Source organism: Vipera berus (genome assembly GCF_964194415.1).
Source record: "Vipera berus genome assembly, chromosome: 2".
Classification (NCBI taxonomy): Eukaryota; Metazoa; Chordata; class Lepidosauria; order Squamata; family Viperidae; genus Vipera; species Vipera berus.
The window spans coordinates 39,646,269-39,934,626 of NC_138203.1; the positions used below are offsets into that span (position 1 = coordinate 39,646,269).

At 36.7% G+C, this 288,358-nt stretch overlaps 1 protein-coding gene across 10 annotated transcripts; it reads right to left on the bottom strand.

The window, feature by feature from the left end:
• Nucleotides 1-32,633: 32,633 nt before the first annotated feature.
• Nucleotides 32,634-223,761, bottom strand: MEF2C (myocyte enhancer factor 2C). 10 transcript variants are annotated; one of them, XM_081320817.1, is made up of 12 exons: nucleotides 223,608-223,761; nucleotides 206,759-206,848; nucleotides 136,772-136,965; nucleotides 116,183-116,386; nucleotides 89,258-89,317; nucleotides 88,974-89,111; nucleotides 70,452-70,638; nucleotides 68,248-68,295; nucleotides 51,039-51,211; nucleotides 44,395-44,524; nucleotides 42,955-43,090; nucleotides 32,634-38,145 (listed from the first exon to the last, which is right to left on the bottom strand). In XM_081320817.1, exons 3-12 carry the CDS (start codon nucleotides 136,823-136,825, stop codon nucleotides 37,824-37,826), a joined length of 1,452 nt encoding a protein of 483 aa, XP_081176943.1. In that variant the 5' UTR covers nucleotides 136,826-136,965; nucleotides 206,759-206,848; nucleotides 223,608-223,761; the 3' UTR covers nucleotides 32,634-37,823. The 10 variants fall into 10 exon arrangements, with proteins under 10 accessions (XP_081176943.1, XP_081176951.1, XP_081176949.1 ...); XM_081320825.1 differs by lacking the exon at nucleotides 89,258-89,317 and having other exon boundaries at nucleotides 32,634-38,049; XM_081320823.1 differs by lacking the exon at nucleotides 89,258-89,317.
• Nucleotides 223,762-288,358: the final 64,597 nt, after the last annotated feature.

Sequence of the window (288,358 nt, forward strand, 5' to 3'; positions counted from 1 at the left end):
TCTTCCCAGAATGTTTACATACCAGCATTTTCTTCAATTTACTTCTTGCCTCCAAATCTTCTAGTACACTATTCCAAATTCCTTATATTAGCCTTCACCAACCCAGTGCAACCTAGAAATGTTGAGACCAGTACTAAGATATTTGGCTTCAAAAAAGTCGGAAGGACTGATGGTGAAGGGGTGAAAGTATGAATCTTTAATGCAAATCCTGCTCATTTTCATAGGACCTATGTACAACTAGCAGATGTTGTACCTATCATTTTTGGCATAAATTTGGTAAGCCTGTATATGAAATGTGTAGTAGTTCTGGTTTTATGCATAATTATATACTTTGCATAAAACTATACACAAAGAGAATTGAAAATGTTCTTTACAATTTAATGTGTTATATAAAAATACGTTATTAAGGCCAGATTTTCTTAAATTAATTCATAGTAATCTCAAATGTTATCCTGAGCCTATCAGAAACTTCTGAAAAACAATTTGTGGTTAATGTTTATAACATGTCATGCCATAACATAAAACATTAAAAGTTCAGCACATTTATTCAAAACCTAAGAATCAGCAAAATCATTTTTCTTTCTATTGTCCATAAACTGCCAAATAACTAAATTAACCTAACCCTCAATTGCCTTTGTTCCTGCTCTTTTTCAAAATGTCCTCCCAGTTATTTTTTCAGACTTTAGAGTTAGGTTTTTAGTTGTCAAAATAGAATAGCAACCATCAACATGGGAAAGTCTCACACATTCAGGTACCAGCCAAGTTGATACAAACTGCTTAAAACTATTAAGTGAAATACTCCTGATAATTACCAAACCAGTTCCTTTTGAACTGCCATAATTTTACAGTATCCCACAAAGTTTGTTTCCTCCAGCTTAAATTCTCCAATTCCCCTTTATCCCTGTTTGGCAGAGCAAACCCATTTACAGATCTGCTCAGACTGATTTCAATAGAATCTAATCTCAGATGAGTACTTATGAAGTAGAGGTGCCTCTCCTTAAATTTGACCCTTAGCTCAAAAGCTTATGCTGAATCAGATGTGGTTAATATTTGAAAGGAGATCATCAGGAAATTTCAGGACTAGAAAACTGAAAAAAAAATCTGTAAGAAGGGAGTATTTGGTAATTCTTGCCAAGAAATGTTCATAGAGAAGATCTATGAAATCCTTAGGAATCCAGCTCAAATCAAAGGAGATGACCTCTTTCATGTAGGTGGTAGTCTTAAAATGCCATCCTGAGACTACTAAACCTTTTGGGCCTTACTTCTAAGCTGCCCTACACAGAACTGCATTGTTGGGAGACCAAGCTACAGTTTCTAATAAAGCCTCAGAAATATTCAGCCAAGAATATTTCTAAAACAGGTTGATCAAATCATGCTTTAGATTTACAGTGGAAAAGGCAAAACTGTTAAAGTGGAGTGTCTCACTGAAAATATGCCACTGAGCCAGTGGAATTTATTTCCTTTAAAACTGCTTACATAACCACAGTTTTGTTAAAAAAAAGTAAGTAATCTGTAAATGTAAATGTATGCAGTAAATGTATGCAGCAGAAAGCAAGAAGCAATCCAAGATTTGGGAAGAAAAAGTTTGTAGTCCTCAGCAATTTACATAGAAATTCATTCAGTTTTAAGGAGATCTAAAGGGTTATGGTTAGGGTTTACTCAAGTTGTTTGTTCTACCTTAGATGGAAATTAGCCTTGCTTAGGAGGTCAAGAATTTGCAATCCACAGGACTTGATATCCACTAAAAGGTTACAACAAGATTAATAAGATATAATTTCACTCTGGCAATCTCAGTCTAAGAAAGTGGCTGATCTTCCATTAATGTTAGATTTGATGCATTTGGGGTAAGACGTAATTACTTTTCATGAGACTACAGTAGTATCTTTCTTATTGCTCATGCTGCTGTTATCAGATTTTCCTATAGCAAATGGTTGTTCTTTATGGTATCATAGCTTTTCTTAATTTGGTGTTGTTACAAATACATTGGACTTCTACTCTTTCCACCCCAACCAAGGAATTGAAGATTGGAGAATGCCATGTTATGGGAAGCTGTCTATTCCGAAAGCACCAGATTATCACTAAAGAAACAGCTTTATATATAAAACAGGCCCTTGGTTTGATCTGACAGGGATATTCAAGTACTTCTACACTTGTGTAGAAAAAGTGTGTAGTGCTAGGTCTCAAGGTGTGAGAACACATAGGCCAGAAGGTAATATTTCTTCCCAGAATGTTTACATACCAGCATTTTCTTCAATTTACTTCTTGCCTCCAAATCTTCTAGTACACTATTCCAAATTCCTTATATTAGCCTTCACCAACCCAGTGCAACCTAGAAATGTTGAGACCAGTACTAAGATATTTGGCTTCAAAAAAGTCGGAAGGACTGATGGTGAAGGGGTGAAAGTATGAATCTTTAATGCAAATCCTGCTCATTTTCATAGGACCTATGTACAACTAGCAGATGTTGTACCTATCATTTTTGGCATAAATTTGGTAAGCCTGTATATGAAATGTGTAGTAGTTCTGGTTTTATGCATAATTATATACTTTGCATAAAACTATACACAAAGAGAATTGAAAATGTTCTTTACAATTTAATGTGTTATATAAAAATACGTTATTAAGGCCAGATTTTCTTAAATTAATTCATAGTAATCTCAAATGTTATCCTGAGCCTATCAGAAACTTCTGAAAAACAATTTGTGGTTAATGTTTATAACATGTCATGCCATAACATAAAACATTAAAAGTTCAGCACATTTATTCAAAACCTAAGAATCAGCAAAATCATTTTTCTTTCTATTGTCCATAAACTGCCAAATAACTAAATTAACCTAACCCTCAATTGCCTTTGTTCCTGCTCTTTTTCAAAATGTCCTCCCAGTTATTTTTTCAGACTTTAGAGTTAGGTTTTTAGTTGTCAAAATAGAATAGCAACCATCAACATGGGAAAGTCTCACACATTCAGGTACCAGCCAAGTTGATACAAACTGCTTAAAACTATTAAGTGAAATACTCCTGATAATTACCAAACCAGTTCCTTTTGAACTGCCATAATTTTACAGTATCCCACAAAGTTTGTTTCCTCCAGCTTAAATTCTCCAATTCCCCTTTATCCCTGTTTGGCAGAGCAAACCCATTTACAGATCTGCTCAGACTGATTTCAATAGAATCTAATCTCAGATGAGTACTTATGAAGTAGAGGTGCCTCTCCTTAAATTTGACCCTTAGCTCAAAAGCTTATGCTGAATCAGATGTGGTTAATATTTGAAAGGAGATCATCAGGAAATTTCAGGACTAGAAAACTGAAAAAAAAATCTGTAAGAAGGGAGTATTTGGTAATTCTTGCCAAGAAATGTTCATAGAGAAGATCTATGAAATCCTTAGGAATCCAGCTCAAATCAAAGGAGATGACCTCTTTCATGTAGGTGGTAGTCTTAAAATGCCATCCTGAGACTACTAAACCTTTTGGGCCTTGCTTCTAAGCTGCCCTACACAGAACTGCATTGTTGGGAGACCAAGCTACAGTTTCTAATAAAGCCTCAGAAATATTCAGCCAAGAATATTTCTAAAACAGGTTGATCAAATCATGCTTTAGATTTACAGTGGAAAAGGCAAAACTGTTAAAGTGGAGTGTCTCACTGAAAATATGCCACTGAGCCAGTGGAATTTATTTCCTTTAAAACTGCTTACATAACCACAGTTTTGTTAAAAAAAAGTAAGTAATCTGTCGAGATTTTTTACTTTTCCAACATACAGATACTTGATCTTCATTTCAATAAATAATAATAATAATAATAATAATAATAATAATAATAATAATAATAATAATAATAATAATAATAATAATAATAATAATAATAATAATAATAATAATAATGGATATAATATAAGAAATATCATGCACCAATTACATGTTGTTAGCTCAGTGTGTAATTTAAATCAATATAAACATGCAAATTTTGCATGTGGAAAAAGTAACTACACCTTTACATTTAATACCACCTCGAATAACTAAAATTAGAATCAGGTACACCAGTTCAAGTGCAAATAATTGGAACATGTTCTGAAGACAGCATTTCACCAAAACAGCCTGATACCAATTATAAACCCTGGTGGTGGGAATGCTATGGTTTGGGACTGCTTTGCTGCATCAGGGCCTAGGCAGTTCACCATTCTAGAATCCACTATGAATTCTTTATTGTATCAGAGGATACTTGAGGATAATATGAGGCCAGTGAATGAAGCTCAACTGAAAGTGTGACTTCCCAACATGACAATGAGCCAAACATTCCAGTAAATCCGCCACAGAATTGTTGAATAATAGAAAAAGGGACGCGGTGGCTCAGTGGGTTAGGATGCTGAGCTTGTCGATCAGAAGGTCGGCAGTTTGGCGGGTCGAATCCCGAGTGCCGCGTAACAGAGTGAGCGCCTGTTACTCGTCCCAGCTTCTGCCCACCTAGCAGTTCGAAAGCACGTAAAAATGCAAGTAGAAAAATAGGGACCACTATGGTGGGAAGGTAACAGCGTTCCGTGCACCTTTGGTGTCTAGTCATGCCGGCCACATGACCACGGAGACGTCCTCGGACAAACGCTGGCTCTTCGGCTATGAAACGGAGATGAGCACTGGCCCCTAGAGTCGGAAACGACTAGCACGCATGTGTGGGGGAACCTTTACCTTTACCTTTTAGAAAAAGAGAGGATTCTGGAATGGCCAAGTCAAATCCCAGATCCTATTGAACAGGCCATGCATGAAAGAAACAAACATCACACAGCTGGAAAAATTCTATATGGAGAAGTGGGAAAAAAATCCTCTCAATGTTGGAGACTATAGACAGTTATAAGAAACACCTATATGAAGTTGTTTCTGTCAAAGTAGGCAATACCAGGTATTAGAACAAAAAGTGCATTTCCTCCTTTCCATAAAATGAAATGACACTTCTGTTATTTTTTGTTGAGCAAATGATATCAAGGCCACTTTTCACAATTATTTTGTTCAGTTCCATCACCTTTACTTTTATATACTGTTTGAATAAAGATAAAATATTGACACGTCAGCATATGTCAATAAAGCAAACTTTACATCGGCATGTATACCTTTTCCATGTGCCAAATTTGCATTTAGGTTTATTTAAATTACGATGGGCTACAGCATGGTGCATGATATTTGTGGTATACCCTTTCTCTATATTGTCAAAATAAAGATCAAATAATTGCATGATGAAATATGTTGAAAAAGTAAAAATGTAAATAGGGTCTATGTGCTTTCCTTTGAAAGCAATGCACTATTTAAATAGTATAATTGTTGTTAAAATAAATATAGGGCATCATCTAAAATACATATGCTTCAGATAACCTCGGTTGGGTGAGGTTATCTGACAAGCGACTTCACACAGAATATGGCTGGATTTAGCTGAGAAACAATGATTTTGCTAAACAGGCCACTTTGATAGCTTAGGTCCAGGTTCAAAAAAAAAAGCATTAAGCTGAAAACGAACCAACTTCCCTTTCTACATCTGTCCCAGATATAATTCTTTAATAAATTCAGTTGATCAAATTAAAAGAAAAAATGCAATATTTTAAAATATCAAATTAAATAATAATAATAATAATAATAATAATAATAATAATAATAATAATAATAATAATAATAATAATAATAATAATAATAATAATAATAATAATAATAATAATAATAACGGACTAAAAGACGTAACCCGACTTCGAGGCTACCTTGCTTGAGTCCCACCAAAACTAACAGGAGGTGTGCAAGAACCGCACAAGCAACTGGGAGGGGGGGCGTCTGGCGCGCACCCGCTTCATTTCAAGGGACTTAGGCCATAATTGTGCCCATTGTTTACCGTCATCCCGCGTATCTGAATTTCAGAGGGTCCTCTTCAGTCCTGGATCGGGCCAGATGTCTCGGCCCTATCTTAAAAGCCCGTTTCCACCGGGAGAAATGCTAACAAGGGGCTACTGAAACTAGAAGATGAAATACTTTGGTCTGGAGAATCAATGAGAATGACAGGGTTGGTGAAAGAGCTTTTAGGACTGCAGACTCCACTTTCTAAACGTTTCCATTGGGCGTGGTAATTAATCTTATTTCCTTATTTACTTCTAGCGAAGAGCACATTTCCGCCAGGTTCCTTAACAGTGTCCTTGAGGATACGCCCTTTCCCACAGTCTCCTGTATGGGATCATGAATAAACGAACTGTGTCTTACGGAAGGAAGAGAGCATCTGCTACGGTGCGGCTGTTTTGTTATTTTTCCTCACTTCGGAAACTGCGACATTACTTTACGTTTGCTTAGGGTTGGGAATCAAGGTAAATCTCATTAGTTCGTCAGAACCTAGATCCGAAGGAAAAGGCATAGGATTGAGCTGGTGGCACCCTTCCCCAAAGATGACGAGGCCTTTCCTTCGTTCTCCTTCTGGACAAAGTTTCCAGTGTGGGCACCGATTCTCCTCCTCGACCCCCTCCCGCCCCGACTCCATTAGCCGAATCAGCATTGCTTTTAAAGTCCCTAGTCAAATGTTGTCGAGTCTCAAAGGGTTATTAAGTCTCAAATAAAGGGACAGCGATGTACCAGTCTGTATTTCATCGTTTCCGGAATCAGTTTCGTGTTAGATATGCACATGTGTCTCAACTATTTTTTTTTTGGGGGGGGGAGTAATGCTGTCGCGTGGTACATAAACCGGTTTAAGGTGTAGTATACCTGCGATCTTCAGCACCTCCAAGGGGATAGCCCGTTGAGAAACAAGAGGCTTATCCAAAGAGTAATCTTTGAATCGCGTTCATTTCAGCGCCGTTGAAATCAGCATTACATTGGTACGTAAATACGTTTAGGACCAAGGGTGACATCTTTACGGTTAGCTTGATCCGTTTTCGCGGATGGCATCCTTTCAAGGCTTCTGTGTTACACATTAAACACTCCGGTTCTTCTTGAGGTGGATCGGATCCCCTGGCACCGAAATTTCTAAAAAAAAAGCGCTTTAAAAGCCCTCCAGGACGTCGCCCGCTGGCTTTCAAGGGAGTAAAAATGGTGAAACGAACTATCAAAAGCAGCAAATCTGCGCCCCATTTGCTCTCCCCAGCAAGAGCTAAAGGAAACTACTTCGGATTCCAATTCAGTTCATATTGGCAAGCTGGCGCGCTCGCATACACCCACCCACCCCCGCCGCCCCAAATACGCTCTTCAGGAGTTTAGCAAAAGGGGGGCCCCTTATTTCAGCTCTGAGCTACAAACATTCTCCTTTATTGGCACTCTTGTTACTTTCGGGGGTTTGGGGACTCGGAATCCGCAGAGGGCCCAGCGGCCTTAACGAGAGGGAGGGAGGTCTAAAGAGGCTGTAGGCTCAGAGCCCTCGAGGGATCCAGCCGAAGGGCAAAGGCGCGGCAGCAGGCAAGGTGGGTGTGGCCCGCCTGCCTCCCTTTATGCCGAGCAGAGTTCGCCAAAAGATTGGGGGGGGGGGGCGAGAGCCAATTCCCCTCTTTTCACCAGACGGGCGCGCCATAGCAGGCGCACCACGCCTTGGGCGAGAGGCAGGCGAGGTGGCCGTAGGGAGAGGCCTCCGGAGCCCAATTGGTGGGAATCAAGGAGCCAAACCCTTCCACCAGGCCCTAATTTGGGACGTGCCTTTCCTTACCCTTCCTCCAACAACATCAGATGCCCCCAAGGCTTTCTAAAAAGGGAAGGAATAGGGGGAGGGGAAGGGAGGGGAGGGGAGGGCACAGCAACAGCCGGAAGCAGGCCTCGCACCCCAGCCCGACGCCTTCCAGCCGACTTGGCTTCGGAAAAGCCGCCTCCCGGGCTTGATCGCGGGCGGAGCGGAGGCCCTGCGCCGCGCAGCTGAGTCCTGCGGGTGGGCCGTCGCCTTGCAAGGGGGAGGCCGGGTCAGGGCGCAGGGGAACTCCGGGCAGGCTGACATCTGACCCCCGGAGGGCTTGACCCAGTCAAGACACTCTCGGCCGGAGACAAACCGCACCGGCGGCTGGCAGCCGGATGCCTTTGCTCTCAAGAGGGAAATGCCGATGAACTGAGAGCGAGCGGTAATTAACCCCGGGGCTCCGCCGGCCCGCCCTGGGGACTGCCGCCCGCTTCCGCAGCGCAGGGCCCGGGGCGTTGAGGGCTTCCCGTTCAATAGCCCGCGGCGTCGAGCCTCCCTCCCTCCCTCTCCCCCCCACCCCCATCCCCACCCTCTCAGCTCCAGGCCTAGCCGAGGAGGCGCTCCGTCGAGGCTGTGCCTGCAAACGCTCCCTAACAGCAGGCAGGGAAAGCCGCCGAACATTGGCTCGGCCGTTCTTCGGGGCGGCCAAAGCCGCCCCAAAGGAAAGATCCGGTCGGCGGCTCTTGACCGAGGACCATCGCTACGGTTTCGAAAGAGCCGGAGCAGAAACGGAAGCGGTGACCCGCTCGACCCCCCCCCTCCCGGGATTTCGGATCTCCAGACCGACCGTGACTAACCTATATAAACGCGCAGCTATTCCACACAACCCGCGCGTACACCTTTTCTTTTTTTCCCGGCTGCCCACCAGCCCTCCTGGCCTGGTATAGCGGCGCACACGGCCCGGCCTCAGGGCGGGAAGGCGGGCGAGCCTAGAAGGTGCAAGAGAAGCGGTCCTTTCAGGGAGGGAACCCCTCTGCTTTACCTTCCTCGCAAACAGGCGGAAGGGAATTGGGAGTTGGCGGGGTACTCTACGGAGAGGCCATAAAGTTTGGGCCTTCCCTTGAATTCAAAGCAGCCTTTTTGCATGGCCCCGCAGGGTCAAGGAGAGGCAAGCTGTCAGCCACGGGAAACAAATCCCGCCGCCTGGATGTTTTATGGAAGCCTTTTCCGTAATTAGAGTATGGAGATTAGTCTTCGGCCAATTTTAATGCGCATCAGACGCTCGGCCATTTGTGGCATTTCTTGCACGAGGGAGATGGAGAGCGAGAGAGCGAGAGCATTCCCCCCCCCCCCGCCCCAGGCCTTCTGCCCGGTCCCACCTCGGTCCCAGCACCGGAGAAGACCGATCGGCGCCAGTTCACAAGCCCCAAAGTTAAAGTCTTAGGAAACTGTACCTTAGTCACTCGGACGCTCGGCTCCCGCACTGTGAATGATGAAGGAGTTTTTGTTTTTGATGGCATTTAAAATTAGACGGGAATTAGTGTTTTTCTTTGTTCTACCTAAACCTTGCGTTTGCCCTGGGCTCAGAAACGTCGATTGATAGACTACGGCGTTAATTAATACGGTGCTAATTTGAGGGTTGTTTTTTTTTAAAAAGGAAGGAGGTGGAACTCGGCACAGGGAGACGGTGGTGGGACAGTGACCTCTAGTGGCAGAATCTGGGCGTGCAGGCCGGACTGGTCTCCCAAGATCGGGAAAGCTTTCGATTCTTTTCCCAGCAGCAAAGAAACTTGCAAACTCGGGAAACGGGGGAAACTACTAAAAGAGTCTCAACCCTCGTCACGCCTAAAGTGACCTTATCACTTTTAAGGGAACTAGGCGAGAATCGAGGGTGCGTCACAAAGCTCTGCCGTAGGGCAAACCGGCCCTGAACGCTGGCGACCCGCAGAATCCAGCGGCCTCAGAGGGAGCTGCCGTCCGAGGCTCCCCTTGCCGACCGGACGCGTCGCCCTGTTCCTTGGCCAAGGGCGGAGAGTCAGGGGTGGTCGGTCACTTTTCTGGTCCGAGTACGGCGGGCCAAGTACGGCTCCTGCCATCGGCACCTTGACCTGAACCTGGAGGGGCGCGCCTTCCCGTTTCTGATCTGGGAGTCCCTGGCTGGGAGTTCTTTTTCCCATCCTAAGTGAGGTTGAGTTTGTCTGGAACTTCCGTGGAGGGGTCAGTCCGCGAAAGATCGCGCTAAAACGCCTTTGAAATCGGGTGGATTCCTTGAATGTTTAAAGTTTCGGGTGGCCACTCTGTTTTAATTTAAAAAAAAATTGTGGAAGGATATAGTTTTAATGATGCGAAAAGCTTTGGGGCCCGCAAAATGATATTGATGCCCAGTTGTTTTAAAATTAGAAAAAATATAAGACGAAATTGATCAGGGCCGGGCTTTTTAGCATTTCCCATCGAAGTCCACAGAGTTTACTTCCAACCCCGGCCGGATGTTCTTTTCTGCTGAGACTAAATATCCGGGGAAGAGTGTTTACTGCCTAATGGAAGCTCATAAGAGCTTCGTCTCGAAATGAGCTGGGTTCTGTCCTGCAAAAAGCAGGGTTTCTCTTCTTGGTGCAGCGTCTTGCCACGTAACCACGTGAGCTGTTTAGTTGAAGACTCAGAGAAGTTGCAGCACGCCGTGGTCCCCCTTTAGTCCGTCGACAGTTCCCCCTGACAGCCCCGATATTTTATCAGGGATGGTTTGATATTATCATAATCCGTTTTGACAGGCGGGAGGTTCTTAACTTGGAGGAGATCGAAACAACTTTTGGGAAAACTATGTGGCGATATAGGTCACGGTATCATTTCTATTATTTTCCGATTCCTCATGTATTAGGTTCATTCCTTACTTATATCTTCATCCACGCGTGTGGGAATGCTTGTGAGTGCGTATAGAAAAATAATGCCCAGCCACTTGTAATGAAACGATTCTTTTATGAAAGAGTTCTCCAGCCTAAATTCGCTAATTTCCTCCAAGCCTTGTGGCGTCCTGCATTTCTCTCCTCTACTCAGGGAAACCCCCCCCCCTTCTTTTTGGGTCAAAGGGCGTCTAGTTTAACCTCTTCAAAATAAAGATAAAGGGTAAGGAAATGTGACGCAGAGAGAAGGGACCTGATTCAAAGTAACTAAGATGAAATGTTTCAATAGTTCTACACAAATATATGTTTAGTGAAGAAATTCCCAGTGCCTAAATTTCAAGATCTAACTTGCTGGAATTAAGATCAATGGCATCTTTAATGGGTGCCATCCACCAAGACTGCATCTAAAAATTAAGCATTTGAATTCTGTGGCAGTTTTCCAAACAGTTCAAGTGAACGCCCAGAGATTCGAATTGCTTTTCCAAGTATTCCCATTTCTAACTATCGGATCAATTATATAACTGTTTGTTCTTAAAACACATCCACGCCCACGATTTCTTTACAAACAGGAGCCATAAATACTGATATAGTTAAGATCGTTCTTAATACAATAAGTTCAGTTCAGAAGTATTCGGTAGAAATTATATACCATTTTCATAATATAACAAAGTTTTGATATCAACATATCTACATTAAGACTAACGCTGCATAAAAAAAGTAAGTTGTGAGTGATATTGATCGCCTTTTCCCCCTCAGTGATTTAAAATAGCTGGTCACGGAGTAAAGTCCCGCTAAATTCAGCCAGGCTTACTTTTGAGCGGGCACGCCTGACATGCCATTAAACGAGTATCGTGAGACGCTAGGAAAGAAAAAGAGGGGGTGAAAACTGCGCGTATGGACTGCAAGAAAGTTTCTAGGACAGAAGCCTTTCCCAAATTAACGAGCGGCTCTAAAGGAAAGGGGACTGTGGAGCCAAACCCCTGCAAGATGGGGATAAAACGCCAACGGAAGGGACCGGTCGCCATTCCTTCGCTGACTGAGCTTATGCCGGAGAACTTGGGCTTCCTCAGCTCCATATACTCTACATTCCCACGACGCGGGAACGCTGAAGACTTGTCTCATTGATCGAGTGAAGCGGGGAAAAAACACACACACAAAAAAACCCGGCTGCTTTGACTGGTCGCAAGTCCCTTTTGCCAATCCGTCAATGGCAACGAGCGGCGGGGTTGGATCAGGCGGCGCGGCCGTGAAGACCCGCTTGCTGGGCTGACGGAAGCCCCCGTCAGTAAGGCCAGGGGAAAAAAAAAACTGGGGCCCCGGCTATTTTTTCTGAGGAAAAGTCAAATCCCTCCAGAGATTTCCACCCCTGCCCCCCCCCCCCCCCGCTGAGGTAGGGGCGAGGACGGCTGTATTCATCCGGACCTCGGTCTTCCAGAGGAGCGGAGGCAGCGAGGTGGTGGGTGCTCTGCCCCAGCCAGCATGACGCCTTCCAGACGCCTTCCCGTTACTCCAAGCTGTTAAGATGGGAGGGAACAACCTGTTGAACAATCAGTGTCCTTGACAGGCATCAGGTTGAGGGTGGGAAAGGTGTTTAGGACCAGAATAGTGCAGTGATTGGATAGGGCAGGGGTAGGCAACCTCGGCTCTTTTATGACTCATGGACTTCAACTCCCAGAATTCCTGAGCCAGCTGGGAGTTGAAGTCCATGAGTCATAAAAGAGCCGAGGTTGCCTACCCCTGGGATAGGGCAACTCTTTTGGAAGGTTCTGTGGTTTAAGCTTTTCTAGGCCATTAAAAGATTACAAGAAAAAATCTCTCTCTCTCTCCTCTCTCTCTCTCTCTCTCTCTCTCTCTCTCTCTCTCTCTCTCTCTCTCTCTCTCTCTCTCTCTCTCTCTCCCTCTCTCCCTCTCTCCCTCTCTCCCTCTCCCTCTCTCCCTCTCCCTCTCCCTCTCTCCCTCTCCCTCTCCCTCTCCCCTAGAGAAGAAGAGATATCTAGCCATCCTACTGGCTGAGTTTCTTAACCAGAGAGATGCAAAGTCAAACAAGTAGCATGTCTGGAGTTATGCAGGTTCTCCAGAAACCACTGCAATGTCTGGGGATTCGTTTTTTCTCATTCACCTGAAGCTAAGAGCCAACAAGCATAGTGGGGCTTACTTTTCAGTGATGGAGACTGAACTTCTGCTTAAAAACTCCAAACTTTGGAGCGGGAGAGGGCACTGAGTTTTGCTCTACTTGGTCTGGGGGCCCATGGAGAAGAGAGATGCTGGCAGTCCCAGCCTTTGCATATTTACTCAGAGGTAAGCTCACAGGGTTCAGGAGGGTGACAGCTCAATCAATTTTCAAATACAGGTTCAGTTTGAGTAGGTCAATTCAAAGTGACAGGACACTGTGAAAATTTGCAAGATCCACAGAAACAAAGGCAGAAGATGGGAGAATCAGAATTGCTTCTTAACCAGTAGTGTCCAAAAAAGTCAGCATGGCAGCTGTGATCATACAGTCAAGCCTCCACCTTTTTATGTACTTTGATTGCACCATTAGGCAAAATGATTGCACCATTTTTACTTTTAAAAAAACCCATCCCTTGTAAACACTCCTGTAACTAACCAGAAATCGACTTTCCATGATATTCTTCGGGTGGAATGGGAAAATGGATGACAGGCATTTCAGTTTGCTGAGGTCAGGGACTGTCCAATTGCACCATCTATTCTCCCAAGGGCTGCTCGACTAAGATTTATTTTATTTATTTATTTTATTATATTTATATACCGCCCTTTGCCGAAGGACTCAGGGCAGTTTACAGGGTGATTAAAACAAAAAATACAAAAGTTAAAAACAGTTAAAAAAATTATATCCGTCCCTGAACAAATAAAACCCCAGTTAAAATTAAAATTAAAATTCTCAGCCTGGGCCAGAGAGCTCGAAGAGCCAGGTCTTAAGGTCCCGGCGGAATGAACGGAGGTCGGGGGGGGGGGCAGTCCTAAGCTCCACTGGCAGCTGGTTCCAAAGGGCAGGCCCTGAGAAGGCCCTATCCCTGGGTGTTGTCCACCGGCAATCTCTTACCGGCGGTACCCTGAGAAGACCCTCCCTGTGGGAGCGCACTGGACGAAGGGAGCTTGATGCTGGCAGCAGGTGTTCCCTCAGATAACCCGGACCCAAGCCATTTAGGGCTTTATAGGTCATCACCAGCACCTTGAATCTCACCCGGAGGGCAACCGGGAGCCAATGCAGCTCGCGGAGTAGAGGTGTTACATGGGAGTATCGGGAAACCCCCATCACAACTTGCGCGGCCGCATTCTGCACCAGCTGAAGCCTCCGAGTGGTCCTCAAGGGCAGCCCCTTGAGATCAAAAGGATGGATGTTTCTCCTTTTGACATAACTCAGCAGTCTTTTAGGACTATCTCCAACCTTAGGATAAAATACTCACATATGTGGAACATAGAGGTAAAAATAAACCTCTGTGAAGGACCAGATTTTCAAACTCGTTAAAATAATTGTTAACAACGCACGACTATTTTTCCTTCCAGGCACAAGTTGGAGTTGATCCAATAATACTCCCATTTTATATTAATGCCATTTCTGTCTTGACAAGATATGGACTTGTATTTCTATCTTGACTTCCCAAAACAGAGTTGCACAGTAATTTCAAAAATACAATAACAACCAAATTAAATAAAAATTCCAGCATACTGAGAATAAAGTAGAAAAATCAAACCTTGTTTCAAGAGGAATAATGTTTCTGGAAACACCCCCCCCCCCCCGCAAAGTAGATTTTGGCATAAGTTTTTATAATTATCTTTATAACCATTGAAACTGATAGCTGCTGCCCAGAGAATGCAAATACACGGCAATTGATGAGAGCTTTATGATTTTTTTTAAAAAAACCATGGTTTATTTTATTGGTTTTTTTCCACCTTGCTCTCTCATGTTGCTTTTTATTATTTTCCAAAGCTGGTGCTTGTGACATATTTGGGACTTCATTACCCAGAATAATATAAAATTCTACTTTAAATTAAACAAAATGTAAAACAGAAACACAAAAACACATGCCTCCCATCACCCATATCAGGCACCCTGAAGTTTCCACTAAGGCAGGTTAGATGAGGCCAGTATAAATTAAGCAAATTTAATGTGGTTACTATTTTGAAGAAAGGCATAGAACGTGTCCAGTCCCTACATTCCTGTACTACATCCAGACAAAATCCTCATAAGTCACTGTCTAATTATCTCAGTATGGTTTCTGGTATTATCTTTATGTGATCGTATATCAAGTTCATATATTAACTTAGCATTCATAAAATACATACTTTTAAAAAAACTAAAGCTGTGATTTCAGGTGAGAAACTTGTTCTTTGTTCCAATGACACTTCCTTTCAATAGAATATAATTACACCTAGTTCTTAGTGAAAGAGTCACTTGGTGTAATAGTTCAGGCGTCAGGCTAGAAACCAGGAGTCTATGAATTCTAGTCCTGCCTTAGACCCAAAGTCAGCTGAGTGCTTCGGGTCAGTCATGTTCTCTCAACCCTCTCTTCCTCATAACTTCCAGATCATAACTTCCAGATAGGTATACTTCAATTCTCAAAATTCCCTATTTTTTTAAAAAAAGTTTTTTTTTGTAAAACATAAAGATAAAACTAACAAAGATTGTCAGAAAGATGGATGGCTAGAGAGAGAGCATAGAGAGAAAGACAGAGGATAGGAGTGTGGGGAAAAATCTAGAAAAAACAAAAGTATAAAAAAGTGACTTCCAATTTCTTCTACAGAATATGTAAATAAAGCTTAAATTCAACCCTTAATTTGGAATATCAATAGTATCCATTTTTAAAACAGTGGATAGTTTTTACCCATCATCAAAACTATATGTCATAATTTGTTTTTTTTTTAAAATTTCTTGCAAAAAGTCCATAAAAGGCTTCCATTTAAAGTTAAATTTTGCCAATGTCTTTTCTGTAGTGAGAGCTGTTAATATTTCTATCTCTGTCAGTTCCATCACTTTTATCATTTTTCTATCGTGGGTTTAGTAAAATGTACAGAATTCCCAGCAAGGGTCATGATGGCTGGAGAATTCTGAAGTTAAAATCACAGATGTTCCCATTTGGAAGTTCCCAAGATTGAGAAACTCCAATCATAACATTTTTTTTCTTAAATCTACTTTAAGCAATTCAAGGTATTTTGGCTCAGTTAGAGAAAAGTAACTTCAATTTTATTGCAAAATGTAGGCAACCTTTTTTACCTGGAGTTGCAGGTAAAATATAATTGTGCACAACAATGTGAAATCACAGTTGCCAGGTCCTTAGCTGGTGTTGGCCTTCATATGCACTGAGATTATGTGAAGTATTAGTACCATTGTATACTGCCTTGTTAGGACCACACTTGGAATACTGCATCCATTTCTGGTCTCCATGATACAAAAAAATATGCTGAGACTCTAGAAAGTGCAGAAAAGAGCAACAAAGATGATTAGGGGACTGGAAGCTAACACATATGATGAATGGTTTCAGGAACTGGTTATGCCTAGTCTAACAAAGAGAAGGACCAGGGGTGACATGATAGCAGTCTTCCAGTATTTGAGAGGCTTTCATAATGAAGAGGGGGGACAATCTATTCTCCACAGCACTACAGGGCAAGGCAAAAAGTATTGGATGGAAACTCATCAAAGAGAGAACTAATGAGAAATTTCCTAACAATGAGAACAATTAATCAGTGGAATGGCTTGCCTTCAGAAGTTGTGGATGCTCCATCACTGGAGGTTTTTGAGATTGGACAGCCATTGGTCTGGACTGGTATGTTTGGGCAGGAGGTTAGATTAGAAGAGCTCCAGGCTCCCTTCCAAATTTGTTATTCTATATTCTGTATTTTTCCTAAGAACCAAGGATGTTGTAATGTGTCGGGAAAGGTATGGATTGCAGCAATGTGACCATGTGTAACTGATAGTTGGAATTTTGGTGAATGCTCAGATTTTCTAAGTAATGTCCAAGGTATTGTGATATGACACCCAGTGTGCTGATAACCACTGGCTCCGCCACGGCCAGTTTATGCCATAATCTCTCAAGTCTAATTTTTAGATCTTGACACAATTCCTTTTCTTCTAGTCTACTATCCCCTGGTATTGACTGCCACACCAATTTGTCACATTTTCTTTTTTCAGTCACAGTTATATCTGGTATGTTATGCACCAAGACTTTACCGGCTTGTATGTGGAAATCCCACAGTATTTATTATTATGTGATTAATCTCACAGCTAGCCAGATATTTAGACTAGATTTTTGCATTTTTGTCCACCTATCAAGTTCTTCCCAAGGGTTACCTTAATTGTTGAAAGATGTAAGCTGTTCCAAGTAAGGCTGCTTTTTACAATTAACCTGGTAATTTTGTCAGTGCCGAGTGGTGCTCCAGATGTTTGCAATTGTACCTAAGGTGCCTATTACTATTGGTACTACCTTTGCTTTATTTTGTCCCAGTTGTGTTACTTCTATTTACAGGTCTTCATATTTTGTGATTTTCTCTAGTTCCTGCAACATCCACTATTCAGACTTTTTCTGGCTTTCTTATCAACAATTGTTAAGGCCTGAGCGTTATGTGGAAGTGCTTGTCTGTTTGAATTCTAAAGTCCCAGAGCACTTTAGCCTTTTCTTTTCCTATCCCTTTGTTTATTTGTGGTTTCGCAGGTTCTTACTTGCAAGCAAATAGTATTCCTTGCAAATCTCCCAATGCACCATTATTGCTACTTTGTATGGCTTATAGTCAGTCTGTACAATCTTCTCCATTGTTTTTATTGTGTAGTGGGTCCGATGCAAGGAAGAGACGCCAGCCGGTGTGTGAGTTCAGCTCTTTATTGAAGGGGGGTAGTGAACTGGGGAATGAGGGCTACCTGGCCTCCTTAAATACCTAGCCAGGTAAGCGGACAGCCAATGGGGTTGGCCCTAGGTTTCCCGCCGAAACTGGGTTTCCCGCCGAAACCGTCCAGGCCAATGCCCCCTGGTGGCTGTTGCTATGCAGGTGCCTATATACATAACAGTTTTTTCAGCTTCTTTGCAGAGATGGCATTTGCTGTCTATTGCTGTCTTCTCAATTCTGGTTTATATGCATGTTTTTTAAAAGCCTTGGTCTTGGTAGCCAGAATTATTCCCTCTGTCTATTTCTTCAATTTTCCTGCTTTTAATCATTGCCAGAAAGGCAATTCCTTTCTGCTCAGGTGGAAAGAACTTAGTTTCACCTGGATGCTGTTGGACTGTATTAGTTACCACACCTGTTAGCAATTTGAAAGTTGTTGGTAAGCAGGTGATTAGCTCCTGCTGTCCCTTTTCTTGGATGTTTCATTATCAGGTAGCTTTTGCTAGCCAGATGTTAACTAATTTTCAATTTCAACTCCCTATAGTGTGTTTTTAAGCTGCTTGGCAATGAGTAGGTGTAGGCCAGTCAGATATTTTAACCAAAAACCATGCAGTTCACCTTCACCTGGTACTGACCATTTTTCTTTCTTTCTTGCTATTCCCTTCATCTTTTCTGCTATTATTATAAGTTCTTTCATTTCAGTTTCTTTTTTATTCTTATTCAAGTCCTTTATCCAAACTGCGTTCTTATTGTATTTCTTTGGGTTGTCCCTTAGCTGCATCCAGGACAGTACCGTTTCTTCTTTGCCTGGTGTTGACTGGTTCACTACAATTCAGTGATGGATTCATAGAAATGTTTCTGATTGGATTGAAATCAGAGATTCTGCATATAGTGTGCAATTTGATCTACATATTTGCTGACCTCCCTGGCTATAGTTCTTATTTATTGCTTCATTATTTCTAGTGCCTCCTTAATATTCCTTGTTTCTAAGTGGTATTTCTTGATCTTTGTCTTCTTGTTCTTCAGCTCTTCCTCCCCCCCATCTGTTTTGGTTGTTTGCATTTGATTTTAGCTTTCTGGTTTTCTTTTCCATCTTGAATTTACATTTTGACGATGCACAGTTTAGTTTTGTTTTCTTTGTTGATTTTGCACACCAGGTATTCTATTATACATCATAAAGGTAAAGGTAAAGGTTCCCCCGCACATGCGTGCTAGTCGTTTCCAACTCTAGGGGCTGGTGCTCATCTCCGTTTCAAAGCCGAAGAGCCAGCGCTTGTCCAAGGACGTCTCCGTGCTCATGTGGCCAGCATGACTAGATGCCAAAGGCACACGGAATGCTGTTACCTTCCCACTGTAGTGGTCCCTATTTTTATACATCATATATATATATATATATATATATATATATATATATATATATATATATATATATATATATATATATATATATATATATAACTGCAGCCATGCTATATATTAATCAGTTTGTTTCTTGCAGTGAGCTGATCCTTATATTTGATAATATAGCATTGGCATCTTTTAATACTTGTGCTAGCTGTTTCTTTAGAAGAAACTTCAATGCAGGCAACCTTATTCTGTTGTTTTTGTGCCATTCTAGATGCTCAGCTATCCCTTTTTCCATTTTTTTTAAAGTAGAGGGCTTGGCTCTTTTTGAGAAAAAGGCAGAGGAGAGAATGGCTGGTTCAGAAATTAAACAGATTCAATAGCTATGCTGATTTTCTTTACAGCTGACCTTGATTTGCTTCTACAGTCTAATTCTGCCAAAGCTTGATTTTCTTTGCCCTGCACAGACCTTTGCAGTTCTTCCAGTTCTGCTTCTATGAGTACTTTATTTCATATTAATATTATTAAGCTAATCTCTGAAGATGATGGGGTATTGTAATGCACAGTATTGTTGGCAAGATGTTGGTCTTCTAAGCTGCCAAGAGTCACTGCAACAGTGAGATGGCAGGCATGCACTTTAATAAATAAATAAAATGTACTTGCTTTGGCTACTTTGGAATTTTTGAAATATATGTTAATTTAACTGTATAACAAAGTATAAAACTAGTTATTTCTTGGAAAGCCAATCCTGAACCCCATAATTTGAACAACCACATTTCTTCATGCTTCCACTAAAATTCAACAATAGCACTGTTGCTTGGAGTTACGGTTCTTTTTTTTTACTGAAAATTTATTCATAGTGCATTTATTTTAGTTGGCTAACCATCATAGGGATTCCTTTCAGTGACACAAATGCACTAATGCATTAGCAAGAGATCTACTTGCTCACAAAGGAATATACGGACATCCTGGACTTCATATGGTTCAGAGCTTTCAGTTTAGTGAGAATTAATTCTGCAGGATTGCAGGCCACAGAATCCTTCCACCCAGCTGTTCTTCTCAGAACCATAAGCTTCTGCGAAAAACCTTTACCACTGAAATACAGAGCTCCCTACTTACAGAGATATACCTATGGATCTAGGTATAGATCCTGTAATGCTCAGACCAAAAATGTGGATCCAGGGCCCATACTGCCAATTTATTTTGAAGTGTGAAGCCAAAGTGGATGCCACATTTTGTTGGTTTTCCTTTTGAAACAGTTGGGGGAGAGAGGATTTGTGACCCTCCAGAAGTTAAATAACACAGGATCTATCATTACAGGCTCTGCTAGCTGGCATGTTCAGCAAGATCTGAAAGGCCAGGTGAAATCTTTGCTTATATCATAGGCAGGTTGTGAACTGCAGGATCCAAATGTTTACAGCATACTGAATTGCAAATATTTAGTCTTTATTCTTGAAGAACCATTTCATTTTATTGTGCTCTGGTATGCTAGCATTTCAGTTTTTGTCAGGTTTGATCTTCATACTTCCACAGGGCTGATAGAAAAATGTTTTGACAGTACTAGCTTTTTTCATGTACTGTCCAATGGAAAAAAAAATCACATGCTATATATTTTCCACCTTAAGGCAATGACAACAAAATGAATACAAAATTAGAAGAACTTCCAATGGTAAGAACGCTTTCACAGTGGAGCTAATTGTCCAGCTAAGTGGTGAATTCCTTAATTGACTGTGCTCATAGTTAACAACCATCTACTGAGAATACTTTTATTTGGATCTGTTGTGATTCAGGGTCAGCCTGTGGGTTCGGCAGCTGGGTCGGACGACTCAGAAGAGGAGGAGGGGGGTGTTGAAGAGCTTGCTGAGGGGATTGGACAGCTTGATGAGAGCCCCCAGCAAGGCCCCTCTCATCTGGTCACGATGCAGACCCAGCTGTGTGAGCCTGACAGCGTGGATGATGATGACCCACAGCTGGCCCTGTTCAAGGACGCCCGACGCAGGAGGCAGTCAGTCAGGAGTAAACAGAGGAAGGCAATGGGGCACCTCGGAAGGAGGCACAGAGAGGCCACGCCCTGAACTGTATTTAAGGGGAATGTGTGGGAGGGCTGGTTTGCTGAAGGCAACCGCTTGGATTGTTCCTGCTTCTTAGCTCGTGTTTTATGGTTGGTGTCTTGTCTTACTCTGTTTTATGTGAATAAATTTGGCAGGCGTAATTCCAGCCTCTTGCCGTTTCTAAAGGGGTTGTCCCTGCCTTTTCTGCAGGGCCGGTAGCAGGCTGGTACAGAACAGGATCCCTAAGTGAATGGAGAGTTGAATTTAAAGCCTAAATGAGTGCTCCCAACTTAATATTTCTATGAAAATTGATTTGCACATAGTTTAGTACATTCAGGAATACATTGAACTGTTCATGTAGTCCCTATGGCTCCTAAAAGACTACATGACTTCTTCTGAATTCTCTGGCTTGAGAGGGTTTGAGAATACATAGCACTTCAGAGGTTGCTGAACTGTAATTTGCAACAGCCCAAGCAAGTATGGCCAATGTGCAATGCTGACAGTTGAAATACACCAACATCTTGATGGGGCAATGGTTCTTCGCCCAGGGATATAGATGGCAAAAGAAAAGAGATTAGAGAAAATCTAATCTGACTCTTCAGAGAATCTGCCATGGAAACGTGCTGATAATGATGCCCTAGTTAATAAAACTAGTTAATAAAACATCAGTCTAAAGATCAAGCTAACAAGAGAATTCTAGTAAGTGGGTGGATTCTTTTCCATCAATCTTCTAAAATCTTCCTGAACTACAGATCTAAGAATTCCCAACTAACATGGCAAAAGAAATTCTGGGAATTGCCAGTCCCAATATGGTTGCAGGGTAGGAAGTAGGGAAATGTTACTGTTCAAGGAAGTATAAGTGAAAGCATGTTTCAATCCATGTCACTGAACCACAATGGGGTTTCTTTAAAAATGGAAACATGCTGCTGCAGTCTACATAAGTTCTCCTAGAAGACATTAAGACTAATTCTGAGTCCCTGCATGTATTGTTTATTAGTTACAAAAGGTATCTATATGCAGGTCCTATTTAATACAGTTAATTACTACAGTAAAATATCTCTGTTATTTACCTTGAGAGCTGGGTCAGAAACTATTGTGTCACTTCCAAGAGAAGAAGCCCCTTCTTTACACACACACACACACACACACACACACACACACACACACGGTTTTTTCGTGGACCGGAGGGGACATGGTTTTGTGTGCTTCCTGCATCCTGCAGATGGGGCTTCACAATTTCTTCAAGAGAGGCAGGGACATTGTCCATTTAGAGGCAGATGGGACAAACTATGGTGGGCTTTTGATGTTCCAGTCATGGATAACAGTGGGATTTCAAGGAGTTGGATTGGGCAGAAAAGGCCTTTTGAACTGTTGGGAGCAGAGCCATTGGGAAGAAGAATTTCTCAGCTATTTGTCAAAGAAAGAATTCCTGCTGAGTGATAGTAACAAAATGACACCAGTGCTGTTGCTGATAAATCTCAGTGGGAAGAGCTCCCTAATATGTCTTCTTTGAGATTTAGTTGAAGCATAGGAAGTCAGAGAATCTGCAGACTGTGGAGACTTGATTGTACAATGATATTATATGCACCCTTGCAAAGAAGGCTGAAATATAGTAATCTACCCAGAGGATTCCTCCCAAATTATCTTCTTAGGAAAAAAAATCTAAAGCAAACTTCTTTAACTACATTTAATGCAAACTGGTGGGTAAAAATGTGGGAAAAATGTATCTTCCTGGCACTAGAAGAGTGATCTCAGGGATGGGATTAGCCAGAGATGAGGCAGTGAGTCCATGGGGAAAAGTCATGTGTTGAAGGGGAGCAGATGTCAATAGAGACAGCTTGTCTGGCTGTTTGGATGCCAAATGTGTGGCATGAATCACTGGGGCGAGCTTGTCAACCAGTCTGTGAAGTTCAGTTGCATCTGGTTTGATTGTTTGTTAGGGAGAAGTGACATTTTGCTGTCGGCTGTGTTTACTGAAGAAAAAAGAAATACTGCCAAGAATAGCGTCTGAAGCCCAGCTTTGCCCCCACTTCCTGAAAAATTGGTTGCTAAGAAAAGATGCTTGTAAAATTGAAAATCCCATTTTTCTTTAGAGAGAAGTGGGGAGTGCAAGCATGACAAAAGAAGCTAATATTATTCTGTTATGTAAGAGAATCATGTTTCTCTTTAGAGGAAGTTCCCATTGTTAGCTGACAGAACAAGACACAATACAGTGTAATCAGGATAGGTTTAATTTCACTGAAAGATAATTTGAATGCCAATGGATCAAATTCATTGGGTTATTTTATATGCTGCTGTAATTTCTCTAATCTGATGCCTCCAGAGGTGTTGGACTACACCTTCTATTAAACTTCAGATAAATCATTGTGAATCAGCCTACGTGAGTTCAAGTTGGAGACTGGAGTTTTTAAGAGAGTGTGCTTTGCTTCAAGATTGTAATTCAAGATTCAGTGTTAATTCAAGGCAGTTCAAGATTGGAACTGAAATAAGATTCATCTAGGCTTGCAATGGGAAAACAGCATAAGCTACTTAATTTGGGGGCAGAATGGGATGAAAAGATCAGACATGGTAGAATCTTTACAGATACATACTGTAGCTTCAAAGCTCTAACATCAATATCATTTTTGAAATATTCCTCCAGCCTTACTTTTAAAGCTGAGAGAGTCAGATTGAGAAAAGAAAAATGCAACAAGTCAGGGCATCCTGGGAGTGGTCAAAAAAGTCAAGATACCAGCTATGGCCATGTGATCAAAGTCTCGTCTATTTGTAATGTGTATCACATGCACAGCAGACGTTAAAAGTAGTCAGGGTTTTGGTCACCTGATCATGGCTGCCATCTTTTTTATATATGTATTTATTAAATTTATATGTCCAAATCTTGACTTTATTTCTCCCTCTGAAGATGCCTCCACAGTAAGTCAAGCCTCCATCCAAGCTTTCTGGCTAGCAAACACTTCTGGAGATGTTGGCAGAACCAGTGCGCTAAAATCCACACTTACACATCTACTTTAACAAATAAATTCTTACACGTTTACATTCTGTTCTGGAGTGCCATAGCTGTGTCCTTTGCTCCTTTGGAGCTTTGAGTTTTCTGGAATGCCATAAGGGCTGGTCTAGCAGCTTGGCAAGTTTGGCGTCTCATGGAAAGGATGTCTTCAACATTGGCCTTCTGTTGCTCAATGCTATCCTGAAAGAGCCATTTTTGGCAAAGCTTGGCTTCATATGCCTGGAATTTGGAAGACTAAAAGCTGATTTGATCATATGGGTTTTGCTGCCTCTGATCCTGATGTTTTTTTTTTCCTGGGATGCAAGGAGGACTATGTTAGTTGTTTGACAAGGTTGGTCCCTTCATGGAGGGACAGAACCAGGATTCAGTGTATGAAGTTGTGGCTGGTTGGCTATACTCTATGTCAATTTATTAGCAAGGATGAAAGAAGCAACCAGAAAAATAAGCAGTTTGTGGAGAAAAAAATATGCCATTCATAGTCTTGCACTCAGTCTATTCTTAAAAGTAGCAACTATTCATACCAGTGCATATCAATGTAACTTTAGGACACATTCATTCACTGTAATGTGAAAAGGATTCAATTTGGTCCAATCATATAGAATGCAAAAGTAAGCTTTAACTCAAGTGTGATGACCTTAGACCCCATATTTGGAGTGCTGGGAGATGAGCTATGTGCCCAATTCTGTAGGCAGGACCAACATGGAATAGGTGTAGTAGTCCAACAGCACAAGACTGAGCAAAACTGAGACTATTGATATTGAAAGCAGAGAATGTGAATGAACCCAAATAATATTAGGCCTGCCACCCTGAAAGAAATCTGATAAGCTGAGAATTCAACAAAGTGAGACTTCTAATTATCTGTATTCTCATGTCAGTGTCAGACTGTCACATCATCCATCCTTCCTGAAACTGGCTAGAAATATGTTGCAACATTGTGTGGTTTGTTAGAATCTCAAAGATAGTAGAAAACCACAAAATCTCCCAAATGCTTTGGAGTCTTCCAGATGTAATTTCTTGTTTTGAGGCAGGTCCGCATTTTGATGTGTGAATCTGCTTTGAAATGGTAATTGATCAAAGTTTCTTAAAATAGAGTTACTAGTGGTGTATAAAGCAGTGCACAGCTGTAATTCTTAACCAGCCTGGTCACAGATGATGGGAACTGCAGTTCTTCTGAGACCACAATACTGGGAAGAGGAGGTTGTATTTCTGCTAAAAAGTTGGCTATAATGTAAACTTTGAATTGTAGTTGTTGTGGGTACAATTTGTTTTTTTTTATTGTAGATGAAAGTTCCAGGTATTGATTTACCTGACTGGGGAGAAGTCCTATTTTGCCAAGTATGAAAGTATAGTCAAAACATATTTGCCTTAATTCTTGATAATAAATGGAGTAAATAACTAGGTTGAATGGGTGAAAGCTGCTTGTCTCTCATGTTTCCATCAACATGATGCTCTGTAGATCATCCTGACATTTATCTTAGCCATTTTTCTGAACTGACTATATTGATGCTGCTGCTTCTTTTGGAGATGTTAAAGCCAGTATTGTTTCTTGTTACAGATCTTTTCATTATTACTGCTTGCTTGCTCAGCTCGTTGTCCCCTTTCCTAGCAGAAAGTTCATATGGAGTTAACTCTTGCTTCTTTCTTGTTTCTTGTGTGCTGTATAAGGTAATGTTCCCTTCTCCTCCCCTTCACCAATTAAAATTACATTGCACTATTTTGCTGGGTTAGCAGTTCTGATTTATGTCAGTAGTGGCTGACTATTTGCTTTAGTTCCTAAGATCCTAGAATAGTGATCCAACACAAACACACACACACACACACACACATTGTTCAAGCTTTTATCTATCAAAGATCTTCCTTTAGATATCTTCCAAAAGCTTATAGAACCATGTGACAAATCCATCTACACTTCTTAAGTACTATCATATTTAGAGTGCAAAAATCTGAATGATACCAGATGGCAATAGGTTTTCCTTGTAGCCATCTAACACTTGTTCAGACTTTTGCAGCTGAAACCTGGAAGCTTTATTAATTTCATGTATTTTAGCAATTACATGGAAAAGAAAGCACCGGCTTTGGAATCTGGAATAATTTTGAAAATTGCATTTGTATTTCACATATCTCAGCCTGTGACCATTCCTGTTGTTAACTAAATGACATATAGCAAATATCCTGTGGCATCTGGAATAAATCACATTAATGCCCAAATACGACAGGCCTAGAGACACATCAACATATAAAAGCCACTGATGCAACTACATGAGTCATGACATTTGTGTGAGGACATCCCACACATCATCATTTTCTCCCCATATGCCTCTGTCAGTGTTCACTTTAGGTTTTGGTTAAACAGTGGAAAACACACCTTGTGCCTATAGTAATGACTGTCAAATTCCACGGTTTATTTAAAAGTAGGGTTTTTTTTAAAAAAAGACCAGGAACTAGTCTGCAAAAGTCCTGATTGCCACTAGAAGGTAGCAAAAAAAGTTTTGTGACTTTACATCTAGCGGCTATATAGATTTCTGCACCTCAGATGCCCCTAAGAAAGATTGGACATGTTTATGGTATTCAGGCTATACAGGACTACTAATACTGATGACTATGAGCTCTTGAATTATAGACAACAAGCCATATAATATATTTGTAGGAAGCAATAGTGGAAATACTCTTCAATATAGGTTTGTGAACTTCCCAAATGCATTCAGTGGGACCATCATGTCAATGTTGTACATGGGCCTCTGGCTTAAATCAACCAGACTCTTCTTGTAGTCTTATCTGGATAATCCTGAGACTTCAGGGGAATTATCAGATGAAAACTAAGGTTGGTTTTGAATCATGATGTGGTTTGTTTTTTTTTTTAAAAAAACTGGTAATTGTTTATTTTGACTATCATTATTTAATTCTAATACTGTAAATTTTCTGTTTCATCAGCCACAATATTTTGGGCAGTTTTTGTTTAAGGATTCTGTATACATTTAACAGCTTGAAAACACAATAATGAAGGGCAAATGAAAACCATCTTTTTCTTTAGCTGTGTAATATGTATGCTATGATAATATAATCAGCCCATTAAAAGGGCAAAAGGTTAAGATTTCACTGCTATAAATATCTTTTAATTATTGGTTGTTTCCTTTGCATAGGTCTATATTCCCATAAGAACTTCTTTAACTGAATGTCTGAAAATGTCAGGGCATTTCTTTGCATTGTACAACATTGTACATTGTGCATTTTTAATTTGTATTGTTTCCCTCAATTGCCTTTGGATTTTTATTTTCTAATTAGATAACTTATCCTCAAAAATGGTAGTCAGGGGAAACTGGAACCCCAAGACATAAACAGCTATTGTGAAATAACAACCACTACCACTAGCACAGTAGCAACAACATAAGGAAGGGCCTTTGAAGCCCAGCTGAGCAGCAGTTCAGTACGGAAATCAATGTCACGTCAGATGCAACCTAATCTGATGGTAGGATTCAAGTCAAAGATGTATGGGTAGGGCCATGTGTTCCAACTATAAAGAACTAGCAGCAGCATTCAAGTAGTAAAGAATAGGACAACTTCACAGATCAACAGCAAGGCTGAAAAACCGAATACACAAAAGCAGCTGTATAAGCAATTCATATGCTCAGAGCTATAGAGGCTGCTATAGATTTTCAAGAACATAATGTACCAAGAATAAAAGCATCTTTTTTTATATCACACTGTGCATTCTGCGGCACGCATTAGCCTTTTTCTCCAATGGAAAGCTTTTGTGTGGGGTGTATGTGCCTTATTTATTTTAAAATGAAATGTGAGCTTCTAATTTTACAGCAGGGGTGTCAAACTGTTGGCCCGCAGGCCGGATGCATCAAGTGGCAGCCGCGCTCACCCCATTGCCGGCAATGGCAAAACTGTCCAGATACATCGTGTGATGTCATGTGACGTCGCGAGTTTGACATGTCTGTTTTACAGGGTCCTGTGATTATCACCTTTGGCAGGCTGGCAATTGTTCCCACATTTTAAACTGTATTAAATCAATGTAGACCTAGTAAGTGATATAATGTCATCCTTGGCCTAAGCAGAGCTTTGAGATGAGGGAACAGGCAAACATAGGTGCTGATGGTAGGTGCATGGGAAACCTGGAGGGCTCTAAAATAGGGTCTCCCCATCTGACAGAGAGAACAGAGCCCTTACAGCTGTAACTGGGAGGGTGAAAGGAAGAACAGGGAATTCCTTAGGAAGCACAATCATATGTAATTATCCTGAAATATGGGAGACAATTTAGCTGTGTACAAAAAATGGCCTTGAAAATTATTGCTACTGTTTACAGGTGGAGATATCAATTCTCGCTCTGTTTAGGTATTATTTCTACTCCTGACATCACTTCACAGTTTTTAGGTAGTTGGATAGAGAGAGTAGAAACCATTTCAGTGAGGAAGGTCAAGATGGTAGCCACAGTCCACAATTAAAAGTCTAAACAATTGCATTATCACCAGCCCATGGATGCTTCTAGAATAGAATAGAACCATAGGGCTGGAAGGGACCTTGGAGGTCTTCTAATCCAATCCCCTGTTCAAGGCAGGAGACCTTATACCATCTTGGACAAATAGTTGTCCAATCTTTCCTTGAAAACCTCAAGCAATGGAGCACCCAGAACTCCAGGAAGCAAGCTGTTCCATTGATTAATTGTTCTGTCAGGAAATTTCTCCTTGGTTCCAAATTGGATCTTTCTTTCACATGCTTCCACCCATTGCTTCTTGTCTTACCTCAGATGCTGTGGATAGTAGACCTCTTCTTCTCTTTGACAGCCCCTCAAGTACCAGAAGACAGCTATTATGCTATCCCTAGACATTCTCGTCATTATGCTAGACACACCTACTTCCCTTAGCTGTGGATCATATGATTTGTTCATTATACTAATTTGCAATTAGTACATTCATTGTAAGATTCTGGTAGGATCCCATCTGCCTGATTCATTCTGATTTTTACATTTACATTGGTAGCACTTCCAGTTGTCTGTGTATTTTCAGAAAAATCTGTATTCATAAACTCCTATCTTCTTTAGATTTCTAAGTCAAGGGCAGAGCCCATGTCCAGGACAATGAACAAAAGTTAATTCCAGCAGTAATAGCTTACTCATTGCTACAATGGAATTTTAAATCTACCCTTTTATGCCTTTGATAGTACACATTAAGTCAAGACTGATAAACTTTTAAATTTATTCCATGAACTCAGTATAACTGAAAACATCTCTTTAAGCAGAGTCAAATATTTTGTAAAACTAATCATTTATCCTGCTTAATAATACTACAGAACATGAAAATTCTCAGGCTTCAGACCATTTCCGGATTTATAGAAGTTTCTCAGCTTTTTGATGCATTTGTTTCCTTGATTGAATATTTTTAGTGATTCATTCCTATAACACACTTAATGCAGAAACTGTGGCGCTTTGAGGTCAATGAGAAACAGGGTGACAAAGTACTTGAAAAGATTAATGTAATTCCAACAGAAATCAGGAGATGTATCTACCAGTTGTTGATGAGAAAATTTAGGGATCCTTTCTTACTTACGATTCTTTATATTTAGAACAGATTTAGCCAGGATAGTCTTTCAAGCAGAACACTGTCCTTGGTGAAAATAATAGATAGGACCTTTCTGGTATCATCTGTGGCCTGCTGTAGAACAATACGTAGCAGATTATTCTGTAAGGGAGCCGTGAAAATAAAAATTTGTTTTTTATATCCCTCTCAATGAAGGTTAGTAGTAGGGAAAGCCGTCAGATGGGGTTGCAGTTCTGACCATAGATTTTATCTAGCATTTTTCACCATCGTACAGCATAAACACAGATTTCTGAGTTTACATGATGCACAAAATCATAAATTAACTTGAAGGCCTAGATCTGTAAAAAATGGTAGATTAAAATACAACAGCCTGGTTTGGGGTTCTGTGCGCATTAGAAATAGAGTCTGCGTGACTAACTTCTGATCAAGACAGGGAACAATGTGCTGGTTTCTTGTTAAGAGCCAAAGCATTTGGCTGCCTAAGGCAGATCAATAAATATAAAGCTGTCATCTGTGAGCTGCAAAAAATCTATAGCAAAGTATTTACAAGAATTTTCTGTAGCTCTTTGCTGTCATGCAGTGGTTATATGGATTTCTGCATCTGAATTATGGGAAGAGTTGTAAAAAAATAACACTTTTCAAATTTGTTGGTTTTCAACAACAACAAAAAAGAGTATTTCATGTGGTTTGATTGGTTCATTATGATGAAAAATTAACACATTAAATAAAAAAGGAAGGTTACCTTTCTCTGCCCAATATCAAAGCTGCAATTTTATATTCATTTAACCCAACTGAATTCCAGCAGTTTCTATGGAAGTTTTGGCATATCTGAACAGAAGTAACACTCTCCTAGTATTTTCTAATAAAAGTGCTTAATATCAGCATTTCAGATTTTTAAATAAAAGCCTGATGCTTGCCTGACATACAAGAAAAAGGGCATTTGTTGATTATGTAACTAGTTGCATCTGCCATCTTGCTTTTTGACCCCTCTCCCTCTCTCTGCAGATGATCCATTGCTTGCCCTGAGTTTAAAATGTTCAAAATAGAGAGAACAACACAGGATTCTATAAACCTGTTCAAGAACACACATTAATCCTGTTACACTAATGTGACATAGAAATGTGCTACTTATTTATGATTGTATCCACCGTTGTTGCAGCTGTTCGCTCAATTACTGTGTGGCAGTATATTGGGGATCCAGAGATTCTGTTTACTGTTTGGTTATGATGCTTAATCAATGATAGTAGATTACTTTCTACCAGCTTCTCCCCTCCAGGCCTGGTTTTTTGTTTGATAAAGAGTGTATTTCCTATATAGGTGTGACAACAAATGCTGAGATCAATGGGTACTCCTAGAGATTTATATTTTCTAAATTATAATCTCACAATAAGATATTTGGGAACATTGTGATGGCTCTGCCCACTAAGAATGTCTCAGGAACATGAAACAACTAGGTGGACAATTCGCCATGGCCAATTTACCATAGCCAACTTGTGGCAGGATAACTAATGCCTCCAACTTGCTGTGAGACAACTCACCACAGGACAATTCAACAAATACAAGTTAAATTAATTTCAATGGAATTGTGGCCAATAATAATAAAGTCAATCCAGAAATACAAGAGTTACAATAATTTTGACGAAAACATGGTCACCTATAATAAAAGTAACTGAATGAAATGATTAATACAATGTTGCACTGTTGTGTGGTAAGTTGTGCCACAATGAATTGGCCATGGCGAGTTGGCTGTAGCGAGTTTTCCTAAACCCACAACTATGACATTTGGCTGAAAAATGTCAGCCAGTAGAAACCAGTAGCTTTTACCATCACTGAAGATGGGGGAACAATTCAAGCCAGATAAAATAATAGCTTGAATGAAACAATTGAAAAAATGTATATTTGATGTAATTGACTAATTCATGATTGTAGTAATTAAAGAAATAAAACTGAGCAAAAAGAGCAACAAATACTTGAACATCAGATTTTGGTTTTGTGGGGGAAAATTCACAACAGATATGGGAGGGAGAAGAGATAAGGGGAAAGAGAATGTGGAAGAAGCCCAGAAAGAGTTGTACCATAGAAGGATGTGGTAAAAAGTTTCAAGGTGCAGAAATATTTCACTTCTGGTCTATTGTCTCACTAGCTTCTGAGCTGGGCTGGCCCACTTAGCAAAGAATAAATCTCCGGAAAAAATGGTTCCTTGCTATTTGGTTCCAGGCAGTTTCTCAAGACACTACACTATGAAATGGAGTGTGTTTTGAAAATGCATGTTTTAGCGAGTTAATTACACAGTAGCCCCAGAATTATTTGCATATTGCCAATAACTTCCTATGACTTTATAAAAGGGAAGCAAAATAAGAGGCTTGTTAGCCATCTTGCTTGATCCAGCAAAAATGGAGGGTTTGAACTTCCTCAATTGTAAGAGACTCTGTAGTGTTTACTTGCATAATGAAATCTCTCAAAAACAGCTCCCCATCCATTTCTAGACTCTGTTGAAAGTTCTAATTTTGATCTTTAAAATATTAAATGGCTAAGACCTGAGAATTCCAAGGATTGCTTTTCCTCAGGTATACTGGATGCCGACATTACCTTTCCTATGTCAGATGTTGCTCAAAAGTCAGTTTTGATAGACTGTTTCAAAGAGACTTATGGTACACCTACTTTGCTGCCAAAGATCTTAAAATTCCCCAAGGCATTTACAGCTTTTTTATAATTTAAACATCTGTTTACTCTTTTTGATGTCATTTCAGAAACAGTTTTAATAGATCTTGATTGCAAGAGCAGTTTCCCTGTTGAGTTATTTTAATATTTATATAGTAATGTTCTGAAAGTGTAATACATGGCAGGCTATTAATATTGGCATTAATATTACATATTCCAAATGAAAAATTTTGTTGTTACTACTACTTTTTTGGGAAAGTAAACAGCAGATTATCTCTGATGAAGTATTCTATCCACCTGCAGATCAGTTTTCCTATAGCTTCACCACTACATATCAGTAACTTAACCCACCTTATTAAGAAGATATTAATGCTTGCATATTTTTGAAACAAATCAAACTATATATTTTAATATTTCTGTGTTGTTATCACTATTAAGATAGCATATTACCAGAATAGATACTGCTGCCCATAAAGATCCTGTCAATGCGCACGCGCGCGCGCGCACACACACACACACACACACACACACACACACACACAGGAGAAGAGTTGATTTTAGAATTACAACATGTCTCTATATTTTAAAGTGCAGGCTATAGAACAGATCTCTTGATTTGATATGTCAAGGGTGTCTAACTGAGGCAAAGACTATTTAATTTTTTAAACAAAAAATGCACCAGAGACACTGCATCACTAAGAAAGCCAGTAATTTTACTGATTTGGCTGCAAAATACAAATTATACCTTATGTCCAGCAGGAAGAACTTCTGATTTTTTTTGCCCATTAATTTATTTATTGTTCACTACAGACAGCTGATTAAATCTCTTGAGATACACAGGTGTGATTTTTAAAATTGTTATATCTTGTCATCTAGTGGCGACAAAGTCCAACTTATGCCGCTGTGAGCCTCTAAGCTTAATATTTCTTGCAAAATGCTTTTATGTGCCCATCAGCAGGAGAATATCACTGATTTAATTAAAGCAAATTCCCAGGATTAAAATAAAATAAAGCAAAAGCAAACCATCTGAAGCAATCCAAGTCAAAAAATTTTTAGGTTAAGTGAGTTTCATTTACCACTGAGCTGAATCTTTGACTAAAATTGAAGAATGGGCCAGTTTGAGGTACAAGCAGGGACAAGCAAAACTAAACAACATGATTATACCCATAGAGAATTTGATACAAAGTGTGCAATTCTATACTTGGATTGCTCCACATCTTTGGTTAGAATATATTCACAAAAGCCTGTTACTAGTTTCTGAATAAGGTCTTCTCACCTGACACCAATGTTCTACCAGCTGTTTGAGGGACTCATAGTGTCAAGAAATGGAGGCCACATACGTGAAGATGTCACTGCAATTGGTATAAAATGGGAGCAGAGGAATATGCTGGGTTTAGGCAATAGCATTTATTGAGGTTTCAAGTGGCTTTTTGGGACATAAAGGCAAAGCATTTGCCCTCTAGAGGCAGCAGGAAAGAAAGAGAAAGCCAAACCAAACCACACTGTTGCATCTATGAGGAAGATGCATAAAAGCTAAGACAAAGTCAAACAATACAAAAAGGGGTTCTTGACATTCTTGAAAACAGCATAGCAGTTGTTTTATTCTTGCTTTTTAGCTTTGTTTGGGGGGAAAAAAACCTTCTGAGAAACAGATATCACTGTATTATTAAAAATGTTAAATTCCACTCCTGGGAAAAATAGAAATCATTTAGTTACCAAAAAAAAAAGAAAGGAAAAATAACACTGAAATGATTTTAAAAACTCCTTTTCTGAGATCCATGCATACAATATATAAATGTGTGCAGATTTTTCTCTATTAGCTTTCCCCAACCTAGTATTCTTCATATATGGATTACAAGCTGAGCTAAGCTTGCCCAGCTAAGATATGGCCAATGCTTATTTCCTTTTAGGGGAGGAATTTTATTGTGACACTATATTAAAAAGGCACTAGATTTGGAAAGGGTGGTGTATATCATATACTGTCATCAGAAAAGAGGCTTTTCCTTTCATTAATAAGCCTTTTCCAAAATAAAGATCAGTTTAAGGGGAGAAGACGTCTTTTTGGCTATTGCATATTGCCTTTAACTTTGTTCTGCCCAGGTTGAAGAAAGTCTCAATCCTTTTTGGGGCACTGCCCCAAAAATGCTTAAATACAAAAGAATCTCACCATTAAGTCCCACCATTGTAGTTTTACCATAAATTATTAAGGTATAGATAAAAAGAACAGTTCAGGATTGACCGCTAAAGCTTTTAGAAAGCAACATCATCATTAAACATTGTGCTTCTTTATTAATTAAATCCATTTACAATGTTCAGTTAACCCTAGATTTTGTGCCTCTATATTTTAGTTTAGCTCAATAGTGGAAAAAGGAAGAAATAGTAATATCCATTCTTGCACAATTTAGCTCTGTTCAAGATCACAATTGCCTGGCTGAGTGGGAGGAGCTTATTTCCATTGGTTCACATGCACAGACCCCTTCAATTCTCAACAGTAACTTTATGTGTGCATGTGCATGGCTGTCACTATCACCCACCCACATTGACAAATGACTTACAACCATATTGGTAAGCCAAATATTTCTTTCTTTTTCCTTTTTTTAAAAAAATGGCCACATACCATATTGCATATTTAATTCCTGTTGAAGATGAATGTTCTCAAGTGATGGTAAATGTTAAAGTGAAGAAAGTCATTTGGAAGCCTGATTGAAGTTAGGAAAATCAAACATTGGCCCCAATCTCACTTCCTTTAATGCACTTATATGTGTTTAAAGTCATTGGTGGAATTAATGCATTATCAATGCAGTTTTTCTGTTATCTAGAACATGCAAATGATATGGCTTCAACATACTTCCAAGACTTTCTGGGCTAGTCAAGAAATGCTTAAGATAAGAAAAAGCAACTGCTGAGCCAGCACGGAATCATAAGCTATGACACTACAGCTGTGATATAGGTGTCATTATTATTGATTTTGTTAAAAGTGAACAAAGCCTTACATCTATATTTGGTTGGTATCCTTAATCAAACAGAGTTTTCACAGCTTGTATTCTTGTGTAGACATATATGTCTCCATTAAAATTTGCCCAAGTCAGTTGATTTGCAAATGCTTGTTTGTGACTCTGGAAAGGTATTACAGATTAATCAGCAACTGGGATTAAATAGTAAAGAGTGAATAGTGCTCTAATTTTTCACTCTGCTTTATATTGATACTGTATCAAAATGAGCAGTTAAAAGAACTGCATCACGAGCTGTGTTTTGACTCCAACATGCTAGAAATTACTCATATTTCTTCCATCCTACATCTCTTCCCTGCCCTCTGGTCCTAAGAAAATAAGCTACATCACTTGTTTACTCACTCGCTCACTCAGCTCAGCAGGGTGGACCACCAAGACGTAATTTGCTTGACAGATGTTAAAGCTCCAAGAAATATAAAACAATTATAAAGAATAAAATAAACTAAGTCATATACAAAGGGACTCTCCTACAGCACTGGGAATCCAGATATACCTTTCACACATTATTTAGTATGGGGAAAAGTAACCCACTTTTCCTTTCAAGAATCAATCCCGGTATGGAAGTATTTAAAGCAAATGACATAACTTTCATGCATTTTTATGCCTGCTAAATTATAAATAATATGTATTAATGTCAAAGATAAATTAGATACCCTGTTCAGGCATAATTTTATTTTGATATTATTCTTAATTAAAAGTATGGGTAGAAAGTATGGATAATATTAGCTTTATCCAACAAGAGAAAAGTAGAACAGAATGGATTTAGAAAAATATAATGGTCAATTTTTTATAGCAGGGCTGATTGCTCAAAGAAAATACAGCAACTACTATTTGAATGGAACTGTGGAGTTCAGCTCTAGTTACTCAACATGATGCACATGCTTCACATTATAACCATCACACCATCTAAATACTGTACAGATGTCAAAATAAGCACAACACTTTTCAGTGGTCCATACATTCAGCCATAAGTCACCAAGTGTTGCATAGCAAAATACTGAGTAAACCTACATTCAGTCATCTGGAAACAAATCCCTTTGACCTTATTGAATTTATTTTGCAGTATACCTGTACATGATGGTATTATAACTAATGTAATGCACGTATAAATTCATTCTTGGACATAAACAACTCAACATTTATAGCCAGACTGAAGTTAAGAATGATGACCTTTTGCTGCTATTCCTGTCCTCAATTTCTCTGTATGAAAGAGTACAAGAAATAAAGAATTACAGAGTTGGAGCGGCTATCTAGGCCACCGAGGCCACTTTTCCTTGACTACATTTGAACCTGAATCTGCCTGTAGTTCTGAGACAATCTACTAAACGTTGGGCATAATATATGCAGTCAGGGTACCAAATTTGGGGTAATTGTTATGGATTTTTAAATGATGTTCACTTTGATGCTACCCCAGATTTCCATTTTGTTTGTGCAAGCTTTCTGAGTTACCTCTTACAGCCAAAAGGTTGCTAGTTTTATCGAATATATAGAAACAAGACAAAGTTGAGTCACGTTGTGATCTAAGGGGCAGAAAGCCTCAAGATATGCAAAACATAAATAAGGTAAGAAGGACATGTTCAAATATATGATCAAACTACTCAAGATGCAAAACTGACTGCAGATGTATTAGAATTATATGGGCTGCTTTAGGAAAGGAAAATCATAATCGTTTGCAGATTAGCCTCCAACAGCTGATTGATTCTGTAAAATGTATTCTGATTAGAAGAAAAACTGAAAGGAAAAAAAATAGTTACTTAAATGTGCAACTGCACAAATATAATTCCCCCACTATTAAGATAACAAAAACTTCTGCTATTACCATAATTATTATATATATTAGAAAGCTATACACAAGCATGTTAATTTCACAGATTTTTTTAAAAGATTCTTAATATTTTATATAATTAGAAATACACATTTCAAAAACAAAATTTCTGCAAAGAGAAAACAATTACCTTGGTTAGCAAAGCATGGAGTTCTTCATGGCTTAGGGTAGTGCTTTCTATACAAAAAGTCCCCCTTTGTTTCCTTCAGGGCTGTTTAAAATATTGGCAAAGCTATGAAGGGGGAAAACACATTTTGGCTTCTGTAATCTACAAAAAGCCACAATGCTTTGCAAACTCTGTCTTACTTTTTAATATGAAAATAAGGAAAATGTAATTTACATATTTTTTAATATTTTTATTTAATAAGTGATCCAGACCCAGAATTTAAAAAAATTAAATAGATTAGCCCTCACACTAAAAAAAGAACCCCAAAATACTTTTTAAACAAGTATGGTCCTCTTTTAAATGATTTTGATCCGTTTAACTGAGTGCCATACTCATACAATATGCCAACACATTTGTGAGCATTTTCAGATACACTAAGTGACCTAAATTTTTCCTTTTCTTTTTTTTCTTTAATCACCCTGGGTCTCCCAAAACATCTGTACATTTTCTATTTGTTGCATAACAGCCACTTTCTCTCTCGGTAAAGATCTGCCCAGGATTGGGCAAATGCCTCCTCTTTTTTCCGTTTTTGGCTATTTACATGTAAATAACGTTGAACCTGCAACATGACACTATCTATTGTAACATACATTTTGCAAGGGAGCACAACAGTAAAAAGAAGTTAACCTTAAAACCTATTTTGTACAAGTGATCTGTTGTACAACTCAAGTGCGAAGCATCTCTTCAGCATTGCTGTTTATCTTTTAATATGGTATCACTGAGGCAATTTAAAAGTACTTTTACAAAACAGAGTACCTGACTTTCCCCCCCCACACACAGCACATATAATGCATATTGACCCCCCTCCCTCTTTCCCCTTAAGGTATAGCACACACACGCACTGCAAGAAAAAAAAAACCTCTATTAGCTAGTAAAGTTATCATGTTGCCCATCCTTCAGAGAGCCGCATGCGCTTCACGGAGGGACTTTCCCTTTCGTCCGGCGAAGGTCTGGTGAGTCCAATGGGAGAGTGGAATTCATTTCGGTGATCTTCCCTGTCGCTTCCATCATAGGAACTACTACAGCTGCTCAAGCTGTCAACAGGAGATCTTCCCGCCTCGTGGCGCGTGTGCTGTGGATATCTCGATGGCGTGGTGGTACGGTCTCTAGGAGGAGAAACAGGTTCGGACTTGATGTTGAGGCTTTGAGTAGAAGGCAGGGAGAGATTTGTATTCTGAGATAAATGAGTGCTAGTGCAAGCTCTGTAGGAGGAAAGGAAACCCAGTTACAGACGGAGGAGGCAGAGCCCCCTGAAATGCACACTTATACAAAATATCAGCTAAGAGACTGAAAACTCATTCCTACACAAAGCCAAGGAGTGTGTGTGTAGGACTGTCTCTGCAGCGGTGGGACACGTCTGAAAGGATGATTCTCCTAAGATGGTCCTTGCAGTTTGTTCTATGGATTGCCCAGAGCTGCAGCCAGAATGATTTTTATCTCAGATGAAAATAGTGTCAGCCCACACCCTGCTGTTTTTAAACCATGATTGATTTCTTAAGGTATGACTGCACGTGTGCATATACAGAAAAGTAATTTAAAAAGATGGTAGGTTGTATGGCAGACTAGTGGAGATTGCTTACAACTCAACTACAAGAACAATTAGGCCTGTTCTATTCCACATCTTTTGGTTTTTCACATGGCTTTCAAGACATCATGGGTTCATTTTTCTAGGTTCTGTGAGGGTCTTGAGGTGTATGGCAACTCATATTGGAAAGAGGTTTGAGCAAAGGTTCAGGAAATTCCCCATCCAAGTCTGTATCACCCTAAAGCTATGTAGAAACTAATATTCATTTTTAATATAAGCAAAAAGTTGTTGCAAGATTGGATACATAAAATTCTGATTAATTCTAAAGCCCTGCTACATTAGAAAAAGTCACCAAACCAAACCATGATTTTCAGTTATATATTCAAACACCAAGTTATCTGTTTGCTTATTGTCTCCTGTATTTTCCCCTTCTCTCCTCTTTTGGCAATGAGGAAATTAGAACTAAGAGGGATTTTTTTGATGGCCAAACAGATAAAAGTGGTTTGTTAAGCTGTAGGTTGATGAAATGAGGGGGGGGGGGAAAGGCAATACTTGAACATGGTTATTTTCAATATAATTATTTAAATCAGTGTTTTTCAATCTCAGCAATGTTAAGATGTGGAAATTTCATCTCCCAAAATTATCCAGCCACCAGGTGGATAAATCCTGAATCAATATAAGTTGTTCAAATTGTGCTAATAGCTGTACTAATGGCAATGACTTTGTGGATACTAGTTGATTGCGCATGGAAGTTGTATGTCACTCAGAGATGACATGGTAGATTGAATGTTTCAGAGGGATGAAAGGGTATGGCATGAAGGAGATACGTCACTTGAGCTGCACGTTTTGAAAGACTGGAAAGCTGACATGCTCAGGCCTAGCCTTCTAAAATCTTTGTGGCTGAGCACAAAGTGAAGGACTGCAGCCAACTGTTTTCTAAACTCTGCAGAAATGCAAAGCAATGCTATATATCTGTCCTTGGAATGATGTGGCAATGCTTTTATCATTAATTGTCACAATGTTTAATAATGAATGGCTATTGTTAGTCAACAAAGAGGAAGAGAAATGCTGCATCCGTAATTGCTTTCATCTGCCCTGCATTCAGCTGATTTTGTCAAAATTGGTGCAGTTATTTTCTCTAAAGGAATAGACAAGCATATTGGCCATACAGTTGCAGTTGTGTGAAAAGCAGGCCAAAGGGCAGAATTGTCTTGATTTTACATTCTTGGCAATACCTGAAGTTAACCCACTGTCTATAGTTGGGATCTGTTAACTATTGGAAATTAGTTCAATTTGGTGTGTAATGAATACCTTTATTCAATGTGGAAACTAGAAGCACTAACTATAAAAATAAGGTCTCTCATACACAGTTTTCTTGATTTCTAAAAAAGTAAAAATGCATACTCCTAAGATCCAGCTTACATACTAAACTGGACAGAGCAGAATTAAAAGAAGTGTTTTCTTTTCTTGCAGCTTAACTAACTGTTATTTAATTTCAGATTAAAACTGATTTACAAGATTGACAGAAGGAATTGCCATGTGAAATTTTCTTTTTTTTTTCCAGTTGAGAGTCAATTTCTGACAAATGTAGCATAAATGTTCATAGAATAATGTACAGGTAAAATCAGGGTAGGTATTTTATGACTGAGCTAGAAATAGATGATAGTGTGTACCAAATCTATGAAAGTTTGCTATTGGTTTAGCATTTAATTATGAACCTTGCTTTCTTTGTGAAATAGTCTGTTTATGTTATGGTGCTCAACTGAAAACAATTTGTTCCCTTTAACTGCTTAGGTGGGGCATTTTCTATTTGTAACGTATTTTTAAAACACTAATATTAATGCACAAAGAATATTATGAAGATTATAGGAAATATTTCATAGAGCTTTCACAGTAATACAATTTCCACCTAAGCATTACATACAAAATAATCCACTTCTCACTGAAGTCAATGGCAGCATATTTAATTTAAATAGGGCTGAGCTACTGCTTTCAGGGCATTCTAAAAGGAAGGCATCTCACTAAATAGGCACAAAAAAGCCTTTTATTACAAATAGTCCTCAACTTATATTGTTCATTTAACAATATATTCAAAGTTATGATAGCCTTGAAAAAAAGTGAGTTATGATCTGTATATATACTTATGACTGTCACACAATTCCCATGGTTGTGTGATCACAATTGTGGTGTTTGGCAACCTACCCACAATTATTACCAATTGAAATGTCCTGCAGTTATGTGATCAAAATTTGCAACATTTTTTGCATTTTTTGCTCACAGAAAATGCCTATTGGGGAAGTTAGATTTGCTTAACAACCATGGTCATTCACTTAATGACTGATGTAAAAATTGTTCTAATATCAGATCCAATTCTACTTGCAATTGAAACTAAGTTATGGTGGAAATTCCAATTGTGGTCATAAATGAGGTATATCGGTAATGCACTCATGTCTCCAATCTCAGAAAAGACATTCAACCTTGACTATGTGCAATTCAAATCATAGGAAAAGTGAATACTATGGTTTTGCTAGTTTCCTTGTTACACTGGATTTGCTTATATTTAATTTTTATAAAGAGTTTCTGGCTTTTACAACAGCTTGGTATAAATTATTATAGATTTTTTCCTCCTGAATTTGCCACTAGAGGGCAGGAATGCATGCCCTTTCACTGGGAAAACGAACACTAGGTTTGCTTGATGGCAAACTTTTGAACATGTAATTTATCATAATGTAAGAGAGTGAAATATATGTGCCTCTTCTAAAATGCATGATGCTCAAGCAAATGTGGATTATGTCTGGGTCAAGCTGGTAGATCAGTTGGTAATACTAAGCAGATATGTATTGCAAAGTGCAGTAAAGTCTTAAAGTCTGAATGGTTTAAAGCTCTGGTTAAAAGCAGAGAAGTAAAAACCTTTGAATTCTAATATCACTGTGCCTACAAGGGTATGATACAATCAGTGAAACAAGCTTATGTTAATAGATTGGGGAAAAACATACGAGTTATAAATGAACTGCTTATCTGCTTTCAAGGTCTGAATTTTGGGGATATAATTTCTAGACTCAGCTCAAGTAAGTGGTAGGCTAGCATTTATGTGAGCTTTTCCTAAGAAATGATGGAAAAACATCTTCTGTCAAATAATCTACATGATTTTAGATCTTGCAGTCATCTGATATCACCAGTGATGCCAGGTATTAAAACCTCTGCATGTAAAGTACAGGTAGTCTCAACTTATGACTGCAAGAGAGCCCTAAAACTTGTTCTTAAGCAGTGCAGTTCTGGCTTTTGGGGCAGCTGAAATTGGGCTGGAAGATTATTTCCTGGCCAGCCCAAGTTCAGGTGAGGCCAGCTACTTCTAGCCTAATGGAACATAGCTGAATACATAATAATACAGCCAAGCTCAGAGAGCACCAAGGACTTCCACCCAAAGCTTCATATATTGTCCTCTGTCGGTGGGTGACATTGGTCCAGTCACTCTCTTTCAGCCTAACTAACTTCATAGGGTTGTTGTTGTGGAGAAAATGGAAGGAGAAAGGTGGATATGTTTGCCACCTTATTTTAAAAATAATAAAGAGGGGATTCTTGTTGTTAGTTGCGAAGTCATGTTCGACCCATCGTGACCCCATGGACAATGTTCCTCCAGGCCTTCCTGTCCTCTACCATCTTCTGGAGTCCATTTAGGCTCACGCTTACTGCTTCAGTGACTCCATCCATCCAGCTCATTCTCTGTCATCCCCTTCTTCTATTGCCCTCAATCTTTCCCAGCATTAGGCTCTTCTCCAGTGAGTCCTTCCTTCTCATTAGGTGGCCAAAGTATTTGAGTTTTAGCTTCAGGATCTGGCCTTCTAAAGAGCAGTCAGGGTTGATCTCCTTTGGGACTGACCGGTTTGATCGCCTTGCAGTCCAAGGGACTCGCAGGAGTCTTCTCCAGCACCATAAATAAAATAAAACATGGCCTAGTACAGCTAATGTTGAAACTCCACTGCCAAGACAATTTAATCCCATAAACAGTTTGCTGTCTGATTTCACTAAACTGCTCTCCTCCCCCATTGCTGCACTGCAATCTATCCATATGCATGATGCATCTATCACTGACATACTGCAGGCCTGCCATTTATTATGTATTACACCTGCCTCATATCACTTTCTACTGACAACCAACGGAACATTATCTACAGAGAAAGGGACACAGGACAGAGCTAGATGGAGGCAACTCTCTTGGGTTTCTTGTAGGACAAAGAGGATTCAGTCATTCTGCCAAGATTATAGCTTTGGTTCCTTTCAAGGTTTTCTCAACTCCAGAATATTAGAAACTCTGAGCTCTCTGCTCCAAACACTGGACTGGCTGTTTCTCCAACAGGGAGGGAAAAACTTTATAACCAAAAACAGGAAGAAGAAGATGATGATGATAATGATTTTTCTTATTATTATTGGGGAAAGATATCTTGGGTCTTTTAAAAATAATATAATGCTTTGAATTCTGACTTACCCCAATTGACTGAGGGCAGATGGTGGCATGTTGTGTAGATGTTGCTGCTGCCAGCCAGTTACTGAACCCAAGTGGAGAGCACTGGCTGTGTTAAAGCCAGACAATGATGACAAATCTGCACTACTTAGCGAATATTCTGATAGAAGAATAAAAAAACACACAATAATTTCAAAATTAAGAAGAAAGAGTTCCAAAGCAAATTCTGTCATATTCCATTAATAAGGCATTGTAACATCTACTGAACTTGTGGTATTAAAAGATATTCTCTTCTCCTCACCACTTACTGAAAGCACAATAGGTGGATAGATGCATAGATATACAAGTGCATAAACTCAGTTTACTATCTTAGGAAATAAATGCTAAATATATGGTTTTCTGGCTCCTGGTGAACTTTCAGCTTGTGATGTTTTGTAATATTTTTAGCACACATTTATCAACACCAAAAAATGCAGCCTACAATGTCAGCTTACTTGCAAGGAATGGGAAACCTATGACTCTTTGGATATTGCTGGGCAACAACTCCCAGTTACATGGTCCTGCATGGCAATGGAGGCTGGGCACTCTAGATTAGTGCCTACTGGAGGACCACAGTTCCCCACCTTGATATTGAATATGGGCCAAATATATGAGCTTTAAGGAAGATTACTGTAAAGTGCAATCAAAATTAGATTAGCCTTGGATTCTTGGAAATAGCAACCTTAGGCTCTGGGGTTGGTTAGTTACTATGTTTCCATGGACTGTGACCTTGAATATACATTCAAGCCTGTAAGTACAGAAGTTAAAAAAGGTACAGTATGTAGCCTACAGACCAGCCAGGCTCACATTGAGTTTTAGAACCCTAGTCAACAGAAAATGGACATACTTTGGGCTTCAACCTTTCGGGCGACCCTGAACTGGAAAATGGCTTCCCCTTCCAGATAAGGATTTGGTACAGCCATTCATGGCTCTGCCAGTCCCAGCTTATTATACAATAGGAAGTTCTGGAGTGATATGCCTTTTTGTCCTCATTACTGTTTCCTATCAAGTCTTTCTGATGTACAAATGGATACCTTACGAGTGTACAAATTAGACACTCTGGAGTCTGCAGTTCAGGTAAGCATGGAAGCATTTCTGGCCTCTCAAAAGTGTATGATGCAGGTAAACTATCCCTACAATGTGCCAGCAGGCATCAATTAATTATGAGAGTGGGAATGTCAAAGCATTTTCTGATAAGGGAAGTTTAAGTGGCTCTTCAACTGTCAAGTGTGAATAAGTGATTCTTAAGCCACTTAAAAGTAATTCTTGTTATGATACACAACAAAAATGAGATAGGATTCTACATATTGTTTCATTTCATATTACCACAAGCATCAAATTCACAACTGCGTGGGCTTTTCTGTATGTGAGTATCTGGCTTTTTTCTATTTAATCTATAAGGCTCAGAATTCTGTGGAAACTTACCGGTACCATATGTTGTTGAAATGGCTGATGGGTATCCTCCCATCCCTTGCCCTGGTAAAGTAGGAGTTGCCACGGAAACCACCGGAGTAGCCAATGACTGAGCAGACTGAGAGTTATTTATCCTTTGATTCTTTTAAATGAGTAAAATAAACATATTAATGGAAGGATGGGAAACATTTGAAACAAATTATATTTAGAGATTGGAATTGTTCCTATGGTACAAAATTGCATACAGATTTCACTACATTAATCATTTATCATGTTGCTTTTATGAACTCTGCCAATCCCATGATTTATCATTTTTTCAAGAGAGCAGTTGTCACCATAGTAACTCATTAAATCAGAATCTCCTAGGTTACCAAACATATAAGATTTTTCTCCTCCCCCCACATATACATTAGTAGCAGTCAGACTAGGAGGATAAGAATATTTAACATGTAATCATTTAAGTTTGAAAAATTGCCTGAAAAATATAACTAAAAATATTATGCTACTCCTTCATCCCAGTTCATTTCCAAGGATGCTTAAAAAAGTATTGAAGTAGGATGAGTTGTGCCAGATGGTAATAGAAAATTAGCTGTTGAAAACAACCTATTGATATGCCCATATACATGCATGTTCGACTTCTCTATGGTTTCTGTTACAATTTGGGACATGTGCAGAAGCCTGCTAACATATACAGACCTCCTTAGGTGAACTGGCTGGCTATGCTTAAAATAGGCAAGCTAGATGATGAATATGCAATGCTGCATGTTCTATTTTCTCCAGAAGATGGTGCTATGGTCACTTTATTCTTAAAAATGCTGAAACTTATATGAAAGATACTATTAAATATATCTTTACCCTGCATTTTCTTATTGTGGGGCTCTAAAATGTACAAATCAAGATTGGAAATTTAAAGGAATAGGGCATTTGACGGAAACATTAAAAAGTTTGGGCATTCAAAGGTGACAATACTGGAAGAACACTAAATCCAACCTTTATAAAATTGTTGTTTTACAGTGGTTAAATACAACACTTTTAAACATTAGAAGATAGATGGGAGAGACTTAAATTTGTTTTTGAAGAAAAGGTTATAATCTGAGAAAGCTTCCTATATTTCAACTGCCAACTCAGTAGGGAAAAGCAAATGAATTGTTTCTGCATGTCTTCAATAAACATTATTCCCACTTACCAAAAGCAGATCAACATCCTCAGACTGATAGCATGAGAGAGGAGGATGAATAATTAGCAAAAGCAAATATTCTAAAGTCTTCTGCTTCCAATGCAAGAAGGCATAGCTTCGCAATAATGCACAGTAGAATTGGCTATCAAGCTAATTATGCATACTATATTCTCATTAAACATTATTTAAATTCCTATGTTTAGGACATATAGTCCTGGTTAGTTTCTTCCTTTTTTTTCTCTTAGAGATGAAGATTAATCTAAGGGTAATACACCCATGTTTTTGCCTTCCTAATCCTGACCTCAACTGCAACTCCTACTCAATGACATCATTGTTGTAAAATATCTTGCCAATCAGATGACCTCTTGGAAAGTATTACTAGTTTAGATGTTCTAGAAATAAAACATTTGATAGAGATGTTTTCTAAAGGTCAGCCACACAAGCAGTTCACCTTATCCTATTCCTTCAAGAAGAGATAGTTGCACTGATGGGTTTTATCCAAGTGGAAACCACAAAGTGGATACATAAATGTATCAGGCTAGTAGTTTACTACAGAACTATTTAAAATAGTTGTCAATTTGATTTAGGTAGAGCAGTATCCTTAGCACTACCTTGCATTTCTTATCAGATTTGTTTCTCAAATTGTTTTCCTTTTAAGGATTACATGGGAAATTAGTGTCCTATATGATTCCATAGAATATAACGAAAGATACAGGCTTAATACACTTGAGAAAACTCAGGGATACTGTAGCTTTTTAATGTGTATGGACAGGACATGATAAACATTAGTAATGAAGCAAGGTTTTAATCAAAATGATGTTTATAATTGTTGTAAGATGTAACTTTTGGGCTTCAGAGTTGCAGAAGTAAAGATACACTTCTTTAGTGTTGGCTTGTGTCTCAAAACGTAAAGTACTGTTTGCGTATGATGTGTCAAAGCATAGCTTTAAAATGCTATATTCAGTAATAAAAGAAACTTTGAAATCACAGAGAACAACACCTTTTAAAATATAATTGAAAACAAACTGGCTACAGTAGTAGCAGTCACAAATCAAAATGGTATAAAAGTATTATCATTTGATTCAGACTAGTGCTTTATTTTGATTTTTGTCAAGATACAATTCTTGTAAAATTCATTTCTGTCTTATCTGCACCAAGCCTTATTGAATTCAAGGAGACAAATCCTAATTAAGTTTACGAGGAATTGAAGCTTTTGTTTGTTCCCTGATTCAGAGTATTATAAATGGTTGCCTTCCTCCTAGGAACAAGCTGAAATGTTATATAAAATGGGCAGCTCTTGAGAACAGGAGGAGCAACCAGCAAAGTAACAATTAAGGCGCAAAAGCCTTAAATGCTTATATACAAATGCTCAAAGCTTGGGGAACAAACAGGGTGAACTAGAAGCAATAGTACATGAGGGAGGGTATGACATCGTTGGTATTACAGAAACCTGGTGGGACGAAACCCATGAATGGAATGGACTGATGGATGGATACAAACTGTTCAAAAGAAACAGGTCTACAAAAAGAGGAGGAGGAGTTGCTCTATATGTAAGAGAATACTACATATCTACAGAAACATACATGATCAAAGATAAAATCTCTCCAGATTGCATATGGGTCAATATAAAAGAGAAAAAAGTGACATTAGCATAGGTGTATATTACAGAACACCCAACCAAGCTGAAGAAATAGATGAACTCTTTGCCAACCAGTTAACAAATGTATGTAGGAAGCATGCCACAATAATAATGGGAGACTTCAACTTCAACTACCCAGATATCAACTGGGAGACAAACTCTGCAGATTCCTAACCAACCTAGCCAACAACTTTTTGTCACCCAAAAGGTGGAGGACAGAACTAGATGTAAAGCCATACTGGACTTAATCCTAACTAATAGAGAAGAAGTGATAGAGGGAGTTGAAGTTGCCGGAACCTGGGGTGAAAGTGACCGTGTTATACTGGAATTTAATATAACGCAAACATTAGCAACAGAAAACAATCCAACCAGTGTCTTGAACTTCAAAAGAGCTGACTTTAACAAACTCAGAGAGAACCTAGGAAAGATCCCATGGATGAAAATCCTAAAGCGGAAAACAACCCAAGAAGTGTGGGAAACTCTGAAAAATGTGATCATAAAAGCCCAGACCAGCACAATACACCCAAAAAGAAAAACAAGAAATTCAAGAAGAAACCAGCATGGCTGCACAAAGACGTCTCTGACAAACTGAAAGACAAAAACGACAAATACAAAAAATAGAAAGAAGGACACATAACTAAGGCTGATTATTAGCAGACAGCCAGAACATGTAAAGATGAAGTCAGGAAAGCAAAGGCTCAGAATGAACAAAGACTTGTAACAGAAATCATGGATAAAAAATGTTTCTTCCAACATATTATCAACAAGAAAAAAGTCAAGGAAACTGTAGGCCCACTAAAGAGAGAAGAAAGAGAAAAAGCAGGCAACAGGGAGAAAGCAGAGCTGCTTAACTCATTCTTTGCATCAGTCTTCACACAAAAAGAAACCATAGCCCAACATACCAAAAAAAGCCACTGCAAAAGACAAATTAGAAACAAAAATTAAAATAAGCAAGAAAATGGTAAGAGAACACCTATCCGACCTTGATGAATATAAATCACCTGGATCCGACAGATTACATCCCAGAGTTCTGAAGGAGCTGGTAGATGTTATCTCAGAACCATTGCACCACATCTTTCAAAAATCCTGGAGCACCGGGGAAGTACCTGAGGATTGGGAAAGGGCTGATGTGGTTCCCATCTTCAAGAAAGGGAAAAAAACGGACCAAGGAAACTACAGACCAATCAGTTTAACATCAATACTTGGGAAGATCCTAGAAAAGATAATTCAAAAAGAGATCTGCGAACAACTAGAAGCAAACAAAGTTATAACTAGTAGTCAGCACAGGTTTGTTAAAAGCAAATCATGCCCAACCAATCTTATTTCATTCTTCGACAAAGTGATTAAAATAATAGACCAGTGAAATACTGTGCACGTAGTATACTTAGATTTCAGTGAGGCATTTGATAAAGTAGACCACAATCTACTCCTTAGTAAGCTAGAAAAAGGTGAAATAGACAACATCACCACCAGATAGATCTGTAGCTGGCTGGCAAACCTAACTCAACAAGTAGTCCTCAACAGCACTATATCCACATGGAGAGAAGTAAGCAGTGGGGTACCACAAGGTTCCGTCCTAGGCCCAGTACTCTTCAATATCTTCATCAATGACTTAGATGAGGGAATTGAAGGGGAACTCATCAAATTTGCAGATGACACCAAGCTGGCAGGAATAGCCAATACCTCAGAAAACCAACTAAGGATCCAAAAAGATCTTAACAAACTTGAACAATGGGCCCTATCCAACAAAATGAGTTTCAGTGTGAAGAAAAACAAAGTTTTACATTTAGACAGGAAAAATCAAAGGTACAAGTACAGATTGGGCAAGACCTGGCTTAAAAACAGTAACTGTGAGAGGGACCTTGGAGTCGTAGTGGACAATCACTTGACATGAGCCAGTAGTGTGCAGCAGCAGCCAAAAAACCTAATACAATCCTGGGTTGTATAAACAGAGGCATAGAATCAAGCTCACGCGAGGTATTAGTATCGCTTTATAAAATCCTAGTAAGACCACACCTGGAATACTGCAGCCAATTTTGGTCACCTTATCACAAAAAGATGTTGAGAGTTTGGAAAAAAAATCAGAGAAGAACAACTAAGATGATCAAAGGCCTGGAGACTAAAACATACAAAGAACAGCTGCAGGGTTTGACTAGTCTAAAGAAAAGAAGAAACAGGGGAGACATGATAGCAGTATTCCAATATTTGAGGGGCTGCCACAAAGAAGAGGGGGTCACGTTATTCACCAAAGCACCAAAGGGCAGGACAAGAAACAATAGTTGGAAACTGATCAAAGAGAGAAGCAACCTGGAATTAAGGGGGAACTTCCTGACAGTGAGGACAATTAACCAGTGGAATAGCTTGCTTTCAGAATCGTGGGCACTCCATCACTGGAGATTTTTAAAAGGAGGCTAGACAGTCACTTGTGTTAGTTGGTATAGGTTCTCCTGCTTGAGCAAGGGGCTGGAGTAGAAGACCTCCAAGATCCCTTCCAGCTCTATTCTATTCCTAAATGTTACAAAAAAAAATAAATACTGTATTTGAAAACACTTAACAATATTTTTATGAATGTAATTCATTTATTGCATGTGATTTTAAGTTGCCTCTATTTAAGTGGCAGGTATCACTTACATCAGGTTCCCCACCACCACTAATAAAAATACATACAAGCTTCTGGCCACAGTCACAGCACAGAAACAGTGAAATACTGTGAAAGCACATGCAGATGTATAGATTTTTCTTGCAAAGAACCAGACTGCACAGAGAAGCTAAGCACTTCCTCTTCTGAAGAGTTCTAGAAATAGAAGGAAGTGTGAATCCTCTCTTGCTACTTCTATGGAAGGTACAGTGAAACACCAGGGTTTGCTGTAATCCTTCTGAGCATGCAAGAAAATGTACTTTGCCTCATTTTTTCTTCTGAACTGTGTCTGAACCAACTAATGCTACAACATCCATTTAGTGCATTAGAGGCAGCTCTTTCTCATTTTTTGCTTAAATATTGAAGGTGTGAATCTTGTATCCTTGAACTGTTACTATGGAAAAAGGTACACCTACATAATTTGCAGGTTTATTAAAAGGGTAATAAAGACAAATAACTGAATAATTTATATATAAACAGTTATTTTGTGGAAGCCAGTCCCTATCTGCCAAATGGATTAAAATAAACTCTGTTAAAAGCTTTTTCTTTTAAAATCATGGCATTGCTGTTTTTGAGTAACCTACTTAACTTTTTAAAGAAATAAGTATAATATTAGGCCTTAGGAGGAATTTTTGGTTGAGGGAAGGATGAATCTGGGTAAGACTCAGATTGTAGCTAGTATTCATTCTACCATGAATTTATCTGGAGCAATATTTCAAAATCTCATCCCAGTAAATCTACTGGAGAATTGCTTTCCATTCCTATAGTGCATTATTAAGAATCTTGCCAAAACATCCTGCAAACTTTAATAATTTAATAATCCCTTGCCACCCTCAACACATACTGTCAAACTATACTTGGATTGCAAATCGCAGAATTCTCAGCCTTTGGTATGTTGGCTGGAAATTCTGGGAACTGCAATGTCAACTTATGTCTGGAGAGTGACAATTAGCAAAAGCTGTTTGGTAAATTTTTAGAGAGCTCATTAAATTGATTAACAAACCAATTTATTTTTTCACTAGTGCAGACCTAATACATCAAACTATTCATCTTTGAACTAAATCTGGCTGGAAACTCTTTCAGTTTAAGAGTGAGAGCCTTGAATAATGTTCTTGAGCAAATAATTTCCTGCCATTAGGTTAATATAAAGCCTACTGGAACCTATGTAACTTTAAAAGGAAAGGAAGAAAAGAAGGTGTTACCACAGATGGCATTGTGTTCTTGCTTCCCGGTGGGATCAGCACTCGGAGATCTGGTTTACGATTATTCAATCCCAAATTCATGGGTGGAGGAGACTTTGCTTGCATATTCTTGTTCAAGTTGCCAGGTGAGACCAGCAGACCTGGGGAGTTCCGAGGGTTGCCATACCCATTCCCTGTTCATTTTGCAAAGAAAGACAAACAAATGCAGATTTAACAATAGATTCCTAGGTGTGTAGATTAACCCGAAATACGCTCAGGAAATATTGTTCTTCTTTTCAATAACCTTAACATAAGTGTACCACACTAGCATTTCCCAAGCTGGCTGAGATTTTGGGAAGTTACAAACTCAACACATATGGAAGGTGCCTAGAAAAGGAAGGTGGTGTGTGATGAATCAATGGGATGGAATCTTTTTAAAAATAATAATAATAAGGGTAGCAAAATAGAAGATAGTTGATCTTGTTAGTTACTTCAATAACCTCTTTTCATCATCCTAGGGTGACATGTATTGCAATGTTTTAAACTTAAACTAACATATCATTTCAGTAGTGTATGTTAATTTTTATTTGCTATTTTATCTTTGTTATGCTAGTATTTTATCTCTTTGTATTTTTTCAAATTTTGCTGGTCATTATCTGAATAAACAGCATTTCATTTCATTTCATTTCATGTGGTATGCATAGGGACGCATCCTAAAGAATGTTTCCCAGCTGAGTAGTAGCAGGAGACAACAATTATTTAGATTGTTTGGATCATGCTATTCCTCTATGAAACTGTAGACTAGGTAACATGTAGAACAATGGGTCTGGATGATTATTCATTTTCAAATTTGTATTTTGATAATCTTCTGACTAAGCCGTACAAGAGGAGTGGGCTACCTTTGGATGGGTTGGAGCCACACACACACTTTACTCTATTTTGCATGGCGAGCTCTGAAATGGGTGATATGATATGCAGACTGAGTACAATTGTATCATGCACATGGGCAGGTTAGAAAACATTCTGGTTTTGCTGAGTTGTGAGGAATATAGTGAGAGTTTCAGACCTAGATTACAGGTAGTCCTTAACTTACAAACATTCATTTAGTGACTGTTCGAAATTACAATGGTACTGAAAAAGGTGATTTATGTCCATTTTTCAAATTTATGACTGTTGCATAGTCATGTGAACAAACTTTTGATGCTTGGCAACTGGCATGGATCTATGATAGTCCCCTGGGACCATGGGATCACCTTTTGCGAACTTCTGACAAGCAAAGTCAATGGGGAAGTCAGATTCACTTAACAACTGTAGTGATTCAGTTAACAACTGTAGCAAGAAAGTTCATAGAATGGGGCACACTCACTAAATTGTCTTGCTTATCAACAGAAATTTTGGGCTCAATTGTCATAGGTTGAGGACTACCTGTACGCCTATTTTAGGCTTTAAATTAAAGCTTTCGGTCCTCCAATTTTCGGTCATTGTGGTGAAAGGGAATCTGGAAACAAAAGAAAAGATCTAAGGATTGCACACCTTTCTAGAGTCTCGTTGCCTATTCCTGCTTCATGGGAAGCACCCAAAGAAGAACAAAAGCAATTGCAATTAAAATATAAAACTTTTTATAAATTTCACACTACATTTCACAATAACAAGAACAAAATAGTGCTCTAACTGAATCAACTTTCAAATGGATTCCAATCCATTTCTCCTGCCTCCAGTTTACTATTCTCCCCCAATAAGGAGCCTTGGTGGAGCAGTGGGCTAATGCCTCCTTAAGTAACACCAGCTGCCTGCAATTAGTGCAGGTTCGAGTCCCACCAGGCTCAAGGTTGACTCAGCCTTCCATCCTTCCGAGGTAGGTAAAATGAGGACCCAGATTGTTGGGGGCAATAAGCTGACTTTGTAATAATTCCGCTTGGGGGGGCCCTAATAAGCCCTAATAAGCAGGCATATACATAGAATGAAGGCTATTGCTAAGCACATTGGTTTGTGGTTAAATTGTAAGCTGCCCTGAGTCTTCGGAGAAGGGCAGGATATAAATGGGATTAAAATAATAATAAAAAAATCTTTGGTCCATGTTCCGTATTCAACCTAACTGGGTTGTCTTGGTTTCTGTACACCCAGAAACTTTTGTATACTTCCAAATCTTGGATTTTCCTTACATCCATCACTATCTACCCCTAATGCTTAGATGGTGCAACTTTGGCTACATAGATGTAAAGATTTGGAAAAGGAGCTAGGATTGTATGTGCTTTTTATGAAAAAAACCTGATTTTTTTTTAAAAATCAAGTAATGTTTTGAGTTAAGCCAACCCCATTTATTTTTCTTTATACTGAGGCACAGTTTACTCTCCATACAGTATGCTATATCTAAAAAAAAAGATCTACTGTTCTTGTATCTTTCCATACTCAACAGAAAAAGTGAATGATGTGTCTCTGTGTGTGAATGAAGGATGTGCAGGAAAAGCAAGACATCTCAGTCCAAATCACCACTCAGCTGCTAAGTTCACTCTCTGAATCTAACCTGTACCACATGTCTGTTGGGCAGATGAGTAAGGAGTGGTACACTCAAAAAAGAATGGGATGATAACATAAACAATAAAACTCCTTGACATTGCTCTTTTAATATTTTAGGCTCCCAACAGAAAATCTGGTGACCTGGAGAAAAATCTGAGCTACCCGAGGCGAGGGGTTGATTGGATTCTGCATGCTGGTTGTACAATATTGAATATTTAACTGGATATTACCAAATGCTTGTTACACAGAAGAAAGAAACCAACGTCAGATGATATTGCTGGGGAGGTGGGGGGGAGGGAAATAGAAAAAGAAAGAACAAAGCAAACCATGATAAAAGGGGCTGTTTTATGGACAAATGCAATAGAATTCTGCTTAGCTTGACTCACTTTATTCCCCCACTTTAGGCTTTTTTGTTTTGAAACAAAAGAAAGTGCAGCAAGGCTATAATTTCCAGAAAAGAAAGAAGAAGGAGCAAACAAACCGGAGGAGGACTCAGAAGCCTCTGAAATGCTTCATCCTCAATCCCTTCCTCCCCTTTCAGAGCCTAATCCTGAATGCTGAGTTCAGCAGGAGTTGGTTCTGATTTTGAACACACCCCTTCATGTCATCTCTGCACTTGTAGCTTTACATCCTGACATACAGGCATCTTCACATTGTGCTAATTTGGTGCTTTCAGAAGCAGAGCTGTTTCCCGTTTGAAACTGCAATAATCACAATGATAATGCTGGCACAGCACTGCAATTAGCAGCCTTTCTCAGCACCAGGAGGAGGAGGAGGAGGAGAGGAAGAGGAAGAGGAAACAGAGGAGCTACTGAACTTATTCACAAGGGCAGTGGTTTTTCAACTCTCTTATCTGAGAGAGTTTCATTCTTCTGCAGCGTCAGTAACCAAAAAGGGCACCTGCTATGCTAGCATCACAATAAGTGGCTGGAACTCTTAGATTTAAGATCTCATTTTTAAGGCCACTGAAATAGTTAACCTTTAGTGACATGGTTTAAGCATGCAATACCAAAATAAAATGTATATAAAAAGTGGCACCATAGCATGAAATCACCAACTTATGAGGAAATAAAATTTCTTTCACTTGCTCACAGACTCAGTGTATACACAAAGCCTGTAAATAAATATAATGCGAAACACAATAGCATAGATTCGTTTTTAACTTTCTAATAATCAGCTATTTAATTTCGTTACGCTGCAAAAGGAAGCAACTCAATTCATCATAATTAGACTTACGTCTGAATATTGTAAAAATAATTAAGATGACACAATTGTTAATGCTTTTAGAGTTGCAACAAGAATATTTAGGAAATTCTTAAAGATAAAGGAAGCCCAGGGCTCCCAGAGATTCTACCCTTATATAACATATATTGTATATAAAGTAACATGTCCATTAACATTTGCAGTGGATTGCTTGTTTGCTAAAGGAAATTAAAAACTGTTTGGTTATATCATATAATATGCTGGTGAGGAAAGTAGGATATAAATCCAGTCAATAAGTTCAAAAAATGACAATCAATTGTTCAGTACATTGTTCAGAACAGGATTCCTTTTTATGCTTGCAAATATACAATTTATCTTGTATTAAAATACTTGTCTGTATAATCTAGCAGTCTGACTTCTATGTGTTTCTTTTTAAGAAAAAGAAAGGGTATGATGGGGAGATACTTGTTTTCCATTAAAACCCGCCAATATATTAAATTAAAGCAGTTTGTAAAATACAACTTAACACTGATAATGCCTTCCCATCATTTTTAGACTGTGCCCCTTACAGATACCAGTCATATTATTTTTTATGTATTTATCCATGATCGTAAAATATTTTGAAACGTGATGACATTTCCTGCATTTATATTTTTAGAGCATCAAATTATTTTAAAGAGCGATTGCAATCTTCTCTTTACCAGTGGATTTCTGCTGTTCTTGGCACATTATGCCAGCTGGCAATTTGGAGCCATATAATGACTGTTTCTCCTTCCAGCCACCAAATCGTTACGCTTTTGGCAGAGGACGGATCCTGGAATGTAAGACTGTAGACTCAAAACCAATGATATATAAACCCATCATTTGAAAATCCATGATGAATACATGCATGTGGCCTGTAGCAGAGGGGAGTCTGCATTTAATCTGGATGTTTAAACCGCATCCTCTGTTAAAGGCTCTGGCCTCAACTGAGGCACCTTAAAGTTAAATGTCCTGAAAGTCTCTGTTAAGTTCGGAGGCAGAGGAAAACCCGGCAGCAACAAAAATTGACTCAGCCCTTTTAATATAGAGATTAAACCTTTCTTTAGCCTGTCCTTTAAAATTACACTTTGCCTGGACAGTTATCAATTTAAATGCAACTGTGTGCACAATGCTATGTCCCACAAGCCACTAGAAAGAGGGAAAATTATATGCCATGTACGGATAGATTTCCTGATTATAAATTAGGAGAAAATAAAGAACAGATGAAATGGGGAACTAGTTTGCATTATATTTTATTTGATTAAAAGCCTTATATTTGTTGAAATGGAATACATTCAACGTTATGGATATCACTTGCCGTGTATAATAACAAGTCTGCTGCTAATGGAGAAGTAAAAGTTTGAGAGGGACATAAACCTCTCAGCCAAGAGGCTCTAAAAACACCAGGGATCACTGGGAATTTCTTTCCCCAGAACTTACTTTTTGTTTTATTGATTTTATTGAGTAAATGATGTTTAAAAACAAGAAACAAGTCTATTTCTTGCCAAGTGTTGTATTGGAGCAAGTAGCCACTTTTACATCCAATGTCCTAGGCGTTCTTTGTAGAAACTAATAACACTGATAAGGAGAAATGAAATGGAATTTTATTTTATTTTTATTAATGGGACTTATATCCCGCCCTATCTCCCGAAGGATTCAGGGCGGCAGTGTAACGCTTCCCCCCTCCCCAATGAATGCTTCTGCCTATCTTATTTGGAGAACAGATGAAGAGCTTTTAGAAGGAGTTTGTGTTAAGTAAGGGACCAGTACATAGTCCTCCAGAAATGCCCAATCTGACCTATTTCCTGAGCTTCTTGAGCAAGAGACATGAAGCTCTGAGGTTGGAAGCCTAAGTAATAATGTACAAAAAAGAAGGTATGGGCTAAATTTATATAAAACACACACATGCATGAGCACACGCACACGCGCACACACACAGACACACACACCAAAAGACTCTCCATTTTTATGGAAAAGAGCTCTTAAGGTTAAATATTTCAAAGAGTATTTAAAGGTATATGGCATGTTTAGCCTTAAAAAGAAAAGGCCATGGACAGATATGATAGCATTCTTCCTCATAGGAATGGACGTTACCCGAAGAAGATCTGGATTTATTCTCTACAGCAGTTGAGGTTACCATAAGAACCAATGGATAGAAGTTTAACCCAGAGATCCATACTTTACATAAGCAGAAATTTCCTGATTGTGACAGCTATTTAGCAGTGGAACAGTCTGTACATGGTTCATAGGTGCGCCATGACAGGAGGTTTTCAAGAAATGATTGCACATTTGTTGTGGATGATATGTGAATCCCTGCATTGGCAGGAGCTTGGACTAAATGACCTCCAACCAGCCATACAAGGATGGTCTACATTAAAATGTTGCCACATGGTACATCTATGTTCAGGATTCTGGAGAATCTAACTTGTCCCTTTCCCCTATTCCAGCTCCCTCTCTATCCATATTAAGTCATCATTCCAAAACAATGGGCTATTTGCAGTTAAAAAAAAACTTTAGGTAATTTTTTCCCTTCAAGACTGCTTTGCAAATCTTGGGATTCCCCAAAGCTCTAGAGAACTCTTTTTTCTATTTGGATAGTGCTGTTTTGTTCTGTATTTTAATTTAACCTACAACACTTCTAGGTTTAACACAATAATGAACGGAAAAAGTAAGCCATCATATCAAACCAACCAGAAGCACAAAAGGCAACTGCATGCATATCATTGTGAATTCCTGGGAGAACAACTGGTATCAAACATTAGATGCTTATTGTTTTTGCCGCAGGGTTCTTTTATTTAAAAACAAAAACAAAAAAAACCTAGAATAAAATAGAACAATGTTTTGAATTACAAAGGAAAACAGCAACTAGAACCTAGGGTAATCCAGAAAACCATACAATTTCTTCATCTTTAATGCAACTCGCTGCTAAACTAACTGAAGCTTTCCACTATGTATTACATCTTTACGTCTATTGCAGTACATTAACTTGGCTGAGTGGAAACTGCAGAGGAAGGCCCGAGTGGAAGCATACTCTTCCAGAAAATGAAAAAATCTTTAAAAAGTCATTTCTGATCCCCACATTATTGCACTAATGGCCTTTCAATGCTGAGTTTCTGGGACTCAGACTAAGTCAGCTATGGCATAAAAGATATATTGATGGAGTAAAAATAATTTTGTGGGACTTGCATTCAATCACAACCTTTGCATTATTGAGCAATGCTAAAGGATATATTTATCTATTTGCTGTTTGTAGATTTCTACAAACAATAGTCCTTTATGAGAAGAGGATTGGGAATGGGTTAGATCCATTTTTCTTAAAAAAATTACCTCACATCTCTTCTATTTACACAGACTTTTGGTATTTTTTATTCAGTGCGGTTATTATTGTCCTGCTAGTCTTCTGTGAGTTTTGATGTTGGGACATCTTCAATCATGGAACAACAGCTAAACAGAACTTTGGAAAAAAATTATAGACTGGGCAATTTATCAGCTATAAGTAGGATTCTCACTACACCACCCAAAGGCATTTAAATTGCATAGCTAAAGCATAATCATCCTCAATTAACCTCATCTGTAACATACATATGGTAAATTTGCCCTTGGAAACAGATGCTAGCTGAGATTGGGCATCATGAATTTGTCATGGTTTTAGAGATGCACGCATTGGCTCTCTGATGTTACTTTTCTGGCTTGTGGAAATGATGAACAGAATATTGTTAAAAATGTGGCTGAAGATTTACCAAAATGTAAATGGGCAGGCACATAGTCATGTCAGCTAACCTGGATTGAGTCCACCCACCTCTCCACATGTTCTGCTCCTACTTTGATGTGGCATTCTATATTCAATTCATTTCACCACATTTTGGTGGTTTTCTTTCCCAATGAAAAGAATGACACTGTTCTGGTTTTATAAGGATTAGCGTTCAGTAAATGAAAATTACTGAGTGCCAATCCTTGTGAGTAGGATCATTTCAATATACAGGAACATTGCCCAAATAGCCATAGCACTTAGACTTTTGAACTGATTCACAGTGCATTACAGCCTTCTCTAAGCAATTTACAGAGTCAGCATATTGCCCCCATCAATCTGGCTCCTCATTTTACTAGCCTCGGAAGGATGGAAGGCTGAGTCAACCTTGAGCTGGAGAGAATAGAACTGCTGAACTGCTGGCAGGCGGCAGTCAGCAGAATTAGCCTGCAATATTGCATCCTAACCACTAAGCTACCACAGCCCTTATCTGATTTCCAAATACGTATGAAGGAACAAGGAGCATATCTGATATTACTTTTAAGTATTAGATATACTTTTAAGTATTAGATATAATCATTCAGTGTATCTAGGCTATGTGAATTATACTGGACCTACTCTTTATTTATCCATGTCATTAACCTATCTATACAACAGACAGGGAAATGCTGGTGTGAAAACATCAGCTTATTTGGTAACAGAGCAGAACAGGACTTTGTAGAGACTGCTAATATTAGAAGCATTCAAAAGCAAATATAGTCATACTTTAATTGCACAATTAGGATTCTGTCATTTTTTAGGTTTTTTATTTTTAGAATGTATGTTGCATGAAGTCAATATTAGCTCTGTAATCCCTTCACATAGATTATGAAATTTATATTTGATAGTTTTTAATGGTATCTGAACTGGAGGAATATATTGCTGTGGTGCAAGAAAACCTGTTATTTCCTATATCTCAAGCACAAATTGTATTGATTTATTGGTTCCACTCAGCAAATTATTTTTTACCATATCTATCATATTATCTTGCTTATTCTGGGCTCCTCATGTCCTTTTAACCATTTCCCTCAATAATTACATTTTAACTAATTAAACAAGGTACTTAAAATTAGATTCTGATATTCAGTTTTGGTTTTTGTTTAATGGCAATAATTTTAAACATCTTGAGTAGCAAGGTTAAGGATTAAATGCTGGTATTTTACTGTAAGGGATGCAGCTTTATTGCATGGTTAAGCTTTTCTGTTAAGTGTAAGCCAATCAAACAGGTAGTCGTCAATGTACAACAATTCATTTAGTGATTGTTCGAAGTTGCAACAGCACTGAAAAAGTGACTTCTGACTGTTTTTCACACTTACGACCACTGCAGCATCCCCATAACTTCTGTGCCGATGAATAAGATTAATTAGTGTTAGTGAAATGTGAAAAAAAAGCTGACTGGAATAAAAAGGGACATTACAGTACTGGTTTGGCAAAGGACGGAAATGAGCAGTATAAAATTATGAATTATGTGAAGTTAAACTTACTTTTTTTCCACTAGACCCTCTACACGGGCACTTGCACTACACCACTGAGTTTCCACACTGTCTTTTTCAACTGAATTGTCAACTTATTTCCAAAGCGGTTGTGGTACAGTTCAAATATTAAAACTTCTGTTTTGCAATTGGTAATGCTGGAACTTTGCAGAAATTCTAGCTTCACTGATCTTCAGTTGTAGTACTTAGATCTTGTGGGTCACTTAATGGAAACCTATTTAATTCTTTTAGTCAGTTTCACTATCTCTGTAAGAAGCAGCCAGCTTGATTTAGCTGCTTATTTAAGCAGTGTGCAGACTCAACTCTTCCCTCACCTTGTTTTTCAGCCTCTGGACCAACAGAGCCATTATTCTAACCTCCTCCCACACAGAAGCTTCATACTGCAATGTATAATAACCAGTTTGCAGCTGCTAAGAAAATCATGCTACTATCACAATTCTCAGTGGGATTTTTTTTTAAAAAAATTAACGTTAAAAAAGGAAAGCTGCCTGGCCAACATTTTGTAAAAGATAAAAATACACTCATAACATATACATAAAACATGGAGAGAGATTTTAGCTGTTTAAATTATTTGTCTTATGTTAGGGAATGGGGCGTTGAAGGAGGGATCTTTGCAATTTTCTGCTGGTCAGCTGGAACAAACACTGGTTGCCTAATAGTGTATCTTAAATACTTTCAATGTTTTGAGGTTAATAGGATATATAGGCATCAGAAGAAGCTGAACGATGAGATATGACTGACAGATAAAGTAATCCTTCATAGCAGCCATACAATAGAGCAGACCACAACGGAGGTGGCTTCAAAGGAGACCAGTTCATAAAAGATAAAGTAGGCATGCATGCAGAGAGATAGAGAGTATTAGCAGCAGCCACATGTGCTCATAATGTGCTCGTGATTTACTGTCCACTGGTATCTAGCTTGTCATGGCAGAATCATTGTTGGACTAGATGTAAAGTTCCCCTTATGTTGTTGCATTATGAAGTTAGGATAATAAAGTTAGGATACATTGATATTCCACACTGGACAAAAGATCCAGATAGTTATTTTATAGAAATATGTAAACTTCTCTGTTCTGTAATTCAGAAAGAAACATACTTTCCCATGTTCTGGCTTTTCTGCACCCTCGTGGTCTTCTCTACCAGTCTTTGTTTTATTTTCCCATGTCTTTTTCCCAAGTCTTCCTAACCTCTCTGGATTTGGAACATTCTTTTCATGGCAAAAAAACAAAACAAAACAAAAAAACTTTCAGAAATGGAATAATTAAACTAATGGTAGACAGCCTCTCTGTGACAAGCAGACAACTGAACCAATTGCTGCCAGCCACCTAATTTCTAAACATACAAGCTATTTTAGACTACTACAGTGCAGATATTGAATTCTAATTTATTTTTTAAATTCCCAAAGGTTATAGAGACCACAATATAATGAGAAATGTATGGAAAATAAATTATGTCATCCTGAGATTTTGTAATTGTTTTTAAAATTTCTCGTACTTTCATTGACAGCAGAATCTGCTGCTGGTTACCAGTGAAAGCAGCCTATGCTATGGTGAATACAGCAAGCCAATTGTGTAAGCTGATTAATTGATATCTGACCTGCTCCATGGACACCATAAATATTCAAAAGGTGCAATTTGCACACAGTTAGCAAACTACATTTAACTCTTTTAAAAATGTTCTTTGCCCTTGAACAATAAATCAAACCACTTAATAAAAATGTGTACTTGACAAGAGGAAACACCTTGTTAGAAAAATTAATTCTATTAAGTCATCCTAGGAAATGCATTACCATTTTGTAGACCTATCCCCACTTGACTGCCTGAGAGCTTTTTTTATGAATAGGGAGCTATTTGTTTATTTTTAGTGGGGGCTTTAAATCAATTGTTTCTATAATATGAAGTCTTGGTTTTTTTTCCTTTTAAAACAGAAGTCGAGACTAAAATTAATTATCTAAATAAACCTGATTAGATGTAGATAAAAAACTGCCTAATTTCTATCTATTTTAATCTGTAAGTTTTAACAAACACCAAGAGGAAGGCTGCTGGCAAGACATATGGCATTTAGAAGCCAGCTAGCTATTTTTTTTAAGGTAGCACATGTTTTAACTTTTAACTTATTTTTTTAAATAGAATTAATTAAATTGCATACTGTTTGGAGATTTTAGAATAAAAGCTGAACTCCTTACTCCAAAGGGTTAAAACTCATGGCTTGTTTTACATTTACATTTGCTCTATTCCAAATTCAGGAGTTTAAATTATTCTTTTCAATACTCAAGGGTATGTTGAAATACAGATGTTTGCTGTTTTGCAATACTTCCTAATACTTTTTCTTAGAATAAAAGGAGAAATTGTCACATGCAAAATGAACGCATACCACAGCCACCTCAACAATAACATGGGGAAAGAACTGATGGCGGCATCTGAAAAGTTCTTATTTGAGTGTGGGTTTCCTATAAGAATGTACTTAATTGCTTGTTATTTAAGAAGAGAAAAGTCAATCATTCTTTTTTTTCATCTTTCTCCAAAAATCACCTTGGAAAGGCTATGACTCATTTAACAGAACAGATTCTCATTATTGGCTCTGTGATTTAGTCTTTCAATCCATCACTGTATAAAGATAAATATTGAGACATTATAAATTAGAGAGGATAAGACTGGGAACATTTTTTTTAGAAAAGAATGGCAAACAAAGTAGGTACATTTTCCCAAAGTAGGAGTTAATTTCCCCTAAAGGGTTTATAAATCCTTGAATTTGCAGGCAACAAAAAGTTATTCTATTGTTTATCATGTTCACATGAGGGCTCAAATTAAATAATCACTTTAAAGAAAATGTAACTTATACCAAACATTTTAACAATAAGGACCTATTTTATAATTGTATAAATATCATTTTGACATTTTACTTATCTAGTTGTATCATTTTTACATATCAGTTCAACAAACATGCAAATATATGTAATATAGGGGGGAGTTTGAGTAGATGTGTAGAAGTAGTTGGCTATGCAACACCAAACCTTGCTTTTTAAAATGTGCTAGCTTTGGCGCCAAATCTAGCAGATTTCTTCTAAGCATGAGGCTGAGTGAGTGTTGCATCTCCTTAATAAGACAATATGTTTATATGATCCTCCATAGTAATAAGTAATGTGTCCAGACTTTGGACTATACTGTTGTTAATTAATGGACTGCTTCACTATTTGCAACAACATATCTGTGTCAGTTGCTTCTGGTGTATCCAGTAAATTTATGAATACATAAGAACTTATTTTGTATTGTGCGTTATATGTCACTGGAGCTAAAGAAGTGTTAATTGGCAGCAAAAAGATATTAAGTCACCTATGGTGTTTTTTTTAAGTGGAAGTTTGTTTTGATTGGCCAGTGCCAATGTACAGAGATGTACATTCCATTGATATTTATGAGTTTGGGCTGCCTGTATTATTTTAGGATTTGTTCAAAGACTTACTACTGATTGCTTCATACTCTGCTTGTTTGGGATAGGCTTACTTGGGCATGCTGCCTTCTTTTTTCTTTGTAATTTTTTCCTTTGGCTGTATTATTTTGAAAGCATGCCCAGAATTCCTTTGACCAAGAGACCCATAATTATAAATAGCTATTACCTACATTTCTATTTAGTTTGAAAGGTTAGAAGAATATGTATAATAAATTAATGTGCAGCCCATGTGTGACCAAAAGCAACAGAACGAATGGTGTAATATAAGTATGATATAATCTTGTAGAAAGTTCAAGCTGGCCAAATTTACAGTTATTGTCACAATGAACTGCACATTCCAAAAGGCTTCAGGTCTTTTTATCCATTGACATATTCCAGATGATGGTGCAATGGAAGGACATTTCCTTACCTGGCAGCAGTGCTTATATAAGAGAAATATCTTTCATGTAGCAAAGCTTGCTTTTATCAGCTTTTATCCTTCTCCCTTTTAAATTTTAGCTCTAAACTCTGTAGTCTCCACTTCTTTAACACCGGAACATATATATCTTCTTTACAGTAACATATTTTAAACCTTGCTTTTAAACATAGCCACATGTCTTGTCCCAGACATGTCAAACACAAGGCCCGGGGGCTGGATCCGGCCCGCGAAGTGGTTTCATGTGGCCCGTGAAGCCATCCTGGAAACAGTGAGGGAACGGCCCCCACTGCCTTGGCCCTGGCCCAGAGACCCTCCTTCTGCCAGAGACCCTCAGATCTGTCCCACTCCTGCCCAGGCACCCATAGGCACCCTTGATGCGAACGATGTAGAGCTGGCCATGCCCACCCAGTAGGCCATACGCACTCTAGCCATGCCCACCCAGGCCACACCCACCCGGCCCCTTGAGGGCAACCACAATGCTGATGCGGCCCTCAATGAAATTGAGTTTGACACCCCTGCCTTGTCCTGAGCCAAAACATGACTTTGTCCAATGGTGCCTCAGTGCTGACTGGCAGGAGCTCTCCAAGAATAAAGACAAGTGACATTTTGAATGCTACTTGAAGTTCACAGGAAACTGAACGTAGGATTCTCTGCATATAAAGTATTTTAATTTTGCCACTGAACACAGATTTTCATAATACTGTAGGAACAGAGTAGCATACCACTGGCATAGGATATGACTACTGCAGGGTTTTTTTTCCTTCTAAGAAAACCCAAACCCAAAACATGACAGCTGTAGTCAAACTTCCCATTACATGTAGTTTGCAGATCTCTGTACTTGGTAGCTTTAATTATGAGATGTGTGGTGAAAGAATTTTAAAAGGATGATTTGAAGAATAACACAAAAAATAAAAATGAATTTGTAATATAAATAATGAATTCAGCTTCCATTTAATTTCATTCCCTGTAGTTAACTTGAGGTAAGATTGGCGGCCTATAAATTTTATAAATAAATAAATAGTTTGGTGTGGTGGTTAAGGCATTAAGCTAGAAACTGGGAGTCTCTGAGTTCTAGTCTCACAAAGCCAGCTAAGTGATCTTGGCCAGTCACTTTCTCTCAGCTCTAGGAAGAAGGCTGAGAGATGGCAAGCCACTTCTGAAATTTTGACAAGCGAACTGAAGTGATTTGTCCAGGAGTCAAGACTAACTTGAAGACACACACACAAACATAATTGGGAAAAGGTCGCTTAGAACTGCTGTAAGGAAGAAAATCCCGCAGTTAAACATTATACCAAACTTCCAGTAGCCAAAAGTGTTTTTTTTGTCTTGTCAAGAGGTTTTTAAAACAACATCAACAACAAAAATAGATACAGAATGTCTCCTGAATAAAATATGGTAAAACCTGGCTGACACAGGGTAGACAAGTTGTAAGGGTTAACACTTATGCTATCTGTTAATACTGGTGATGACGCATATATGGAAATTGGAATCTATTGAATAGGAAATTGCAATCCCATTCATCCTCATTGTAGTCATTAGCATCTTTCCCAATATCACCTCCCCAAACTGCTTTACAAGTGCAATTCTCAGACAGAGAGAATACAACAGATCACGTCTCCAAGCAGTTATAAAACAGCTATTTGGAAACTTACAATAAGGTTCAGGGCATTTATTTAAAAAGGAGATAAGAGCAAAAATGAATGAAATGCAAAGATAAATAATATTCAGCATTCTGAAAATATTCTTTTGATATATTAATATTTTCTCTGACTTTCAGTACTAATATTTGCTATGATCACTATCACAATCTGAATTCAAAACATACTGCAAACTTATTTGCTTCTTACTTTATTGCCATATTTAAAAATATATTTACTTTCAATGTTTGATCCTTTAAAAAAACCAGACCTGCATCTTCTACAGGTTAGATGCCAAATATATTTTTCTGCGTGTGAGGATGAAGGATGTAACTGTAAGACTGTTTGGCTTAAGGGCATATTGGCTTAAGGTCAAGAGTATCTTATTCTTTCCCTTCACACAAGTTTTTGGTTTAAAAGAAAATTGCCAAACCCATGGCTATATTTATAACTTAGCAACTCCACACTAAATAGGAAGTTCTCTTTCATTCTGTTGGCAACTCTGACGGTCACATGGCATAAGTAATCCAATTGGACAGTACCTTTGAACAAATTTAGTCTAGAAAACCCAAGATAGCCTTGGTTTTAGTTAAAAATACCACTTCTGGTATTTCATTGTGTGGGATAATAAAAAGTAGTCAGTATTCCCAAGCTCTGTTTATGCCTTGGGTACGCACCCAAAGTAAAAAGATGGATGATTTTAGAATTATTATTCAAAATGATCTGAACTGGCCAATAAGTCATGTATGTATTTGACCTAAGAAGATTTCCTTCCTCTCTTGTTTCCATTTCTTGCTCTATGGTAATCTGTTAAAGTAATGAAGAAATTGATGGCTTCACAATTAGCCATTAAAAGTATGTTCACTTTATAATTATTACAGCAAATTTCCAAAATCTACAATTTATGGTCCTTTGTTGCAAACAGACTATTTTTAGATGCAACAGGAAAATGCAAGTGGATTAAAATTCTAATTTGACAAAGAATGTACACCCTCGCAATTTCAACAGCAGTATCATCATATTAGTCTCAAACATGGCAAGAGGAAGAGACACATGGGCCTCTGTTCCTCATGAAAAAGTGGTAAACAAAGAACTTTTGATATTTAAGAGAGAGAAAGACGATTCTCCAAAATAGAAGCACTGTTGAATTATGTCAGTGTGGCAGACATTTCAACCTTATAATGACCTCTCATCTTGTTTTGCCCTACAGCAAAACTCTTATTTCTCCACATTTAAGACAGAAGGAATGCACATCTGCAGTGAGGTCTAAACTCAAATTTGTCACCAACATAACCAGAACTCTGTATACAATTATATTTTTATTTTCCAATACTCATCTATAGCAAGATTTTTAGTCCTTTCCATATTATACTTCCAAGCAATATATTACAATATATATTTTGAAAAAGAAAACAGCCACATTTTCTAATCTTTTAATCTTATCAAGCCACCAAGATTCTTTATGGCAAAATGAGTGATATTTGTGTGAGATCTGTATTTAAGGAACAGTCATTTCACATGCATTGAAATTTACATTCTTCTAAAACTATCCGTGGGTAGGGGAATGGAAATAGCTTTGCTTTAAGAAGCCAGAAGAGGGCACTCATTAGTAGTCAATCAAATTCTATTTAAAATCTTACAATGGAACAAAGTCAAGAATCTTGAATAGATATTTCCAAAATGAAATAGGATTGAGTAACTAGAATTCCAGAATTGATAAGAAACATTTTCCAAGTCTTATAACAGTGGGCAATACTAATAAGGACAATTGTAAATTGCTGTAATCTACATGTTCTGGCCACAGAAATAACCCCATTTTAAAGCAGCATGGTGTAAGCTATAAAATAGTATACATCATCAAGCCCAAAACAACAGTCACAGTACTTAAGATTTTCCTTTGAAAAAGTCAAATATGGGAACAATAGACAAGAGATTTTCTTTCAGCTGAATGAGAGTGTGAATCCTGGTAATAAACTATTTTTTAAAAAAAAAAAACAACCCATATTTTAATCAGCGGTATTGTGGCAAATCACTGCTGAGCTAAAATCCTTTTCCTTGGTAGGAAGGGAATGTGAGAAACATTTGGGACTGTTTGTGTAATATGAAAAATGAGGCTAAAACAGAAATGGGCAGTAGAAGTTTAGATCTGCCTTTCTTTGTTTATGCAGATGACTTAGGTAATTTTTCTTTTGATTAAGTGTGCACGCTTTGTTCTCTATGTTATATTTTCCTGTAGAATCACTTATGTATATTAAATGCTGTTTTTGTACACTGACTTGGATTGTCAGAAAGCCAAGATAGAATACAAGTAAGAAGTAGAACCATTATGCCCTCGTACAAAGTGGAAGGCAAATGATCCACTTGTTAAAGCATTTTCTGGAATAACATCAAAAACTTCTACACATTGCATGTGACAATTTCCAAAAAAAGTTTTGAATCAGCTCTTTTATTTATCTGGTGCACTTCCTTATAAGAATCTGCATAACTACACATAAAGAGATTTCCCTTAAAAAAAGACTGCTTAAGTGTAAGGAAATTGGGAAATCTCAACATTGAGGAGGTGCTTGTGGATAGGATTTTCAAGGAATAACCTAATTCAGGTCTTAATAACATTATATAGAGTTATTTTAGGACTGGCCTCATGCTAACTCTCTGTTGTGGAGTCTGTAACCATTTTAATAAGGTACATAAAACATCCTTCTGTTTACCTGCACTGGTGCCTGCACCGGTTGTGAGGTCCCCACCCATCAGGCCACCTAGGAGAGGACAAATAAAATAGTCAAACTGAGAGAGGAGCTGAAGAAACCACAAAGGTCAAGCAGCAATTACAGTTTATTCCTCAAAGTAATGTGAGCCCTTGAGGAGTTTGCACCACCAGAATTTTCATAAAGATCAGGCTGTTTGAGCCACCCTGACTGCTGCCTATGTACAAAACGATCTAATTCCTCCTTCAAAGCATAAGCATTATTTAGTGGCTTCAGTGGGAAATAGCTCAGTACAATATTGAGTGAGTTAATAGGGAATAAACTATTACAATAAATGGTCAATTAATGAACTATTATAATAATTGTCAACTTCTGCAGTGACATTGTATACATATAGTCATTAACATTTCACAGATTTTTTTCCATCCCCTTTTCCAACTTGGTGACCCTCAAACGTGTTGGAAAGACTTGTCCCTTCCACCCTGATTGGAAATTCTGAGAATTGCAGACACATGGGTAAGTGGTTGGAGGAAAAGTAGCTTAATTTCTACTTAAAAGCAATTTCTCACCCCAGCCACTGTTGTTAACCCAGCGTTTGGCCAGTAAAGTTATTTAGATTCTCTTGAATCTTGATGCCACATGGGCAAAGCCTTTTATGGTTTGGCACCAACCTACTGTCAGGACCATGTTCATCTGTTAGAATCAGCTTGTCCTGTTCAATCTTTCTGGGAAAAGCACCAGTGATTCCCTACTTTGGGGAGTTGAGGGGAGATGAAATGCAGGAGTGCTGCATTTTTGTATCAATACCAGCCTCTGGAATCACCTTCCACTGGAACCTAGATGGAGTTCCATCAGAGGACATTTAGGACTGTTTGGGAGATTTTCTGGTTGTTAGGTTTCAGGCTTTATATAATGTTAGTTGGACAATGAATGTTTTAAAGATTTTTGCATTCTGCAAAGCTGTCAAGAGTTCTGTGGGATTGAGGTGGGGTATATAACGCATAAATAAATACAGCCTTGAGATGGAAATGTATGTGTATCTGAGTGTATAATGATAAAGACCTTATTTCAGAAGCTGGATTTAGTCAGTTGCCTGCAGATTCAAATGACCCATAATCCCTTCTGTTTCAATTTCATTCCCTAGCTTTAATGTTATTACATAGAAATAGTCTTTTTGCATTTTATGACTAGAGTAAAAACTTAAAACTGTCTTAAAAAGGAGGTTGTAACTGAGATTTAACAAAAGAGACAATGGATTAAGATCAGAAATCAGAAGATATGGCCCACTGGGAATCTTTTTCTGCTACCTTCCTCCTCAACCTGTATGCTTTTCAACTGGGCTTGCATAATAGTGTCCAAGAGACTAAATCCACTAATTTTTATGTTTCAAATATAGTCTTCTTATGTTACCTATTTCTAGTTTTCTAGAGTATTTAGAGCCTTTTAAAATGTATCTTATTTAGTTGTAAATACTAAGGCTGAATTACCTTAGGAAAGAATAGCATTTTAGGATAAGGGACTATTATCGCTTTAAAACAGTGACCCACAACCTTTTGGACACCAGGGACCGGTTCCATGGAGAAAGTTTTTCCATGGACCGGAGGGGGGCATGGTTTTGCATGCTGCCTGCATCCTGCCATATGGGGCTTCACTTGTTTGCGTGGCCCAGTTTCTGGCATGTCACCAAATGGTGCTGGTCCATGGACCAGGGGTTGGGGATCCCTGCTTTAAAGACAACGAGAGAGAAAAGAGCTGGAATGTAAAAAGAATACTGCCAAAATTATTCTGGGTATGGATACTGCCAAAATTACTTTGGGTCAATCTCTCCACAACTGAAGTACCCACAGCGGGATACATTTTAGCCACCAATGAAGTTCACACAAACATACATTCAGAGAATAAATGTATGCCACACAAAGAAACCCTAGTCTACAAAAAGTGATCAGAAGATATGTGTCTACCAAGAACCTGGTGCTGCTATAAGTATACTGTGGGTTTGCTAAATTTTTGAAAAGGCTGGGCAGGAATCCATGGTAGATTCAGGTTTTTTGTTTTTCAAAAAAAAAATATGTGACCTTCATATTGGCAAGTAGTCAGACTGTTGAAGAACCCAGACATTGATAGAATACTCTTGCTTTGTAAGTTACAAACGATAGATATAGAAATGTTATATTTGAAGCAAAGAGATGAAACTAGGCAAAACGTACCTGTGTTACCTGCACTTGGTGGTCTATGTGTCACCCCAGGAGACATGCTATTCCGCTGTAAGGAAGGGTGGGTCAGAGGCAAAAGGTTGGGGTTACCCAATGAGCTAACTGGGTTGCTGTATACCAAGCTGTTGTGGTTGGACACTGGGATAGAAACTGGCATCTCAAAGTTAGGTGGTGGAACAGCCTGTAGTAATAATAAAAAAGGGAAACAAAAGACGAGAGTAATATAGAGGTATTCATACATTATTCTGTACTTAGATCAGATGTTTTATAAATTCTGGTTAGAAAAAAGGAGTTAGGAACATAAACTGTCATCCCTGGCAAAAAAATCATCCCTTGCAATGGATGAATTTTAAAATTTTTAAATTGGTAACGGATATGTCTTCTCTACCCCATCTTTCCAATTTCCCTTATATTAAAGGGTGCCTGGTTTGGGTGTTTCCTGCCCCACTTATTTTTTTTACAAGCCTTGTTTCATTAAGGTTTCTTCCACTTATTGAAATCAATATTACTTAGTAGTGGAATTCTAATATGGTGTCACAGATGAAAGATTATAGATAACTGTATATGATTATGAGAGCCATACTATATAAATAAATATCAGAAAGTGAAAAAAATGCAAAAGGAAAGCATTTATTTTCAGTATTATGAGATTTAGAAGAATTGTAAATTATTCAGTGAAAAGCAAACTGGCTGAACAATGGTTTCTTTGCAAAAAATAATAATCTCAATTAGTTCTTTATAAATATATCAGGACCATGAACAATAGTGTTTATCATATAAACTGAAATAATGTGACTTGATGTGACTTGATATCTAATTCCATGAATGGATTTCTGCTCATACAGTGCTCTTATTCTTGGTATTCATAGAGAGAAGATCTGATTTGCACCTATCTTTCATCCCTTCCATTAATTCCCATTCTTCCTTTTCCTACAAAAAACTGGTTTAAAGTTACAGAATTCTCCAAACGTTTAGGACAGGTGGTCCGCAGAGAACGTGTGTGTCAAAAATTCAATTTGACAGCCATAAGTGTGTGACTGAAGCCCTCTTCTGAACTTTTTTATCCCCTCCCACTACAAATGCCCCTGATTAGGGTGTAGCACAGGAGGAGAAATATTACCTTTTCCAATTTCTACTTGGAAAAAAAAACTTCCTGGGTCAGAAGCCTTTCTGCAAACTTTAAAAATAAAACCCCGACTGGAACCATGACTTCTGTGCAATGCTAGCTTAAGCAAATGTTTGCAATTTGTCACTATTAATGCAGCAGATTAAAAAAAAAGATTTTATTTGGTAAACCAGAATACATAATCAGATGGCATGTCAAAACAGCAGAGCAGAATTGTTCATTACTATACTTATGCATTATCTTTGGATTTTGAATATTTCTTAATATAGGCAGAAGCAACCCTATTGAGACTATTACTATGAAACACATTGTGCAGCCTGCAGTCCAGTAGCATGATGAAATTGTGGGATGAGATTGACCTCTGGCCTACCTTCCAGTTATTTAATTTTTAAATAAAAGAGCCATTCTGAAAAGCCACTAAATTACAATGTCCTTAGTAATATTTCATAGCATTCTTTTGGCCTTTGGTTATTTAATTTTATTCATCCACAACTATCTCCTTACTTTCTTCTGTGCTATAGAGTATAAAGTGACTAAATGAACTTCAGTAAGGAAAAGAAGAAAATGGATGAAATACTTAATATTTCCAGCCTTTGTGATTCTATTTTTCAGCCATTACATTACCCCATACTAGATCAGAAGCAGAGCAAGGGCTTTTCAAATAAAATATATTTACATAGCTTGTATGATCAGCCTGTAAAAAAAGTATGATGTTGAAAATTCTCTATGTGACATTCCTTATTTGTGAAATCTAAGATACCAAACAACAACAACAACCCAGAAACTCTTTAAAAAAGTGACAACCGACAATGCAAATCACTTACTGATAATGCTTTGATCACAGACAGGATTATTTTTTCTCATGAAACTGTTTCCACATGTGTTTTATAGAAACTAGCCTAACAATTTATTTTAATCAGGTGGTACCAGATCAGTGGTCAATAGAGGTGACAGGTAGTTAACCCTAGGTCAATAGTATCTTTTCAAGGCACTCAGATTACAGTTTAAAGACTCTCTTCACATTAAACAAAAACCTGCTATGTTCCATCTCTGTTTTAAAGACAACGCTATTACAAAGCATAGATCTGAAACAAAGCCTAAGGAAAGCATCATGGGGGAAACTAATTGACACAATATCTTCATGCAGCAGCTATAATTTCCAGAATTTGCTTGCAACTTCTTTACTTCTGGTAATGTCAGGTAAACTATCAAGCTGAACATGTTCGTTCCACCTTACATGCTCACCTGGTAGTATTGTAGGGAAAATAACTGCTTCTGTAAGTAGCTATCATGGTGCACCGATAGTAAACTAAAAAAGCCAGTCACAAGAACCTGTGAACAAGAATGGTGTTTTTCATTCTTTGGTACATCTGAAGCAGGGGTGTCAAACAGGCGGCCCATAGTCCACATGTGTCACGTGCAGGCCATGCCTACCCCAGCTCCGCAAAGGCCAAAAACGTCATGATACATCATGTGATGCAATCGAGTTTGACACCTGTGATCTGAAGTATCTCTTAGGGTTTTGGCTGAAAATGCATTTTTACAAGTTGCAGTACAATACAGAAAACAGGCATTCACAGTAACTGGTTGCAGGTACGGCTCACACTCTCCCATTTTTGAAATAAGCACCACACAGTTCTTGAGCAGTATACTTTCATATCAGGATAATACTAAGCAGTGACTACCTAACCCAGATGGAAATGGAACAAGAAGTACAGCAAACATCAAAAACTGAGCTATTAAAGCAATATTTCAATGATTATAAAGGGGACACCAGCCTGGCAAAGTTGTCACTTGGATGGTCTCCATGGATTCAAATAAGAGGTGGAGGAAGAAAGGGAGACACATTTAAGAATTTAAAGACACTAAGATGGAAGCTTGATTGGCACAAAAGGAAGGCAAGAGTTAGTTTTAAAGATATAGACATGTCTTTTTGGGGGGATTTGTAAGGACAGAACTTTAAAAAAAATCTTTTTTGATAGACTAAGGGGAATCTTTAAAAAATATAAACTGATTTCATATTTAGGTTTTAGATTTTTAAAGGAAAACAAAATTAAGCTTTTAGAATAAAACTTTGAATTATACTATAGAATTTAGAATCTTGTAATATAAGATAGTATTTTAACAACTGTTGAATGGTTAAGACAAATTTTTTTTCTAACAATTGGTGATTTGTTAAAATGGAAACTTGAATTTATTGTTAAATCATAAGAATGATTTGTAGTGAACAATGTAAGTTTTGTAGACAAGAGAATTATTCTTTACTGAAATAGGGAATTGTAGATTACCCAAAAAGTAAGCTTTCTTCTGTATTTTATAGGCCACTTGAGAGTATTTTATTGCAATTAGGTAAAACTTAAAAACAGGATTTTGATATCTATTAGTCTAATTACATTGAAAACTTTCCTAATTGATTAGGTCATATCTAGGAATGTACTAACTTGATTACTTTGACTATGTGAAAACTAAGGGAATTAGAGAGGGAATTTTTATTGATGCAACCTGAACTATTTACAAACAACTTGTTATTTGTTACTTTTCACTACCCAACCACCATACTGCTTCACAAGTACATGTATATGTAAATATTGAAAAACCAATAAAACCTGAATAAAAATAAAATAAAATACTAAGCAGTGACTCTGAATCTTATTCAACAGAAATGATTTCTGTTTCAATTTTACGGATTGATTTTACTGTGATCTGCTCAATTTAAACTATTATCTACGTTATATTGATAATTATTGATATTGTATTTTATTATTGTTTCTAAGCAATACTTTTAGCTGAGTTAGATGAACAATAACCAAAAAAAGAAAAGACACCTGTTGTTATAATCACCACTATCACATCAGACTCTGCTAGGCTTTTTAAAAATCACAATATCTGAAAATGGTTCAGGAAGCACAGTTGGTTCAAAATGAAATGACTAGAATATCCATTTATTTGTTACTGCATTTATATTTCCTCCATTTCCTTTGGGAGCTCCAGGCAGCTTACATTCAAGATGTCCTAGGTTAGTCCAACACCCTAACACTTATATTATCCTAGTTCTCCTATGGAAGATGGGTAGTCACTACCTGCCCCATATCAGTTATACTGGGTGTTAAGAAATAGGAGTTTCTCAATGTTACATCCTAATTTTGGAACAAAGAGATAAGTCTTTATCACTGCTGGATCTTTTTCTGAAAAATATCAAAAAGCAAGCTAACTAACAAAAATATCTTTAGGATTTTTATTCTAATTGTACTTAGCTGAACTCTGGTGCATTTGCAAAAAAAAGCTTCTACATTATTTTTGAATTTGAGCTTTTAGTATTAAAATTGATTATTGTATTTTATGGCCTTTAAAGTTTTGTTACCTCTCTGTGAAAACAAAACACAAACTTGTAAAGACTGTTCCATAGAGATGAAATTGAGAATAGTGCATGTAAAAAGTCATAAACCTGTTAAAAACTATTTCTAATTCGGAAGGAAAGTTTGAGAAAGTTAAAGGGTCCTGCACATTCTTCCCTGTAGCTCTTTTAGAATGTCTGAAGATAATCTAAATTTAGTGAGAATCATTGTTATGTGTCAAACTAAATTGTTTAAAAGACTACCTTGACTTTCCTTTAGACCAAATTGGAAAACAAATTTTAAAAACACTTCTGCATTCTTGATGTATGTCTGCTTGAGGATGTTTTTCAACACATATACTACAGCAAAGGAAGAAGCATGCATTATGATGAAGGTTTAGTTTCTTAGGAAACATGTGCACCATATAATTTGAAATATCATACAATTATGTATCCAAGTATAGAAACACAATGGGTGAAATTCACTCTTTAAAGCTCAGAGCCCAAATTTTGGGGTTATGCAACAGGAACTTTTGGGAACTTGTGAGCTAGGAATAGAATCTATTATGTAGGGAGTTTCAGGAACTCCACTTCCAGCACAACTTTCTGGCACTTTTGGGTCCTCCTGAAGTAGCACAAATTCTTAAAAAACTTTCAGCCACATCCTCCATGTAGAAAACTTTAGCATACAAGGGTACAAATCCAAGTAATCAAATAGTGGAGAAATGCCCATCTAGGGGCTCAGAAATGAAGAGCTACTTGTAGCACATTATGCTACTTTCTGAAGTCCAACTACAGCTATACTTTGGGCAGAGTTCCAGGCTATGGTAGAACCATAAGGTTGGAAGAGATTTTTAACTTTCTAGCTAGTGGAGGAACTACTAAAACATATCTGACAGATCACCATTAAGCCTCTGTTTGAAGACTTCTAACAAAGGAGAACTCACCAGATGGTAGCCTGTTTCACTAGAAAACTCTCCAGGTATAATAGTTGCTGTTCAGCGTCAGCTGTTCATGATATTGCTTTCTGATTTCTCTCTGAAGCCTAGTTAATTTAACCTTGGGCCGACCTAACTACAACTGCAATAGGGATTGAGTGATTCTGAACCAAATAGTATAATGCCATTAGAAGGATTCCTTTCTTCTAAGAATTAGGGTAAGTAGGGTTGGACTTTACTTATAGGTAGATTTGTGTATACATACTATAATGCCTTGTTGTTATTGCTGTTGTTTGTTTGAAGTAAACTCAATAAACTTAAAACAAATTGTATTTTGAAAAAAGCTATAATTTATGTCACACAAAATCTAGACAGTTGTTGCCACATGAATTTCTACCAAAGTGTCCGCAACAATTCAACATCCAATTTGTTTCAAGCAGTAGAGTCATTTGAAGCAACTTGATCTGATAGAAAGCCTAAAAGTTTCAAGAGACAGCTATAGGGCTGTCTACTCTCATTCTCTCTCTCTCCTTTAGGATCAGCATAGAGTATAATATTTTCATAACTGTTTAACATACTGTGCATACAGGGAAATTATGAAACTACTCCTCTGAAATGCTAATAAATGCTAATATCTGAGTTGCACAGGAGATATTGTGAATTATTCCCTACATTTTAAAACAATCTCCATTTAATATTATGTTCCTTTGCAAGCTAAAATGACTAAAATTGGGAGAATATAAATACTACTTCTGGATCTGGCAAGAAATCTCTATAGATTGGTGGCAAATAGCATATAGCAGGTAACTAAGTTTCCCAGAAAACTCTTAATTGTTATAGTAGAGAAACACTGAATTTGCCCATGAATAACTGCAAATTTTTGTGACATATCAGAATTGTGGCAATTCTGAATCCTACTTTTCACATTAAATTAAATAAACATGTAAACAGGCTGACATAAAAAAAGCAAACAGTTTCCTGAAAGCAAAGAGAAAAACCAGCTAGCTCTCTAACAAATTTCATATGGAGAAGCTCATTTGTACCTCTTTTGAGGCTAATTAAATAAATGGAAAACTCTTGTTTTAATAATGATATGCTCTACAAAAACAGATATGGTCCTTTAGCCAACGTAGTACTTGTAGTCACTGTCATTTAATTGTACATGTTCTTTCACCTCAGTAGTGTTTTTGAGATGTTCCAAATGGAATCTGTCCATTATTCTATTTTCTTCTCTGTCAAATTGCCAGAGAACAAAAGCATATTATATTTGCAGCAATTATGGAACCACATAAGAGATCAACTGTAAATTTCTAGAGTAATTATGTTTTTTTTTAAAAAAATATTCAAATACTGATCATTTTGATAAATACACTTCCAAAATATATTCCAATAATTTATTCCAAAATTGTGTGCACTAGTGCTCTTACTATCTCGACAAAGTGATTTCTATACTTGTTTATAGTTTGTAGCACATATAAAATTGCCATAAGATGCTTCCATTAAGACATATTTAAGGCTTTAAACAAATAAAATAATATTTCTTAATCCCCATTTCTTCAGGAATAAATATATATCTTGGTTCTATATGAAAATATTTCTTCACAAATTATTTTTAAATCTCTATTGCTTCATTATATTTATTTATTATTCAGAGTGGTACAGTTTTGAAATTTTGATTTTTCTATCATCAGACAGACACCCTAATCCACTGCTGAAGCTATATGTACTTAGGAAGCTATTTTATGCTGAGACAAACCATTATTTTTTATTTAATTGAAATTCTCTATTTCAACATGTAGCTACTCTTCCAAATATCAGTCCTACGTGCAATCTTTTTATCTAAAGACCCACAGGAACATCTGATAGTAGAGATTATGTTTTGATGGGTAACAACTCAATTCCCATGACCACATTTGTTAAGATTTCATAAGACCAGAGTACATTTATTTTTTCACATCCTAAAAATATTCCTTCCTCCAACAGTGGCATAAATATTAAAATGCCTAACTAATTTCAATAATGGATTCTTAATGTTTCTATTTCAATAGGCTTTCCCATACTTATTTTTATAAGAAAACATTGAACTACCTTATTTAATTCTGTTTTGTAAATGGAAGTATACTGCTAGATCAGGGGTAGGCAACCTTGGCTCTTTTATGACTCATGGACTGAAGTCCATGAGTCATAAAAGAGCCAAGGTTGCCTACCCCTGCGCTAGATGATTGCTTTAATATGTATTCCCATAGTTCTTGAACCATCAAAAACATATGTCAACATAACATTGCTATGTTAACTGCCAAACTGCCTCAATAACAGTTTGATAATGTTCATACTGTATAATACAGTTTTAATTCAGGACAGGTAAAGGTAGATTCCCCTGGCTTAATTTCTTCTTCCCTCAAATATCATCTGCTTGCAGGAAAACATCCTTTTATCAATCTCAAAGTGAGCTGGATTGAGGAAGAGTTTTGAAAGAGGCCTAGGCTGGTTGGATTAGCAATCAACCAAACCTGGTATAAAAAAAATGTAGCATCATCAAGTAGTCCCTACAAAAAAGTTTGGGAGCCAACTCCTTACCTCTTTGATCCCTGGTCCCAAGAAATGAAAGGGATTGGTAAAGAAAAAATCATCTCTCATTTTGAGGAAAAGCCAGTTGTGGATGATTGACCACAGAGAGAAAAGAGCAATCAGGAGTGTATGAAAGTGAGAACAAGTGAAAAAGAGTGAGAGTATGCTAGTGAACAAGAAAGCAAATGAAAGTAAGTGTGGAAGGAAGACATGCATTTCATGACACATAAGATATTAAGCAAGATACACAGTAACATTCTTAACAAATTTTAATTCCAATAATTGAGGGTTAGAGTAGATAATCTTGAAAACTGAGTTTGGAATTTTCCAGACCTTTTTTTATTTTAACCTTTTAAAGATCTTTGAAGTTTTTCATTTTCTTTTTCCTAGGCTGATTGCATCTGTTCTATTTGATAAGTCAATAATAATCCTTCCCATCTCCAGATACTCCATCTTTCTCAGTGTCAGCACAAACTCTCAAATAATGCTTTTCAAGTGCTTCAGGAAACCCTGGCCAGACATTAAAAGGGAGGCTGCCGCTGTGGAAACCTGGTCTCCAAGTAGCCAAAATGGACCTGGTGGGCAGTGCCCAGCAATTAGTTGGGAGAGGGCATGTCCACAAAAGATTAAAGTGGCCAGTATGAGAAGGTCATATTCCATCTTTAGCCATGTTATCAAGAAATTCAACAGTGAAACATACCAAATTGTGTCCAAGGCAAGGACTAGTTAAGAGACAGGGAAAATGCTACTATAAAACTGGAATAATTAAAGTCGAATCTAAGTGGTTTCAGTTATGGTCTGAAGACAGAGGCAACATTGTGAGGGTTAGAGTTTCAAAATGATTTCTGAAATTTTTCATTCTATAGTTAGTAAAGCCTCTACACTGTAATTCTGCATGATTTTTATGGGCTGTCTGAAATTTAAAGTTATTCCATTTTAAAAAGGACATATCCCTAGTTCTCTAAAGCAAAAAGATAAAGGTAAAGGGTTCCCCTGTGCGGTTGTGTCTGACTTTAGGGTGTTGTTGTTCATCTCTGTTTGTTAACCAATGGAGACAGTGTTGTCCAAAGACATTTCTGTGATCATGTGGTCAGCATGACTATATGCTGAGGTACACAGAATGCTGTGATTTTCCCACTGAAGTGGTACCTATTAAACTACTCACATTTGAATGCTTTTGAAACAGCAAATGGCTTGTGGGAATCTAGCTGAGCTAAGACTTTGCTGTGCCATATGCTCCAACTGCCTTCAGGAATGTAATTAAGTGACAAAACCATTGCAAAGACAGACTGCCCCACAAATGGACTTTTTTGAGGCATTATAATGGGGGAGCAATTATCAAACCTTGTATTATTGTATGGCTCTAGGTGGAAGGATGATTTACTGATTTATATTCCTGATATTTTGGTAAGGCACTCTTAAAAAATATGTCTCCTTGAAAAGATGCCACTCGCTTTCCAAGAGAAAATTTTCCAAGATTTTGTCTTAGTGAAGCTGCTGACAGGCCTGGAAAAACCAGGTCCACACATGAGGTTTCAATTAACTGATTTATTGCTAAACGCCTATGCATAGGAATCTTCTCTAATGGTCTAATGGTCTGCACCTGGTTAGAGTTAGATAAGGTTCAATCACAATCAAGGGGGGGGGACTTATTTCCTTTGTTTCTGTATAACAACTCTAAACTGATCTCTCTTTTTACCCCTCCCTCTGGTTCTGGCAGTACTTCTCCTACAGCTGCTCTGCTAACCAATCAACTTATATTTGTCTCTTTATATATAAATAGATATATTTCCAGAAAAGCACTGGGTGGCAGCCACCCATTATTTTTATTCATTAAAGAAGACCTGGGCAGTTCTATGTGGGGTCCAGAAGAAATTATATTAGCACTAAAAATAGTGTAAACATGGGTTAATTGCAGGCTTCCTAGTTATGAGTCTGGGAGCCCAGCAGGAATCAAGAGAGATGGCTCTCAGCTCATTGGTGCACAAGAGTTCTTTGTTGCTTACTCATGAATTAATGAAACACCAACTTCTTTGGAAGGTTATTAAACAAAGAATGTAAGTTTTACAAATTCTATAATTTGTGGAAGTCAGCAATGTCCTATTTGAGTTTCCACAGACAAAAGGGCCTATGAAAGCTTTGGGTGTGCTCCAATGTTCCTCCAATATATTCTTTTTAATTGCAATTTGAAATGTAGCACAAGAGGAAAATGTCATCATGTTAATCAGAATTAACGTAAATATAAATTAAAATTCAACGAAATGTAAGTTTTCTCTTGGCCTACATTTTGGTATGGCTTGTACCACATCATACAAACTTCAAATACAGCCTTTAGCTTGAAAAGTTATACATCTCTGCTATGAATAATAAAATAAAAATATAAACTGTTTTTGGTGAGAAGACATTGAAAACCCTTCTTACCCAGTGAAGTGTTTAGTCTAAATGTAGCTCAGATTCTTTATATTAGTTTAGCGGTCTCACAATTGTTTCAGTTCTGCATTTCTAACAGGCAGATAGGACAACTATTATATCAAATGTAGTTTCCTTGATTGAACTTAATTCTTACATCTTTATCTTTTAAAACTATTTTCCTCTCTTTTATGTCACCCTGCCAATTGTAAACAATGGAACATGTGCATTTATAAACACAAAACACCCCCACACAGAACTTTGTATTGGCATGCTGAATGCAGCATTTTTATCTTTTCTTACTACAGCCACTGCATGATCTTTAATACAGAGAAAGCATACATGCACATGGTCACACACAAACTGTTTTTGCACATAACTGCTTTGTGTGTAACACTTGAACAAAATTTCAGCTACTATTTTAAGAAGGAGAGAGAAGGTAGTTATTTGCAATGACAATTTACCATGGCCTTCAGAACAAGAGAGCGAAGTTTCAGAGAGTAGGATCATCACACGTGCTACCACCAACATAATCCACTAGCCAGTGTTTTTTTCATTATTCAGTACTGATCAGTATTTTATTTATTTATTTTATTTTATTTTAATTCCATTTATATCCCGCCCTTCTCCGAAGACTCAGGGCGGCTTACAAACTTAGCAGTAGCCTTCATTCTATGTATATGTCTGCTTATTAGGGCTTTCACACACACCCCAAGCGGCATTATTACAAAGAGATTTTCTCTCTCTCTCTCTCTCCCTCTCTCTGTCTCTCATTGCATGAAAAATATTGTTTTATTTTTAAAACAATGCTTTCCAAGATTGTGCTGTATATTTTTAATTTATCTACAAAATGTCACAATAATCTGATTTCATGTATAGACATATACTTCCAGCAATGATGATGGTGATCATGTCATTCAATAATATCTAATGGCTTATTTTCAAAGACAGGTTAAAAAAAAGTGTGTGTGTGTGTAGATAGATAGATAGATAGATAGATAGATAGATAGATAGATAGATAGATAGATAGATAGATAGACAGACAGACAGACAGACAGACAGACAGATAGTGATAATTAGACTATTTCTGGTTTGAAGCATTGCTAAGATTGAGACTGCTAGAATGTATTCTATATGTATAAAAAAGTTTTGCAAGACCTGTTTCTTATCATTTCACTATTATCAATACTTAACAGCCAATTCAAGGAAGGTGAAAGGAAATGCCTCTTTAAAAGTTGTTTAAAACATTGACAGAATTTGTTTCTGCATGATGTAATACTGGACGTTAATACAGATGGGTTTAAAAACTGACACTGAACAGCAGCATAATAGCAGAACTTCTATAGTAATAAGTACTTATTACTGCAAATGCTAGGTATAAGAAGTTAACAGCTGCGAACAGGCTTCCTGGCTGGCTACTACAGGAAACAGGCTGCTAGGCTAGTCTTATCTCCTACAGTTTTTCCAATATTATTATAAGAGAAGCTCCATGTGTTTTTCTTTCCATCTTTTATTACATCTGGTTCCTTATTGCAATTCCATTTGAGTAGAAGTCTGAGTTTCCCATCAGAAGCCTAAGTGAAGGGATTTGAAAAGAAGCAAGTCTAAAACAGTAAGATTTCCACTGAAGAAGAAAGAAGGGTAGGAGACTTCACAAGGCCATTTAGTCAATAAATCCTAATAGAGCAACAACGTCAGGTTGAAGCTTAGCCAAAATAAAATCACACTGGAAACTTCAAAGCTCTCTTTTTCAACATATGGAATTAGGCAAGTGAGAAGAACATGAATGGGAAATGAAATATGAGTGTGCATGCATTTAATTAAAAATTGCATACACATGTTAAGAATTTCAGAAAATAGTACTCTTAACATTGGTCCCATTTGAAGCTTTTCTGGCCTCTTGAATAAAATATTAAATTCTCCAAAAGTTTGCCTTTTATTAGAAAGGCCAGATAAGTTTTGTTAAGTGTTCTTTTTAACACACCTGAAAAATATACTGCTTTATGAATGCTTTTTAAAAAATCTAATAAAAAAATGGCAATAATTCTTAATACCGGTAGCAAATGTCTCCCATCAGGAAAACAAATATTGCACATATATGCAGCTTTACCTATGTCAGGTATATTTTGTTGTTACTGTTTTGAGACCCAAAGGTGCTTTTTCCAAAAGGCAGCTGGTCTTTCTTGTTTTTTTTCTCCTTTGAAAACATTTCATTTCTCATCCAAGAAACTTCTTCAGTTCTGAATGAAAGAACTGAAAAAGCTTCTTGGATAAGAAGTAAAATATTTTCAAAGGAAAAATAACCCCAGAAAGTGCAGTTGCCTTTTGAAAAAAAAGCACCTTTGGGACAACCGTTACCTGGATGATTGAGAATCTCCATAGACATACTGTTTTGAGAGCATTTTTAATTTTGTAAATAGTAACATTCTGCAAATACTGACTTTCAGAAGAATGAACTAATTTTGTCTGATCATTGCAGATAATAAGAGTTTTGTTTGAATTTACAAACAATATAAAAAGTTATTTTGGTAATAGAAAAGTATCTTTTTTATTGCCTTAATCTCTATTAACTTTATTATTTAAAGCAATTGTAAATATGACCCACTTTTTATTTTGTAAAGACCACGTGCCTTAGGGCTTTCTCAAATTATTGAGCAATTCTGCCGAATGGTGTGTTTGACTAGCTCATCCTTTTTAAGACTAAGAGAGACTCCAACCAAACTTAAATTGCTGCAAATATAATTGATACCTGCTATGGATTATCAGACTTATTCAGAACAAAGATGAAAAAAAAAATCCACACATATTTTACACGGATGTTAAGTAGATAGAAAGAGCAAAGTAACAGGATAAATGGTCAAAGTGGTAATGTCTATATCAGGTCTGCACACCATATGGTTTGAGGGCCTCATGTAGCCAGTCAAACAACCTTATGCAGCCTACCAAATTTTTTAAAAAATAAGTAAATTGACAGTACCACTGCTACCATCCCAAAAGACATGTTGCCAAGCATCTCCAAGTTTGGCTGCCATCTCCAGTACTTATGCTGTTCCTTTAGCTGTGGAACAGCTGATTAGCACTCCAAATATTTACTAGTACTAATCTGAAATAATAGTGATAATACAACAGAATGCCCAAAGTCAAAAAATCATTCCATTTTCAAACAGTGTAGATCAGGCATGATTTAACTTCCAGGCCCAAATGCCTGGGAAACCATTTCAGGATTTTAATGCCTTACACCCCCTGAGCTCTAAGAAGATGCTGTTCCATAGATGCTGCAACAGAAAAGGCACAATTTCTAGGTACTACTTGATGACATTTCCTAACAGAAGGGACCATGAATGCGTCAATCCTGGTTCTGGTGGAGTGAACAGAAGCAATCAGATACAGGCAGTCTCTGCCATGGAGGGCCTTATAGGTGACAGTCAACACCCCAAATTATACCCGTAGGGGGCCTATGAAGATTTCAGAGCACAGATTTCACGTGGTTGTATCACAAAGTATCCAAAAATGTGCGGCTATATTCTGAAACACTGTAGCTTCCAAATACTCTTCAAGAGCAACCCCATGTACAACACAGTACGGTACAGGTAGTCCCCAACTTGCAAACATTTGTTTAGTGACCGTTCGAATTTACAACGGCACTGAAAAAAGTGATATGCGATTGTTTTTGACACATCCATTGCGGCATCCCTATGGTCACATGATCACAATTTGGGTGCTTGGCAACTGCCATGTATTTTTGACAGTTGTACTGTCTTGGGATCATGTGATCACTATTTGTAACCTTTCCAGCCAGCTTCCGACAAACAAAATCAATGGGGGGGGAGCCAGATTCACTTAATGACCACAATTCACTTAATGACCACAATTCACTTAATGACCATTTAATAACTGCAGTGATTCACTTAACAACTGGGGCAAAAAGGCTGCAAAGTGGGGCAAAACTCTCTTAATAACTGCCTTGCTTAGCAATGGAAATTTTGGGCTCAATTGTGGTCATAGGTTGACAACTACATGTCATTTAACTGGAAAGTGATTAATGCATGATAAGGAAAACAGTGTAAATATCTACTTAGTTACAGTTGCCATCTGCTTTTTTAACAGGTGGTGTGAATCTAGGAGATCTCCCAACTGACACTGCTTGGTATATGGAGTGCTTCCATTTTTGGAGATGTAGATGGAAAGTCTTTGAATTCAGGAGTGCAACAAAATCTACCACCATATATTCACACATTTTTTATTTCTATTTTGTATTTTCTACACCTACATTTTCTTTTTCTTTTTTCTAGTTTGTATTAGTTTTTCTGTTGTAATTGTAATCTTTAATAAGATTACTCTAAAATTATGTATGTAAAACATGTATGGAACCTGGGATTTAGACTTTGGATCACTTCAGCAAAAAATGACGACTTTTAAAGTCATCGGTTGTTTTACTTTAAAGGATGAATACTATATCCCTAAAACATCCCAGAGCAGTATTTATAATTACATTTATTGACATCTCAGTTAGGGCATGCAGCATTTTAAATCTTGGAAACAACAGGGTGATTATTAAATCCAATGACACAAAAAACCCTCTACAATTACTTTTTATATAAATTCTGTTAGTGTGAATCATTTTTTTTAATTTAGATTTATATACCGCCCTTTCCCGAAGGACTCAGGGCAGTTTACAGGGTATTTAAAAGAAAATCAATACAAAAGTTAAAACAAATTAAAAAAGATTAAATGAAACCCTGAGAAAAAATAAAAACCCAGTTAAAATTAAAAATTAAAAAATTCTCAGCCTGGACCAGAGAGCTCAAAGAGCCAGGTCTTCAGGTCCCGGCAGAATGAATGGAAGTCGGGGGCAGTCCCAGGTTCTGCGGGCAGCTGGTTCCAAAGGGCAGGCGCGCCCACTGAGAAGGCCCTACCCCTGGGTGTTACCCGCCGGCAATCTTTAACCGGCGGCACCCTGAGAAGACTCTCCCCGTGGGAGCGCACTGGACGAAGGGAGCTTGATGCTGGCAGCAGGTGTTCCCTCAAATATCCCGGACCCTCGCCATTTAGGGCTTTATAGGTCATCACCAGCATTTTGATATGCAATTTGTAATAGTTGAATGGAATAAAGAATGAGAGATTATTTTACTTAGACAATGGAAAGAGGTGTTAACATCAATCCCAGAAATTTCAATAGATCCTAGGTTGCATTTTATTTAATAACAACAATATCAACAACAATTCTTTAGACTTACTGAATTCCATTGTGTTTATATAGAAAAGGCTGGATAAACTGTCATGTTGTTAAAAAAAAAGATGCAGTCAGATTAATGCTTTGTGTAAACCTATGTTTGTACAGTATTTTATAATTGTTCTGTTTTGGGAAAAAATCATTACATGTAGTAACAAGGAGACAATATTTAGTGTTGTCACATGTTCATTTTTTAAAAATACTATATTCCTATTTCATGGAAACTGACATTTGGAGAAAGAAAGTTAAAAAATATGCAGTATTCCACAGTTGTAGAAAGATAAGATCTCTGTTTCTCTAAGGTCTTCTGGATTGATATTATTACTAAGATAGGAATGAATTAGTTATCAATATAGATTCATTTTTCAAGGATTGCCGACGGGCGATCCCCAGGGGGAGGGCGTTCTCTGTGGGCGCGCCTGCCCTATGGAATCAACTGCCAACGGAACTCCGGACTGCCCCCGACCTTCATTCATTTCGCCGGGACCTAAAAACCTGGCTCTTTGAGCTATCTGGTCTGGACTGAGGGGTTTAATGTTTTTAAATTGTGATTTTAATTTTTTTGTGGCTAGACTTAATTTTATTTTATTTTAATTTTATATTGTATTGTTTTTAAATTTTGCCTTGTAAACCGCCCTGAGTCCTTTGGGAGTAGGGCGGTATATAAACCGAATAAATAAATAAATAAATAAAATATGAAATACATCTAACATTAATTAAATCACATATGTAGAAATTTTATGCTTTTATGCATTAAATGTTAAATATGTATCCTGTATAATTCGGATTTTTTTTTTACTATTTTGGGTTTCATTTTTCTCTTTCTGTATAACTTTTCCGTACAGATGTAATGGGCTGTGAGAATAACCTTGAGGGACAAGGAAGACCCACCACCTTAGACAATGGTCTGATGTGAAAAATCTGAGGTCAAAGAGGATCTGGGGATGAAGAAAGCTTCTCACAATTGACATTCTCTAGTTTTCTGGAACATAAAGGCAGGGCAGGGGTGAAGCTTTCAGACTTACAAGATTCTGTTACTATGACCTTACAATAAAGATAATATTAGTATTCTTGGTTTTGCTTTCCTGGTGTGGACTCTCTTTTTAAAGATGACTACTGCTTATTTTTCTTTGCTTTTTATATTCAATTGATAGATGCTCTTAAATTTTTTTGTAGTAAACTAAATATTTGCAAATATAAAGATCAATTTATGCATCTAGATGACAGCCATGGTAAATGATAATTAAGGTTGGTGTGTTTCACTGCTTGGTTCCCATTACTAGGTTTTGCCCTAACACAAAAGAAACTTAGGTTTATAGGACTTCACAGGAATAACACCACCACCAACAACAACGAGTTGGAAGGGACCTTGGAGGTCTTCTAGTCCAACCCACTGCTCAGGCAGGAAATCCTTTACCATTTCAGATGAATGGTTGTCCAGTCTCTTCTTAAAAACTTCCAGTGTTGGAGCATTCACAGCTTCTGGAGGCAGGTTGTTCCACTGATTAATTGTTCTAACTGTCAGGAAATTTCTCCTTAGTTCTAGGTTGCTTCTCTCTTTGGTTAGTTTCCCTCCACTGCTTCTTGTCTTGCCTTCAGGTGCTTTGGAGAACAGCTTGACTCCCTCTTCTTTGTGGCAACTCTTGAGATATTGGAACACTGCTATCATGTCATCCCTTATCATTCTCTTCATTAAATTAGACATATCCAGTTCCAACAACCGTTCTTTATATGTTTTAGCCTCCAGTCCCCTAATCATCTTTGTTGCTCCTCCTCTCTATACTCTTTCTAGAGTCTCAACATCTTTTTTACATTGTGGTGACCAAAACTGGATGCAGTATTTACAAGTGAATTCATCCTAATTTTATTCTTAAAACCACTGTCACTTTATCAACATGAGATGTTAATGAACATACAATATTAAATTTTCTGTAAGAATGTAACAAACAGTCTGCCAGTTTCTAAAGGATTCATATGTAGGGGGATACAAAATTTGAATGCATAAGTGTGAGCCACATTTCTGATATTTTTTTTAAGTGCCAAGTACTATTCTTTTAGTTTAGAATGGATAAAAACAAATGTCCATTTGAATACATGTAATAATACTAACCGAAATAGGGCTGCACATGTCATATTCACACAATTCTCCCCCCACTTTATGTCTATGCAAACAAAATAGCTACATGCAGAGTTATTTCTCTTAAGTATCTGGCAAGGCATATGACTGTTAGAAATTTGGCTGTGGTTAAAACAAAATTTAGCGCTCGTTAAAGCATTAAGAGAAATGCTGATGGAATCAAAGCAAATTGTCTGATAAAGCTATGAAGTTATCCTCAACACACATAAATGACTTAATGCTACCATTAGATTTTCATGCAGACTCTTTTTCTGCAACTAGCAAGTAGCTATATAACCCTTCAGTGTGGTAACTGAATTAAGAACACAGTGAATTCCAATAGCAGCAGGACTCACTATCTCGAATATATTACATTAAGAGATTTTTCATTTTATACTGATGGTTTTTCTTCCTTCAGACGCACAAAAAACTGTGAGAATGTGAACTTCTCCACAGCATGTTTTACTAATGTTCTCTAAATATACTTTGGGGTAGCTCGGTGCGGTAAACCAGTATTCTGTAAATTTACTATATATAATGTCCACTTTCAAAAACTTCCTTCTTTAGGTTCTGTCAAACACGTCACGAAGGAACTTTCCATACTTCAAGAGTGAAAAAAAGGAAAAAAAGATAATTGGGTCCTATTTCCTCTCTGCATGTTGGTTTTAATGGGTGCTGTCAAAATATGTCCCTCACCGAATATGCCTTTTTGGAAGAAACCAGAACTGAAAGGGTTAGGGTGTGTTACTGCAGTGGTTATCAGCAGACAGCCATCTAACCTTTGGTACTTACAGGAATTTTATGGCTCTTGATCATATTATCAAACTCTTCATTAATTTTTTTATATTTTTCTTCAGTGCGTGGGGTGAGGGCATAAGAGGAGTCTGGATCAGGGCTTTCACAGCCTTTGTTTTCTTTCTTGTTCAATGCCTGCCAGGTTCAGAGAAATATCAGAAAGTAAAAAAAAATGAAAGGAAATTCAGAGTACTTACACATAATCTTTGCCTGCTGATCATTAGATCAATATCTTCATTTATTTTCCTGTACTTGTCCTCAGACTCAGGGCTGTGACCTACTGAATCATCTGCATCGGGATCTGGACTGTCACAGCCATTAAGTCCTTTCTTTCTCAATGTCTGAAATACATAATTTTGAAAGTTGAAGCCTTGACAGAGGCTGCAAGAGCGATTTAGGGCCTTTACCACAGTAAAGACTGGCTGAAAGCTGTCACATTGTACATTAGGGAGAGACAGTGTATTGAGATGTTTAGGTCAGTAAATGGCAGCTTTTGTTACCAAAGAGAGCTCTTCTGAAACTAGAATTAATAGATGAAGAGAGCATGACTTCTAATAAAATATCTGTATTACCATCACAGCTTTTCTCTGGAATGGAAACATCAATAGCTTAAATATTTCAGAGTTCACCTTTTAAACACACACCGGGTAATGAATTCAATCAAAAAAGAACTGCTAGTAGTTCACAGTGAATGGAATGACAGTACAGTATCAAGCCTGCAATTCTTATATTAATCTACAGATCAATCTGTCCTGATACTGCTCTGCAACAGCACTAAAATAAGCAGTTAAACTGATAATGGCCATGTAGTTGTCAAGATACTGTGACTCTTACATGTAATATCACAACCTGAAAAATCATGTTTTTTAAAAACATTTTTATCAGTTTTTATAAAGTAATACTTATCTATAGTAGCAAGATCTTCAACATTAATGAAATGCTTTGATCAAGATTTTTCCCTTGACACACAAACTTACAAAAACCAGAAGAGAAAATGAAATAACTACTTATAAATCACTTTGGAGCAAAGAATCAGGTTAAAATTGCAATTTTTCCTTGCTATCATCTTACTAGAGGTTTTATCAGGATTTTGAGACAAGTCTTGCTGTACATCAAGTTCTGAATTTTGGATTTGACATTTGGAAATTAATACATTTTTAGCATCTTGTAGTATTTATTTTTTTTAAAAGTCAACTTTTTTAATTTTATAGAGAAAATTCAGATTTCTAGGGTGCCAACAGTCTGCACAAATAAGTCAGAGATTTGAAATATAAAGAAGAACAAATGCTTTTTTTTTTGCAGTGCATCTCAAATGTCTTTCTCTGTCATTGAAGGCCAGCCAGGTCTTATGCTCCTTGCTCCCATTAGGAAGATTTATGTCTTGAGTAACACAAGGAGACAGGAATTTGTGCAGTATATTCCCAATCCAACCCTATTGTGAGTGTAACATTTGCCACTCTTATTTGGCAGTGCAGAAAGTTCAATAAAAATGCTTGGTGGCATTTCTGAATGTCAGCTCTTACTCATTCTCATTTTAAAAATTAGGGAATTTGTGATGTAATGATTAAAACATAATATATGGATATAACTTTTCATTTTTAAAATCCATAGTTGAAAATCTAGTGATAGGTTGAGAAAATTGAATAACTTTAAGGATGCTGAGATTTATTAAGTGGGAACAAGATGCTGAGAAGATGGAAAAAGAACAGGTGATGCTAAGGGTAATTCCCAAAGGACCCCCAAATAAAACCTATGAAATGGCAATGGCAAAAAATGACTGTATGATAGAAACAATTGATGGGCATGACAATAACATTTATATGAGTTTGACACCTGCAGGACAAAAGGCGCTCATCCACTTAATGGGGAAGACTATTTAACTTTTAAAAGTAGATCTTGATATAATAACAGGGCCAGAAAAAACTACAAGGAAGTTTGGTCACTGATGTTGCTAAAGGCACTTGTACTCCTTAGAACACCAGATGTAAAAGGAGTTTTTAATTTCACAAGGACACATGCAACTGGAATATGGAATGTGAGAAGCATATACCAAGTAAAACATGAAATTGTCTAAGTATGGACTACAAAACCATGATAGTTTGTAGGGTGGAGTGTGCCAGAATGGGAAAAGATGTATTTCAGACAATCCAGTTTATATACCACTTAATTAAGTAAAATCCAAATGGCAACAATGGTAGATATACAATTCTTCTACAAATTTACTCAGACTTCAGTGTCCTGAGGCTAGCAAGGGTTAAGTTTAGTCATCTAGGCATTCACCAAGAGCCCAGGGACAGAGGAGAGGAAGGAGTGAATGAGTACACTTCAACTGATCTGAAAAACATGCAAGTTGGATTCTTGTTCCATGAGAGCTCAGCACTTCACAATCTGACATAAGGCTACATCACTAGGCATCTGCAATCTTACGTATTCTAGATATTCACACCTGTCAGCAACTCTGCACCTGTTGTCTACTCTGGCAAAGACCAAGTGACAGCAGCCAATCACAGCAGCTCCTGCTACAACATGGCCATACATGGCTTTTCTCAATTGTGTTTCTGTGTACTAAGGCTGCTAATCTCTGTGGATTTCAGCAGTCTGCTTTTTGTCCTTGTAATGGTGTCACAGTTTTCAGTTCTTCACCGAGTTAAGTGTTTAAGAATGACACATGCTGTTTCTTATACAAATTTCCTTCCCACAATAGCGCACATATGCAAATGGATGTTAACCTTGTTTACACACGTCCAGATTACCTCCTTAGTGTCATTTTTGAAAAATGTATTTGTTCTCATTTGAAGAAGAAAATCCTTTTGCTTTATAACAACTCCTCAATTGAACTTTCTATAGGTGGACACTGTGGGCAAAGTCTGATAGTAATATGATCATTCTAAAAATTAAAGTAAAACAAAGATCTATTGAACCACTATTTTAAAAGTATATCCAAATATTTTCTCCAGGATAAGTAAGGCTTCTTCATTCAGATGTCAGTTTACACACACCTCATTATTTGAGTGAAGTTAAATTCAAACGTGTTCAGTTTTTGCCACCTTTTATATATATATGAAAGTAGGCAATGGAATGAATCTATCATGTAGCACAAGTGCCTATGCTAAAAGTCTTTTTTTCTTTATCCACTCTGTTGGATCCAGCCTTTTGTATTTTCTTTATGAGAATATCATCAAGCAAAAAAATTATTTCTTCTAGGTTTTATTATTTGATCAGATTATTCCCTGATATTAGTAAAACGATTTCACCAAAGCAGTTATTTAATACTTTCTCCACCACCTATTTCATGCTCATCTGAAGGTCTTTTGTTTTAAAAAAACCCCAAATAAAATATATCAGATATTATTAGTGTTTACTTATTCAATATTAATAACATTCAGATAAAAGCACAATCTAACATGAATTTGTATCCGGTGATATGAAAGTTGCATCTTCAATGACTAACACATGATTTCTCACAGATACTTGCTCAAGACCTTAGATAGAAACAAATACCTTCATTTCTCACTTCTTAAGTTATACAAGCCCCTAAGTGATTTAGCATCTCCATCTCAATCTTTGAGGGAGGAGAAAAGATCATATAGGATAAAATATCAGGAGAGGAAACTGGAGGACATCTGGAGAGCTGACAAAGCTGAATTTAAGATATAGGAGACATACACTGCATGACTGCCTGATATGAATCTCCTGCATCAACTTTCCAATTTTTTCAACTATGCCACCACCTTTCTATATTAATATTGTTTCCTTCAAAGCTCAACTAAATTCATGCTCTCCATTTAGCAGCCTGTGGAAATCCTCACTGGAATAAGACTGATGCTCTATTTGTCAGGGTAGCTGTTACAAATAAGCTACTCTGGTTCCCAAAACTAAGGATTAACCCTAGTCAAAGCAGCAATTAATAATTTTCATTTGCCATCTAATTTGGCTTACTTTTTAAGAAGCATAAATACAATGTAATCTAAGCAATAAATGAAAAAACACTGAAAACAGAAGTTGAACCTTTTTTTTTAATTTTAAAAATATGCTTGCCATACCACGAAAGGAAAATGTACACATTGGGACTAGCTGCTGTGGGAAAAATGAAGGGACAAATGAAGCTCAAAACCCGAAGGCCTTTTAGTCCAGCATTTGTTTCCATTGTGTACAAATGGGAAATAAACCATTATGTCAATTCCAGTGGTGTTACTGTAATCAGAATATTTATTTCAGTTATGCATGGTTTACAAGCTGAAAACAGCTGACTTTTTTCCAAAGACAATGTAACATTTTTGTACACATATATCTACTTGATGACAGATCCATATATAATACCCTGACTTTAAAGAATTTTCTAAGAAGCTATTCCATGTGCTACATACAGGGAAAATTAGATTGCCCAGTGAAGGCCAGACTATTAAGGTGTCCTTTCCATTCATATATAAAGTCCTTGGAAAGGACAGACTTTGCTGAATTCTTCCTTTGTCCCATGTTCAATCTCTCAGAACTTGATTGCTCTAGACACTGTCTTAAGTGAGACAGGCTACAGTGAAGGCAGATTCAATACTCCTACCTCAACCTTGTGTTTTAAATGAGAAGGTAGCAGAGATATGAAATTTTAAAAAAAGTGCATTTGTCCCGTCTTACCTACTTTGGCTCTGACTACAGAGCCAATGTCGCTCCAAGCTAAATATGCCAGAATGATACACATGCTTGCAAACACATATAGATACTCCCTCTACATTTTATGTATTTAGAAAAGAAACGACAGAAGTACACAAACCCTTGAAAAATGTTAGCTTTACAAATAGAAACCTTAGTCTTTAGTATTAATTTTGCTTAGTACTTTTATGTCATTCAGATATAAAAATATTAATTAAAGCGCTCTAAAATTAAAAAGAAAAAAACTGACAAATTATACTATATGGCCGAATCTAATATATCCTGCCATGTTTTGGAGCTTTTTTGTTCTCTTAAAGTAGCCATCCGTAGGGTGGAAACATCAAAATGATCCTTTACCAGTAACTATTTTTAGGGCAGGAAATGATGTCTGATGCAGCCAGCAGAAACTGAATGATAGAATATAATTACTAGAGGCCAACTTCCCCCCCTGGACTTTAGAACCAGCACAGGCATTCTTGTATAATAGGCCTAGGAACTGTAAGTAACCAATCTTTTGGTTTTGCATTTCATCTAAAAGGCTACACTTTCAGAGGTGGCACAAAAAGCAGAGGCTTTGCAATGATGACTCAACTAAAAACACACCACCAACATGCTAGCAATCCCATATTTGGCAATACTTACCAAAGACACTTAATAAGCCCTCCCCCAACAACTGAGAACTAGATAATACGATTACTATTTTTTCTTTAAGTACTTGCAGATTATATTTCAGCATTACTTTCAAATGATACTGTAGCTGACCTTTCTCAATGCCTGGAAGTTATAGTGGCATGGATGGGGAACAACAAGGGCTCAACTAAAACTTGGCAAGATGGAGTGGCTGTGGTGCAAAGATCCTCAGGAACCAGTTGTTTATCAGCTTTAGTTCTGGTTGGGGTTGCACTACCCCAAACAAACAATAAGTTGGAATTTCTTCTGGATTTACAACTCCTGCTCAAAGAGCAGGTGGCAGTAATGGCTAGAAGGGCCTTTGTACAACTTCATGTTGTGTGCCAGTTGTGCTCTGTCCTGGATTGTGAGTCCTGCGCTCAGTCACTCATGCCTTAGTTATCTCTTGGTTGGATTACTACAACAAGCTCTACATGGGACTATTCTTCAAGAGTATTGAGAAGTTACAGCTGGTGCAGAATTCAGCAGCATGCACAGTTCTGGGGGCCCCTAGGGTGACACATATAACACCACTCTTGTGCATTGGTTACCAATTTGCTTCCAGGTCCAACTGAAGGTGTTGGTTAACTTTAAAGCCTTGTGTGGCACGGGTCCAGGGTATCTGAGGAACCATCTCACCCCAATGGGACTAGCCTGCCCAATTTGTGTCAATAGAAGAGGGATGCTATGGTTTCTGTCTGCTAAGGAATTCCAAAGGGTGGGATCAAAGAGAAGAGCCTTTTCCTTTGTAGCTTTATCCTTGTGGAACATTTTGCCACTAGAGGTAAAAACTGCTCTCATCTTTTTGACCTTCTGCAAGGACATTAAAACTTGGTATTGCTGGTTGGCTTAGGGCCCTAAGGGGGGCACGCATCATTGGAGGTGGTTGATGGGGTAAAACCTCATCCCCATGCCATCTATCTTTAGTCCTGATTTTTCACAAAGTTTTAAAATTTTAATTTACATAGTTGTAGTATTTTAATTATTTTTATTTATCTTTTATAATCTCTAAGCCAGGCAGAGCTGCCTTATAAGGGAGATGCATAAAATTTTAATAATACATAAATACATTAAAACATAACATAAAACATACATACATTAAAAAAAACCTCAAACAAAAGCTAAATAAGAGCTGAAAATTATCAGCCAGACTGTCTTTACTGACATCATTATGTCAGAATCATCCTATTTAGTGCCTTTAGAGTAGAGGCAGATAAAGGAGGCCCCTCCCCCAGCTCTCCAACTTGCCTGCTTCTGGTTTAAACTTTCTCCAAAAATATAAATGGCATACAAGTAATAGATTAAACTTTCTACAAAATTATAAATTTTGTAGATTATGAAACATAACATGTTTTGGATGTGTATTCTTTGAAAATGATTCATAAGTGTTGATTCAGAGTTTGCACTTACAGTTTCTTTCCTGCTATTGGTTAAAGTAGACAAGCCAGAAAAAAAAAAATATGAGACTGCTTTAAGGACTCAACTCAATGTGATGCTGAAAACAAACTGTGGAAGTCTCAAGAAAGACAAGCTGTAGAGAAGTATTATGCCTGCAAAAGGTTGAAAGATTTGTTCTGGGATGCACCAGAGTTGCTAATATTTGCAAGTGTGAAATCTATATTAAGAAGTCCCATCACAATTAGTTATTTACTATGTCATAATCAATGTATATATTCTGAGAGTAAATTTATCTAAACATTCCAAATAAGTGCTGGTAATTTTGCTACAATGATATACCTAATGAGGGGCTATATGCTTATATATAAAAAAATCTATTCACAATGTATATTGACTTCCCTGTAAGTCCAAGGAAGGAGAAAAACTCAGAATCCAAATGACCCAAATGTAATCTTAAGATTTCTGAATTATTTTCAAAATCACCAAAACAAAAAGAGGAACTGGAACACCAGTTGCCGTGTCTTAACACATTCTTTTACAGTACTATACTGCCAGAGTTCAGACTAAACTCAAACCCAGAGCCACATGTTTTGAGATGGACAGTATATAGACATGAGAAATAAATAAACTCTATGGTTACATGCAAGTCTTGAAAACTTTGACTATAGTCCTCAAAGATATAAATTGTTATACGAAAAAGAGAATATTATTAAATTCATGACTTGAAACTATTTATATTAACTGTATTAATTTTAATTAAGGACACACACACACACACATATCACTGTACATTTTAGTTGTCATATACTAACTTTTAAAAAAGTGGCTCTTCGTCAAAACAAGTGGATATCACTGTTATATTGTTACACATACACACACAAACAGCTTTTCCCAAAGTCCTACCATTGTGTAGAGGTTTATGGTAGTTTTATTTATCAGAGTGGTATATTCAGTCCACTTTCCTTTAGAGTCTAAGACAAGAGGGAGATGGATGTTACATTATTACATGTGTCCATGTTTTGGGTTTTACATGATTTCCAACCCTCCTCTTTTTACCCAGAGTATCCTGTGTGGTATTTTCATTTACAGTGACCACTTGCCTACTGGTGGTTAATGTAATTGTAGTGGTTAGTAGAAAGCCTTTCTTACTCTAATTGTAGCAAAGTTGTGTAACTCTTTAATAGATCAACACCATTCCTCCTGTTGCAGCAATTAGATTTTTTTTAGCTCTTTCTCTATGTGTACATATATGTCCATATACAGCTAGATTTTTGTCTCTAAGCTGATTTGGATTTGTGAAGCTGGATTCTTTTGAAGGTAGAAAAAAGCATCTAAAGAGTTAAAGCCAAGATTGAATAACAACAATGGGGGAAAAGAAAAAGCAGTCACTGCTATAGGCACAAAAGAAAAGGGAGCAGTTTTCTGGCCAAAGTTACATAGGATTGGGTGTATCCCAATTTATATGGTGCTACTCATACAGATCAAGGCTTCAGGGTACAATGCTATCAGATTTAACACATTCCATCACAAGGAAAAAAATTCAGCAATAACTTCTTATAACAATGTCCTGTCACATTTTAAGAATGATGAAGACTCTAATTCTAATTCCAATAGGATATCTACCAACATTCTAATTTGTATAAATATATGTTTTCTGAGAAAATATATGGTTAAAAAAAGTAAGTGAAAATGATTTGGAAGACTTTGTTGTCAGGTACACATTTCTGTTGTGAAACATAAATATGAACTTAAAATCTGTTATATATTATATTTTGGTTATGACAAAGATAAGTCTGGATTCTGAATTGTTCCCTGTGTCTTTTAAAATAGAAGTGGCAATTTCCACCAACTTCTACTCCATTTTCACCCTCCTTTCTGCATTTTTGCATTCTATACAAAGCCATTGAAAGAGGTACTTTGGAAAAATCGCAGGCCATTTATTTATGAATGAAATTTACATAGCTGCACATCTCACCAAAAGCAGCTCTGGGTGGCACACAACACAGACAAAACCACATATAAAAATATAGACATCACTTTAAAAAGTAAAAACAGAAATAAGAACTCTAGGCAAAGAGAGGATAACAATAGCCACCTCAGCAACAGAGCCATGTATGTGTCTCAAAGACAAGTACTTTCTTAATACTCTAGCACAGGCATGTCAAACTGCCAGCTGGTGGGCTGGAGGCATCACTCCAAAACCGTGTGTACCCCATTGCCGGAAATGGGGAAAAAAGTTGTGATTTGTCGTGCGACGTCACATGCTGTTGCGAGTTTGACATGCCTGCTCTAGCAGATTGTGAAGTATCTCTCAAAAAGCCTTTAAATCATGGGTGTCTTTAAGACTTGTGGACTTCAGTTCCCAGAATTCCATGGTAGGTTGGCTAGATGTTGCAGTCCACACGTCTTAAAGTTGTCAAGATTGAACACCTCTATCTTCAAACAATCCTAATGTTTCATTTCCAAATTGTCCCCAATCTATGAGATTTTTACAAGCAGAGGCAAAAAGGGAAAAGAATAATTCCATCCCATGCATGAACACAGTAATTATGTTCACCAAAGACAAACTAGCCAATGTCTTGAGCAAATTATATATGTTATAACACTGCTGGTTATCTAAACCTATAGGAATAGGTTTTCCATACCCCCTGCTGTCTCTCACAGCTTTGATAAGCAACTGGTAAGAGACATTAACAGGATTTTGGCCAATTACACTATTGTGGGATAGTTGTGAAACAGTCAAGAATCAGGTTAATTGTCTTGTATTTGCAGTTATAAAAAAGAAGAGCAGCCAGAGAAAAATGAACTGAATTAACTGAGAATAAAGGAAAATGAAGTGATTCCAAGCTGCTTAAAGGAGATGGAAAACAATCCATTTGAAATAAGTATGATATAAAGCTGTTTACTTATGATGCAACGTGTTCAAATTAACATGGAGTAATTAAGTTCACAATGTGCTGTAATTGCATGTAAGGTCTTAAAACTAGAAGCCTTCAATAGTCCTATTTATATTGGATTTGATATACTAAATTGAGTTCATTTTTTATTTTTATTTTAATTCCATTTATATCCCGCCCTTCTCCGAAGACTCAGGGCGGCTTACAAGCTTAGCAGTAGCCTTCATTCTAGGTATATGCCTGCTTATTAGGGCTTTCACACACACCCCAAGAGGCATTATTACAAAGTCAGCTTAATTGCCCCCAACAATCTGGGTCCTCATAAAGGTATTCATGGTTCAGCACACCATGTTTAATAGGTAGCTTCTGCCAATGATGTCATGTACTCATAGATACATTCCTTGATGTTACCAGTGTCCTAGCATCATCTTTAGTTTTACAGTGGCTCTTACTCTCAAATCGCAGAGGAACAGTAATAATAGACAGATGCAACTCAGAGTTGTCTTTAGAAATGTGCCAGCATCACTAAACAAAGATCAGCTGAGGCAGTCTTTCTGTTGTTTTGTTGCTCTAAGACAATGAGTCTCTAAAACATACATAATTGTTTATTCCCTCACTTTCCATTGTTCCTTTATTGACTTAGACAGTAACAGTAATGCTTGAAATCTAATATAGTCATGATTCAATATAATTGTGTAAAAAATCGGTGCAGTACATATGTCATCCAGTTTATTCTGCTGAATCAGTGGTTAACCAATTGGTTAGCCAATACAAGTGAGGGACACACCCAAACAGACTCAACATCTAATAATTTTTAAGCCTAAATTTGGACTTTTCTTTTAAGGATGTATAGGAAGGTTCAGACTGCAGACTCACTCTGCTTCTTAAGTTGTATCATGTACTTAAAATCTGTATACAATTTGTAACAGCTATTTCAGGAATTTACCTATGGACAAATAAAGTAAATAAATTGCACAGAGAACTCACTATAGTTCGCCTAAATGTGGCTTCCCGTCATAACGGAATATGCTTGCAAACCCCTATAGCACATAATTTGAACAAATAGCTATGTAGGTTAGGCACTTATTAAGCACAGAAATTTAAAACTCCATTACTACCAATGGCAGGAAAAGGGCTAGATAACTGCCTCTACTGGATGCTACTATGCAGAACAGTTAAGAAGATTCTTGGTGGCTCAAATCTGATAGAAGTCTTTTTGTTTCAAAGTAAGCACTCCCAGTTTCTTTAAAGTTTTTTCATAGGATTTGGTTGTATAGGTCTTTGGACACCTTTATTTACTATTTATTTATATCCTTCCTTCCTTTTCATTTTTTCCAGTTTATCTGACTTTTTAAAATGTGGTGACCCTTATTGGATATAATACTAAAGGTGGAGTCTGACATCGCAGAATAGAGTGGAAAAAAATCTCACTGTGATTAAAGACACTTTAGTTAAATTTAATTTAGCTTGTTTGTAACCACAACACTTTGCTGACTAATTGTCAGTTTGTAACAAACTAGTACTTCCATTTTCTCCTACGCATATCACATATCTGAGGCACTATAATCCATTAGACTTGCACATCTGTTTCCTGACCTAAACAGTATAATTGACTTTCCAATTGTCATATTGAATTATTGAATTATTACCCCCCGTAGATAGGGCTCGCAACTTGGGAGTCCTCCTAGATTCACGGCTCACCTTGGAAGATCACATGGTGGCTGTGACTAGGGGGGCTTTCGCCCAGGTTCGCCTGGTGCGCCAGTTGCGGCCCTATCTAAGCCGGGATGATTTATGCACGGTCACTCACGCGCTCGTGACCTCTCATCTAGACTACTGCAACGCTCTCTACATGGGGCTTCCCTTGAGGACCACCCGGAGGCTCCAACTGGTACAGAATGCAGCCGCGAGAGTTGTGTTGGGAGTCTCCCGATACTCCCATGTCACACCTCTGCTCCGTGAGCTGCATTGGTTACCAGTTGTCTTCCGGGTGAGATTCAAGGTGCTAGTAATGGTGTTTAAAGCCCTACATGGCAGGGGTCCGGATTACCTTAGGGAACACCTGCTGCCGGCGTCTACTTCCCTCCGCCCTGTGCGTTCCCACAGAGAGGGCCTCCTCAGGGTGCCACCGGTCAGAGAATGTCGACTGGTGGCCCCCAGGGGGAGATCCTTCTCTGTGGGCGCCCCGGAGCTATGGAACCAGTTACCGGTTGAGCTCCGGACGGCGCCCGATCTTCGCTCCTTTCGCCACGATCTGAAAACATACCTGTTCGAGCAAGCCGGCCTGGCCTGAGGGGGGATTGGTGGGGTTTTTACTATTTTTATTGGGGTTTTTAGTATGTATTAACTGTATTTTTTAATTGGGCATGTATTTAATTACTTTTTATCTTTTGTAAATTTCTGTGTTTTATTCTTGCCCTGTACACCGCCCTGAGTCCTTTGGGAGAAGGGCGGTATAGAAATATTAATAAATTAAATTAAATTAAATTAAATTAAATTAAATTAAATTAAATTAAATAAGGAACCAACTTGTCCAAAATGATTCTGCCCATTCTTTGCGATCACTGAGAGAAGGTCTGCCATATTGTGGAACAGGCTGACTCTAGAGATATACAAAGTTTCTCACTCCTGACCCTAGTGAAAGAGGATGGCCATCTTACTGTTCTTGATTAATTTGTATGTTTCCTATATTTTGACACTGCTCAGCAGTCTCTGTACCAGTCAGGTTGTTCAGTTGAGGTGCAACAAAATATATAATATCAGAGAAACAAAAATTCATCTTCTTGTATGTTCTCCCTGCCTGCCATTTGAACTCAAATTCCACTGATAACTTTCTAAATCACTTACCCATTTGCTTCTAATCTCAGGGCAGCTAACAAGCAATGCCCGCATTTTCATCTTCTTTGAAACAGTGTTTGGGAATAAGGGGAAATATTTCAGTTTCAGATTATGTGTACTTGGATAGGAAAATAAGCATTGACAGGTTCATTTCCTTTTTTTGGCACTTCAGTAGAAAGATTTTGAGGTTATATAGTGGTGTCTCAATGGTAAGAGCAACAGCACTGGGCACAATGATTGTAATTTGCTTACATTTCTCAAGAGAAAGGGAAAATCAAACTATGTGCTATATAACAGTTATATCACAGGCATAATTTAAATGTAGCAGTAAAGAGATAAACAATGAAATCAAGATGTTTAATTCTTCTCCTTATCTTGTCATCATTATTTTTCTAATGGAAAATATACATTATAGGAGACAAAAATGCTGTATTTCCAAATGAAATGGATAAACTAGGTGAATGGCAGTGTTAACTTATAAAATGGCAGAAGTAATTATTGTTCTTCGCATATTTAACAACTTCATCTTTTTCACATTAAAATTTTCAATTCAGCAGAAATGTCTGAAGAGATTTTGAATCTACATGTAAAACCAGGAATGGCCCCACACTATCTTGGACTTAGCTTGTGTAATTCTGCTTAAAAAAACTAAATTATATTATAGTAAGTTTTCATATTCATATCTCCATTCCATATTCGAACTTAAACTGCTATTGAAATTCTTTTTCAGCTTTGAGCAAGCTCTGGGCAGGCACATTCTCAGCTAGTTTTATTTTGGATTATTGGTTCAGGAAGTTGCAACTTCAGTCAACAACTGTCAAATCTTGTTATCTGCAGGGGGCCTGGCAGTTCAAGACTCTCGCTAATGAAGAAAATTAGGTGAAACTGTTTATACTTAACATTTGCAGCTATAAATGGAGACATCTGGAAATAAGGACATAGGGAAATTCTTTTTAAATCTGTCATAAATATCAGAAATCACTTTTTTTATATACAACTGAGGAAGAGTTTCATTTAGCTTCAAGCTTGCACACTGTACTATGTTTAAGATTAATTTAGTTTTTTTTACAATCTTCCATAACTGGAATTAGAATATGAAATATTTTCCCTATTTTTAGAGAGATAATCAACTTTATTGTTTGTTAAGTTTCAAAGTTTAAGATACAGAGTCAATTTATTTTAACATATGATAAAAAGTTTCCAAGATCCAAGTATAAAATATACTCTATTAGTTTTAGGAGTGTTTAAGACAGAAACAGTAAATATCATTTTCATCTTACTATCTTTAGCAACTTCCTAAATGATCCCTTTTCATCATTGTTCCTGTACTTGATGCTGAAAAAGAAAAGTTGATGCTAGAAAAATACAAAAACTTTCTAAATTGCACAATTACTTTTGATGTTAGGGTAAGCCAACATCGTTACCTTTATAGCTCTAAAGTTCTCTTGCCTTTTCCTACTTCCCAGTACAAACACATAGTATGCATTGTTCATACATTTTTCTCATTCACTTATCCTCAGCCTTTCTCTGTATTTTATAGTCAACTAGCTAGTTCAATGGAACTAGCCATGGAAAATTTCAGTCCAGTGGCCATTTGGGATTCATTAGCTCTCCGTGCCCATGGAAGTTCTGGTGAGCTCCTTCCAGAAACCATGCTATCTCTTTTTATTTATTCCACACAGCAGAAAATAGGAAGGAAGCATCATTTTTCCTTCTCCTGAAAGAAGGAAGGCCAAATGTAGGGCAATAAGGAACACAGGGTTAATTCCATCTTTGGTCTGATTCATTTCCTTCTTTATTTCTTCTCACACCCTTTGTTCTCATACTTAGTTAACTGCCTTCCTTAGCCTTCTGGACACTCTATGCTTTATTCTTCTGACAGCCTTGGCTCATTTCCCATGGAGCTCTTCTTAATCACCTTCCTTTATGATAATACTACTTAGCTTCTACTGTATGACAGTTTTAAATTTTGAAGCAACTAAGTGCAAGTAATACATGGATGGCCAAAAAAAATATGTATGTATGTACCCCATAGAAAGTTTATCACAGATGGGAAAATGGACAGAGCAATTTTAAGATATGCAAATGCTAGTAAAAAGCTGGTAGAAAGTATGTGGTCTGTGGCACAGGACAGGTGTTTATTAAAATAAGCAAAAATGATGTGTATAAGAATGTGTTTCTGCCTGCTTTTCTATACAGGAAGAGTTAGATAGGTTAGGAGAAGTGTCAAAGTAATTTGAGTGCAAAGTAAGTTATATTTAAAATACATACAGTAAAACAAGATGACATAAAATAAAGAATAAAAAGGTGCTGAATAAATGTGAATTTAAGACAAAACTGAGTGACTAACATGATGAACTGATTTGCTCATGAAACAAAGAATGAGAATCAAATTCCAATACAAATTTGTGAAGGAAAAATAAATCAGTTGATATTGTGGTAATTATATGGAAATGATCAGATCCTGAAAAAGAAAGAGATGAGAAGTTTAAAGAACAAAGTGCAGTCCATAGGCATAATAGAAGCGAGAATGATTTACAAGGTAGAAACTTATGAAGAAGCACAGAAAACAGTGTTGGTATGGATTTACTTTAACTATACTTCCTTATTGTATGCTTTTAATTTCTATAGCTTACCATTTCTTACTCTTTTTCTACATAACACTGCAAAGTTTGAAAGGGCAAGCCATAATGGGTATGTAAATTTGTAAATTTGCTTCTAATGTTGAATATGTAAAAAAAGCATTTTGGTTTGCTAATCTAATAAAACTCCAGCAAGTTGCCATTTCAAATATTTATTGAATATTTAAGCTATTAAATGATTTGTAAGTATAACAAACAAATGTTTTTGTAAACACAATTCACTATTGGTGATATGATTATTAAGTAGTTAGGTTAACCAACAAAACTTGAGATTTTACATACCTATATATTTGGCAATTTTCACTAACTTTATTTTGAACATTAGGAAAACCATATCATTTATATTTACAGATTTCTGAAATGCAGTGAAAACCAATCAATAATATTTAGTACATGGGTGTACATAAATAACATTTGTTTACTATAACAAAGGGAAAAGTCAGCAGCTTTGGAAATTTAACTCGGGTTTTGTCAGAAATATGTAAATAAGGAGAAGAATTCAAAGCAAGTTAAGAGCAAGTTATCTATACTACATGTAGCAATGTGAAAGAGGGTGAATAAAAGAGTCCCTTAATAATAAACATGAAAAATGAATTTGCTCGTAAAAAGTTTGTCTCCCTGATACAGCAATAAATAGATTACTACTAGGCTGGAAGGAGTTGCACAGGGTCAGTCATTCTATTTTTCCATGCAATATGTAAAGATACAATATGGGAATTCAGTCTTGGCAATTAGTAATACACCACACAGACACCATCACACCCTGTTTACTGCATAAAGAGGTCATTTGTGGTCTGCCTCCGTTACAAAAAGCATTTGCTGGAGAGTGGGGCATGTTGAAACGTGCAGTAAGACAAAATTCCTTATAAGACGGAAGAAGCCTAGAAGAGTTAATGTTGATAGATACAAGGCTTCTAATTCTTCGGGAGTGATTTAAGTCCTCTCTCATCAATTATTGTCCTTTGTCTTCGGAGCCTTATCACCAGTAGCATTACAGGAACTGAGTATAACAATAAACAGGACAAAATAACCTTTTGAACTTTACAGACGTTTCTGTATAACCAGCTGTGTATGATTATTTTTATTTTTTAAAAAAGTCCTCAAAACTCTTCTGCCTAAACAAAAAGTAGTAATAAGATACATAGAGTTCATCCATAAACAGGAATATAAATTTGCTTGTCAATCCATTTTTAACATCATCATTTATTGATTGATGTTCCTCATATACTTTGTGCTTCAATAAAGTCAAGTCTCCTTAAAGAGCTTAGTTCTGATAACTACATGGCCATGGCCGTGAAGTTTTCTTGGAAGCAATATAGAAGGGGTTTGCTATTGATCTGGCGTTAACAAAACCAAAATAAATCAAAACTGTATTTCCAAAACAATACCTTTCATGAACAGAATATTCTCTGAAGTACTGCACCTTTTAAAGAAGATGCAATCACTCTGAGAAATTTTAGAAGCTCTGCTATCAACCTGCTTAGTGTTCCATTAAAATTGAAAGAATGCATTTAACTCCAGATTACTCACTTTCACAATGTTGAATAATAAATGCAGAAAAAAATTCAAACACATTGTAAGAGTTAACTGGGATATTATAATACACCGGACCACCATTAAAAAAAAATAAGAAATATCATTTCTCAGTTTGGGTGACTCTTGAAAACAACCCCTAAAAACAATTGCAGTAGTGAAATACTTAAATTAAATTTATGAAGAATTAAATTGTATCCTTATTGGACAATGCTATAATATCCATTTAAAGAAAGAAAAAAAAAGAAATAACTTCAAATGCTGTGGAAAGTGAAGGAACCCGTAGCTGGAGAGAGCTGGGAAAGCCAGCTATTTTTGCTGCTGTGAAACAAAAACTTGTCTTTGGTAAAATGTTTACAACTACGAGGAAAAAAAATATATCCTCGAGCTAAAATATTTATTGGCACCTAGGAGTCTGAAGAGAGCAAATGAGGCCTTTTTTTTTTGCAGGACACTTTATCATCGGCTACATTCTCAAAGGGATCTCTGAATGAATAGAGCTGGATTACTCAGCCTTCAAGTCCACGCCCATTCCTCTCCATTTTCCTTGGCAAGACTGAGAGCCAAGCTATTTTTAGTGAGGTGACTTTCTATTTTAGGCAACCAGCAGTTAGAGACATTTGTTAGGGGAAAAAATGAAATAAAAATGAACACAAAAAAGGAAGGGGGGGGGGAGGATGAAGCTTCCTTTCTCATAATGTAAAGCAAGCTCTTCAACCTGTAACTCCAGGCAGTTCAGCTGCTTCCAATCTTGTAAAAATAAAATAAAATCCAAAAGTTCAAGAATTTAAAAATAAACCAGGCCTCTGGCAAATAGACCAAAATACAACAAGCTGTTACTATGTGAAACAGTGACTAAAAAAACAAATGACTGGATTAAGGAGGAGGAAGGGGTAAAACAAAGCCAAAACAAAACATTAGAACTGTTAGGTTATAAGAACATTACACAGACATGCAAGGTTTTTTTTCTTAGCTTTTAAGCCAACTCTTTTATATCTTAAAGAAAGTGGCACAATATTGATTCAGATCCTTTTTTCCTATTAAAAGAATTATTTTTGAATTAGTTTTAAAGAATTTGCTCTCCCTTTCTCTGTTTATAATATCCTATGATTCTTACCATGAAAACATTAGGCTGTGGTTAACAGGAATGGAAAGTCTATGGAAATTAAAGGGCCTTGTCAGTTTCAGGGCATTTTGAAGTTGATTAGAGATTGAATATAAACAGTGAGCCACGGCCACCAAAGATTTTATGCCACATCAACAGAAATCTAATTTTATAAGACACAATATAGATAAGTAATTTCATGACTTCAAAAATTGGACATTAGTGGGGTCTAATGGTTTTAGAATGAGGAAAGATATACCCCACTCATGATTGGTTACAACAATAAAAATATTGAAGAATACATTTAAAGAATGGAATCAGAAAATAATACCCACAATATCAGCAAGTGTCACCAATGATATCTACTTCTATTAATATTGAGTGGGTTGCAATATCACTTTTCAAGTGTTTGAAGAAGGAGTTGCAGAGATCCATTTCTATCATTCCAGGGTACATAATTGGGAATATTAGGAAAAACTTTCTAACAGTTACCAACTCAGATTTGTCAGTTCAGCAGAGCCTTGGACTTGATAGCCTAAATAACCAATCCAAATTTTGAGTTTCTGTGAATAAATGTAACTTTATTACAAACTCCTGGCTATAATACAGAAATCAAATACTTCACAACTTCTCTAACCATAGCATAATAACTGTCAACTGGACTTATTTAAACTTTTCCTTAAATCAATTGGGAGCAAACTGCAGGAATAACCTAGCATACTTTCTAATTATTAGGGCTGTAAAAATAGTTCAGAAGGGGGAATTTGAGAAATAACCATGTTCTGCTGTGATCTCCCTACATAAAGATTATATTTCTGCTAGATATGCCACTGAAGCAAAATGGCAACACTGACTTTTCAACAAAACACAGCATCTCAGCATTTTAAGCAACATATCTGCACAACCTTACTACTTACAAATCACAGTTATTTAACAAATGAATTCCATGAAAATTAGGAATTAGACCCTTATTTGTATGTTAGCCTTGCTGTATTAAAACCAAGTGGAACAAATGCCTAATTCTAAATATGTTTCCTTGGAAGAAAACCCCATTGGTTGCAACGGAATTAACTTTTTATGTGAGGAAATGCTAGTTGCCAAACCCAATACTGGAAATACTGAGTGTGGGGGGGAAAATCAACACCAAGAGGGAAAAGTTCCTAAGTCTATCCTTCATGGCCTAAGTTTGCCTTGAAAAATATCTCCCCCAAACGCCAGTTTCTCTTTATATTTGTACACGTCCAGATTTAAAGCCTCTTTCATGAGGGGTTTAACACAGACAGCATCTATAGGAAAAAATTGATACAAGGAGGTGACTTAAATATCCCCTCTACTTCCTGAATTATTATTGTCTTCGTGTATTCATCTCATCACAGAATTTCATTTTGAAATTTACCATTATGGAATTGGTAGGCATGAACTATTCTTTAAGAATAGCCATTCATTAAAAATACACATTGTTGTTGTTGTTAGTTGCGAAGTCGTGTCCGACCCATCACGACCCTATGGACAATGTTCCTCCAGGCCTTCCTGTCCTCTACCATCTTCTGGAGTCCATCTAAGCTCACGCCTACTGCTTCAATGACTCCATCCAGCCACCTCATTCTCTGTCGTCCCCTTCTTCTATTGCCCTCAATCTTTCCCAGCATTAGGCTCTTCTCCAGTGAGTCCTTCCTTCTCATTAGGTGGCCAAAGTATTTGAGTTTTAGCTTCAGGATCTGGCCTTCTAAAGAGCAGTCAGGGTTGATCTCCTCTAGGACTGACCGGTTTGATCGCCTTGCAGTCCAAGGAACTCGCAGGAGTCTTCTCCAGCACCATAGTTCAAAGGCTTCAATTCTTTGGCGCTCAGCCTTTCTTATGGTCCAGCTTTCACTGCCATACATTGCAATTGGGAAGACCAGGCATGAACTATTCTTTAAGAATAGCCATTCATTAAAAATACACATTAGGAATACATAAAACATCAAGTTAAAATGCTTATGTGTAGGAATTAAAATGCTCAATGCAAAAATGGATAAAGGGGAGTGCTGGTTTATTTTATTTTTCAACAAACTGTTGTTCTACTATCTAAAATAATTCAAGCCATATTTACATGATATCTATTTTGAGCTACTAGAACAACAACAACAACAATAATTTGATGATGCATCTGATCCTTTTAAAAGAAACAGTAGGCTATCCTGTCTCTACAGCTCACCTATTAACATTAAAAGCATGTTAAAATTGCTCGATCCGGAAGATATACTTGATTGCTGGAATGGCTCCAATGACTTGCATTTTTAAAATTAGTATTTATAGTTTTCTACTTGCTATTCCAAGTTAATAAATCCTCCTTGGAACACATTCCACACAACTCTCACCATGCCTTAAAGAAGGAGGTGGACACGGCAACCCAAACTTATCTGCCGTGCCAGTTTTAAAGTAGCTAGGAAAAACTTTAGGACAGAGCTATATTTCTTAATGCCACGCAAATACATTAGCATTTTTCTTCCCAGTTAGAAAGAAAAGGGTATGATCTTAGAAAGTCCTCAAAGGTGAAGAGGATTTCAGAGAAATTCTCATTGATGGAGGAGGCTAAGGTAGATATGTGAATGCTCTGCTTTTTATTCCACTGATTTTCCAATACACTAGAGTTATTTTGGTTTCATGTACTTCAATCATATTCCAAGAAAAACCAATATGATGGAGCTCTTCACCTCAACGTTTTCAAGAGCAGTATACTGTTATAGCTAAGAAAGAATCCTGCTTTTGAGAAATTTTGGGGGGATGTTTTCTTTCCACAGATAAACTCTTACAAGATCATTATGCCAGTTGTAATATCAGCTGTCCTGATTGTAGAATTCCCATGACACGTTATTGTGGGAATTGGGGTGCTCAGTTGGCCTTTAAGATTTGTTTCATTCATTGCAAATTGAAAATGACTCTTCCTAACAATATCTCTCCTAAATCAGTTTCTGACATGATAGCATAGGAGGTTGCTTACTTCATTACATGTGAAATTGACTGTCATATTGATGGAGACATTCAAGCTCTGAACAGGCCATATGTCTATTGTTTAAATGTGAATAAGGAAGGATGGAAACAGGATATATGAAGTCCTTGCCCTCCAACCCTGCATTTTTATCATATTTAAGACTACTCAAAATAAATGAATAAAGGTTCATAGCTTGAAATAGTGAGAGGTGCTTATTTATATAGATAAGAGTCAATTGATATAAAAAGCTTTCAGAATCTAATTAACCTCCCAGTTGATCATTAGTGCTGTGACCTTTAAAAATAATTGACAGATTTTCCCCCCTTTCAATGCATTCAGACTTTCTCACCAGGTAACTAATCTTAGGTATGCTATAGAATCTACTACAAGAGAGATTTGATGCAATAATGTTTAATAAGAAAAATCAGCAAAATGAGACTCTAACATTTCTTTCAAACTTAAGGTATCACTTATGCTGCAGTGATGTGCATGAACATAGACTCTCTGTACAATCCAAATAAGGTTTGTGCCTAATGGTTTCCAGGTTGCCATTATTACTTAGTTTTAAGACTCTATATGATCCCATATAGATTTTCCCAACAACTAGTCATTAGCACAATAAAGCACTGTTAGAGATTTGTAATAACACCTGGATAAAGAAAAAAACCCTCCTACCATCATGACTAATACTATTTTGTCATATACACAGGATCCCAAACATTGGTTTAGAACAGGGCTAAATCATACTATAAAATTAACATATTGTCTAATAATATATGTCCCCCCACAATAATTATATAATGTATATGAAGAGTTTTTAATAATATAATGAGCAAGACAGAAAGAAGCAGTGAGACATCTGACAATACTGACTTCTCCATCTGCTGCTGCTGCTGCTCCTACTATCTGCTGCAAATGTTCTGATGTGATATTGACTCTGCATGACCATGATCACTCAGCTGGTACCAAATTTTGCAGAAATTAGGAAGATTTACCGTCAAGTAAATATGTTTAGAAATAAATGTTTCATCATTTATGAAAACATAAGCATGAGATAGAAATAATATGGAGTTACCCTCACATTACATATCCATTTTAATTTATCTTAGTTGCTTGCAAATTCTTAACTTCCTTTTGTGACCCTGTCACAAAAATTTATTTAAATGCAATTCCTATGTGTTTGTCAAGGAATACAGTGTAACTATTCTGTAGAATGTATCAAAATAAATATTTAGTTTATGAGATGCCATCCAGGACTACAACTGATAACAATGACAGGATTCTCCATTGTCTCAAGGCTTTGCAGCATTTTAGATTTATTCTCTGAAAGATGTATGAACATAGCATCTGTCTGCAACCTGTTAAAATAGTATGTGAAACTAGGAAAAGGAATGGTGATTTAAGATGTTCTGGACACATGCAATCTTTATGCTGATTTCAAAATATTGTACAATCCTGTTTAATACACTAACAAACTTTTTTAAAGTATATGAATGGGAAAAATGGCAGTGCTGGGCAAACTAGTTTTCTTTCAGTGAAATTTCTTATTACTCATCTTCTTATTGAAGAATCATGATTAATTTTCTTAGTACCTCTACATTCCTTGACTGGAGTTTGAAAACAAATGCTATATCCTCAAATAACCTCTGATTTTAATTTTATATCCTGTGCTGAAAATAGAGTTTAAACACGCTTTTCTAGTTTAGATGTAAGATTGAAGTAATACTATCTGGTATATAGGAAGGAACAAATAACAGAGCATATAGTGCCATAGTTTATTACATGAAGATTATTGGTTTGACCTAATATTAGTTCACTAATCCATAGAGCAAAATAGATCAGTAATTTTATTACCTTGCGACATTGTTGGGAGGTATTTAATTGTTGGGAGGTATTTAACATTTACATGGTGGGTTAGTGAAGGCCACCTAATAATCTTATGACTAAATTTGTTTGATTGGGAACATTTTCCTAATACTCCATACTTCTAGCCACTCGATTATAGCAAATCTCAATTCAGCAATTCTGTTACAAAAGAACAATGTTTAAAGTACTGTTTTCATTTTTTCTTTATGTTCTGCAATGCAATTCCATTAAGATCATTTAGATACCTGGCACTAATTTCAGTGGAAGCCAGCCTGCAATCATGGAGAATATAATAATTTTTATTGTGTTCTTTTATTAGATTTTCAAAGAATCTGAATTTAACCTGATTTGGTCTCTCCCAAGGAAAGATATAAGACTGAACAAAGATAAAAACTGATTTTTTTCCTCTTGATTTGAGCCAAACTCTGGTCATTGAATTAACATGCAATCTCTTATCTCCTTTTTGAGAATATAAACAAAAATTGCTGTACAGAAGGTCTAGATACTAATCCTAGGGTTTAAGTAATGTAGATCTTCCACCCCCCACAAAAATAATATTTTTTAATTAGAAAACAACAAAGATGTGAATGCAAACAACTGAATCTAATTACTATACTAACAGTTAACCTTCTAAAATTGATTGGTTTAATGATTCTTAGTCAAATTCAGTGTACTTCCTTTAGGGTTGTTCTGCTGCTAAATTGCACATTAGAAAGAAATGTGCCAATAAAAACATTTTTTGTAAATTCTGGCAAAATGTTAAGTTCCTTATGTCTATGGAGATTTTCAATCATTAAGTCATGGTTGTCCCAAAGCTTTTTGGATGAGAAGTGAAATATTTTCAAAAAACAAAACAAAACAAGAAAGTCCAGTTTAGAGTGAAGTTCCTTAGTTATTTTAGTGAAAGATTATGGTAAGAGTCTTTTCTTTTGTCCATGGATTAAAATTGTATTTTGAAAAGAAACAAAAAAAGAGTATTTTGTAGAATTCCTCTCTTTCTCTGACTTCGTGATCAGAAAATGAATTGGGGCTAATGATATTTTTATTTTTAAAGGTAGGAGAATTTTTTTTCTTAGAGACAGGCATAGGTTGTTTGGAGTCCCTTTATAGATGGGTGTTAAGTAAATGCTAAGTAATTAAATAAATAAATCTTTAACCTGTAGACCCTATACCTGAAACATCTAGAGACTAAATTCTGAATTTTCCTGCATCTTTTTTTATTCCTTGCCTTTTGTGGAGTACTGATTAACAGTTCAGGACAATTCAAAAGCTGGGTCATTCTTCTGTGTCATTAAAATAATAATAAAACTAAATTGTCTTAATAAAAAGCATGGATAATAACATACTTATTTGTTAGGAACAATTGCTCTTGGAAGCAAGCAATTAAAAATACATTTATTGTTGTTTATTTGTAATTCCTACATGCAGTTCCCATAAATGTGGTTTGCTGTGGATTTGCACAAAGGCAATCCACCAGGCCATTCTATTAAATACTAAATTAACAAATTAAAACCTTAGAGATGACATTCATATCATCAACATGTATGCATTTGGACACTTGAATCCCATAGAAATTAAACTTATAGATATAAAATATTTATCTGTAAGAATGCAGAAGGTCAGTTAAATAATCACAAGATGAAAGTGATCCATTTTCTGCTGTCTTGAAAAAGAACTAAAAATAAAAAACCCACCCTGCACAAGAAAAATACCACATTCCTGATGTGAAGAATAGTCCCTTTATTTGATGATACAAGTTGCCTTAAAAGGCTCATTCTTAAGTATAATTGATGGAACAATTCTAAACTGCAATTGCAGTATCCTGACAAGCCTGAACTTGCAAGACAGCAATGAAGGAATAATCTTCACTGTACTTCCTGTTGGTTCATTTCCTTAGAATAATCTCGTCCACAATGGGAGAGAGCAGTCTTAAGCCAGGCCACACATACAGCATCGTTTTTTTCCAGACTGTAGATATGGTAGAGAAACATCTCATCTTCCTTTTTGCCTATTATTCCAACCTTATTTGGACAAGGTCAACCTTAAAGCTGGGTAAAGAAGCAGAAGGGGAAATTTAGCACCTGACTACTATCAAAAATCTGGGTTTCATTTTTCGTCTTGGAGGGTTAAATCTGTAATGGTAAAGGTTTTAATACATTATCCTAGCAGCCACAGAACTGCATAGGATTGGCAGTGCAGAGTTTTGTCTTTAAATACATCTTTTACTGAGGTATTTAAATATTGAAAAGATGACAATTCTTTGTTCTACACCAAGACATGTACTCAGATATTTTTTGTGTACAAAGCTGCCTGCCTCTTCAGCTTTTGTTTTCTTGCTTCATTGTACTGGCAACAGTGATGCTAATTATCAAGTAAAACAATATAATTATACTGAAGATTTTTTTGGCTAATGTAAAGATTCTTCCCCCCCCAAACACCCCCACATACTGCAGAACTATTTCCTCTGACCCTGAAACACTGCTGAATCCGGAATGACCTCTGCACTCTATATTTCGTTCTGAATATAGAAAATCACATCCTTTCAAGTTAGTAAGCTATTTTAGCAGCTACCAAGCCATATGGTAAAGAACAATACAGCAAGCCTTTTGTATCACTTTTGTGTGATTACTGTTTAACTGTTTAACTATTCTAAAAGGATTGTCAATGTGTTCTTATAACTACTGCTTTTTTGCTTATAGAGAGTCCAAAACGTTTGCTGACATAAATTAATAAACAGCCACAGCTACAGATACACAGAATTGTGTATTATACATTTGTCACCAAGCAGATGACATACATCTTTTCTCAGGAAGTACTTCTGTTTGTCCTTGACCGTTTACCAATATCTTTATTTCTTACATTTAACCATTTCTTTCTCTTAGAAATAATTTTAAAAAATCCATCAGCTTCAGACAAAAACAAAATAGATCTGTACTATAAAGGACATAAGAGGAAAGTAGTTGGAGTTATCACCAAGGCTACATTATTCAATAGTTGTAGGTGAACATCCTATGGCTGCAAAGAGAGCCTGCCTACAGGATTAACATTCACACAGCCTGCTGCTAATGACAAGAGTCTGATGTGATGAGGAATCAAGAAGAGAAAATGAAAAATGAAAGAATCTCTGTACCAAAGATTTTTGAAATAGAGAAGATTATTAGTATTCAAAGAAATCTAGGGACACTAATCTAGATCAAAGAGTGTAGAGATTTTTAGGATCGAAATTACATCTGATAATCTTAATTTTTTAAAAAGGTTTTTTGAAATGGTGGATGTTGTTTATTAAAGTAAGGCACTTGCAGAAAGTATTCCATGAAATATCCTGTTACAATGAACATATTAATCATTCTGCAATTACCTTCCATGTATAGTGGCATGTTTTGTTCCTGTACCTGCACTTCTATTTTGAAATTATTTAGCATAACTAACTTCAACATTTCTAATCAACTGTTTCACACAATAGTAACATTTCATTCTATTGCCATAAACACCTCTTCTGAGAGAGATTTCTTCTACTAGTTATAAAATGGCAACAAGGGATGGAGATGGCAAATTCCTGCAGTCAGATAATTCATAATAGAAAATGTCAACCCACATGGGTTGGGCAAGATAAGGTTCCTGTTAGTCAGAGTGGTCTACCTCATCAAGAAAGATCATATTGTTTTATTAATATGCTATTATCAAGGAATTTCATGAATAGAATCTTCTCTTATAGGTTGCTAGTGAAGAACTGAAGGAAAGAAAGAGTATTTTAATGGTCCACTGTAAATGTTAAGAATAGCTCCTAAGAATCCACAGGAAGGCCTATAACAGTAATTTATTTACATTTTTTTCTTCCAGAAGTTGACTGAAAGTATAAATTTATCCAACTTTAGTAATCATCAAATTTTTAGTAGTTACTTTTATTGCTTAAAAACATTGTCTATAAATTTAGTAGAAAACTAGAATATCAGTTTGTATTTGCATTGGAATTTTTGGAAGTTTGGTTGGACTTCACTTACTGCTTTTGCAGGATTATTTGTGCATTTCTGTGTTTGCATTGAAATGCAGAATCAGAAATACAAGTAGCTACCAGACATGCACTTAAACTCTGGCTCCACTGAAATCAGCAGCAAATTCTTTAAGATTGTTACAATAAAGTATGCATTTGTTTAAGAACCATAAGGCTTCCTGGGATGGCTCAACTCTGTTTACTTCTTTGTTTAAGATAGTTATAAGATTCCAAAGTAAATTGATGACAGCAAGCAAAAAATTAGAACACATTTGAAAATCAATGCTATTATTCTCTTCAGAACAACAAAATAATATACCGATCAATATGTATGAGGTAAATTTACCAAAAGCTTCCTTTACTTGGATGGTTAGACTCGTAAATTATATTTCACTTGGTAGAGCATTACAAAATATATTGGAGGGTATATCTTTAAATATGGATCCATGGTTTTAAAAATTTGTGAGATTGTATTTTATAAGATGAAAGCCAAGTGAACTAACAAAAAGAATGCACTAAAGTAGGAGAGTGTTTTATTATGAACTGAACTAGCTCAGGTAATCATCACATAGAAAATGAAATCAGTTACAAACTAGTATATCACATTATAGGGAAAGAAACCCTCCTTATTCAGTATAATTCTTACCTCGACAATATCTGAATTCGTTCGACTCTCATGTGGTTCATTGTATTCTGTATACTTCAGCAACACCTTGTCCATATCAGTGCTGGCATACTGGAAAAGTTTATTGGTGCTGTTGAAGATTATGAGAGCAATTTCACAGTCGCATAGAACACTCAACTCATAAGCCTTCTTCATTAACCCAAATTTCCTCTTCGTAAAAGTCACCTAAAATAAACAATAAAGGTAGAAATCAGGTTTCTGATTTGGGTTCTTTCTAAATTGCTTTAAATCCTGGATTCTAACAAGTGGAGTGCATAATATCAGTGCAGAGGGCAAATATATACAGAATAGAATTCATTACTGGTCAGTGTGGTTGGACACACAAGGAATTTGTCTATGGTGCATAAGCTCTCAGGGTACATACAAGTAATAGTAATATATATATAATGAACAACTAACTGAAGGAAGGCTTGAATGACATTCATTAATCTGGGCATCATCTTTACAGATTTAAACTTGAACATTCTATATAATAATGCAATTCAAAATACGTAATACATAATGTCACCTTTAATGTTGTCCTTACATCAGCTATTTCATATATTGTTAATTTTCTATACTTTTAATTTTCATTTACTATAATCTAGTTTTTTGCTTGTAAACCTACCAACATTTAAATTTGTAATTCATTATTCTCTATAGAGAACTTCATATATACGTTCTTCCTTGTGTCAAATAACAGAGTGTTTAAAAAGGACTGCTTTCTAAATATAAAATATTAATGTTTTCTTCATCAGGCACTGATTATAATATACAAATCTAACAGGTTTCTGATGTAATCAAATCAAACCTATAATGTTATGGCTAAGGAACTAGTTACATGCTTTGAGGCTACTTAATTAGTTCTAGTTTCTATCAGTTCTTTAATGCTATCAATAAGAATATCTGCATGTGTTTCTATAAAGCATAAAACACTCCAATATGCATTATTCATAAAGGTGTGTTTTAATCTTCTTATAGGCCTAATGCATGCTAATGCAACTGCAACCTGCCATAAAATATCTTTTAACCATGCTATGGAAAACGTGACATGAAATCCATTTCATGTCACCAGCCAGCCCATCTCAAAAATGTATCTAGTTCCGGACTTCCGGTGGCTCCGCGGCGCCGGAGACAGCCTTCCCGGGCTGCCCGCCGCTCAGCTGTGTGATTTTTCGCCTGAAACAGCGCCGATCAGCTGTTCGGGCGAATTTGAAGCCCCCTCCTCGGGAGAAGAGGAGGGGGTGAGCCCCCAGGTAGGGGTTGAGTTCTCCGGGGCCGCCTGAGCTTGGAGCTTGGGCGGCTGAAGGATCGAACTCCCCCGCAGCCTGGGCTGCTCCCAGCTGGCTAGCGTCTCTGCTCCGGACTTCATGGAGCAGAGCCAGGCGTCTGCGACCATCCCTGCTTGAAGGAGAGACTATGAAAGGAAAAAAGCAGGCAGAGCAGTACAAGAGGGAAAGATGAAGAGATGAAGAGGATTATTTTATTTCACTCTCGAGCTTGATGGACTTTGCTTAAAACTTAAAGTGAAAGTGCGTCACAATTGTAAGTAAAAGATGGCGTCTAAACCTCCCCCTAGAACTTTTTGGAGTGCTGGAAATTCTCCGGTGCAACAACAATCATTACTGCAGGCGTTGCATTCTCCAGATGTATTGACATCGAAGGATCTTGAAAAACATACCCAGTTAATTTTGGAGTCAATGGGTGTTAAATTTGCACAGATGGAGGAGAAATTGGAGAAATTGGAGCAGAGAATGGAAGAAAGGATGGAACAGAAACTCAGAGAGATGAAGGTAGACATTTTGTCCTCAGTGCATAAAGTAGCTAAATGTGTGGAGGTGCTGGATGACAAAGTGGAAGAACTGACTCAAAAGAACGCTATATTAGAAGCAAAAGTATTGGAAATTGAAGATTTAAAAGACAAAATGGATAGCGAACTGAGTCTGGCTCAATTTTACCAGATGCAGTTTGCTGTTAGAATTAGAGGCCTAAAAGAGAATATTAAGGAAGATTTAAAGCAGCTGGTTTCTGAGGCTTTTGAGGTGGTATTGAATCATCCAGCATCTGAAATAAAACAAGGCATGGACAAAGTGTTTCGTGTGAACTCGTGGATTGCTAAACAGAGAAAGTTGCCTAGAGATGTGGTGGTTTATTTTGTAAAAAGGGAAATTAGAGATGAAGTTATACAAGCTGCCTATGATTCTAAAGTTGTGATTGCTGGTCAAGAAGTTTTGGTTCTAAAAGAAATTCCTCCAAAGATTTTAAACAGAAGGAAGGACTTTATATTTCTTGTGCAAGAGCTCAAGCAAAGAGATATAAGGTTCAGATGGGAGATCCCAGCTGGGTTGAGCTTCATGTATGAAGGCAAAAGGTACTGTTTGGGTACTGTGAAGCAAGCGCATGATTTTTACAACAATGTCTTAAAAGCAACCCCATCAACACTTTTGGAAGCTGTAGAGGGATCTGGAGAAGGAGAACATCAAGAGGATGAAGATGGACAGATAGACGAGAAAGGTACAGGAGGAGATCAAGCTGCAACTCTTTTGGATGATCCTGGAGAACAGAGGGTGACGCGTGCTGCCTTAAAACGCTCAAAAAAGATAAGAAAATAGGACTAGTAGAAATCTATGGAACTTCCACAACATACTGATAGTCAAGTGGTAGTTGTGTTTTTAAGAGTTTTGGGATGATATGTATGGTAACAGAATCTTTAATTTGGAATTAATGGACAATTTACTACAGAGGAAGAGGAAGAAAGTTTTGTGGGTTAATGTGGGTTAATTTGTGTAAGAACTATCTATTATAGCCTATTTTGGCTAGAGAGGTTAATAGGGATAGGTGCTTGTGATGTGTAAATGAGAATATGTTTAGGAAATAGTGAATTGTGGAAGAACATAGATGGGAATGACGCTAGTTTTCTTTTATTTTAGTTCTTTATACATATTTAGTATTATTAAGGATTGGTTTACTCCATATAAGCTAGAGAGTGATGGATTTTAGAGTTTATAATTGTTAGTATATGATTGTTTATGATTGCTTTTTAGATATATACCTTGTATTTTGCTCTGGGAAGTCGGGGGGGGGAGGGGGGGAGGAGGGGAAGTAGGGGGGGGAGGCAGGGGAGGGAGGAGGGAGAGGGGGAGGGGGGGGATAGGGGGGAGGTAGGGAGGGGAGGAGGGAGGGGGAAGGGGGGTTTTCTAAAGGAAAACTGCATTTTAAAACTTTTCAATAAAAAAAAAATGTATCTAGTTCCCTGTTCTTTGCAAACTGATACTTTACAATATAAACAAACTACATTTGCATCTGATAGATTATTTCTATTGATTTTTTACTAAATAGATGCAGGTCTAAAATAATTTTCAAATGAATTCATATATTACTACATTGTATTCAGATGAATACACACAAGTTTATCTACTATTTCTTTAACCAGAACAGTAGTATTTAACATAAATTTGCAATAATATTCACATTAACTATCAAATTTGCTGAACTGCATCACATTAGTATTGATCTACAAGCCAACAGATATATAATGATCTGAGTACATATCTGAGTAATGCTAGTGGAGTAAATCAGCATAACTCTGTGGAATTTGAACTATTTCAATAGGATTCCTTGAAAAGAGTGTAGGTTCTAAAAATAATGCAATACTTAATTAGTTCAGTGCAGAGCTCATGAAATCAAATTGCACTTTGTCAAAGAAATTGGTAAAATATAGCCATGTAGTACCAGTATGCATGTTTATAGTCATTTTGAAATTAATGTTATTTCAAGCTGGACTTTTCTTTGTAAAACATGAAAATATTTTTTTCCAAGGTTATGAGTTTGTGGATAATTTGCTCTTTTTTAAAAAGGGAAATAGCCTAGACCCTAAAATATGGATTGGGCTGGATATATAAGTCCCATACACTGTTACTGCATTTGAAACTATTTTCAATGAAACTTGCAGACCACAGTACTGGAAGAAGACTGTCTGTATACAGAATCATTTCTGTTGAAGAAAACCTCAGAATTTAGCATATTAAACATTTTCACCATCAAAAGTACATTTTGGAACAGAAATATCTATAAGACCACTGTGTTTACAGTTAGGTGTTTCTGAATATTGAAGCTGACCACATGAATGTGCTACATAGCACATACTAATCATCATGAGATTTGTTGTAGACTTTTGCAAATGATTTCTTTTCATTAGGCTATAATTTAAAACAATGACAGAATTACTAAAACATTTTATTTCTTTTTTTTTTTAAAAAAGATTAAAATGTAATCCTAATTGCTCAGAATATGATTCATTAGCATTTTCCCCGGGTGCATTATATGATGATATTACCATTGTTCACCAAGATATAAAACTAGTTTTATGCATCACTGTTTCTAAAGTGAAATAATTTTTACTATTCATTTAAAATATGCCCCTCACAGTTAAAAATTTCAGACTTCTTTGCACTTAGCATAGTATCATCATAAATCATTAATTTCTTATACTTTTACAATAAGCTGTCATAGGAATGAATCTATTCTTTTCATGTTAGTGAAAGTTCAAGACTTAAGAAATTATTAAGAGTATCATGAAAGATATTTAATTTTTTCTTTTTCATTATTCAACTGCTAAAACAAAGTATATTAGGTTTTTAATGTATGTGATTTATAAAAACAAAAAACAATATTATGTACTTTTAAATAATACATTGATTTCTCTACTCTGCTAAATTAATTATTCAACTAATTAATTAAAATCAGTCTCTTGTCTCGGTTCAAGTCATCTTGAATCTGAAGATATGCAATTTTGTCCTCATTAATAAAGTTTTAAATAATTGAAATTATCTGCATGAAAACCCTGAAATATCTTTCTAGCTCTAGCAATACCTCTTTCTACCATATTTGTCTGTAATATTTAGTTCCACAAATAACTCTTAACAATAAAGACGATTATCTAATTCCACATAGGAATATTAGTGTTTACAGGAAATGCTGAAATGATAACCTTTCTCATTGCCTTTGATATCAGATGTCCTGGGACTGAATCCTTGGTATCAGAATTTATTCCATGAATAGTAAACAACAACTGCTATGGTCTTTTGGCATTAGTTGTGCTAAACTAGAATGGATGAGAGTTGCAGTCAAAAGACTTCAATGGCACTAAACCGCTTAACCCTATTACAGAATAATGTTTCTGTGTCCTTGGGATGAAAATGAGTTTTTATACATTTTTTTCTGCAATGACCTTTTTTCCCCTTTGTGGTGAACAGACTATAAATCAGACTACCCAAAACATACATAGTCAAACAGCAAATCGTTCATAGCCCATTATTTTTAGTGATTCCAAAATTTGGAACTTTATTACTTATGTACAACCTTCTTGATCCTTTATGACTATTGCTGAGCATATTTACACATATTTATAGAGTTACCATAGTTATCGCACACGCATGCGTGCACACACACACACATGTATGTATGTATCTGAATATTGCATGCAAAATTTCCAGTGCATTAGAAGGCTGAAGTGTCTTTTCATGCCTTCTAAAAATATCTTTCAAATCATTTTCAGCAATTAGCCTTTTCAAGTATAATTAATAATAATTTCAGATAATCTCAATCCAGCCATGAAAATCTTACTATCAACCTGTGCCCTAAAAATTGGTAAACCAGATATCTAATTGAATTTATAAGTTACTATGGTGGCTGACTGCTTTATATCCTAGTTGCCACCAACTAGTGGAGACAGGTCACAAAATACTATTGTTGTTATACTTATTATATCCTATTTCAATGGTTATAGGTGAAGCTATTAAATTATAACATAATATAGGTTTAGTGCCAATCAACAAATTGTTTAATATTTTTATCTGTGTAAATTAACTTGTTTTAACTCATGGATTCAAGTAACAACATCTGGCATTAAACCCAAAGCTCTCCATTAGGTTGGGGTGTTTTATGGTGGCAATGATGTCACTGCAATAGGAATAAGGCAATGAGTAAACTAGCCTATACTTCAAGAGCGACAAGGGTGCTAGGCAATCATCAACTGAGTAGTTGCACTGAAAGGGCTCTCAACAGAGGAGGAGGGATACAACATTATCTATCTCCAGTCTCAACACAGTCCTTTCAACAGTTCCAAAAAGGCTCCATAACCATTTGCACTAATCAGGTGACCTTGAAGACACAGATACTGTAAACCTCCAGGTAGCCTCAATGACTCTAAAAGAATGCAAATGACCAGTTGTCTGAAAGGAGTGTAAATCCTTTCATTCCTATCATCCAGTCAGAGATGAAGAAGCTTCTTGGATGAGAAATGAAATGTCTTCAAAGAAAAACATAAAAGTCCAGTTGCCTTGTGAAAAAGCATCTTTGAGACAACTATGACCTGGATGACTGAGAATCTCCAAATACATTCCTGTTCTAGTTGCTTTACATTTTTATTCCTTCAGATGTGTATCTTTGATTTTTCTCCAGAATTCTTTTTAAATTCAAATAATCTGTACAATAATCTGTTATTCAAAAACAGGGTGCTGAAATTCTTAAATTTAAATTTTCAATTATCACAAAATAAAATTATCCCTTGGAATACACTAAAAGCAAAATCTGAGGTGTGTTGCAACACCATCCCTTTGAGAGGCATTTCAGATTCCAGCAAATGCCTTCAGTAACTAGAGAGAGTCTATTTCTCAATATTCCATATAATATGTGCTTCTACCCTTGCTGTAAGGAAATTATAGAAGATGTTATCATTATATTATATGGATATACTCCAACTTCAGCATTTGGAAATAACCAGGAGCCCCTCTTGGTAAAAAAATCATTTTCATCTGATTCATGTAAAATTGAATATTTAATGAATTTAGACAAGGAGACATTATTATGGAAATTAGCAAGATTTTCACTGGGTGCTGCTAAACAGAGAGAATATTTTATCAAATCTTTTTAATGTTTTTTTAATATTTTATTTGTTGTGATAACATTGTTTTAATATTTTTACTTGTACTTATTTGCTATATGCCTGAAGTTCAGGTTAATAGCTGTCCAAATTTGCTTTACTGTGCTTTACTATGGTTTAATATTTCTCAACCCATTTCGAGAGATAAACCTTAATTTGCTTTTGAGACATTTATCTGCAACTTTTTTTCTATATAAAGTAGTTTTAAATTATATTTTTATTGTCTTAACAAGAATAGGGAGATTTATTTATTTATTTATTTATTTATTTATTTATTTATTTATTTATTTATTTTATTTTATTTTATTTTAATTCCATTTATATCCCGCCCTTCTCCGAAGACTCAGGGCGGCTTACAAGCATAGCAGTAGCCTTCATTCTATGTATATGCCTGCTTATTAGGGCTTTCGCCCCCCCCCAAGCGGCATTATTACAAAGTCAGCTTAATTGCCCCCAACAATCTGGGTCCTCATTTTACCTACCTCGGAAGGATGGAAGGCTGAGTCAACCTTGACTCATTGATCTCATTGATCTCATTGATCTCATTGGAGCTATTTGTGCCTTGATTATGATTAGTGAGAGTAATGTGTACTAAAACTAATATGGGTTCACATGTTATGTGAATAACTTGAGTGAAAATAAAATATTTTCACAAAAAGCGAGTTTTTCTAAAATATAAATACAGAGATACAAAATGATCCTTCTTGTGTAAGAATTGAAAATGGACAAACTAAAATGTTTATTTGTAATGAACTGTTTTCCGATCTGATTCTGTGCCATATAACAGAACTTTGTAGAACATGACAAAATTGACTTCTTCCACCTAGAAGCCATCCCATCAATTTGTGGTACCAAAAAAGGAATGGCATTTAGCCATTGTTTATGTTTAACTAAAATTATAGTTGAAATTCTGTGCCACTCCTAGCTGTAAATGGCTTAGTGTAGGAGCAAAAATTACGGGTGGAAGGTAAAAGCCACAAATCCACTTACTACGTCATCCACTTTTGTGGTGATAAATTATGATACAGAACTATGTTGCTTTTATGGCTGTTGTCCCTCCTCTTTTCCCTTCTCAGGATATTTCTGTCTCTCTTTTAAAAATTTAGTAAGCTGGCAAAATAATTATGACCCTCTTATAATAACAGTGTTGGTATCCACCACAGATACAAAGAAAGAACAGGCTTGCTGTGACCCCTTTTATTTCACCATACAAACTAAATAAGCGATTATTTAATTTTTTTTTATCCTGGGATTTTCTAGAAATCCTAACAAAATTGTTATGAATAATTATTTAATGTTAACACATCTATTGCTACAGTTTTCCATTATTCCACTGCACATAGAAATGGAAATACAACAAATACAAATATACTATGTAGAAATAATAGACAAGTTTGATGCTAATTATACTTGACATTTTAAAAATCTTTTAAAAAATGATTTTTGAATATCTTCAAAAAAACCTGAATTTGTTGCTCCTGATGAAGTTAATCACATTTTTAGTTATAATCATCTGGGTCTAACATTATATCTATTAAAAACCAAATATCCTCCCAAAACTCCTTATAGCTCTTATATTATTTCAGTTTTCCAGCCCAAAATTGCTGGTGCTTCTGCATATTTTTTCTAGAGAAGTATGTAAAGCAGGGCTCCCCAGTCCACGTCCATGGACTGGCACCAGGTTGTGGCAAGCCAGAAACCAGGCCATGCAAACAAGCGAAGCCCCATCCGCAGGATACAGGCAGCACACAAAACCACACCCCCTCCAGTTCATGGAATAACCTCTCTCCACAGAACCAGTCCCTGGTGCCCAAAAGATTGGGGGCCGCTGGTCTAAAGCACTTAGGTACAATTATCTTCCATGCAAACTGTCAGCAGTTTTCTTGTAGTAAAAGTCTCCAAGCTAAATCTCTTTTTCTATCTTCCCTTTACTATTTGTGTGTTTCAAATCATGTCTGAACAAAGATTCTCTTGCATCCAAGTTTATGATTACGCTCAGTAGCAGTGATAAGCTGAAGCATCACTGGAGGGTTTTCCCTTGACAAATCTTCTTTTGTATCATGGCCAGATAGAACCCACTGAATGAAAGGACCTTTAAAAAGAGCAGCCAAGGACAGTTCATCACCCTCCTGCTATTTTCCTTATAATCCTTCAGTATTATTTACAGGGACAAGACAGGACTGAGAGAAACTGAAAACAGAATCATTGTCCTTGACAAAAGTGTGCTGATCCACAACTGGTTAAAATGGAGCTGCAGTACAGATGCTTTCAAGTTGTGGTTCTAATGTGAACTACCCCCATTCATTCCCAAGCAAGCTGGAAAAAAAAGATTTGAAATATTAAGATGATTGAGTATCACTAACTTCAGTGGGATTGAACAAACTTAAATCTAAATATGCTATTGAGCTGGGTTGAGGATTGGGAAGCAGAATAAAAGAGAGCACAGCTTCCTGGACTACCATGAAACTATAACTATGTAAGACTAGTAATGAAGAAGAGAGCTAATCGAACTACAGTTTTACTGTAATACTTTTCACACCACAGATCTTACACTTCAAATATAGGATTGGATATTTTGTAAGCACATTTCCTTTTAACAATAGCAGACAAAAGGACAACTCGGTATATAAACTGGCATTGTAAGTAACTTAACAATAATTAGCATCCCCTTTCTTGAATACATCTGAAAACAATTTTATTTCTTTGCAAGTTGGATCCTCAGAACAGCAGTTCTGAACTTTACTGCGTGACAGGAATATCTTTGATTATATTTCATTCTGTTTCACTCTCTGCACTGTATTTTGTTAGTCCTAAAGTAAACATGGTGGATAGTTTTGAGAATCATATAAGAAAACTTTCTTTCTGCAACAAACTATATGCTGCTTAATGTTACACGATAGTGCAGAAGAATTTGTCTGATGCATTGTAATAAACAATAAGACTATACTTTAGCCACAAAATGCTAAGACACTTCGGCAAATATAAATACATGTTTGGGTTGAAAACATGTTTACTAGTTAAAACAAAGCTAAAATGTTCATGAGGTAAAGGTCAGAGAATATTTCATTCCCTACCGAGCAAATGGTCAGGAAGCACATTTGTCTCCATTTCCTGTCAAAACAGGAAGAGTGCAACTTCTTCCTCCACACAATGACTTTAGTTTTGCTTCCCACCTCCAGCTCTTATTCCCTGAGGGCCTTCCAAACGAATCCTTAAAAGACAGACATAATTGTTTCTTTGGCTTGCTTGTTCTAGTCTTTGACAACTCATTGACATGGTTGCTGTTTACATTCTTCTTTGTACTGAGAATTAAGAGCAATGTAATCTATATATATAATTCATTCTAAAATTATGCTTCAAAACAGTTTATCAGTCAAGGATTCCTGTTCCATGGAGCCCCTGGATCCTGGTATCAATTAGCACCCCCTTTTTCAACAAACAAAATTTCTGTACCTCAAGGAGAACATTTGGAATTTGGCTTCACTAGGAATAAATAAAGATGAGCAAATTTCTAACAATGAAAAGTGGGATTTTTTTCTAAGCATGTCTTAAATTTTCAGTATATTTATTTTGATAATTGTTATTTGAATATAAGCACGAACAAAGAAATACTAGAATCATAGCTATAAGATCATATTTAAAAAAAACTTCTATCTCAACTGTGCAATAGAATACTACTATTAAGATTTTTTTCCTAAAAATTCTGTTTGAGAAAAAGAACAAGTTACAATTCTCATCTTTCATTTAAGTACAGAACTAGTACAGAAAAAAATGTTATTTTTATAAAATATGGAAACTTGTATTATATTTTACTAGCATGAATTTTCATATGTAAAAATAATCAGCATTAATATGTGATAGTAAACTGACTGTGAAAAAAATGAGATTGTTGTATCTGTATACAAAGCCTTCTGGCTTTTTACACATATGTGTGTTTGTGTGTGAATAAGCAAATATGCTGGTGTAAGCTGCTTGATAATTTCATGTTGCTTAACTATTACTTTCAGAATCTTTCACTATGGCATGTTGGGTGGGTCCCTAGAAGTTGTAGCTCAGTCACATCTGAAAAGCCATATGCTGCATATTGTTTTACAGTCTTCTATTTAACTTGCAAGATACTACACTTATGAGATTTGACCATTTTAATTTCTATTGATGAAAATATACATGTTTAATATTAAAACCAAAAACATATATAAAAAATTAATTAATGAGCTTGAGTTTGTTTCAAATCATGAAATACAATCAACCACTGCTAAGAAAAACATTACTTACTTTTAGATTGCTCATATATATAACTGAATACATCCCCATTTTTGAAGGCACATTATTTCATGTGTAACAAGTGAATTACTGTTTTAACAGTGGCATTGCCCAGATTTCTAGATTCTTGTATTAAAATAATGAAAATATGCTGCCTGATTAATTTGGAACCATCTTTTTAATTTTGTTAAAAATATTTTGCATGTTGTTGATTGCATGAAGAAAATTAATCAATGAAACACAGCAGCTAATGTATGCACTATTGACAGTGTAGTATATAGCATTCAGTCCTATAATAAAATTGTTATAAAGATATACACGTATACCTAGAATCATAGTAGGTTGATCAACTTTATTTCTGGAAGAATCTCCCAGTTCAGTATCAGCAGAGCAGTCACAAATAGAGATTTCCATTTCATTTTTGTAAGCCACCCAGAACCATTGGGAAAAGGCAAGAATTATACATTTTCTAAATTCAGTAAATAAAAGCCAGAGGATCGTTTTGGTTTTTGTTATTATAAACACCTTATTTTCCTTTCTGTTTAATTTCAGAACCCTGTGTTTCACTATACTGAAGCAAAACTAGAGTTAACAGAAAAAATGATGTTTCTATTTTGAAATAATGCATATAATATTGGAAACAGATATCGGTTAACTGTGCGGGGAAAAAAAATCACAGGAATTGAAGAATGAATTGGAGTACCCTCTCCCAAATGGAGGGAGATTAAAATTTTAGATAAGCAACTGAACATCATATTCATTCTGGCACTTAAGATAATTTTTTTACCCTGACTTTTTAAAAAAAAAATATTACAGCCTTTAGGTCAGAGAACGCTACAATAAATATATAAAACTGATTACTGACTTCAGAACTCTGACTAAAAAAAGGGGGGGGGAATAATCAGAGACCACAACAAGGCTGGATCAGGAGGGACCAATACAGTGAATCCATATTCAGAAACCTAAGGGAGAAAGAATCAGGTTCTTTTTTAGTTTTAATATTATCTCTTTGTCTACAAGGGGAGGGGTGTCTTTTTTAAAGCAAAAACAGACAAGAAGAGCAACAAGCATGGTTCCTCTTCCATTTCCTGGATGAGCCTGACACATGTTGGATTTGCTAAAATGACTACGCAGCAAATTAATCAAACTTACGAACTGAATTCTGTACATTTGAGAAGGGGAGAGAATCCAACAAAGACACAACATTCAGAGAGCCTTTTTGTTTTTAATCTCTCTCGCTGTGGCCAATGGGATATGATTAATTAAGTCAGCCACAGGCCTGATATTGTTTTATCATTTAGGGAGGAGTGCATCAGGAACCTGCTGATTAACACTAGCTGTATTACTCTTGTAGAATGCTGAGCAAGGGAATAAGAGAGAATTTTCTGCCCTGGCTCTAAAGATACTTCTAGAAGCAGACATCCTATATGACACCTCAGCAATGCTACTAGTATCATAGGACATCCAAGCCTCAGTAAAATTCATGGAGCAAGCCTGTCATGATTCATTCAAGTTTTATTACCGGTACTTCACTGGAGCTAAAATGAAACTGCAGCAACTTGTCTATATCCATTCCAGAGTCATTTCTTCTGTGTAATCAAAGCACTGTAATTATTTGGATCAATTCACGGGCCCAACGTTGCATTTTCTAATGTATTAAAATATGATATTTGAATATGTTTAGGTTCCAAGAAGAATCAGCTAGCAAAAAGGTTACCTTTGCTGACCATTTCTTGTAGTTGCTAATCTCTTTTAATATTCTTCCCTTTTCCAATCATATGCCTGACTTTTGGAGTGTGGCTTGTGGGGTGAGTGTTTCATTGTATTATGAGACATGCTTGGGGAAAACATTTTTTTTTAAAAAGCACCCTGTATCTGGGTCAAAATATAGATATTTGTTTTCTTTAGATGTGTTCCACATATGTCTGAAGCTTTTTTGTTTTAATTCTCTGCCTTTCTACTGTCATGTTTCAGAGGTACTAGAATCAATTAATAAAACTTTGCATTAATCATCCACAATTCCACATTCCAAGCAGTCCTAAACTATAACAAGTATGAATCGCTACATACGTATATCAATCTTCTCCCTTTAAACTTAAAGAAACATTTAAAAATCTATTTTAATATTATTGTTACACAATCAGAATGTCTGCTAACCATACATAACGTGATAAAAACACCTTACCTAATGCTGTTAGCTCTACAATCTATTTTTTCAACTTCTCAAATGAATGGGATGTAGAGGGCAAAAGTCTTTTATCTTGTCTTTCATAACAGGCAAATTACATTAATAATAATAATAATAATAATAATAATAATAATAATAATAATAATAATAATAATAGAGTTGGAAGGGATCTTAGAGGTCCCTTCTAGTCCCTTATGGAAGTCTTCTTCTAGTCCAACCCTATACTAGTGATGGCGAACCTTTTAGAGACTGAGTGCCAAAACTGCAACCCAAAACCCACTTATGTATTGCTGGGTGTCAGGTGGCCGTGGCCTATTGGGTGGGTGTAGCCCATTGGATGGATGTGGCTGCGGTGGTTATGGCAGACTGGGTGGGCATGGCCACCTTGATGTTGCTCATGGGGAGGGATGCCTGTGGGGGGCGGGCAGGGTTGGGGGAGATCCAGGGGGCTCTGGCGGTTGGGATGGTGGACAGAAGGCTGGTCCTGGGAGGTGAGGTGAGGCAGGGGGCAGGGCAGGGGTACCATTGCTGCAGGATAAGGCAACTTAATATTAATCAGATAAATAAATATGGTAAATATTTCCTTAACATTATTGACAATGCTATCATTGATTTCAGGTGTTTATAAAAATTTTAAACATCCAAAATTTGAATATATCTCTTTCCACATTTCCAAACTTTTTTACAGGGAAGCAACTTCAGTAAAACAATAAATTATTAAAATGCTCCCAAGCAATAATAGGTTGTTGTCGTCACTGCATCATCCTCATCCTCATTATCACCAGAAATATCATCTCCACCATTCTTATTTATAATAATACATTTTAATATATTGTGGTCCAAAACCAAAAATCTTATAGTTCTGAAGTGTTAAACAACTTATGAATATGAGGCTAACACACAAAAGTGTCTCAAAGCAGCTAAAAATCTAGGTCAGGCAAAGTTATTATACTTCCTTTAAATCCAGAAAATATAGCATTATTTTAACAGCTTTTTTTAACTGGTATGCCACTACCCAGGTATTTTTTAAAGAAAGTTCTGGCTTTATTTGGAACATTAAAACAAAGAAACAAAAAATTCTCTCAACATTTCTTATCCATGAAGAGAGGTCTTAAGCAGCAGTCTTGAATTAAAAAAAAAGACTTGACATTTCAGTAAGAGTGATACTGACTCTTTCTTCACTTCATAAAGCAGCAATGTCAACAAAAAAAGTAAATATAAATTTATATTAAGACTAAGCTGTAATCACATGATGGCCACTTATAGTTCCAAATGCTAAGATTTATTTATCTACTGACAGCATTTGTGTGCAGCTCATTATATCTATATCTGTAAGAGAGAGAGAGAGAGAGAGATGGAAAGAATCTGAATTAAAAAATCAAAATCTTGTGGAATTTGGCTCTTTGGATGGAATTTTGACCATTTTAAATATGTATTTTTTACAAACACAAACACAGCCCCCACCCAAACATATACAGACAATGGATGCCATCTAGTGGTATCGTGGTCATTATAGCACCCATGGGTGCTACAGTGCCTATCTTTGGTCCAGAGATATAGAAAGTCAGAGATGGCAGAACAAAAATTTTAGGCCCGGTATTTTGAGTAGACCAAAGAAAGAAGGAAGGCAGAAAGAAAATCACAGGGGCCGAGAATCAAAGTGGTAAAATATTTTACATAAAATTCTTTGTCTACCCTACTTAGTTCTGAAACATTATTATTATTATTGTGCCTAGAAAGTGTAGGGGAGTTATGGAAAAAAAAATTTAGAGTCTTTTTCTAACTAATAATTCACAACTGATATTATTCTTTTGTGCTTGCCGCCCTGAGTCCTTAGGGAGAAGGGCGGCATATAAATTTAATAAATTCTAATTCTAATTCTAACTACAGTTTTATAGTGTGTATGTGTATGTACACACAAACACATGTGATTCTTTTATTTATTTCATTGCTTGCTATTACGTCCTGTTAGTGTAGGTTTTCTACATTACATTACATGGACCTATTTTGTTAGCTGAAATAATCAAAGCTTGTGTATTTCTTTCCAATAGAATATTATAAATAAATTATATAAACAGATTGCTACTCTCTCTATTCATCAACACATTAATTCTCTAAAACAGAGCAGAATAGAAACAAGTTCATTGTTAGGTGAAAAAGCTGGCAAAAGAAAGATGAAGATCAAAAAGAAAAAAATGTTCAAAAAAATTACCCATTCCTATGGGAGTGGAATTTGGGCAGTGTTTCCAAATTTTGTTCACTCTCCCATTTTAACCTATTCCTCATCTTTCTTCTCAAGTCACATGATCAAGAGCAATTATTAAGATACTCCAAAGATTTCCAGAAACCATGTTTTGCACGTTTCCCTTTAACTTAGTTCTATTTTTGTATGACATTTTTTTAAAAGAATGGCTTACTATTTGCATGGCTTTCTTACAGTGTATTTGACCCTAACAACAGGATTATGAAACCCATTGATTCTGTCATTTTGACATATTAATTTCTTTCATTTCTACTTTCTCTGGTAACGCTGGAAGAGCAGTTTTTTTAACTGTTGAAAGTAAATCTTAGTGTATTTCAGAATGTATTTAATTGTACTAATAATTAATAAGTGCTATTATTTAACTTCATATTATAATGGGAAATGGCAAATACGATTGTATTACAATATTAAATGATAAGAATTTTTTTTAAAAAAGGAATATGGACATCATAGAGGAAACTCATTTTGCAAGAAAATATTTAAACACGTATGGCAGTGAAAGTTGGACCATAAAAAAGGCTGAGCGCTAAAGAATTGAGGCCTTTGAACTATGGTGCTGGAGAAGACTCCTGCGAGTCCCTTGGACTGCAAGGCGATCAAACCGGTCAGTCCTAGAGGAGATCAACCCTGACTGCTCTTTAGAAGGCCAGATCCTGAAGCTAAAACTCAAATACTTTCGCCACCTACTGAGAAGGAAGGACTCACTGGAGAAGAGCCTAATGCTGGGAAAGATTGAGGGCAATAGAAGAAAGGGACAACAGAGAATGAGGTGGCTGGATGGAGTCACTGAAGCAGTAGGCGTGAGCTTAAATGGACTCCAGAAGATGGTAGAGGACAGGAAGGCCTGGAGGAACGTTGTCCATAGGGTCGTGATGGGTCGGACACGACTTCTCAGCTAACAACAACATTTAAACACAGCATGAAGTTGGAGATTAATTCATTTTGATTTTTAAACTTCTTATCTGAAATTATTCTCTATACCAGAGATCCCCAACCTTTTGGGCACCAGGGACCGGTTACGTGGACACGAGAGGTTTTTTCCATGGACTGGAGGGGGCATGGTTTTGTGCACTGCCTGCATCCTGTGGATGGGGCTTTCCTTGTTTCTGTGGTCCAGTTGCTGGCATGCTGTGACCTGGTACTGGTCCACGGACCAGGGGTTCCGGACCCCTGCTCTATACCATCTCTATAACTGTTTTTGCACTGGCTGCCATAACTAATATTGTATTGTATGGTTTTAATTGCCCTGTAAACCACCCTGAGTCCTATGGGAATAGGGCGGTATATAAGTCAAATAAAATAAATAAATAAATAATAGCTCTCAATAGCTAAAAATAGCTATTTTTAGCATTACTAAAAAAAATTCAGTGAGCACATTATTTTGAGTGTCTTGAAATACCCTGGAAATCTTAAGAATCTCAGATTCTATTTAAAAACTAGTCAAACCAAGTTTGACATGCACAACTTAAGGGAAGAAAAAGTACTAAAACAAAATATTGAATGGAGGATGTTAAATTGTGGATGACCAAAACTGTAGGTGTTTAAAAATACTCTGAAATATTTTCATGTGTTGAGGAAATGCTGCCTTGTGATGTGATGCACTTGTGCTTTGATGGAGTAAAGCAGAAACAGTAAAATACTCAATTGGTATTTTATCACCAAAGAACCCCAAACATTTAAACGCACTGCAATTCATAATCCTTCTGTTACAGAAAGAAGTATCTCCTTTTCTAAATTGGCAAACAGGAGCCAAAAAGTGAAAGAATAAATTCTAATTTTTTGCCTACCAAAGTCTATATAATCATATTACGGATGTATTCAACCAAATTATGTTTCTGAAAAGAAAATTAAGCCATCCTATATTCCCCACCCCCTTTAAGGATTACTGCCTTGTTGCAGCAAAGGGGCTTGCATAACACAATGAAGCTATGAGCTATGCTGTGCAGGGCCACCCAAGACGGACAGGTCATAGCAGAGAGTTCTCACAAAATGTGATCTACTGGAGAAGGAAATGGCAACCCACTCCAGTATCTTTGCCATGAAAACCCCATGGACAGTACCAAAAGGCAAAGGAACATTGTCCATGGGGTTGCGATGACATGACATGACTTCGCAACTAACAACAACAATATTCACCGCAAAACTAATCCTAATTTTAAAACAATTTTCAAAATACTAATTTTAAAACTATCAGGTCCTATGTGTATATTCTTATGCAAATTAAAAAGTTACTGAAAACACAATGATAATTTGACCCTTTCATACTCATTGCTGGAATTGGGCATGTCTAGTTTAATGAAGAGAAGAATAAGGGATTACATGATAGCAGTGTTACAATATCTCAAGAGTTGCCACAAAGAAGAGTGGATCAAGCTATTCTCCAATGAACCTGAAGGCAAGACAAGAAGGAACGGATGGAAACTAATCAAGGAGAAAAGCAACCTAGAACTAAGGAGAAACTTCCTGACAGTTAGAACAATTAACCAGTGGAACAATTCTAAAATTGTTCACTATTGTACACTATTCTAAAATTGTTTTTCTAATATTTTTTGAAAGAGATACATAGTATAAATGGAATTTAATATGCACTCTTGCATCTTATAACAATGAGAGGTTGGATCCAGATTTGCCTCTATTAAAGATGGCTCCTTGGTTCCAGCAAGGAGAAACAATTCTCCACTGGAGAAACAAAGATTTCTAATGAGACTGTAGAAGGCTCCAGCTCTGTTTTACACACTATTCTGCAGTTCCTTCTAGAAAATATATTCAGATGCATAGTTTCTAATAAATATTATAATTTAGTCATATAATTTAATTTCTTCCAACTCTTGATTTAATTTTGATTCACTGTTATAATTATGAAACAACATTTCTAATGGATAGCAAACCTAATAGAACATAAAAGGTTTGCCTGCTTATGAAACTTAGAATGGAGTATTCACAGTAAGTCTAAGCATTTTCAAAACCAATTTAACAAATTTCACCTCTGTCAGTTATGCCAAAAGTACTGTGCAAGCATTTTAACAAAACTTAAGACAAGAAAGATCATTTGGATAAATGAAATGATAAAGAAATAATTAATATAATTAAATATAATGCCCTTTAACCATCCAGAACATTTTGCAATTGCAATTGAACCAATGTTAAACTCTTTTAAATTTAACTGATTTAAAATGCAATGGCTTAAATTTATTCTGAAATTGGCTGGATCCTGTTTCTGGTCATTCATATTTATTAAATGTGACATTTTGATTTTTTGATAATATTTTATTCAAATATTTCTTGACTGAATCATATCTGTGTTTTGAATATACAGAAGTTTTTCAGTAAAAGCAGAAAACACCTATTCTTAAAAATATACCATCTGAAAATATTGCCTAAAATCAAAGATCTGATGTATAAGCAAACTTTATTGCCTAAAAAAAGTAGACATTTAGATTTCCTCCAGTTTTAAATTTATTTTGACATAATGGTAAAGGGCTTATGGGAAAATTTATCAATGTCTATATTCTTAACGCTGCTAGCCTGTAGTTTATTTTTAAATTTAAATTCCAAACAATTAAAACAGATAATGAGGTTTTGCTACTGACAAAATTTATTGCTTTCTGATTTTGCCCAGAACAATAAGTAATCTAGAGAGAAGATTTTGAATGCATCTATCGTATTATCACTGTTGCCTTTATTTGAAACTTGATTTTCTGCCACGAAAAGGTCAAGTTATGCTTGTAATTGCAGTGTTTTCAAATTTTAAACAAGACTCACTTGAAAATCAGAACTATAAATTATTCCTACACTGCATCATATTTATAAAAGGCATGCAACTGATCAGCAAGAGGGATACAAGCAAAAAGCTGCCTGCTAGTTACGGATACCCTGGTTGCATTGGAATCTAAGGACAGCATAGGGATCTCCAAGGGGTAAAATGAGATTAAGTCTTATTATTGATCTAGCTACGAAAGCTGCAATAGTAATACTTAGAAATCATGCTTGTGGCTCAAATGGAAAGAAACAATTACCCATAAACCTCTGGATCTGCATAATCAATTAAAATGAGTTAAATGGAACATGTTCAGATTTTCAAAACCTAATCTAAACCCAAAATGTAGCACATATCCATAACGTATTTGAAGATGCATGGAGTCACATCTGTTGTTGTTCTGGTTGGCTGATTTTAAACTTTTTTTTTTGCATGCCAGCATATATGGACTATTGACTTTTAATTTTTGTTTCTTTGTTTCTATACATTTTTTCATAGAAAACAATTGCAGCCTTAATTTTAAACAACAATAATTTAATTTTTTCCAGAAGAAGTAATTTCTGTATAGGGTTACTGTATTGATGCAAGATGTATTGCTGACATTTTATCATAAGCACACTCAGATTTCATGAAAGGACTTTTTAAAATAACAATTTGAGCAAGTCCTCAATATGCCACCATTTTATATTTTACATTACAAAATAAATATTAAACAATATAACTATCCAATATAAACCAAATTAATAATAATAATAATAATAATAATAATAATAATAATAATAATAATAATAATAATATGAGCCAAGACAGTTTCAAAAATCAGTTCATTAAAAAATGGTACAAATTGTATGAATTATCTTGATCACTGGATGAATCCAAATTAAGATACTAACCAGTTTTATGGATGATAAAATGCAGTGTGGTTTACTTTAATAAAAATATTGCATTAGGTATCAATCATTTCATGAGATAATGAATTCCAGGAATAATTTGCTTTTATAATTATGTGTGTATATTAATAGTCCAATAGAATTTGAAAAGTCTGCACATAAAACACATATTAGGATCTACTATTATGTCCCATTGATGCAATGCAGATGTGACAATTATAGCCCTTATAGGTTCTTACGATACTGGATTTTTAAATTTCAACTTACCTGCCTGTTACGTTCATCCATTATCCTCGTGATCTGAATCTTTTTTCTCCCCATAGTCCCCGTTTTTCTTCTTTCGTTCGTTCCTACACTTCTGTATTTTCTTCTTCTCTTTCCTTCCTCTTTCCTGTTTCCTCAAACCAAGACTCCTTCTTCAGCACTTACACAATTCAATTCACAGACCCCTGCATCCGTTCCTGCCAAGTACACAAAAGAAGTGAATAGTTAAGTTACTCAGACAAAAATCTCAATAGAACTTGATTAGTTGTGGTATTTTATCAAGTGTCCTGAATGCATTTAGCATGTAGAACTGCTAAATAAGCAACTACATTAGAAATGAAGTCAAAAATGGTTAGCATTATCATTATTAATTACTGACAGATGGGTTGTCAAGGTTTTTCTTAAATACCTTTGGCATTCTAGTTCTACAGACAATTATTTAGAACATTCATGCATACAAGAAGAGATTCAAAGTATAAAGTGATGGAGAATCCTTTTAAGGCATCACTAAAGCAATTAGAGTGAATGCTCTCCTACATTTCATTGATGCACATTTTTCTGTTCTGTAATACATCGTCAGAAAAATGAAAAATTACCTGAATCAGAGAGTTAATGAAGCCTTCCATACCTATGCAAGCTAAGTAATCAAGCTAATTCACTTCTGAATGAAAACAGAAGAGATAATAATGCTTCTTATTATGCAAATAGGTTGGACCATTATTTTATTAACATTTTATTTGATATATGGCAAATGTCAGCTGATTCTTAAATCTTTTAAAATTATTTTGCATTTAAAAAGATTTCAAAAGAAAAAAATATTCATCCTTCCATCATAGTTTAGTATGTATATATTCCCTAAATACATTTGTATATATCTCCATCTACAGGAAACACAATAAATAGAACAGTTGTTGATATATTCCATGTACTAATCCTATACACTGCAAACGAACAAACAAAAACCACATTGTAAAAAGTCATAATTGCACCAAAAATCCACAAATACATGGCAGCACTTCTTATATTCCACCACAAAAATGCTAGAAGCGACAATATTAATCCAACCCACTGCAAAACATAAACTAAAGATGAAAGATATATTTATGAATTAAAAACCAATGGAGTTCCACTACAGTATAGATAAAAATATAACGCAAATTACATAAAAGCTAAAGACAGAAATCTCTCAGTTGCTTTTTGTAATCATAAAAGTTGGATGTAAATGTCATGAAAAGATTTAAACATAAGTTGGAAAAAACTGCTTTTGCATATTCAAATATATATAAAAGTAAAATCCTATTCCTATTAGTCAAGACTTTTTTAGGTGAGTGAGCATGTAGGATTGCAGCCTTAATATTTTATACACAATTCTAGTATAACAAAATTATGTATTAATTAAAAGCATATAAATGTGCAAACTGTTTTTTCTGTTTAATTGGACACTGGTTTTTCTAACAGCCAACTTGAACAATTATGTAAAAATAAAAAGAAACAATGATTTATCAATGTACGTTTTTTCTTGCAATAAAACTGATTCTTATTTTGATGTTCACTTTTCTCCTCTTTTTCTTAGTGGAATGATTTTTGGCTTTTTAACAGAAATTGAAGGGAACACGTGTTACTTTCACACACATTCCACATTCTGTACACTCTGAAGATGCAATTTTAAATATACTTACAACAGAACAAATTTCTTGGAATTCACTGGGCTTACTCATAGGTAGAAATATATAAGGTTATACTGCAAATCAGCATTATATTTTACAGTGTTTTCATAATATAATTGCTGGCACTATTACTTTATAGCATTAAAAACTGCGGAATTGATGTTTTTAACTATCCAAATCAGCCTATTATGTTGGTGAAACAGTTCCATTTGTACAGTTCTACAATTTTAACTGATGCCACTTGATCTGTTTATAATAATCCAGAAATAGAGTAGAATTCAAACAAGCTTTCTAAAACTGTATTGCATATCATATACATTTGAACATGTCATAGTCCCTTAGAGTTGTTGGCAGTTACAGTAACATGTTTGTTTTTGACTGGACTTTTTCTTGGGAGCATCAGCCTTTCTCCCCTTCCCCATCTCCCATCCATACGAAATAGTGATTCTTACCTCTGATTTTAAAAAGCCAGGTAATTTTCATGTACGAGATGAACCCAAAGAAGTTTAACAGGCTTTCTCCACCACATAGACAACCCATAGACTAATCCACAGCAAATGCATATGGGACAATTTCCTTTCCTTTCATTCACTCACATGGAGCCAGAGGCACTATTGGCTTACAGCCCTATGCCTGCCTAAGATCTTATTCTGTTGAGGGTGGAAGGTCAGAGTGGGCAGATTAAAGAAGTAGTGACAGTTAGCCAGGATGAGAGTTGCTTTACACATCCAGAGTCTGAAGCCTGCATGAGAAAAACCTTGGGCGGGGGATGATAAAGGGAGGAATAGGGGGGAGAATGGGAAATCACTGAATGCTGACACTCTTGTCTGGAAGAACTTGTAAGCAGACCCAGGGTAAAACAGCAGCATGGTTAGCCCCTCCCACACAACTATCAGTTCCACATTTCATATCGAGCTTTCAGAAAGAAAAAGAAAAATAGAAACAGCCCAATGTCAAGTATTCAGCAACTATAAAAAAATATTCTAAAAATAGTTTCACAAATACCTCTTGGAACCAGCAAACATAAACCTACTAGGGAGACTGACAGAACATCGAATTTGTATGACTGTAACTTAAAAGATGAATTTGAACCACTGTGCCTGTTTGCAGCAACAATTTGTTGACAAGCTGATGATGATGGGATGGGGGGAGAGAAAAAACCTTGCAATTTAAAAAGGAAACATTGATCCCATTTATTACGTTGCTGCTTCTCAGATACAGGAATGTGGAGGATCAAGAAGCTTAACAGTATGTTCACTGTTTCTATCTGTAAACGCTCACTAATTCACACATACATATGTGAACATACGCAAGCACTTAGAAATATACACATGATTCAGAGATACAACAGTTCTATCAGTTATAAACAACAGAGATTAGGAATAGCTTTTTGCTCAAAAGTGGCTCTGTAGGATTTTAGTTTTTTTCCAGATGAATTACACACACACACACCGCCCATAGGATAGCAGAAAAATACCTCTATAAATACACTTATATGCATGCATGAACTAAAAACAGAAATTACTATTTATATATAGGAAATATTCACAATCATACAGCTAAATTATATGGTAAAGAAACTTGATAAATATATTGTGGGATAACTTTAAAAGCATAGCCAATTTATGAGCCATCTACCCTCTAATAGTGCTAAAGATCTATAGGTATATTGACTACCTGCTTCTGAAATGTCTACAAGATCAACTTTCAGTAGATAACTACTTAACGTCGCCTTTGAAAACCTACTATACATTTCTCAAAAAAACAAAAAGTTACAACAAGACAAGCTCTAGGCTACCCTAAATAACGTGCACCACATGAAACTAGCTATAAACTAAATTATTCCAGAAATCCTGTCAAAATAGGTCTACATTAAAGAAATCTTCCAAAACAATGACAGAATTATATGTAAATAAAAGCATTAAAAATGTTGATGTTACAGTCTTCAAAATTACTGCCTTCAGCATTTTCCCCCTTTTGGAAACCCAAACACTTACAAAAAAAATCAGATTGTTTGCTAAAATGAGGAACTTCATTTTGGCGGACTTCTGTTCGCTTTATAATTTGGCAAAAGCAAAGACAGCTCAGGAAAGAAGAATCTGAGTTCCAGTGGACAAATCCACACACTGCAGTCTCTCCTCTGCCTGCTCTCTTACACATTCTGTCCATCTCCCACTCAGTATCACAGCAGTGTCTTGACAGAATGGCAGGAAACACGCACTGAGTGGTCAGGGAAGGAGATGATGTCAGCAACCACGAACAATAAAAGGTGTAAAGGTGCTTCCTTCCTTAAACTGTTCCAGAAGTGCAAAATGGGAACCAAAACTCTTCACTTCCTTCTCTGAACAGACATTTTTGAATCTGTTCTGCTGCTATACCTCAGACAGAGGACCTTTTGAACAAATCACCCAAGGGGCAAAAAGGAGAATCAAAATGGAGGAGTGTAAATGTTTAATTTATAAATAAGGAAGCAACTAGGAAAGAAGAGTTTTTGTTTTTAAAAAATATCTATTTGTATATTAAATTAGATAGTCACTGCTTTTTCTTATCCCTTGCCCTGTTTTGATTTAACTGCACATACCAACAGCTGCTTCTAACTTTAAATGGGTAGAAATCTGATCAAAATGTTTTGCTTTAAAAGGTGAAATTTATTTCTACTGTTTTCTTTAGACATGCAAAAAACAACAACCGCAACAAAACCCTACAAGTGCATTGACATCGGAAGATAATGTTTCATGCATATTAAAAGAGGAATTGCAATATGATGTAACAAACACGGGTAAGTTTAGCTAACATTCTTCAAGAGAAGCTTTACAGTATTGAGATTTTGCTGTGTGAGGCTATGAATTGAAGCAGGAATCCTCCATCTCAACTTGCAAAACTCTAGCTGTAAAAGAGAGAGTGATAAGGATGCTGACCAAGGTTAATATAAGGATTGACACGGCATTCATTTACATTGTAACATGTATCAGCTCTTCCCGTAAGAAGGAATTGGATAGCCAAACCCAATTCAATAGGACATAATCTTTACTAAGTCTATAAATCAGTGCCTTGTAAGATAAATCAGGCTGAAAGAGACACAGAGTTGCCAAAGCCGCATGTTTCCCTGCTGATTATTAAATGGAAATGACCCTAGTTCCACTCTCTACACATGGGACAAAGAGTAAGTGCTTTATAGACAAGTCTGGTGTGCTTCTGTTCGAGAAAACTGAGCTGATGAATGTACAAGCCAATGCATACAGCCATCATCAAATTAATTTTCTCTGGCATATCTCACAAAAAGCTTAAACCAAAATTCGGCTCTTTAAAATTATCTCTTCATACACTTTGGTTATAATATTCAGATAGAACAGTGGAGGAATATGTAGTTGAAAGGTCTGGAATTTAAACCCTGTCACAATCTTAAGGTATTTTTTTAAATAAAATGATGTATTAAGTAGTATATGTAACCGCAGAAATTGTCTAGAATGCCTAAAGTTACTTCAAAATTATGTTGGAAATGTAAAGAAGAAGGAACTTCTATCCTTTCTAGACTTGTGTAGAACAGAAAAAGATTTATGACATAATTTCGATAGTTCAAAAATAGATGTTAGGGGAAAAAAAGAAATTCATGATATAAGCAGAGTAAGAAGTAATTTTATATTATTCCATAAAGAAAATCAGAAGCTAGTTCTTTATACTTTCTTTTTCTTTCTTTCTGTTTATTTCTTTATACTTTGTTTTCTGTATTTATGGCTTTATCCTCATTTTTTTTCTATCTTTTCCTCTTTCCTTATTCTTTATATTAGTTTCTTAATTTTCATCTTTCTTTATAAAAATAATATTTTTATTTTCTATTAAAAAAATAAAACCACTTCTTCATTATAGAGTTATACACTAGATGTCATTACCGCTGCACTACAACACAGAGAAAGCATGCTCACTATAAGGAGAGATCTAATTTGAGAAGAGAATCATTATTCAGGAAAAGAAAGAGGATCTGGATCTTCATAAGATTCCAACATCTGTCCCAAACATTCTAGTGCAAAGCCTGAACACAACCTACATTTACATATTTCCATCTTACAGCTAGACAGCCACATTAAAATATAGGGTAAGGATTTCATTTCATAATTCATTTCAAGATAACATACACTTACAAAAGAAAGTTTGCTATGGATATTCTACAAGAGGTATAGCTTAGCCTAGGAACTGCATAATTTGATCAGCAATGAACAAAAGTCATGAAACAATCTTTCTTAAATAGATACCCCTTAGAAGTATTGGATAACAGTTCTTTTAATTAGTCATTGGATGACTAATTAAATGAGCATCTAATGGACTTGTAAAATTTTGTGGTATGTTCAGATTACTTTAATTATTTGTTTTTTTTCCATTTCGGTATTAAACATAAACCTTTTCTATTCAATTATAATTACAAAGTCAAATCTTTACAGATGAAACATCACAGTTATTTTTATTAAGGACTTTTTGCTAATCGTACCACAGTCTGTCTCTTTTGCTCTGATTTACTTTGTTCTATGCCACTGAGTATTATTATATGATATATTGTCACACTTTTAATGTCACTCCCAAAATGTATTATTGGAGGATGCTTCTGTGTTTCTTTCTTTTTTGCTTTTAATGATACATCACTCAAAAATTATACTAAATAGGTAAACACTTATAAACTCATAAGTGTTCAATAGATAAAAATAAATAGGAATGATGTAATGATGGTAAAGTGATGAACCTGGAAAAATAGGCAGGTTCTATTTCAATCAGAGCCCAAACTTTTCTATTTCACAACAGGCATATTTCATAGTTTGGTGCCCTGTTTCACAAGAAAGCAACATTTTAGTAAAATGTTCAATTGCACTGATTTATTTACTGTCTAAATATCATAGGTAAAGGTTCCCCTGTACATGCGTGCTAGTCATTTCCAACTCTAGGGGCCGGTGCTCATCTCTGTTTCAAAGCTGAAGAGCCAGCACTTGTCCGAGGACGTCTCCATGGTCATGTGGCCGGCATGACTAGACGCCAAAGGCGCACGGAACGCTGTTACCTTCCCACCGTAGTGGTCCCTATTTTTCTACTTGCATTTTTACGTGCTTTCGAACTGCTAGGTTGGCAGAAGCTGGGACGAGTAACAGGTGCTCACTTTGTTACGCGGCACTCGGGATTCGACCCACCAAACTGCCGACCTTCTGATTAACAAGCTCAGCATCCTAACCCACTGAGCCACTGCGTCCCTATTAAATATCATAAGGAAACTATTATTCTTTTACTTCATGATTCTAGTTCTTATTCCATTTTTACTGGAAAAAGGACGTTTTAAAGACTTTCTGAAAAACAATGAGGGTTCAGAGTAACCTCACTATAGGAGGGATAACGTTCCAGAAGGCAAAAGTCACTGCACAAAGGATTCATCCTCTAGGTGCTATCAAAGCCGCGAGAGTTGTGTTGGGAGTTTCCCGATACTCCCATGTCACACCTCTGCTCCGTGAGCTGCATTGGTTGCCAGTTGTCTTCCGGGTGAGATTCAAGGTACTAGTAATGGTGTTTAAAGCCCTACATGGCAGGGGTCCGGAGTACCTTAGGGAACACCTGCTGCCGGCGTCAACTTCCCTCCGCCCTGTGCGTTCCCACAGAGAGGGACTCCTCAGGGTGCCACCGGTCAGAGAATGTAGATTGGTGGCCCCCAGGGGGAGATCTTTCTCTGTGGGCGCCCCGGAGCTATGGAACCAGTTACCGGTTGAGCTCCGGACGGCGCCCGATCTTCGCTCCTTTCGCCGCGATCTGAAAACATACCTGTTCGAACAAGCCGGCCTGGCCTGAGGGGGGATTGGTGGGGTTTTTTTATTATCATTTTATTGGGGTTTTTATTAATGTATCAACTGTTTTTATGGGCATGTATTTAATTATCTTTTAATTTTTGTAACTCTTGTTTTATTCTTGCCCTGTACACCGCCCTGAGTCCTTCGGGAGAAGGGCGGTATAGAAATATTAATAAATTAAATTAAATTAAATTAATTAAATGGGACCAGCAGCATATGGTTCTCATACTGGACCTAATAGTTTTGGTAGACGTGGTCCCTCAGACAACCTGGCTACTGCTATTATGTTCAAAATGTTATTTGTTACAAAACTAAAACTTCCTTAGCTCTTCGTTTAAAAGTTGACATCCGTGATCTCTCTGACAGTTCCATGTTTTAAACCTAGGCAGTAAAACCTGTCATTGATACTGCAAATTGAAAATAACCAAGAGTTGAGCTAGCTTTTCAAGATTTTACATAAGCATGCCATAGGTTTCTGCCAATTTAAGACCACTGCTTAAGTTCATTTGCCATCTAATCCTTTTTTAAAAACAAGATTTTCAGCTAACCTAAGAGTTGATTTCATGTAATCCCTGAAAGTCTTTGCAGTAGCTTTCAGAGACAAAAGCCTGATCTACAATTATTAAAACCCAGCAAAAGCCAAAGTAGGAAGCAAACAGCTCGTGGCACATACTGCCTAAGGACTGACTTCTGCCAGTCAGCACATAGCTAAGGCAAAACCAACAAAATAGATAGAACAACCCTGGATGAAACATTACAGCCAAGCAAGCTCAGTAGGTCCATCAGAAACAGGCACACAAACTACAATTCTGATCAAGACAAACAGGGCAAGCCGTCAAGCAAGTAAACCCCATTCCCCTGTGTCCCTGATTATGTTAACTAGTTTGGTAATGAAATGTTTACAAGAAATAAGCAAACACCAAGATCCCCTAAAGCTTTACAACTCTTAACTCAATGTGACACCCCACTCAAAACTAATTACATGGGTTGGATATAATGTCAGTTATATCTAATTTTAATTCAATGCAAATACAAATTTAAATGAAATACAATTTATTGTTTTATACCAGTTCAACCATTTTTCACTTGTATCCTTCTTCTGACCTTGGTTTTCTCCTGTGGGCCTCCCAGTCCAGATTCCATTATTGGGAACAGACATGGCACAATAACTAGTATGTTTTCCGGCATCAACAATCGTATTTGCAATATCATACTCTTTGTTTTTCAGCACACGCTATGCCCCTATTCAATATTTTTCACCTGTGGCATCCTTGATATACTCTAGGTCCCCCAGGGAGGCCCAGAGTTGAAAACCATTGTTGTAGACCAGTGGTTCCCAACCTTTTCTATACTTCACACCCCTAGAATGCTTCTAATATATTCTTACACCCCTTATAGAAGTTTGAAATAATGGCAACGAATTATGCATATTCACTATAATTTTGAAAATGCAAGTTTTCACACCCCCTGGATATCATCTCGCACCCCTGGTTGGGAATCCCTGTTGTAGACAAACTCAAACGTTTGGAAATATGGCTCTCAACACACCCTGAAATAACAATTACCCATTTGTCTACAGAACCTGTATGCCCCAATGCTGATCTAGGAAATGTTACTCAAACAACAGGCATTCAGCAATTGGATTTTGTTTCCACTTCAAAATTTGGCAGAGATCTGAAAATAGCACCAACAGGCAAGTTATTAAAAAGACACCATGCTGCTGTCTTATATCTATTTGGTAAGGACCATATTCAGGTAAAATATTTATTCAAGAAATCTCTATAATGAGTGAAACTGCACTACAAAGGTGGCCATATGAGTTATTTATTTATTTATTTATTTATTGATGGGATTTATATCCCGCCCTATCTCCCGAAGGACTCAGGGCGGCTAACAACAAAACATATAATAAGTACATAAATCATGATAAAATGAAATTGAGAACATCAGTGCAATAAAAAATTAGAGAATTTAAAAAATGAATTAAAAATACTAAATATAAATTAATTAAAATGCCTGTCAGTCTAGGTCAGCCTGGTGGAACAGGTGTGTTTTGAGGCCACGGCAAAAGGATTGGAGGTTTTGGGCCATCCGAAGCTCAGGGGGGAGCTGATTCCATAGGGTTGGCGCTCCCACAGAGAAGGCCCTCCCCCTGGGGGTCGCCAGCCGACATTGCCTAGTGTGCAAAGAAATGGTAGGTATCCAGATAGTGCATAAGCTGCCAATCGTACGACCAGAAAGGATCTCTTTAAAAAAATGAATTTCATTATTACACAAAACTAGAAATAAACTTAATTTACATATAAATACTGTTACCATTTAAATTTTTAAGTTGGTATTTAGTTTTCATAACCTAACATTTGCTTGTTAAAAATCTTTGTCCCATTGGAAGATATCCTTCCTTTTTTCACTTCACTGATCACTGTCAATATTTTTCATTTTATTATTGTCAGAGGGAGTACACTGGGAGGAAAAATAACAAAATCAATTGGAAGATACATTAGCTAATCTTTCGGCAGCCTTCAATTACATTACATTTTCCCAGAATTTTTTTTCTAGCCTATTAGTATACATAGCAATTCCTGACAAAAATCGTTCTTAAAAGCAGTAAAGTGTGATAAAAAGGATGAAAAATATTCTTGTGCAGGCAACTTGAACCTTTGACACAAAAGAAGCTAATATTACACAGTAAAACACCAATAGATTAGCTTTGAAGTTTAAGCACAGGTACAATTTTTAAAGTAGAATCTTTCAGTTACAATGGATTGTTAGATTGATCTTTTTCCTAATTTTAATAGGAAAGTAAAGTGTACTGAACTGAAGATGTTGATTCTCAGAAATGTTTAGTATAGGTAGTTGCTTACAAAAAAACAAAAAATTATTTAGTTAGAATAATCAAGAACACAAATTCCAAATGCTATATTTTAATCTCTTGTGGATTGTCCATTTTGATTCTTGCATATAACCAAACAAGAACCAGAATGCTTGTCTGTCTGTCTGTCTGATGTATTTATTGGAATCACAGACCATTCAATTCCCAAATGAGTCTGGGTAGCTTACATCTCAAAAGTAAAATAAAAGGAAAAAATAGAGATAAAACATTTGGAAAAAAAATAACCCAAAACAGGGAATAAAAGAGAACAACCTAATAGGCTCAGCAATGTTCCTACTCCTTTTTTGGTATGCATGCCTATCTACTCAGAAGTACAAATAAGTTTGATAAAGCTTATTTTGAAGAAAATACATATACAATTGCCAAATAATATTAACTTTGTGCATAATTCTCTTTTATTACAGGGGACTCATGTGAAAACTGATGTTGATAGGTAGCATAGAAATGTATTAATGAAATAAGTATCATCACGCAAATACATACATACACTGTATAAAAGCATTTGATAATACTAGCAATGCAAGACTCATAATAGGTATCACTTTTAGAGTTCCTTCTTTTGTCTTATAGTAGGCTAATCAACCTAATTAAAGCTTTGTTCATTTGGAACCTTAAATGACAATTTGCTTAACTCAATTCCACTATGGTACTTGCATAAAGAGAATTAAATCTGATCTTCTGACATCAATTATTAAATGATCCCAGCTGGCCCCAATTAAGATGCACAATTCAATGGTCTTCAAATCCAATAAAGTGATGAATCTTCTCATTTGTATATCTTTCTTTCTTTTGTCTATTTCTTTAAAACCAATTAAGTTTATCTAGTAAGTGCAGTTGAACACTATTATGAAGACTAATTCATGATAAGAGATATTCACCTGCAAAACAGCCTTATTCACATATCAGGTAAATTTTCTTGAAATCAGTTTCATTAAGTTGCAACATAAATCATATGAAAGATGCTAAATGCTATGTGAGAAAAGGACAGCAAGACAGAAATTCTTATTTATGACTTTTAAGATCCCTTCAGTACAATGATGATACATAAAAAACACAATGGAATGGACAAAACCTTAACAATATTAGAACTTTTATCTTTGACTTTTTAAAAATGTCCTTTTCTTAATTTCTTAATTTTAATTGTTCTTAAACACTAGAAATGTATGGTATCAGCATGTTAGTACAAATACCGGTGGTGCTTACTTATCAGCTGCAATTGGATTGATAACCCCATTGGCAACATGGTCCTAAAGTAAAAATAATGTGATCTTACCTGACTTATAACATCCATTTTGGCTGCGGTCATTAGGAGAATCATCTGCAGTTATTAAGTCCAAAGTCACTAGACTGAGACTTGCTACTTTCTGCCAGTTTCTCCATTGACTCAGCTTGTGGGAAGTCAAATGTGAAGGTTATATGATCATGTGACCATGAGACATTGCAACTGTCATAAATGTGCACTGGTTGCCAAGCGCCCAAATCACAATCACATGACTGTGAGAATGCTGCAGTGGCTATAAGGTTGAGGACTAGCTGTAAATTTCTTTTTTTCAGTGTTGTTATAACTTCAAACATTTGCTGTAAGCAAGGACTACTTAACATATTTCTTTTGGCCACCTGATAAACTTGGTAATTCTGCAAGATTTTCTCCTTGTGTAGTACTGAAAGAAAAATTGTGCAAAAAGCAAGTTTGACAGTACAACTAATTATCTTTGGAAGGAATAGATTCCACTTTGTTGAATGAGTGCAAGCAGAAGCTGTATGGCATTCCACTGAGTATGCTTTAATTTGGATTTGTTCTCTGAGCTGAGGATTGGGCTTAATGGTCTAAATTATCTCTTTCATTCTATGATTCTGTGAAATGACAACTACATGAGAAGCAAATCCCCAGTGGAGTGGAGAAAGCATAATAAAGTATATCCTTACATTCTATTTTAAAAAAATGTTTTCACACATATCTAGTATGAAGCTTTGAAGCAACATTTCTACGACTTGCTTGTAATGCAGGTGTCCTTAGGGTTTAGGACTCAACGTTTATGATGTGTAGAAGGATATAAATGAACGAATAAATGATGAACAAATGAACTTCTCAGATTTAAAGTACTTTATGGGTAGATTTGTCTTTTTAAAATCTAAATTGTAATGTCAGTCTAGGAATCTACCCTGAGCTTTTCCTTTGAAGTACAAACTGCATTGATTTAACCCCATTCATTTTCTTTATACCAAGATATATAACTGAGGTAAATTTATTTCAAATATAGTAAGCTATATTTTCTCTGTTCATTCTACATTGTAAAAACGTACATTATCTTTTGTTACAATAGATGATATGCCTTGATCAAGGCAATAAGCTAGCTTGAATATGGTACTTAATTATACCCAAATAATAAACAGAACATAATTTAGGAATATCTGTTACTGGGTTATTGTATGTAGCTCTACAGTTGCATGACACATGTAGGCATACCAATGTGTTTTCTTCAGTGCATAAATGGGAACTCAACAATCCCATTATATTGAATATTTTTTTCTTAAGACATCAATGAAGAATTTTCCACATCCAATTTTCTTCTTTTATAATCCCTATAAGTCTCAGTCATATTGGAAAGAGAAAAAAAATGTTCTGTTCATGTGTTGTATTTCTTATGGGGTCATTATTAGCTTCTGACTTCCCGCATGTTATACTGTATATTTGTGATTGCATAAATCTTTCATCTTTTACAAAAGTGTATTTATTTTCATCATAAATATAATTCCATCAAGTGTTTCTAATTACTTTTAAAAATTTGCTTAAAAAAAGAAAATCACGTAGGAACACAGCTAAGTTTTAAGTTAAGTGCATTTCATTGTAATAGTGAGTTTATGTATTTTACTTTCTTCTTGCGAGGTATATTAATATATTTTTGCTTTTTCACCATTTTATTCCACAAACAGTTCTGTAAAACATCCAGAACTTTGATTATTGGAAAGGTGAAAATAATAAAAAATATTATTAATTAATTAAGTAGGCAGATATGGCCTGGACCAAAAGTTCCACTAACCTATAGAGCAAGGGTATCCAACCTTGGGAACTTCAACTCCCAGAGTTCTCAGTGGGGAATTCTGGGAATTGAAGACCACAAGTTCCTAAGGCTGGACACCCCGGCTCTACAGCAATCAGTGCATTGCTTTTAGCTTGGCAAGTCACAAAGTGGCTTGGTCTTTTTGGTTCTTGGTTGTGGCTTGGTCTAAATATATTTTTTCTGTACAATTTCTGATTAACTCCAATGATCAAAAAGTATCATAATTTTAGAACATGCTTTGCTAATGAAGGATAATAATTCAACAGTGTGGACTTTCCCAAGCAGAAATATTAATTTTACATATACATATATGTGGAAAATCACTAGGGAATATCAGACCAACAGAAATGCTACCATTAGTCAGCACTAAAAATACATGCAGATGTTTTTTAGTGGTTTGAGATAGAAACCGTATATTATTGCTTCCAACATGTTTACAACAAATGTCATCAAAGTAAGTCATAATTTTTCCACCAAAAAAAGTTCATCAATACATGTGTGTGTGTTTGGGGGGGGAGGCAGGAATTCCAGAACTAATAGCATATTAACCAACCTAGGCATAAGAAAAAAAATCCAAAAATTTGTTTTTAACCTATCAAAGGTGTTGAAGATTAGAAAACAAAATTGATATTCTAGGTGATAGAAATGAAATTGTAGACCATCATCTGATTAAGTATCATAAAACAAGTCATTTTATTTCTAAACATATTCTGCCACCTTTTTAACAAAATAATACATATGAACTTATAAACTGTAACTCAACTGTACATTTGAGAAGATAATTCCACATTTATAAATCACATTTTCTTCTTCACTGTTCTCCAAAGCTCTTTACCTTTCTTTAAAAAAAACAAAGCTGTCTTTTCGTCCAATCTCTTCCTTCTCCCCCAAAACTCAGATTTTTTTCTTGTAGACCGCTAAGAGTATAATCTATTTTTAGCTACCTATTTTTGATGTTATAGCAAAACTTGAACACTAAGGATAAAAATAAAAAATACTAGTGTGGCTATGTGAGAAAAGAATCCATGTGAGAATTCTATGTATGCCATCATGAGATAATTAGATGTAATTTAGATAAACAAGTCAATAAATTAATATGCAAAAGATACCCATTAAAGAATAGATGTTTTATTTTATTAAAATACTTGCTATACATGTCCAGCCTCTATTTATATCGTATGTCGATATATGGTATTAATTTCATGAAACATCACCTATACATTTTTTCCCTTTCCTGTTTTGTGACTTACATATATGTTCAAGCACAGCACTATTCCTGAAAATCCTAATACCAGTTGAACTTATAATAAATATTTCTATGGGAGTAAACATTTTCAACAGCTAAGTAGTAAAAAGTAAGATCAGAATGTAAACAAGAATGCTGATATGATTAATGTTGCGTTTCTATGCACACTTATAACTAGGCATACTTTGGAAGCACTGCAATGTTGCTTTTACTTTTGACTGAGAGCCACCCAGAGTTGGTTGTAAGATGGTTGGTTGGTTACATATAAAACATATATAAATGTTTCAAATAAATAAATAAAATAAACTTTACTTTAAAAAGTAATCTAAGCAACTGATAAAAAGAACAAAATAGTACACAGGCTAAAACAGTAATTCGTAAATAAGGATACATTCATATGATCAAGAAACAACACTGGTATGGAAATTTAAATACTTGTTATATGCAAGGATGGAAAGTAATATTTATTTATTCAAAAGATTTATGTGTATTGTTCTGCATAAGTGTGATATATATCTGGAGGCCACAATTCACCTCTGGGAGAATGGGGGCTATACAATGATGTCATTGCTGGGTATGGTCAAAACTTTCAGCTTGATGGAGTGGGGAAGTTAAATGGAAGCAGATGTACTTATTCTTTTAAAAGGTTAATGCATTCACTTCTATCTTTTTTAAAAAAGAAAAAGAAAACAGTAAAAAATCATAGTGTTAAAAAGAGCCATTTTCTTATTATATTGAACTAAGCCAGAAAACGGGAGAATTAGTGCCAATCCAAGTAAATACTGTTTATATCTGATATCACATTATATTTATATCCTATCTTTTCTAAGCTTCATACAAAGTCTCTCCTCATTTAAGTTCCAAAACAATAGTCTTGTGAAATAAAATGAGACAGTCATAGCATCAGTTATATGTTAAGATGAGAAGTCTGAAACCACAGTCTCTTAAAGGCCCAGTCCAATTTCTAACCATTGCTACACTGGCTCTCTACTGGAATCTGACCATGTACTTGGCTTTTTCTGAAAATGATTCATAGCACATGGGTAAAAAACAAAACAAAATCAAGACTCATAAAAAAGGGCAAGGCTTCAGTTGCATGATTGCAGACACCATGTTGACTGTTTTGACTCACTTCTGTCTCACATCTAAACAACTGGAAGATATCAAGTTGGAAAAGGCTGCAATGTAAGATCTACTCCAAACTTAACCGCAACTTCAATTTCATCATTAAACAAATCCTAACAGGCCAAAAAAGAAAAGAATTGAAGCTTTTGAACTATGGTGCTGGAGAAGACTCCTGCGAGTCCCTTGGACTGCAAGGCGATCAAACCGGTCAGTCCTAGAGGAGATCAACCCTGACTGCTCTTTAGAAGGCCAGATCCTTAAGCTAAAACTCAAATACTTTGGCCACCTAATGAGAAGGAAGGACTCACTGGAGAAGAGCCTAATGCTGGGAAAGATTGAGGGCAAGAGAAGAAGGGGACGACAGAGGATGAGGTGGCTGGATGGAGTCACTGAAGCAGTAGGCGTGAGCCTAGATGGACTCCAGAGGATGGCAGAGGACAGGAAGGCCTGGAGGAACATTGTCCATAGGGTCGCGATGGGTCGGACACGACTTCGCAACTAACAACAACAACAACAGGCCAAAAAACATATTTGGTTTGGTATATCACTCCTTGTTTTTTACTCAAAATGCAATTCATGTATTTTTTATGATAGTTTACAAATAATAATGGTTATGCTGACACATTTTAATTCAATTGTTTTAAAAAGACTGAAATAACTGACAGCAGTTTTTATTACAACTTCAACAAAAAATTAAAATACTAAAACTTCAACCTAGCCGATACTTTTCCAAATATTACAGCCCCTCTCCAATTAATGACAGCAGCATATAACTTATTGTGAAATAGCTTCAGTTCTGGAATGAAGCAAAACTGACCTTGCTGCTAAGAAATATAGTTTCTTCCCCTTGAGATTTTTTGCAAAGATACAAAAGTTCAGAAAAATTCATTTAATAATGTTATTCAATTTTACATTGAGTCCCATAACAAATGTCACTAAAGAATTAGTTAGCTACCTTCCTATTACTTAGTATGCTTAATGGATCCTTTATGGAGAAGAGTCTAGAAATTTGTTCTTTCGTCTTCTTATTGGAATATATATTTTAGAACTACCAGTCAGAAAAGGTAAAAACATACAGTATAAAAAACCTGAGATGAGATAGCACAGGGCTCCTCAATCCCCAGTCTGTGGGCTGGCACCGGTCTGTGGCATGCCAGAAACCGGGCTGCACAAACCAATGGAGCCTCATCCCTGGGATGCAGGGAACATGTGAAACCACGCCTCCTCTTATCCAAGGAAAAACCTCTCTCCATGGAACCGGTCCCTGGTGCCCAAAAGCTTGGGGTCCACTGAGATAGCATGTCACTCTTCGAGAATGGTATGCAATTTGAGTGTCTTCCTGGACTTACAGATCCTGCTGGTTAAGCAGGTGGCAGCTGTGGCTAAGAAAGGTCTTACACAGCTTCATTTGGACTTTCTAGATCAAGAAGCCCTTAAGCTATGTCATTTATCAGGACCCAGAAGCGTGCCTTATCTGTTGTGATATCTGCCCTCTGGAATGGGATTCCCCCAGAGATTTGGATGTCGTCCAACCTGATGTCACTCTGGGAGGCCTAAAGACCTAGCTCTTCTTGCATGCTTTAGTCTAGGATGGTTGGAGCCCCTTGTTAGGTCCATATATTGTTGTTGACTAGTTTTGCCATCTTTTTTTTTTAAAAAAAATGCATTTTTCTGTTGAGAAATTTGAAGTTGGATGGCATCTAAGATAAATAAGTAAAATTAATGTGCAAATCTAAACAACCATATAATTATTTCTGTCCATCCAGTTGGACTTTATCTTACTGTACTTCTTTGAAAAGCAGTGACTGGTGTCACATAGAAAATTGCTTAAGATAACAAGATCTTCAAAAGCAATTGTTCATTTATGATTCTTTTTTGTTCCAAGAACCAGTTTGAAATAGGAGAGATAGAAGGAAACAATAGAACTAAATTGCTAAAATATTCTAAGCACTGCCCCAAGCAACCATTATCTTCAGCAATATTAATCTAAATATTGTAGTTTCAGCAACTGCATGAATAACCTTTCCATATATGTTTTCTTGTACATATATTGTTTTCATAGTCATTAAGGAGACAGTTGGCTTCAAAATTACCATTTATGTTAGTGAAACATAACTCAGAATCCTATGCATGGCTAAACAGAAATAAGTCCCATTGAAAGAAATAAAATTTATTATATAAACATATACAATATTAAGATCCAACTACATATTTCTTATTAAAAATGACTCAAGCTATTTTTTTATTAAATTGATGTTTATGTTACACATAGGATTAAAAAACACATAAGCTCAAAATTGTCAAAATTAATCTGTACATTCCAGTAGCTAAGTTCCATAAATAGGCCTTTCATCTATACAGTATATGACATTACTGACAAACTAAATGCTTTTTCTACCTAATTTCCCCCACACAACCCATGTCAATTGTGGAAGAAAGACTAGAGGAAATCTCTATATTATATTGATTAAGGCTTGCAAGAAGAAAAAAGTGAGAAAGAAAAAACCCACTACAGGTATCCATTCACATGGTATTGGATTTAGGCATTTTGTGAAGCTTAGACAAGAAAATTTGGGGCAGATGATAGTTAAGTTTAATTTCTTATTGTCTGGGTGACTTCCTAAAAGCAAAAAATTCACATAGTCAGAGGATAATAGGCTTGGTTAAATGAGATTATGGCAAGGAGAGAAAATGAAAAGAAAAAAAGAAAAAGCGTTAAGTATCTTCCAGCAGTTTTTGTCTTGCAGCTGATTTCACATGCACTTTCATAAATACCATTTACCGGTATATACATTACAGCCTTCAAATTTCTCATCTCCCTTGTACACACATGTTCATGCTTATAAGCTACATCATTAAACCTGTGATAAATGTGCAGATAAAGTGAGGAATTACATACAAATGTCTTAGACATTATTACAACTTGTTTATCGAAATAAAAGTGCTCTGTAGTAATTTTACAAATCCTACATATGCAAGGCACGATGGCTCAGCAGTTAAGAAGCTGGGCTTGTGGTTCTGGAAAGCCAACTGTCTAAGTTTAAGACTCAAACGTCATGTGTCCTCACCTAGCTCCTGCCTACCCAGCAGTTCGAAAGCATGCAATTGCAAGTAGATAAATAGAAACAACTTCGATGGGAAAGAAACAATGCCTCTTAATGTCATCCTGGCTGCATAGCTGTGGAAAAGTCTTCGGATAGTGCCTTGAAACGGAGATGAGTGCTGTCCCCTATAGTTGGCAACAACTAGCAGAGTAAACTCTACAAGGACTCATACATATGCAAAGTTTATAGCTAATTTAGACATGTGGCATATATAAGGAGAAAAAATAAATTTGACAAGTCATTCTACAGATTTCTCCATGCAGAGTTTTGTCAGTGTCAATTACAAGATTAGGCAGCTTGCTTAATGATATGACATATAGCTAGATTGTGCTAGTGAAAAAAGGACTTTCTAATATGATCCAATTGGCCAGGATAGGATAGGTATTGGAGGGAAAGAAATGAAACTATAGGCCTCATTTCAGCTCTAATGTGAAGATTTTTTTCAATTTTTTTTCATTTTTAGCACATCACTTTTTTGCTTTAGGAACAATAAGCAAGCCTACTTACATTTTTTTAGCAAAGTAGACACACTGTCCTTTTGCTCCAAATACAGAATTAAGAAATGCTTTAAAGTCGTGCACTGTGGTATTCAGGAGATGAATCTCAGTTTGAATGGTTTCATGGAGGTAAAGGTAAAGGTAAAGGTTCCCCCGCACATGCTTGCTAGTCATTTCCGACTCTAGGGGCCGGTGCTCATCTCCGTTTCAAAGCCGAAGAGCCAGGGCTTGTCCGAGGACATCTCCGTGGTCATGTGACCGGCATGACTAGATGCCAAAGGCGCACGGAACGCTGTTACCTTTCCACCGTAGTGGTCCCTATTTTTCTACTTGCATTTTTACGTGCTTTCGAACTGCTAGGTTGGCAGAAGCTGGGACGAGTAACAGGCGCTCATTCTGTTACGCGGCACTCGGGATTCGACCCACCAAACTGCCGACCTTCTGATCGACAAGCTCAGCGTCCTAACCCACTGAGCCACCGCGTCCCTTGGTTTTATGGAAGTACTTTGCAAATTTCAGAAAATTATAACTGTGGTACTACTTGCAGAACTTCAATTGGAAGTTATAAATGAGTTTATATGGCTATTCATTATAGTAAAACATAGTGACTCTGTCATATTCCTACCAACTCCAAACTGAGACCAGTTTATACAATCCAATAAATGCACTTGAGAACATTCCCTTAGAAGTGTTGAGATAGTGAAATGTTATTTTCCGGTCTGAAATAATCTTAAGAAGTTACTCCTGAAATTTATAATTGCTACTTAGCAAGGAATCTATCCAGTGGTGGGATTCAAATATGTGAACAACTGGTTCTCTGTGTGGATGCAGCTTCCAGAAGTCCATTCTGGGCCTGGGCAACAAAAAATTAGCTACCAGTTCTGCCAAAGTGGTGCGAACCAGCTGAATCCCACCACTGAATCTATACATCTACTTTCAGCATAATTAACAAGATAAAGTGGTAGTATTTTTACCAATGTTTCAAGACAGTATAAGGAACCCACTAAACTGTTTATCTGGGTATTAAAAGAAATCTTTAAAGTACTACTAATCAATCACTAAGAGTTTATGAGGTTGAACTACACAAGTCTTTTGTTTGAATTTATCCTTTTCTATGACTTGATGTCCACAGACAATGCTTCTGCAAACTCAATATGATTTTCCAGACTAAGTGATATCTTGTATTTTGAAATATCCACAGATGACTGTGTCAGCATAACAGTGGCCAAACTAGCAGTGGATTGGCAACCTTCCTAACAGTTTATGACAGTTCCAACTTCCAGTATGATGTATGAACTCTGGGTAACCAAGTTAATGCAAAAGGATTTAATTTGGGAGCTGTAAATGTTGACTGGAAAGATGATACGTGTTGTTTAAAAAATGGAAAATGAATGAAGAAAGTTGTTCTTTCTTCAGAGAGGTGAATTGAGCCTAGCAAGTTATTTTGGGAAACCAATTATTCAAGAAAGAATTTAATTTATTGTCTCTTTCATCATCATCGTCGTCATCATCATCATCATCATCATCATCACATGAAGCACATTTTTTTCCCAAAGGAATCAGAATGGCATCAATTATTCTTCTCTGCTCCTTTTATTCTTAGAAGGCTCCTGCACGACAGAATAGCTTGAAAGACAAGGTTAAAAACTAGCCAGTGGTCACACTATTATCTTTTTAAGGCAGAGTGCAAGGCTTGAGTTGACATCTAATGCTCACACAAGCTGGGTTTATGAATGCAGGCAATTTCATTGCCATAGTCACTTCTACATACAGATATTTGTTTTAATTTGCTTCCATGTTGTCTATTAGACAGATTCAGACTCTGTTTTGCTAGTATTGTTTTCATTTACATTATTTTTATATTATACACCATCCAGTGTTAAAATGCAATCAGGCAGGCCTTATAATTTTAAAACTTGGATTTCTGCACGGTCTTCTTCCAGAAGACGCTTTTATTGTACAGTCACCTGACTTATTCACAGAATTTTTACATGAGGTAGACATTCCGTTTGAATCATTATTTTCAATTGGAAATATAGTTGTGATTTTTTTTTGTTTCTCCTTTTTTCCTCATAAAAATTAGCAAAATAGAATAGCCTTTTACTGGTAATGCCAAGAACCTCTGCCTGGAAGAACCAGGATAGTCTTATCTGAGACACTGGAATGCATTTCCAGGCATAATAGCCAATACTGTTCTAAACTAGACAGAATAAAATGTTGCCTTAAAAGAAGACAATTACCATGTTTACCTTTAAAATGACTGGGAGAAACATACTGCAAATCACATGTAAGTGAATGGCAAAATATTAGTCTAAGTCTTGTATCTATGGCTCTTTTTACTCTTCCAGACTATATCTGAGGTGTTTTACATCTCTTTTGTATTGTTTTTAAGTTGTTGTTTTGTCACTTTTTCAACACTGTTCTAAATTTTTTTGAGTATTTTAATGCATTTTGTACTACCTATATATCCTGTTAATGCCATAATAGATTACTAAAATAGTTGCATAAAATAGACACTAAAATAGGAAAGAAAGTAAAAAGAAGACTCTGATCAAACTATCCATTTTGCACTGTTTCTAACCACTTCAAAGGCAAATCCACTTCCAAGGCTGAGATTCAAACAACTGTTGCCAACTGCTGAGATCATGATCATTTAATGTGGTTGCGAGTGATATCATTTCTGTTTTATTGACCTGATCCTAAAAAATTCACCTTTCAAAACATTGTGAGAAAGTAAGCAACTAGAATATAGAACAACATCTTGCATTTTAGTGCCCTAGAACTGCCAATATTTTTAGGCTAGATGAATAAATACTAAATACTAAACATTACCAATGTGCTCTTTGAGGGAGATGGTGGTTCAGAAATATGAAAAATAAATAAATAAAAATAAAGACACTTATCACAGTTCAATATAATTCATTTCTCTCTATCAGAAATTTGATTAGTTACCAACGTATTTTTTATGAATAACATAGCCAAAGAAAGCTTTGTAACATAAAAAAGAGACTGATATAAGTATATCTTGCATTCATGCCAGGTATTATAAAGCAAATATTGAAATAACACTGCATCTTTGGCACCAGCATTGATATTTCATTTCATGCCAATTTATACTGGGACAAAGGACTACGTTCTCATATTTATTATTTTAAAATATATTAAGCACAGTAAAGAATATTGTTAATGTATTCCTTTACTTATATTAAACTGTCCAGCAAAACGTTTCCAAACAACCAAGTCATTGAGTTACTACCAACCTTTTCATTACTGCAACAGACCAAGCATGTGGCTATAAATAAAAATAATTGCATTATTTTTAAGGCTCCCAAGGCCCACAATAATGTAGTATGGTGGTTAAGGTGTTGGATTGGCAACAGGGAGCAGTTTACCTTAGGCATAGAAAATCACTCTCGCCAACCTACCTAACAGGTGTAGTTGTCTGGGAAAATGGAGTGCTGCTGTATACGCTGCCTTGAGTTCCTAAACAAAATGCAGATACAAATCTAAAAAATAATAAAATGCCTTTACCTTGAAGTACAATGGATGGCCTATAAATTTTATAGTACATGTTCACCTAAAGTCATAGAACTGACAGCAATATGTATATGTGTATGTGTGTGTGTATATATATATATATATATATATATATGAAATATTAAAGAATGAGAGATTTCTTTCCTGATAATAAATTCATGTGGACAATATTGTTATATATGAAAGTGATAATGTATTCAGACAAATTCATAAAAAATAGTATGGATAATAGGCTCCCTTCATTGTTAATCGTCTTGAAAATGAACATACAAGGACTAGCTCACATAGGTGCTGATGAAATTAAACCCAATATGTGTCTTTCAATCTTAAAACCCTAAGATAGTTTGAAGCCAGATTCCTTGAAAAACCATTTCCTTCTATACTTAATCTATCATCCAAATTGGGTTTTTTATTAGATTTTTTTTATCCTGCCTTTATTACTTTTATAAAGAACTCAAGGTGGCAAGCATATCTAATATTCCTTCTTCCTCCTATTTTCCCCACAACAATAACCCTGTAAGGTGGGTTAGCCAGAGAAAAAGTGACTGGTCCAAAGTTATGCACCCAGTTTTTCATGCCTAAACTGGGACTAGAACTGGTCTCTAGGCCAGCAGCTTAACTGCTACACTAAACTAGTTCTGAATTCCAAATATATTCATAAACTAGAGAAATTTCAACTTGTGCCAGGCAGAGAAATTATCTTGCAGTTTTTTTCACCAGGTTCCCATTCAGTCTAATGAGACTTTGCTAAATATTTTCCCCCAAAGGACAAAAGACATTCAGAAAGCTCTCTGTGTTCTTAAGCATATTTACATAGGAATGCAATGCTTTTTCTTCTGGTGGACTGCAGCCCCCCCCCCCCAATGACTATCCTTTGGCAAATTGCTGGAAAACCTCCCATCCAATTTTTCTTCCCCCAATTCTGGCAAAGGATCCTAAAAACTGTGCCCATTTCTAATTCTACTAGATGACTACTTAATAGATCTTGTAGCAAGAGCAGTCATTTGTGAAATTATCACTCTTTGGAGAGGTTTATCTGATGCCTACTTTGTAGTTGTCTCTGGTGGCAGAACTTCATCTTTTGAAATTTTCCCTAGTTTGTAAGAACCCAGCTATAGACTCAGCAGGTATGGCTTTTAAACATTAAAATATTGTCTTATACTGATACTACAATTTCTTTTCAGTTCTGTGACTCTGTGTGCATGAGTGTGCAAAAGAGATTTTTTTTTTATTTTGGACATGAAATATAGAATTGCTAACAAAAAGTTTTATAAACAGTACTGCATGGCTAAGATAAACTTCAGATAGCCAATAAACTATAGGTAACAAGAAATAACATATTCTAACAATGCCCTTACCAATAAAACTAACATATATTTTGAACATCTTCTTAAGAGTATCCTTTGAATGAAGACATTGCTAAATGCTAAAATTCATTTTCAGGCACAGTTGCTGATTATGATCACATAGGCTGAACTGATGGTGATAAATTATGTTAATTGAATCAGAGCATTAAGGCTTGATTCTGACTTTTGCACTCATGCACATGTATTTTAGTGTGACTCTAGCTTAGACTTCTAAGTGACGCGGTGGCTCAGTGGGTTAGGATGCTGAGCTTGTTGATCAGAAGGTCGGCAGTTTGGCGGGTCGAATCCCGAGTGCCACGTAACAGAGTGAGCGCCTGTTACTCGTCCCAGCTTCTGCCAACCTAGCAGTTTGAAAGCACATAAAAATGCAAGTAGAAAAATAGGGACCACTACGGTGGGAAGGTAACAGCGTTCCGTGCACCTTTGGCATCTAGTCATGCCGGCCACATGACCACGGAGACGTCCTCGGACAAGCCCTGGCTCTTCAGCTTTGAAACGGAGATGAGCACCGGCCCCTAGAGTTGGAAATGACTAGCATGCATGTGCGGGGGAACCTTTACCTTTACCTTTTAGCTTAGACTTCTAGGCAATATCATATGTGACTCTGCTGTCAAGCACTTGATGGAGAAATACGATGTAGATAAGGTGTATATTATTGTTGCCTCCTTTTCATATGTGGCCTCAAAGTGAATAGCTGAAGTAAGATAAGATGCCTTTGTATTAAGAGACCATGATTGAAATAGAACTAGAGCCACGTTTAAACTTCCCTGAACTGCAACACTCACTATATGACCCTGGGCCTGTCTTTCTGCACATAATCAACTTTATAGAACACTGGAAAATTTGGGATAGGGAAGGATTCTGTGTTCTGCGCTACACAATTTTGAAAGAAAAACTATGAAATATAAAAGTGGTAACATTAAATTGAAATTAAAAATATATTATTGTTATTACTGTTGTGTGCATTTCCATTTATTTAGAATGCTATAGTTGAATAATTGAGAAAGTGAAATAATACCAAAAAGAAACCTGTGCTCTTCATTGATTATAGAGAGGCCTTTGATTGTGTCATTATGTCAAACTGTGGAATGTGCTTAGAAAAATGTGCATCTCACTGTCCTCAGGACAAACTTATATACAAGTCAGGAAATAACAGTATAGAGAGAACACGGTGAAACAGACTAGCTCCAGGTTGGCAAATGTGTGAGGTAAGGCTGCATATTCTCCCCTTATTTATTCAATCTACATGCTTCATGTATATTAAGGTAAACTGAATTAAAAGAAGATAAGCATGATTTTAAAACTGGAGGCAGAAACATCAGTAACTTGTGCTATGCTGATGACAATTGGTTTCTGGCAAAGTGCTTTATGATGATCTCTTTCAAATCTTTATAAAGACCCAATGGATGTAAGAAATGTATGCAAACAAACATGATAGTGATTGTGTATTTTAGCAGCTCATGTGGTGAATGATCTACCACAGTTTTCCATCTTTCTGGCTAAAATTATGTAGGATGCAGTCATCTACATCTGGCTGGAGAAGACTGATTCTTTTAAGCTGACACTGCTGAATGAAATGTTGAGAGAAAACAAGGTGGCAGGGTGGGAATTTGTGTTTTAAATGATGTTCCAAAATGGTTTGAGGTTTCAATGTTTTGCAGACATTTGGATTCAGTGCAATTATGGACAACCAAATCCATTTACAGTTAGTCATTAAATCCATATACACAACTCAGAAGGATAATATTCATATACACAAATCAGAAGAGAAGAGTATATATCTTTATTGATATGAATGCAGAGATGATATACTATCCCAGCAAAGAAAAGTACTTCAGGAGTCCATAAAAGAGAAAGCCATTGCTATTAAAAATGCACTATGTTTTGTCTGGATGCTTAGTAAAAGGACTTGGAATGATTTATCAAGAAATGTATACTTATCTGATATAATAACCACTGCCTGATTTAATGTCAATCTCAAAAATATTACAGTACATGGGAATCTATAACCTGGCCTTCAGCTTTTAAGACATAGAATGAAAAAGTATGTTCATTGTCCAATCACACATTTTGAAAGCCACATATAACAGAAATTGAAAATACTTTCACATATACAAACATATATATATATATATATATATATATATATATATATATATATATATATATATATATATATATATATATATATATATATATATATATATATATATATATATATATCACCTTCTCTGAATTCTTCAGTATTTTTCCATAATTAATTTTAAATTTATGCCATTCACAACAAGCATCCTTGGATTTATACAGCAGTGGCTTATTCATATTATTCTAATTTAACATTATAACAATTATTGCATGACAAGTGATCGCCCAAATTTTTTTGCAATGTGACTTTTATTAAGGATGCTCGGGGGGAAGGAGGGATGAAGCTCTACCAATATGGAAGATTTGTTTAATGAGAAAAATCTTTTCAACATCATATTTCTATAGTTTTTCAGTTACATCTCATGTCAAAATCTCTCACAATTGATGGGTATCCTGACTGGTTAGGTATGTAGCTACTGTACCAACAACCAGGTTGTAAGTGTTTTTTTAACTGTAGATAAGAAAAAAAATACTGTTTTGCTTTCCTGAAGTTCATGGGTTTTGACAGCAGATATTGCACAATGCTCCAACTTTCTTTAAAACAGCAAATCCTTGAGAAAAGCAGTATGTTCAATAAGAAAATTAGCATTGCTTTTAAAAATAAAAAAAGAAATACAAACATACTGTACGTGAGACTGAACTACTGTAAGGCATCTGAAGTAATGAATGATCCACATTAGCCTTGAACCATTCTGGTTTGTGTGTACAGTATGTGTGTAGCTGTAACAGGTAGTCCTTGATTTACAACCATTTGTTTAGTGATCATTCAAAGTTACAGCACCATTGAAAACAGTACAGAGAAGAGCAACAAAGATGATTGGGGGACTGGAGGATAAAACATATAGGGAATGGTTGCTGGAATTGGGTATGTGTAGTTTAACGAAGAGAAGGGTGAGGGGTGACATGATAGCAGTGTTCCAATATCTCAGGGGCTGCCACAAAGAAGAGGGAGACAAGCTATTCTCCAAAGCACCTGAAAGCAGGAGAAGAAGCAATGGATGGAAACTAGTCAAGGAGAGAAGCAACCTAGAACTAAGGAGAAACTTCCTGACAGTTAGAACAATTAACCAGTGGAACAACCTGCCTCCAGAAGCTGTGAATGCTACAACACTGGAAGTTTTTAAGAAGAGACTGGACAGCCATTTGTATGAAATGGTATAGGGTTTCCTGCCTGAGCAGGGGGTTGGATTAGATGACCTCCAAGGTCCCCTCTTCTTCTTCTTCTTCTTCTTCTTCTTCTTCTTCTTCTTCTTCTTCTTCTTCTTCTTCTTCTTCTTCTTCTTCTTCTTCTTCTTCTTCTTCTTCTTCTTCTTCTTCTTCTTCTTCTTCTTCTTCTTCTTCTTCTTCTTCTTCTTCTTCTTCTTCTTCTTCTTCTTCTTCCAACAACTGCTGCAGCATTCCCACAGTCACCTGATCAAACTTTGGGCATTTGACAATCAGCATGTATTTATGATAGATGCTGCATCCCAGGATCACATGATCACCATTTGCAACCTTCCCAGCCAGTTTCTGACAAGCAAAGGCAATGGAAGAAGCTGGCTTTATTTGACAACTTCATGATTCACTTAGTTGCAGTGATCTGTTCAACAACTGTGGAAGAAAAGCTCATCAAATCAGGTGCAACACTCACTTAACAACTGCTTTGCTTAGCAACAGAAATTCTAGTCCCAATTGTGATCGTAAGTCAAGGACTACCTATATGTAGCAGTTTGTGAAGTCATTTGTTGTGTAAAATAAAAAAGTAGTTGGTGAAAGAACCTTTTAATTGCACAAATGCGTGATCACTTGATTACCTTACATACAGTGAAAAGAATCATAAAGGCAGCATGGTATGCCTGAATAAAGTTACCTGCCAAAACAATGTTACATTGAACATAATATAACCCAGATATGTGATGTTGCAGGCCCTTGAAGGCCACTGTCCTGCCTTAAAATCAAACCAGTGCTTCTAAGCATTGTAAAACTAGGTTTTAAAACTAGGTTTTAGGTTGAGCAGCACTTGTTCAAGCCTGTGAGCATTTTCAATGGCCTGAAAATGACAGGGCAGCACTTTGAGAGGAAATTAAAATAATCTTTTTCTAATTTTAAAAAAGCCATAGGTAGCACTGTAAGGTCACCACAGGATAAATAAGGACATGGTTTGTAAAAGCCTTCCTCAACCTGGCACCTACCAGATGTGTTGGGGTAACATAACATAATTGGGCTGGCTAGGATTTCTAGAGCACAAACTCCCAGTAACTCTGCAATCCACAAAGTTCAGAAATCGAACTCTGAAGTACTTTTAAAATATGTTCAGTTCTCAGATTCATTCAGGTTAACATGAATATCAAGGCTGAGGCTTTTTTCTTTCATTTCTCTTAGCATTCATTTATCAAATGATGAAGACCTTGTACTCTCCAAAGGCAATCCGTATTTTTGAATTATGCCATTATAGATTATAGATGGAAAGGAATAATACCAATAGAAACCATAAGCCTCCAAGCTAATATAGACTGAACAAAATAAAGTATCGTTGAGGTTTTTGTTTCCCAAGAAAAGGAAGTGAAATATTCATTTATATAAAGAAAGAAAACATAAGGAGAAAACCAAGAAGAAAAATACACCCACACCAAAATTAGTAGGGCAAGCTACTGTGTATAAACGGGGGAGCAAACCCTGCATTTGCTTGCACTGATGATGTTACCTAGTTGGATAATGAAACATCTGCAAGGAAACAATCAAGCTCAGAGAGCACTGAGTATTCCACAGAAATAAATTATAGAAAGGACTATACAGTAAACAGGTCTGTGTCCTTAGTTACCAATTTACCACAAACCATCCGCATGAACAGTAGCATATATTAAAGAAATCAATAGATGTGCAGTGAATATTCTTTAGAGCTCTTCCCCAAACTTGTCAATTTTAAGATTCCCCAACCAGCCTGAATTGAAGATGCGTTGACTTCAATTTCCAGGATTCCTAGTCATCCAGGGAAATCTGCCACTTGAAGTCCATACATTTTAAAATTTCCAAGTTTGGGAAACACTGCTTTAGAGCATAGAGATAAATATGATCCTTTGTTAATGTCAACATATCAAAGACACAACTAATGGGGCCATTAAACATGGCAACCCTGATCTTGAATGCCTGATTTTTTGCTTTACCCAATTTGATAACAAGACTTATACCTGCCATGCTACTTTTGGCACGGCTGCCAAGCTTCAAATAGAACTATTAATTTACTCCTTGACATAATAAAATGTTATTGGTAACAAATCTGATGCGAAGATGTGTAAGCTGGTAATGTATACTATTCACACCTCTTAGACATTTATTAGAATGGGGAAGCTTCATTATGTCATTATAATTTCAAACTAACAACAAAAAACGAACGACTCCAAACTTACGTTCATTCTAGTTCTCCTCATTCAGAGTATTCCTCTCTGATCAATAGTCATCCCCATCAAAATTCATTTTAATCCTATATACAATTTTAATCCAATATACAATCTATATACAATCATGACCAATGTCAAGGTAAGCAGTTTTTGTTTTTGTCAGGTGCCATGATTGGAGAAATAATCTGGGGAACCTATTCATGCCAAAATTGAATGAGGCAAAAGAAGAACAAACCATTCTCTTAACATGGCTTTCTTTCCTTCTTTTTTCTCACACAGTAGGTTGCTGAAAAAGATCACATCACTGCTCTCAGTTATTTGCTTGCAAGGGGATTCTAAAATTATGCTGAGGACACGATACAAGATTCCCTTTTTCCTTCCAGAAACAAATTGGGGAAAACTACTGAATTAATTAATTCTTTTTCGATCTTCTCTATCTGCTTGTTTAAGGTTGCTTCACTGGACAAAAAGTAGTAACCAACAGATGGGACAGAGTATTACATCACCAAATTTCACTGAAACATTTGATGATGTAGCAATTTCTCTCTTATTTGATTATGTAGTCTTTTAATTTATTTTTATTGTTTTTTAAAATGATAAAAATGGAAAAAGAAAATTCAAAGATAAAAAATATATACATTGTCAAAGATAAAAGTTACAGAAAAAGTGTTTTAAAAAGAAAAAAATGCAACAAAGAAAAAGAGAAAAAAGGCATAGCATTTCATTTTAGCAGTAAATAGTTACAATTCTGTATATAAATTTATCTAATGCAATTATTATTCAAGTACATATCTATTTCTAATATATAATGTTGTTAACAATATAGTTTGGCACGGCAACATTTTTAGCTCCTCTGACAACTGAGATATTAGAATAACATTATATCCATTAAAACTAAAAAATCTACTCTTATTTCAACAGATATTTGTTATCAATAAATCAATTTGAAATACAAATGCTAAGAAATGAATGGAATAAAGAATTAGAGTGTCCTATATTGTCTAGACAATGTGAGAATGTTTTAACTTCTATAATAAGAGTTACAATGGATCTCATATTACAACTTATAAAACAAAAAATAGTATTTAAAATTTATTGGACTCTGTTCCATTTGTATAGAAAACAATTGTCAAGAACAGCATTTTATTGGAGATGTGATAAGGGCAATGCTTCTTTAGAACATGTTTGTACAATAGTGCATTATATAAACATAATTGTGCAACAAAATCTAAAATTTTCAGACAATATTTTTTGAACTACGTAGTACTTGGAATTTGACAAGTACTTGGAATTTGACAAGAGCCTTGGTGAAGCAGTGGGCTAATGCCTCCTTAAGTAACACCAGCTGCCTGCAATTAGTGCAGGTTCGAGTCCCACCAGGCTCAAGGTTGACTCAGCCTTCCATCCTTCCGAGGTAGGTAAAATGAGGACCCAGATTGTTAGGGGCAATAAGCTGACTTTGTAATAATGCCGCTTGGGGGCCCCCCCGAAAGCCCTAATAAGCAGGCATATACATAGAATGAAGGCTATTGCTAAGCACATTGATTTGTGCTTCTTAGATTGTAAGCCGCCCTGAGTCTTCGGAGAAGGGCGGGATATAAATGGGATTTTTAAAAAAAAGTACCGTAAGTGGATTCTCCGTGCCCTTATTATATCCAAAAGACTGATCTGCAGCATTAGAAAGATAAAGACTATTTCAACCAATGAATCAAGGACCTGAATGCACTTGCCACCTATAAGCAGATTGCCTATTGATGTACTGTAGATTTAGTTTGAATAACTATAATGAAACATGGGACTCATAAATTTATCTAATGCCATTATTACTTAGTGATAGTTATATAATTATGTGATCTTTAGTATGTCTAGTACGTTCTGAGATTCTCGGAGTCTTATGTTAGCTTGCAATAAAGTACTCGAGTTTCAATTTGTTCTCTTTTTTAAATTCATCATTACCTGTTGTCTCACACACATGGATGCACACACACATTCATACAGTATTTTTTCTTATTTTAATTAATTGAAATGCAGCTGAGAAAGCTATGAATTTACTTCCAACTGAGGTGGTGAGAAGGTTATTTAACCATTTTATTTCTGGTTTATGTTTTGCCTTACAGGGGGAAGAGTAAGAATAAAGCAGCATAGTTGAGATAATAATATTCAGAGAATAACACTGAAACACACACTGATACACTCAGACTCTAAACAAATTCAGAAAGAGTCTCCATTTTGTAATTTTGTCATTTAAAGAATCAGGAAACCTATTCACATTGCAGACTTATATATTAGCTTTTGATCAGCAGATAAATATTTCATAAGAAGCCATTTCTTACAACAAATGCATTGGTCAAAATAAATAATGAAGTTAAAAATTCCCAAATGTAATATTGCCATATTGGTGGGGCCAGATTTATTCCTTTCCACCAAAGACCTGCTTTTACCTGAGTTTGGCCTAATTGCTGCTGTCGCCTATTGTACAGGAAACTATAGAAGTCAGGAAAGTATTCTAAAGGAGCAGCCACCATCATTGGCCAAAAGGGTGGGCATGGCAGGAAATGGGTGGACCTTTCCCAAGGTTTCAAGAAATAAGCAAAGAGTAAGCAAGAAACTGACCAATGCTAAAAGAGATGGCAAGTGGCCTCAGAGAGCATATGCCTGAGGTGCTCAGGTGGGCCAAGAGACAGCAGTGTCAGTGGAACCCAGTCCAGCAGGAAAAGGAAATCTGATTATGTTTTCTGGCAAGCAAACACTCAGGAAAAGCAGCAGTAGTTTCAAGCAAGTGGACATCCAGAAAACAAAAGTCATGATAGATGAAAGTAAAACAGGTTCCTGGAGACAGCAGTGATGGCAAGCAGCTAAAGAGACAGAGATGCAGGTGAAGCCTAAAGAGGCAGTACCAGAGAGGAAGGAGGCAGTTGGTAGCAACATTTGCAGAATATTATTCCAAGGTGTCAAGCCAGTAGAGAGAAGAAAGGAGCAGCGCTCTGACTCCCAACTTATTGAGAGTGAAGGAAAGGATGAAGCAGCCTGCTTTTCCCCCAAGACGGAGGAGGTGGAGTAACATTCTCCTATTCAACCCCCTTCCCTTTTTCTCATAAGCCATTTGACCCTTTCCTTTTTCTATTCATTTATTAAAGATATAAGAAAGCTTATCAGGATATCAGATTGGAGGACCTTTACATGCCTAACTAGAATTTAAAATCTCGTCTCACAGGTCCTAGGGGTGACATCCTAATGGTACGGTATCAACTGGGAAGTAAATCAATGGTGCTTAATCGAAGAAAATGACACGATAGTTGCAGCTCTAGATTTACCCTGTATGCCACACTAGGCTGGATCTTTCTGTACAGAATTGTGTTGTAGGATTTTTCCTAAAAGTTTAATATCCTTTAACTAGTTTTCTGTCCAGTAGCATTAGCTTCAGAATGGAAAGAGAAATGCCATCTAAAAAAAGAAAGCATTGAAGTACATATGCAGAGATGCTGTGAAGCGATGAGTTTTCTTTATCTATCCATTAACTGAACTGTCCCCAAAGTTTATACATTCTTACATGAGTCTGCCTGACAAAGGGACCTTAAAAAGCAAAAAGAGAAAGTTTCAGTGGATGAAGTCTATAAAATGCTAAAAGAAATTATGAGAGTAACCATAAGAGAGAAAATGACATTCTTTTCTGGAAACTGCATTATAACAATCTATGCAATTCAAATGAATCAAAAGGGCAATATAATGATTTTACCGAAAAGTAAATTAGTACCGTATTTTCTGGCGTATAAGACAAATTTTTAACCCATGAAAATCTTCTCAAAAGTTAGGGGTCATCTTATATGCCGGGTACTGAAACTTTAGGGACAGGGCTGGCTGGAAAACCTGGAGCAGATCTCCCATTTGGTCTGCGCAGGGAAAGCGGGACCAATTGGAGAAGAAGCTGCAGTCTGTGATTTTTTACAGGCTGGGGTCTGGGCGTCTTTCCTTCTAAAGTTGAAGAGCAGCTGCAGTCTATCCCAACTTGAAAGGCAGGTGGGGAATGCAGCAGCCAGAGCAGCTGCTTAGCTCTAAGGACACATTTGACTCAGGAACTGGGCGGGCTGGCTGGCAAACCTGGAGTGGATCTCCCATTTGGTCTGTGCAGGGAAAGCTTTAGAGTGAATTAGGAAAAGTTTAATCCACTTGCACTGTTTTATGTTTATGTGTTTGATGAAAAACAGCCTTATGTTTATAAGTGACAGTTTTCCTACTAAGTACCTGCATGTCATAAGCATTTGAATTAAAATTACCATATTAAAATCAAATCTGATGTTTTTTAATTTTTATTTGGTGTGCGTTGGAAGAGGGGTAGTCTTATACAGCGAGTATAGCCCAAACCCTATAATTTAACAGGAAATGTAGGGGGTCGTCTTATACGCCCAGTCATCTTATATGCCAGAAAATACGGTACTGTGAAAACTTCTGGTCTGCCTTATTTAATAGTATCACTGAACATTTTTCCTGGATTATTCTGGACACTGTTCCAAATTAGGAATTAAAAGAAAACCTTTTTATTTAGAAGAGAGCTAACTGTATCTATATTGATGACAGTTCTAATTACCTGATATGTTCTTTTAAGAAACTACCCAGAAAGTGATTTTTTAAAAAACAAACAAATTAAGTAGGTTTGCATAATATGCAAGTTATACAGCCTAGTTTTGCAGCCTGGGATATAGTAACTTTATCCACATCTAATATTTTCAAATTAAAAGTTAATATTCCTAAAGAATATTAAAGAATATTTTATAAATATCAAAGAAATATAGACTAACTTATTTTTTTTCTGCGTTAGGGCCATTCTTGGCTTTTGAATGATATATCTGGCCATTTATTCTAAAAACAAGTAGGACTATAAGAAAGACATGGCTATGATCAATTAAATTTATTGTCATAGCTATTTCCTCTCCTTTATTTTCTGCGATATTAAGAATTATAATTCAATAGGCAAATTTCAGAAAAATGAAATACCCAAGGATTATGGGGACTGCCAATAAATTCTTGGGCTGACTATACTACTGTTTTCTGTAGCCTGTTTTGTTCTTTTAATGTTAACCTAGCAATTCTATATTGATATTCTACCAGATGAAGAGAAAGCAGATATGCACAAAAGATGGAGGCAGCAGCAGCAATTTTTATCCTATCACCAAGCCACCACAACCTGTGAAAATTTACCCTAAATTTTTACCTGGCAGAAAAAGATTTATTTCTCATTAACTACAATGGGAGGCAAACATTATAACAGTGAATATCAATGATATACAAATCAAGATGACAATCATATAGGAGGAGGCTATTATCCAAAGTAAAGATGGTATAGCATTGGTACCTCACTGGGCCTACACCATGTACATTTAAGGGAAGGGGCAGGATTCTGACAAAATATTAAATTCATTACAAAATAAAAATAACATTTGCACAGATGTTTTAAAGCAGAGGTGTCAAACTGCTGGCCCGTGGGCCGGATGCATCATCTGGAAGCTGCACCCATCCCATTGCCGGCAATGGCAAAACTGTCCCGATACGTTGGGCAATGTCACGTGACGTTGCGAGTTTGACATGTCTGTTTTAAAGGATACAGGTGAGCTAGCACATTGCTAACATCTTTCTGTCTAGAAATTTACTCATCTTGGCACTTTAGAAATAAAAATCCAATAACTACTACAACTCCACTCAAACAATAAACTACAAAGCTTAGCAGAGATCCCTTTCACAGCTCTCTTAATACAGTGATGTATCCTGATTAGTAAATAAAAAATATAGATCCTCAAGAAGTAAACCCTGAACAATGCTTATGAGTTTGAGTCCTAAGATTTGCACAAATACCAGGTCAATAAATACAAAGCAAAATCATATGCCATCAGATGGGTCATTTTGAAATAAACATATATTAACCAAATATGTCGTTAGTTCTTTTTGCGGAATACCATGGACAGAATGTGTGCAGATGTAGACAAAAAAAATGTAAAGATATAGACTTTTCCTGCATTGGTTAAAACAGAGTCTCAAGATATGTGTGTACTGGACTAATCTTAAATTTTTAACCTATCATTACAACTATGCCAAGTCTTTCAGTAGGCTACAGTCCATGAATAATACATATTTTGGGACAGCTTCACAAAACAAGCTGTCTGTACCCAACTAAGGCCATGACCAAGCCAGCAGAGAGAAAAATCAACACTTCACTGTTAAAGAGGGTGGTCTCTCTCAATGAGAAAAAGACTTTGGCAAGGCATTGCAAAGTATTTCAAGTGCAAAATGCCCACACTTGTTCTTTTTGGACTATAACTGAGAGAATTCTATCTTTCCTTTAATACCATTTCCTTAAATTTTCATGGTATAACCACAGGGAAGAAAATGCTTTTATACAAAATTTCAAGCATAAAAAACACTATTCATCTAAATTAAAACTCTGGGAGAAAAATAGTGATATTTAAAACTTGAGTTTATTAGCGTATGCAAGCACATATATGTAATACTTTGTTTTCATAAAATATACAACTATATTTAGGAAGAGATTGGGCTCAATCATATTATTAACATTGTACCAGGAGCTATTGCATGGCAGGAGACAATAACTTTCAGATTGGGTTTGTGATTATTAAATATACTATGCCTATTTAAAGCTCATCTTCTCTAGTTCCATAAGAAATTGTGTTGAAAAGAAATATTCTATTCAAGAATATGAAAGAAAAGTTATTTTGAAAAGTTATAGGCAGGAAGAAATTGAAAGCATTTAAAACAAAAGAAATGTATTTTATGGTTACAGTGTAAAATAATCCCATATCCAACATGATACAAAAGCTAATGTCCCCAAATTATTTAATAAAGGTAAAGGTAAAGGTTCCCCCGCACATGCGTGCTAGTCGTTTCCGACTCTAGGGGCTGGTGCTCATCTCCGTTTCAAAGCTGAAGAGCCAGCGCTTGTCCGAGGACATCTCCATGGTCATGTGGCCGGCATGACTGGACGTCAAAGGCTCATGGAACTCTGTTACCTTCCCACCGTAGTGGTCCCTATTTTTCTACTTGCATTTTAACGTGCTTTTGAACTGCTAGGTTGGCAGAAGCTGGGACGAATAACAGGTGCTCACTCTGTTACGCGGCACTCAGGATTTGACCCGCCAAACTGCCGACCTTATTATTATTTAATATTTATTATTTAATACATTCTGCAATTGGATAACTAGTGATAAACTAGGCAACTGTGTCCATATTTGCTCCCCTTGTGTTTGAGAATATCTAGTACAAAACTCATTGTTGATACAGAAAATTTTAGAGCAATTTCTATGTATTCACAGAGAGATAGACATTTTTTTCTGTTCTCCAATAGCACAGAACATTACATTCTAATTAGCATACTTAGTCTCTAATGATAAAAATAAAAAATCAATAAATTTTTAATAGCAATTTGTAGAAAGCAATATGCTTTTCTGGTGCGATTTGGTGACCACTGAACAAGTGAGCAAACTCCAGCACTTATTATCCATCACCTATATCAGCAGAAAGAGTGTATGTATTGACTTGCTGCTGTCTCTTAATTTCATTTATTGCTTAAGTGGGTTTGACTCAGAAAAGGGGGAAAGGAAAGCAGATATGCTACAAAAAGGAAATTTGAATCATGGGAAAATAGAAAATATGAAAAATAAGGTCAAAACAACTTGGCCTTGATTATATTAAGTACCGTATAAATTGAAATAGGCGTTTTCAAAATTCTGATAGAATACCTTTACCACATTAAAAAACTTTCCAAGACTCTTAATGACTGCTTTTTCCTAACCTTGCTTACATCAAAGGGTTGACATTTATATTTACTGGATATTAGTAAGGGTCTCCAAACTTTTAAAAGATGCTTTTCTTGGACCAAGTTTCAAATGAAGTGCTCTCTCAAAGATGCTTCACAAAGCAGTACAGTACAGATACCTCACTCGTAAAATCACATTGTTGCTTTGTTTCATTTCAAAGATTGTTCCAATGTTTTCAAACAGAATTGCCAATATAGGAGAAGAAGGTTTAAAGGTGTCCACCTGCTCTTCAGCTGATCAATGGGTAGGAGAAGTCATCCAGGAAGACTGTTTCTGTTGTCCAATTTGCCTACCACTAGGCATAAGATCAGTAAATCTCTATACTCTTGAAACAAAACCCACATTCAATAAGCAGCTAAGAGCAGAAGGTTCACAGAATGACTGTAAAAATCTTTACTTCAGACAAGAAAGAAATTATATTTAGGTACACGTTCTTCCTCTCTGTGTGTGAGAAAGAAAGAAGGGGGAGGAAGGGAGGGAGGGAGGGAAGGATGGGTGGGGGGGAGAGAAAGGGAGAGGAAAGGGAGAGAGGAAGAGAGACCTAGTTTAAACTTTAAGCCTTTTCACTCTTGCCCTTTCATATGAATGAACTGCTGGTCATTATTTTAGATAAGCACATACTAATTGTTTAGACATTCATTTTCTTCTAAAGTTCCTGTCTCACCAAGTTCAGCATTTACACCTTCTGACCACTATTGCCAGTGGTGAGCTTTGGCATTCCTGGCTTCTCCTATCCACTCCTCAGCTGACCAATCCTGGGAAAGGACTGAAAGATCTTCTTTGACAACCCTTCTTCTTTACAGGATTAGGGCCCAAAATGTCCCTAAATTAGAAAGTACTGAAGAAAACCAGCTTGAAGACTATTTAATACAAGCTGCAGACTTTCCAGAATTTGTGGAGCCTTCACACCATTCCTAATGCTATCCAGCCTAGAGTAACTTTAGTTAAATGGGGAGAAAGCTAAGAGTTGCTCCTCCTAAACCACTGTCCAGATATGATTCAAGCTCTCCAAATTGTTTTGCCAATATGAATCATTATAGCAAAGCAGATCAGACTGAAGCAACACTGCATCCTGTCACACAGATATTAGTAGCCCTATGAAATAAAACTTTCTGGGAAAAGTATGAAAAGCTATGTATGTCAAAAGGGAAACAACAGAAACAAACCAAATATTACAAAGAATCAACTCAGAGGCTTCTACTAAGAAGCAGAAGTCACTGAATTTTCACCTTCTCGGCTCAAGAGCTTCCAGAGCAAATGGGGAATAATGGGAATTGTAACCATAAGAGGTTTACTGAGCACCATGCAATAGAAATCTGGAAAAATTCAAATCCCAGTCCTGAATATAGTTACTTGAATAAAAGTCCTTCTGAATTCAACTGAGCTGTTTGTAAATATGCTTAGGAGAAAGCTGTAAAAACTAATGATCTTCTGTGGCTCACCAAGAGTGAAAAATCATTTGGTTGGCCTTAACCATTTCAGATGGTCGATAAATTACACAGTCTCTCTCTCTCTGTCTCTCTGTCTCTCTCTCTCTCTCACACACACACACACACACAAACACAAGAGTATTCCCCATAGAAAATGGAACCATCTTCCTCAGTTGTACATGCATATCAATCATATTATATAGAACATATTGTATGAGTAGAATATTTAATGATGATCTATCCATCTTTCTTCTTTAGCCTATTTAATCTTTATGCAGGGATTCCAGAGGATGCTAAATAATACAAAGAATATTTTTTAAAAAATGATACCTTTATGTACCAATGAGAACTTGCTCAAAAATTATTTAAAAGTGAATAGGCTAAAACTGCAGTATGTACAATTAATTGCACCTGGGAAAGAATTCATTGAATCCCACTGGATTTCTTAACTAAATGGTAAGGAAAGTTCATGTACATTGTTCTTCCAAGAAATTTAAACTGAAAAGAGTAATTTACAAGCATATGAATACTGATTTAGAACACAAATAAGCAACATATATTTAAAAGAAATAGGGCTTATAAATGCCCAATATTACCAAGGGGGATCAAGTATTTTTTAACACATCATAGCTGCAACATTTATCTGCATATTTCCACTTCCTCAATTAAGGAATGAATTATTTTTTTCTGAACTACAAGAAGACATCATCGTTATTATGGCAGATGCTAATATTATACTGGCTCTTTTGTCTGATTTTCAAGGATCAGTGCTCAAAACATAAAGGCAGTACCTAGATCTAGTAAGTATTTGCTTTTCTGAACAGCCTCTTGTATGTCAACACAGGGTTTCCATTATTTTTATATTTATCTATTGTTTCCCATCATTAGCATTGTAGACTAAATAGAGACCTTTAAATCTCTCTTGTATACAGCTGCTTAATTTCAGCTGAATTTGTACCTTGGGTACTATAAACTATATGGAGCCTTGAACCAGCATTATTGTTCTTATGTCTCCAATGCAAAGACAAAATTCTAAATAGTTATTTTTTCCAAATGTCCTGTTTTCCTTTGACTAATTAAATACTACAGAGAACCACAGAGTTTGAATGGGTAATTTAAGGCCCCGAATCCCGTTCTACAAATTAAAGCATCCCTGAGAGATAACTATCTAATCTCAGCATAAGTATAGCAAAAAAAATATTATTCTTTTGAGTAACTGGACTCTCAAAATACTTACTGTTCTAACATTCAATTGGAAACTGACTTTAAATAACCTGTTGTTCTGTATACTGCGGTAATAGAAAATGGACCAAGATCACCTTCTTTTAGATATTTAAAAAGTACTCTCATATCTCAAAGATTTTTTTTCAAAGGCAAATGGGTTTTGTTTTTCCTTGGGACAACCGTGACCTGGATGACTGAGAATTTCCATACACATTACTCTCATAGACCTCTTCATATTTTCCTCATGCCTAAAGGTATCCACCTTTTTCAATTTCTCTTCATCTTAATTTCAAGATTCTGAGGATCTTCGCTTGTAATCTATTCTGAGGAGATCCTACTTTAATCCAAACTTTAAAATCAGCAGTGAAACTTCTTGCCCATAATCATATACCTTTTTCTTTGATCTAATCATTCTCCTACTTGAACTACTACTATCATTCGTGCAAAGCAAAAGCACACATACTCATAAACCTGGCCATAAAGTCTCACTTTATCTAGTCAATTCTATCAAATTTCAACCATGTGATTAATGCATTAAAAAGGTATTTTTTCATTATGGATCGTTTTGTGATGTGTTGTTGCCACTTGTTTCTCCTACATTACTTTTAATTTGCATGATATTGTGCAAAGTCTCCCAATGTGTGTGTGTGCATAAATATATTCAGACTGGTAAGCATACATTACTTAAAAATATTGTAGTACTGCTTCAAATTTCTCTTTCTAGATGTAACAGTTTAGGAATTAGCAAAATTAGGAAATAAAATTATTTTTACAGGATGCTAGTGTCACCAACATTGTAGTCAATGAAGATACAGCTATCTCCATTGACTAGTATTTCAGTGTAATATGCACACATACCTTTTAAATACCCTCAATATTTTTGAAGCACATATTTTTTTGTCCTGATAACTGAATAATCCAATCTTTAAACTAATGACAGCCAACCCTAAAGTAGAACAGTATTTTTGAAAAATAAAACCTCTCTAAAATAGGAGATAAAATTCTTTAAATATATTTAATTTATGTAAATGTATATAGCAACTACTTTAAATTCAGTCAAGTCACTAAGCTCATTAAAACAGTCTTTGATTTTGGGAATTAATGGAGCTTTCCTCTGTTGAAGAATTAATTTTTTAGTTATCAAAAATACCCAAAGAAATCAACTCTTATGAAAAAAGGGCAATTCACAAGTTATAAGTTTTATCATTAAGCTTAAGAATAATAGGATTCTGGTTGACATTAAATTGTAACACAAAATCTGTTGTTCAGTGTGCATGCATTGTGCTTTTACATTTGATGTACAAAAAATCCTTTCTTTCTTTTAAAGACCATGGGTTTTCCTAACAGTTCGTTTTTAGACCCAGAGACAGACTGCATGCATACATACACGCACATACAAACACAAACAACAATCACACATATACAGACACACACAAAGAAATTTTAATGGAAGTATAGCAGTAGTAATTTCTACTTTGCTGTTGCTGCCTTCAAACACAGGCCCAGATCTTTCGTATCATAGGTGCTTTAATCAAGCTATCTAGAGCATAAGCTATATTTCCAAATACTCCCCAGCTAGCTGTAAAAAAAAGGTATGTGTTTGTATATGTGTGTGTGTGAGAGAGGGAGATAAAAGAGTCAGCAGTTCCTTCCTTCCTTCCTTCCTTCCTTCCTTCCTTCCTTCCTTCCTTCCTTCCTTCCTTCCTTCCTTCCTTCCTTCCTTCCTTCCTTCCTTCCTTCCTTCTGTGGGAAGAATCCAGAGAAAGAAATATTTTGGGGAATATTAAAAAGGTAGAATATATTTCCCCAAAGGAATAATGGAGAAGATCTTTTTTTTTTTTAAAAAAAAAGACAGAAACCAGCCCCAGCCCCTCTCCCCCAAGCAGAAAACTCAGCAGAGGCCAGCTTTTAGAAATGCAAATTCAATGATCCTTTCAGAAAGGTTTGAGCCTTCCAGCTAGAAACTGAAGAAATTAGGAAGACAAAGACCCCTAAAATCTACATAACTCCACCCAAATTCTAAGGACAGGAAACATAATAGGATTAACCCACCAATACCAAAAGGGCACACTCTGACTCAAGTCAAAGTACATAACACAGGAAATACAAAGCCTCAAACAGGAAGAACTCCAAACAAAAACTCAAAAAGGTATAAATACCCACTACTCCCAGTTATATGTGGTCAGCTTTCCCAGAGCCATCTTTCTGTCTGGCTCTCCTCTTCAATAAACAACAACTTTATTTCTAAAGCAGTCTCCATTTTGTTTATTCCCAGCTTGGACTGGACCCTGATGAAGATCCTTCCTTCCTTCCTTCCTTCCTTCCTTCCTTCCTTCCTTCCTTCCTTCCTTCCTTCCTTCCTTCCTTCCAGAAACAATACACAAAAAGGCTCCAGAAAAATATCTACCACTGCCACCTCATTGTCATTAAACTAGTTCAAAAACATCATCAAAAGAAATAATAAAAAAATAAAATATCTGGGGACTTTAGTGTAAAACAAAAGGCTTTTTTGTCAGAGAAAGTTTGCTGAAAAATGTTGTACAAACTTCAAGATGTTACCTGTTGAAATATTCAAAAAAATCCAAAAAAATATAGAAAATAGAGTCAGAAATTTCATTTGTATATAGGTATATTTGCATCTATGTGTTTATGGTCTCTCTCTCTCCCGCCCCGGGGTAGGTGTGTGTGAGAGAGACAGAGACCTACACAGAGAGAGAGAGTGACTTGTGAATCGTAAAAATAATTCAAATTAAGCACCAGTAAAAAAGGGGTCATAAGGACTCCACCTAGCTATACAGCTCACCAAGTCACTTTTGAACTCATGTCTCCCACACATCCTAGCTCACAAGAATGTTCTTATGATGAAATTAGACCATAATGTACACTACCTGCAAACATTTATTAAATCTGCTAGTTATGTTGCAAAAATAGTTCAGTTATAACCAAACATAAGAAACTCTAAAGAGGGGGGGAAAAGACCAAATATTTTTAAGAAGCTTAAAAGAAGAAAACAGAACTATTAAAACCAATGGCTAATAACCTGATCTGGATAGTGGCAGTTTTTCAGACAAGTTGTCTTCTGTTTGGGGGAATGTCGAAGATAAAAGCAGCACCTTAAAATGAATAAAAAATCAAGCAAGCAGCCCATATTAAATGTGGCAAAGAGACACTTGATGGGAATGCTGGGAATTACAATCTAACACTTCAGGAGACCATTGGGTTCGGGAAGATGGATCTACTTCTTCATGCTGCATTCTGCCCGTTTTAAGAATTAGCCAGGGTGGCCCCAGAGACAGCCCATTTCTGTTATCTAGTTTGGCAGTCATAAAGGCATGCATTACAAAAGCAAGATGTGTTTTCTCTAGATAAGCTAAAAAAGGAGGCATTTGCTTATTAAATCTGTACTGCCTTTTGAAAGGGGTCCCCAAAGCCTTGGCAGAAGAAGAAGAAGAAGAAGAAGAAGAAGAAGAAGAAGAAGAAGAAGAAGAAGAAGAAGAAGAAGAAGAAGAAGAAGAAGGAGAAGGAGAAGGAGAAGGAGAAGGAGAAGGAGAAGGAGGAGGAGGAGGAGGAGGAGGAGGAGGAGAAGGAGAAGGAGAAGGAGAAGGAGAAAGAAGAAGAAGAAGAAGAAGAAGAAGAAGAAGAAGAAGAAGAAGAAGAAGAAGAAGAAGAAGAAGAAGAAGAAGAAGAAGAAGAAGAAGAAGCAGCAGCTACTATTAAGAGATATTGTCTGGATTCTCAGTAAGATTCAATTTAACTGTTAGTGGCATGCAGTCTACTTGCCAATGAAATTATATATGGATTGAAATTTTAATTCCATACTGTCACTGAAGGAGGAACAGACTATATGATTTTATCTGCCCTCCCATTATCCCTGGCAATATGGCAATAAAACAGCAACGTAAACAATTCTATGAAACTGCAAGCCCCCTAATATGTTCTAAATACATTGGGCTGAGTCCATTATTAATGAGGCTGCCTCCATCGGAATCTGTTGCAGAACCAGCAGTATCATAGACCACAGCACTTTTTTCAGTATTCCGGAACTATTTTGGTTCATCAAAGCCATCTGACAAAGGGACAACACTGCTCTTAATGCACAGGACTGTAACGCAGAAGACATTAAGAAATCTATATTTTTCTGTCAGGAGGGCATGGTAGAGCTACGAAGAAAAAGATACTTCTTTTCATATCAAATTCCTTTCTGTAATACCACCATAATGGCTAAATAACAGCACAAAATATGTTTCCACTGATATTCAATGATGTTTCTATAATATTGTAAGTATATGTTTTCTGCTAATATTTTGTAATAGTCTTTTAGTCAGAGGTATAGAGGAATCATGAAGCTGTGAAAGTGCCAGATAATTCCAGGGAAGTCATGCATTTTCAACAGTCATTAGATGTCTTCCTAATTTTAATTGCCCTGTACACCGCCCCGAGTCCTTGGAGAGGGGCGGTATATAAATCTAAATAAAATAAAAAAATAAAATAAAATAAATGTACTTTTTACAAGTTGACAGGTTTTTCATAAGCATTTGATTCTTTTTTTAAAAAATATGGAATGTTTAAATTGTTATGAGGTCTATATCATTCTGTTTTATATTTTAATGGTTTTAGACAACATTGAATTTTACTATGCCCTACTTGAAGATTTCTTGGAGATACAGAATGGTATAAAATGGATTAAATAAGATGATCAAGGATTCCATCAATAATATTGTTAAGCTAAGCCGAAGAATGAGGAATGACGTATAACAATTCAGCCAGAGTTATTTGCTTATACAGAATTAGACAGAATTTTGCCAGACTAAGCTGTTAGTATCATCAGTTAATAGATATACCCTCAGAGAGTTTAGGGAGTGCTAGGCTTACTCTTTACCTTTTTTTCTTATGCAATTCTAAGCTGGCTGCCTCTTCTCTCCCTCCCTGCCTTCTCTGGAATGATTTCCCTTCTTCCTGGGAAACTGCTGCCTCACAGTAGTCCATCACACCAGCTCCCACTCCGTGGGCATCATCTCCCACAAATATTTAGCCTTAAATGAGAAGCTGGCTAGAGGCGCTATTACTTACAAAAAGACATTCTGTAAAACTTATTTTTACAGCATATATTCTGTAAAAAAATTATTTACAGAAGATGCTCTTTCCTTGAGAACCTTTTCCCTTCCCCGAGGCGTATTTAACATCTTAACCCAGCAAAAGGAAATGCCATTAAAATATTGGTATTTTAATCCTTGCAGAGTTGATTCAGTGATTAAGAAAGGTGATTAAAAAAAAGTATCAACACAAAACTTTAATCTGACCACTAATCTAATCTTTTCAAAGGTTCCTGGTTCAAATGTGTTTTTTTTATGTTATGATATTTAACGTGTATAATTCTCCCCTCGATTATTTTATGTTACACAATTTCAAGAAAATTGTTTTTTATGTAGAACAGCTGAATGTTCTAACATCTTCTTCAGAAACCTCACCCTATTTAGTGACAAGAGAGCAGATTGTGTGCATCTGCTGAAGATGAAACAGGTGATAACAAAGAAATACACATGGACAGTTTGGCATAGCTACCATAAAAGAATTAAAAATAGAGCAGGTTAACATTTCAATCAAATTCAGTAACACATTATATAAACAATACCTTAGTTAACAATACATTCACACACAGGTCTCTCATATATAATTTCCCTATTTTTTTAAGGAAAAGAAATATTTACTTGAAAATTAGGTTTTAGTCCTTCTGCACATGTTTCACTGAAAGACTGAGAAAATTAAAAATGAAGGTCATGAGGTATCACTATTTAAAGGACAGACTGGTCTATATTTCTGCTTCTGTACATAACAAAGCATCTTTTGGAGACTGAATCTGAAACTTTGCAGTCCTACTAAATAAAAATAATTTAACTGTTTTGTGTTCAAAATGCTTGCAAATATTTTTTCCCCTTGAGCTACAAATAAAACCAAAGTCAAAGTTTTGCAGTGTGGTAGCTTGCCTGCAACAGCTGCAGCAAAAGGAGAACATTACAACTGGTGATTAAGATCCATTTCTCACTAATCATAACCTTGCAACAAGGTTACTGAATGGGAGTAGAGGAAGGACAGATGGGAATAATTCTCTCAGCACATGGGTTTTTGTAAGGAAGGAAAACTAGAATTCCCTTTTAAAAAATTTATTTCATTTGAAAGGATGGGGGTGGGGGTGGTTTAAGAGAGTAACTTTGGATTCAGGATTAGAACTGAAGTGTCTCAGGCTGAATAATTATTTATTCTCTGTCATTTCTTTGGCTTATTAGCTGAAATTATCTACAGACAAAGGAAAGTAGAAATGATCACCAGAGGTATCATTGAAGTCTTCACTACGTAAACAAAGAACCAAAGAGTTGCCCACAATCAGAGTTTCAATGCTAGCTATTCTTCTTTGCCTATATTTAAGGCATTCCATACAGTAGCAAAAATAAGAAGCCATTCTAAAATGAAGAATATGACATATTATGTGCACCAGTGACACATAAAGACAAATCAATTTTCTTACCCACAATTGTCTTTTTTCATACAATTAGGAAAAATTAATCAAGAAGCACCAGCTTGTTTTGATATATGAACCAATCTTACAAAGTTTGTATGATGAGAACAATAAACTAGTCTCATGTGGAAGAAGGAATAAAATGAATGAGTTAACTACCGCAGTACCCCATTCAGTCACAGTAAATCAGAATGAAGCAAAAAATGTATGGCTTATAAAGGCAAATAATATAAAGAACACATTCACTCCGCTGTTAATTTCTCTTTGGTTGCCCCAATACAGACGGGGGAAAAAAGCCAAAGGAGCAAAAATTCCTTCTTTAATGTGATCATTTCTGAATCCTACCATTCAATTCTAAATTCTTATATGCTACTATAGGGATATGAAGAAGTATCCATCTGAAAAAAATTATAGTATTGTATATTGGCCAAATCTTTCTCTGGAAACCACCTGGATTCTTTCCCAAGTACAAAAGAGTACTCTTCTTTGTCTGTTGCTGTGATCTGTATTTTCCACATCCACTTTAATTCTTAACATCTTCATTTGTACATTGCTTTTTTAAAAAAAGTCATCCATCCCACAAAGTTGCATCCTGCATTTGATATTCCAAATGCCTGCATCTCATTACATTCTATTACCTAGCAATTCCAAGAGATAAAGTTATAGACATTTTGGGTTATGTGGCCAGCAAGAAGCCCTGCTTTATCTCACTGACACTGCATATCCTTATGATCCTGCTTCAGGACAGAAGAGAGTGACAGAAAGATAACAAAAGCAACAGCAACAGGATAGGGATTTGCTAAGTTAAGTCTACTTGAAATGCCTGCCACAGGCAACCACCCAGATGACTTTTAGCTGTATGTGAATGAATTGCTGGTAAAAAGTAGTGATTCTTCTCCACAACACTGAATTTAAGCAGCCTTTCTATTACTCTAAATGAGAATTTAAAGAAAACTTCAGCAAATATGCAAACTTTACAGTTCAAAAATTAACTACTGTAAATTTACTGCTTACTAAGTTTTGAGCCCCACTGAAAGCACTGTGACATACTTCTGTGAAAATATATATAGGACTGAGAAGAAGCTACAACTAGCATTGACAAGAAACAACTAGAACAGTGAAGACCTATTTATATAAACTCATTTTAAAAGTCCACAAGTTGTAAAGTCATATGGAGGATAGATTATACATTTGGTCACAGACATATGTGTAAATACTGCAGCATTTCTATAAAAAGTTGTTTCTAATCTACTGACTATAGAAACAATTGTGTTTATATTTTTTTTTAAAAAACAGTAATCAACCTTTCCTCCTTTGCAAGTGATTCAAAGTGAAAAGGTTTTTAGATAAGCATCTGACAAGAATGAAAGTATGCTCAGTATTCTAATGAAGTTTGATTCTCAATTCTGAAAATCATATACAAATTCACCAATTCGATCAACACATAAATATTAATTGTCCCAGAAATGGAACAAGAAGATCAAGTTATCTAGTCAGAATTGTTCTTCACTGAGCATATTAAAATCTAGCACACAGTAAATGAAAAAAAGGGTTTAAGTCTTCATTTTTTTGTTTCAAGCACCTATGTAATATTCAAGCCACTTGTAGCATTTCATTCCAAGCAACTGTAAATAAATAAATGCTGGAACACTAGTTGTATTTTAGGGTGCAACTCCTCAATAGGCAGTGAGTGCAGTGTGGCTGACAATTCCATATGCTTACCGTGGCATATAGGAGTTGCACCTTTAATCAAAGTGTTGCTTAGCCACAGCAAAATGTAATTGAGCAAGATACACAGTTGTTAAAATTGCAACAATGAGGTCAATATTAGAAATTTAACTGCTATGTCTCCATTGCTTCTCTAGCTGTCTAGAAGTAAAGAATTCTACCAGAATTATTACTGTATAGGGCTTCATTCCTTAGCATCAGATGGTTGTAACTTCCTACTATTAGTTTACTTTCTCTGCAGCTGCAGTTTACTCCATGTTATGCGTACAGTATTACTGCATAGAATAAGAATAGTCAGCCTAAAACCCTGAGGCTCTATGTGGCCCCTAAGTCCTCTGTTTGTGGCCTGGTAGTCACCTCTGGCCATGGTTTCTGAAAATATACAGCACAGTTTCACAGTGGTTTTTTTTTTTTTGAGGTAGGGAATACATGAGCATTTTACTTTCCAAAGTGGAATATCATTGTTAAAAAAGAAAATTCCCAAGCTCCCCACTCAGTGTATGGAATGGCTCCATATGCTTTTTGGCGTCCCTTCCGCTTTTAAGGTTGTCCATCACTAAGTTAAAGAATTCACTCTGATTTCCCTAAACCAAACACTCCGTACTCCATTGGATAACAGGCCTAAGCACTTACACAATGTACAACAGTCATTTTCAGTCATTTTTTTTGCAGTATAGAAAATATCAAAATAATGGTTTAGTGAAACAAGAATAAAAATAGGAGCAGTGTTCATTCTTTTAATGTCATGTCAAGAACACAATCAGCAACGTCCACTCTGCTGTCTTGGGAAGAATAATAAAAGTCTCAGTTCGTCATTTAACATTTAGCAATATTGCTGTTTCTCTAAATTTTCTTATTCCACAAATATGCTTCTTCAGTCTTATCACTATAACTAAGCTTAGCATCCTTTGCCATTAGCTGCAGGATTCTACTGTCACCCATTTCACATTTTTTTCACTTTGATATCATGTGATAAGAATAATGGCAACAGTTACGATAAGAATTATAGTTAGTGCGATCCTACCTACCTATCCCCTTAAGCCTTACTGTGAGCAAGTGCAGTAATTCCAAGTGTAAGATGATAGCATTTTTTGAATATGGACAGAGCTGATGTTGAATATTTAGTATTGGGCACAGCTGTCTAGCCCTGAAGCTGGCTCAGTAATTTTGCACTATTGTTGACTGTAGCCAGGAATCCGAAAACATTAAAAAGATCTCTAAAGGATACAACATCCTAAATTATCATACTGATCTCCTTTCATGGATCCAATGGATTTGTGAATAGACGTTAAAGGTGCTGATATCAATGTTTTAAACTTTCATAGTGCAGGGAACACTAAAATTTAAATATCACTATTTTAGTTGCTCATGAATTTACAGGAAGCGCACAGTGCATGTGAAGAATATATTTGAGTGTGTCAAGAGGCCAGTGTGGAAAAGTACACCCATTCTACTGTGCCCCTGATTTAAAATAAGGTTTGGGTTAAAAAAAAGAATAAACAATGCATTGATCTCAGAAAATGCTAACTTGATCATAAGATAAATTATTCTATGATTCAATGCTATGTGCTGAAGTCTATCTCATAACCTACATCTCATCATTTTCATTATGACAAGGCCATGAGGGGAAAACAAGTGTTTGCTTTCCTTAATTACAGTACCATTTTTTGAAATGTTCAAACCAAAACCATAATTAAATTTACAGCTATGGTTTAAGAATAAAGACAACATTCATCAACCATAGTTTAGCTCAGAACAAATTTTTCTCTAAGCCACAAATAAACCTAACCATAGTTTGTCTTGAGTCAGACATAACAATCAACTGGAACTAGGTAACAGCAGAGGGAAATCATCTATTTTTCCTCCTTACAGATGGACTACATGTCAGTCCTGGGACACGCAAAAGGGGGAACTGAGTTGCCTTGGTCATCATTATACTGGCATCAATTATTCTATGGGCAAACTGTACCACATGGGATACTTACTGTACTTCCTGATGAACATTAAAAAAGGTTCAATACTTTAAAGAAGCATCAACCACTCTCATTTAGAGGGCATGTTTGATGTAGTGCCTGGTTGAGATATCAAACCAGTTGTGCCTTACTCATGAAAACTGTGTGAGTGACAATCCATCTTTCAGCCCCACCTTGTTATTATGGGGAAAAGAAGGTTAGTGCATTATTTATATTGGCTGGAGTTGTAAAAAAATAAAGATGGCATCATTCTCTTTAGCAAATTAACAATACTTTTTTAAAAAAAAGGATTATGAAGACACAGACAACTAAAGGGAGAGTGTAAACTAAAAGCCAAATGAAACATATGTTCATATGAGAAATATGAGATACGAATATAATTTAATAAATGATTATTATATACAGTATCTTATTTGTAAGTGGTAACCTTAAGAATGCGTTTCTTAAAGTGATCCATTTTAAAGTGGGAGAAATTAAGTCCAAAATTTAAAGTCTGAAAGCTACAAACTGTGAAGCATGTAGATTGCCATTCAGAATAATAAAAAGGACAGATTAAAGCTGTTTAATCTGGTATCCATTATAAATTAAAAGATCATAACACTGTTGTTGGTTTTTAAACTGAAAATTCCTATCTTAAGAAAATACACAAAAAGAACATAATCCTGGTTTACACATTACTCTCAGAAAATCATCATGTGCCAGGTTTAATCAGATTTAAGTTTAGGTATATATTCACTGAAGTTTTCCTAGTCGCATATGTCATTGCATGTTAAATTGTCCAGTTTCCACCTAATGATTAGTGTCTCCCAGTAAAGTGTTGGATTAAATGGTCCTTAATTACTATACTTTTAATAACAGGATTACAGTCTGGTATCACTAGGTTAGAAATGCCTTTTAAAGAAACTATTTGATTTATATATATATTAATGAAATACTGTTTCAGATTCATTAAGTACTAAATAGAATACCAGGTTACAATACTTCATTAATGTTCATATTATGATATACACTTACATATAATTTATTTTAGATAAAGTTTACTAGTTTCATGTTTTGTCAGTGACAAGAATATTTATTCTGAGAATTTAAACATGAAAGTTGACAGAAATTGATTGACCATACTAATTTTTCTCCCTCTGGTCTCCTGGGCTTTTAAAAAAATATATAAATACATAATTTGCATAAAAGGGCAACATTATGGTAACAAATATTTGCCATGGGCCATCTGAAAGCTGGTTTGCAAAAGCAGAGAATATAAATAGAACAAATAGTAAATAGTAAATAGAATATATAAATGTAAAGTATGTAGAAAACGCAGATATGCATACACACAGATATATAAGTGACAGTATATAGAATACAGAGTAAATCAAAGAGAAAAGCAATTAAGTTAGGATTACTTCAGTTTCAAAGTCCTTGGCTACAATAAAAAAACCTTTCACAATAGCCATAACTGAATTCCAAACATGTTCACCTGGGCGTTTAGTGAGGGACAGCTAGATCCTGCCCTTCATCACCCCTGCCATCTATCTTTCTTTTACTTTCTTTTTATGTTTTATTAAATATACTATAATCTTTTGTATAATCATTGTGAGCTGTCCATAGTTGTTGAGATTTGGGCAGCGTACAAGTTTAATAAATTATTGTATTGTAGCCCTATCAAGTAGTTTATTTATTTTATAGTGACCAATTTTATAATAGCATTTTATAACAGCAATAGTTATAAAACTTCAGAATTTCACAAAGATAAAACAAAAAATAGTAGAATTACCTAAAGGTCAGATTCAATGAAACAGTTTAGAATAGTCTGCACAAGGACTCCCCCCCCCCGAAAATAGTTGCATATCACCAGTTGTGATATATAACCGTATATCACAACTCTATCACAATGATATATCACAACTTCACTGTATACACTGTATACAGTCATGCTTTTAATCATGGGTGTAATCTGCTTTGCAGTTATTACTAACATTCCACTGTCTCAGACTATCAAAATGAAGAAGGCATCCATAAAAACTATATTGTTTATCTGTTAAAAGGTGCCATTACCTACAGATTATCTTATCTGTGAAAACTGTTTCTCTACATTTTATAGGTAAGCAATTTGTCCTCTCAGTTCTTTGAGATAAGTATTTTAACCCCTACCTCCACCCCCCTCCACCCCGTACCTTTTAACAGGTATTGATTATTTAAAAGCTAGCACTACAGTTTAATCCAGGCAGCAGTTGCATACCACAAGTGACATTCATCCTGCTTTGTTTATGGAATCAATTACAAATAACAGTTGGTTGAGTTTGCATCTCTGATATAAATGTATTAAAAGCCAAATTAAAAATATACTCCAGATAGATTCCTAGGCTAATATATAAATTAAACATTACAAAGGTAATGGCTCAAAAGACACAGATCAAATTTGTTAAATAAGATTCTCTTTAGTTAACTAAAATGCAGTGCAACCATTTCAAGCATACTTTTTCTTATAGTCAACTTTTGGACCTGCTACAACTTTTTTCCCCTAGATGCTTTCACAGTTGGATCTGAATCCATTATCAACTGCTTTCCTGTTCTTAGATAAAGATGTAAAACAGGTATTTAAAATACTATTTTTTTAAAAAAAGAGTCTTTAAAAATAACCCACAGAAACCAGCTACCTTGGGAAAAACAAAGTTTACAGTCAAAGGACAAACAATGTTTTTCTTTTCTGCTTCATTTTTCCATTTCAAATTACCAATGATTTGAATATATTCATAACCTGTTGGGTTCAATTTTAATTTGTTGGTGTGTGGGTGTATAAGTATATATGTATATTAACCCAATATAGAAAAAAACTTGAGGGATATTTTAAACAGAGAAATTATAAACATGAGGATTAAGCTTCCCTCTCTGATTTTTCTTTCTGCTCTTAATTTCTCCTTCTGCAGGCATTATGATTCATTTTTAAAACTTAAAAACAGAGAGTGCTGAAAGCATTGGGAAAAATCATTTCAAGTCCAATCTTTTATAATATCCACATAACAAAGTATATTTAAGATTATATACCTAAGCACCACTGTATCTTTCATTTATCCAATATAATACTGGCATTGCTTATAGAGATCAAATTCCATGAAGAATACCAGTAGGCAGAAGACTGACATGTCCAGAATGATGTGTGACTACTAAGAAAATACCACACCGCCTTGCTGCAATAGGTTTCCAGGAAAATAAGAAACTGTTAGCATTCCCCCCCCCCAATTTATACTCTACTATATCTTAGGAGCTGCAGGCAATACTTGGTGTGTAGCTGTTCCCTTTGAAGCTTATAATAAATGACCCACCAGGCAAGACATTGGCCATCCAGAACAGGAAGCATTATATGCTTCCTGTTTGGGTTAGGACCTTACCTGGACAACAAAAACTTCCTGTATCTACTGTGTTACAATGCGACCTTGTATCCAATTCCTAGGTTCATCCTTCCACTCACTGGATTTCACGGATAATTTTGTGAAACTCTGAGATAGCTGCCAATTTATAAAGTACAACTGGGTTACATAGCATATTAAGCCTAAACCCATACTATGGCTTAGTATGATCTGAGAATATATCATATAAGTGTATTTCACAATATAGACTAGAATAACATTGAGTCTGTACTGTCTTTCTCAACAGCGATAGAAGGATAGGAGTAACTATAATAGAGCAAATAGACAAAATGTCCCAGCAACAACACGGTGTCTATTTTATTCTAGATTTGAAAAGTGACATGAAACAACATGCACAATATTGTAAACGTGTATGGCACATTGAGAGATGTTATGATTCATTAAATGGGTCTCACAGGTATGAAAATCTGGCCTGAATTATGGGTATAGGAAAATGGCAACATATGTAAAAAATGATAACTCTTATTTCTAACAATAAGCATTTCATTATATCTACAAATTTACTAAATGTTCATTATATATTAGGCTAGCCCTTGGCAAACTAATGAAATGGAATGCTAAATATTTAAAAATATCTATAATATCTGTTTTTAATGTTCTATTTATTTTAATTTCAGCTATAGAGTTCTATGATTAAAAGGTATTGTATATTTCACCCACAATGTACAATCGTCTTCCCAGGAAAAAAGTAAAAAGCTTTAAATGATTTCTATGTGCACATGTTTAATGCAAATATCTAAATCCATGTCTTTCTTTAATGAAGGTTCATAGCTTTAAGAGTTGCCTTCCATTTTCCAGGAAAAAGAAAAGTATGTCAGGTCATAGGAACATGTTCAACACATTTGTTCTTTGCTTTCAGGACTGAAGGAGGAAAGACTGTAAAACATTCTGAAATATTTCCAGCATGAATATATTTAACCAACTATTAAGGAATTGCAACAAAGCCATACTAGGAAACTCATGGACATAGCCCATCAATGTCAGCTATATTTTGTTAGTAGGATAAGTGTCTCTGAAAGATTTTGTCTGAAATCTACACATCTGTTCTCTTCTTCCCAGTCCTTACTGGAAAAAACATAACATTTCTGGTAGCAAGCAGAGAACATAATATCTTATGTATACTTTTATTGTCATATATGCCATCTCTGCATCATGTGCCTATCTAGTTTTTAGGTGACATATCTGTTCTGTATATTCTGTGTATTTTTAGAAATTTTTAGAAATTTTAATCCAATTGCAGTCTGACTGAATACGTTGTATACAATAACTCTCTTTAAATGCAAACAACAGTTTATATAAAATTGTACCCAAACTTTCTGTGGCATTCGAACAATACGTTTTCCCCGCAATACCTTAATTTATTAGATTTCTATGCTAAAACTTAATTTAATAGTGATGGTTATAAGCAAGTTACATTTTCATTCCAAATGCAATAAATAAATGGCATAGTTTAGAACTGTATCTTACTAATGTAAGCTCAGCTGATAATTATATGGCAGAGTTTTAGATTAAAGACCACTTGATACTTTTGTTCCAAAAATAAATTTCAATGCAGGTCATTAAGAACTGTAAACAAAGCACTGTCTGTTGTAGTTTTAGAGTATATGAACAAACCTGTGGCTATGAATTCTAAAAGAAATGTTTAATGTTTATCCAACTTTTAGCTGAATAGTTTTACAAATTCTAGATACATGAAAAAATAGTTTTATCATCATCCAGATCTGATACAGTGGTTAAGGCATTAGATTAGAAACTGGGAAACCATAAGATCTAGTCCTGCCTTAGGCACAAAGCTAGCTAGGTGACCTTGAACCAGCCCTAGGAAGAATGCAATGGCAAACCACATTTGAAAACCTTGCCAAAAAAACTTCAATGACTTGTTCAGCCAGTCTCAAGAATTAAACACAATTGAATTGAAGAAGAAAAAATAACATGCTAGTTCTCAGTATACTAAAAAAATAAAGGTGCATTTATTATATCATTACATTTAGGTTGAATATACATTTAGGCTATTGACTGATATCTACAAAGTTCTCCAAAGGTTAACACTGATAAGTGGTTCTTCCAATGCTACGTAACTAATTTAGGATGTTACACTTTTGCTCAGCAAACCATTGGAGGATACAAAAATTGAAAACTAAAGTATTGTTGCTCAGTGGCTCATTTGTATTGAAAATAATGGCTACCAGAAAGGTTTACGAATTGAAGATATAATCCGTTCTATATAATTAAAATATTGCATATCAATACTATTTTTTTTTAATTGTACATTTTACATGTATTGAAAACCTACACCAATTTCAAGGATGTTATAGAAAGTTTTTGTGTTTCATTCTTCATTATTTATAGCAAACCTCTTTCATTATATTTAATCTTTAGCATCAACCATACATTTTTATTTGACCTACATAATAACATTTGATAAAGTCTATATATAGTATATAAATGGTAATAAATTTTTCCGCAAAACTTTCCTTTTATATTGCTATGAAATGCTTGTAGTACAGTATGTGAAATGGACCGTTACAGGCTTGTGTATTTTTATCACACTCAGACTAAGAAGGTAATTTTTTCAGTGTCATTTCTCACACTTATGCATCCAATATAGTTATATCATATTGCTTTGATTTATGTTGACTGACATCTAATCTAACCTATCATTTCAAAACAAATTTTACTAGATTTGGGGGAATTTACTTTCAAATAAACATACATAGGAATCTACCATAAATGTACTTCTCTGTAAACTGACTGGCATCTCAATTTTATATTTAGGGTATTTAGATTATACCATACTGAGTTCAATGGGACTTATTTCCAAGCAATGTGTTTAGGACCACAGTGCATAAATCCAAAACACCTTATAGACGACAATCTAAATTGTGAATCCTGTAAATAAAGGGCATACTAAATTGGGTGGGGGGAGTGAATGAACACAAAATATCACAAATATCAAACATTTGTAATTAAACAAGTATAATTAATCGTTGAAATTTTTTTGCAATTTAAAATTAATAGAAATTAATAGAAAATGTTCCAAGTACAGTATTACTTTTAGAAATCTACATCACAGACAATCAGAAACAATATGTATGTTTGTGGCTGACTCACTAATGTTACAGTAGGCAAAACAATATCCACTGTGCTTTTTAAAAACAGTATTTTGTTTGTAAAATGTGAGAAATTTTGGACAATTAATCAGCAAAAGCAACAAAAAGCTTTTAAATGTTACAATAAAAAATGCCAATTAACTTTCCAAATACAGTATGCAAACACAACTTAATACTCTATCCTAAACAGCTTTGTCAAATGTTCTTGGGAATGAAACAGATTGAAGGCAATACATTTTCTGGTAAATTAGAAAGTTAGCTGAATAGTTGTAATTCTTAAATTTTGTATTCAGCAGCAATGTCAATGATTTCAGTAGAAATTCTCTAAAAATTTGGATATGCCTTGCTTCTGTCTTGCATTCTGTTGTAAATATGTATAGTTAAAAAAAAAAAAGACCACACTTTCGGAATAATCTTAAAGTATTGGCGCATGTGCCAGTTCACCAGGTATTGTGGTATCATAAAATAGAACTTCCTAAGGTTTTATAATCATTGCACAGCCTTTTAAAACATTGTAACTATATATGCTGCATTCTGAATGACTACATCTTTCCCAAAACACATTCTGACTGAAAACCTGAGCTTCCTATATTTCCAACAGTATCCTAACAATGATTAAGCAAAGTATAATACTCCTTATCTAATAAATAGCCAATTAGAAATGAAGGGTGCCTTGCCATGCAGCAGCAATCAGCTTTTATCTCTGTCCAATCAAGTTGACATCTGAACTGCCTAATCCTCTTTTTGTAAGGCACATAAGACTTTGTTGTCACTGTTGGTTTTGTGAATTGTCTATATAATCTGCTCTGATTTCCTAAAGATGACAGATCCTAACAAACAGCCCTGCTTTGCTGCACTGCAGTCAATGCAACACTTGAGATTAAGGTACAGATGAAGGTACTAGGATTTAATCACACCTGTCCACAACTACCACACTGCCTGACACCTCTCAGAAGATTAACTTAAACCAGTTCGGAGCCATAAACCAATCATTATACGCTTAAAATAAAGAAATGTGCTTGTATATGTACACACTTTACATTCAACCTCTTCACCATATTAATCTACTCTATAGTCCATAGGCCTTCTTTATATATATTATAAATGAAAAATTATACCAACAGCCACTTAAAACTTAATTTAATATAAGTTTTAACAATACTGCATAGGGATATCTATCTTTGCTAAATTTGATCTTTATGTTTCCATTTTGCCAAACCATTTATGAGATGGAAGTAGGTAAAGAATATACATCAGACAGATACTTGGAATAAATGCACATTTGCAGTAGAAATGATGAGTGGACAATTTTTGTTTTCATCAATAGGACCTATTTATGCTCTGTATATAAAAAATATCAGAATTTAAACTATCCCAATCTATGGGTTTTTCTTAAAGAAGTGACTTTAGCATGATTGAAAAGTTGGTCTGTGTCCAACAGGTTTAATTCTTAACATTTTTAATGTGAGCATTCTTTCTGATATTTAATATGGAATCATGATGCTCTGAAAACAATGACAAATAAAAAAAAAATCCCGGAATAGTCAAGGAAGGAAGTAAAAATGCCATTGTCTAGTTTGTTAAACACTTAAAAATGACTGATCCATATTTTCTTACTTTGAAATCAATATTGCTTACAAAATATTGATAATCTAGCCTTATGTTAAGAAACGTATTTCTCAGAGTTCTATAGATCTTAGCATCTATGTGATTTAGACTGTGGGTTTATTTTTCATCATAAATAGTATCATAAAGAGAACATATAAGAGTTAGGCAAGTTTGCAGTTCAGACATGCTATTTAAAGTTTATTTCTATTTATTCACCCAATAATTGTGTATTTTATGTGAGACAAAAATAGTTTTATTCCCTAGTTAAGTATGTATCCCTACTTAAAGTATATAGTTTTGTATATTTGTATAATATTAATGAAGTCTGTTATCATCTTGCTATTAGATGACAAAAAAGTATATTTTAATTATTAGTATTAGTACATCATTAAGTTATAATTTTATTGTAAATAAATATCTTTCAATACAGTGTTTTATGATTGTATTATTGCATTTGTAAAATATTCTATAAAGGACAATTCAGACATGTTACTTTAAATAACATAGTCTAATAATAGGTCATATAGTTTTTGTGCAATTTTAGTACGTCCTAATAGGGTATTATTCAGCTCTGAATCTGGAATATTCCATTATTCCATTTCTAATTTATATGCAGTTATATATCACCTGTTACACAGATGTGACTTTAATAATTTAGCATACTTTAAAGAAAATCTAAGGGAGTGTAATCAGTTGGCAGTCTACACTGTTCAACGCACTGTTCGTAACAACCCCAAAGATACTTGTTTCTGGTAATGAGCTTCATTTCATAAACCTTCACTCATTTATATGACTGTCATACAAGGAGTTCTCTGAAACTTAACTCATGAAATGGCTTGCATGTTTCAAAACTAATATTTGAACATACAAGAGCAATTTATTTTGTATAAGAAGTTAAACAAAGTAAAACATATCTGCAATAATACTGACATGACTTATCAAATCCTGAAGATTTTAGTCAGTGCTCCTAATAGCACTAAATAATCTTTATCACATTAAAATGAATGCAATAGCCATTTAAGAATGATAGGAACTGCCTTAACACTTTCTAAATATGTGAATTTTATTGCCTACAACGTCTGATAGTATAAAAATATGGTACTTATTATTTTGATACTAAACTATAGTTTATCAAAGCTTTGTAATGAAAACCTATTAATCATAATGATGCTTCCAGACTATCTGATACAATGCTGAATATATGTTAAAATCTTAAATTTAAAAAAAATCAAAGGAGACTGGTTATACCTGAACACTGCTCTATGCCTTATGGTTTAATATTATTATATTTCTTGCAGGTATCTATGTTATTCAATCTCTACTGAATGCAACTTAAATACAGACTTCAAATATATAGCTAGGGCAACTGGCTCTTAGAACATATTTATATGTTGTACTAAAACTATAAAGGAACTGACACCATTTAAAGACAATTGCTTTTAAAATTCACTAAAAGACATTTCTTCTCAAGCCAAGAATCTTTAGTCTACCTCTAAAATACTGGCAGATTGCCCTTGTGCTTACTTAGCCAACAGTAGCAGATACAAAGTACATGCCATAAGTATCTTATTTAAAGTCCAATCTGTGCTACTTAAAGATAAGACTGCACAACATTCGCAAGTAATATCAATATTAAAGCAGTTATATTATTCTAAAATATGTTTAATAAACAGAAATATTGAAACCAGTTTTATATTAATTGCCAAGTCTGTTAGAAGGCAACTAGATTCTATGAAGAAACTATAACTGCTTTATATTTTTTACAATGAAAGAGTATTCTCTATAGATCTCCCTTGTTCTTGTGTAGTCATCTTCAGCCTGAAGTTTTAATTAATAGGAAAAAAATCAGGCTGCCAAAGTGCAATACAACCTCGGTCAACTTACAGCTAAAGTTAGAAAGACTGCAAAAGTGGAACATTGCTTGCTTTTCCATTCAAATGTTCCAGTTTCCTCCATTTCATAAGGAAGCTTATAAAGGCAAACATGTGTTGGGAGAGATGCTGTGATGAAAACCAAAGCATGAAAAAAAGTGATGTACTGCACACATCGAAGTTTAAAAGGGCATTTGCTCTTATGCCAGGTTATTTCTTCATTGCACTGTTTGATAATTCATGGGACAAGTACTCCAAGGTCATAAGCATTTGGTGAAATGTTAAAAGACAAACAACCCTAGCTCACTTCACAATACCAAAATACACCAATGACGTGCACTAACTTCATGAAACTTTAAACACTCAAGCAGATGGAGGGGAAGAGAGGAAGAAATCCTCAGCAACTTACCTAGGTGACTTTAAGAATGCCACATTCCCTTAAAGCCATCTACTGCTGGATGACTCTATCATCCAAAGGACACCTGACTTTACTGCCACACATACCACAATGCCTATCAATAGACACCCAGCAGTGTCAACACAGCCCTGACTTTTAAACGAATTGCACGTGTACTTACATCGCAAACGTTTGGATGATCAGGCGAGTCCTTGAGATATTCTTTTTTCCCCTCTTCTTGAGAAACAAGAGAGAGAAAGAGAAGTGATTGAACAGAGTGGGGGAGGAGGAGGAGAAGAAGGAGGAGGAGGAGGAGGAGGAAGAGGAAGAGAAGGAACGGGGGAAAAAGCTTTTAATTCTTCCAGCCTTGTAAGATGTTCCCCACCTGGTCCAACACGCAGCCTCCTTTAACCACACATGCACACGGGCGCGCGCACGACCGCGCGCGCATACACACACAACCTTGAAAATCAATCCAATGAACTGCCAGGAGCTCTGTGGTGGCGCTGGTGGCGGCGGCGTGTGTCCCTAAGCGTGCAGCAGGCGCAAGTGCCCGTGCTGCTGGTCGGATTAAAAGTAAGCGGACTCGTCCTGAGAGCGTCCAGGAAGGAAGTGACAGGAGGCGAATGGGGAAAGCACAGCTCACAGGCTTTGTAACATCACGGATCGCAGGAAGGAGGGGAGGGGGGAGAGAGAGGAGAGGCAGGGAAGGGAGGATTCAAAAACTCCACGCCCGGCGAGGCTTCTCTTCCTTCTGCCTTCCCTCCTCTCCTCCTCCTCCTCCTCTTTTTTTTTTCCTCCCTCTTTCTCTCTCCCACAATCCCAAACGAAGGACTCTCTCTTGCCGAGCTGGAGAAATAATCAGTTTCACTCTTGGAAAAAAGGGGGCGGGATCACATCCCGAACGCGTTTTAATAAAACAAACAAGAGCGCAGAGAGCGACAGCAGAGCAGAGGCGGTGGCAACGATCTCTCTCTCTCTCTCTCTCTCTCTCTCTCTCTCTCTCTCTCTCTCTCTCTCTCTCTCTCTCTCTCTCTCTCTCTTCCGCCTTCCGCGCCCCTCTCTAGTCTCAAGGAGATTGATAAATTACTCCACTACCCTACTTTAATTATGTATATGGTATGCAGAATAAATCACCCAACATCAGGCACCTCAATCAAGCACTTTTTAAATGATAATTGCATCTGGGCTGAATCAATCTTGCCATGCCTGACATTTTGCTAATTTTAGTTTTTTACCGCCGGGGGTGGTTGGGGGCCGGGGGGGGGCCGAGAGCGGAGGGAGGGCTGGTTAGCGGTTTAGGAGAGTTGGCAAAACGACACATGCCAGGGAGCAACCCTAATGACAATCCTGTATTACACGCAGTCGTAGCGATCGCGGCTATAAGGCGGGGGAATCACATCCCTCTCCCCCTTTGCCCCCCCCCCCTCCACGGTAGAGACGGTGGAGGCCTTTACAAAAATCGGGCTGGGAGAGAGGGCAAGGCTGCTGCCGGAACCAGGCTAAGTAGGTCTTGACCAGAAACCCGAACCTGGGTGTGTGTGTGTGTGTGGGGGGGAGTTGCTTAAAGAGGAAGGGCGCCCGCGTTCCTCCATTGGCGATCTTTTCTGAAAAGCTCTTCGGATGCTCGGCAGGGATCGGGGCGAGCAGGGCTTTTGCGAAAGCCTCGGTCATTTGGGGCAACTCGTTTTGCGCGAGCCCCATTGTTTTGTTTTGTTTTCCCCGCTTCAGCTCAATGTAGCAGCGAAATCTACGGATCGGTAGGAAAGCGGCGCTGCGAGAGCAAACCGGCGCGGTCCGTTCGGGACGGCCTGCGAGCCGACGCTGACTGCGGGTCGGTGTTTGGGGGGGGGGGGGAGGGCGGGGAATCGGGAGCCTGCGCCGTCCTCGGGGGGAGGGAAACGGAGGAGAAAGTAATGCAAGACGAGGGGGTCCTCTGACTTCCACCAGGGAGGTTGGGTCAGCGCTGTCGGGCCAACTTTCGAGGCACTTTGAAAACATTTCCCCACTCCCCACCGGAATCTGGCAGGGATGAGATGCAAGACAAGCAGCGGTGCGGCTCCCCCTCCCCCTCCCCCGCTTTTTTTTCTTTTTTTTTTTACAAAAAAAAATCACGGCCATTGACATTTCCTCTCTCCTCCCTTTTTGCTTCCATCTCTTTTCTGCGCCTTTCTTAAATCAGCTCCTTTTTGGGTTCTCGTGCGGCTTCCGTCTCGAAGCGCGAGGCTCTCCGCCCTCGCCCCGAGGCTAAACTTTGGAAAGGCGAGGATGGAGAGAGGAAATTCAGATAAACGCACCCGCCCAGCTCGGCAAGGACAGCAGCAGCACTCTAAGTAAAATAAACGACCCTTTCTTTCCCTGGCTGATTCCTGACTTTAAGGTGCTCTTTTTGCGCAGAGGGCTAGCAGGAGTTCATGCATCCTCCGTATAAACGTTTTGCTTCCAGAAAGTCAGCCTTGCCAACTCACCGCTTTAGTATCGCGCGGGAGTAGTCCAAAAAGCGAGAGTAGCCTTCGCTTCGCCACCTCAAGCTGCAATCCTACACGCGCCTTTCCTTGGAAGTACTCTAAAAGCCCCCTTTACATTGACACTAAGTGACCTTCCAGAAAAGGGATGGTCCTAGGGCTGTATACATTAAACTTCATAAGTCTTCAGTTCTGTTTTGGGATTGTATTTTGTTTTTATGCACATTTGCGGCTTGCCATTTATACACCCATGGGAAAAGGTGGGGAATCGATACATAAAAGATTATTGTTGCCTTTAATACAAAGACAATAATTTTAAGGATGATGCAATCCATTACAAAGGGATGTTCTTCTATTATTATTACCCACCGCAACTATGTTACTGTATCCTGAAACTTTGTCCTTCTTCAGAACTTTGGGCAAAATGTAAATCACCCACATGGGAGTCAAGCAAAATAGGAAACTAGTGAACAAAACCCCCAATTACTTTGCACAGTATCTAGGAACATTTTATTTATTATTCTCACTCTTTTGTTTGTGGCTTAACCTTTCTCCTGAAGAATTTTAGAGAATATGGATGTGTTTTCTCTGTGTTATGAAGCATTTTAGTTAGTCCTACAATCTTTCAATTAAGATGTTGACCTAATATGGATTCGAGAATGGCCAAGGTGACTGACTACCTTGGCTTTTAGTATAATCCTACTTTCTCTTTTGTTCCCTCTTCTTCAGATATCAATGCACCCTTCTGCACAATTCTTTTGCAACTTTGGGGTGAAATAAAGTACTTGTAATTAAATCTCCCAGTGCCAGAGTAAAGCAGTTTCATTTTTTAAAAAATGCACAATCTCTGAGAGGAAAGGTAAGGTAGGAATTGTTTAAAAAGGAGAATGGAAGCAAGGCTATTTTTCATCAGTTAAATGAGGGGATTCTCTTATAAGTGCAAAAACGATTCTGTGCTGTTAAAACACTGGAAATTTGTCAACCCAGCTGCAGAAAGCTCCGACATTTCATTTGTGTTTAAGCCAAGTAAAGCATATTCATTTTCCTGATGCATTTCATGAACTAATGAAATCTTCTACCAGTTGTAGTAATCTCCCACTGGTCATAGTGAGACTGCAGAAAACAGGACATGGCAGTTCCTCCAGCATTCAGATGGAGTTGCTTTGCCCATTTATAAATTCAATAAAATCAGTATTGCTTCATTATTTCTTTTGGATGACTGGCTTATGCAGGATGGAAGTTTTTATGATATTGGAATGATTCACTATCTTATAAAGTAAACTTCTGTGATAAACTTCTAAGTTCTTCACCAGACTACATAAATACAATACATTCAAGTACCATTAAAGTATATTCTGTACTACATTTTTGAGTCAGATTTCTAAAGCTTTGTATAGCCCCAGCACATAGATGGCACTATAGCTAATATAAGGGAGAATTAAATTAAACATTTAGAGAAACCAGTGGATAAGTGGAAATCAATGAAGATCAATCTTTTGTTTTATGATTATGATTTCAAATACTTCTTTTTTGCAACCTTTCCCATACTGTCTTTTTGTGTTATGAAGCATGGGTATCCAAAGGATAGGAACATAAAACTCAAGGTAGAGTTGCAATTGTGCAATCAATGCAGTCATCTTGACTTTTCAACATTCCTGCTATCAATCATTATGCAATAATGCAGACCTTTGGTAGGTGTCTTGTGTTCACATCCAGTGCACTGATCCATAATTCAGATGGAATGGGGAATGGGTGATGTCTCAGTTATTGTGTCTTATTAAAAAGCATGATTTATGAAGTGGTTAGAAAACAAGAGAGCCAATCCTGCCTTAAGCATTAAACTGTGGGGTGACTGTGGCTCAGCCTCTTCTTTTTAGCCCAAGGACAGAGGTAATCCAAAAATATTGCCATAAAAACTACTTGGACTTGTCCATGTAAGTCACCATGAATCAAGACTGAACTGAATGTACGAAGAAAAAAGTAACTATATCCTAAGTATGCTTAAATATAAATATGTGTTCTAAAGATTGTTCATTTTGCTTTTCCTTTATATTCATATTTTTCATTCTTTCCTTGATTTTCTATTTTGAAAAATTGAAATAGATACAGATCTGTGACCTTCCAGAACTGCGGTGACAGAGATAAACAAAGTACCAAATCATTTATATTATTTAAATGCAAAAAGTTTTGTGTCCTTTGACAGCAGACTTCAGAAAACAAAATCAGCGTAGAACAATACATTAAGAAGATATTTAGATTATGGGGTGGATTTGCCATTTTATTATTTCCACAGTCAGACAACAGTTTTCTGCTGGCAAGGAAAACACGTGAAAAGAGTCCCTAAAATTATTTCAATAATTGATTGGCATTTTCAGAAGCATTTACTGAAAATTTGTATTTTAAGTTTATTTACACATTAGGGGCAATGAAACAGTGGTTAAAGCAATGGAGAAATCTAGTACAATCTGAAACCATAGGCTCACATAGCACCATCACTACAATTCTGGTCTAAGAATAATTGCTATATGCTCCTGTTTGCACAAGTGCTGCAATCTACATCAGTCAAAAAAATAATCACTCAATGGTACTTTGCCTTTTGAAAAGTATTGTTTTACATGAACTAAATTTGATCTGAAATGACTGTTTACACATGGAAGTAGTAATATATGCCTCACACATGAAATATTGTAAGAACTTATCAACGCATATATGCTTATAAACATGCCTTAACCACATTTCCTTAGCCATAGAAAATTTAATAGAGCATGCCTAGATATTTGCGGTGGCTCAGTGGGTTAGGACACTGAGCTTGTCGATCAGAAGGTCGGCAGTTTGGCGGGTCGAATCCTGAGTGCCGCGTAACAGAATGAGCGCCTGTTACTCGTCCCAGCTTCTGCCAACCTAGCAGTTCGAAAGCACGTAAAAATGCAAGTAGAAAAATAGGGACCACTACGGTGGGAAGGTAACAGCGTTCCGTGCGCCTTTGGCGTCTAGTCATGCCGGCCACATGACCACAGAGACGTCCTCAGACAAGCGCTGGCTCTTCGGCTTTGAAACGGAGATGAGCACCGGCCCCTACAGTTGGAAATGACTAGCACGCATGTTCGGGGGAACCTTTACCTTTACCTAGATATTTGCCCCCAGAATGGAGCTCCGCTGTTTTTAGTGGGGCTTATTTTTGCACCAGTTTTCATTTTTAACTCTGCTCTTAAATCTCTTCTGTTTTGATCCACAGAACTTAAATTCTCCTTAAATGTTGTTAACTTGTAACTATTATTTTCTCCCATCAACCTGACAATAAACCTTAAAACAGATGACTCTGATTTTACTAGACAGTGCATATTGTAACAAAACAGAATTACTTTTGAAGTAATATGTTCAGAAGCTACAGAAAAGGAAGGCAATATCTTTTTCCTTTTCTAGAGCACAAACTCTCCATCTGCAGTGAGGATGCCTTCAGAGAGATAATCTATTAATACAGCAAAAGAGACCTGATCAGGAGTTTTCTTTAAATGGCATTAATGTACTTCTCAATAAATAAGCCACATTTGTCTTATCTTGGTGGTGCATTAGTCTTTTTTGAGGTAGGCCAGGTCAGAAAAGAGACTCCACAAGGACTACTGGAACTCTACTATTGTTGCAGGAAATAATAACAGAATTTTGAAAGCATGAAAAGAGTATATATGTCTCTCTATTTCATACCAAAGAAAATCAAGGCAGGAAAATTTTGAGTTTTTTCTTATTCTTTCCTCCCTTTCAGGACTTAGCTGCTATTTATAGAATGCAATGACCATTGCATTCCTTCTTCAAGACCTCTCCATGATGCCACAATTTTAGTAGTATATACTGCTAGATCATGTAGCATGTATATTGTAGACGTTGTAGAGATCATGGATGGATGGGCAGGGCTGTCAGTGCTGGAGGTGAGGTAAGGCCTACCCTGAACACCTGGTGCCTCTTTTGGAGACAAAAACAAAAAAAACAAAAACAAAACCCGATCTTATTTTGGGGGAAACACGGTAGTTCCAAAATGTCCCAAAGATTTCTTAAAGATTTCTAATTAAGATTATTTCAAATTGGGGTGTTTAAAAGTAATACTGTACAGCAATACTCTATACTAAATTCTAGCCAATGTCTTTCTTTGTATAAAAATTGCAGGAAAATGGTGAAACTAAAAACAAGCTTCTCAGGACAGAGAAAAAGTTAGTGTGGCTTTGATTTTATAGCCTGAAATAAGAAAATGACAGCATCAAAATAAATACAAATTCTATGGATTCATATATCCTATGCATTGTTTCCTTATTTACAATATTAAAAAATATTTAGTGTCCTTCATATCAAGCTGAGAGGGACGCGGTGGCTCAGTGGGTTAGGACGCTGAGCTTGTCGATCAGAAGGTCGGCAGTTTGGCGGGTCGAATACCGAGTGCCGCGTAACAGAGTGAGCGCCTGTTACTCGTCCCAGCTTCTGCCAACCTAGCAGTTCGAAAGCACATAAAAATGCAAGTAGAAAAATAGGGACCACTCTGGTGGGAAGGTAACGGCGTTCCGTGCGCCTTTGGCGTCTAGTCATGCTGGCCACATGACCACGGAGATGTCCTCGGACAAGCGCTGGCTCTTCGGCTTTGAAACGGAGATGAGCACCGGCCCCTAGAGTCGGAAACGACTAGCACACATGTGCGGGGGAACCTTTACCTTTACCTTTATATCAAGCTATACTCCTGTATTTTATATACATGCCCATACAAATTACTTGGTAAAAATTTGGAAGTGTTTACTAGAACCTTCATCCAGGATGTGTGTTTTTTTTTAAATTTCCTACATTAGTTTACAGCCTTTTAATTTCCTAACAATTTCACATCCAATCTGCTTAGCTTTTGATTCAGATCAGGTCAACTAGATGCATTTTCATTTTCATTATTAGAATAATTCTTTAAATAGTCATGATTTTATATTAAAACTATACTCAGCAGTTAATGGCAATATTTTTCAGTCAAAGAAAAGATCCTCAAGGCAATGAGCAAGGCACCCTTCTGTTTTGTTTTGTTTTGTTTTTTTGATAAAACATTGCAATCCCTTGTGGACAAACTGTAGAAGCCAAATACTATAGCTTCTTTAATTCTCAAGACTCAGTAGAGAACATTTTAGTGAACAAATAAAAATAGCTCTTACAACACCTGTGGAATCTTCCTGTGTCATTTAGAATTCGGTATAATTTACATTGAAATGTTACCTCCAGACCATATTTTTAAAACATGTGTTACAAACAGCCAATAATTGGCAGCAAATCTCCTTTGGATTCTTTCCAAAAAGGTAAGATTAAAGGTTCCTGTTAGGCACAGGCCTGCTGGCAACAGGAAACAGAAATTTTGCACTGTTTCCCATCCTTCCACCTGAAACTTACATCTGACTTTAAAAAAAAAGCACAACAGGAGGTGTAATTATTGGAATAATCAACCCTTCTATAACCTTACTGAAGGGCTGAGGTGTAGCCAAGTGTCTGTTTCCCTTACGAATATGATTATTTCATGGTGAGCTCAGTTAACATCTTCTTTCAGTAATTATCCAAGTTCTTCTCGTTTTAGAATGATAGTCAAATGTTTAATTCTTTAACAGTAATGAGCCTGCCAATTTACACTGTAAAAGTGACATTTAAATTACAGAGAGCCAAGGTTATGTTGAAAATAACCCCACCATTTATGCATCCTAACCCTGGGTGCTGTGGTTTCCATTTTCCATCCAGGGTCCAGCCCCACCCTACTACTCTTCTTACTCTACTTTAGTGTTGCTCAACCTTCACAACTTTAAGACATGTGGACCTCAACTCCAGTGTTGGCTGGATAATTCTGGAAATTGAAGTTCACACATCTTAAAGTTGTCAAGGCTGAGAAACACTGCTTTTATTTCATCAAATCCAGCCTGTCTTTAAAAAGTGGTTTGTTGAACTACTTCTCATATCTGCCTGCTTTTAAGTATGATCTAAGGCTTTTGATACAGCTTTTCTAGAGAGCTTTTTAACTTTCTTTCTCCCTCTCTCTCTTTCTCTCTTGCTCACATGCACACACCGAATTAGTTGGGGGAGGTGTCAGAGTAACCTACTCTAAAAAGAATCAAAGCTAGAGATTAATCTGCCCCTCAAGATCAACAATACTTTATTTGTTCTCCCACTTATTCAGAGCATTATTTCAATCCATATTACTTTTATAATTTCATATAACATGTAAATTCCCGAAATCTCATTATAATAGGATATAGATTCCAGAAGGGCAATTTAAATATTTCACAGTCCACAGGGGAGAAAGAAAATGTATGTAATTTCTTGGAAATGAATTAATTGTAAAATATATTTTCAAAGCTAGGTGCTGAAAGTGACACCTGAATATAAATTGCATGCCACAGTTAAAATGGTATAATGTACAATAAGTTGTGGTTATAGAAAGTCTTTGTCATTAGTATGCCTTTTAGTGAGTACTACTGCAGGGTTTATCCTACGCTTTAACTTTAAAAAAATGTAGAGAAAGGAACTAACAAACAGAGCTTTCTTGAAATATTGAATGATGTAAATGAAAAATGAATATAGCACTTACCACGTCCACTCTCTTTATTTTGAAAGTCATTTGCTTTACTTAATCTGTTCCATGGTAGTTACTTCACAGTTTACAACTCTTAGTCGGCACCTTGAATGTTTAAAAGCACAACAGTAAGAGATTATTAAAATACAGGTCCTTTATTAATGAAGCAATTTGTATGAAAACCTTTGAAAATAATTCCTTTTATGCTTTGAGCAAATAACTGCTATCACTTAGAAACTACATATTAGAAACAAGTTTAAAAATCAACCATTTTTAGTAAATTCCATCTGAATTCTGTCTTTGAAATGCTCAATTATAATAATAGTGAGCCAAGTCTATACCAAGTCTAGAATACCAGACTGAAATAAATGCAAATATAAGAGATGCTCTATATGTGGTACAATTTTTAACAGTTTTAACTTTCTCAATAAATGTATATGTTTATTTTCTGACTTATTCATCATGCTGAATAAATTAAACGGAAATTATTATGGCACCATTGCAGATTGTTTATTTGATGGAAAGATGTTGAAAATATGGCTTTATGTCGGCATGGTATCTTATTACAACTACTATTATCATTACTTGTCCAAATTTTTAGTTATTTACTAATATGTGCATTACACATATTCTGTGCATTATCAGGATAAAAGAAATACTGTGTGGTCAATCTTAACAGCAGATACTAATATAAAATTAATCTTGATCACTGTGAGATCTCTTGATGAATTTCTGTAGATCAGCAGAATAGTGAGTTTAAAAAACAACAGACAAATGAAAGATGATGCTTTCTACTGCTCTCCTCACTTCTATATTTTGATTAATTGTTTATATGCCATCAGGTTGGTATCAACTCTCCGCAACCACATAGATAAATGTCCTCCATGGCAATCTGTCCCTATCTGGTCCTTCAGGCTTTCCAATAGTTCATCCATTGCTACAGTAACTTTATTTCGGATCTTCCTCTTCTCTTTCCCTTCCACTTTCCCCCAAATCAGAGCCTCCTCCTTGCATAATGTGTCTGAAGTAGAACAACTTGAGCATGGACATTTCCTTCCTTCCTTTCTTTTTTTGGGCATCAGTGAGAACTCTGGATTGATTCATTTGTTGTTTGCTTGGCTGTCCATGGTATTCTCAGAAGTCTTACCTAACCTCCAAGTTCAAAAGTGTTAATACTTTTTTTGTCCAAGTTCTTCAAAGTCCACCACTGTACTTGTATATTGGATGTTGCTGTTTAATACATTGCTAACCCTTAAACCTGTATATTTTGCAACATTTAGAATTATATCAGTTTAGAATTCTGATTCTTCTTGGGCAATAGTCTCTTGCTGCAGATTCTGTGTCTTGTATGGGTGTAGAACTGGCTTAACTGAAAAATGTAGACAGCTAATGATAAAAGTAACAGTAGCAATAGTACATAGACTTATACACCACTTCATAGTACCTTACAACACTCTCTAAGCAGTTTACAGAGGGTAGTGAGCACAGCACAAGACATTGTGGGCTGTCCCCTGACACCACTGGATGACATCGCCAGGGCTCATTGCCTTGGAAGAGTGAGGAAGATTCTCAGGGATGACTCACACCCTGGACGGTATCTCTTTACTCTTCTACCATCCGGTAGGAGATATAGGAGTATAGCCAGCCATACCAACAGGCTGAAAAATAGCTTTTATCCGTGGGCTGTCTCTGTGAACTTATGCAGAATTGACTTGGGAGGCCGGTGTGTGGTGTAGTTGGTTCACATGGTGTGGTAGGATGGAGGGTTTGTTGTCACTGTGTGTTGGGGGAAGAGAGCAGGGGGGGGGGGTAGGCTCAGCTAATCTCAATGTACACATGTTGTACTTTGAAAATAAAGGTTTATTATTATATTGCCCCCAACAATCTGGCTCCTCATTTTACCAACCTCGGAAAGATGGAAGGCTGAGCTGATCAACCTTGAGCTGATCAGGATTGAACTCCTGGTAGTGAGCCAAGTCAGCCTGTAATACTGCATTCCAACCACTGCACCACCAAGGCTCAAGTAGTACAGTAGTAGTAAGGTATCATACTGACTTAAAGCAATCTATTCAACATCTTTCCATTAAATGAATAATTCTCCCCCTCACTTACAAATTTATATAGCCTGTACTTAATACTGAAAAAATGAGAAGTATTTCTGATGAATAACTTGTGGTGACCAATAACAGTTCTATATCACTCCTTACCTTCTAAATCTAAAAGCTGGGAGAAGCACTTTTAACAGTTTAAGTATACGCAAAATCGGGAGGGGGAAAAAACAATTTGAGAAGATGTCAGTGTAAAACTTTTCTGTGTAGTTCATATAACTACAGTATATAATGACTAAGCAACTGATATTTAGTGACTATTACTTCTTCTCATACCAACTGGTTTTCATATGGTACACCTAAACATTTGTAAATAAACTGCTTAATACAAACAGCATAGTGAGTCTCTGTTATTCTCTTTGTAAAGGAACTGTAAAGAATTGGAAATACCATGCAATATACAGATTTTATTCATGCTATACTAGGTTTCTAACAATTCAAATTCATGCATTGATTTATAAGTTTTACTATGTCCCATGTTTCATTTACAGGTAAATATGACTACCTTGCACTCTGACTTTTTTGCTACTTCAGATATCTTCCTCCTTCATCTGTGAGACCATTTTAAAGGCTTGCAAATTAACAAATTCCTCCTACATTTGATACAGCTCTACAGGCACAACATATGTCCAGACATTTTCATAGAATGATTAGTTTCTCAAATGTTTGGCTATGGAGAGTTCTCTAAGTTATTTTGACAGACCAAGATGGTTTAGTTTTTCCTTTAGTAGGCATTGTGCTTGATACACATTAACCAAGTTACAAGGTTTGTTTAATTAAGGCAAAAAATGGCATGCTTAAGGGAAGAAGTGAAGAAGCAGAATTCTGAAATGTAGAAATCTAGAGGAATTCAGAATGTGCGGCTGTGTTGGAAGATACTGTCATTTAGAATGAATCAGGTACAATTTTTAAGGTTGCTGCAATCCTGTGCACATTTTCCTTACAATTTTTTTCCATTGAACCTTATGGAATTTACTTGGAATAAATATAAATAGGATTAGACTGTCAAAGTGGAAAGGGTAAGAAAAAAGTTTTGTGTATTTGTTTAAGAAAGTGAGCACTCATGAACCTCAAATATATAAAGCAAGTTCCAAGTCTGTCAAAAGGGCTAAGAAGATAAATGCATCTTTCAGAAGCAAGGGGAGAATGCCAGAGTGTTGCATTTGTGGATACTGAGGAAAAAGCACACACCTTGATCTTCGAAAAGCATATTATGTTGGATATAAGTGCACCTGTTTAGATCGATTTATAATAGATCAGCTTCCCCAAACTAATGCCAGCCAGAAGGGCTCATTAGGACTGCAATTCCCAGAATTCCTCACCTATCACGACGGTTTGGAATTCTGGGAGCTGCGGTCCCAATTGGAGGACATCAGGTAGGGTAAGATTGAGTTAATAGAATTACCACGGTACACCGCAACTAGGAACATATTGCCTCCAATGATGTCAACTTGCCGGCCATCTAGCCCGTCACTATTGACACTTTGAGGCTACACTTTTCGCAACGCTGCCAGAAAGAGCCAGAGGCTGTGAAGCAGGGAACATCCGCCTGCCAAGCCCTCCGCGTTCTGCCACTGAGCTACGCCCCCTCCCTAAGAACTCCCAGGCTGTTAATAATAGCAGAGCAGACAGAAATTTGAGAGGCGAAATATTTTCCCAGTATGGAAAGGTTTTGAGGGGGGAAAAAAAAAACTTCCGTTCCTGAAATTCTAACAGCACTAGGTTAAAAACACAGGAACCTTGCCAGAAAAGAAGAAAGGGAAACGGTGATGGCAACCCTGCGCATTTCACTTTACCAGTTTGCAGTAATCAGATACGATTTCCCTTAACAGGCTGCCCAGCCACCCCCACCCCCACCCCCCATCCACTAATCCCGATTTAGAAGCTGTCCATTTAAAACGAGAAAATCGACAGGTACTGCAAAGCGGGCGGGGGCGGGGGCGGGTGGAGGAAAAAGGAGATGTTCCGAGGGCTGTTTTGCTTCAAAGCAATCGTCAAAGGAGCCAAGAAAGTTCTGTACCTTCTGGAATTTGGACACCCACCGGTCTACTCAAAAAGAATCTCGCTGGACACCCTAAAGACCAGTACAGTAATTATCTCAGAAACTTCCTTGGATCACAGGGAACTTATTGGCTCCACCCGCCCACAAGCAAAGCCGTCAAGGGAAGCAGAAGGAGGCTGCGACCTACAAGGACGCAGGACCCCCGGCTTTTAAAAGTCATCTCCCTCCCGCCGTCGCCGAGCCAAAAGCGTCGCCGCGTCGGTTTTCGGGCCACTCGCAAGAAGGACCTCAAACAAACGCCGCCGCCGCCGCCGCCCGCTGCAAAGGGCGGCTTGGTTGAGTCGGACAGCGGGCGAGGTCAGCCCGGCCGGCCGCTTCGCGTCTTCTTCGCTGTGACCCAAGCCGAGCGCTTGGCAGGCGGCGGGCGAAGGGCGGCGGGGAGCCTGGAAGGCGAGGGGCTTACGGCTGTTGTCGGGGCCGATTCGCTCCGCCCCTGAGCGGCTCGGTTAATTGAAAGGGTTAATTTGGGGAGGGGGAAGCGTTGTGTCGAGATGCAGGGCGCTTCGAAAGAAGCCGCGCACTTTGGAACGACCGCGTCGCTCCAGGCAGAGGGAGGCTTCACTCAAATCTCATCAGCCTGCCTAGCCCTCTTTTGAGTCCGCCGCCGGCTCCCGTTCAGACTCTCACTTGCATAGGTTGGATCAGGGGTCGGCAACCTCGGCTCTTTTATGACTCGTGGACTTCAACTCCCAGAATTCCTGAGCCAGCATAGCTGGCTCAGGAATTCTGGGAGTTGAAGTCCACGAGTCATAAAAGAGCCGAGGTTGCCGACCCCTCGGTTGGATCTTTCGCCTTTCGGCTCCCAGGGCAACGGAAGCTCTTAGGCAGGACGAAATAAGCAGGATTTGGGGGATGTAAAAGCAGCACACGAGTTTACAGATTATCTCCTTGGCCGTTGGCTTGAGTGGATTCATGCTGTTAGATGTTGGGGGGGGGCGCTTTGGGCAGCTCTTGGTGCCCTTCCCTAATCGTCCATCCCTATAAACACAAGGCCTGTTTTTGTTTTAAAAAAAAAATTCCATTTTTCCTGTGTTTGTAATCGTGACAAATGAGATGTCATGAATCAAAATCTCTGCCCTGGTTGGAAAGTGGATGTCCAGGGAGATCCTGGGAAGGTGTATTACCTGAGAGCAAACTCTCTTCTTTAAAAGGGGTCCCATTCCTTCTTCAGGAATCTATTTCCAAATTGTATGTCCCTTAAAATCCTCTTTTCTGTTCTTACTGGTCTGACTAAACAATGGGAGCTTTTTCATAAAGCAAGCACCAGGCTCAAGGTTGACTCAGCCTTCCATCCTTCCGAGGTAGGTAAAATGAGGACCCAGATTGTTGGGGGCAATTAAGCTGACTTTGTAATAATGCCGCTTGGGGTGTGTGTGAAAGCCCTAATAAGCAGGCATATACATAGAATGAAGGCTACTGCTAAGCTTGTAAGCCGCCCTGAGTCTTCGGAGAAGGGCGGGATATAAATGGAATAAAAATAAAAAAAATAAAAAAATCTTGGGGGTCACGAAGCTCACTTCACATAGCACCAGGTTGCCATGTAGTGGAAGGTCTATATGCGTAATTAGGGGAACCAGTGTTTTCAGGGTAATGGCAAGGACTAATCCAATGAAGAATGCTAAATTTGGTGGCCCTATGTTTTTTGATCATGTTTTTTCCAGTGGATAAAAAAGAAAGCAAAATAATTCCAAAGTATGTCTCTGCAGAATTTCTAATGCTGTGATTGGGGACAAGGAAAACAAACAAACATGGCTGCAAGGTAAATTTTAGTAATATAGCCCAGTGCCAAAGGCTTATTCTTTAATTTATTCATGTCTAAAAGGATCACTTTGAGAGAGTCTGTTCTTGTTACTTTTTATTTATATCCTGCCTTTATGCAGCTCAGGGTGGCATGTAAAAGGCTAGCTCCTCCCCACTCCACCCCCATAACAACCCTGTGAGGTAAATTGGGCTGAAAGAGAGTGACTTGCCCAAAGTCACCCAATCAGCTTCAGTGCCTAAGGGAGGTCTAGAACTAGCACCTTAACCACTTCTAGACTAGCACCTTAATCACCACACCATCCATCTCTTGGCAGGTACACAGCATATATTCCTTTTTATCTGAAATATAGGTCACATGTCTGAACTATAATGGAGAATGATTTATATTCTGCCAAGTGCCACCTGTTTTAATATTTTAAAATCATGGTTTTATATAACAGGTTGCCCTCACATTTACACACGTGTGTGCGCACGTGCAACACACACACACACACACACACACATCTCTCTGAATTGTTCCTTTCTTTGGGGCTTAGTATGTCACACAGATCTATCTGTCATGGTCAGTTAACCGTTATTTATGTTTTAGATTTTTCTGCCAACTTCACAGACTTGTTTGTTCTAAAAATCATAATTAAACCATAATATGTAGGCTTAGTGAAAAATACTTATGCATCCATCAGTGTTAGCCTCTGATCTGGAAATACTTTTCTTTAACCATGCACATATATGAGAAGAAAATCCAGTTGATATTTTCTCAGACACTTGTATCCTCATAATGTAGAGCAGGAAGAGAGGCAATGGACCCAGAATTAAAATTAGACTGCAGCTTTACTGAATAATAACCTTGCAACAGTTTGGCATTAAAAGGGTAATAGCTTTAATATTGCAGTGCCTCATAATATGCTGGATAATGACTGCCCAGCCTTTCTGATAACTAAAACTGTAAAATATAAGTCATCAGACAATGCAATAGTATCCTGGTGCAGCTACTATATTACTAATTATTGGAATAATTATGTAGCTCAAATTCCTTATTTTGGAAGGGTGGGTGGGAACTGCCATGTATCCCCATCTCCCTAAATCCTCTAATCAGGACTCCCTCTCTTAGAACAAAGCACCACCATTGTCATAGGTTATATAAAGGATAAACTTACAAGAATGAGTACAAGGCAATATTTTTAAGGCCACTGCCAAAAAAAAATCCTCTCTTGTTTTTGTTTTTATTGAAAGGGGAAAAAAACCCCACTATGGTATATAAGAAAATGGCAATGGGAGGCAACAGTCAGATAGAAAGGATTTTCTAAATGGTTGCACTTTCTTCGAAATACCAAGTTAAACTGGAAAGAAGGAGTAATTCCTCACATGATACTAGCTGTGCTCTGGTATGCCTGGAAAGAAAGATTGTCCTTTTCTGTTTTAGAGACAATAGGGCCTGCTTGCAAGTACAATCTGAACATCTGCTCCAGGATTAAATCCTGAAAGATTTAAGGTAGATGTTAAAACATAGTAACACTGGTTACTCATGTATATAATCCCTTCCTTCCTTCCTTCCTTCCTTCCTTCCTTCCTTCCTTCCTTCCTTCCTTCCTTCCTTCCTTCCTTCCTTCCTTCCTTCCTTCCTTCCTTCCTTCCTTCCTACAATAAAAATAACAAAAATAGAAAAATTTAAAAATGCTACAGTAGGGAAACATTACTCAAAATGTTTTCCAGAAAAGTTCAATTTTAACAATTTTTGAAAGCCATCAAGAAGGGAGTAAGCTTGATCTGTGCCATTGAATAGCAATACAATTTGGCACTTGCGCTGCTCAACTCTGCTAGAAGAGACTGAAACAGTTCTGAAAAGACACTCAGGCAGGCACCATGCTATATACAGTACATTATACTGTAGGTTAAAACTGGGACCTTAAATTGTACCCAGATCTGAATCAATAACCAGTACAGGGCTCACAACATCAATCTTACACTGGATGCCAGTAAACATAAGGGCCTCTGTATTTTGGACTAGTTATAATCTGCATAATCTTCAAAGGTGGCCACATTTAAACTACATTGCAGTAATCTATCTGAGTGATAAGGAGAACATGAGGTGCATAAATCAATACATCAGATAAACCTGGACTAGGCATAGGTCCCTCTAGCCCTTGCTTCCATTTGATATTCAAGCAGGAGCTGTGAGTTCAGAAGGACCCAAAATCAGGAACTTGGTCCTTAAAATATTTATTTATTTATTTTATTTTAATTCCATTTATATCCCGCCCTTCTCCGAAGACTCAGGGCGGCTTACAAGCTTAGCAGTAGCCTTCATTCTATGTATATGCCTGCTTATTAGGGCTTTCACACACACCCCAAGCGGCATTATTACAAAGTCAGCTTATTGCCCCCAACAATTTGGGTCCTCATTTTACCTACCTCGGAAGGATGGAAGGCTGAGTCAACCTTGAGCCTGGTGGGATGCGAACCTGCACTAATTGCAGGCAGCTGGTGTTACTTAAGGAGGCATGTTGGTGCTATATGGAACAAAAAATACCTTGAATTGGACCTAGAAGCAACCCAATGCAATTCCTGGAGCAGAGGTGTGCTGTTGTAGAAGGAGATAACTGCCAATGCCACTGCATTCTGCACTAGCTGAAGCTTCTGAATACTCTTCAAGAACAGCCCCATTACAGAAATCCAATCCGGAGGTGATTAGGACATGAGCAGAGACTCCCAATCTAAGAATGGGTGCAACTGGTACACAACATGCAGCTGTGTAAAGGCCCTTCTAGCCGCAACTGCCATTTGCTACTTGAGCAAGAGTTATGTATTCAGAAGACCTCCAAATTACACAATGGGTCTAACTGAGAAGTGCGACCCCATCCAGCACCCAGGGTTCAGCAGAAGCTGTTGTTCCCCATCTAGTCCCTCACTGGGCACTGGGATGAGGTTTATAGTGGTGTTTGCATGTCCAGGGATAGACCTGGTGTTGATAGAAAACGCTGACGTGCAAATAGCAACTATCTTGCTCAAGTTCAACTTCAGTTCTCTCCCATCCACGCTCTTACAATCTCCAAGCCCCAGAATGGACCATTAGCAGCATCTCCCCTATCGCTCAAATATCAGCTTATAATTGAACATTATACATATATGTTATATATATTTATTATATATATTCAAAAGACTTGACAAATACTTAACACATATATCTCCCTTGCTTCCTAGCTAATAAAGAGAGAAAGAGCCTGTGGCCTAGGGGTTAAAACAACTGCCTAATATATAATTAGCCCAGGTTCGAATCTCAGATAAAGGGTATGACTGACTGATGAGAACAAAATAAGTTCGAAATGGCCATATCAGCCTCCCTAATTCTTTATTAGCAATTTGAATAATTTACACAAATAATGAACTGCTGTAAGTTGTGACTATAGCCTGCGGATAGCCTTGGGTTAGGCTGAAACAGGAAAGAAGATTTAACCAACAAGGTATTCAAAAGACTTGACAAATACTTCACACACACACACACACACACACACACACACACATTTATATGTTTTAAATGTTTGTTAAGCATTCAGAATACACTTGCTTAGTCCCAGACACGGGACAAATCTTATTTCCTGTTTCAGCCTAGCCCAAGGCCATCTACAGGCAGTAGCCACAGCAGTGGCAGCTCATATTTGTGTAAAATTTTGGCTTGCTAACAAAGAATAAAGGGAGACCAATATGATCATTTCAAACTTATTTGTTCTCATCAGTCAGCCATACCCTTCTGAGATTCGAACCTGGGCCGACTGCGTCTTAAGATTCGAACCTGGGCCGACTGCGTCTTAAGCAGTTGTTTTAACCCCTAGGCCACAGGCTCTCTTTCTCTCTTTGTTAGCTGAAAATCTCATATATATATATATATATATATATATATATATATATATATATATATATATATATATATATATATATATATATATATATATATGTATGTATGTATGTATGTATATATATATATATATATATATATATATATATATATATATATATATATATATATATATATATATATATATATATATATATATATATATATATATATATATGTATATGAGCCTTGGTGGAGCAGTGGGCTAATAACTCCTTAAGTAACACCAGCTGCCTGCAATTAGTGCAGGTTCGCATCCCACCAGGCTCAAGGTTGACTCAGCCTTCCATCCTTCCGAGGTAGGTAAAATGAGGACCCAGATTGTTGGGGGCAATTAAGCTGACTTTGCAATAATGCCGCTTGGGGTGTGTGTGAAAGCCCTAATAAGCAGGCATATACCTAGAATGAAGGCTACTGCTAAGCTTGTAAGCCGCCCTGAGTCTTCGGAGAAGGGCGGGATATAAATGGAATTAAAATAAAAAACATAAATATATATATATTGATGATAGCACCCTATACTCTCTGCTGATCCCCAGTGATTTCATATAGATGTTTCAGTGCAAGAGAGAAAGGACCAACTACTGTAGTGTCCCAGTTGCTCTTAGGCCAACCTCTCACACCCATCAAAACAGATTGGAGCTGTCCACTAAGGAAAGAGCCAACCAAGTCCTAATTCCAATATCCATAGGTGGTCTAATAAGATACGGTGGTTAATAGTATCAACATCTGACTATTGTGTGATTGTTGCAGTATATAAATTCAATAAATAAATAAGGTCCAATAAATAAAGAAGTTCCTGACCTCTTCCCAGGTGAAATTCAAGATTTTAAACCCCAATGAAATGGAACCAGATTACTTGTGGGACCTGCTCTTCACGAGAGTATCTGCCCCTTGCACTAAGCCAAATACTGTGGCATGTTACAGGACCTAGGAAGTGCCATCCAGCAGGACCTAGGAAGTGTGCTTTTCCTATCAGCAGCACTCGTCCTGTAGAGCAGAGGTCTCCAAGCTTGGCAACTTTAAAACTTGTGGACTTCAACTCCCAGAATTCCCCAGCCAGCCATGCCAGGTTGGGGACCCCTGCTGTAGAACACTCTTTCCCCCAAGATTCGGCAGGCCCCAGCCCTTTAACCTCCCAAGGTTGAGGCTAGAACCTGACGGTGGTTTCACTGCCAGCATTGGACAAGGATGGTGGAGGTGTTAAATTTCTGTATTTATTCTTTCTATTGTTTTTTTTTTACTTTTAATGTTGTCATAACCATGCCAAGTTGTGTTTCATAAGCTGGGATGGTCATATAAATTTTTCAAAATGAAATAATAAACTGGGAAGTAAGGCAGCATGCATAGAAAAAGTTTACAGGTAGTCTTCAACTTACAATAGTTCATTTAGTGACTGTTCAAAATTACAGCTGCAGTGAAAAAAGTGACTTATGACTGTTTTTCACACTTATGACTTGTTGCAGCATTCCCATGGTCACGTGATCAAAATTCAGACACTTAGTAACTGACTCATATTTATGAAAGTTGCAGTGTCCTGGGGTCATGTGTTCACCTTTTGCAAAGTCAATGGGAAACCAGATTCACTTAACAACCATGTCACTCTTAATAACTGCAGTGATTCACTTAATAACTATGGCAAGAAAGGTGGTAAAATGGGGCAAAAATTCACTTAACAACTGTCTCATTTAGCACCAGAAATTTTGGGCTCAATTGAGTTTGTAAGTCAAGGACTATCTGTACTTTAGCTTTTAGTCCCATATTGTGCACTCTACATTTTTCTTTTCATTCTTGGCGGCCTTTCAGTATTAAATTGAGGGCACGAGATGGCTCTCTTCTCGTCATATGATTAAGTACACAGCTGCCACATTCAGATAAATGGAATTTGAAAGTAGTCTGGCACAGAGAGAGTCTAAGTGTAAGTCCAGCCTACCTTTTTCATGAGGTACTGTTTTATGCTGCTATGGCTGGTACCATGGCTGTTTTCAAGGACTTGGTAAATCTACTAATTAATCCAACCAAGCAGACAGCTGTTTTTTTAAAGCGGTATCAATTGCAAAACAAAATGCTGGTGCTGTTCTCTGGTTTTGCAAGAAACAAAACTTTCAGTATCGAAATAAGTCCCTCACTGGAGACCTTCAGTAGTAGTGCAGGGCCCAGAAGAAGGAGAACCAACTGTAAATAGATACTGTAAGAAAATTCCAGCAATGCAAACAGGTTAAGCTACGTGTTCAAGCAGTTGTGATACGTTAGAATGGTAAATGCCCCAAATTCCTACCACAGTTATATAGGAAAAGGACTTTCAGTATTTTATGGGGAGAAGAATTGTAGAGGCAGCAGGGAAATGTGTGCTAGCTCATATGTAGAAGGGTGGGAGGGAGCTGGGGACTTTTCTGTCAAGCAGGGTAAAACAAGCCTTGCATTTGCTGACTTGCCAGGAATAGAATCATACTTCAGCTGTGCTACTGTGAGTCCAAATGCTAAGCCAGTAAGGAACCCCAGACATAATGCCTTCCTTTAACCTTGCATTTCCCGCAACAGCCTTCTAATGCCTAAATTTAAATATGTGACATGGTAAATTAGAAATCATTTTAAAAAATGCAAACAGAAAAGCACCCCACATTGAGCCACACCGTCTACAACATTAAGACAACATATCAGAACTGTATGTTAATATAAGATTTTATTCTTAGAGTTTAACTGCATTTGACTAATCATGTAGTATTTTTAATTATTATTATTTGTATTATTTTCCATGTAGTCATCAAGACCGGAGTTGAACTTTGATTTTACTTGTGCGTGGATCAGCGAACAGCACAACCCTGTATCTTTCAGGAAGCAATTTAATGGGATTTACTTCTCAGTAAGAATTGCTCTATAATGTCTTGTTTGCTTGCATGAAAATAAACCACAACCTGCATTCTTCACAAGTTGTACAACCCTCAGTTGTTTTCCAGGACTATGGGGAGTAAATCAAATTAACAACAAATAATTTTATTATAAATGTAATGGGTAAAAATAGCAATTTGCTCTGTGCATCTCAGAATTACTCAGAAGTAATTTCCATTGTACTGAATGGTGCTTATTCCCAGACTGAAGTATTCAGGATTGTATCCCAAATAAATATTGCCTTTTCATAAATAGAAATAACCACAGCTCATGTACATATGGTTCCTTGTGTAAATAATTGGTTTAATCATTAAATAAACTCGAAAATGCTGTGAATGCGATTCACAGGCACAGGATTGAAATAAATAGGAGGTGTTGACTCCGCTGAGATGTGGTTCCCCTCTCCCTGCCTAACATTCCTCATCACTCTGATGCCACTTTTATTTTGCTTTCTGAATTTCCCACTATCTGTGGATTGTCTATTTACTTCTTTTGGATAAGCAAGAGAAAGAGGGCATCAGTCTGAGTCCTGTGTATTTTTCTCCTAAACTCTATTCAGCTCCAGAAAAATGTTTAAGATAATGTTAGTGATATGTCACAGAATAGATTGGTTTGTAGTTTATTTTATGCTTCATTATTTTATCTGGACAAATATTTATATATTTTCAGATGACTTGGGACATTTTCTAATTTTCCTGTGCTGCAGAATCATCAAAAATGTCCATGACTGAAATTCAAAAATTATACATAATCCATTACCATGCTTGGAATAAAATGAAACTATGCTCCATGGTTATTACTAAAATTATATGACTGAATGAAGATGAGAGAGTTAAACATGTATAATTGACATAATAAAATATTCTCATAATATGGATTTTTTTCAATGATTGGTTGTTTTAAATGACAAATGATGCAGGAAAACTGCCATTTTCTTCATTTTAAAAACTTATATGTAACTGATTGTGGAGTATACAAGGAATTTGTATGCTTTTTTAAAGTGTTTAAAGAAAAGGAAAGCAAGAAGGAAAAAATATTGGTTCAAGTGTAAACCATCTTAATAATTCTTTATGGAGTGATTAATTTCCTAGACAGTCTCTTCAAATAATCTAAAATATGAACAATAGTGGGGACTTTTTGCAAAGAGTATTACTTTTATTGTTGTAAATTAAATGAGCAACAGCAGCAAAGTTACAGATATATTGCATATTTATTTATACATTTTCTCTGAAGTCTGATTTTTTTTTTGTATATCACTGAGATTTTGAAAATAATTTTTCCAGAGAACAGAATTAAGCAAGAGAGAGCAATTGTGCATGGTCTTCTCTTAGCAATTTTAGAAAGTGTTACTTCATTTAATTAAGTAAAGCTATTCTGCTTTTTGTACAGAATAGGAAAAAGGAAGGAAAGAAGGAACTCATTGTTTTGAAATCATATGACATCTTCTTGCCTTACTAAGTTTAGAACAAAGAATTGGATATGTATATCCAATGCATTTCAAATGCAGTTAAGGGCCATATATACATGCTCTCTAGAATACCTAACCCTGGACAATTGTTACCACTTAGGGTTAAAGAAAAACATGTAGTGGAAAACTGAACTAAATTACCATTCATTATGTATTTTAAAACTATAGAAATGTATGATACAAATTCTACAGCCATATCTGGAAAGCCCAAAGGATTATTTTTAGAGGAAAAAAAGTTGTCTATGTAGTTTTTCAGTATTTAAATGGGTGTGCTTTGAGAAACAGCCCAATGAAAATTCCACTGAGATGAATAGGACAAGCACAAGATGTCTTTGTATAAGGTTTGACCCATTCTGTAATGTCTTCTATCTGCTCAGTGTAGGATAATGAGCAGCATGTTACAAAGAAATAAATATGCTTACTGCAGTGTTTTAATATATCTTCTGAGAAAATTTGCCATTATTAAAGTTCTACAATTCCACATGCATTCAGATAAAATTTAAATTCCATTTACTGCTAAACATGAGGAAGGACTTAGAATGGGCCATGGTACGTACTAATATTATCTTACTAAGATGAATTTTATGTAGTGATTAACATTTTAAAATGTAGACTGGAATATGTTTTAAAAAATAATCTGCTAATATTTTGTTATCACATTCCTAGCTTTATGTAATATGCCAATGCCTAAAGTTAATAATTAGATTTAGTATTAAAAGTAAAAAAACCCGGACAGTATGATTTTGGTGGTCATGCTTATTTATTGTGTAAAAAAAAGGATTTTCAGGAGCAACAACATATTTTTTGGTAAAAAGGAACATAAAGGGGAAAAATATTATCTAGATTTAATAAAGATGCATCATATTATAAGTTGTTTGGGTTCTTATATTCCTTAAAAACTTAAAGTTTAATAACTTAGTGACCATATTATGAAATTATTTAATGGTATCTGGATTTCTGTCTGTTTATCCAGCTTTTTCTTTCTTTACAACTTTCTAGAATTAATTGTTTTTCAGAACAGGATATTTTTTCCAAGCAATATATTTATCCTCATTTAGAAATGAACATGGTACATTAAGGAGTTTTACAGAGCATTGTAGTCTTCCACAATATGTTCACTGCCTTTTATGCTGAAAAAAAATATGTAAGCAATTGCAATAAACCTACAAAACGTTAGTTCTTTTGAATATCCAGCTTTATAAATTACATTATCCTTTTCTCCAACATAATTTGTACCACTGTTTAAAATTAGCAACCGTTAGTAATACTTCACAAATTTTAAAATATTATTACAAATGTCCTTGGCATTCTTCTGGAGCAGCTGCATGGTTTTAACAGATATCAAGACAAATCAGCTGTTCTCTTATGTTTCATTTAAATAAGAAAAAAAAGTCAGAATGATGGTGAGAAAGATACCAAATTTCTTGCATGAAATAGGAACCATGGAAATCCGTTGGATTGACTTCCAAATGTGTATTAAATCTGAGAAGTTAAGAGTTGAGTCCTTGTCTTTTGAAAGCAATATCTTGCTCAGGAAAATATGGAAATATATGCTGTATGAAATGTCTTTAAAATAGTTGAACAATACTTCCTTAAAGATTTGTCTGATACATGAACAATAATTCTGAATTTCTTAAGAGAATAACTTAATGTGCCAAATTAATGTCACAATTTATCTATCTGTTGTTCTGTGCTCTTTAAACCTGTGTGCCAGACAGTATGTCACTATGGAATCTGGTTGTTAAAAGCAATTTCATATGTTCATTTTGTATATAATATATTAGTCTTGGGCTAAAAAAAATAAAATCAAAACTTGATTACTTGTTTACAGAAATGCTTTCCATTTGTTTGACAGTTTGTAAGAATTGCTCTGAAGCATAGTTAAAAGCACAAGCTTGTGAAAATAGAAATTCATCATACAAAATTCTGCTCCTCCCCAAATATGTCTTAGCATTTGATCTTTTTTCCCACGTCTTTGCTGTAATTAAAATAAGATTGCCTTTTAAAACGTTATCCTTTGCAAACTGCTTGGTGGTGTTAAGACATAAACAGTTGTGCACATTGAATTCTCTGCAACTAATATGAAAGCACTATTACATTCCCACTTTTCTCCCCATATTACAGCTTCTGCTTCTAGTAAAATCAGCAAAATTTGTACGTGACTGCCTTTCACATTCCCTTTAAGGTAAGTTAACTCCAGTGGCTATATTCAAAAGATAATTTTTATAGCATTTTACAGATTGGACAAATTTAATGTAGGTATAACATAGCTGATAAAATGTAATTTATATTTTTCACTATTCACTTCAAAATTAAAAGGCATGTATTGTTCAGGGGTCAGGGATGCGTTTTTCTTTCCTTTTTTCCCCTACTGAATTATTCTGCATGAGTGTGTATAAATGTCCAATGTCCTCAGCCATTTTCTTCACTGGCCCATCTGATCTTTAAAGTTGATCTTACTCATCAAAAAAGTAACAGACACTGAATTTCCCTGGGCAAGTTTGCCTTATCAGAGTAATTATTGGAAAACAGCACATTTCTCAAGTCTCTCCATTGGAACATAACATCTTAGACACTCAACCATTTTTTGGTTACAGGCATGGTTTTATAAGGGAATTATCAGGCAGACAGCAAATAGGCATTAATATTATCAATCTATCTAGTAAAAAGAAATTATGAAAACTCACCAGTGCCCTTCTTCTCCAGGAAGATGTCCCCGTCAGCACCTGCTGAGGGTTTTGTTGATTAAACTGACAGGTAAAAAATTCCTGTAGAATAAAGCCAGACCAGCTGGCTTTGAAGAGAAACCCCCCAGGTTGGGTCCTGTTTGCCTCACTCACCCTCTGCACCGAAGACAGGAGCTTTTTCCCCTTTGCTGTTGACCTGTAAGATGCGTGATTTCCATGCACAAGTGTCTGGCAGGCCTGGGCCCACCTGCTCCTGTCACTCTGGAGTAAATTTAGCTGTAAAAGGTATCGCTGTCAACCAGACCTTTGTGAGTTCTGGCAAAAGAACACAGAATTACTTTTGTCCACAAAGCATGCTGTACATTCAGTTGGGAAATATCAAATCAATAGCCCTACTCAAGAGTTGCTTCTTTTGCAGATGTAAAATAAAAAAGTTCTTCTTTACATTAGTGTAAATATCTCATTTCCAAGCCTTAAAACAAGGCCCTAGTTCATAATTTTAACTGCAGCTAGAATATAACTGTCAGCAGGCCTGGGAACCCAGATTGATACAAAGGCGACCAAGAGGGTGGTTTGATTGTATTTATTGCCACTGTGGGGGATGGGGGAGGGGTGGGTTAGGGGTTTTATACAGTGGATTTTTAATGTTGTAAGCTGCCTGGAATCACCATGTGTGAGCTGTGAAGCCATATTAATTTGTTTAATAAAATAACTACGCTTTTTAAAATGGAAAATTTGTTGATATCTTTTATTTTAAATCACTTAAGTACAAAAGTGGATGGCTTTCCTTTACCCTCTTTTTAGTTTAATTCAGAGAAACTTTAGAAACTTAAAACGTCTCAAAGAGAAGTCATGGTATTCTCAGAATTACCAAATATGTCTAATGAAAGATTGCCAAAGCTAGGCAGTTATTTATTTATTTATTTATTGTATTGTATTGTATTTATATACTGTTATGCCATGAAGTATTAAAAAAATAATAACCAGACTGTTAGCATATTTGCTAATATCTAAGGAAGCATTTATTCCTTCAAAACTCATTTTGAATTTTATCAATCTTCTCAATGCCATCTCCTCTTTGCTTCTCCCCATCTTATGACAACTTAGCACTGGAAAGGAAAAAGATACTTCTCTTTTTTCTGAATATCTTGTCACAATCTATGAAAGGTTATGTCAGGGATAAAGTGCCAGCCAACTGAGTTGCTTCTTGAATAAGCAAGTTCTGTTCAGCCTGGGTTTGGCAGGAAATTGCACAAAGTGGTTCATGTCACAGCCCTAATTGTATTGTGTTACAAAGGTATGGGAGAGAAAGAATGAAGGATGTTAATAAAAAAAATGTCTAGGTCACAAGCTTTTTGTCAAATAAACAAGCTTCCTATTTACTTACTACATATAAACAGCTACCATACTCACCAAACTCTATTTCTCTGCAGGGTACCACTTTGAGATGAAAACAGGACCTGATTGGCATCATTTGGTATCCATAGAAACATGGTAAGTACCTCTCCCTGAGTGAATGTCTCTTATTCAAGATATAAAGGCTGAATACTGGGTAAGTGAGTGTTTTCATTTAATAATTATATGGGAGAAACTTTTTAGAAGCCTGCTAAGGGGAAACAGGTTCCTAGTTGTTGCGTGCGCTGTAACAAAGCCCTTATGTTTGCATCATATATATATATATATATATTTAAATAATGTGTTTTGGGTTCAAACCCTCCATCATTCCTTTTTTCCCTCTCTAAATACAAACACCCTTCGTAAAGTCCTAATGAATAGGAATTCAAAACTTTTTGAAGCTCCATTAGTATTGGGAAGTACTAATGATTGTTCTTTGTTTTATTAGTATTTAGAGCAGAGTTTTCATTCTTTTACATTAGATTCTGCCTCTTTTCCATCAACTAAATAAAATAGACCATTAAGAAGGTTGGGAAAAAAGTACTCTTTATTTGCAGCATTATCCTGGTAAAATGAAATCACTGAATGGAAAGAGAAGACAAGATTGCATACACTATGTTTGAAATTAAAATTTAAACATCAGAAAAATGGATAAACTGCAAGTATGTACATATATATATATATATATATATATATATATATATATATATATATAGTCTCTAGTTATTGATGCAAATTCTTAGGAAATGATTTAGACATTAGGTGTTTTCAGTTCAAGATAGAGCAGACTATGAAATCAAAGTCATGTAGACCAATTACTGTTATAACTTCACAATAAGTTTTGTGGATTGGAATGTGCCTTTCCTTTTTCTCCCTTTTTCTTTGTGTGAACTAAGAGGGCCTGTATAAAACATTTATGTAGTTCTGCCCTGTATTCAGATTTGTTCTATCTGCCCATAGCCTTGGCAACAGCTCTTCCTCCTGTCCCTCAAGTCCATTCCATCACAACTTCAGCCTTACAAGTTTAAATAATGAAAATTAAGCACTTACCAGGTTTTTCTAAATATTTATTAGTGACTTTGGAAAGCAAATATCAGTAGACCAACTTATGAACCTCTGTGTCAATAGGCTACAAGGATATATGGCTGTGCGAGAACCAAGCCTTTGTGAGTCAAAACTTCATTGTTATCCAGTGTTATCCAATAGCTTAAGGATGCTTTTGTAAGGGGACCCCTTTTTACTCCTTGCAAATGTGGAGTATTTGAAACATACATATCACTCGTGTTTTCTTTTGTCAAAACAGAGAAGTTTTCACAGATACTGGGGAACCCATTTGGCCTCTAAATGAGCTGTAAGTCCTGGATGACATAAAGTCAACATGGCTACCCACAAAAATTTCTCGGGTACAGATACCATTCTGAACATTATCAGCAGGAGTTATGCAGTGCTCTTTTGTGTTGAATGCTCTGCATTTGCAAGGAGTAAAGAAGACTGGGAAATCTGCCTAAAACTCATTATTTAGTAAGAGAATAAAGGGAGAAAATTGTTTTATGTCTTTGAATCAATTACAAGTTTTAAAAATTAAGAATAATATTCTTTTATTTTATACTCTTAATAAAGTAGTTGTGATTATCGTCAGGAAATGAAAAACTAGATGATGCATTTTAACTATTAGCAGCAAAATAACCTAGTTACTGCAATAACAACATCCAGTGATATATTTAAACTATCATAAGGGAGGAAAAAAATAATACTTAACAGTATGAGATCTTGCAATTCCATATGCAAGATGTTGAACTATTTCCTTCAGGGTTTCAGGTGAACTGACAATTATTAATCCGTCATCTTTCGATATGAAACAACTATTGAAAATTACCTTTATTTTGCAATGAATCCCACTGATAATCTTAAATACTCTTGAATTACAGCCTCAGTTAGGTAAACAGCATTTTCTCAACCTGTACTAGGATCTTACATTCACATTTCATTTTATATAACCATTACAAGGACATATTTCTCTATAGAAAGATGCAATGGAGGTAACTGAAATCCAACTGGTTTAGAGTTCTGGCTTCCCTATTTTTATCACTCTGCATATTATTTTCATTTACTTTCTTTATTGTTTTTATTTGCTAACTTTTCTCAGCAACCCATCCCTGCTGAGTGCAGATGGCATGAATGATCTCACAGATTCTCTGCTCAATAAGCCAGAATGGTATTACAGACATTCTATATTAAACTTCTTTTACTTCACTAAAAATGCTGCTTTACCACATGCCTGCTTCATATTCTCCTGCATTCTCTAAGTCTCTTCCTCTTTCTGTTTTACAATTATCAGAAGTTTTATTAAAGAATTCTAACATTTACTTGATGTACTACTGGATCTTTTAGGGTTTCAAATAATAAGACAGCCTATGTGAGTTTTTTGTAGTGCCCTAATGTGCAGAAATATATTCTAATGAGGGCGGCCATTTTAGGATATATATGTTATGCACTTCAAATGCTTGCTTTGTTTAAAATGGGGTTGGTAAAAAATGTATGTCACCAGCAGTACATAACTATTGCTTACTCGATAGAAAGCTACAAGCTATTATCTACTTAAACATGTCCCATCACATCTGCTTATCTGTTTGGCTACCTATTTAAATATAAAATTTTTAAAAAGAGATGGCTTCCAGAGTCCTACAAATTATTTTCCTGCTTAGATGATAAATTTTACTCTTTTCCCCCTCTTTTCGTTGTCCAGTATTTCTGTCTAACGGCATGATAAGTGATAGAGGAATATGAAGATGTAGGATTTCCTAGAGGCTATTGTAGATGACCTTTGCAAAACTATGTTTATATCTCCTTCTACCCTTTCATTATTTTAGACAGTGCAAAAGAACAATGGAGAAGAGCAAGAGGGAAAATAATTTTCCTTTTTTCCTTCCAGTGCATTGCATCCCCATTATTGTTCTTACCCATGTCTGAATTGAGAATAAGGAAAGGAAAAGGAGTAAGAATAAACTTTTTAATAGCTAGACTATTGGTAGAATAAGGACAACATTTTTCTAATTCTTTGGATTAGCTACAGTTTCATTTCTTAGTTTTCATGTCTCTTTTTTTTTTCCTGGTTAAAAAATTCTGAGTCAGTCTGAGACTAGCTTCAGAAAATTCACACATTTACAAAACAACTGCCAGTTATTATAGTCTTACAGTAATTGCAAACCTATTCTTTGAATGTCAGTCCTTATGTAGACAATGTCTATATAAAACCTATGCACTGAAAGAAATATATCAGAAAAATTAGATACTTGTGAAATTAGCAAATGTAAATCAAACAATTTACCTAAAGAACTTGGTGAATATGCAGTATTCTCAGTGGCTGAGTGACTTTTGCAGCAGAGAATGGAATGGAGTATTTGAAGAGGGATATTCTAAAGAGCCCTCTATACAGGAAAACTCCTAGCTATAATATGATATGGTTCTGTTTGTTATGATAATATATTTATTATACTTCCTAAGAAAATTTTAGGCAGTGTAACTGCTGTTACTTCTCTTATACACAGGGCCATAGATACTCAAAGAAGAAAAAAGGGAATACGATAAAAAGAGACAGAATACAATAAAGCAAAACAAGTAAGTAGCTAACAGAAAGACATCACACAAAACATATATCCAATGAACAATGATCTTAAATAGGAAGGTCTTCATTTGTACAGAAGGTTTTTGTTTTTGTTTTTTTGAGGGGACATGATTAATTATGTTGAATTTACAAACCAATGTATATATTTCTTCTACTGAAAATGCATATATTTCTTCTCCCTCCTCCCTTTATTTATAACAATAACAAGGTTGATGAATTTCAACAAAGAATGTTGATGTAAGAAATGTAGACATACAGTAGTAGTGAACTAGCTCTGAGTTGGTAAAAACATTGAGTTGTTAGGTAATAACTTGTACTGTTTGTAGGCTAGGTATAATTTGTTTCCTAATGATGAGACAAATTGATTTTTTTAAGATATTTTGTGGGTTTTGCAAAAAAAAGTGAATGGCTGTACTATGTGAACATGCAGGTCTGCAAGCTTAGCTTAGACATTCCTGGCCAATTTTCAGAATCTCTTCTCAAGGAAAAAGAAGACTATTTGAAATCAGTCAAGATAAGCCATTTATATACCTTTGTTTAAACTGAATCCTTAAACTGATGCTTCTAGTTTTGCTCTATTATACTGCATAAACCATGGCTTCTTATGTTAAAAGCAAAATTAAGTTTTTAGAGCGGATTATTTTGTGCTCCAGAAATTCCTAGATGTAATAAATATAACACTGTTACAATGGGAAAGGGGAAACCTAATGTTTAGTGAAGATTATTGTAAATGTAGACTGAAAGCCAGAAGCAAGAGTTTGAGGTGAAGAAAAAAATCAGGGAGGAACAGAATATAGTGCCTTGAGAAAGCAAATAGGTAATTGTTGGAAGGGCGGTTTATAAAAACAAATAAATAAAATAAATAAATAAATAAAAAAAGATAAATCACATTACAATATTATACTACACATTTTCTTTTACTATATTATATTAAACAGTTATTTTGAAATTCATACTGAAAGGGAATACAAGGTTATAAATCTACCCCTCAATCACAGATAGATAAAGTCAATGTCTCAGTATTATATCAATAAACAAAACAAGAAAGAAAACATATAATTAACACTTTGAGAAGGATGATTTGTTCCCTTTTCACTTCATAGCCCAGGAAATTGCTATTATTCACAGCCATGTTGAGATGTATTTTGGAGTAAGATCTTTTAGGCTTTGCCTACAAAACCTCTTAGCTGCACCATTACCATTTAATTCAGAGGAACATAACATTTGCCATTGAACCTAAACAATGTCTATTCTAGTTGCCAAAGTGAAATGAAATGAGCATTTATTTGCTATGTACACAAATCCATTTACTAAGATTCAAGGTGAGTTTAGTTATTTGGAAAGTTACTGAGCCACAGTTCCAAACTGTAAATGTGTAATTTAGGTCAAATAGTTATTTTTAAAAATAAATACACAGTTATTAACAATAACTAGTATGAATATACTAGTTTATATGTTTAATCAGCTAGAGAGGTGTATAAGTATGACCTTCTGGAAGGATAATTCCATCCCAGAATGACAGTTCCCTTTCTGTTCGGGAGAACTAGAAGCTTTTGGTTTTAGGATAAGAAAGATGTTTTAGTAGGATGAACCCAATTCTTGAGTGATGCACTATTATTAGATTTTTATCCCCCCTTTGTTACTTTAGATTAGGCATGTCAAACTGCCGGCTCATGGGCCGGATGCATCACGCTGAAACCACAGCCACTCCATTGCCAGCAATGGGGAAAAAGTCACAATATATCGCGCGACGTCATGTGACATTGTGAGTTTGACATGCCTGCTTTAGATCTTCTTATACTGAGAATATTCCTCTGGAAGAGGTGAAATTTGAATAGTAGGAGATTCAACACAGAGAGGTGGTTCTTGCCTACCTAGTACAAACATGGACATTGTGTTCCATTTAGATAAACTGCTAGATAGGGTGGGGAGGAAGTAGAGCTCATGGTTCACACTGATACAAAAAACATTAGAAAACCGGAATCTTGGGAAACACAATTTAAATTTCTAAGAAAGAGATGGAAGTCCAGGATGCCAAAGTCACATTTTCAGAAATGATTCCTGCTCTGTGTACAGAACCATTTAGATCAGGGGTGTCAAACTCAATTTCATTGAGGGCCGCATCAGCATTGCGGTTGCCCTCAGGGGGCCGGGTGGTTATGGCCAGGGTGGGCATGGCCTACTGGGTAGGCGTGGCTAGAGTGCGTATGGCCTACTGGGTGGGCGTGGCCAGCTCTACATCGTTCGCATCAAGGCTGCCTATGGGGGCCTGGACAGTAGTGGGACAGATCTGAGGGTCTCTGGCAGAAGGAGGGTCTGTGGGCCAGGGCCAAGGCAGTGGGGGCCGTTCCCTCACTGTTTCCAGGATGGCTTCGCGGGCCACATGAAACCACTTCGTGAGCCGGATCCGGTCCCCGGGCCTTGTGTTTGACATGTCTGATTTAGATCAACAGTGGTAAGGGATCTCAGAGATCTCAATATGTGGAAGAGATAGTGATTGACATAGAGGAGAATGTGTTGAGAAATATGGGATCCACTTGGAACCAGACTGTTGGCTCATAATATGAAAAAAGATGGCAAACCAGTTTTTAAAGCTAATAGATGCCAGCAGCAGCCAATTTGGAAGAGTGGGTATACTTCACTACTTCAGGAAATGCTATAGGGTATAGGCCAGTGTTCAGAACAAGTTAATGGATGCTCATATCAATCAGAAAATAAAAGGAATACAAAATCACGTAAAAGAGGATCATGCCAACAGCATTTGAAAAATGATACATTGCATTGGCTTTGTGTGCAGTGTTAGACATTTTTAAACCACGATGGTGAAATTAAACACTCGATATAACATAAAAGGATGAAATGGAGAAAACCATTGGGATACAGTCATTCTTAGTGGCAAACCTTATAGAAAGGCAACAGGTGAGGTGATAATCTTTATATCAAGGAAGGAGAAATCCAACATACCAGAAACCACATCAGATTCCTCCACAAAATCAGCATAAGCAGAAATAATAGGCCACAAAAATGAATTAAATCTAGCAATATACCTAATCAAAATAAAGAGCAATCCTGAGATGCTGAAAGAAATCAGAGGCATGCAAAGAGAACCTTTTGTAATAACTGGGGGCTTAAACTTCATTAATATAGATATTCATGCTAAAGCCAAATTAAGAAACTAAATTTCTAGATACCCTAAATATTGTGTTAGAACAGTTTCCAGCTTGGATAGGAACATGACTGAAGGATAGGTATAACATGAAGGAAGCCTCAAAATACTGGTTGAGGACCATGAAATAAAAGACACTGAAAACAGATCAAATGAAGAATTTCTTTCTATAGTCCATGATTACCCTGTAGAATTCATTGCTATATGACATTGCCATGAAATTAGATGGCTTTAAATGGTAATTGGGTATATATAAGGAGTCTGTTGATAAGGCCTATCAATGGCTGTTAGGTCTGAGAACACAGTATTATTCCAGGCTGGGGGAGCGTATTGTACTTCCAAATATTAGTTGCAGAAAGAAATAATGGTGGAAGTGATGTCCTTTGGCCTAATCCACCAGAACTCCTTGTACATTCTTAGCCATTGGGAAATTGTTGGATGTTTTTAGTGTTGCAGTTGTTATCTTGACACCAATTTCAACAATTTGACTTCTACTGCCTTTTTAAAAAATCAGCATATGGAAAAAGGAATTTTCATATTATCTGAAACTGAAACCACTATGCTTCTTTAAATCTTTGTTCTTCACTTACAAAGGAACCTGGTTTGCAACAAATCTGGATTTTGTGTTTTCAAAAGTAGTAGCCCAACAATGCTAATTGTAAACTTTAACTAGTAGAACTTAATCCATTTCAGTTTATGCTTCCCCCTCAGTACTGGCTTAAGACTCTAGGAGAATGCATTTCAATCATTTTTCTTTGGTTTCCACCCATAGGTTCCCTTAGGAGCAGGTGGCAGGGGCAGATGGTGGCATCTCCATCGTGATGCCATTACAGAAAGAATGACTTTATGTGGTCATGTCAGACATGATGCAAATGACATAATCACATCTTTTATGTGAGGAACTAAAGACACACGTATTATTTTGATAACATAATGGCTTGTAATGGACATTTGTGCTCCTACCGTATAGTTTTTAACATTTGCTTGGTAAAACGAACTTGGAAGCTTGCTTATAATTTTGTGCATGTTATGGGTCCTAATTATTTTTTTTATCAAACCATTGATTCTGGAATTATTGACACAAGACAATTATTATTAATCACTTCAACCATTGTGAGTATTATGGAACACTGCTTTACATTATGTCTCAGTGTTATTTTCTGCTTTGTTCAGATTTGACTTTAGTATCTCCTTGCCTGTTTAGACTGTTCAGCTTGCCAAGAGTTATATTATAAAACTGAATATTTTTAGGTTAAAGAACTAGGTGTAAAACAAAAATGATTAATTAACAACTTTTAACAAAGTTTTTTTAAATTGAAGCCAAAAATTGGTTTATAGTACTGGCAAAAATATATGACTGTATAATTCCCTCAATATTAAATATAGGAAATCTGAAAGACTAATTTTGTCTAAGTAGTTGCATGAGTAAAAAAGAGATTCCTTTCTTGTTCTCAGTAGTACATCCATATGTTACATTTTATCCATTAAAACAAATTCCTAAATGCAAAACTTAATCCTAGGGGTCTGCAAAATTTAAGAATGGTAATAATTAAGAACTAGTTGCAGCTTCCAGTTGTGTGCATCATTAAGGAAAAAGGCACAATGGCTTGCAATGTGGGTTCCCAAAAGTAGATCTGTGATCATGGGAAGCTGTCTTACTCTTTCCTGACCAAAAGAGAGGAAGGCCACTTTTGACAGTTCTCCTTCTCCCTTCATGTAGGCCTGTCCACTAGGCATATGAACTTTGGATCCAGTAAAATCAAGGCTGCCACAGCCCCCATCCTTCCTCTATGAAGATTTTTCTCTATTGAATGTTATAAAATCTTATCAGCAGTGGTAGATTTACATCAGATATTTTTTTCAAATATAAATATGGCTTCTGGAGTGGATTGTTTCCCATCTCCATTGACAGAATTCCTCAGTCAGGAAATGGGAAAATATCATTCTCATTCTAAACTCTAGATAATTATCTAAAACATTAGGATTGCTTTGATACCCCTAAATAATATAACTCTGAACTGATTGTATAGACATTCCAATTTGCATATACTGATGTCCTTTAGTGGCATGGCTGCTTGTCAGGGCCATTTTATCACAGTGAGTTAATGATAAAGTAAGTAATTTTTTTGATGACCTAAACAACCACTTTTCTTTTTGCATTCATGATCTACTCTAATTAGTGGTTTTTAGAGTACATCACACCATTCTCTGCTATAATATTTTGTGATGCAAGTCAATGAATTTTCCATTGACTCCACTTTTCTCTGTGGACAACTGCATTCTTCTCTTTGATTTAGTTCATGCTGATAATTGACCTTCAATAGTAAACTGAACCATGCATCCATGTATAACCTCCCTCCAGCATAATTGTGAGAAATCAACACTGAGCACATTTGTTCACTAACATGAGTACAGCATAACATTACCTGAAATGCATGGCAAATTCTCCATACAGAAATTCTGCTAAGAAAACTTCTAAGGTCTCAGTACGCATTGTGGACAAAGGAGAGAGAAGGGAAGGAAGCTGGGAGATTGCTGCCTATTTTCACAGTCTAATCAAAATTTTCATATGTCCATAGTCTATAACCCAAGAGTTGGTAGTTTTTTTTTAGCTACAACTTTTTCATTTTCCCCAGCTTCTGATGCTTTGCAGCATCTGTGGTATTAGCAGAGCTGACAGACCAAAAATATAAGTCTTGTTTTCAAACTTTTGAAGTGGGAGGGTCTAAAGTAAAACAATAATGTAACAGTAACACACTTGTTTTGCATTTTTAAAAATGTGCTGTGAAATTTTTGGCAGGTAGTGATTGGATGTTGGCACTGTCATCTTGCGAAATCCTGGGTCTTATATAAAAGAGGCTGGAAACTTGCATGTGGTTCATAGACCATTGCTTGCTCACACAGATCATCAACCACATGGATTGCCTCTAGGATAACTTGTGAAACCTTCCCAGTCCACGATCCAACTGAGTGTTCAACTTCTTCAAGGAAAATCTGGATCCAATCAGCTGCTGCTGTTTAGCTAAGCAAAATATCGGACTTTTCCCCTTTATTGTATCTCAGATTTAATATGGCATGGATTCTTGCATTATTTTGGTTATATAATAGGAATCCAAGGTGGCAACAAAGATGATTGGGGGACTGGAGGCTAAAACATATAGGGAACGGTTGCTGGAATTGGGTATGTGTAGTTTAATGAAGAGAAGGGTGAGGGGTGACATGATAGCAGTGTTCCAATATCTCAGGGGCTGCCACAAAGAAGAGGGAGTCAAGCTATTCTCCAAAGCACCTGAAAGCAGGACAAGAAGCAATGGATGGAAACTAGTCAAGGAGAGAAGCAACCTAGAACTAAGGAGAAATTTCCTGACAGTTAGAACAATTAATCAGTGGAACAACCTGCCTCCAGAAGTGGTGAATGCTCCAACACTGGAAGTTTTTAAGAAGAGACTGGACAGCCATTTGTCTGAAATGGTATAGGGTTTCCTGCCTTAGCAGGGGGTTGGACTAGATGACCTCCAAGGTCCCTTCCAACTTCTTCTTCTTCTTCTTCTTCTTCTTCTTCTTCTTCTTCTTCTTCTTCTTCTTCTTCTTCTTCTTCTTCTTCTTCTTCTTCTTCTTCTTCTTCTTCTTCTTGTTATTGTTATTGTTATTGTTATTGTTATTATTATTATTATTATTATTATTATTATTATTATTATTATTATTATTATTATTATTATTATTATTATTATTATTATTATTATTATTATTAAATCCATGGTGTCTGTAAAAAAAAACCTGGATTCTCAGTGGTCTTGTAATAGAACATCCTTGTAGTAAGTTTCAACAGAGATGCCTTTTAGAAGGTTTCTGTTCTGCTCATAGCTCAGCATTTCTGCAGGTGATCGATTAATCAATCAATCAAAATTTATTTATAGTCCATGATCAAACACAAGTGATAAAAATTTAATTGTAAAGGTAATATGGCCTGGCTTTTGTATTTACCTGAATCTGCTCTTGCAAGGAACAGTTAGTTTTTGGTTTGTTGTTTAACAAATTGTGATTCTCTGATTCACAAGGGTGCCTCTTTAGGCATGTTTTTTTCACTGGTCTGTGAGGAAATGGCAACATGCAGTTTTATCATGACCAGGTATAATGGGAGTATTTTAACCATTTTCACTTATTTTACAAATTAATGTACTAACTGATATAACTGTATAATTATGATTTTGTAATTCCATTCATAGAATGGAAATCAGATTCAAGTCCCAATTTGACCAACCTACCATATAGAGTGAAAAAGAAAAATTAGGAAGGTTGAGTGTAATCTGTACTATTTGTACAGTGATGTAATCTGCCTTGAAGAAAATATGGGATATAAATGTTATTGTTGCTGTTATTGTTGTCAGGTCTCATACATCATTTGTGCCAGTAGGGTTCAAGCTGACATTCTGGTGTATGACTGATAAGAGAACTATGGAACTGGCTTTATCATTTGTGTAGCACATTTCAGTTAATAAGTGACAATACTGATTTAGTACTCTTTGCAACAACTTTTTACAGTAGGTCTGCATGCTTCAAAATAAAACAGCCCATCACCAGGTCAGCCTGTTATTTTAGATGTATGATTTTTACACATTACTATCTTATCTGTTGCAATGCATGAAACACTGCAGCTGAGTAACAAGTACCATTGAATTAATTTTGTTCTTTTTACATATCTTAAGGAAAGAAAATGCAAAGTGACAAATATAAAAATGCTTCCTGGAATTGTTTTTTGGAAACTCACAAAAAGAAACAGGATGGTGACAGTATCCAGAGATATACTGCCTCTGGCCATAAAGACTTCATTTAGTTATAATAGTGTTTGACAGACCTATCAGCAAAAGTATAGGATAGTGACACTGGGAATAGACTTGTCTGTAATGTAGGAAAAACAACATCCACCTGGATGGAATCTGATTTAAATTTAAGCTTCTGAAATTTCCGCCCCCCCAACTTTTTTCTTTTCTTTTTTTTAAAAAAAACCTATGACATTTGATCAGCCCCCCTCCCCACATTTCCACAATGCATTCATTTTGTTCCTGCTGACTCATTCTGCCAGCTGTAGGACACTTTACTTACTGTTTTCCCCTTCTCTCACCCAATTTATAACACATACATACACAAAACTGGAAATAGGTTTGTGACTGCAAAATCTGCTGTAAATGTACAAGTTACATGACTGTAAATATTGAATGATGGTGAATGTCATTTCAATGTTCTTTTTAACAGATTTCAAATATTGTACAGATTTTGGGTCAGTAGGCCGTTATAGCCAAAACCTGACAAGATTTTCATTTATTACAAAAGGGTAGAGCTATGATTTTAAATTAATTTCATTTTCCTAAAATGGATGTTTGCTTTCAGAGCCAAGTTTTGCACAAGCAGATGGATTCTTTGGCAACTTCAGCAGCCACAGAACAGCATTTGGACATTGCTTCAAATTCATTGGCCATCCTAAACAAAAGCAGAAGTTTGCATGATTGAAATGTTCCATTTATTCAAAATCTTGAGCCACCAAAGCTGGAGAAGCCAAAGCTGTAAAATCCCATTTCTCTCTGGAGCATTCCATTATTTCACTGCTGAATTTTCCAGTGATACCCACTTATATTGACAGTGAATAATCACACATCTCTCCTGGTTGTTCTGTACAGGTATATATACAAAGCATCCTTACTCATCCTCCAAATGGCTTTGAGGGGAACTTTATGTTTGGTATTCCATCATGATTTTAAGTTCTCTATGGCAAGAGTGGGTGGTTGCAAACTGTATGTAGCCTCTCAGTCTCCTGTCTGAAACTCCTGAGTGAGTGACGTTAAACATACTGACTTGCTTTTTGCATTTGAAGGAGGATATTGCAGAACAAATAAAAAATAATACTATTCCTTCAGAAACTTCAGTAAAGCTTTTTCAATCCCTCAAAGTTGATTGATTTTATTGGGGTGGGGGCATTATGAAACAAAATGGATTGTTTTACTCTAAACTCCCAGCTCCCTTAACCAGGCAGAATGATTTTGACCCATGACTTCTAGCAATTCAGTTCTCACAGATTAAAGAGAAGAGAGAGTGAGGGAGAGTGAGATTATGTTCTTCAGATACTCCACCCGGAGAAGAAGGTCAAGACCAGTACAAAGTGCAGAACATGGAAACATGGATTTCAGAGAAGTAGTTTCCAGCAGAATAATAGCAGTTCAACAGCATAACAAAGTATCAAAATGTCCCAAAGGTGAGCCAAATATGTGGTGAGCTCCCATTCATTAGATACCCAAGCAGAGACTAGATATCTATAAAGGAGAATATTTATAGCTTGGGGATGAAATGAGAGGTCCTTGGTGCTCTCTGAGCTTGGTTGTTTTCTTGTAGATGTTTTATTACCCAAACTAGGTAACATCAGCATACTGATGATGTTACCTCATTTGGGTAATGAAATGTCTGCAAGAAAACAACCAAGTCAGAGAGCACCAAGGACCCCTCAGAGACTATATAGGCATCTGTTTAATTTGGATTCCTGCATTAGGATTCAATGTAATGGCCTAATTGGTGCCTTTTAATTTTGTGCTTCTAAATTTGCTACATCTCATCAAAGACTGTACAAACATTATGGAATGGCACGAATGAAAGAGAACAACAACTAAACCCTACCATGATTCCAAGATTTTTTACAATCATATTTAAAAAAGCAAAATCTTATAGATTTGTGAAATAATCAGATTTTGGCCTTCTACTTTTATATTATTTGTAGGGCTATTAATGGATTTTGTGAGGTCAAGGCTTAATACATTTCTTTCCACAATTTCCTTTTAATAATATTAATACCGGTAAGTCTTTTAATAATCAGTTGACTCATGTTTTTTAATTTTTGTTTGCCATTTTAGTATTCTACAGGTTGTAAATCAAATGCTATTCTTATCTTCTTATCAGTGGGGGGGGGGTCTGGGGAAATCAAAAGTCAGTAAAAAGCTGTAACCAAACTTCTGTACCTTTTTTACATGTAAGAAATGTACAGGGCTTTGTTCAGCTGGTTATGGCTGTCCTCTTTACATTTGACCATCCTTCATATAGGCCTGCTCCTTTTGCTAACCAATGGTTTGGTTAATTCTGATAAATAAGCTACTATTGCCTGGTTTGAGATGCTATGGTTTTACAACCACTATAACTGAATTCATATTTTGAGTAAAGTTACAAAGAGGAAAAATGTTATTGCTCAGGGCAGTAATCAGATGCAAGTGACCTAGAGAACAGAAGAAATGTCGGCACCCATAAGACATCAGAAGTCTGATAGTCTATTGATTAATACAATTTTGAGACATTAGAATGTTACAAAAGGGGTGGGGGTGGTGAATACAGCATACAATTATTCTTTCCTCCTTCTCCACAAACTGCTGTAACATGTTAAGCCTAAATCTGATCTAGGCCACAATACACAAAGGAAATTAATTTGCCATTACTTTTGGAAATTCTCTATTTTTTTTCTTTTTTGTTTCTATGGCTGGTGGTATGTGTGCATCTCTCTCTCTCTCTCTCTCTCTCTCTCTCTCTCTCTCTCTCTCTCTCTCTGTGTGTGTGTGTGTGTGTGTGTGTGTGGTGGTGGTGGTGGCGGTTCAGCAAAAGGGAAGGCAAGCATGCAAGGGAGGTTTTTCACTTTTAAGCTCTTGCCTTGGATTAGACAGAAGGGAGAGTTTTGCAAAGCCTTTGGCTAGAAATAGAAGTTTTAAATTGATATTGATCTTACATTCCACCTCTCCATGCTTGCAGTAACATCAGAAAGAAAGAAAAAAAAGGGCGAGGGCAGAGATTGTATTTAATAAATATTATAGTTTAGTTCTCAAGCATACTAAAACCTATTGAACTATATTCTGCTTGTCTCTCTTATCCACCCTCCCATATATATAAACAGAAAAATAATTTTTGCCACCCCAAGTGAAAATGGAATAGGTGGTTGCCATGGTGAATTTCCAGCACGTGCTGTACCAGGCCGCTTCTTTGATCCCCACTCTTTGCACACCCCTCAGAGAAAGAGTGGAAATCTCTGAGGATGGATTTTGGTATTTTTAGTTGAGCTTAAAGCCAAATGACCCCCTTTTATAAGGTCAAATGGCCTAACGTGGTCTAATGTTATTGAGGGAGGGCTTCATGCAAAAAGGGTTGCTTTATAATATATCACAGTATTAACACTCGTACTCCTATTGCATTGTAAATGGAGGGCTCAATAGGTTTGTTTTTCAACATACTGTATGCACAAATTCAAGTCCAGAATTTTTCTATGTTCTATGTTCCAAGTGGTGGAACATAACAATAAGTAAGTGTATCTCAGCCCTAAAATAAATATGGCTTTATTCATTTTTTTAAGTTGTTGCACTAACTGTTCATTCCCTTCCTCTCTCCAGTAACCATTTATCCTCCCATGCTGTTTATTTAATATCATGTTCACCATTGCCATAATAACTAAACCTCTCAAATGTTCATTGTATTACACATTTGGGCTGTGTAAGAAATCACCTTGAAAAAGAATAAGTCAGATCTTTGCTGTGGAAGGTATTTTTCCTTTCCATCAGGTCAGGATGGAAAAAAAGGAGAGCAAGCAAGAAAGATGGGAGAAGGAAAAGAGAATGAAACACACATATTTTTAAAAGGCCTAGTAGAGTGAGAAGACGACTGGGGAAAAAAATAAGCCAGGGTTTTTGGTCATCTCTAAGCTTTTTGCATTCTTTAGAATCTTCTCATAAAATGGAAGGGGTTTCTGTCTCCCTCCATTTTATGGGAATAAATGTAGGGCCTCTAATATAAACCCCAGAGGGTAGCTCACATTTTACAAAGAACAAAATATCCTCAGTGAAAGATCTAGGTGCAATTCAAATATAAAATGCAACTTCACCTCCGCCTGTCATCAGTTCTCCATCTAACACTCTGAGTTCATTACTATACTTCAGCCACGTTAGTTCATACCTACACCCACATTCCCCACCAAAAAGCACCTACTCTAAGCTGTGGAGATGAATCATAGTAAGTTTCAGAAGGCAGGCTTAAATCATAAGGAGCCCATCTTTTCTCTTCATTTTTCCTCAGCAGAGCAATGTGAAGATTTTGCAGCTTTGTTTTTGGTGTGTATAAATCATACTATTTTCTCTCTAGTTCTTTAAGTGAGAGAAGACACAAGGAATACAAAACAAGCATTCCCTCAAACTCTTTGATTCAAAGTGGCAGTGGGGAAAAAAGCAGAGTATACAGCACAGCCAGGAATGCTGTGAAGGCTCCAAGGAAAATCATTCCTAAGAGCATTCCTTGCCTCTAGCCTTGATAGTGGGAACCACCAATGTACAGAATGTCCTAATAAATGCAGGGTAAACTGGTCCCATATTTGGGACTTTAAAAAAAAAATATAAAAAAAGAGGAATGTAGCAGGAATGTAAAATAATCTCATTCTAAAATTCAAAGGAGTAAGATCTTATCTTGGACTTTTTTCTTTTCTTGGATCTAAAAACAGTTTTTACTCCCTAAGAGTGGCCCTGGCTTGTTTTCTTTTTCTTTTTTGTATTTCTTGAAAACTCAGGAAAATTCTTGTCTGTCAGTTTCTAAACAAAGTCAGGTAATTTTTCCCAGGAAAAAGTATGAAGGCAGACAGTCCCTTTACCACTGGGAGGAGCAGATATCTGAGGTGTTTTAAAACCCAAGCAAAGCAAACCAAACAAAACAAAAGTCCAAGGCATGGTTATCTCTGCTGTCCCTCTTTTAATTCCAAGAACTTGCTCCCTTCTTCCCCCCAAAAGGGAATGAATAGTATAACCCAGCAACAATTGACCCTGAAAACTGTATGAACATCACTTTCAGGGTTGAAAAACCTCAAACATATCTGAAAAAGACTAATAGCTCATTTTATAATATGCACAGGGATACCCAGGGATGTTCTCAAATGTGGATAATTTGTGAAAGCTAGGCCGAGGTTGTTCTTATCCCCTGGGCTTAAGCACCTTCTACTCAGGCCCACAGCTGGAGAATTTCTTCCTTCTCAAACTACCCCACTTGTCACTTTGTCCTTGCTCCTTTCTTCACTTGTGATTGGCATTGCCATCTCAATTCTTGCATCCTTCCAGCATTAACCAGAGTCAGTCACAGCAGCTGCCAATACCGTTAGAGTATATGCATTGCTTCCCCTGTTCTGATTAGCCCAGGCAAGAAGAGTATGTGTTGATGCATGTTCAGCACACCCAATTTCTAGGAAGTAATGGTAAAGGAGCAGGAAACAGCGATGGATGCAGGAAACAGCAATGGATGCATTCTTATGGATGAACTAGTTACAATGGTAGTATTGGGTAGCTGAAGAAAACAGCATTTGGTATTTGGAGGCATGTCACCTTTGAAATGAGGAAGCTCCTCTTAATGCAAATAAAGGTTTCAGAAAAGATTTTTACTTAAAGAAAAAGTTAAAATTCCACCTCTCTGCTTGTTCTTTTCTAATAATTATCACTACGCTAATGAGACTTGCATTTGTAAAGCAAGACAATGCCACTTATAAGCAAAGAGTGACTGCTCCCCTGAGATGATGAACAATCTCATATGCTGTCAGAGCATAGCAATACCATTTTCTTTAAAAATTCAACCAGTGTTTAGGAATTAACAGTGGAAGAATCAAGATTTAGATAGATGTTACTTTCATGGCAGATATAAAAAGTCCTAATAATGATGACCAGCTACCACAAAATATAGCTTGCAATACATATAAAACAACCCAGGATATAACTCTTGGTTTTGTATTTAAATAATAATGTACTTCATGTTGCTTGTTTGGCCTTGGATCTATAGAGCACCTTCACCATATTTTCATTATAGTTCTGTCCAGCTCCAAGGCTCTTTCTTTCCAGATGTTCATACTCACCATACTTTGGCCATGTGATATAAGCAGGTAATAGATTATGGTTGGCAGGATAAGGAAAAAGAAAACATGGATGGGTTGAATAATCAAGATCGAAAAGATTAGTAGACTGCTCTTAGAAGAGCTATGTTTTATTTACAAGGACATGTTAAGATGGCAAACATTTGTTCATAGAATCAATATGGAGGCTGAACTTGAATATGAGGCACCTAAATGATTTTGGCCTTTAGAATTTCTACAATGGGAAAAAATATTATGATAATATTGTCATAACAATTTTCAGTAAGTATGAATGGGCATACAGGAGCACAAAACCTTCAGAAACCCAGATCTCTAGCATCGGTCAAGTTTCTCTATCTACAAAACTGCTTTGGAAGTTCTTGTTTCTTTTCTTTATTGCAGATTGCCTATTAGAGTAGATGGAATTCCTTTGGAATAAGCATCAGGAACTTTCCTTTAACTTCAGCTGGTGCCTTTTTCTTCCCCTCCTTCATTTGAAGTGCTTTGCTAGATTGGCATGATCCCGTAGTAGTGTCACAGCCTGTAGTCATTTAATGCCTCTTCTCGTGGGGTCAGGATTCCACGCCCAAGTGCATTTAGCAGGTCAGTACAGTAATTTTAAATGTCTTTCTTTCAATCTTTTGCCATCTTCAATTATACCTTTCCACCCTACTATTTGTGTAATTTTCTTCTGTCTGAAGTCTCTTTACTGTTGTTCTCTATTGCACAGCATGACAAATTACCCATCAAGCTATATCTTTTCAGCCCAGAAATTTGCAGCAACACCGCGTCGTGGCATTATCACATGTTGTGCACTTTATTTCCTTGCAGTTCATTCAAGTGTGCCACGTTATTTTCCTGCTTCCTTTTTGTCATCATCCAGATTAACCATTTTATCTGCGGTAAACTTTGGAAACAATTAGAAACTCATTACATTGTAAGCCAAGAGCAGAAATACCTAGGTAAATGTGTGCAATTTATGCCATTCTTTATCACTGTTGGCCAAAAATAAAATAAAAAAATGGACCCAAATTCTTTGACAGTGATGAAAAGGTTTGAATGCTATTATACAGCTGAGTAACTTTGGCATTGGACAAGAATTATTTGTTGCCCCTGCCCTCTAAACAAATTAACTGAAAGATACCATTCATGTCTGACAGAGATATCAAACCTTTCATTCTCCAGGCCAGAGGTGTAGTCTACATTTAATTCTTTTTATGTCTTTTGCTTTAACAAGAGTTATGTTTCAAGAATTCTGCTGTTTAACTAAATGATCTCAGAAATGCTCCTGGCAAGAGACCAGAGGGAGAGGATGGAATTAGCTTAATTACTGATAATGTTTGCAGAAATAGTGGCTTACAGCAGAATTCTATACATAACTAATACTTAGCAGAAAGTCCTTTTGAGTCAAGTGAAGAAACTCCCATAGGATGACATAGGAAACTCCCTGGCTGACTTATACTTTATATGACTATGCGTTGCTCTGATTATATTGCATATCATTTAATTCATAGAGCATCTGTGTTCTAACTAAAGTTGATTTTGATGAGACTGAAATGATTATTTCAGAGATTAAGGCTCCTGTTGCCTTATACTTCCCAGATCACAAGCCATTAACCCCAGGCCCAGGATAAACTTGGTGAGGTGTCTTGAAAACAAAAGCATAATGCAACATGCTAACATTAATTCTGTGTTTTTCATCTATCATAAACATCCAAGCCTGGAGTTTTTATTCTTAGTCTTAAATACAATTGATAATTTGTTTTGGTAATTTGTCCATATGTTTTGGATTTTCCCCTGTTTCAGACAGATCAAAGTGTCAAGTTTCTTTAAAGCTGACTTTACTTTTATAGGACAAACTCCTCAGATTTTCTTTATCTAAAGAATTGCTATTTTATGGTGATGGGAGTGATGACAATTTTCCTGATTTTCAGTTATCCTCGGACATATAATTTGACTTCTGTTTCCTTACGAAATACAGTTCAATTTTAAACCCATTTTGGACATAACATTTTCGCTGAAAAAAGGTAGTTGTCTACAGGGCTTAACTTTTGGTATACAAGAGTCCTCAATTTGCAACCAATTGCTTAGCAGCCATTCTAAGTTCTGATGGACTTACCTGGGGTACTTATGATCTGGATTCAAAGTTCTGATGGTCACCTCCTCCCTGTGCAGTCACATGACTGCACTTCAGGTACTTGGCAACCAGGAGTCATTTATGGCTGTTTGCACTGTCTTGACTACATTTTTTATTTTTTATTTTTATTTTAATTCCATTTATATCCCGCCCTTCTCCGAAGACTCAGGGCAGCTTACAATTTTACAACAGTTTTGCCGAAAACTGGCATTTACTTGGTTACTGGTTTTTGGCAAAATGCACAGATAGTAAAGCATTGATTTGCTTAAAAACTGTGGCACTTGCTTAACAACAGCATTCACTTAAGATTGCTGCAAAAACTTTATGACCATCCAATGTTACCACCATGGTGGGCAGGGTCCACTACAGTTATAACTTGAGGATTACCAGTATTTTGCATTTTAAAAAATTGGAATGTATCACTATTTGAGGTACATTATATGGCAGGGTCCTAACAGAGGCAGAAGAGATTAAGAAGAGGTGGCAAAATTACACAGAAGAACTATACAAGAATGAGCTTAATGTCCCTGATAACCACAATGAGGTGGTCACTGACCTCGAGCCAGACATCCTAGAATGTGAAGTGAAGTTGGCTTTAGGAAAGCTGAGCAACAACAAAGCTAGTGGAGGTGACAGTATTCCAGCTGAGCTATTCAAAATCTTAAAAGACGATACAGTAAAAGTGCTACACTCAATTTGCCAACAAATTTGGAAAACTCAACAGTGGCCACAGGATTGGAAAAGATCAGTTTACATTCCAATTCCAAAGAAAGGCAGTGCCAAAGAATGTTCAAACTATTGCACCATTGCACTCATTTCACATGCTACTAAAGTTATGCAGAAGTACAGGCAGGATTTTGAAGAGGCAGAGGAACTAGAGATCAAATTGCTAACATACGCTGAATCATGAAGAAAGTTAGGGAGTTCCAGAAAAACATCTACTTCTCCTTCATTGACTATGCTAAAGCCTTTGATTGTGTGGATCACAACAAACTGTGGCAAGTTCTTAAAGAGATGGCAGTACCAGACCATCTTATTTGTCTCTTGAGAAACCTATATGTGGGTCAAGAAGCAACAGTGAGAACTGGACACGGAACCACTGATTGGTTTAAAATTGGGAAAGGAGTCCGGCAAGGCTGTATACTGTCGCCCTGCCCGTTTAACTTATATGCAGAGCACATCATGAGAAAGGCAGGGCTAGATGAATCAAAGTTGGAATTAAGATTGCTGAGAGAAATATCAACAACCTAAGATATGCAGATGATACCACTCTAATGGTAGAAAGTGAAGAGGAACTAAAGAGCCTCTTGTTGTGAGTGAAGAAGGAGAGTGCAAAACTTGGCTTGAAACTTAACATTAAGAAAACCAAGATCATGGCATCCGGCCCTCTCAATTCCTGGCAAATAGATGGGGAAGAAATGGAGGTAGTGACAGATTTTATTTTCCTGAGCTCCAAGACCACTGCAGATGGAGACTGCAGCCAAGAAATTAAAAGATGCTTGCTCTTGAGGAGGAAAGCCATGGCAAATCTAGACAGCACACTAAAAAGCAGAGACATCACCTGCCAACAAAAGTGTGTATAGTCAAGGCTATGGCCTTCCCAGTTGCAATGTATGGTTGTGAAAGTTGGACCATAAGAAAGGCTGAGCACCAAAGAATTGAGGCCTTTGAACTATGGTGCTGGAGAAGACTCCTGTGAGTCCCTTGGACTGCAAGGTGATCAAACTGGTCAGTCCTAGAGGAGATCAGCCCTGACTGCTCTTTAGAAGGCCAGATCATGAAGTTGAAACTCAAATACTTTGGCCACCTAATGAGAAGGAAGGACTCACTGGAGAAGAGCCTAATGCTGGGAAAGATTGAGGGCATTAGAAGAAGGGGATGACAGAGAATGAGGTGGCTGGATGGAGTCACTGAAGCAGTAGGTGTGAGCCAAATGGACTCCAGAAGATGGTAGAGGACAGGAAAGCTTGGAGGAACATTGTCCATGGGGTCGTGATGGGTCGGACACGACTTTGCAACTAACAACAACGACAATATTTATTAAGTAATTAGGATGATTACTAACAAAAATAACCTATACTGTACCTGGATGGCAGTCATCCTTAGCATATAGTATATTATCTGCTCATCCTAATGATCTATGCTTGAATTTTGGTTCTCATGAGAGTCAAAATTTGAAATATCAGGAGGAATTAATACTTAAATCCAGACAATCTATAATAAGACTACACAAGGACAGCACTTTTCTTTCTTTCTTTCTTTCTTTCTTTCTTTCTTTCTTTCTTTCTTTCTTTCTTTCTCTTTCTTCTTTCTTTTGATTTATTTTCAGAAAGCTCTTGTACTGATTTGTATTAAAGCAATACCATTAAGAGCAGGGAGAAAATTAAAAACAATAGGCAGCATTCAGAAAAAACTGAAGAGTTTTCCACCAACATCTTAAAAAGAAACTGTTGGCTGCTAAGAAACTGTCATAACATACTTAGAGTGTGGTGGATCACTGAGGCATATTTGTGAATCAATTACTTTTGAAAGCCCAGCTTTGCCATAGATGATTAAAAGCACTAGCCCCAATACAAAGTAAACGATTAGGCCTCATGATCAGTAAGTGCAGTTAGTATATTCTAATTTCCTTACAGGCATTTTGATTAACTTACTGAAAAGACTAACAGGGCTTGCATAGTTTTTGTGAGTTATGCAGATCAAAAGAAAAGGATTTTTTTGCATTGCTGGAGCCGGGGTGGGCACGGCCTCTGTATGATGCAACTGGCCCACCAGCTGGCAGTTTGACACCCCTGAGCCAAGGCTTGAAATTACTCCAGCTCAGGATCTGTGTTGTTGGTATGTTCATATTGAAATCTATTCAATTCATTCATTTTTCTAGCTATCAATCAGACAAAACAGGTAGTAGCCAATGTACCTTCAGCTTTTGTACATTGCTATGTTTGCTAATGAAAACTACAGCTGGCAAATAATTCAAGCTTTCCCACATAGATCACATTGTAAAAGGCTCCAAAAAAACTAGAAAACATTGACAGTTGCTTCAACAAATGGTGACTTGACTGTTGCACTGTCAGAGTTGATGTCCTTGTGCAAATGTAAAAGAGCAACGTGATTAAGGCACGCTTGTCCTTGCTAGATTTCAGCCAAGTTTTCAGCCTCTCTCTCAAAAGCATAGAAAGATTGCTCAGCTGTTACAGATCATGTAAGAATAGCAAGTAATTTCTGCAACTTTAAAGTAAATAAAACAAAGCCTTCAGCCTTGGCACATGTCTTTAAGAAATGACTAACATCTCCTGTGATCCAAGTTCTGGACAAGGTAAATTCTAATCATGTTATACCAGTCCATGTGGAAGAACAAAAAGTTTCCTCTGAAGAAGGAAACCAATATTTATTATCTGGACTATTCTCAGTTTAACAAAACATTTTGTGGACATTAACATTCCTAGTATACCTATGATAATTCATTGTTGTAGCCACATAATAATAATTCTTCAAAAGTCAAGCAATTTTAGAGTCAATAGTGTCTGTTGAAATACTTTTGCTGCTTTAATGGATGAAGTATTAGGGCTGTTTCCACAAACTGTATGCTATTGATACTACTGAAATGTGTGATGCTTCAGTATACTGAGATAAATGTTTAATCCAATTGCTGTTGTTCAATCTGAAAACTCTACACTGCATTCTTTAGAACAGTTGCTTCATGCTTGTCAAATTTCTCAGCAGAGCATTTTCCATTTGGAAAAGCCATCAGCCACCAGATCTGATACATAGTTTCCAAGGATTTAAGCATGCCTTGTACTTCTTGAATCTCAAATATTTTCTAAGAATACAATAGAGTATATTCTGATAGCCTTTGGAATGGAAAGCAGCTTAGATTCTTTGTCAAATACGAATTGTTAGCATTATATCATTGTGGTTGGATCTCTTTATTTTACAGTTACTCCCATTGTTACATTGAAGAATTCACAGGATCTTTAGAATGTAAAACACTTCACTGATATCACAATCTAACAACATATTAGAATTTATTGATCAGGATGTGATATTGCATAATTATCAGTTCAAACATGGACAAAATGAATAATGAAAAAACCCTCACAAATGAATTGTTGTTTTTCATGAAATTATTCTCATTAGCTGACCTAAATCTGTTTTGTTTTTTCTCTTCGTTTAACAAGCACCTTTAGATTATGCACTAAAAATACAAGCATTTGAAGTTCAAACTTTAAGACCAAAATTACTGCCTTTCAGTTCTTTTATTATTCTTTCAGGCAGTTAAAAATATAGGTCAAGGCAACAGTGCATAATTTAGAAAGTTAACAAAATGCAGCTAATGAAAAGAAATGGAAGTAAATATAATTACAATAACTTGCAGTGCTTTGTCTCCTTTCTGTTGTCAATTAAACAGGTAAAGGAGGTGATGCCCTGCCCTGCCTCACCCCACCCCTAAAATTCCTCCTCCTCTGTCAGAGGTCTTATATCCTCAGACCCAAAAACAGATATAGAGTATTCTTAACAAAGCAGAGCTTAATAATTGGAAAACATGTTCTGATTAATTGAAGCGTCTTATGCAGGTTCAGCCATACAAATGCAGGTCTTTTCATTGCTAGAGGAATGGGATTCTAAAGTCGTGCATGGGAAAGGAATGATCTGATATGAAAAGGAGTGTAGAAGTGGGAATGAGCCAGGAATCATTTTTTTTTTAAAAAAAACTAGGAAAAAGCTAATGGTTTGTTAATATTTATAAGTATATTATTTAATTGAACATTTCAGATATTTTATAAAGAACCTGAATCAATGGATCTGATATGCTCACACCCAATACCTCTCCATGTTGGGTATATAGACATGTGTAAGTATGAAACGATCATCCCCCAGTTCAAGAGAGATCTGTATGTTATGTATGCATCTGTGAAAAGATATAAAAATATCTCTTTTCCATAAATAAACTGAATGTACCTGTGCATTTAGTTGATTTGGACAAGGTGTTCAAAAAGAACAAGAAAACTGGTCAAACTACAGGAACTGTAATAACTGTAAGCAGAATGAGAGTTTGAACAAAAAAAAAGGATGTCTGTTGCCATCTTAGAAACCCTCACCTTGCCCTTCATGGTTACACTTTAAAGTTACTAATTCAAAATGAGGAAGCATAGACAGTGTATAACAACATAAAGTTGCAAAAACAACAACATAGGAATCTTAACTGAAAGCATAAAACTGGAAACCGTTCCAAGAAAGTCTTTGGATGGCTGCCTTGTGAACTAAGTTTCAGCAGTAGAAAAAAAAAATCCTCAAACCTTCTTAATTTAACATCTGTACTGGCTTTCATTTTCAAATGTTCAAGGGCAAAATGTAACGAACAGACATAACAGTGATAAGAACTCCCACAAAGGAACACTGGAAGTGGTAGCAGTTCATTTTTTAAAAATATTTTTGCTTGGAGGGAAGTCTGGAAAGACAAAACATTCTGGGGTGTTCTCTCTGCAACTGCCTTCACTTATCTTCCAGGCAAGCCACATTCTTCAGCCAGGACCACCAGACAAAAGAAAAATGCAATTGTGCATCTGTGCTGTCTTTTGGCTGCTGGTGCTTTCAGGAATACTGTATGGGCTCACTCCTTTTTCATACCATTGATAAAAAATGCAGGCATTTTATCTAGGGCATGAACAAGCAACGTTGTAGTGCTAGAGAAGCTGTGCTGTTAAAGTATTTTGGGAAGGAGAGGGGGAAGGGCTACTATGATAATGACAGATAATGCGAAGTGGATGGTGCCATATCATGTACAAAGGCAGGATTGGAATTTTCCCCCCTACATTCTTCATTTGAGAAGTGAAATTACAGGTAGTTCTCAATTTACAATGGCAACTGGGAATTTCCATTGCCAAGTGATGTTCTCATAGAGCATGACTTGCATCACTTAGTGACAGTAATCCCCACAGTCCTGGTTGCTGCTGTTAACTAAATACTATCGTCATTAGGTGAGGCAACTTCTGGCCATCAACCAAATCAGTAAGGAAGCTGGCAGGTAGTTGCAAATTCCAGGCAGTTTTCAACCAGTGTGGTGCATATGCATAGGAGATTGGAAGAAAACACATGAGTAGGGGAGACTCAACCCTGTGACTTATGATCTTTCCTTCCAGCTTCCCTATTGACTTTCTTGGAAAGCCAGCAGGGAAATTTGCAAATGGCGATCATGTGATGACTGGCAGCTGCAAGGTCCTCCAAGGTCCCTTCCAACTTTATTATTATTATTGATCATAAAACACTCAGCCAGATGTTCAGACTGGATCTGGCATTTCTGTCTACCTATTGAGTCCTTACCAAGGACCTGGGATAGGCAGATGTGGATGTTTGATGGTATTATAGATATCGTTGCAGGATGGAAGCAGTTCCTAGTAAGGCCGCCTTTTGCAATTGACTAATGGCAAATTTGTCAATGCAATGATGTTCAAGTGGTGCTCCAGTTGTTTTGGGATTGCACCCAAGGTGCCTATTACTATTGGTACTACCCTTGCTTGCCTTTGCCACAGTCTTTCTATTTCTATTTGTAGGTCTTTGTATTTTGTTATCTTCTCCAGTTCTTTCTCGTCTGTTCTGCTGTCTCCAGGCACTGCTATGTCCACTATCTAGACTTTTTTGTCTTTCTTATCAACAATTGTTATGTCTGGGGTGTTATGTTGCAGGTGCTTGTCTGTTTGAATTCTGAAGTCCCAGAGCAGTTTAATTTTATCATTTACAATGACTTTCTCTATTTTATGATCCCACCAGTTCTTGCTTACAGGCAAATTATATTTCTTGCAGATCTTCCAATGCACCATTGTTGCTACTTTGTCATGCCGCTGATTGTAGTCAGTCTGTGCGAAATTCTTGCAGCAGTTTACCAGGTGGTCCACTGTTTCTTCAGCTTCTTTGCATAGGCGGCACTTATGACAGTTGCTGTCTTCTCAGTTTTGACTTTGTATGCATTTGCCCTTCTGTGCAGCCAGAATTAGTCCCTCGGTCTCTTTCTTCAACTTTCCTGCTCTTAGTCATTGCCAGGTCTTGGTATTATGTGCTTTCCCAGCTATTTTTTTAATGAACTGGCCATGTAGTACTTTGTCTTCCCATGCCTCTATTCTTTTCTTCATTTGGTCTTTCTTGTAGGCTAGTTTGGTCTCTCCAGTAGTCAGTAAGCCTTCCTGATATACTAATTTCAGTCCATCTTCATCATTGTCCTTCAGATATTTTTCAAAAGCCATTTTTTCTTCTTCAACCATCTGATGTAATTGCAGCATTCCACGTCCACCTATTTGCCTTGGTAGATAGAGTCTGTCAATGTCACTGCATGGATGAACGGCATGATTCATTGTCATTATTTTTCTGGTCTTCCTATCTATTGCTTTTAGTTCTGCTTGAGTCTAGTCCACTATTCCAGCTGTTTATCTAATGACTGGAATCGCCCAGGTGTTGATTGCCTTCATGGTATTTCCTCCATTGAGCTTGAACTTTAAGATCTTTTTCACTCTCTTGATGTATTTACCTCTAATCTTTTTCTTAACTTCAGTGTGCTTGATGTTGTCAGCTTGAAGGATACCCAAGTATTTGTAGTAATCTTTGACATCCAGACTCTTAATGTGATTTTCGTGGGGCATCTTGATTCCTTCAGTTTTTACTATTTTTCCTTGTTTGAGAGTAAGTGTGGCACATTTGTCCAAGCCAAACTCCATTGCAATATCTTGGCTATATATACAGACGGTGTTCAGCAGCGATTCTATTTCAGATGATGTTTTTCCACACAGCTTCAGATCTTCCATGTAAAGGAGGTGGAATAGTCTGGCACATGTTTTTGATGTTTGATAGCCATGTCCTGAGTTATTCAGTATTTTTGACAGAGGAAACAGTGCAATAACAAAGAGTAGTGGTGATAATGAATCTCCTTGAAATATTCGTCTCTTGATATTAACCTCTCCCAGTCTTTCACCATTGACCTGCAACTGTGTTTTCCATTGTGCCATTGATCTTTGCACAGATTTTCTTATGTTTCTACTGACTGTTATTTCTAGGCACTTGATTATCCAGTCATGTGGCAGAGAGTCAAAACCCTTTTTGTAGTCAATCCATGACACATTCAGGTTGGTCTTCCTTTTCTTGCAGTTTTCCAAGATCATTTTGTCTATTAGGAGTTGATCTTTTGTTCCTCTGCTATTGGGGCGATTTCCTTTCTTCTTGGGTGGAAAGAGATTGTTTTCAACTAGATGCTGTTGTACTGCATCAGCTACCACACCAGTTAGCAATTTGAAAGTTGTTGGTAAGTAGGTAATTGGCCTGTAGTTGCCTGGTGTTGCCCCTTTTGCTGGACTTTTCATTATTAGGTAGGTTTTCCCAGTTGTTAGCCACTTTTCAATTTCTCCTCCTTGTAGTATGTTGTTGAACTGCTTGGCAATGAGTGGGTATGTAACAATTAGATGTTTCAACCAAAACCCATGCAGCCCATCTTTACCTGGTGCTGACCAATTTTTGATCTTCCTTGCTCTTTTTTCTACCATCTTTGTTGTTATTACTAGTTCTTTCATTTCAACTTCTGTTTTATTTGCATCCACCTCTTTTAAGCAAGCCACATCCTTGTTGTGTTTCTTTGGGTTATCCCATATCTGCTTCCAGAACTGCAGTTTTTTCCTTGTCAGGTACTGACTGATTCATTGCAGTTTCTCCATTGATGGATTGGTAGAAACGTTTCTGATTGGATTGAAATTGGAGGTTCTGCCTATAATTTACAATTCGAGCTTCATATCTACTGATTTTCCTGGCTATAGCTGTTATTTGCTGCTTTGTTATTTCCAGTGCTTCCTTGATCTTCCTTGTTTCTAAGTGATATTCCTTGATTAGGTATTCTTTGGTCTTCTTGTTCTTCAGCTTCTTTTCTTTCACCTGTTCTAGCTTGCTTGCATGTGATTTTAACTTGCTGATCTTATTTTCTAGTCTAACCTTCCATTTTTGTGGTGCACTGTTTGTTTGTTTTTCTTCTTTGTTGATTTTGCATCCCAGGTATTCAGTTATAACTGCAGCTGTGCTGTACATTAGTTGGTTTGTTTCTTGCAGTGAATTGGTGCTTATACTTGATATTGCAGTATTTGCATCTTTTAACGCTTGTGCTAGTTGTTTCTTTGGAACAAGCTTCAATGCAGGCAGCCTTATTCTGTTGTTTTTGTGCTGTTCTAGATGCTCAGTTATTCTTTCTTTCAATTTCTTTTATTTCTTTAGTTAGAGGGCTTTGTTCTTGCTGAGGAAGAGATGCCTGGTTTCCAAATGAGAACAGTTGTATATCTCTGCTGGATTCCTTCACTGCCAACACTCCCTGGCTTGCCTCTACATTCTGAATTACTTCTGGCAAGGCTTTGATTTCTTTGCCCTGGGTAAACCTTTGCAGTTTGTCCAATTCTGTTTCTGTGAATAATTTATTTCATATTATAAATCGGCGTTGATCTGCTAGTCTCTGTTCTGTTATTTCTGATTCTGGATTTTGTTCTTTCCAGAACTTGTGCATTTGTTTTAGATATCCTCTTCTTGTTGGACTTGATCTGTAATAACTGATCATTATTTCTTTGTTTTCAATCACTGTGCATTTGCGACGGGTAAACACCTTTTCTTCCAATAGTTCTGCAGCTGTTGGCTCTGGTTGCTCAGCTAACAGTCCTGAGTCCTGTAACCCATTTTTCACCAGATATCCAGGAACTCCAACATCTAGTGCAGACCTTGTTAACCCGGGCAACATCCGAGCTGGTATGGCATTCTGAAATTTACGTCTCACCATATTTTTTATGGGAGAGACACTCTTTGTCTGACTGCTCTGATGAGACCCGTGAGTATGGTTGAAACTCTGGGATAGCTTTCATCTTCCTCAGAGTACACAAGCCCCACAACCATGTCAAGGTAGTGCCTCATGGGGGTTGTTATTGTTGTTGTTGTTATTATTATTATTATTATTATTATTATTATTATTATTATTATTATTATTATTATTATTATTATTATTATTATTATTATTATCTAGTTGTAAGTGCAAGCTTGCAACTCTTTAATTCATCATGGCCACCATTTATTTAGCACCATTGTAACTTAAAAATAAACACTGAATAAATGATCTTAAGTAGAGGTCTATTTGTATTTGTTCCTTCTCCCTCCCCCTTCAGGTTTATTTTACACTTAAAATATATATATATATTGTGTGTGTATCTCAAAACCCAGAATTGGCAGTGCAATTAAAGGTAGCTTTGGAAAATGCTCTCCAAAAAAGGGGGTATTTGGTGTCCTAGGAAGACCTGATGCCACAAATTGCATAACCCTGATTTTAGTAAATAGCATCAACTTCTGAATAAAAGTTGGGTTCAAATCTCCTTTTGAAATGAAAGAAGCAAGGCGGATCATTGCATTGACATTTTTCAGGAGAATCAGAACTTCTCCAAAACATTTTTTAAGAGCACAACTTATTATCACTATTCATTAAATTTACTGGGCACAGTGGGACCTAGAGAGATTACATACCACTGGAAACATAAGTATATGATGAAAGAGGGATATTCATACATCTTAGCCACTTGATAATTGAGTAAATGTAAGATCTGTAAGAGAATTTCTCCAAAATTCTCTCCTGAGAAAAAAAAATCTAAAGAAAAGTCCCTTTAACAATGAGAATTAGTAAGGGAAAAAGGCAGGGGAAGCTTTTCAGCACTACAGGAAGTCTTTGGTTAATGATGTCAATTGGGACTGGCATTTCCTTTGCTAAGTGATGCAGTCATAAATCATGATGTCATGTGATTGCATTGCTTATCTCAAAGGAAATTCTGACAGTCCTGGCTCTTGTAACTTGAGGACTGTACAGAATATTAGGCGAGGACTTGATGTGATTGTGATTTCTGACTTCTTGCCAGCTTCCCCACTGACTCTGCTTGTGGGAAGTTGGTAGGGAATGTCAGAAATTGCAATTGCTTGACCAGAGGAATATTGCAATGGTTGTAACTCCAAGGACTGGTTGTAAGTAGCATTTGTTCAGTGTTATTATAGTTTAGAACAGTTGCTAAACCTGAACACACTTCTACTATTGTTTTTCCTAGTGTAGTCTTCCAAAAAGTCCACAACTGGGTTGTGTGGACATGCTCTGTATAAGCTGATAAAGACACAATTCTCTTGGAAGCAGCATAGAACAATAATGACTAATAGCTGTTGATGATGTTGCTGAATTGTTTCACAAGTCAGCATAGTCACAAACATAAAGCGGATTATCTGGACCCCTACCAATCGGGTTTCAGGCCCGGGTACAGCACGGAGACGGCATTGGTCGCTCTGGTGAATGATCTCTGGAGGGCTCGGGACAGGGGATATTCCTCTGTCCTAGTCCTATTAGACCTCTCGGCGGCTTTCGATACCATCGACCATGGTATCTTGCTGCGGCGTCTCAGGGGATTGGGAGTGGGAGGCACGGTTCTTCGGTGGTTCTCCTCCTATCTCCTGGGACGTTCGCAGTCGGTGTTGGCAGGGGGGCAGAGATCGGCCCCGAGGTCTCTCGTTTGTGGAGTTCCTCAGGGGTCGGTTCTCTCGCCTCTCCTGTTCAACATCTACATGAAACCGCTGGGTGAGATCATTCGTGGTTTTGGAGTTGGGTATCATCAATATGCCGATGATACCCAACTTTTCTTTTCGACCCCAAACCACCCCAGTGATGCCCTCGCTGTGATGTCCCGTTGCCTGGAGGCGGTTCGGGTCTGGATGGGGAGGAACAGACTTCAGCTCAACCCTGACAAGACTGAGTGGCTGTGCATTCCGGCATCCCGGGACATTCAAGATGTTCCATCTCTTTCTATGGGGGGTGAGTTCTTACCCCCCGTGGATAGGGCTCGCAACTTGGGAGTCCTCCTAGATTCACGGCTTACCCTAGAAGATCATGTAGTGGCCGTGACTAGGGGGGCTTTTGCCCAGGTTCGCCTGGTGCGCCAGTTGCGGCCCTATCTGGACCGGGATGCCCTGTGCACGGTCACTCATGCGCTCGTGACCTCTCGCCTTGACTACTGTAATGCTCTCTACATGGGGCTTCCCTTGAAGACCACTCGGAGGCTCCAACTGGTACAGAATGCGGCCACGAGAGTTGTCTTGGGAGTTTCCCGGTACTCCCATGTTACACCTTTGCTCCGCGAGCTGCATTGGTTACCAGTTGTCTTCCGGGTGAGGTTCAAGGTCTTAGTTATGATCTTTAAGTCCCTACATGGCATGGGTCCGGGGTACCTCGGGGACCACCTGCTGCCGGCTTCAACTCCCCTCCGCCCTGTGCGTTCCCACAGAGAGGGCCTCCTCAGGGTGCCTCCGGTTAGGGAATGTCGACTGGCGGCCCCCAGGGGGAGAGCCTTCTCTGTGGGTGCCCCGGCTTTGTGGAACCAACTGCCGGTGGAGCTCCGGACGGCATCGGACCTCCGAACTTTCCGTCGTGGTCTGAAGACCCATTTGTTTGAATTGGCCGGTCTGGCCTGATGGGGGAGCTGTGTTTTAAATTGTCATTTTAGATTGCATTATTGTTTTTTAATTGGGCATTGATTTAATCTTTGTTTTAACTTTTGTATAGTATTGTATTTTTATTTATATGCCCTGTGAACCGCCCTGAGTCCCCAGGGAGAAGGGCGGTATATAAATTAAATAAAACATAAACATAAAACATAATAGTGATGCAAAAGGCATGTTTCTGATCAATGAATCTGAAGCTTATTTTGTAGGGAGATTATTGTTTCTCCAGTACTGATTCTGCCAGAACATTTGGCCTAGCAAAACCCACAGAAAAAATGCTTATCTTGTACAGTATATATCCAGCGTATCAGTCACTGTAAGGGCATTTTTTTTGCTAATCATCATCATCATTAGAAAGAATACTGACTGTAGTTCAAATTTTTAGGTCAAGGCTCCCAACCATTTTGTTTCAATATGGACCCATTTGGAATTGTGAGTACATGATGTGGCTGATTCTGCAAAATGTCCAGAAGAGTGACAAATTGCTGTTATAAAAGACATAAAAAGTTACAAATCACCAAAATGACATTTTCTACTTACCACGGCTACTTGATCTAAACTTGTTCTAAGGAAGTAGGCACCAAAACATGCACTAGATCAGGGGTGTCAAACTGCTGGCCCACGGGCCGGATGCGTCATGCGGAAGCCGCACCCACCCCATTGCTGGCAATGGCAAAATCGTCCTGATACATTGCACAACATCACGTGACGTTGCGAGTTTGACATATCTGCACTAGATAATCAGTTTTTCAACTGAAATTGTCTCACATGTGGTTGTGACATAAAACTGGGATAATTTTAACTTGGTTGATTTAGGTGAGCCAGGTTTTGGCCACAAGAATGTACAGGTGCTCCTTGATGAACAATCACTTATGTAGCAACCATTTAAACATATTATAGTACTGATCAAGGGGTGCTTACAATAGGTTCTCATAATTGTGGCTGCTGAAGTGTCCCTGTGGTCACATATCACTATTTGTGACCTTCATTGCAGGCTTCCAACTAGAAAGTCAAATGTGAGGGATTCACTTAATGATGGCAACTGGAAGCGCCACAGCTGCCATTGCTAAGGGACACAGTAGCATGTTACTATTACACACTTTACAAATGTGTCCTTAGTAATGGAATTCCTGTTCTAATTGCTGTAATTAACTACTTTATATGTAAGATAAGGTGTTTTAGAAGCAACATGCCTCATGTTGCACATGCTTAAATTTAAATGCATACAGACAAATATTTTCTTTCATTATTTGGTTATTCAGTAGAATTATTGATTTCATAAGGCCTTTACTTTTTGATCTTTAAACAATATCATTGCAATTAAAGCAGTTCCCATTAGAACCTGGTCCTATATTTAGCAAGCCTCTCAGGTTTTTAGCTTGATTTGGTCTTAAGCTTTTGAAAGAGCATAAAAAGCATTAGGGAACAGCCATTATTTAGAGAGCTTTTCAAACTTTTATAGGCTGCAGAACTTAAAAAAATTGGCTGTGTAAGAATGGACTCTCCCCCTCCCCCCCTTGTTTCTCATAAAACACTATCAGATTCTCATGGAGCCCTAGTGTTCAGAAGACACATTTGGATAAAAAACTCAATCTAGAAGTTCCTTATACATGTAAAAATCCCAATTCATGACCGCAGCTTCTAAAACTCAAGGGATTTTCCACTGAAGCTCCGTCACATCTGCCACAACTCCAAATGTGCATTGCATCAAGGGAATTGCCTCACTATTGAAGTAATTGGTAGTAATTTTGCTTTCCCAGCAGTTGAACGTGTGAGTATAGTTTTCGAATGAGAGTGAGCTCTTTTGAGCAATGTAAAGTTACATTGTGTGTACTCTGATAAAATTTCACTTGCTGGCAAACTTCTTCAGATAGTAATATCTGAAATATGATAAGATTTCAAGTAAACAAACCGAATATGAAGATTTGGGGATACTGGCATCTCAGGGAACATTCTTGGTTTCACTGGCCCAGCATGATATTTAGCAGTTCTTGTTTTTCCCCCTCTTTTAACCCTGTCACTGAAAGTCAAGTCAAAAGGTAAACATGAGGAATTCAGCCATACAGAGTACTGTTTGCCAGAGCAAGTGGTCATTTGTTCCAGGTTCCCATGACAGCATTAATAGTTGCTTGGGTTGATCTCCCAAAAATATATTGATTTTAAACATGATGGTTTGGAAGAACTAAAGAGGGGAAGAAATAAATTGCACTTTGCTTGTACCAACAGTCTTTTCACAGATAATAACACATAATAATAATAAAATACAAGCAATAAACTCATGCAAATAATAATTTTGTGCAAGAAGATTTCACAAACTGATTATAAACAATGATATCACAGAGTTACCAAAATGATTCGCTGGAACAGCTATTCAAATTATAACGTACCAGTAGTGAAAAATTGGTGGAACATACATAGTTGAAAAAGTAGTAAAAAATGAGCAGGTTAAAATATTGTGGCATTTCCCAATATGGATTGATAAAAGTTTGGCTCACAATACATCAAATGTAACTATGATTGAAAAAAAGAAAGTCTGGTAATTGATGTAGAAATTACATAGGTTGTTTTTACAATATATTCTAAAAAATCTGTTCAATCATTCAATGCATATTCACTCAGAAATGTAGTAATTCCTAAATTCATTGGTTCCAACCTGGTTCCAGTTAAGTATGCACAGAACAGAAGCTAAAGCACAGCAAACTAGTATATAAACTTCACAAGTAGCAGGAACTATTATTTGGGGGGAGTGGGATGTATAATATATTTTGATTTTGCATTTAGTACAATAATGGTTCCAATCAATTGTGCTAACTTTGCATTCTCATATGTACTAACAGCCAGCAGAAATGGTAAACTGTAATTATTTGATTGATGACATTAATATCCTACCTTTTCTCCAAGTAGCAAAAGGCAGAATTCTTGATTCTTATTCCCCAATTTAGCCCCACAGCAATTCTGTGAGTTACATTACATTAGGTTATAAATATGACCCAAACAGCTTCACACTAGAGTTTTGAACTAAGCTGTTACTGATTCCTCTGCCAATATTCTAATTATTATGACATACAACAATTCCAGCATGATTTAGATTGGTATTGTATTTCTGTGGAAGAGGGTTCTTTGTCTCATATCATTTCCCTAATCCCCCTTCAAGCTATTTGATGTCTTATTAGAGAAAACTTATTGGTGTCTTTTAATTTCTGTATCAGCTCAACCATCTTTGAGAGGAATAGGTTATTAAGAGACTACCACATCATAGACCAAATTTGAATCCCACAAATGCTTTTCAAGAAATAAAGAGGTAAGTATAAAAGTGGTAGTAGCACAATTCTCTCTCAACTCTAGTGGAGTGGTTAACACTGATGCTTCTAAAATGCTGTTTGCTATGGAATTCCAAGTCAGCCTTATTCTTTTCCCAGTGATATAAGATGCACTCACTATGCAGACATGGAAGTCATCCAGCATAGTCTAAATAATACACTGTCTATTGCAATGTAGCTTTTCAGCAAGAGATTAATATTCCCCATTTAAAGTATGTAGGCTTGAGGACTTCATACAGATGTATCACTGTGTTGTGCCTGCTTGGGGTTTGCACAATATAGTACCACATCTATATTTTCATCATAGCACCAGTGATGAAATTTGCAATATCTGTGATAATTTTGTACACTGCAGCATTGAACATTTTGACTGATGTAAAGAATATTTCCATCATCTATGTCAGTGCTTCCCAAACTTTTTTCCTTCATTACTCAAAACTGCTTATTAGAAAGTCTTATCAAATTTCAGGGACCGATCATAAGTCCTTTCCTTCAGCACCATTGTAACTCTGAATGGCCACTGAATGAATGGTCATAACTCGAGGATAACTTGTATTATAAAAACAATATCACTGAATGATCTTTATGTCATTTCAACAAATTACCACTGGTAATTTCATTGATTTTTATCTTAATAGGAATACTTTTGGAAATTTCTGAATAAATTCTAGCACACATGACAATCTTTAAGTCAATTTAAATGTCCCTGTTGTAATGGATAATAGCTTTGTGTGTCATTACTCAAAGAAAAACCACTTTAACCTAATTTTGGATACTTTACCCATATTTGAGAAACACTGATCTATATAATCACTAAGAAGCTAATTCAACACTTTACAACTTTAAGGCCTCAAGATTTTTTAAGTCCCAAATGTCCAGATAACATTTGGAAGAGGTTCAGACAGACATCTCCTTATTTCAGTGAACTACAAGAAGGTGGAGATACAGCAGAAGCAGACTTGCAAGATTATATTTTTATAACAAATCTCAAAGTAGTTCTAGCATTCCTGGGGAGTTGATTTTATGGTCTGATAGAGGCATTCCCAGTCAGCTTGAGGTGCACCAGGGATGCATCTTCCTCTTTCCTATCAATACTGCATAAGATGCCATCATGGAAAAGTCTTCAAAAGTAGCATCAAATAGAGTTGGTCAGGAAGAGTTCATCACGAAAACCATGTAGATGGATGACATTTACTATTGGCCAGTGATGAAACAGAAGCTGCTGATGTCCTCTGTGACATCAGAGATGCAACCCAGCCATTTGGACTGGTCCTCAGGAAGAAAAGATTAAAATACTGACTACCAATGGCTCACTAGTATTCATATAACTAAATGAAATGTAACAAGAACAAGTATGACAAGTATTTTGGCTTCATAATACAGGGGGAAAAAAGGCTGCCTTAGCAGTTAAAGTGAAAAACTACCACCATCCCACTGGTGCTTTTATTAGAGAAATCTAACATCATCATGTACAACAAAATACAATTAATATAGGACCAAATCTTGGACATTTCTACAATCAGAGATCCCAAATCTGGAAATCTCCCAATGTGCTGTCTGCATAGAATCCTTGGCACCAATCTGATGAACCACATGAGAAATGAAATCACCTGTCAACCATGTTGTAACTAGCTGAAATGGTTTGGGCATATGTGCAGAATGGATCCACTTCACTACCTTACAAGCTACTCTAGTGAGCATGCTTCCACAATGGAAAGTTCAGTGCAGAGTACTAAAGAAAACCTGGATATGGTAAACCGAAATTGTTTTAAGCCATTGTAAATTTCACTGCAAAATCAAGCCAAAATCTAAGCAGTAGACAAAATACTTTGGTGCAGCATTGTGTCAAACAACTGCTTTGTAGCAGCCAGAGCACTGTATTGGTTGTGAACCAATTGCATGCTATGGAATTCACATCCAAGTAGAATGACAGGACCATGCTTCAGTTAGGTGAAAAATAGTATCTATTTGTTCTATGAAATGCAAACAATTTAGGAATTCCTAAAGTTCTGTTCAACTACCTTGCTCACTGTATATGTTTTCCCTTTTAAAAATGAAAATATATAAACATTTGTGTTTTCTCTAGGACATGCATCCTTTGTAATTTATTCCTTCCAGATAATGCATTTTCATATATCATTTTCATCAACGTGTACATTGTGTTTCCCTCTATCAAATATGCATCTTTGCGGAGATGCTATTCTTTTTTTTTTGTAACTTTTTCATTTGGCAAAACACATGATGACATTTAGGAAGGTGCAGCCATCAACTTACAGTTGCTGTAAAATTTACACCACTTTATATTTTGCGTAAATGTTGGAGAAGCCTGGAATACTCACATTCATTATAAAAAAAGCACTATAGACATTTTAAATTTTCTTTAAGGAATTCCACATTCCGTTCCTCAATAATTTCAATAATAGGATTGTCTTTGCAATCCCGTTTAAGGGAGAATGGAAGATACAAAGGTTAAATCAAAGAATATAAAGATCTGAATATTCTGAAAGCTGACAAGCATCTCAATCCACCTCTGTCATCCAGCAATAGCAATTTTTCAATTTACTTTAACAAGACCTCAGTTCTGATTCTGTGGTATATGTTACATATATATATGTTACATATGTTATATGTTTAGCCTCATCCTGAAACTTTTTTAGCTTCTCCTATTCACCCTTAGTAACTATGGAGGGAGATAATAAATGCTACTTTAGGCTCTGAACTAAGTATGCTGCTAGTTTAGAGCAGATGAATTACAAACAGCTTTTGCCTCTTCTCTTGCAAGACAGCAGAAGTCCTTGGTTGTGGGAGATGGAACATTCCATTCATTAGAAAGCTGCCCTAGCATAAACCCACTCATACCGACAGAGCTGGTGATCATAACAAGCCAGGCCCTGGAATAAAAGTGTCTTTATTCAGAGCAACTGCCTGCATTTTGGAAATTTCCACCCCATTTCCTCATGAAGTGTTACTTTGAACAAAACATTGAACACTGTTTCAGACAGAAAGATCTGTCATGGTAACTCAAGCAAAAATGTAACAATAAATCCAGAAGTAGTACAACAGGCTATTGCGTGTGTGTGTGTGTGTGTGTGTGTGTGTGTGTTGGATGGCTGGTTGTTTTTCTTCTATGTTGTGTTCCATCCATTTGTTCCTCTGTGATCAGTATTATGTAAATGTTTAAGAGCAGAGTGTTAGTATGATTTTGGTGCTACCTTGCTTTTATCTGGAGAGTTTTAGCCACAATATGTTACGTATTTAGCGACATGTTTTTAATAAGGGTCTGGCTACATATTTTGAGAATAGAATGGAAATGAAAGCTATCTTCTTGGTAATAGAGGGGGAGATATCTACTATAATAACAAGGAAGGAAGTGTTTACCAGTTAATACAGTGTATTAATACTTCATTAATACACTAAACATTTTCTTATCTCAGATAATTGTTTTATTATCACCTGGTCCTTTTATTATATTGGTCCTTTTATTTCTACTTTTGTTTATCCAGTAGATGCAGTAGGCTTATGTATTTAGGGAAATCATATGGCTGCTTAGAAGGGTATATAATTCAAAATCAAGTGGTGAGAACACGCAATCAAAAAACATATATTTATTATGTATTTATGTAATTTATCTATTGCATCAATCTTTGTGGAGTCTAAATGGCTTACAGATATAAAATATCAATAAAATTAAATTAAAATGGAAAACTGAAGTAGCAAAATTATAAGAATATCAAATAGTAAGAAAAAAATATATAGACACACAAGATGCACACACACACACACACACACACACACACACACACACACACCTGTACAACTATGGCTCTACAATCATTTCCAAGACATCCTGAAAAGACCAAGACTTTTAGCTTCCTTAATTTTTTTTACCAAAAAAGCCAACTCAGTCCTAGGCTGCATTAACAGAGGGATAGAATCAAGAGCACATGAAGTGTTAATACCACTTTATAATGCCTTGGTAAGACCACAATTGGAATCGTGCACCCAGTTTTGCTTACCACAGTATTAAAAAATTGTTGAGATTCTAGAAAGAGTTCAGAGAAGACCAACAAAGATGTTTAGGGGATTGGAGGCTAAAACATATAAATAACAGTTGCAGGAATTGGGTATGTCTAGTTTAATGAAAAGGAGACCTAGGGGTGACATGATAGAGTGTTCCAATATCTAAGGGGTTGCTATAAAGAAGAGGGAGTCTGAAGCATCTGAAGGCAGGACAAGAAGCAATGGATGGAAACTAATCAAGGTCCCTTCTGTTATGAGGGCCCATCCCTGCTTCTGGTGGCAAGAAGTGCTTTAGAGAGGAGCTGCCACTGAGAACACCCAATGTCAGGCCTGCCCCTGCCAAATTGACAAGGACCCTTCATATGATAAAGATGTAGCAGGAAGATTTGTCATTGGATTAAGAAGTTACCGTGGTACATATATGAAGTGATCAAGAAGAAAATCACCTAAGGGGAGGAATGCCTATCTTTCTTATGCAGTACTTGCAAGTTAAGGTTGAAGCCAAGATAAATTTTTATGGCCAGCCTCCTCACACAACTGTATTTGGGCTACTTTGCAACAGAATTTGATTCAGAAAATATAATGGATGATTTTGTAGTGATTATCAAAGGTCAGATAAAGTTTCTGCTCAGACTGAAAAATGATTTTTGCCGTTCATGTTTTTCAGAAAGGCTCTGCAAATCCTATTGCAACTTAATCTCAGAGTCACTGACTCAGTTGTCATGTCTTCCTGCCACCTTCTTTTATTTAGGCTAAACGGGGGGTTTTTTGGGGGGGAGTTATGTGTTCTTAAAACAGTGTTGACTCCTGGCAACTGCCTATAAAAGTCCCTGCAGTTTTCTTGCCAAAATTTCAGACCCTTTGTTGCTGGCTTTGTGCCTAAGGCAGGACTAGAACTTACAGTCTCCCAATTTCTAGCCTGGTGCCTTAACCATACATGAAACTGGCTCCCAAGCTAAATTTACCCAGTTCCTTTAACCTTTTTTTTAACATCTAAGCACCTCAGTTGTGTTACAAGAATTGGTTTATCCTTTAGTTCTATCTATCAAAGGGATGTAGTGTAGTACTACCAGTCTCAGGAGATATTGCAGGAGACAGGAAATACTTGGGAGAGGAATGGAGAACAAAAGAAAATGGAGAACTGTGAGAGAGCTTTGGTTATAACTGTTATGTAATGAATAGTTTTGAATTACAACTTTCTCTGGAGTCTGTGTTAAGAATATTCTAAGAAAGAACGTAACAGCTGGCATTATCTGATTCCAAATAGCTAAGAATAAACTGATCTAGTCAGAGATACACAAACATATATTCTCTAGCTAATATTTATACAGTATAGACCAATTTGCAAACATATCTTAATTCAAAAGCCTATGGCCTTTCTAGAAAAAATTCTTTGGTGCCAATATGTGGGGAAATTGGATAGGAAGGGAATTGGGTTATGTGTTGGCTTGGTAGACATGATCAATCACTCTTCCCTTTGAAGGTACTCTGTTCCCTTTTCTTAATTGCCAGATAATTATCTGGGAGTTTCAAGTTATACGTGTTGATACTGTCCCTACAGGACTGAAAACTTTGCAAAAAGCAGTATCCCTAATCACTTCACAGAGACTTTTGCTTCCATAGATTCTAATTAGTTTTTTAGATGAATATGTGAGTGATAGGTCAAGACAAGGACCGCTAACCAATACCTTGATTTTTGAAAAACTCCATAAGACTAGTTTGTTAAGCTAGAAATGTATTAGTTTCTTCCTTCTTCCACAGATACCAAAGATTTTAAAGCTGGCAGTCTGACTGAAGCCAATTCTTAACAAGATCAGCAACCTATAATCAGGTCAGTGGCTATTTATAGGTTCACAGTGTCCAATCCTTTCCCCGCTGTAATTCCTAATGTAGCATTCATGTTTCTCTCCTTACAGTTTGTAGACCAGTGGAAAACTGGATGAAAGTACATAAAGGAATCTTTTGTAGGACTTAAGCCCATGATTTGGAGAAACATGGCAGATTTGTTGCTGATCAGGAAGAGAAGTTACTGCAAACTGTTGTCTAGGAATTCCTAAAAATCTCATCTATCTACTTGTATAGGTGTCCATGTTATTGGTTTCCTGTGATCAGAATAGGACCGAGAGAAGGAAGAAGTTAGCTACCATTCTCCACTTTGTGGTTCTATCAAATAGATAGCAATTATTTAAACCCATTTTGTTAAAATTTGGATTACTTAAATTTGTTAGTTTTCTGTTAAAATAAAAAGGATATAAATGCAAAAGCACAAAAAGACTATATAAGCAGTTTCAAGAGTTTTGTTTAATTATTGATTGATTATGTGCCATCAAGTCAGTATCAATCTGCCGGGGACTTACTTCTGGTGGGTCCCAGGAGGTGAGCTTTGTATTCTGTGATGCATGCTGTACAGAATACAGTAGGATATCTCTCTAAATGCCCAAGGTCAGTTTAGTTCCATGTCCACTATTGTTTCAGAAATTCTTAAGACCTGGTTATGTTAGGAAGCTTGGGAGACCCAAAGAAACAGAGACATTTTGAGATGGCTTCAGAGTGATTGATATTTTTGCACATGCTCCCTCTCTCTGGTCTGTACATTTAAAACTTTTTATAATAATTTCCATTTTATAATGATTTTTAAAATATTTTTATAATGATTTTTTTAAATGTTTTCGCAGTTTTATTCAATTGTTGTACTCTACCCAGAATTGTTTTTTCTGAGATGGGTGGCTATATAAATGTGATAGATTAATAAATCAATCAGAATAGGGTCATAACAGATAGGTCTGTCAGTGACCCTATAGATAATTTTCCTCCATGTTGATCTTTCCTTGGCCTACTCTTTCAGGTCTTCCAACAATACAGTCATCACCACTGTAACTTGCCATTGGTTGTCCCCTTTCCTTTCCTCTTTCCAGAATCAGAACCTTCTTCAGAGACCTACAGTAGGTACATAATGTGTCCAAAGTAAGATAATTTGAGCCTGGTCATTTGTGCATATAATGAGAACTGCAACTCGATTTGTTTGATGATCTATTTGATTGTTTTCTTAGTTGTCCATGATATTTTCAGCAGTCTTCTTCAAAACAAAGTTCAAGAGAGTCAATGCCTTTCCTATCCTACTTCTTCAAAGTCAAATTTTCACTTCCATAGATATCACAGAGAATACCACTGCTGCACTATTCTGATCTTTGTAGCATTACAAGGGATCAATGGCATAATCCAGTCCAATATTTCTCAGACAGCATGCAGTCTATATATCTTAAAGTTCTCAAGCTTGAGAAACACTATCCAGTCTATCTCTGCAATAAATGCATTGAGGCCAGTGGGCATTCTGGTGTGCTTTAAGTAAATGAATCTATGAAGGAAAGATAGGAGGAAAAGGGATGTTTACAAAGAGGTTTTTCATTGAAGACTGTGAAAAACAAAACCATACTTTTGGTTAAATTAGTCTTTCTTGCCAACTCTAGTTTTATCCATTCTCCCAGTTTTCATTTACAAGAGTCTTAATTCTGGTTTTCTATAGTTTGGAAAACTTATTTAATGCTTACTGAAATAAAACACTTTTTTCCTGCATTAGGCACCTTGAATTATTCTACTCAGTTCAGGTTATACTACAATATCATCCTAGGAAAGTGGTGTCTACATTTTTCTTAAGTAACACCAGCTGCCTGCAATTATTGCAGGTTCGCATCCCACCAGGCTCAAGGTTGACTCAGCCTTCCATCCTTCCGAGGTAGGTAAAATGAGGACCCAGATTGTTGGGGGCAATTAAGCTGACTTTGTAATAATGCCGCTTGGGGTGTGTGTGAAAGTCCTAATAAGCAGGCATATACATAGAATGAAGGCTACTGCTAAGCTTGTAAGCCGCCCTGAGTCTTCGGAGAAGGGCGGGATATAAATGGAATTAAAAAAAATAATAACAGATGATACTTCTAATACTTATTCTGAATGGTGTAATGGCTATTTTCAGCAGCACCCATATTTTTTGCATAGTATCAACTTTGGTCCAACCTGCCCATTGCAGTGACCTTACTATGTGAAATAATCATCATAATAAACTATGTTCATTTCTTTGATTATAGTAATGGCATGTTCTGGCTTCAGAAAGCTTCATGACAGAAATGCGTGTTAAGCCAAACATTTATTCGGTTTTGCTTTGCTGCAGGCTATAGGAATGTAAACTTGGTCTTTTCAATGATTTCAGCTCATGAATAAAAAGCTGCAGTGTTTTGTTTTTTGTTTTTGACCTGGAACAAGAGCTATATTTGGCCAAAAAATGCCATGGTTCCCCTTAGTTAGTTGGCATATTCCAAATAATATTTCTGTATCAACAACTGTCTCTTTTATTTGCAGCACGGGGAGAAATAGGTTTAACTCAATCCACTTTTTTCTTTCTGATGTGTCTCTTTGTGACCATTTAATGAGCTACACCATTCCAATCTTTCATTTTCAGCCCATTCAATTTATCTTTCTCAGAAATTGTGGTCTGGACATAGCAAAGTCCTAGGAATGGGTGGAGTTTGTTTCTTCCACTCATAGGTTAGCCACATGGATACGTGCTGCTTCTCCACACAGCATAAGTGTTCTCTGTACTAACCATGTAGCAAGCTTCAGCTTCACAAAAACAGGTCTCATTTTAATTTACTTTGTGTTTACAGAATTCTTTTTCAGAGTGTACTCCTGGCACAGACATGTATTTAAACAACTTTTGTTTCTAACTATTTGCACCAGAGACATCAGTAAAATTCAGCAGTCAGAACAATTGTATGTTTGAGCACTGAATTCTTAGAAATGTTTATATGCAAGCAGATCATACTAGATACAACCTAGATAGTAGAGTTGAAAGGCACAATGCATGCTTGGTTCACATGCTCAGTTCACAAGCAAGACATATTTTCTAAAGGCAATAATTGGCTGTGCTTTGGCAGAAATGATCATGGAACTATTAGAAGTGAGACCACCTGGACATAATCTCGAGTGTTATTTAGGATCAGGACATAGATTGGTTTTACACCACTTTAAAACATTGTAACATATTTATCATATGAGCAATAGAAAAGCTACCTGTAAAGGTCATTTACTTTTAAAAGACAAAACTAAACCAAGATTATTTAGAACAGAAATCCTTACAATATAAGAATTTTGCTAGAAGAAGGCCAAAGGCCTATCATTCAACATTCTTTGTCACCAAATGGCTAACCAAGTGCATCCAGAAAGTTCACATAAGGAATATAAAAGGGATAACAATAAGGCTAAATCTGTCCATTTTGGGATTTAAAACTAATAGAAACTCAAAGACAAGATATATGGAGTTTAATAAAAGAAAAATGCAAGGGTATGCCTATTATTTAAAAATTAGCTAGGAAATATTGCAACAATGCTTCCTCAAGAATACAAATACCAACACAAAATTCTGGTAGAACAAATATTAAGTACTTCTGAAAAGAACACAATCATGTTGCTAAAAAGATAAAACATACAATCATGAAACCAGCCAAGAAATTGTTTGGACCTGTGAGAAGAGTTTGTTAGTATCACTGGGAGCCCATATATTTCTTAGGAACTGGGTCAGACTTCCTCAGGCTGCTGACAATTGTAGTAATTTCATGTTATTTCCAATAGAATAGTTATTATATACATTACATAACTGTCAATAAGGATTTAGCAAAATTCTCCATCAAATTCTAGAGTTCATGTGGGATAAAAGGGCAGGACATTTTACAGATTGATGACCCATTAAAGGACCAAATTGGGGAGTTTGGATAATGGCTTGCAAATGTCAATGGTTCAAAACTCTACTATATTTCTTTAGTAAAGCTCACACATATATTTAGAATGTCAACTAATGCACTGAATATAACTTCAAAGGCAAAGTTTCATACTGTAGTCCAGGAGACACTATTAGTTTTCCCCCAAATATTCTGCCCAGCAACTTCTACAGTTAAAGCTTTTTATGTAATTTATATTGTCCCCTCTCCAGCTGCTTCTTTCAGGGAGGAAGTAAGACCGCAGCTATTTCCTAAACCACATAAAACTGTGATTCAGCAACCTGCAAGTCTCTTAACAGCATTTTTTTTTGGTGATATGTACTCATGAGAGCTCTGCTCAGTCAGAAGTAGAAAAGAAATGGACTGTCAAAATGAGAGGGGAAAAAAAGTAAATTGGGATTTTTACTACTAAAGCTATTCTGTGGTCAGAAGACAGTAGTGAAACAGAGAGGTTTGGGATGACTTCAAATTATTCAGAACAGTGAAAATTCAAATTAGATATGAAGAACACTAAAAAGAAGTCTTGGATGAACATGCAAAGGAAAGTCAGGAGAAACAAATGTAAGCTCTTTTAATTTGTGAAACTACCATGCTGGTTGGATCAATTTTAGACTGAAACCCTACATCTAGACAGCAGCTTTCTTGAATGGTCACTGCAGGTTTTTTTCTTTGTTTGTTTAACTCCACCAGTGCTCAGTCTTTCGTTTTTGAGAAGGGAGAAATAAACCCATCTTTTCTCTTTCATCAGAATGGAAGAGCCTTAAATGTGGTAGCATATTGCTACTGCACATTGTGTTCTTTGGATTAAAATTTAAATTTATGAGAATCTAGAAAGATCTCAGTATACCAGAATATTTGGACATAAAAGGACTTGGGTGATGGCAGCAACATACTTTTCCAATACTATACAACTGGGCAGATATACCAGGCATTTCACTCAGGTATTCAGGAAAATTTACAGATATTTTGAAAATAGGATTGGTTAACAGATGAAATATTCCTGTCCTAATATTTATTTATTTAATTATATTTCTATACCGCCCTATTCCCGAAGGACTCAAGGTGGTTTACAGGGCAGCATAAAATACAATATAAAAGATAATATAAAATTAAAATAAATTAAATTAATAAGCCCAACAATTAAAACAATATTTAAAAGGCTAAAACCCCTTCAGTCCAGGCCTGATAAATTGAAAAGCCAGGTTTTCAGGTCCCGGCGAAATGAACGCAGATCAGGGGCGGTCCAGAGTTCCACAGGTAAATCATTCCAAAGGGCAGGCGTGCCCACAGAGAATGCCCTCCCTCTGGGGATCAACCGCTGGCACTCCCTAACCGGCAGCACCCTAAGGAGGGCCTCTCTATGGGAGCGCATAGGACGATGGGAAGTTGATGCTGGCAGCAGGTGCTCCCTAAGATAATCCGGACCCATGCCATGTAGGACTTTATAGGTCATCACCAGCACCTTGAATCTCACCCGGAGGGCAACTGGAAGCCAATGCAGCTCGTGGAGAAGAGGCGTTACACGGGAGTATCAGGAGACTCCCATCACAACTCGCGCGGCTGCATTCTGCATCAGCTGAAGCCTCCGAGTGGTCCTCAAGGGCAGCCCCATGTAGAGAGCGTTGCAGTAGTCTAACCGAGAGGTCACGAGCGCATGAGTGACTGTGTGTAGGGCATCTCGGTCCAGATAGGGCCGCAGCTGGTGCACCAGGCGAACCTGGGCAAAAGCCCCCCTGGTCACGGAACCTATGTGGTCTTCTAAACTGAGCCGTGAATCCAGGAGGACACCCAAGTTGCGAGCCCTATCAACAGGGGGGTAACACCTCACCCCCCATAGTTAACGATGGACAAAACTGGTTCTCCCGAGATGCCGGTATGCACAGCCACTCAGTCTTGGCAGGATTGAATCGAAGCCTGTTCCTCCCCATCCAAACCTGGACTGCCTCCAGGCAACGGGACATCATGTCGAGGGCATCACTGGGTTGGTTCGGGGTGGAAAGAAAAAGCTGGGTATCATCAGTGTACTGATGATACCCCACCCCGAAACCACGAATGATCTCACCCAGTGGCTTCATACAGATGTTGAACAAGAGGGGAGAGAGAACCGACCCCTGAGGAACTCCACAAATGAGAGGCCTCGGGGCGGATCTCTGCCCTCCCGTCAACACCGACTGCGAATGGCCCAGAAGGTAGGAGGAGAACCACTGTAAAACAGTGCCCCCCACTCCCAACCCTCTGAGACGCCGCAGTAGGATACCATGGTCAATAGTATCAAAAGCCGCTGAGAGGTCTAATAGGACCAGGACAGAGGAACAACCCCTGTCCCAAGCCTGCCAGAGATCATTCACCAGTGCGACCAATGCCATCTCCGTGCTGTACCCAGGCCTAAAGCCCGATTGGTACGGGTCTAGGTAATCAGTTTCCTCCAGGAACAAAGGGAGCTGATGCGCCACCACGCTCTCAACAACCTTCGCTAAAAAGCGAAGGTTGGAGACCGGACAATATTAATTTGCCTTCGATTGATTGGATTGTTCTTTGAATTTCCCCCACCTTGCCTTTTTAAAATCAAGACAAAGTGTCAAATGTGACACAATGCATAGGGCCTATGGTAAAGCTTTTTGTAAATTTTCTTTTGTTTTCTTGGTGGTTTTTCTTTAATCATTAGTCTTTTTAGTTTTTTCCCCCTCCTGTTACCATTTCCTCCCTCCACATGCAGGCAACTGCTGTGGTCAGCATGTGTTGAGTCTTCAGGAAACATCTGCATGATGGAATTTGATTGCCAGAACTTAAATGGCAAGATGATGACTGCAGGTAAAACAAAAACAGAGAATTAGGTACTTCTCCAAATTTGCTTCATAAAATTAGATATTGTAATCTAACTTACCCTCACATGCTACTATAAATCAGTGGAATTGTTGCTGTGAATCATGTTTTCTTGGAGGAACACAAATTGCATACTCCACTAATATTTCTTTCTATCTATCTATCTATCTATCTATCTATCTATCTATCTATCTATCTATCTATCTATCTATCTATCTATCTATCTATCTATCTATTTTAGCCGCCCATTTCATGAAAAGTGTCTCTGGGCTTTTTTTTTCTAGTACAGAAGCCTTGCTTGAAATTATAGTCCTGATTTAGAGAATATTATTAAATAGGAATTTAATAAAGGCAGTATATCTGTCAAATACTAAACCAGGCACCCAAAAGTGAAAAGAGAACAAATTAGGTTTATTTTGTGCCATTGATATAAAGCAGAGGTAGGCAACCTTGGCTCTTTTATGACTCGTGGACTTCAACTCCCAGGAATTCTGGGAGTTGAAGTCCATGAGTCATAAAAGAGCCAAGGTTGCCTACCCCTGATATAAAGCAAGGAAATTGTTATAGTTTTCTATTGCTGCTTTTCTTTTCCTCTTATGTTTCTTATTTATTATTGTTATAATCTGTATATACGACATGGAATAATATATGCATACGTTATATGTATTTGCAAGCATGAGCATGCTGGAAGTGCATAATTAAAGACCTGAACCTATCACAGAAGGTCAGAATGTTGGCTATCTTATAAAACAGATAGGAAGTTGAATGTATCCTTTTTCTTCTTTTTGCTTTCCCTTTCCCTTAACTCCCCAAAGTAGGCCTGGGCTTTTTGCTCAAATGAGCTAGAAAACAAAACCCTTGTTAAAATGCCATGCTTAATTATAAGGTAGAAAAGAAATATACACATAGATTTCACTTTTTCTTTTTATGAGAGACTTCATTGTTAAAATCTTTTTTTTCCCATTTTCCCATCAAAGCCAATAATATTTTCTCAGAATGGGCTGAAGTTAGCTCAAGATTTAACAGATCACTTTGTGTTGTACAATAGATTGGTAATTGCCTGAAGGACTACCACTTACAACCTTGCTTAAATTTGCAAAGAAAGGATTTTCTGCTAAAACAAAAAATAACAACAAACCAAATTTCACCCCTATTCCAGAAGAGGATGGAGAAGCAGACCTTCTATTACATTGGTTGCAGAATGCTGAATGCCCTCTGCTGGCATTGAATTAGCCTCCCAATCCCACTCATTTTGCTTTAGGAAGCATGCAAAAATGTATTCTTTAGTCAGTCCTTTAATAATCAGTCATTATAGTTTTTGATTTTAATTTCTTGTTTTATTTTTTATATATTATATTTTTATGGGTATGTTGTCTGAAATTGTAAGCTGCCTTAAAAATGCCATTCCCATTAAGTAGGCCAGATCAGGAGATCAACTCTATCCAAAGGCTAAAACTACTTTTATTAAGATTGACTATACTAGGAGTGTCAAACTTGCAATGTCACATGATGTGTCGTGACGTATCACACCTTTTTTCCCATTGCTGGCAATGGGGTGGGCGCAGTTTTGCTATGATGCATCTGGCCTGTGGGCCAGCAGTTTGACACCCTGGACTATAGCAATAGCACTTAGACTTATAGTGCTATAGCATAGTGCTATAGCATAGTGCTTTATAGCATTCTCTGAGTGGTTTAGAGTGACGGCATATTGCTCCCAACAATCTGGCTCCTCATTTTACAGACCTCGGAAGGATGGAAGACTGAGTCACTTGAGACATAAGGATTCAACTCTTGGCTGTGGATAGAGTTAGCCTGAAATACTGCATTTTAACCACTGTGCTAAATCAATGGGAAAGCTGGCAAAAAGTCACAAGTTGTGGTCATGTTATGTGATGCTTAATGATGTGCAGTCATTCGCCTAACAATTGCAGTCAGAAATGTTGGCTATCTTTAATAGTTTGGTCATTGTTTACAAAGGTACCTTATAAATTAAGTAAATAAAAGATTAGTATTATGCTATTTCTGTGTTTGAATTTCTGATATAGTTATTTAGGATTGCCAGGACTGAGGCCCTCTTGCCTCATTTCACCTTGCCCCTATTCCACCATTCTTCCTGGATTCTTCCTTGAGGATATTGCATTCATTCATTCATTCATTCATTCATTCATTCATTCATTCATTCATTCATTCATTCAATTTCTATAGCCACCCAACTCAACCAATTGACTCTGGGTGGCTTACAATTCTAAAGTTATACAATTAAGACAATTTAAAAGACATTAAAACAATAAAAACATCCCCAAAATAAATAAGTACAAACAGCAGCCATGATGTTTAATCAACTAATAGTAAAGCCAAGAAACTGGATCCTTAACACATTCCAAGCCTGAGGCCTGGATACATAGCCAAGTATTTAAGCTTTGCGAAAAGCTAACAGGCTGGAGCCATTCTAATCTCTGAGTGGAGAATATTTCATAAGGCAGAGGCTACAGCAAAAAACAAACAAACAAACATATTCTAGTTTTTGCTAGTTGCCCTCTCAATTCCTGGCAAATAGATGGGGAAGAAATGGAGGTAGTGACAGATTTTATTTTCCTGGGCTCCAAGATCACTGCAGATGGGGACTGTAGCCAAGAAATTAAAAGACGCTTGCTCCTGGGGAGGAAAGCCATGGCAAATCTAGACAGCACACTAAAAAGCAGAGACATCACCCTGTCAACAAAAGTGCGTATAGTCAAGGCTATGGTCTTCCCAGTTGCAACGTATGGCAGTGAAAGTTGGACCATAAGAAAGGCTGAGCGCCAAAGAATTGAGGCCTTTGAACTGTGGTGCTGGAGAAGACTCCTGCGAGTCCCTTGGACCGCAAGGCGATCAAACCGGTCAGTCCTAGAGGAGATCAATCCTGACTGCTCTTTAGAAGGCCAGATCCTGAAGCTAAAACTCAAGTACTTTGGCCACCTAATGAGAAGGAAGGACTCACTGGAGAAGAGCCTAATGCTGGGAAAGATCGAGGGCAATAGAAGAAGGGGACGACAGAGAATGAGGTGGCTGGATGGAGTCACTGAAGCAGTAGGCGTGAGCTTAAATGGACTCCAGAAGATGGTAGAGGACAGGAAGGCCTGGAGGAATGTTGTCCATAGGGTCGCGATGGGTCAGACACGACTTCGCAGCTAACAACAACAACAACTGTTTGGCTGACAGAATCTGTAACATGCCAAATCTCTTGGATCTGATTGGATGTGTAGAAATTCGGGGGAAAAAACAATCTCTTAGATAATTTGATCCCAAGCCATGTTGAGCTTTAATGGTGACAACCAGCACCTTAAATAGTATCCGGAAACAAATTAGTAGCCAGTGCAGCTCACAGAGCAGTGGTATTACATCATGAGACATAAATAACTGAATAAAATTAAATAAGTGTATCAGGTTCCAAGGTTCATAGTAGCACCCTCTTATGAAGAAGACCAGAAAAAACTGCTCTTGGGGGTGGGAAGGCTAAGTAGAGAGTAAACCTTGATCCTGGCCAGGTTTCCTTGGGTTACTAAAGAACAAATTAAGGATATTGCATGAATTGTTTCTATAAGCACAAAGGCCATTAAAGACTTAGATCCCACATGTGGCCTACCAGAAACTCAGCAAAGGCTACCCATGTCCATGCAAGCATGTCCCTTCAAATTTGTTTCCTGTCTACCAAAGTGGGTGAAGACCAATATTTTGAGAATATCTGTACCAGCCCAGAGTTATCTACTATGCAACACCTTTCATATTATCTGCTACTTGTAACTAGACATGTCAGGAGCTGGACCTGCAAGTAAAACAATTTAACTCCATTGTTTAAGTTGTCCTCTTTCTGCCAGTGATGACAGGACTGTGACCTTTAACTGATCTCAGTTAAAAGTTTTCAATAATTTTCAAATCTAGAGAAAAACCATAAAATAAAATCTATATTTCAAAATCTATAAATTAATATGTCCGAACTTTCTTTATTTATTACCATACCACACAGAGATACACACAAACATATGCCAAATTGGAATATCTAGAAAATGCCATACATCTATATTTAGCTTTTCTGAGGAAAGGAGTGCCCTGAATTTAAGAATTTAATTGCAAGTAGAGCAACTGTCCTGCAAGTTGATGCTTCATCACAGCCACCCAACAAAAGCTTCACCAAAGGCAGTACCTCTGGGATTATTATTATTATTATTATTACTTTTTATTGTTCATCTGTATACCTTCCTTCCTCTGTACACCGCCCGAGTCCCTCGGGAGAAGGGCGGTTTATAAAAACTAATAAAAAAACTAATAAATAAATTATAGAGACTAAAAATCAATTCTGATAATATTAGAACAAATTTAAAGAGCAAAATGCCTCAGGAAGCACATAGTGAATGAAAAGAATAATCTTTATTCTCCATGCACATTTCTTTTAATACACTGAAATCATAGCACTTTATTTCCCATATGGAATATTTGCTCTCTTATTATTCCATTTAAGAAAGGATTATTTGAATAACTGAACAGAAATTTATTGACATGAACAAATGTCTAGATACATAAATGTCTTAGTTTGCAATCCTACTGAGAGATTAATTCCCACTGTGTTATTGGGAAGAATGTAGGATTCAACTGATATTTCAAAAGACAGCAAGTAATATAAATGTAAAATGATCTTGTACTCCAAAGTATCAACAGAACGTTTGATATAATTTATAAGTAAAGTACTTAAGTTTACTTCTTATGGCCAAAAACAGCAGGTAAAGTGTACAGTTTTAGGTTCTTAGGGATATATAGACATTTCTTTTTATTGATTTATATGATGTCTCCAGTTCTTCTATTGGGTGATTGTGCCTCATCCTATAAAGTTTTAAATAAATGAAGCTTAGCTTTAAACATATAAGCATGTAGACAAGGGCCAGGGAGGGCTAGTAGTGGAAAGAAACAATAGAATCACTGATATGGATAGGGACATATGCTGAGTCCAGAGGCCTTTTCCCCATATAGTAACGTTTTTCTTGGTAAGTCCACATGTGATTTCCCCCTGCCCCTGCTTTGTAGACAGGATAAACTGTTTTCATCTCTTAACCAAGAATATTAAAAAAAATACATTGAAATAATTTTATGTATTCCTTTCAAGTTTTCTACCTCTGTCAAACTTAATTTTTACCTTTGTCACACCCACTCTAGTCCTGCTGAGTTTTAGCCCCATATCACATTAAAAGGATGTGTAGGCTTCACTCTGAAAAGGTTGTGCAGAATTAACCCACAGTGCAATTACATTGGTTCAGAGTCCTTCAACTGAGACTCAAAAACACTTTCTTACTTGCTGCAAGACTACAGAACTATGATGTTTAATACATCACTATCACCTGAAGATTTCTTTCTGCCAGTGGAGCTGAGGACTGCCCCCGACCTCCGTTCATTCCGCCGGGGCCTGAAGACTTGGCTCTTCGAGCTCTCTGGCCCAGGCTGAGGATTAATTTATTTTAACTGGGGTTTTAGCTGCACAGGGTTAAATTTAATCTTTTTTAAACTGGTTTTAACTTTTGTATTTTTGGTCTTAATTCCCTGTAAACCGCCCTGAGTCCTCAGGGAAAGGGCGGTATATAAATGTAATAAAATAAAATAAATAATTATTCCAGGGAACAATTGTGGGTTGTTGTTCTTTTTACTGTGTTAAACCTTTCTATATATTATGTACACCAGTAGATATGTATTGCTTATTGCTAAGACTTTTAATCTTATAAATTTTAGCATGCTTTAACATAACTTTAATTATGATTGGGCCATCCATCATAATAAAAATAACAAAGTCTTATTAGGATCAAAGAATTATGCTGTGTGTGTCTACTCAGAAGTAAGTCCTATTGGAGCCTGCTGGATTTATTCCAGCATGTATGTAGGATTGCAGCCTAAGTCAATACAAATCAGTAGAAAATGTTTAGCCAAAGTATGAGATAATTATTTCTTTGCCTGGCTGACATTTCCATGCAAGTTTTGACTTTAATATCTTTAAGGAGAAAAGTTTATTTTAAGCATGATATACCCTTTGGATTACTTGACGTTTATTCAGCGTACAACATTTACTGTGGCTTGGGGTGTCAGCCATAATTCTAGGTTGATAGCTTGTGAAGAGAAGATGCTATTTAGTCCTGTTTATAAAATGTTATTCTGCAGAGTCACATTCCAAGACTAACAAAATCTGTCCAAGTATAGTAAAGCCCATTGGTTTAACCTAACCGCTTTCATTAAACTAAGCTTTCATTGTCCTAATTATGTGTGATCAACAATTAAGAAATGTATCACATACCACAGGCCATCTAAAACATTCTGTGTTCTTGGGTGCATGCCAGAAGAGGTGTCAAGTTCCATACTACCTTGTCATCAGTTGCAGCTCTCATTTTGCAGTACAAGCAGCAGCTGTGCTAGACAAAATAATCTAAATTCTCACATGTGCTTTTCCTTTAGGAAACAGCTCACACTGAATTGCATTTCTTGTGGGAGAAAAGTGCTACACCTCAGTTAGTTTGTGCTGAAAACTTACATTATGTTAATCAAATCTTAACTCAAAATCTTTCCAAAGTTCTGTTGCTCACTTTCATCCAATCAGGAAAAAAAGGCTTTTCACATCAGGTGAGTAAAAATGATTTCTAACTTGATCAGTAGAAAATAAATTCATATTGCATGATTGACAAGGCAAAATTTAACTTTAAGTAGAATAAGTCCAACTAGGTATGCAATAGGGGCTACTTGGCAACCTCAAAGTTAGGTATTTTTGTCAATACGTTTGACAAATTCAATTGCCAGCTGGGTTCCAAACAAGGTGGGATGAGAGCAAGGTCTTACCCTTCAATCCAGCTAGTAACATATTTTGAGCTAACCCTGATGATGGATTGTGCAATTCCTTTCTCCAGCTACTCATTCTGGTAAATTGACAAAGGAGTCATTTCTAAATATATTCCTGCAGCAGTGAAATCCCCCAACTCTTCTCACACATTTTGGCAATGTTAGATCCTCACCAACAAATTGTGAACTTGGAAGACTGACATATATACATGTTTATGTTGCCACTGGGTTTTGCGGTTTGAGCCTACAAGTCAGTCTCTGATGTATAATCTAGCCTATTACTCATTAAAGACAGATCTAAAATAATGGCTTCCCTCAGTGCATGCTATGATACTACCACAAAAATCAAACAGCAGTCTTCTAGTCGTGAAATTGCAAACTCTTGAAACTGTTTCATGCACTAGTGGACTCAGATCCTGCATAATCATTTGGATATTATTTTAACTTTTCTTCCAATATGCTTGATAATTTTTCACTTCTTCTAGGGGCTAGGCTAGCTCTGTGTTTCTCAACCTTAGCAGCTTGTGTGAACTCAAACTCCCAGAATTCTCCAGCCAGGTTGTTAGGGAATTCTGGAGTTGGAATCCACATATTTGAAAGCTGCCAAAGTTGGAAAGCATTGGGCTAGACTTAGTGGTCATTAAATTTTCTACTGAACTTTGTAATCAAGTGGGGAATCTGAAATGACAGTGAGGACAGGTCTTCTTTTGTGGGCAGCACAAGCCATTTCCTGTTATGTGCATGACCCAAGCTACTACTCCTAAATTCCTTGGCACTCCTTGCTGGCTCTGTCATTCTCCTCTCTTTCTACCACCCACACAGAAGTAAAGACCTGGGTGGATGATTTAAGAGACACAGCTGCTCCCTGACTGGTGCCACAAGAAGAAGCTATGATTTTGCTGTACTTATGTTGAGGGGAGAATGACGGTTCAGTGTCTGAGTATGGACTGGCTTCTGGAGCCACATGCTCCTGACTTAAATTTGCCTAATATTGAAGACCTACACTTATTTATATATACTGATATAATTAAATAAATTGAAGGACAATTTTGGGTTTTAATATTATAGTAGGGCCTTTGTACTGATTCTGTTTGTATCATCATCATATCTTTGTGTCAGTCCTGGTAACAATTATTCACTTCAAGCTAGTTGTTTTTGTATATTTTGAATGATTGATGCACATTGCATCCAATTTGTAGAATGTGTTTGCTTTCTTTCCTTCCTTGTGATTATTACATAATTGTCTTTATTTATTTCTGAGATGCTTCCTTCTCTCCCCCATCACAACTCCCAAATTTACAAAATTTATACACAAATTGCAATAATTTATACACATAATTCACAAGAATATGTGCATAGATTTTATTGTATTTTTTAATATTATTTAAGTTAAAAGAAGGTGAAAACCTTGAGAGATGTTGGCAGAGTATTGTGAAATAATGTAATGCTACACAGTACTAACATAAATAAAGCACTTAAGGAATAGCCATCTATGCCTAACCATGTGGAGGGTAGTCCATATACTGCTAGCCCACACATTTCCTCTAGCAGTTTCAAGTGATGCATATAATATGAACAAGAAGTCTGCTAGATAAGACAAAGACCCTATCTAATTCAGCATCCTCTTTTCCATAATGGTTGACTGAAAACCACAAAAAGGCATTGCAAAAAATGACAACAGTTGGAACTTCTGGCTGAGTGTTACAGAAAAGGGTTCACCGGACTTGGTAGGATTTGATTTAATCCAACAGAATAGTTCTTATGTTCTTGTGTTTCTAAAGTTTCCTAACTTCAACTATTTCCCCTAAGTCATTTGAAATATGTTTTGCTATAATTCCAGCACCTTCTCTTCCATTTTATCAATGCACCAGGTTCCACTTCTGAAAATCTTGCCTCAGCTCTCAAACCAGCAGCAAATCCTTAATAGCTACTCTCAGTCCAGTTTCGTTTGCCAAACATTACATTTGTTCTGTCTAGAAGAATGACTACCTCTTTATTGCCTGCTCAACAATAGGACTTGAATGGGCTTTGTGAAACTGAATTGGGGGGGGGGGTTGCTTTCTGCAAAAGACTAAATGGGGGAGGGGGGAGAACCACCTTCTCTTCCAGGGACTTTATCTTTTGTGGATATTTTTTTCTTTAGACGCTTGCCAAGAGTTTTAAAATTTTGTAAGGGACTATGCGAAAAAAGAAATACAATCCTTTAATAACCTCAGCCATCCACCTCTATCTATACTTAGGGCACCTACAATATTTTTTCTAAGGTGAAGTAGAAATAGTGAGGCTTGTCAACCAAAGCCCCATTCTTCAATCAAAGGTGCTGAGATTTTTTTTGTTCAGTGAATAGATGAAAGTTCAAATCCACTGCAAAATTAAATAGTTCCTATCAAGAACTTTTGGATTGTGAGGAGACAACGCTGCCAAATTCTTCCAAGATGTCTTTATGTTTGCTCCCAGAGTGTTTATCCAGAGTATTACAGCCCATAACTTTATCTGACTGTTTAACAAGTATATATATAAAAAATCTTAATAGCTGCTATGAGGAATCTCTGGCTGCACACTTGCCTTTTGCCTGCATCTAAAATCCTAAAGCAATCTGTGAAGGAAAAGAGATGGCATGTTGACGTTTTTGCCATCACATGCTTTTCTCAATAGCAGTAGCCAAGAATTTTTAAAGGAAATCAACCCTAACTATTCTTTGGAAGGACAGATACCAAAACTAAAGCACAAATACTTTGGCCATCTAATGCAAAGAGTAGACTCATTGAAAAAGACCCTAATATTAGGAAAGATTGAAGGCAAAAGGAGAAGGGGAAAGCAGGGAACAAAATAGTTAGATAGTGTAATTGACCCAATGAACATGAATTTGGGCAAACTCTGGGACACAGTGGAGGACAGGGAGGGCTAGTGTGCTATGGTCTAGGGCAGGAGTGTCAAACTCACCCGTCACATGGTGTGTCGTGGTGTATTGTAACATTTTCCCCAGTGCCAGAGCTGGGGTGGGCATGGCTTCAGCATGACACATCTGGCCCGTGGGCCAGCAGTTTGACACCCCTGGTCTAGGGGGTCACAGAGAGTCAAACATGACTTAGTGACTGAACAATGACTACAACATAATGAAGAATACATGCTGTTATGATGTGGATTGGTAGTGGTGGAAGTGGCACATAATAACAATAACAACAACAACAACAACAACAACAACAACAACAACAACAACAATAATAATAATAATAATAATAATAATAATAATAATAATGGAATACATCAGAAGAGTCCGCAAAATACTAAAATCAAAGCTGAATGGTGGAAATATAATTAAAGCCATTAATACATGGGCAGTCCCAGTGATACGCTACCCAGCTGGAATTATCAACTGGACATTGGCTGAATTGGAACACCTAGACCAGAAAACGCGTAAACTTTTGAACATGCACCATGCTCTACATCCACGAAGTGACATCAACAGATTGTACCTGCCAAGAAGAATAGGGGGCAGAGGGCTACTGCAAATCCACCAAACTATAGAAGAAGAACAACGAAGTTTGAATGACTATGTGAATCAAAGTACAGAAAAATTGCTGCAGGCTGTGAAAACAGAGAGCACTATCAAAATAACAGAAACAAAGGCAGAATATAAGGAAAAACGGCTGGCTGATAGATTAAATAGATGGAAAACCAAAGCTTTGCATGGACAACATTTGAAAAACATTGAAGGAAAATGTGATAACAACTTGACATGGGCATGGCTTAAGATGGGAACCATCAAGAAAGAAACAGAAGGCTTAATACTGGCTGCTCAAGAACAAGCACTACAAACTAATGCCATGAAAGCGAAGATACAAAAATCTACTGACAATCCAAATTGCCAAATTTGCAACAACAAAGCTGAAACTGTTTCACATTTAATATGTGAGTGCAGCAAAATCGCGCAAACTGATTACAAAGCTAGACATGACTGAGTTGCTAAACTAATCCACTGGGCATTGTGTAAAAAATACAACTTGCCTGTGTCCGAAAAGCCATGGGAACATAGGGTGGAAAAAGTTGTCGAGAATGAGAGGGTGAACATCTTGTGGGACTTCTGAATACAGACAGATTGCCATTTGGAACACAACATGCCAGATATCACAGTTGTAGAGAACTGAAGCGTACAGCTGATTGATATCGCTGTACCAGGAGATGCCAGAGTCGAAGAAAAAGAACTGAAAAAAATTATGAAATACTGCAACCTGGCCATCGAAACTGCGCGATTATGGATCAAACACGTAACAGTGATACCCATTGTCATCGGGGCACTGGGAACTATGTCCAAAAACTTTACAAAACACATCAAGAAATTGCAACTTCCTGCAATAACTCCAGCAAAGCTACAAAAAACTGCATTACTTGGAACATCTTACATTTTAAGGAGATACCTGGTTGACACCTAGGATGCTGGCAGCAGCCCGTGTCAACCATTAGTGCCAGTCAATTTGAGTGTTCAGTTGACTGAGTTTCATGTTTTATGAATAAAAGAATAATAATAATAATAATAATAATAATAATAATAATAATAATAATAATAATAATAATAATAATAATAATAATATAAAGTTAGAAGGGACCTTGGAGGTTATCTAGTGCAACCCCCTGCTTCGGCAGGAAACCCTATACCATTTCAGACAAATGGCTGTCCAATCTCTTCTTAAAAATAGTGTTGGAGCATTCACAGCTTCTGGAGGCAGGTTGTTCTACTGATTAATTGTTCTAACTGTCAGAAAATTTCTCCTTAGTTCTAGGTTGCTTCTCTCTTTGGTTAGTTTCCATCCATTGCTTCTTGTGTTCAGGTGCTTTGGAGAATAGCTTGACTCCCTCTTCTTTGTGGCAGCCCTTGAGGTATTGGAACACAGCTATCATGTTACCCCTCATCCTTCTCTTCATTAGACTACACATACCCAATTCCAGCAACCGTTCCTTATATGTTTTAGCCTCCAGACGTCTAATCATCTTTGTTGCTCTTGTCTGTACTCTTTCTAGAGTCTCAACATCTTTTTTACATTGTGGTGACCAAAACTGGATGCAATATTCCAAGTGTGGCCTTACCAAGGCATTGTAAAGTGGTATTAACACTTCATGTGACCTTGATTCTATCCCTCTGTTAATGCAGCCTAGCACTGTGTTGGCTTTTTTGGCAGCAGCAGCACACTGCTGGCTCAAGTGAAAGGCAGCAGGGTGCATTTCCACCAATAAGATAATGATCCACCTATAAGCCCTGTGTTGTTGTAGAAAATCAGCTATATTCCAGTTAGAGGTAAACTGACATGAAATAAGAAAAATAGGTTTCAGCCTTGAACACTGATAAAATAATAGGAATGCTAAATTTCAGAGCTGTGCAAGAATGTGTGAAAAGGTATAATGACATTGCTAGTAATATTAATATGTAGCTATCATATAGATAATATAGATAATATAGTTAATTGAGGTTTCTATTCACAAATATATTTACATATTTTGTGTGAAGGCATAATGGATATATATGAAAGAAGGTGTACATAAGTCCCACTCAAAAAAGACCATAGAAGGGTTTGTTCTGAGTTCAATTTATGCAGCATATGGAAAAACACAGAATAGACAATTTTAAGTAGACTTGACAAGGGACTAACATATTGGGTCAATAAAAAAAAGATGGTCCCATGTGGGTTTGATATGATGATGGCTCTCAATTGGAAAAGTACCAGGAGGCTTGAGCATATGTGCCCAAAGCAACGAGAGTCTGTCTAAAATGACAAAATGTGTGTCAGTGAACCACAGTACAAGTGGTCCTCTGCATATAATTGTGTGCAACAGTAAAAATCACATAGAAAAGGGATAGTGTCTGTGCCAGATTTTTTGTCATTTGTCATCTTTTGTTCCAGTATGAATGCTTAAGCCTTATCAGTAGTTTAAAAAGTTTATGGGAAAAGTAATACTTCAGAGCTATCACATAAAATGTTGCATGGTGGGCAGGCTATCTTGATTGTTCTAGATCTCCAGCCCAGCCTTGAGACTGAACTAGTTGGGTAAGAGTCTACATGTGTCTGGAGGGTGTTTTACTTATAAAACTGCCAGTGGGGCCTGCAGGAGAATCAGGTGAGTCTGATTAAAGCTATTGCACCACAAATCCAGCCCTTTTGTATGGGTGCCAGGATATTCAGGCACATCTAAACGGGATTTGCAGTGCAAGGGTGCAGTAGAGTTTTCACGATTGCAATAAAAACATACAGAGCTGTGGAAGACCACGTAACCTCTTTTTGTTTCTGTGTGTCCTGAGAAGCCAGATAAGGAACAAGTAGTACTGAGGTGTTATAAAGACCTTCTTTTATCTCCCACATAATAGTGCTCCCTGAGTTCATAATAAACTGAGATATAAAATTGCTGATCTTCTAGCAATAAAAAAAATATTTTATCTTTAAAAAGAAAAAATTGTATGTTAAAACTTTTCAATAAAAAAAAATATTTTAGAAAAAAAGTCCTTTGCCTTTCCATTACTTTTCTTTTTGTTCTGATTAAAATCAGCACTCAGGGAAGTCTGTCTCTGTTGCCTTGGCTGAAAATTTTCTCCATTATATCTTAGTACAGCAGTAAAGCTGTTCTGAGAAGAGAACAAAACATTTCCGAAGTATTGATTAAGGACATGAGAAGAAAATTACTCTATTTCCAATAGTATACTTTAGGTAACTACATTTTCTTTTCTAGTAATAGGAATTATGAAAGAGGCAGATCTCAAGGAAGGATTTATAAATTGTGTTCTTCCTCCCCACACATGGTCCACCATAGCACTCAATAGGTAGCATGATATTGTTTTCAAGTGCTGCTATTCTGTCTCTGTAATTTGACACAGTGAGAGAGTGTAACATACTGGTTTGTAATTTCATGCAATTTATTGACAAGTGGGAGATTTATTTTGATAACATGTACTATGGTGTAGAAGCCCTATGTTGGTTAATGAGGTTACTGAATACCACAGATCTCTCCCTTTTGGTTCTTTAACCAATTTGTCTTGATCAAATAATGAAAACTATGGAAGAAGTAAGTGATAGTTACTGGGAGCCCAAACAAAGTTTTAAAATATATGTAGCATTTTGTCAACTGATATGGAACTAAAAAGGAGCAGGCATGAAATTCTCAATCCTCAGTTAGTACAAGAACACAGCCAACCGCAGGGTCTCAGTTAAGCTTCTTCTTGCACACCTATCCAACCCTGTTGTCTACATTTGATGCACTCATCTGTGCAATTGAGCCCTGAAGGACTTGCCTATTGACTAAAGAGAGTAAAATAGTTTGCTATATTTAGTATGGCAAATGGCACAAGCTAATGGTGAAATTTAGGCCAAAGTCTAGCCCCTTCCCCCAACTGGGGTCTTCAGATGGGACCCTCCAAATAACCTCCACATAGGCCGAGAGCATTAAAGCAGGTTCTTTATCTGTATATGGCTGGACAAATCCATATTCCCAGATAATCCAAGACTAATGCTGCTCTGCATTATTATTAGTTTTACTACTTTTTAAAATATTCTGCAGTCAGAGTTGGCAGTTGGGTATAAATGTGGCTGCTTATATATTTTTAGATTAGTTATTTTTTCAAAATAAAATAAAATAATAAAAAAGGCATAAGGTCATTAACAGTTTTCCCTGCAACCAATTAAAATTATTATTGGGGCTTAAAATTACCAAATGATTGTGGCTTAGATAAATGTAGGGAGATATATTGCTTCTCAAGGTAAACAACATGCACACTTGTCCATTTTACACAGGAAGAGTGAGTGGAATGCTTGTGAATCATTTGTGGTTCTTTTCTTACCACATCTGGGAAGCTATATTTTTTATTCAGTGCTAATAAATTCTTATCAATTATGGAAGGGACATGATCCCCTCTTTAACATAATTCACACATGGAAGGTTCCAAATTCAATCCCTAGTGTATTAAGGTTATCTTTTACCCTGACTTCTTGCTACTGCATCACATACCCATGCAGATAATCAAACAAAATAGTTTGTACTTTGTTTTGCTGATTAAAGAAGTGAAAGTAGGTGTTAGTTTAGATTCTGACAGGTGAAGGAAAGAAAGATGGCAGATGTGGAGTAGTAGAGAGGGAAGTCTTAAAAGTCCCAGGAGTACTGTGGAAAAAAGATGAAGCATCATCATTTAATGGGACCCAGATATACCTCCTCCTGTTTGGACTCATCTTTGCTCCTATATACAGCTGGTCA

Coding starts and splice junctions, on each gene's coding strand:
- MEF2C (XM_081320817.1), bottom strand. CDS start 136,825: ATGGGGAGAAAAAAGATTCAGATCACGAGGATAATGGATGAACGTAAC. Junction 89,112..89,257: donor ATCCCGATGCAGATGATTCA/GTAGGTCACAGC, acceptor TGAACCTGGCAG/GCATTGAACAAGAAAGAAAA. Junction 38,146..42,954: donor TCTGCCCTCAGTCAATTGGG/GTAAGTCAGAAT, acceptor TTCCTCCTACAG/AGCTTGCACTAGCACTCATT.